This window comes from Archocentrus centrarchus, chromosome 16 (genome assembly GCF_007364275.1).
Source record: "Archocentrus centrarchus isolate MPI-CPG fArcCen1 chromosome 16, fArcCen1, whole genome shotgun sequence".
NCBI classification, from domain to species: domain Eukaryota; kingdom Metazoa; phylum Chordata; class Actinopteri; order Cichliformes; family Cichlidae; genus Archocentrus; species Archocentrus centrarchus.
This window is the reverse complement of record NC_044361.1, coordinates 4,898,723-5,112,555: the sequence shown is the minus strand read 5'-3', so window position 1 is coordinate 5,112,555 and position 213,833 is coordinate 4,898,723. Positions and strand designations below refer to the sequence as shown.

General features: G+C 40.6%; 2 protein-coding genes across 4 annotated transcripts; both read left to right on the top strand.

Annotated features, from left to right (window-relative positions):
* The first annotated feature begins 17,790 nt into the window (after positions 1 to 17,790).
* Positions 17,791 to 149,972, top strand: sema6cb (semaphorin 6Cb). 3 transcript variants are annotated; one of them, XM_030749726.1, is made up of 21 exons: positions 17,791 to 17,862; positions 43,235 to 43,360; positions 62,968 to 63,137; positions 87,702 to 87,904; positions 92,980 to 93,094; positions 94,536 to 94,593; positions 97,634 to 97,690; positions 97,948 to 98,049; positions 102,561 to 102,651; positions 103,528 to 103,650; positions 104,417 to 104,505; positions 104,696 to 104,913; positions 105,946 to 106,077; positions 106,370 to 106,525; positions 108,665 to 108,841; positions 109,289 to 109,426; positions 116,265 to 116,342; positions 129,185 to 129,243; positions 129,691 to 129,741; positions 133,891 to 134,046; positions 146,258 to 149,972. In XM_030749726.1, the coding sequence occupies exons 4-21, from the start codon at positions 87,763 to 87,765 to the stop codon at positions 147,589 to 147,591; spliced, it is 3,276 nt and encodes a 1,091-aa protein (XP_030605586.1). In that variant the 5' UTR covers positions 17,791 to 17,862; positions 43,235 to 43,360; positions 62,968 to 63,137; positions 87,702 to 87,762; the 3' UTR covers positions 147,592 to 149,972. The 3 variants fall into 3 exon arrangements, with proteins under 3 accessions (XP_030605586.1, XP_030605585.1, XP_030605587.1); XM_030749725.1 differs by having other exon boundaries at positions 62,964 to 63,137; XM_030749727.1 differs by lacking the exon at positions 133,891 to 134,046 and having other exon boundaries at positions 62,964 to 63,137.
* Positions 149,973 to 188,316: 38,344 nt separating this feature from the next.
* On the top strand, positions 188,317 to 193,902 carry LOC115795063 (cortexin-3). Its single transcript, XM_030750835.1, has 2 exons — positions 188,317 to 188,581; positions 193,574 to 193,902. The coding sequence occupies exon 2, from the start codon at positions 193,651 to 193,653 to the stop codon at positions 193,900 to 193,902; it is 252 nt and encodes an 83-aa protein (XP_030606695.1). The 5' UTR covers positions 188,317 to 188,581; positions 193,574 to 193,650.
* The last annotated feature ends 19,931 nt before the right edge of the window (positions 193,903 to 213,833 follow it).

The following is a 213,833-nucleotide window of genomic DNA, read 5'->3' as shown; positions in this document are numbered from 1 at the left end:
TTCCCGCAGAATGAGACCATGATTTGTTTCAGCCTGTTGTGCATTAGCCCTCTAATTTCCCTAAGTGGGTGTTCAGTTTCAGGTGAGGCTAAGAACATCTCAACAATAAATAAATCTCTAGTGTGCATAAACACTGACAGACTACACCACTGCCTTTTCGATTCTGGCGGGTTGCAAGGTGATATTGTAGACTGTGTGCTCTCTTGCTTAACTCAAAGGCTGACTGCTTCTGTCATTTCTCTTTGCTGTATCTGTAGCCTTGCAAAAGTTTCCCAGGCATTTTAAAAATTCATGTCCAGCTTAAGGGCTGCATTGCCTGGATTGAACAGCGGAGCCAGCACTCACTCATCTAGCGTGTGGCTTTTTGTTCTGGCTGTTGGGAGTGCATGATGTTTTTCCCCAAGCAGGTCCAAGCAGTCAGATGTTTGAGCAGAAAGTGTGATCAGATCTCGTGATCTTTCGGTTCTCTTGCCTTGTCCCCGCTCTTCATAGCTGCTGCAGTGATATCACAGCGTGGTGAAGCCACAAATGGCTTGCGGTTTCCTACCCCAGCTGTACAATGACTTAGCACTCTTTGCTGCTGAGAGGACATTGCAGGGTGGTTTCAGGTTATTTTATTGTCATGTAACTGGTGCTCTGCCAGGGAGAGGTGCTTCTGCTGCCATGCAGGACTAGTGGATGCTTCTGGGTAACCCGTCCGATGCTGAAGCAGCAGATGAGTCTGTGGTCCCATTTCTACTGTGTACAGTTCATACAAATCTGCATTCAGTTCTCAGTTGTGTTGTTGTCCACACTCACAATGAACCAACTATTTGTTCCCCCCCCCCCCCCCCCCCCCCCCTCCCCCGTTTTTTTTTTTTTTGTTTTAACCATTAGGAAAGTCACATACTGCTGATGGGTGAGTTATAGTTGTAAATGTTAGAGAGCAAAGTACCAGCAGTGCGTTCATTTCCCTGTCACTATTGAAAATTGCTTGCTCTTCGTCCAGCTCTCATTTTCAGGCCCCGATAGGTCGGTCGCTCAGTTAGCATGGTTAATGGTGCATTTAGCGCAGTGTGTAATTTTATTTCCAATTTCCATTCCGCTGCTTGCTTTTAGTTTGAAGTGACAAGAAGCCCCGATGGAGGGGCCCTGTGTGTGCAGATGGCATCTTCCTAATGGTCCTCAGGGTAATGATGGTTGAAATAGGCTCCTAACCAGGGGCTGAGGACTGTAGCCCTTGGGGGGACATTCAGCAAGCCTATTTCCATTTTCATCATCAAGATAAAGTGCTCAGAACATAGCTGTGTATATATCTACACACACACATGCACACACTGTCTTCACTTTGGATTGGTCAGAAGAAAGGGAAAATAAAAGCTGAATTTCAGCACGACTGATGAAGACACTTTCCATTAAACACTCAGGCGAATTTGAAGTTGGTAAATTGCCATACCCTAGTTTGAACTCAGTAGAACTCGAGAGCATGGATAATATATTTTTGGGATCTTTTTGTTTCATATCACATTCAGATTTGTCTGAAGTGCTTTAACTTTTAAGCAGTTCTGCAACTGCTAATGTCTAAAGAAGGGCGGGTGCAGCGCCGTGCTTCAGGAAGCAACAGTTAATCGCCACTCCTCATCCGCAACATATGGGACTTTGTTTGGCCCTGCACCTGAGAGAGTCACTGGTCTGTGGCACCTCATATTTCATTTTGATAATGGCTGGTAACCCGTGGCAACTGTGGAGGCAATGAGAGCTTTGCTTCTTGAAGGGCATGGAAAAAGGGAAGAGGGCGGGTTATGAGGATGCGAGCTCCAAGGCTGTTTCCTCCAACTCTTTCCTGGTTGGTTGCGTTGTGTCCAGCGAAGGATGTGGCACCCCTGGGGAGTGAATTATTACCTGTCAGCCCCACAGGCTCCCCGTCATCCATAATCCAGGGCTGACACAGCACAGGCCAGTCCAGGCTATCTGCTGAGACCACCAGGCCTTGGCCTCCAGGTCTGGCCCGGTTTGGCCATAGCCAGCAAGAAATCACATTAACATGTTGAATCAAGCGTTACAAATGCACAGGTTAAACCTATCATACAGACCTACCTTGTGCCTTTTGCAGCATAGCCAGTGGGTCCTCCATCACTGTTCTGACTGGTGTAGCTTTTGTTTTTTTTTCTAGTCGTTTTAGCTGCTTTTCTAACTGAGCACAGGCAGCTTCTTTACTGTGCCTCGAAGTAAAGTTGTTGCTTATCATTTTGCTGATTCAGTGTACTGTATCTCCCAGGTTTATCAGCCTGCATGGTTTTTAAAGTTCATTTACAGATTGCCGGTGGCACAGACATAATGGATACTGCCAGCTGCATCTGTTTCCCTGTAATTGTCACAGCTTATTGAAAGTTGAGGTGAATGCAGCACTGACATTTTTGTTTTCTCTGACAGGTCCAATCATTAACTATTAGCTGTGACTCCTTGGCTGACTTATTGTGTTTTGATTTCAAAAACAGGCGTGCAGCTTCATCCCGCCTGTGGTTCTGGGGTGGTTACTGCAGAACTGAAAATTATAGCCAAGCTGATGAGTGTGTAAGTTTTGGGAGGAAAAGCTTTGAGTTCAGTGAAAGGCTAGAGGGAAGGAGAGAGAGAGAGAGAAGAAGAAAAAGATGGCGGGAGGCGGCAAACCACAAACTGGACAAGAGACAGGCCTTGGTGCGTCCGTCCAGACGCTGTCTTCCTGACGTTTTGTCAAGCTTTTCCTCAGAAACATTAACCCCTTGTCAAACATGGACAGGGGCTAAACTTTCCAACCCACCACGGCCACATGCAGTGCAGCAGGAACACAGGATGACTGTCTGGTAACACTTAATGAAGCATAATGGATTTAGTCCAGCAGTTGGAATGGAAAGTCTAACCCGTCAGCAACTTAACTCAAATTCATATTTTTAGGCTAAAGGGGGTCTTGTAAATCATAAAGGAGTCTTTGTAAAAAAAAAAAAAAAAAAAATTAAACCTCAATTTTGTTCTCCTTTGTGTCATTTCTGTGTTAAGTCATGCACTGAGGTTTTATTGTTTTCATTGTGGTTTGTCTTTAAAAAAAAAATGCTGAAGCCAGAGAAATGATACTTGTAGATTCATGTTTCTTTTGTCTCTCTCTCACCCCATATCAGTTGTCCTTTAGATGAAGGACAGAATACCTATCTTCAGATATCAGACACACTCGTGCTATGATTTGTGTAACAAGAAGGCTGTGCATGCTACCCACGGGGAAGCTTGGAAGCGGCATGCACAACAAAGGATTTCTCTTGAATGGAAAGAAAATGAATCATCCAAAAATGAATTCTTGTCTTTTTCATACATATTCCATGTGAAGAAGTAGCTAATGCGGCAAGCTGTGTGTGCGCTTGGAGTGTTTTTTTGTTTTTTTTTTTTAAATAGAATTATTAGCTGATGACTAAGCACAAAGATCCTTCAAAACGCCCATTCAGCTGTGTGACCCACAATCCACAGAATCCTGTTTATTTTAAAAACCACAACACTCAGTAGCAGAACTCCCCAAAGATTAAAATAATGCAGACATCACAGCAGACTCCACAGCACCACAGAGAGCAAAAAAAAAAAAAAATCTCACAATGTTTCTAATTCCATTTCTTGATTCTGTGTTTAATGGTAGGAAGCAACTGATGAGGAAACGCGTCTCTGTGAGGAGCCTCTGGTCATACATACTAGCTATTGATTCTTGAACTCTTAGTTGGGTCAGATGGGGAATGGCAAAAGGGCCCAGTTTGTTGCTCCAAATGATCTCTTAATTACTTGATGATGTGGGCAGTCCTCCTGCATCATTTATTAGCCAGTCAGGCTTAACATGGAACAAATTGCCCCCTGACTTCTCAGTCTCATGTCCTTCTTGCTGGTATTGGTGAAATTGGGAACTAGAGTGAATATTTTGTTTTTAAAAAATGGTATATACTGTAGACTATAGACCTTATTAATAGTTCAGCTATTTACCAACAGTTACCAATAGTGACATTAATGCACTCAGTGTAATACAATATTGTGCCAAAGTCTCATTTTGTTATATTTTGCTTCCAAGGAGCCAGAATTTATTGTGAATTTTTTTTTTTTTTTAAATATAAAGTGGTCTTGAGAAATAGTTCTCCAGGCTTTCTGAAGGTCTGTCAGAGTTTGTCTTTGGACATTGGCTGCTTTCTTACTCATTTTCAGTCCAGTCCTTCATTATGACCATTTTCATTTTTGTTTCCTAAATGACTTAACAGTGACTTATAAACCAGTCAAGCTTAGGACAACAAAAAAGGAGGACATCTGGCTTTTCAGTTGATCCATCTACAGTTTGCTGAACCCTGATCGGAAATGGTCTCGGTGGAAAGGTGGTTGTCAAGAAGCCATGAGGAAGGGAAACTTGGAGTAAAGACCGACATATACCAGATTACAAAAGAACTGGACAAAAAAATCAGTGGCAACAGGTCTTATGCAGGAATTAATCCAAATTAGAAATTTTTTGCTTCAAATCATCATCAGTGTATACGTAGGAGATCAGGAGAGGGATACAAAAGTGAGTGTCTACAGTGTCTCTGTAAAACACGGTGGTGGATCTGTTGGGCATCTTTTCAAAATTGCTGTAATTATGAATGCAAAAAAGTACCGTCAGATTTTGATTCTATCATGCTGTGTAATCTGGAAAGCATCTGATTGTCAATGATCCCACACTGCCAATGTGGTAAAAGCATGCACACAATGAACACCATCAGCCATGGATTGGCTTCCGAGAGCCTGAACTTCAACATTATTGAAGCAGTGCGGGATCATCTTGACAGAGGACAGGCTGAAGGGCAGCCAACATCCAAAGAAAAGCTAAGAATGTCCTTCAGGAAGCCTGGAGAACTGTTCCTGAAGACTGCTTAAAGAAATTACACAAAAGCATGCCTAAGAATTCAGGCTGAAGAATTAAGGTGGTCCATACCAAATATTAACTTTCAAGCTCATTGGAATTGTGCAAACTCTGTTTTTGCCTTATACCGCGTTTCCATTTATGTTTACATTTTGCTTGAATAATATGCAAAGAAATGACATGTAATGAAATGTACTTTAGGGCTGCAACTCAAGATTATTTTGGTAGTCGAATAATCTGTCAATTATTTTATTGATTAGTAAACGATTGTTTCAATCTTACCTCACCTGTTCAAGCCTGCCACAATTTTAAAAAATGACCCATAAAAAAATACGAGTTTGAAACTAAGCAAATGTATTTTTAACATTAAATGACCATCACAATAACTATCAGACAAACAATGCATATTAAAGTGAATGCTATTTATATTTTTAAATGAAAATATAATGTGCTAATAAATAAAAATGGCCTCTGTCCAAAAGTTCAAATAAGACTAAAACTTAAATCAAAAATATTTTCCTCCAAAACACCTGAAGAGGAAGAAAATGGATGGATGGAAACACCTGAAAAGTTTACAGACGATTCAGTTCATGAAGAGGTTTACTATTCAGAATGAACGCTAATATTAGTGTGTGTGTGTGTGTGGGGGGGGGGGGGGTAGTAGTAGCTGCTCACTCGTTAACTAACATAAATGAAATGGTGGCGCTTAGCAAACATCATGAGAGCTTGTTTGCGACAGGTAAACAGAAACAAACAGGGATCAGTGACGCACTAAAGTACCATCAAGAGCTGACGTCACAGCTCCAGGGTGCCGGCGTTTTAAACGCTCAGGACTGCAGTGATGCTGCCGTGGAAGGAAAGCTCTGCTTTGCACAGTCTGCATTCTGCTTTGTTTAATTTTCTGTGAAATGCTCCCACACCGGCCTCGATTTTCTTTCATTTTCTCCACCCTCCTCTCTGTTCCACCAGCGTCATGTTCTTCTTCGTTGGTATTGTTATTATTGGCAGCCAATGGAGGCAATACTGCCCCTATATCTTCCCGTAGTGTATTGCAATTACACAATCACACGATAAACGTAACAAATTAGATGGATCGGTTTAAAAGTACGCTTCGATGATAAAATTCCACGTCGAGTCATTTTTGTAGTCGACGTCATCGATTACGTCGATGAATCGTTGCAGCCCTACTTTAGAATGCTATGTTAATAAAAATATTTACCTTCTACTTGAGTTGAAGCATATTATAACCAACCCTGATCCCAGATCAGCCCGTCAGTGTGCTTGCATACTTTGTGAGAGTTTATTCCCATCAGAATAAGGCTAGTCGCCACTGCTCAACTTATGGATAGTGATAAGACTGATATCTGATGATTTATATGAATGCTATTATTGACCTTGCCTTTTATAGTGTATAAAAAGGCTTGCATGTGACTCAAGTGTGCAAAAACTCCGCTGCTATGAGTTTAATGTTACTGTTTTGCAGTGTGTGACTCTGAGAAAAACATGCCAGCACTGATAAAAGGAACTGATGAGCTTAGAAGCTTAGAGGCTCAAAGGCAAACAATTCCGATGGACTGAAAACTGTGGAGAACTGTTTCTCGATTCCCATCGTTTGTTCCATCTGTTTTTAGCAGTGTAATTTATTGGGACTGCCCAGTCTAAGTGTGACACATAATGACTGAAATATTGGAAAAATTGCTGCTGGTGTTGTATAGAGAAGTTCTGAAAAAGAACAAAAATCTGTATTAGTTATGTGGGGAGAAACTGGCTTCAGTAAACAGTACAGAACAACACAAAATGTGAAAATTTGCATGTTGAGGGAGGAGACAAACTGTTTATTCCACCACCTGAAACACAGCCGTGATATAGGTTACAAGTCGGAAAGGGAAGTGTTACACACTTGTATTTCACATGCCGCAATCTGTTACAAAAACCTTTTTGCTAATGTGAACTAATAAGGCCATATCTGGTTGTGTATGAAAATTTTTAAGGTTTGCATAATTCTAGATAGCTGTGCTCTGTGTATTTAATTTTGTTATTTTGGCAGCACAGTCAGAGAATGATGTGCATTCCTTGGCTGGATGTGAAGTGGGGGTAACTTTAAATTTGGCACTAACCCCAGAACTGGAAGGCACAGGGACCTCAAAGTAGACAGGTATAGCACTAGCATCTACGTGGCTGGGTAGGTCTGTTATAATTTTTTTTTTCTTGTCACATTAAGGAAAACTGAATAACAAGATGCCCCTTCATTCATTCTAATCAAAGTGGCACATATGCAAAGTGTCCTCTATGAATTACCCTGTTCTGTATGTTCCTGAAGACCTGGGCCCATAGAGTATGCACACTGCCATCCTTATGAGCTGAGCATGTAGGGAGCGTGTGCAAGTGGCATTGCCTCTAGCCAAACCAGCCAGCTACACAGGAAAATAATCACAATGGTATGGCTCTTCCACACTTTCCAAATGACGTTGCATTGAATGGATCAAATCCTGTTAACAAAAAAAAAAAGGTAATTCCATCTCTAATCATTGTGGACCTTCTGCTTAACCATCTCAGATTTACCAAAAATTTGTATGGCCCAAAGTTTGGATATAAATAATGATTACTGTAAAATTTTAGCTTCATATGCCAAATACTTGATGATGTATATATGTTTATATTTTATTTTTTCTGGCCCATCACTGGCATTTCTTTTTAAACTCACTTGTAAAGCAAATGCTAACACATAAATGAATCATGACAAAATTAATATATTCACATTCTGCTCTGCATCAATGCAGTATGGAGTTCTTGATTTTTGGACAAATAAGCACCACAGATTATTTTGGTCCTTTAGTTGGCAGTGTTATGTTCCCTAATATTTCTTTTTTTCCTGTGCATCTTCCTGTTTTATTTCTGATCATTTCTGCTTGTATTTCCATTAAACCTGGAACATTTTACAGTGTATGTAATAATTTCTATCTAGATTGTCTTAATTGCGTTATCATGTTTACCCCATTGTTTCCATGTTCATTGCTGATTGTCGTTTTTCATATTTATCAATTTTTTTGTGCCTTATTTTCCAGAGATTGTCTCTCAATCAAGTGGTGTGGGCAAGACTGTAGGGTCCTTTTCCTTGGATTTTCAATTTGTCAAGTTTTCATTGTTTTTAGTGGAGTTTTTCCTTTGCCTGTTTAGACAGTGGCTATCACAGCTTGTACGAACAGCCAAGTTACTCTCCTATTTCCTGCAAACAAACAGCTGTTGTTTCTGGAGGAAATGTAACCATCCATCTTTGTCCCTGGCAAGGACCTACAAGATAACCAGAGCTCTCTCCGTTATGGTGTACACTCCGAAAAGAACATTTAGCACAGCTTATTTTCAGCAGGAGAACGTGTTACAGACGTGTTACTTTGAATTGGAGCATGTCTTGTACCCAAGACAAACATTTGGGTCTTTCTAAAATATTTATTCATGTTTTTATTATTATTATTTTAGCCTTACATGTTTGGCTGGATATCATTTACAAACCCAGCTTTTGGTGTCACAGATTAAAATCTCTCGCATACGAAATGGTGAAATCCAGAGAAAAGGAGGTTGATCCAGATAGGGTGGGAGGAAAAAAAAAGACTGGCCTGATTTAAGCTGGCTAACAATACCTGAGAATCTGCTGTCACCTGTGTCTGTTCTGATATAGTTGTTTTTAGACTCATTAGTCTGCTGTTTAAACAGAGTGTTAGTTTTTAGTCAGATACATGCCTCCTTTGTGCATTTCAAAGATAAGAGACTTTATTTTTGTAAATATTGTGAAGGCTGTGTGTGAGGACTTTATCGTGTCAGCGAATCAGTGATGATCAGTGATGATTTAGAGTAACATTAAAGCTGCTGGCATGATCAGTATTCTTTCACTTCATTGGTGATTCACTGTCTTGTATTGTGAGAAAAGCCTAAAGTAAATTTTTTTTTTTTTGTTTTTAATTTGAAATTTTTTTTTTTCAAGCACAAATGCACAACAGTACCTATTTTCATATTAAATCTGTGGGTTTTGTGCAGCTGGTCATAGAAAACAAGCAATTGGAAGTGTCACATTTGACTTTTAGAAATTTTATTCATTTTTTTCTCCCATTCTATAAATGGACTGATTAGTTAAATAATAACTTCCAGGAAGAAGAAGAAAACTCCACCAGATTCTCACATTTGAGAGGTTTGCCAAAAATGATTGAAATTCACCAGAAATAAGCTGCACTGAAAGACATATAAGGAAGTGTGCAAAGTAATGTTGGAACAGCCATCGCTAAGGCTGTAGAACAGATTTGGGTGATGCAAAGCAATGTGGGTTTCTGGCAGAGTGAGACTGAGAGATTGAATATCTGATTTTTCTCAGGTTTCTCTTTTGATAATCTGTTGCACAGAAATTGTCTGGCTTGTCAGATCTCGACTAAAGCAATTAGGTTGACTGCACGAAGGGTGAGGGTCTGGTGTGTTGGTACTATAGTAATTCTCAGTTATGATCATACCTCATTGTTGCTTATTGTGATGGGTTTTTTTTTTTTTTTTTTTAATTTTTATGTCCCTGAAACGCGAAGTGAAGCAGGAAATTAAAAACCTAAGTTGTTGTCCCCCCTCAATTCTGTTCATCCAGAGCTGATGCCTTTAAATAATAGTAGTTCCTTATTTCTGCTTTCCACACAGCCAGGTGACAGGTATTCATGTATTTAATTCATTCAAGTCTTCATTTTTGAAAATGCTCTTTGAGGCTCTCCTCACATCTGGATGTAATGTGACATGCATACTTTCAGAGGGGATCCCGAAAGCATCTAATTTTCAAACTTTACAAAAATAGCCATTTGACCTCATTCCTTGAAAGGTTGATCAGGTCAACTTGCACCCACTGTACTAGTCTTACTTTAAATGGAGAGCAGAAGTTAAACTCTGCATGCCCTAAATTTAAGTGGAAGGTAGATTGATATTTTCTGAAACTCAGATTGGCTTCCCAACTCTCGGCCTCCCTCGGGGTCTTTATCCGATTTCTTATGCATGCACCCTGTGCTTTGCAGATAGGAATTGTGGCTGATTTTCTGCAAACAACACTCTGCATACCCTCATGCTTAAATCTACAATGTCTTCAATTTAGAATGGCACCTTTTTCTTCTAAGATTTAACTGTGAATTCCTCTGTGAGTATGAAATGTTTTACCTGTGTGAATGTTTGGGGGCGGATATTGGCTGTTTTTAATCTCTGCCGACGCTCTCATGCTATTATTTGTGTATATTTTAGTGGTCACCATATGTGCAGTGAATGTTTGGCTTGGACAATGTGCGATAAGTCTGCTCGCCTACACTTAGCTTGGTCATTTTCATCCATTTCTCAGAACTCCGGGCTTGTTTCCATTAAACTGAGGCTATTTTTAAATCTGTCTTTGAGGGGGAGGGTTTATCAGGGGGTTTCAGTTAGTGTCATATGAATCCAAACCGGGCAGAGGTCCAGGGTGAGTAAAACAGACCTCCACCTCCCCTCAAGTGCCCTGAACTCTTTCCATTTGGAGTGTGTGTGTATCAGTTTATTAACCATGTGTTGACTCACCACTGCAGCTGTGTTACTGTGTGTGTGTGTATGCGTTCCTGTGGTCAGGGGAAAAATGAGTGATTCTTAATAGATTCACCATGAATCCCTTGATGGTTAAGCATTGATGCAAAGAAGTGTTGATATGAATTTCAAATTTCTTAAAAATTGAAATTTGAAAAGTTAAAGCAATTACAGTAAAGACTAGTGATTTATTTTTATTTTTTTTACATGACTATTATAGATTATCGGGCCACAAAATATGTAAAATATTCATCCAAATGTCTAAAGTTTCCAAATAACAACTTTATATTGCTTATTTCTTCACCGACAGACTGAAAATGCCAAGAGATCTAATTTACTGATGAGAATCAGAGACGAGCAAATTAAAATATCCCAAAACCTGATTAACATAATTGGAATAATAAATTGGAGTTTTCTCTATATCTCTATAAGGTCTTGACCTTACCGAGTGCGCTGAGATGACTTTTGCTGTGATTTGGCAATAAATTAAATTGAATTCAATTTAATTTCTGCCTATTCCCTAATCTAATAAATGAGCAATCATTTGAACACAAAGTTAACACATGAAGCATGATGCAAACAAATGTTGCCTCACGTTGCCAATTGTGCATCTTTTTTTTTTTTTATATTAGGGGGGAAAAGCATCTTGCGTATATGACATATTTATAATTAGCTTAAAGTGAATGTGACTCAATAAGAAAGAAAATGGAAAACAAAGTTAAATCTTATCTTCGCGCATGTGTGAGAGTACATATCTGTTATTTTTATATATATCTCTCTATATATATATATCTCTCTCTCTCTCTCTCTCGCTCTCTCTCTCTCTCTCTCTCTCTCTCTCTCTCTCTCTCTCTATATATATATATATATATATATATATATATATATATATATATATATATATATATATATATATATATATATATATATATATATATATATATATATATGCAGTACAATCAATTATGTCAGTTTTCAGTTGTGTTATTGAATTTTGAATATCCACTGATGAAGAAAAAGGTCATGTTGCTTGTCAAAAAATTGGATTAGAGTCAAACTGTGATTCCTCAAACATGACAACAATCTTAGAGTAATTGCTGCTGATGATTTTGGCAATAACTCCGTGTGTGCGTGCCCCTACAGTGATGTGGATGGCTGCTTCAGGCTATGAAAACATGTTCATTAATTTACTCCGAGGCTGTAAACTTATTTCCACCAAGAGACACACAAACACAACAAAACACCTCCCACTCAGCGGTACGAGCCACTTCCATTTTCCAGCGAATGAAACCTCGTTCGAGTTCTCTTCATTGCCTCCCTCTCTCCTCCCAGCTTCCATCGTCTCTCCCTGAGGGGCAGTTTTTAGTGACTGATGGCATGAAAGCCAGCTGAGGGTAAACAAACCAGCAGACCACACTTTTGCTTTAATGTCACAATTCAATGACATGCAGCTGGGTGAAATGAATGAGGAGGCAGCACCTACACTTTCACTCTCAGGGCCATGTCTGAGGCTGACAGTAGCCCTCCAGCTAAACACAGACAGTCTGAATTAGGATTGGCCTGTAGCTACAGGTGCCAGGAGGATCAAGTCCAGTTTTAAGACTTGGCCATAAAGACATGGTGTAAGTGTTTTTGCTGCTCTGAAGCAGGATTATACAGCTTTGTTAAAGCAATGATTTTTCTCCTGGTTGTCAATTTTGCAGGCCTTACAGAAAAATGCAGACAGTGCTATGAGCTACAAAGAATTTACTTATTATGGACACTTGAATGTATTTGGCTTGTATTGTAGTTGCACACTGACTAAACAAACACCATTTGTCATCATCCACTATCTTTTCAACAATAAAATGTTACACACTTTCTAATTGACACTGTAATATTGCTGCCTAACTCAGTATGGCTTCTCCTCTGTGCAGCAGCCTGGGTTCTTGTTGGTTTGTGGGGCATACAGTTATTAAATAAGTTTCCATACTATGACAAGATCCAGAGGTAAGGCTGTTCAAATGGTGGCGCCTCCCAGTTTTCTTTTCTTTGCTTGTATGATTTTTAGTCATTTAGACCCTGACTGGTTTGACATGGTGCAACTCCATCTGCCAGTGGGTGCGAACTAAAACAAGAAGAGGATAGTTTAGTTTTTTTTCTTTCAGGGGAAAGCCTTAACTCAATGGAGGGAGCTGTGGGATTTAAATAAGTCCAATAGTGGCATTGAATTGGCAGTATTTCTACTAGATTATTAAGTAACAATCTCTGCCTACTGGGACTGTCCCACTGCTAGAATTTCAGAATCGATACAGATACCCAGGAAAACACTCGATATCATTTTCAATACCAGGTTGTCTGACATAATACTGTGTTTCTGTTGCTGATATTTTGTTGCTGATCAAACAGAGTTGGTAAGGTAGGATACCTCTGATTCTGTCTAGTTGTTGGTGGACTTGTCTTGCTTTCAATCTGGGACTTTAAGATAGATAAAAATAATTGTGCTGTGCTGTTAACGTCACAGACAGGCGGGACTGATGACGTTTGCTTTCTAGCTCCCACGTTAACGTCAACATTTTATTATTACCTGCAGCTGTTAGCCGCTACCTTAATGATAACTTAACAGATGGCTGACGTGTCTATGGGGTAGCTGCTAATAGTTAAATGGCTAACGTTAATGCGTGTGCTGGCCAGGTTAACATGTACCCTATGCTAACTGTTAAATACTTAAGTGTTGCTGAGCGGGAGCTTTACTGACCTCTGTTCAGTGTTGTGAAAGTCAACTACTTCAGTGCCTGTGAGGGGAGGAGCTATGTGCCCACCTGTCTGCAGCAGTGTTGAGGTGTGAAGTGGTGTGTTAGCTGGAAGTGGCAAAGACAGCACTGTTGGTATCAATACTGCTGCAAATGAGTATCTAATCCAATATTAATTTTTAATAGAGATTAGTATTTTTTTTTGTTTGTTTTTATTATAGGAAGACTCAAAAAAATTGTAGCTGGGCATATTTTGTAACTTCAGGGCATAGTCTTGTGTACTTGTGTTAAACCCTGGCAATCTTTGAATTCATTTCAAATCAGTACTAAATGGAAAAAGTCGATCTATTGACCTTTTTTTGTGAAAAAGTTCTGCATAAAAGATATGGAATTTAATCAAATATCACATGCAAGTTTCATTGACTGTATAATAGTGATTCAAAGTCATTTAACAAGTACCAGCACCCCCACCAAGATCTAGCGCACTTCCTGCTGCGTGCCTCTGTGTTTGCCGCTCGTCAGTCAAAGCCCCTCTGATTTGAAAATTAAATGTGTGAAAGGAGAGAGCGACTGACTGGTCTGTGCCTAACATGTGCAGGAGACAGAGGTCAGTAACTGCATAGACAGCAGTCTATTCAGCAGGAAGATCTTTTTAATTAGGCTATGTTCTTTTAATTAACCAGCCAGCATAATGTCTGTGTCCATTTGTCACCCCTTTACTTTGCTTAGGAGAGAAGGGTGAAAATACCTTCTTTTGTCTCCTCACTGTTCCAGGGGTCCCTGCTTCCTATTATTATATATCATTGTTCAGTGAAATGTATTTTTTCTTGTCTTTTAGATTAGCATGATAATACCCCATGGAGGGGAGGAAAAGTGGTGAAGAGCTATTGCAGGACTGCTCATCAGGCTCACTATGTGCAAGACCGTGGTTATTATCATACTGAATGCACCATCAGTTAAACTAACAGCCTAAATTTCGACATTTATCTCCAATATCATAGCCTGACTGTCAATTGCATAGGGAGCACTAGGGTAAATTACAGGTTATGTCTTGCTCCTTGGAGCCTGGATCCTTCCCCGGTGTAATTACGTTATGCTAATTCTGCCCCCCATGTACTTCCCATGACAGAAAGAAGGCTGCCCAACTGTTCAGATATGAAGTAAAATATGAGAGAAGAAATGCGGCGATTTACGGCACAGCATTGCTCACGAAACCTGAGCACACCGCTTGTTTCTCCATGCAGCTCTGGGGGATGGAGAGAGAGGCACAGCTAGAGTTTGTAGCCATGTTTCCATAGACGGGGTCAGATGCAGGTCAGGCCACCTTGAACTCCTCAGCTGGAATTATTGTGTCAGAGGTGGACAGGGTCAGGCCGTGCTCCTCCCCTCAACACGAGGACTTTGTTAGTGTCAGACATGGAGCAGACACTGGCAGCACAAATCCCTGTCACGCTCTCTGAGTAGAACCCTGCATGGGTCAGAGGTTGTGTGTTAAGGGGGGCATCCCCGTTGCATGACCTGAATACTGATTGATTTTTCTTGAATGGGTATCAAGGTAGGGGGCCTTGCCTGACGATTTCAGGGAGTGGTCAAACCACTTACCCTTACCCCATGTGGTGATTTGCAGTGACAGAATGTGGTACAAAGAAAAGGAAAAGGCACTCTGCGTCACAACATGCACAACTCCTCTGCTCAACTGTGCACCTCAGCAGGCGTGTGTTTTCACTTTCCCTGAAACAAGACACTAGACCACATGTTTCCCTTTTAATAGACATCTGAGTGGGCAAAGGGCAGGAGTGTGGTCTGTTTGCCATTTGGTAGAAGATGGACGAGGCCACACTCCCTAGTTCCTCTGATAGATTTATTAGTTGTTCAAAAATGCACAACTGTGGTGGCCATTGACAGTTATATTAGTCATTCAATTAGTGGTGTACAAAGTGCTAAACGGGTTTTGTTTATAACCAGAATAGGTATGTGCTTCATAGTAATGTTGTTGACCAGAACATGGCAACACTGCTAAAAATGAATTAAGATTAGAGGAGATAACCAGACTAATGTGCAGAACAACTATGATTATGACTAAAAAGTTCATCCATATAGAGTATCTGCAATGGCACACTGCCATTTAAATGTCTCCCATCTCCTCAAGTGAAAAAGGGAAAAGGTCACCGATAAGATTGAAACGTGGCACTCGTGAGAGTTTTAAACCTCACAATCCTCTGTACTGATAGGAAACCCTTTAGACGTGAGTTTCCCCCATCAGGGGGGATTTGATATTTGAAGTTGGCTTGTTTCTGCTTGAGGATGCGGCACAACATGGGTAAATTGATTATAAAACTGCCTTATTAAGAAGAGCTTATATTAAAACTTTCAATGTGTACATTTTACTCAAGAAGGTATTATTTCCATCACTATAAATTATAGTATAATAGAAACTTGCTTCAAAAAAAACAGAAGAAATTTAAGCTTAAAAGTAAGATTGCTGAAAAAAAGCTTAGCAACTTGTCATTGACTTATATAGTTGATTTTCTTTGAGTGGTCCCTTGAATTGTCTGTTGATCCACGGCCCGGGTCATAAACTCCAATAAGCTCAGATGATTAACCAAAGGCTGCAGAGGTAGGGAGGATGTGACCTTACATGGTGATTTTTGGTTTCCATGCAACCTTTCCAAAGTTGGAGCTCTTTAGTATAATTAGTCATTAATAACCTCTGTTTGACACAGGTCTAAGTAATCATTCCTTCCCTTCATTCATTGTTAATTGGAGCTGATATGACTAGAGGCGTGGTATTATCTCCAGTCCCAGTGTGGTGTTTCGTTTTACTTTGGTTGCTTGAAGAATCGTTCCCAAGGCATGAGCTCGGAGGAGTCGATGCATCCATTATTGATTCTGAATATTGAAGTGGCTAAAAGCTTGAGGTTGCCCAAGGAAACAAATAAGAAAACAAGCAAAAATCCCATCCAGCGGTCCCGATGCCAAGCATCAGTTTGATTACTCCTATAGCTGTGGCTCCCAATCGTGGTTTTGTAATTATTCTATTAGAAAGATACAGTTTATGTTTTAGTTTCATCAACTGCTGATTCTGAGCCTGGACTACACCAACGTTGTATCAGTGATCGGGGAATTGTTTCCTTTGCTCGTCATATGATCAGGACAGATTAATATAACACTAATGAAAAATCTCCAGTACTTTTTTGACATGTTTGCTGATACATGTTTGCATGATTCTACCAGATGGCTTGTTTGTATGTTACTTAACACCTTCTTAGTGCTGTTAAAAACACAGGCACACACTATTCAATTGATCTAGATGCTTTTAGGGGCAATTTGAAGTCTGGGAACTTAAAGTGCACTAGAGATAGTCTGGAACCTTTGTAGCTCAGGCACAGGAATTTGTTTTCCACAAAGCCTTATCTCTCTTTTGAAGTTTTGTGTTTTTCTCAGACCGTATTACAAGTTCCTACAAATAGCGAGCACAGACCCTTATTGTCAACATTTCACTCTATACTACTGTTACCATTAGGCATGTGGTCATTATTTTCTTGTATCACAATAGATGGTACAGACTGTTACTGATACACAGCAGTTGTGCTTTCCATTTGGGACTTGCGGTCCTTTCGTCAAAACAATGAGAACTTGAGAGAGAAAAAATAAGCTGGCGAGTTGGCTTTGCCTTAACCTTAACTGAACCATCATCATCATGTGGCTGCCAGCTGGAGTGTTTGCTAATCTAGAGGATGCTGCCTCTGCAAGTCTTTCTGGGCTCTGCTGCTTTACGTGAACAGGGTATAAGGTCAAAATCTAAGTTATGACTATTTGAATTAAATATTTGGGCTGGTGGAGATCCAACTAGGTTGTCATATAACATGGCATCTCCCAAAAAAGTTAGTGAATGGTTATGGCCAGCTTTCTTCAGGTTTAGTTATGGAGAATCTACAGAGATGCTTATTGTGATTGAATTGTTGTTGCTTTTTTTGCTTCATTTTCAATTGAAAGCCAATCAGCAACGGCTGTATAATAAATCAAATTAAATACATGTCCTGTAGGATCAGGAGCTAGCTCCTTCTAAAGGGAACATAATCATTTATCAGCTATTACAGTATGCATCAGTTACTCAGAATATGACATTTTACATTTGAGTTTTTGGCTCAGATGGCATGTTTTTTGGTAATATCAGTCTGTGTAAAGCTCTGTTTAGGTTTGTGCACTGGCAAGGTGAAGACGTTTCTCTGAGAGCAGACTGCCAGAGCAGATTGTGAGCTGAGATGCCATCATCAGATTTGGCAATTTGGGCTCTTGGATTTGTCAAAAGATTTTGTTCACTTAGTGCAACAGCAACCTGTTGTCATACAAACAACATTTCCAGCAATGTTTTTACCTCAGAGTTCAAAGCAAGCTGGTTCACATTTTCATACCACGTTCTCTGATGAAGGTGAAGAGTACGTCCAGCTGTAGATTTTCATTGTTATCCATACTTTGGAGTTTGAGAGATCTGAGATGGAGAATACAACATGACAGCTTTGGCTGTTCTTCGGGGCTTGGGCTGCATCACTGTAAGCTGTCCTGCATTATGTCTGAGATATGCGCAGATGTAAAAGTCATCTCTTATTTTTCATTCACAGATTCACTGACAGCTGTAGTCTGTACCACGCAGTGGATCACTGGACTCAGCAGACTGTTTGAAAAGTTAAGGTAAGGAATGCCTTTTCTTTCTTAGTGTTTTTTCTCTCTAAATGCATCCCATGTAATTAAAAGTTAAAGAAAACTTGATTTGGTGAGGCATGGAGTCACTATTCACTGATCTTTCAAATGCAGTATTTAGATTGAACTGAATGTATGTGGCAGAGAGGGGTCTACTTTTATGAGGCATCTACAGAGACACTTAATTAATGGAGTCTTCTGTGGAAATACAGCTACTGCCTCTTTTTTTTTTTTTTTTTTTTTTAAAATAGGTGGTTGAGCATATATCACCGTATCTATCTAATTAATTTAAATCAAAGTTAAGGAACTGGCTTTCACATATTTGTCATACTGCATAGTCCAAGGACAAGTTTAATTTAGTCCACTGGTTCTCACTAGTAGTGTAAACAGTTGAATTAATGTGATATTTTAAGGTAAAGAAGAGTTTGCTGATATTAATTTATTTAATTAAAATGTAACCTTTTTTTTCTTGCAAATGACGATGTGAACTGTGTAGCATGAACTTTTTTTTTGGGCTTCTAAATAGGGGGCATTCATAAAGTTGCAGAACCACTGGTTCAGTCACAGGGTGCATAACAACACATTAACTGCAGTGCGTAGAAACTGTGAAGCACTGTGCTCACAATTTCTGCATGCAAGTTGAGTTCTTGGGTCACATTTAAAACCACACTTAAAATGGATGTGTTAATCACTTTTCTGCCAAAAGTTCTTTAGCGGTGGAGATTTCTGGTTTTGCTCTCACTGGTTTGAATTTGGTGAGGCTCAGTTAATGGGAGTTGTTGAATTTGATGGCATATGGGACTGTTTGCTTACATTGCCAGAAAATGAAAATCGAGAGTTTGTCAGACTGCATAGTGCACTTGTTAGATTGACAGATGGGAAATGGTTACTTTAAATCAAGAAGTTTTGGTTCCTTATGTTGATTTAGAGTGTTCATCATCAGTGCTACTTCATTTTCTTTGGGGGAAAAAATTGCTATAGTCTCTTTTCATTGATATTCGATAATTGCAAATTGGCACGTGTCTAGTGAAGACCATGTCAATGTTTTCCGGCGCTGTGAGCTCTGTAGTCAGGTAGACAGATAGTCAATGCGGGGAACAATTCAACAAATGCATCAGAAACTTGTAGAATCACTGAAAGGCTATTGTGTCTGGCCAAGCATTTCCCATGTGAGCTTGAATGTGGACAGCAGAGGACAGGGCCAAGGAGCACCGATGACAGGGTGCCTCATGGGAAGGCTGGAGACAGATGGCTGGCCAGATGTAGTCCTGTTGTGACCTTGAAAGCATCTGAAGGTAAAAGCATAAAAATGTCTTTAAAAATGACAGAAGACAGCACAGCAAGGGAAGCAGTTGTTTTTTGTTATGGCCTTCTCATGAGCTGTTTTCTTCTGTGTTCTGTTACCGTGTCGTCATGAATACTGCTAAAACTGAAGTTTTTGTGCACATTGTAATTTGGTTTATTTTTCAAATCGAACTGTTGGAGTTTTGGGGACCCATAGATCATAAAACAAACAAGGCGCTTACTCGGTTGCACAGCTTTGTGTTGGAAAGCTATTCTAGCAATCCTCAGAGTAAGGTTTGATGTTGCAGGGAGTTTAAATTTCTCAGGTTCCAGTTCGTAGCCATTTTCACACATGAACTGCACACAATGTTGGAAGAAAAAGGTCAGCACACTGTGCAAAATTGCCCTTTTGCACATCAGGACCCGCAACAGGAGTTTTGTTTTACTTCTGGAAATACTCTATCTGGTTTAGTCAAAGGTGCTGCCTCGGCCGAGCGTGCAGGAGGTGACCACTAGCTGGTTGCATTAGTGAAAATGAGTTCAATCAGACGTCAGAGACTTTGTACTGTGGAGCTGTCTGTTTTAAAGATCATTTAATGTCCCGATGAACTGTTTTGGACATTAGCACCACCGTCAGGAAATGTCTAGAAACGTATTGGGCTGCAGTGCATGCGTCAAACAGCTTGGGTAACTTTATTTGCATGATGACTTTGTTTAAGCTCTTTGCCATAGTTTACCTCTACTGTTATTCATACCAGTTAACAATGGAAAAAGAAACTTGATGTAAACATAAGTTAAGAGTGTTCTTCATCTCTGCTTCACTGTGCAATGTTGGGCTCTCCAAACATGGTGAACTGGAACGTATCAGATGTCAGCATCCACATTCTTAAACCTGGTGTTTAAGGGTCTCACTTTGAATGATATTATCTTATTTGGTGACATCTACTTGATTCTCTCTGGATTGTGGAAAGAGATGAGGCTTTATTTTAAATTTGAAGTGAACTTTACACTGTTGCTGGCTGAACTGTAGTGATTTTATGTCGATACTGGAAGAGACACTCCTGATGCAATTCAGGCAGCAGACTGTGAAGCAAACGCCACCGGCAGCCTGATATTGTGCAGGCCTCTAGGGCTTTGAGCACAGCAAAGGGAGAGCCATGATCAGAGCTGGGAACGGGATGGTGAGCTGAGGGTGGGGGGGTTGCTGTGAGAAATAAGAGGAGATGGAGGAGGGTAGAGGTGTCAGGCGAATAATTGGGGTGAGGAGATCTCAGGAGTGGATAGAGGGAAGCTTTATTAAGACCGCTCAAGTCTGATGTGCTTGCATGGCCGCCTAGCTCGTCCTCACACACCCACGCCTATGGGCCAATCCTCCGTTTCCACAAGAGACTCTGTAACAACAAAGGGATGAAGGCCAAAGTCCTCAAGCTCCTTTCAGTCACAGATAAGACAAAAGACCCCATTACTTGAAAGGCACTGATGGGAAGGCAGCAGTATATGGATCTGCCTTTTCTTTTAAACCAAGGCTCAGTGTTGCTTCTTTTAAAGCTAAGCTGCTGTTACTTATTAAGAGTGCTGCTGTATTATATCCTGAGATCCTGTAGATTTTGTTACCAAGTTCAATGAGTTGCCAGTAATGTGTTCATTATTTTACTGTAACTGGTGAAAGCTTGATAACCTTCTTAAATTCCCACGCTCTTAGAGGAAATGTCCTCTGCTCTCTTGCTCATTTCCTTTTTTTTTGGAGGGGGGGGGGGGTTCAATACCTCGCTTTGTAAGACATTTAGACGTGTGCATTACACACTGCACAATATGTTCTGTTTTTCATGTATTTTGTTTGTGATCCAATGAATGCACGACTTTAAGATGTACTGAGAGCACAACTTTTACAGCTCAAAGTGCAGACAAATATTGGAGCTCAGAATGGATAAAAGATGAATAATAATCTCTTGTTTTTCCTCACAATGGAAAACAAACTTTCCAGGGTGACTTCCCCCGTGACTGATCGTATCAAGGCTGATGGTGAGATTAGGAGCTTAACTGCTTATTTTCCCCCTTGTCTGTGAACATTAAATTGTTACTTTTGAGCCAATGAAGTTCCCATATCAATAATTGAATCCTTTGTAGACTCATGCTTCCTTGAGTTTGGTATTCCGAAAATGTTTACGGTTTCACAAAAGCAGATTTTTGTGAGTGACACAACAAAGATTTTGAGTTGAAGCGGGAGGCGGTTATGGGGAGAATTAGCGGCCTCCCCCAGTTCTGTGCTGTAAATTGGTTTCTGTGGAAGTCATGAAAAAGAGGGCTTGGAGGTCTGTTCTCTGCTTCCTTAGTAGCTTGCTAATCCCCTATGGCTCTGGCTGGAGGGAGAGCTGCCTGCACATACACGACTGTTGTGGAAAATGGCGTTACTCCTCCTCCAGCCCTCTTTCGTCCTCTTTCCACTCGGTCCTGCAGGGCTTGGCTAATCCTCTGCCTGGTCATGGCAGGGAGATTGCAGCCTTTTTCAAAGCTGGCTGGACTTCAAAGTTACAGGGATACAGGGACTAGGGGAGGTGGGAGAAAATTGGGTCCACTGCAAGCAAATACTGCAAGGGGTTCACCTCAGCGATTTCTTTTGCTGTTTGTGAGGTGACACCAAAGAATTTGTGGTCTCAAAGGAGATACTTTGTTGATTGGAAAGACACGTGCGTGTATGTTTGTGTGTTTTTTGTGGTTGTTTTTTTTGGGGGGGGGGGGGGGGTATGATTTCTACATTTAGAAAAAAAAGAAAAAACAATGTACTCATGCAAGAATGGGGTTGGGTAAAAAAAAAAAGTAATGATGTACACAAAATTGAAATAAGATTAACAATAAAATCACTAAAAGTCTGTGCATACTTTTCATGTTAGGTTTTTCTCACTTTAATAACAGCCAAAATGCACAGTTGAAAGGAATTTTTTTTTTTTCTGTTGCTTCAAAAACTTCATTTACTTTGAAAGATCAGTAAATTTTGACCTTTTTTCTCTGCATGTTTCTCTCTTTTGTTGGCCTAATCTTAGCAGGTTGTCACCAATTTAGCATTGCCCAGTTGGACTTGCAGGTGCTCAAGAGTTTGGTTCTGTCAGACTCGTCTTTGTTAGTGTGTCAGCACTGATGTTTTAAGCCAGGGCTTTATTTTTTCAGTTCTTTATTCTACTGGCAAATTTAGTCTAATTTGCTGGCAGTGCCTTTGAATGCTGATCCTTTGTTAAGTTCTCCGATGACACAGAGAGAGATTAGAGTGAGATGATTCCAGATGAAGAAAAATGTCTGCTATTGAAATTTTGTGCTTATAATAATAGTGTGCATTTGGCTTTGTGACGTGTTGACGAGCACTACGTGTGTTCACTCTGAACAGTCAAGCAGGAACTTGATTTGCATGTGTTGTGACGCACAGCGCTTGGAGGCAATTAAAGTTCTTTAGCGTCCTTGGAGACGTAATGTCTCAGTTTGCATTAAAAATGTCTTTCTGCTGCTTGGAATAGATTAACAACACACATGAAAGATGTATTTTTATTCTTTGTCAGTCTCAGAAATCAGTTTTAAATAGTTTTACATAAGTCGTGATAGAAGTCTCTGGAGATGACTTATAACCCCAGAGCTTGTATTAAAATAATCATATAGATTTTTTTTTAAATTTATTGTGTAATATTTCAGTGTATTGGTGATGCCAGCTGGTCCTTTGTGTAAATAAATATTAGCTAAAAACAAGCCAACATAATGCTGATTAGATGGCCACACCATAATTCCTCTTTGCGGTTATCTAAATTACATGGATATGTCCTTTGTGTGTTTTTTCTTTGAGGCAGTTAAGCCCTCTTGTCAATTGTGTATCCTTTCTTCTTTGGATTTTGTCTGGCCATTTGAATATAGCTATTTTTAAGTATCTTAATATCTTTAACAATTCATTTTATTTAGGGACTTGATTATATAGAGCCATGATTGCAAGTTTCTTGGTACTCTACTCACAATCTCATTTATTTACCAGCAACATGGTAATTACTTTAAGTGGACTCTTGGGGAGGGAGAAAGGGAATTGGTGGTGGGGTGTTAAGATTTTACATTATTCCCTATTTTGGTGTTCAGGAAGTGTGCGGTCAATATAGAGTGCCTCAGTCAGAGCTAATACACACACACCTTCGACCACGTGTGCACGAGAAGTCAATAAGCTGTTTTAAGCTTCACCCTGGGGTAACCCTTCCTGAAGGTAGGTTAGTTTCAGCTCAACTACGAGGATTATATAATTACCCATGGTTTCCTTAGTAACTGCTGTTATGGAGTTTTATTTCTTTCATTTTATGTCATTAGTGCCGCTTACTTAAAATGGATTTTAGATGTTATCAATATGCTCACGGTGCAAAAGACCTGTAATCTGTTTACTTGGTTCCAAACCATAGCAGAAAAGTTTACTATGTTGTTTTTCTTTTTCTTATATGGTTTAAGGCTTACTTGCTTTAATTTAGGCATATTGAGCTCAGATAGCACTGAGTGATGGCTTTAAAACAAAAATGGTTAAATTGTCTGTGAGCACGATCTTAGAATCATTTACATGCACTTATCAGTTAAAGGGGAAAAAAAGCATGAACAATGCACTTGACCACAATGATATACAGCAGATAACACTGGTCAACAAAAAAAACCCTTGTCTGCTACCTGAGGGAAAAACAACTGATTTTTACTAATTTGGGTATGTTGGTTCCAAATATACAAACAGAATTCCTCTAGTATGTCAGGATCTTGAGTTACGTAACTATGCCAATAATTGCCATTCACCAAACTCGACATCAACGATTTTTATTAGAATAGTACACCATGAACATACAACTGGTGAAAAAAAGACATAGATACCAAAATCAGTCATATGAGGACACTTGCAAACCAGCAGTAGTTACCCATCATATTTGCATTGTAGTGCCCCCTGGTACCTGGTCTCCATTTCAGAGATATCTTGATGGAACTTTCCGCCATGCTCATCATGCTCACATCACCCGAATTGGGTGGAAAAAAGTCAAGATGAGAGTGAAGGAAGTGAATCTTTAGTGACATTCTGCAACCCATGCGTTTGACTGATACTGTATGAGCATGTCGTCAACTAGTTCTTCATACTGTAGTTTGTGGCTTTGTGATTGCCCAGGAAATCCTGAGGAAATGTTTCCCATGCTCTTAGTTCAAGGGGTCTGAGCTTAGATGGAAAGTCTTTGTCTCCAATTAGCTCACGGACTTGGGGTCCATCAAAGATCCCAGCTTTAAGCTTGGCATCACTTTGGACTGCCCCAAATTTTTTGCTCTAGGTATTTAAACCCATCTGAGTTATGATCCAATGCCTTAACAAAGTTCTTGATGAGGCCAAGTTTTACGTGCAGGGGAGGTGAACAGATTGTTGCTTTCTCGGGAACATTTTGCAGTGTATTGTATTTGGCACTTTTGGCAAATATCTCACTTTTTTTCATATTTAAAAAAAAAAAACCTATCTGTGAGGCTAGATTAGCAGTCAATGCCCCAGAAACGCTATTAGATCACTTGATGTAGCAGTAAAACTTTGTTTTTATCTATTGACAGATCAACGCAGTCACTATAATAAACTGCAAACGTCTGGCATTGTTGAACCTCAATATTGGCAATTAAACTTTAGCTGATTGAATTTTAATGACCATATTTGGATTCAGCACCCCAAAATCACCCAAATTATTGCTAAATTCTGTTCAGTTTCAAAATTAGAAAATCTTAGCACACTCTACATTTGCATGAGCAGCGCCAATACAGCAATAATTAGCTAAATATAGACATGTGCATAACTCAAGAACCTGACATGCTAGAGAAATTCTGATTATGGATTTGGAATCAGCATACCTGAAATGCCTTATATCAGGTATTTTCCCCTATCATTGTTGACCAGTGTAATAAGCTGTTAAAGCAAAATTACATCAAATATTTGGTACAGCAGGAGGCAAAGACTTTGTCCCTAGAAGTGGATCATCATCCGTTGTTTGGAAAAACTTTGGATTTAGAGCAAAATAATCTTAACAAAGAGCAAATGCAGCAAGTGTTATAGAGTTGTATTTGTGCTGCAAAGCAACCCAAAGGACTTCTGCGACCACCTAAAAACACACCACAAACTACAGCATGACGAATATGAAGTCCAAGAAAAACAATGCAGTGATGGCCAACGTGAATCGTCCGGCATCCACTCAGACGTCCATAAACCTGTGCAGCGCATCAGTATATCCATCCACTTAACAAAGACTCACTGAAATCACCAATACAACTGCATTCCCTTTGGCTGAATGTGTGTCCACAAAATACGGTGAGTAATGAAGCTTCAGGAAAATGGTCAACATATGTATATATTATCCCTTCACACAACTATTTTTCCCAAAGTGGCAATACCTACACTGTTTGCAAACCATTACAGGGGAAATGGAGAGAGATCTCACAGCTGCCGAGTAGTTTGCATCGAGTTTTATTCACATCCATCAGGCAAGTACAGTCTGTGAAGTGAAAGACTTCATATTTTGCTTCTAGGAGATGCACTTGGGCCAGGTGAATATCTTATTTAAAAGGAATGTAGCACAAAGGTGAAAACTGTGTTGATTTTGTGTGAACTTTAGTCCAATATTTATGTATATTTTTCATCTAAGAGGTGAACTGAGCTTAGGTGAATAACGTGGACCAATTTGTTGAGTAGCAGAAATGTAGCGCAGCATGGATGTGAAAGAAGAGTTATGTTTACATGACAGAGCAATTAAAAAAACATTTGTAACTAAAATCAGTAAATAATCATGATTGATCATGAGCTCAATACTTATCAGAAATAATTGTGAATAATTTTGGCCCATAATAGAGCAGCACTAAGTGCAGCCAACAACACAAATTCAGGCTATTTTGATGTGTCTTCTTTATCTGTAGAAGATCACATTTTTATTGTTTTATTCATTTATTTATTTTTTTTACTGTTTTCTGTTACTATATAGATGAAATTATTAATGGAAATAAAGACTTATTGATCTGGTTTTTCAATCCCCCACAAACACTAAAGAAAACGCTGACTACACATTCAAGTTTTTGTTTTTTTGTTATGACCCAGAGAGAAGCTGTTGGCATAAAGTATGTGGGCCAGTCTGACAACTCTAATTGACCTCATAGCTGGTTTAGCTCTTACAACATAGTTTTTTGCAATACATCAGTTGTAAATATTCAGGTGGTTTTCATGTACATCGCCCAAATTTTTCTCTGTAGAACTAGACACCATCTTCCAGAGGGATGACAGCAGCTCAGGCGACAGTGAATTTCCAGACTGCATAAATTGTGGCGAAATATGTTTAATACAACAAAGATGTGGAGGAGGAACAAATTATTTGGTAACCAATTAAGATCAAAAGTACAAACATTCATGCAACAGGTATAGAGTTGGCTTGTGGATTCCCTATTTTTAGCATCCTTTATTCTGCATGGGTCAGACCACACCCATCTTTCAAACTTGGAGCTCCATTTCGATTGCAGCTACATGCTTTGGCAGCTGTGTGGCAAAAATGTTATCAGTGCAAGAGTGCCACAACCACACTAGATACAGTCACATAACCTTCAAAGTATTTAAAATGACAAACTCAAGGGGTCAAAACATTACCAGCTATGTGGTCGCCCGGGTTAATGATGGGCAGAGTTGATTTGGAGATGTCACTTTTCAACTTCCGGTAAGATGATTATTCTTCTTTTTTTCTTTTTTTTTATTGCAAATACCACACTGTGACTGCTGCAGAGCAGGAGCCACTTTATCTGAGAGGCTCTCATATTTCTTAAAGTGATGTTTACAAATTCCCTAGGTGGCGCATTAAGGAAGATTGGTATATTAATTGCCAACGCATGCCATCTAAACGGGTAATTGCAAGCTGTTTGCTGGAATGTAAATGTGCTCAGCTTTGGTTTGACGGAGCTTGTTTATTGAAGTGCTGGTCGCTGACAAATTAAGATGGTTAAATTGATGCCCTCTGCTTTTAAGTAATCAGTTTGTTTGCTGATTGTTGTATTAGAGTAATAGCAATTTGCAGGTTTTTTTTTTTTTTGGGTTTTTTTTCTTTTTCAACATATCAACACATTAACTCCAGCAAAAATGGCAACAAGCACAGGGCATGGTGTGCTTTACCCACAATTATTTTCATTATTTGTTAATCTTCCAATTATTTTAGATAATTTATTCAAGTTGTTAAGAACTTTGGGACCTTGAGCTTGTTGTCTGATATCTGTGACTTTTCAGTGCTTTTACTCTGGTATTAACACTGGTATAAACATAGAAAATGTAACACAAAGCAAAGGAGTGCATGAGTTAGTTTATATAGAGTACATTTCTTTTCCATTTGGTCTGTTATTGTTTTGAGGTTGAAGTATCAGGTATAGAAGTCCATAGCTGTATGAACTAACCCATAGTTCTTTGTTTATACTAATGGCAGCCCTGCAGGTGGTTGAGACTTTTTTTTTCCCTTGTGTTGTTCTTGCATGTGTATATAAATGTAAGGTTATTTATTTATTTTTTTGACTACATCACCACATTCTGTGGGGAACTAATCAACTCAATGTTTCATCACGATAACACATGCAGCCTGGCATGTAAATTGTTTTTCCCATATCCTGGGGTTCAGCAGTACAACTGTAAAGTATGCAAATGTGATTTACATGCATAAAAATACATTGTGAGCCTCTTGGGTATTCTTCCTCAATAAAAGTGTTTAGAAGCAGTGAATAACTTATTAGCTTTTCCATTTCTGGATAAATATAATATATATATATATATAAAAACCACACACATTTACCTGGATGATCGTTTTCTTTGCATCAGTCTGATTTGAAGTAAGCCATTTTCAGCCATCAACGTTCTATGTTAGGTCATCAATCGTGGGTCAACCTAAGACCCTAACGTTAAATCTCCCTCTGTTCCAAGACCCCCAACACCTACCATTTTCAATAATATTGACCATCCCGTACCTCTCCATATGTGTGGGTGTCTGAAATAAGTTCATTCTCATTCATCCCTCCTCAGTGGGCTTGGCCCCTGCACTTAGTATCCAATTTCTGCCCATTTGTGGGCGTAAGCAGCAGAACACTCTCTCCACAGCTGCCGTTCGTTTCCTGAATTTCTCTACACATCAGCACACACCGTCTGCAGGGCTGATCCATGGAGAGGGGGGTTAAGCGCTCTCCTCATAAGCACCTGTGTACCTCAAAGATCAGGGGATGAGAGTGGGCGGATGGGATAAGAACAGAAGGCGAGGATGAAGCAGTTGAGAGGGTGAAGGTGATTACTGAGGGCTGGCTTCAGAGAAAGTGGCACTGGGAAGAAAGATGATAGAATTCTTTTTTTTCACTGTGGTACAGCTGAACCTTTCCAGGCACGCACACACATGCCCGCGCACACGCACACTTGTCAGTCCTTTCTTCCTGTTTGCGGTTATTTTCAATCACTCCTCCTGCCTCTTAAAGCCCATCGTTCTGTCCTCTTTCTTGTATTCCTTTTCACCTGTCTTATCATTTCACTCTTCAACTTCTGTGATTGGAGAACACTAAGCATCAATGATCTAATCTCATCCCTATTCATAGACTCCGGGGCCCTTTCCCTTTTTTCCCCTCCCTTTGCTCAGCCTCCACATCACTTGGTACAAAGCCTGCCGCCTCTGCCTTTTACCTCTTTGTTTCACATGTTTTGTTTAGCTTTTAAGTCCCCTTTTTACTCATCCAACTGACTTGCCTACCGTAGAAAAGTTGACACGGCATCACAAGCAAAAGGCTTGGTAAGCTTTTTAGAGCCAGTCACGGTGCACCATTTCCCTCATCGTAATTACTGCTGAAACAAGCAGCTCTGGGAAGTTTCAGCACTGGTGGACCCGTCATTACTGACAATCTCCGAGCCTTTATCTGCCATAGCTAAGACGCTCTTGCACCGCGGGGCTGTGATGATTGCCTTACTGAGCTGGGGTAAGAATACAGGGGGGAAAAAAAGAGGATGATCAGAGACTGTGCAGTTGGAGGTTTTTCATAACTGTGAGCTATAGCAGTGTAGCTAAAACCCTCAAACTTAAAAAAAAAAAAAAAAAAGTGTCTTAAACCAAAAGCTGCTCAAACCTTCCAAACCAGAATCTCCAAAGTCCATGGTGATTTAACACACTTCAGCTCCAAGTGAAGGACTTCAAATCTATTACACTCACACTGTCCTGTCAAGCATGTTTTTGCTGAGGTGTCCGGTGCTTGGCTTCCAGGCTCCTGTCAACACCAGGCGCTAAAGAACACCAGATTGTTTGTGCCCTTCACATGAAGGCATCATCACTTTGAGCTCAGGATGTCAGGAGTCATTTACTTTCCTCAAGGAGTGTTTCATCAGCTAGCAACTTTTTCATGCCAAAACATGTAGATTTTTTTGGGCCACACCTATGGTTGGTCAGTCACAAACCAGTTCTTAGAAGGATCATCCTGTGTTGTAGGAGGATTGAAACCTTGACACAGTTTGGAGTCAGCTTTAACTCTTTAGGGTTATTTTATTTTATTTTATTTTAAGGAGAACTGTTATTCTCATTTCCATTGTCATGATATGACTCTACTAGAGCAGCTTTGCACAAGTCATAGTTCATTATTTATCTTGTACTTTGCTTTGGTGCAGCCCTTCAGTTCATCCACTGTCCTAAACAAATCATTCTTGCTTCCGCCTCCCTCCCTTAAAAGACAACTCTCTTCTGATTGGATACCTCTCACAAACAGAAGACTTGAACAGTGGGTGTGGCTTCTGCACTCAATGGCAGAAATGACCTGAGATGACCATATTAAGCCTGCTTTCTCGCAGCTACGAACGATTACTTGCACATACTATGTACATTATTTGCCATGTGTGTGTTTTTTAATATATATATATATATATATATATATATATATATATATATATATATATATAAAATAAAATTTGATTTTTCTCTCTGGATTTCTTTATGTCGACAGTGTGATTTCAGAGGCCTCTTCTTTCATTCTCAGGAATCTAATTTATTGAGATGAGTCATTAAATGTGATCATAGCAGTTATCAGTCCATAGTAGTAACCCAAAGGTTCAGGAAATGTTCGCTGCTGTAGACTAACCGTTTTCACCTGCCATTCTGCAGCATATAGTCTACCTTCTGTGCTCACTGTTTGTGCTTCAGTGTTCCATGAAATAACTTGGCTAAATTTTCAGGCTCGTGGGTGTGTGATTGCATGCGAGTGTGTGCTTGTGCGTGTATGTGTAGAGCTCCATCCGCTTCCAAATGGACGTGGGACTGTGCTAAAAAGAGAGAAGTGAGGCAACTGTTGGCAGAGCTACTGCGACCCAGCAGGTGGAAACAGGTGTCATTACTTACCTGCCTGGCTGTTAGCACCTGCCCCCAGGTGGAAAAAAAACTGGTTCTTGAGAAAACAACCAGACAGAGGGAGACAAGGGAGTGAACCTTTTTTATTTTTCCATTCCGTCAGCTTGGGCGGGCTGCGTTACTCCTCAAAAGTATATTCTTAGTCATTTTGGCTTCAGACAAGCTTGAAAAACCATTTGAAGCAATCTTACTGTAATCTTGAGTTTCAGCAGGGTGATTTGGAAATTTACCATAATTTTAGTTTCTCAGCATGGGTCTGGAGTGCAGTTTTATAGGGAGAAAATGTTGAGTAGTTCAAAGGTGTTCCGTCATTGAATAGAAGGTGGTTTGTAAATTGCTGTTGCAGAATTGAAAGTTCATCTACTGCAGTCAAAAATCAGTCTTTATTTGTTGCTCTCTTTTTCTAGCAAAAAACTCAAATGCAGTCCTCCTGATAAATTGCTCCAATTTTAGGGGTTAGAAGCTGTTCAAACATGAACTTAAAGTTTAGATTTGGTTGCATCTCCTTTGCATTCAGTGACTCGATCTCCATTGTCTGTCAGTGGTGGTGCTTTTAATAAGCCTGTACTTGTGTCTGAAGTTGGATTAAGGGCATGTTTTAACGATTAAAAAGTCACTGATTGTCTTAAATTTAACTTCTTGAACAACTTCAAAATAACTTTGAAATTCAGCACTTAAAGCTCGTAGTCATTCATTTCAAGTTAACAGAGTGAAACAATAAAAAACACAGTGGTGTTTTAATACTGTTTGACTGTACATAAATTAGACGCTGGCTTCATACTGTAAATTTAGTTAGTTGTTAAGTTTTAACACTGCTGACACGCTACTACCCCATAATCTCATAAATTACTCACTTGATTTCTACTCAGAGGTCCCATACATAATTCAGAAAACACACATACTGTAGTATCATAAAGGAGTAGATTGAAATCCTTGCTTTATTGGTATTTTAACTCATACTACTCTTGGGTAGAAAATGTAAAAGTGCAGCATGGGAGTTGGCTTTTACAAGTCGAGTGCAGTGGGAGGGTTATCTTTCCCAAGGTTGTTCCAATCTTCTCAGTTCTCTGAATGAGTTTTATATATATGCTCTCCAACTGCATAATACCAACTCCAACCAAGCCGGTGCTGTCTCAAGGGCAAAACCTGAATAGGGAGTAGCTCACTGCCCTGTTGATAGATGAAGCTCATCCATGTGCCAAGTTCAATAAGTCAGCTGCTCTTCCCTTGCCATGCACCCCTTCAGCCTTTCTTTCTGCATACTAGTCTATGTGCCCCCTGCTATTGCACTCATCTTCTCCCTTTTCAAATGGTAATAGCAGTGAACCATGCTGGAGCTCCTCAGCTAGGAGTGAACGCTCTCTTCTCAGAAGAAAAATTATGGATGGTCACGCAGAGTTTTTAAGGTTTGGCCCAGCAGGCACCAAGAATTTTGCCTTGTGGCTGAATCATTTTGGCCACAGTCTCAGCAGCTCACCGCAATACACCACGGGTCTCTGGCTATTGTTATTATGCATAATGGAACAAAATCCAGTTTCAGTGCCCTCTCTGTACCCTCACCCCCCCCACACTTTTTGGTCCACAACCACTGATGTAGGGGATGATGCCTGGCTTCTGCATGCTAGTGTGTTGACAACTGCCCATACTAAATGAAATTTGCCTCTTGAGCAGCATAAACAACTCACATCCACTTTTTTTTTGTTTTGTTTTTCCCCACCCTTCTCGTCAAAGCTCGTTTAGCCAAAGGACAGACAATGACTATCAAAAGCTGAGCTCCAGCATGGCTGCTCTTGGCGTGTTTGGTTTGTGGGAAGCAAGGACATGATCACACATAAACTACAGAGAAAGAAGAGACATAAATTTGCAACTGTCTTCTATTGTTTTATAGTTTGCCTATTCATCCCACAACCATCAGCTGTCGGTACACCTGCCAGATAATAAACAGAGCATTTTTTTCCCCTCATGCAGCAGTTTCAAAATGATTTTCAAAAAATTGTATCCAAAACCACAATATTTGCATCACACTCTGGATTTTATTATTATTTTTTTGCAGAATATTTTCTTTCTATAGTTCACTGCAAAGGTGTTACTTCTAACTGAAAAACAGAAGAATGGGGAAAACCAAAATGTGGCAAATGTTCTTGACTGCTCTAAACATAAAAATATAAAATAATATGCAGCTGCATATACAGTATGTATTAAAGGTGTGCATCACAGTTGTCCCAGTGGGAATTGTGTAAAATATTGTCTGTTATAGGACATATATAACAGAGCAATGTAATCAGCTGCTGTGAGTTTCACATCCTGAGAGAAAACTGCAGCTCTACCTCAGCGGACTGCTCCACTCCTGATTCTGGCTTGCAGCCTCAGTTTGTTCGCTGTAGTGGCACATGTATTAGTTTTCCACCCGCTGCAGGTTTGGTTAGAGTAACCCTTAAGCTCACAGCAGAAGGTGGACGGTTGTTGCCAACTGCCATCCACAACGGTGGAGTTGAAGCACTGCAACTCCATCCACATTACCACGAGACAGCCTGGAGAATGGAGGCCGCCTCGCCAGCGAGTCACGCAGTGGGGAAAACGCAATATAAGAAGGCCCAGCAGTAACTGGTTAGCCACTGAGCATTTAAAATACATGCAAGATAATCGTCCACTAGGAAGTCAAGAGTTGATGGAATTACTCCTATGAATGAATAAAAATTGACAGCCATTAATATACTACAGCAGTCCACTTAAGTAGTCATTGTATAGGGAAATATTGCTTTATGGATCTGTTTACATGTACCTCTTTGATTAGCTATTCACAAGTCTGATTGACTGAAATTAAGATTTATTTTTTCCCCTTGAAGTAAGAACTGAAAGTGTTAAGTTTGCAGCAAGTGCAAACGTAACATTATAGCAATATTTTAATTCTATTTTTTGTTTTATGGCTTCTGTCCCTAATTCTTACAAATCCGAGCCTTTCGTGTCTCATAGTCATTAAATGTTCATGTGTGCTTGGTGGTTAAGCTTTAAAATCACTTCCAGGTGCATGAAGATTTTCAATGAGGCAGCAAAAGCTTTGGCTTTCATCTGCTGCACTGAACTCTTGCAATGTAGGGAAACTGGTTTGTAGGACATGGTCTAAGATGCATTAAACATATATTACCTGGCAGTTGTTCTTTAAGGTTTGACTTGCATAGAGTAATGATAAAGTACTGACAGCACAATACCCCCACCCCCCCCACCCCACCCAAAATATATATATAATCTTGGCAACACTGCATTTTAAAAACAGCCAGACATGTTCATGTAGGCAGTAAAATAAAAAAGCACTTATTAGGTTGTTGTCAACATAAATAAGTTTGTGTGTGAGCTGTGAGCCAGCAGTTAAATCAGTTCTTGGCCAGTTTCCAAACCAGTTATAGTGCGCTGTGTTTACTGATGAATCGTCAGCTGATTTTTCTTTTCAATCCCTTCGTGAACCCTTCAGGGTTCTTCCAAAGCAGCATTTTGTAACTAGGCCTGCATGTGAAAGGGGCCACAAGTTCCTGGAGTTCATTTAGGAAAAAATGCAAAGTACAACAGTCCAGTGCTTATTCTTGCAAATTATACCAAACAAATTGGGTAAGGAGACAGAGGCTGTTGAGAGAGGACAAGCCAGACTAGATGACCATCTGGCCTTCGCAGTGTCAGTGACCCAACCAATGTGCTGTTGATCTTTTTCCTTTAAATAACTCCAGTCTTTATTGCTGCAGCCTTTATCGGAACCTCAGATCATGGAAGAAAAACTCTGGGTTGTAAACAGTGGGTTATTCTCTTGATTACAGTTGCGTGCTAGTGTGTGCGTGAGTGGAATCTTGTTGATTGTCTACACAAGCTGATTTGTGGGAGAGCGGGATAGATGGACAAAGCAAATTGAGGTGGGGAGTGGCGTTGTTGACTGCCAAGTTGTAGAATTGCTGTGTAACTTGTCTAAAGCTTTCTACATAAGTGATTTTTTTTTTTTTCTTGGGGCTTTTCACAACACAAAAAGACAGCAAAGCAACAACTGGGATTCTCTCAAAAGAGATCCATCTGAAGCTGGCACCTCTCTGAAATGATCCTCTCTCGCTTCAGAACTCTGGTACGGTCTAACGAGCCTCTCGAGTTGAAGATTGTGCTGCGCGTTTTGTTATTTTCAGGCATTTCTTAATAATTAAAGCCTAAGGTTAAGTAACACAAACCTTTTTACATGTTTATTTTTCTTCCTGTTGGGACCAACGGCTGGTTCACAGTATGAAGGTAAGGCAGCAGCATGTTCAGCTACAGTCATGACTCCCAGGGGGTGCTACAGCATGGTGTTACTGCTGTTGGATTTCAGCATGGAAAACATGGCTGCTCTTGCAGAATCCAGGAGGGTGATAAAAAGTTAGCAAAACAATGCCCAAATGCTTTTGAATTTTATTTTTGTCAGTCTTTTACTGTTTATTACTGGTGTGAAAATGACAAATGCAGGAACAGTTAGCCAGGAGGGAAATTCTAGGACTTTAAAATAATTAAGTCATTTGAGAAAGAGGGTGGCAGCTTTGAGATTTTCAGGGTTTTATTGTAAAACATTCCCACTCACATTTCCACTGGCTGTGACTCTTAATTAAATGCAGCCTTTAAGCAACTTTTTCTAATTCATGACTGTATGATGACAGAGACAGAAGAAATCCTGTCTCTGCAGCAGAAAATGTACACGTCTAGTGCTTAATGCATGTTTAATGCTACATTTATCCAAATGTTGCCTCCTGTCCTCAGCTCAGCTCAGCTGTGTTTGTCATTTTTTTTTCTCCTGTAGCTTCTCTCTTGGTATTCCTCCCTTTCTCCTCTGTTCTCTGCTCCTCCCTGTCATCACCTTGGCAAAAACCCTTTCACAGGCCCTGAAACACTTAATTGACTTTTCATTGGCACAAGCTGTAATTGGCTTTTAATCACCGTTTTACATCATGTTTTGAAATTCAAATCAGCAGTGTCAGCTCAGAGAAAGGGGCCTCTTCAGTGCTTTGCTGTCATTCACCGACGCTACAAGAGGAGCGTCTCAGTATTGATGGCGTGTTTAACATCTTTCACTTGCTAAGTGAGTGAACGGAAACTCCAGTGTTGGTGCACAAGGCTACCTCTGCAAGCACAAATGTACAGACTGAGTGACACATGATAGAAAAACATTTGGATTCTCTCTGGCGCTTTCTGACAGCCAGCTCTTAGGAGATGTTACAGTAACACCCGCTTGCTCAAGATGAATTTAATTCAGTTGCAACCAGGTAGACACAGCCTTTCTCCACCTTTCCTGCTTAATGCTCATGCTCATGTTCATAGTCATCAGAAACCTCTAAAAGAGACAGCATGCATTGCTATGCAAACATTGTTTTTTGTTCTTATGGTCCCTGTAATGTAAATGTACAGAGAGAAATATGTATATAGGTTTATTGCAATCGATATGTTCCATTTTTAGATTTACCATGGATTTGGCTGAAGGCCACATCGGGCATGATGTGCACTGTGAGCACCGTTCGATAAGTCAGGGTCAGTCTTCCACCTCCGCTCAACACTCTAAAAGCAGTTCCCACGCTCTCTGTTACCAGCAGATGAGAGATGAGAGCAGGCATGTACCCTTGGATGGCATCAGTTTTACAGTATGTTTAAAAATAAATAAATGAAATTAATTTATCTCTTTGTTCTGATCAACTGTGAACCTGGCAGTGAAACCTGGGTGCTGTAAACTCGTGTACTCGAACATGTCCCGGAGTTATTTGTGCTTTGCTTGGATAGCAAATGTGTCCAATCCCTTGATGATTCCAAGCTTCAGCCCTTTCTCACATTGGTTGGAGACAAGGATTAGCATGCATAAGTGTGTGTAAGTGTGTTTGTGTGTGTGTGTTCTCCACTTTCTATCTCCTTTTCAACTTTTTTTTTTTTTTTTTCCTTTGGTACTTTTTTGGGGGTTTTTTGTTATTCCACATCAACCCTCTCTCCCTTTGTCAATTCCTGTCACTTTCTCTATTTCCTCCTTACATTTTCTCCTTTTTGCTCCTCTGTTTTCACTCTCTCCTCTCTCTGGTAGCTGAATGATCGGGAGTGACGTTTAGCAACTCTTCAGCCGCCAGGAAGGCTTTGGGAGAGAGCCCGCTCTTTTTAGAGCATCCGTGATGCTCCCCAACAAATTGTGACACTAAGACGAAATGTAAGCTGGCAGCCAGCGTGTAAACCATTCAACTCCTTAGACCCTGGACAGGTTTTTCTTTTTTTTTTTCCTCTCTGCTTCGTAAGACTTATTCCATTCTCCTTTCACTCTCCCTCAGCACCCAGCTGGAGAATGGAAAAGAATTTATTTATTTTTTACTGAAAGAGAAAAGTGAGGAAACCCTGTTGCTCAACAACGCCTCCTACCACATTCCTTTAGCTGCTCCGGTGTCTTTCCTTCACTTAGGAAGTCATTCAAAGATTTAAACTCTTCTCTTTCCCACTCATTTCTGCCCCCCCCCCCCCCCCCCCCCCCCCAAAAAAAAAAAAAAAAAAAAACAACTTTCAGTTTTCATTATCATTGAACTGTCAAGACAAAGCCTCCTTAATCCCTGTTGTAAATCAGTTCTCACCTCAGCAGGAGGGATTCATTTTCCAATTTACTTGCCACATGTGATTAATTTTAGTTGGATTGTGAGGGAGGCAGGTATGACTTCAAGTAATTTATATATTGCATAATATTGAATTGTAACTTTAGGTCGTTTTTCAGGCATTATATAAATTATGTATCATCAAAAATAGTCAGACTGTGGTAATACACAACCAGAAACTGAAATGGGGACTTAAAGCACTAACAAATATTTCTGATTTTGTCACATGACAGCCTCATTATGGACTGTTCACGAGTAGCTGAAATAATCATCCAACTGCACTACTGTAGTTCAATAATTCTGATACTCTGAAACACTTTAAATTCAGCTGCAGTTGGAGGATTGTAGCTGCTAACATTGTTAAATCCTGATTTACATATACCAGTTTCTTGTAATACTAATACACATAAGAGTTGCCTGCTATACACCAACACACAAGGCAGCTTGCACCCATCATAAATATAATTTTCTACAGTGCATAATATCACCAAAAGGAATCTGGGGAAATCTTTGTGCAAGCAACAAGGCTGAAAATCAGTATTGGATGCCCGGGATCTTCGGGCCCTCAGGTGACACTGCATTAATAACAGGCATGATTCTGTCATAGAAATCACTGCATGGACTCAGGAACACTTCCAGAAATCATTGTCTGTAAATACAAAGTTTGCTACGCCATCTGGAAATGCAGGTTGAAGCTCTGTCATGCTAAGAAGAAGCCATGTGTGAAAATGATCCAGAAACGCCACCGTCTTCATTGGACTGAAGCTCATCTAAAATGGACTGAGGCAAAGTGGAAAACTGTTCCGTGGTTAGATTTGAAATTCTTTTTGGAAAATGTGGATGCGGCATCCTCTGGACTAAATGGGAGAGGCACCACCAGGCTTGTTATCTGTTCTCATTTCAGTGGTCTGCATTTCTGATGTTGTGGGTGTGCATTAGTGACTGTGCAACTTGAACATCTGGAAAGGTGTCATCAGCGCTGAAAGGTGTATATATGGGTTTTAGAGCAAAATATGCATCCATCAGGACAGCGTCTCTTTCAGAGAAGGCTCAGCCATACATTGCATCTATAACAACAGCATGGGTTCATAGTAGAAGACTCCAGGAGCTGAACTAGCCTGCCTGCAGTGCAGACTTTTCACCAACTGAAAAAATTTGGCGCATCATGAAACAAAAAATATGACACAGAAGATTTGGGGCTGTTGAGCAGCTAGAATCCGGTATCAGAGAACGAGACATTCTTCTCTCAAAAGACCGGAAACCGCTCTTCTCCATTCAGATGTTTGCGGACTGGAAGAAGACGAGATGTTACACAGGGGTAAACATGGCCCTATCACAACTTTTTTTCTTTCTTTTTTTAAATATATTGCTGCCATCAAATTCAAGATAACCTTATTTTGTTGCCCAACTCTTCTGAAACCTGGTATGAGTTTTCACTGGGCAAAGGTCTACAGAATGTTGTGAACAGAGTTTCAGTTTTTATATGCTCGTCGAAAGATGGGACGTTTTATGTGATCATCCACGGTGGGCCGGCTGGCAGGTGTCCATTGAAGCATCCGCTCAATAACTCGAGAACCATTTGGCCCACACTTACCAAACTGGAGTCAAGGTCTTATGATTAAATCTAAGAAATCATTTGAAGGATTTTGATGAAACCTTGCATGATTATTCTCCATATCAAGACATTATCCAGAGATCAACTCCTAGTGGTGAAGGTCAAAGGTCAAGGTCACATAATTATTAACGAGCGTGTTTTGCCCCACAAGGCAAATTTTTGAAATTAGTAAAAAAATGAATATCATCTCAATGATGGGTGACCTACAGCCAAATTACTTTCCATTCCCATAAATCACACACTGTACAAGTAAAACATGAGAAAGTTTAGCTCTATAAGCCAACAGGTCTCTTGTTTCTTTAAATGGTACCTTTTCTCTGTCTATTGTGAATAAACAGTGGGTCTGAGATTTTCAAATCATTGCTTTCGGTTTTTATGTATATGTACCCAGAACTTTTTGGGAGTTGTGTGTGAGCAGTGCACCTGTGTGGTGTGTGCTGTGTGGTGGGAGAATAATGATGGGGAAGGATAAGGGATGGTTTGGTCTCCTTTAGGGATAATCCCTTATTACTATCGAGGTCCAGTTGACTTCAATAAAAGTGAGAAGTTCCTAATGTAAAATGGTCATAGCAGGGTGCCACTCTAGCTGTTTCAGTTGCTGACCCATATACCGAAGGCTAGAATCCTTTCTGCAGGGGCCTGGGCTCGAGTTTGCTGCAGCCCCATCACCTGCATGTCATTCCCCTTCTCCTTCGTTCTCTCCCAACTTTCCCGTCTACTCTCTGCACTGTTTTGCTGGAAAAAGGCTAAAATACCCCAAAAATAAGATATTAAAAAAAAAAAAAAAAAAAAAGTAGTAGTGGTACAGTAGTAGAAATTGTTGGTGATAATTCAGCCATTTATATGGTGTTTCTCAAAATCAATCCACTATTTCTTTACCTTATCAATCAATGGGAATTTAATTAAGGAGACTGAGCTGTTCTGTTTTGGCCTCCAGGGAAGATGTGTATGTAGGACAAGGGCATAGCTAGCTTAAAAACCTGTAGGCTGCTGTACCAGTAAATATAGTAACTGATTGAGCGGGGAAACCACAGACTTAAATGTCAATGGTTAAAACCGCACACACAGTGTAAAGTGTCACTCTTACATTAGCTCAGTGGTTCAGCAACCTCTCATATTAAGCTTCAGCAGGTCTTCTGTCCAACCCTTCATTACTGATGCCCCATTATCAGAGTCTTTGTTGCTCTGAGGCTATGAAACCAGGCTGATAACGAGGCCTGCCATTTGAAAGGCCACAGTATTCTCACTGTGTCACGTCTCATTACAAACCACCATGATATTTGTTTACACTCCTCTCCTGGCCCCTGAGCTCTCTTATCAAGACCTTTTTTGTGTAAGCGCCTCAGCAGCCTAAAACACCTTCATCAGAGTGTGTGTGTCTCACAATTTCTGCATTAGTGTGAAGTACATTTGCACTTTATATTATCTTCAGTTAGATGAGGCTTATTTCTGAACAACTGCACTGATTGGAATCTATTCCAGCTGAAAGAACAACAACAACAACAACAACAAAAAGGAGGCAACAACAAAAAAAAGCTCAATCTGAAATGAAGCCATTCGTCACAGAGAACCAGCACAAGAGAAGGGCAGGAGCAGGAGAATGCTAAGAGAAAATGCTCGGGGTAGAGGCAACAGGAGAGAAATCTATGCTGAAAAAGCAAACAAAGCATGACACCCTTTGCCTGACAGAAGTTCGCCATCCCCTGCTCTCCTCACGAGGATGTGACATTTAAGAGGGTGGTGTCTTGTTATTGCAGGCCTAATTAACATTCCACGATATGCCAGCTGGAGATGGACACCCTGCCAGTGCCGTCCCCCTTTTTCACCCTCAGTCGTGTTTGTCCATGAAGTTCTTTGCTTTCTCTAAGTGTAACTGGCTCTGTGTTCCCTCATGCCCTGAGGTCTTTATTGTGTGACGATGCACACGGGCTCTGCCAATGTCGTCTCAAATGTTCCACTGTGGTCAGTCTATTTGCCATTGCCAGAGGTGTCAGGCAGTAGTAACCATGGTGACAATGTAAGGTCTGAATCGTTGGAGGTGTTGGAGCCCTCGGGGGCACTGCAGATCTAACTACAAGAATCTGTTGTGCCCAGTGAACTTTCTCTGTCAGGTCAGTCTTGTGACAAATGTCAAAAGTGTCGGAAAGCATATCCCAGCAAGCAGTGCAGGAACTGTAAAATAAAGGGTTTTTTTTGTTTTTTTTTTTTGTTTTTTTAATGAGACATTTTTCAATTAAATGTTTAGTTTTTTTTTTGTTTGTTTTGTTTTTTAATATATCAAAGTGGTGGTGTCTTTGGATGTTTCTTTTTGCTAGTTGTGCTTCCACCATGAATAGTTTTTTTTTTTTTTTTTTTTTTTTTTAAAGAACAGGTTTTAGCATTGAATTCCCGTCTGAAATGACCAAATCAAATGGGTTTAAAGCGGTAAACAGATTGGTTAAAGATCCCAAAGCAACTGTAAAATAAATGGTCAACTTCAGCCTAAGAACATCCGCTATAATTTCCAAGCTGCCATTTTTTTTAGAACGGGTTTAGCAAAGAATTCCTCTCTGAAATGACCAAATAAATTGGGCTTAAATCAGTAAGCTGATTACTGCGTACGCTGATTGTAGGTTGATTCACCGAGACTGTATATAAAAGCTGGACGTAGCAACTGTGACGATGCTTAAAGCTGACAAGTGAGCGGTGGACCAAACTGAGGATCCTGTACACTCATATGCTAGCGATTTGTCAAATACAGAAAAACTTTGCATATATAAATATGTAAGTATGCAAGAAACACAATTTTATTTTTTCTTTATGCCAGTGCCATTTTTTTAGACAAACATTAGACTTCTGTGTTTTGCAAGTTGAAGAGTCGCCCCCTGCTGGCCACTAGAAAGAATTAGAGGTTTAAAGCACTTGGCTTTACTGTTTAGACCTGGTTGCTATGACCATCATTTATATGCATTTCTCTACAGTTTATGATTAGAAAGGAATCTGGGATTTAATGACGTACTTCTGTCCCACAGTAGATATCACCACAGAGGTAGTTTACGATTTTAAATAACCTTTCATGACATTTCATCTTAAACATTTTTGTTTGTATTTAGTTCTAATTTGATGTGATGATGTTAATTATCAAAGCAACTGAATTAACAAAAAAGAAATAAAATTACTCACTGCTCATCACTGCTTTCCAGAAGGAGCTCAAAACATTTAGCATGTGTCAATAAGGAGCTGTGTATGCAGGGTGGGGGGGCACAGAACTGACAGAAAATTTCAGACAGCAGATTGGATCAGTGCATTTTCATTTATTTACTGATTGATTTATTTGTGTGTTTGGTGTTGGTACAGGTGCTACACTTTAACATTTAACTTAATGCTAACATGTTATCCTTTTTTGCATAAAATACTGGAAGTGTTCAGAGATGGATATAGAAATGGACTTTATTAATCCCACGCTGGGGAAATTTGCTTGTCAAAGCAGCACAAGGGTCTGAATGAAGTAAATTAGAAATATTATAAAAAGCTTGACACATTGTGCTCTGTTCAGAACCTTTGTGTGGAAAAGTGTGATACACCCAGAATTACCACAAGCGGTGGTGTGTGTGCCCCTTAACCAAATAAAATATCATGAAGCTGTGCACAGAATCTACTTCAGAATTTTTCAGATTAACCAAAAATACACCAAATAAATAGGCCGCCTCCTGGTTTTAGCACATGTGTATGTGCTTTATTGGGATTTATTCATCACCTCACTGTTTGGCTACTTACCAGCAGTGCAGGCGAGTATTGAGCTTGTGGAGATGATAGAATTGCAGGACTTGCTGTGCCAGGCTGGAACAATAGACGATGAAAATAAGAGCGGCAGTGCAGGGTTGGGGGGGGGTGGCGTTGTCACTCGCGTGAAAGATAGATGCCACACAGAGCCTGGGCTGAAAGTGGGACAGGTCTCAGAAGGACAACAGGGAGACAAAGGGCCAAGATACCAAATAGCCTCAGAATCAGCAGTCTGAGGAGATCTTTCAAGGACTGATTCCTCAGTCCTCTGTTTCATTCTTCAAGACATGCCAGTCTAATAAATAATAAGCACGAGTGGTTTGGTTTTGAAGTTTACGGCCCCGTCTCTGCTGTCGGTTCAAATCAAACTCCAATTTAGATTGTATTCCTCTGTGCATTTGTGCCTCTAACTGTAGAGTTTTCTCCCACTGGTAGTAAATTCCAGTGACATTTCATTGTCTTTGATATCCTTGATTGTGTACTCCACCTCAACTAAAACACAGCCTCTGAGTCTGTGCAGGTCTCTGTGGACTGTCTCCACTGATCAATTCCTCAGCCCATCTGTCTGCCAGGCTTATTCACAGGGCCGCACCATAGGCAGACGAACTCTCACGGCAGGAGTCTTCATTAAACCAATCCTCCCTACCTCCTCCTCTCCCTCCCTCCCCTCCTTTTTTTCTATCTCTCCGCAGGCCTGGGGAAAGTTAATGAGAAGATTCGATCATCTGGCACCCCCCACCTTCCTCAACTCCATCCTCTTATCCCAGCCATTGTCTTCATCCAGTGTCGCTGTGACTCATTCACATAGTTGGACGTTGGTGAGTCAATAATGATCTAACCGCGCTTGTGTTTTGATGGCGGTTATATCAGTTAATTCTAGAAATATTGCCAACTGTTGATGTTTCAGATGTGACTACAACAGTATTGACAGGATTATCGGTTGCAGCAATTCTTGTTGTGCCTTATGTTCATACCAAAGCTTGATTAAATCATTATCTGCTAAATAATTAATTTTATATTGATTGTAGTCAGAAAAACTGGAAAAAACTGATGGAAAACCATCCTATCTTTTCTTGTCATCGGTTACTTGTAAAACCTTAACAATAGCTTCACCTCTTTGTTGAAAACCCTTCACCATCAGAACCCTTATATTTTGAATTTCTTTCTACCTGCTGCTATGCTGTGCTTTGTGAGAGGCGAGGGGGTGTTGGTTTGGCTCACTTGTCCTGCCAGAGAAATGGATTTGCCATGATGGATGGCACCAGTGGCACTGTACAGGTCTCAGCCTGTTGCTGAATCACAGCTTTAAACTAATTTTGTGGGCACAGCAGAGCCGTTGTGCTTTGTGCCCGAGCTTGGGACCTGGCTCATCTAACAGCCCAGCTGAAGCTTGCATGCCAATTACACCCTTACTCTCCCATTTGCCAAGAAGAGCAGGCAAAGCAAGAAAATAAAGTATCTGCTGACTTGCTGAGGCAAACACTTTGCTTTAGTGCCCTTGTAATTCAGTAACATAGGTAACAGCCACGGGCTGTAACGTCCTGTTGGCGAGCACCGAGTTAATTTAATTCTACTCATCGTGGTCACTTTCTTGTCCTGTAAAAATTGTTAACATAAGTGTACTCCTTTTAGAGCAACAATTTCTGCTTGATTCCCCACATCTTGGACATGTTGACATCCTGTGTTTTATAAGTATTGTGTAGGGCTCAGATGTGTCTGAAACGTTTAAGCTCACTGAATACTGTTTATCCTGTGTATACTTCGGAAAGTGATGCAAAACTCAAAGTGAAGGAATGTTAAAGTTTTCCTTGATGGAATTAATTTTGCTCAAGCTACTTTCATGTCACTCCTTGTTTTTAATTTTCCATAGACCGCTGCACTTGCATGTGACTAGCTTTGATTAGAAGTTTGGCATTGTGTGACAGGAAGTGTCTTGAATTCAAGGTCCACATCACAGCAAGGAAGGTTTATTGCATAGTGTTTTGACCTTGAATTCATGCTCTAATTACTGGTTTCACTGTCTTCTTTAAGGCTCTTCAACTTAAGAATTCCTTCATAAGATTTGAATGTAGCAATGGAAGCCAAGACAGGATTGTGAAGTTGCCAGTGACTCACCTACAGAAAAATCAAATGCTTTCACATTGCTGGATGCCATCCCAGTCTGATATTCAGTGTCTTCATTTATTGATATATACACAACACATCTGCCTTCACATGCATATGAAATTGAGTGACATCCCATTCCTAATCCATAGGATTTAATATGATTCCGGCCCACCCTTTGCAGCTATAACAGCTTCAACTCTTCTGGGAAGGCTTTCCACAAGGTTTAGGAGTGTGTTTATGAAAATATTTGATCAATCTTCCAGAAGCGCATTTGTGAGGTCAGACACTGATGTTAGACGAGGAGGCCTGGCTCACAGTCTCCACTCTAATTCATCCCAGAGGTGTTCTGTTGGGTTGAGGTCAGGACTCTGTGCAGGCCAGTCAAGCTCTTCCACAGCAAACTCACTCATCCATGTCTTTTTGGACCTTGCTTTGTGCACTGCTGTGCAGTCATGTTGGAACAGGAAGGGGCCATCCCCAAACTGTTCTCACAGAGTTGGGAGAATGAAAGTGTCCCAAATGTCTTGGTATGCTGAAGCATTAAGAGTTCCTTTCACTGGAACTAAGGGGCCGAGCCCAACTCCTGACAAACACCTCCGCGCCATAATCCCCCCTCCACCAAACTTTACACTTGGCATAATGCAGTCAGACAGGTACCGTTCTCGTGGCAACCACCAAACCCAGACTCATCCATCGGATTGCCAGACAGAGAAGCGTGACTCGTCACTCCAGAGAAGACATCTCCATTAGTCTAAAATCCAGTGGCGGCGTGCTTTACCGCTTCATCCAACGCTTTGCATTGTGCTTGGTGATGAAAAGCTTGGATGCAGCTGCTTGAAAGTGCAAACCCATTCCAGGAAGCTCTCTACACACTGTTCTTGATATAATCTGAAGGCCACGTGAAGTTTGGAGGTCTGCAATTGACTCTGCAGAAAGCTGACAGCCTCTGTGCACTATGCACCCCAGCATCCACTGACCCCGCTCTGTGATTTTACGTGGCCTACCACTCTGTGGCCGAGTTGCTGTTGTTCCCAGTCATTTCCACTTTGTTATATTACTACTAACAGTTCACTGCGGAAAACTGGACTTGTTGCACAGGTGACATCCTGTCACGGTATCACGCTGGAATTCACTGAGCTCCTGAGAGCGAGCCATTCTTTCACAAATATTTGTAGAAGCAGTCTGCATGCCGAGGTGCTTGGTTTTATACACCTGTGGCCATGGAAGTGATTGGAACACCTGAATTCAATGATTTGGATCGGTGAGTGAATACTTTTGGCAATATTGTGTGTGTGTGTGTGTGTGTGTGTGTGTGTGTGTGTGTGTGTGTGTGTGTGTGTGTGTGTGTGTATATATATGACACACACACACACACACACACACACACACACACACACACAAACATAGGGATTTAATTTACTCTTGTGATGCAACAACCATAAAGAATGAGCATAAACTGATTTAAATCAAGGTGCTTTTAGTCATGGTGAGTAAATGTAAACAGCCTAAAGGCGTGTTTGTTATGTTTGGGGGTATAATTAATCATGATTGTGCTCTTGACTCCAATCTCTTTGTGACTGCTTTGCATTATTGTGCTTTTAATTTACTGTGTGAGAATTTTGACTTTGGGCGCTTTCAGAGTGAGACGTGACAACGGCAGCAGCTGCCATTTATTCTGCACGGCTCTCACCACATTACACAGTGGCCTGCTCTGCATCCAGCAGCAAAAATGTTTGATATGGTCAAACTTCAGCAGCGGCAGCAGAGGATCGGGAGGGAAAAGCTGTGCTCGTTCACGGTTCTCTACCCCCACAATGCCCTCTCTCTGTTCTCTGGTCACAAATGTCATGGGGGCAAAATGGCACTGTGGCGCCATGTTTTTGATACTTGGGCCTTTTTTCACACCAACATTCTGACTTGTCACAGTAGGGTGTATAATGGTGACTACGTCCATTCAGCATTGAACATGCTGCTTCACTGTCGTTACTTAGTGGGACGTCCATGCTGAGCTCAGACTACACAATATTTTTGTTTGTTATGATGGCCACCATTTCAGATTAGACGATTAGAGCCGTAAAAGCTTTCCTTTTTATTTCTTTGTGTCACTCAAGCTTGCTGGGGTTCACAACATGCATGATATCAGTGGAAACAGTCTAGTTAGAGTTAACAATAAACAGGTTGGCAACATAAGCGGTGGGTATGATAATGGCTGTCGATTCTGCTTCGCAGTTCCACCTACCTAAACTAGATGATGAAGTAGTCACTGGAAGACTTCAGGAAAAAAAATATCTAATGTACTCTTCATTCTGCTGGGACATTGAGTTACAATATGCGTCAGGTTGGCAGTAGGTGATGGATAAATTCAGTTCCTGTAGAAAATTGCATCTTACAAGCACAAAGGAGCTTCAGTGTTTTTATGTATAAAACTGATGCAGCCTTTTAATGCTGAACCCAGTTTAGAGGAAAGTTTGCTTAGGCGTACAAAGTATCCTGCCAACAGTATACGTGTTTGTCACAGTGATGATGTGTTTTAGGGTGGATTTACCCTATAAAGAATTGGTAAAGCATTCTCTCCTCTTAGGACAGCTTTATTGATGGCCTGTCACAATGCAGGTAGTGTTAGTAGGTGAGACAAACATTAAAGTGACAGTATTGTTCTCCCGCTATCTTTGTGCACCCACCAAAAACTCCCCGGCCATCTCATCTCTCCTCCTCATTTAGAATCAGACGCGGGGATTCATGGCAGCAGTGTGTGACCTGGGACCTGTTTGGGTCTGTAATGCATTAAGATGAATACAGCCATCCCACTGTCAGATGATAAATGGTGGGCTGCAGGGGAGGCTCTTCACTATGTAAAAGAGGTGCTTGCAGACATGGCACTTTCATCAATCAGAATGGGAAACCGTGTAATGTTTTTACGCCACAGAAAGACATACAGTCTCTTTCTATGCAGCACACAGATGAACCCTCTTTTTCTGTTTAGATAATGCTTTTCACCCTCTGTGTTAAAAGGGACGTGACTTGGGTGCCGTAATGAAATATTTAGGTGGATAAAGTCCTCGTTTTGAGCTTCATTCAAAATAATCCCACTGTGTAATCAGCTGTCCTTACACAGGTATAACATTGCCTTATCTGCTCTGCGATTTTTCAGTTTCGCTCAGACGGCAGTATCAAGGTCTCAATTAAAGTGACACCTGGTATCTCACATTCACACATCCTCGCAAAACCCCCAGCAGAGCTCTCTGACAGTGAGCCTGGAGCTGCTTAGTCAACACTTAAGAAACCCTGGAGATGATTTTGGGAAAGGTGCAATGCCCCCGGTGGAGTGACAGCGTGTTGCAGCATAGTCAGCCAGCCTCTGAGATTAGAACAGCAGACGGGTTTATGTGGAGCACACATGAGTGAGCAAAGTCAATCCCAGGTCACAGGCAGAGAAAGCAAAAGGCGAAGTTTTTGGTTATTTTTCTTTTATTTGTTCTCAGTGTTTTCTGTTGTGATGAAGGATCCGGTGTTATTTGGGATTTTCTTGTGGTAATATCTAGATTAGTCTTTAATGTCCTTGTGTTTGAGGAGCCCGTTTAAGTGCCTCAGCTCAATAAAATGTGGTTTTTTTTTTCCTTTAAATTGTTTTCTAAATCACTAATATCAGTACCCACACATATGTCAATTATACCATTCCTCAGTGCTGCTCCGTCTGGTATTCTCTTGCTTTCGCTACAAACGACGCTTTCTTATATCCCAGTGGATCAAATGATTCTTTTTTTTTTTTTTTGTCCTTTGCTGCTAATCTCCTCCCAGAACCTACTGTATCTCTACCTCCCTTTTCTCACATCTCTTCCTTCACGTTGCTACCCTCTCATTCTCTCTGCGTGTAGTCGTTGAGTCGTGGCAGTTATTGTGGCAGGAGGTGTGGTGTAACCCCGGCTGTTTTGGCAGATAAGCCTCAGCCTGCCCACCTGCTTCCCCGCTGCTTGTCAGCCAAATAGGACTCGCACTGTCACTGACATTCATTCGGCTGCAGGAGGTTGCCTCCTCGATGGATCCGCCGCAGCCGCCTCACCGCCTCTAATTTTCATGCATGAGAAGGCCGAAGAGCTTTCGAATCTCCTTGAAACAAACAGCAAAAGTCTCAAAAGAATTAAACCAGTGAGTGTTAAAATTGCTCCCTGTCAGTTTGAGATTAATTTTACGTTTATTTTCACTCAACCTTATCTCACCTGTGGAGAGCAGAATGTTGCTTTTTCATTCCGGTTATGATGGCAACACAGTGAATAAAGGAAAAGTTACATCAGTGACGACAGATTTTGGTGATCGAGCTGTTAAATCTTTGGGTTTTTTTTTTGTTTTTAATTAAACTTCCCAAATGTGATTTGCATCTTTTGTCTGAATTGTATCCAATCAGTCTGTATTTAGATTGTAACACTACAAAAATGATTGACAAAAAGAGGAAATAAAGGATGAAGTTCAGTGGCACTAAAAACATTTGTAACTCACTATTAAAAAAAAAAAAATTATTAGAATGATGTTTTTGGTATTTACTCAACTTCAGCGTTTGATCAAAATCAGGGGGCATTAAAAAAAAAATGTATCTATGAAATAGTGTTTTTGGTCAGCAGGGACAGGTTTCACCTCTTTCTCTTGGATGCTTTTATTTACAATTCTCTTGCTTAAGGGCATCTTAATTTGAAATTTTAAAGCTAACATGCCTGCTGGATGACAGCAGCTTGCGCAAGACTGAGACCATCAAGTATAGTGTTGTGCGTACAGACTGTGTAACCATATGCCTCTCAGGCACTCATGTGAACACAGGCCTTTAGTGCTATAATTTCTTTTAATTGATTTGTTACTGTGCTAATGGTGGTTATAATATTGAGTTGTCTCCTTTGATGATCCAATCATCGTCGCTGTCAGGAAGACACACTTCCTGAACTCTGAACGCGGGTATTGAAGCTGGTTGTACATTTGTGGATTTACAGCACTGAGTGGCAGAGCGGTAGGAGCCGTATTTCTGTGCCTTGAGCCAAAGAAGTGATTGCCTGGTGAATAGTTCTATGGTAAAGGTCAGTAAACAGTGGCTAGGTTATTGTGTGGCAGATTGAAAAGGAAATTATTTTGCGGTGGAGACGGGGAGGTGTGTGTTTGCATGTACTGTTTTTATGTGTGAAATCGTGTGAGGTGCAGCCCTGAGCGCGTTGCTTTCCGTTGTGGGTTTCTCTTGGCGGTGAGTCTTCCAGCTGACCTGTCAGTGTTAGTCAGCCTACAGGGCTGTGAAATGACCCACCACAGGGCTCACCTGGGGCACTGCAACCTCTTTTAGCTTTTCCCTTCACACTGTTGCTCCCTAACTATGTTTTATTCCTTTTCCTCCCTGCATTCTAACTGCTTTATATTCACTCGCCACACCTCATTCACTCAGTCTTTTCACTCTTTCACACAGACAGAATTGCTGTACTTTCTCTCTATTCTCCAGAGACTTAATGTTTCCTGTTTGGATCCTGCTTGCAAGGCTTCAATAAGAATCGCTTAATGAAGTAAGAGGGGAGATGCAGACCCCCATTTTTTTTTTTTTTCTTTTCATAGACTACTGAAAATGTTCCAGGAATAGGAACAACCTATCTCAATAGCCTGTCTTGCTTTCTGTGGTTTTTGGCTGTGTCTGATGCTCTTCTATTATGTACAAGATGAGAATGCCAAGTTTTTTTTTTCCATTTTGTTTTGTCTTCTTTTCTGCTGCAGCAAATCTATTCCCTTATCCTCATGATGCTCAGTACACACCCTACCCTACCTGCAAGTTTGAAGCTTCAGGTGTTTTTTTTTTTTTTTAGTATGTGAGCTTGATTGTGGCAGCAGAGCCACGCTGCTCTGGTCCAACATGCCGGGGCACTGTACTTTTCCTCTGATGGTGAAGAGACGGACGATTGAAAGAGGTTGATCCACATGGCGCAGACATCAGTCAAATGACAAATGGCAGCACCAAACTTGGAAAGCCATTAGCAGACCGAGGCAGGAGTGAAGCCCAGCCAAGCCCCGCTGGTTTCTATGAGTCTCCCTTCTAAAGCACAGGCCTGCGCCAGGCCACGGCACAGCGGTGGGTGTGAGTACCACCTCATGTCCCTTCTGGCCTTTGCCACTACCAGCCAGTATGTTGACATAGAGCTGAGTTTCAGCCATTAATGAACACCCCCCCCCCCCCCCCCCCCCCAAAAGAAACACGAAGGCCATCTTTTCACTTACCTGTCATGACACTCGAGTTGAAAAGAAGGCCTTGGGCTGGCATTATGTATTTACTTACAATGTGTAAGCATTGATGTCATGATTCAGAAAATCTGAACAAAATAAAGAACAGCTTATAAGACTTGTGCATGTGTTGAATTAAAGTATCGGTAAAGACAAAATTGTTCCAAGCATTTTTTTTTTTTTCTGGGTGCTCTCCTTTTGAACAGCTGAACATCTCTTCTTCTTTTGCCGAATGTGCCAGTTTGGAAGCGTTTCGATTTTCACTGCGCATGTTATGCAAAACAGCTTTATTTTTTTTGGAGCCTCCATTACAAAACCAGGTGAGAGGTTAGCATTTCTGCCTTTGACTGCACTCCACAAAGAAGAAAATGTGTGGTAGACATCAGCAAGTGCTGTTTTTCTTCCGTTTTTTGTTTTAGCAGCTGCTTTTGTAAAGGAAAGATCTTTTTTTTTTTTGTTCAAACAGCAATAAAGAGTCACTTGGGAAGGAGGGCAGATGAGGGGTGGGGAATGGGGGGAATTGGCTTGTATAAACACTGTGCCAGAACTGTTCTGCAATTACTGTAAAATGACACTGAATATACTGAAGGGCTTTATTTTGCAATTTGTTTTCTTTTTAAAGGCAGAGAGAAGTAAAAATGTGGATTAATGCAGTCTAAAAATAATCTACCTTATATTATTAAAGGATTTGGAGAAAATTGCATAGATGGGGACTGAAAAATAGGTCTAGACATCTCTATTTTAAATGATTGTAAGAAGTGGCAGTTTGGATGCAAAATGGAGCAGAACAGTAAAAATGTTTGCTGTAGATGAGGAAGGAATCGGTATTATTTTGTAATACGAGTACAGCAAAGCTATAAACAAAACTGGTGATGAAGTGTCTGATGTTGTGGTTGAAGGTAGCTGTCTTATCTTGGCAGACAGAGCCTGAGTGTTTTGGAACGTAACAGTGTTGTGTTTAAACCCCACAATGACGTACAGGTGGGGAGAGAATGTCACTCTACAGGAAGTGCAATGATGCACTTGCAGAGATAACACGAGGAATCTGGTCAAAGTGTTCCTCAAACCAGCCATCCGGTTGTTGATGGGGGAGAAAGAGGCGCCTTAAAGTAAAACCATGAAGAAACCTCATGTGGATAAACCTTTGGGCTAAAATTACTTTGCATTTTATTCTGTGACTTCACTCAGGTTTGGGAAACAGCAAAAGGGCATCAAGTAAGTAATTATTTTCTGTTTTCTAGTTTCCTCTGATCTGAAACACTTTGGCTGCAAACACTTCAGCCATCAGTGTAACCTCAAATCAAAGTCTCTTTAGGATGGGATTGATTATAAGGTGAAAACACTGCAATCATTGGTAACTTTTTAAAATAATGATAATAAACCTCTCCTTGCACAGACCTTTCACTGTGGCTTGTACGGAGGTGCAAAAATAAACAAATTTAGTGTGTGAACAGTGACGCCTTTTTGCCGAGTAAAAGGCAAATAACAAAGATATGCAAATAAGCAAAACATGCACTAAAATGTTATGTAGTAACAAGAATGTTATTATTTAACAATGTTAATATTAAAAGTATATCATTGAAGCAGGTGTTATCTCATGCTTCTCCCATCAACAAAACCAAGATAAAGTTGTATATTTGCCTACTTGATCTCCTGTCAAACATAATTACATCTTCAAGTTTGCAGGATGTAATTGCCACTAATAAACAGATTAGTTCTGCACAGGATTTTACAAACATGTTTAAAAAGTCTTAATTTTTCAGTCTGCAGTCGCTGCACAGCGATGACTCCCAACTGCTAATTCATGTGGACTTTATTATAGACAAGAATAAAATATTTTCTACTCACTGGAGTACTTTTAAATAATTATAAATTATATTTGGTTGTTTTTCATCCAGGCTGGTCCTTTTAAAATAATCTTCGTGTGAATCGTGTGACTGAAACCGGGTATGTGCTGTGTGATTTATTTAATTTGGGGGGGGGGGGCTCCCAGAAGAAAGACGACAGTAATGAAAGAATTGTGCTGATAAATTTGGCTGTGGTGGCACCGTGTTGCATTGATCACGTAGACGTTTGTAACATTTGCGTGATCAACGTGAAACTGGCACTTGTAGAAACGAAAAACAAACAGATAACAGCTGGAATGGAGAGATAAGGTTGTGATTCTGACAGAAAAGCAGCTCCAGTTGAGCTGTGGTAGCAGAAACATATTTGCAGCCATGCTTCATAGCCTATGATTCAGTGGTTAATATGTTCGTACAGTGTACATGTATCAAAACTTTATTAGAAGCATGTTTTTAGGGTGTGGCTTCCAAAGGTCTTTGCTGAAATCGTTTAGATGGCATCACATTTGGTAAATGAATGCGGACACTGCACAGCAAATAATAGGAATGATAGAACAGAGGCGAGTGGGGACGGAGCAGAAAAGGGAATTGAATGATGTAGAAAACAGGAAAAAGAAGGGAAAAGATTGGCCCTTTATGTCCATGATTTTGGTGTGAAGGCTATTTAACACGAGTCTGTAATTCTCACAAAGATGAAGCGTCCCATTTGAAGGTTCAGTGCAAGGCAATTTTAAGAAAATAATGCACCCAAAAAACAAAAAAACCCTCAGGGCAGAACATCACTTTATCTGAACCCTGAAATAAAATCGGTAATTGGATTCAGTGAGTCATATAGGCCAAGTACAGGACAGCTAATGTCTATATGGTGCCTCAGACATAAAAAACATTATCTTTTTTTTTTTCCGAGGCTGTCACACTGAGATTCTGTGAGACCCTGAAATGCTCTCTTGTTTTAGGATTTAGTAAACGCAACAGCTCATAAGAAAAACACTCTCTCCAGTAAACTGCAGACTAGTTAGAATAACGTCAGTCTGTGGTTGCCTGTTGTAAAGATTTTAAAACAATATGAAATGTAATTTACTATCTAGATACCTTGTTTGCTGAAGAGCTCTGAAAACCCGGAAACTGGCAAATGTGAGCTTAAGATTGTCTGTCGGGGAGGGGGGGTGGCGTTGACAAGGCAACGGGAGCTCATTATCTCGTCGTCTATGCTGGTCCACGGTGCGCCATTGATGGGTGCCAGAGGAGAGTTTGGAGCAGACAGATGGGGTTGAACCCTGCATTTCACGCAAAAGACGATTGAACAGGAATAACAACGTCCACAGAAATGACATGTCGCCGTTGTAATCCTGGATTACCTGTCTGCCTCGCTCCCCTTCACTGTTCGTGTTGCACGTTCCACATTAGGAAGGATGATAAACAGCGGCTAAGCCTCAGCTGCTGTGAGACTATTTGATCTGCATTGTCAAGATGCAAAATGTGTGTTTTTGAATCCCAGCTATCTAACACACACACCCCTCCCCACACACACACACACACACTTTCTACTGACCAGTTTTTGAAATGATGTCTGGTTCAGCAACAAGTGAGACTGAAGCAGTTAAAGAAGAGGGGAAGGATGAGCTGCATGTGGGCCTATTTGAAATCGCTGCTCGTCTGATTTATTTATTTTCTAACCATACGGTGCTCCAGAACCAAGCTGGGTGCTGCAGTTATCTTCCAGTAAATATAACCAAGCATGTGTAGAGAACTATAATAACAAAGGATGCAATATTCATGTAAATAATGTAGAATACAGTAAAAGTTGTCCTTTGCCCATTTATGAGTTCTAAAATATCAGTAAAAAAAAAAAAACTGAATGCAAGCGTTGGATCATGAATACAGTTTGCAGTAGAAACAATCTGGGTGCACAATGGACCAGCTTCATTAATGAAGAGTCCTCCTGAATAATCAGTTACATTTTTTGGTCAGGTAGTTGTATCAAAATTGGCTGTTTTCTTCCATTCCAGCAATGCTGATGACAGCTACAGCATGTAAATGGCATGGATTGTAGTCATGTAGGTTTGCCTTTATTCATGAACAGTAAATGTGTAAGATTGCTGGTGACACACATTAGAACACAGCTGCATGTAAGGTCTGTAGGGAAACACCTGAGTTGGGACAGTTTTCAGACTAATTATGCTCACGCACAGACAGATCTACCTTTACGGGTACATGCAGTCCTCGGAGACCGTGCGGGACGCCGGTCATACTACAGCCACAGGAGGCTGCAAAGAAAAACCTCCAAAGAATAACTCATGCCTTTGTTAAATCCACCTCCTCAGTATTTCATTTCTAGAGTGTAACAACTTCTATTCTGAGAGTTTGAGAGCTGTTTACACTTCTGTCTCTCAGCAGCAAGGCTTTCGCTGCAGAATGTGCTCTGCTGCCGGTGTTTACCAAGGGATGCGTCTTGTTTGCGAGAAATGAGTGGGAGAAAGATTTAGTGTTTTTCCTGTTCTCAATTTGCATGATTTTGGTTGGAAGCACTGTGGCAGCCGGCAGAATCTTAGACACATTTAGTTGGCACAAATAATCACATAGCTCTCAGAGCAGGCAGAGACTTGACATCTTGGATTCCTTCAATAAGGCTTGCTCATCACTTGTGTGTATTATGTCCAAAAACCCCCAAGTTGATGAGTAGCTTTCTTTAGGCTGAAATGAGCAAAGGTACATGACAATAACGGTCATTATTAAAACCACTAACTGAATCTAATGGGCACATTTTATGCAAACACTGACCTGTAATGAACTTGACGTCTTGCTGTCTCAGCTTCTACTTTTAGGGGTCACAGTAAATCATTTGCCTCCATCTCACCCTGTCGCACCAACCCTCTGCTGTAACATGTTTGAAGTCTTGCCGAATGACTCTATGTAACTTAGTTGCTGATTTTCCTTTATTCCTTATTTTTATTTTGCAAAGCACATATAACAAAAGGCTGTTTTTAGTATGTGTGTGTTTTGTATGTAATCCTGTTGAATTGATGCTTCAAAGTTCTTTAGGTTTTAATAAATCACAACACTTGACAATACAGTAACAATGTCACAGGGTGGTACTGCATCAAAGAAATTTTTTAAAAAAAGGACACACACGCACACTTTTTGGAGTCTCCCATAATGATCTGTGTGAGGTTTGCAGGACCCATAAATGCACATATCAGACTTCTCGAGCATCTCAAGGAACATTTGCCCATTCGTTGCCTTCCTCAAAGGCTCCTTGACAGCTGTTGTTAAAATAGCAGGCAGTAAATTTAACAAAAAAGAAAAAAAATATGAAATACTGTCACCAGAACGACACGCTTGTCTTCAGGTTTTTGAGTAAAGCATGAAGAAAATGTTCATTTGAAGGTTTAACTTCACAGGGTCCTGTAGGATGGAGATCTTCAGAAGCAAATTGATTGCATCTGAAAGTAGACAAGTACAGTAGTACTTTGAGATAGGAAAAAACTCCCACAAAGGATCAGAGTTTTCTCTCTGTCAACGTATAGGACTATACGGGGCTTTATCTCACGTTATTATTTCTTTGTCAGCTCACATACTTTTGAGATTTTTCCCATTTAGCTGTCAAAGTTAATGAAAGGATGGCGAGATAAAACAAATAACACACCAACAAAGCAGACAACAAACACACACTGTGTACACTATTTAGCCAATAACACTGAGTTTCACTAAGGCAAATCAGATATGAATAGACATTCATACTTCCAAACTGATGCCTCACTTACTGTGGGAGGGAGACAATTGATGCAATTGTGAAAAGGAATGGTGACAAGATGTAAAAACAAAGCCACTCTCTGTTACAAACGCACGAACACACACAGACAGTTTTGTGTATATTAAAGCTCAGAGAAACATATTTGTGCCTGCAGAGGAAAGTATTTGTATCCTTGTTTGCTTAAAAATGAGCTGAGGCGTTTATAGCAGGGCAACTGAAGAAAAAAGGCGGCTTTCAGTATAATATGCTCTTTAATAAAGACACAGGTTGGCGGATTGGGAGTGTCAGTGCATGTGGCATACAGCCTCTTCAAGTGATTTATGAGCACACTGCTAGGCTATTACATTATGGGCCCCAGTCCTATTCAGTGAGGGTGATAAGAGCAGCCCACCTCTGTTGAAACACTGCAGGTACAAGCGTTTTGTTTTAGTGGAATATCGCTGCTTTTTGATAAAGGAATTAAGTATGAGGAGAATCTAATCATGTTGTCTGTGCTGCAGCTGTAGCTCATCCATTAGGTTAGAGTTTGTGCTTTTGTCCTTCAGAGTTTGCAGAACATGTTCGGGGGAAGATGGCTTGGAATTGTTTGCGTCTTCATTGAATTTCAAATTGAAGATCTCCTTTTTAGTATGTAAACAACATTATGCATCAGTTATACTTGCATAAAGAAACCTGCAAAAAAAACAGTCGTTTTTTTTTTTTAATTTCTAGAGGATTGGTTTCATTTAATCTGAAACAGTCACCAGAGCAATTTCTTCTACACATAAGAATGATGGCGCAGTGAGGAAAACATGCAAGCCTGCAGTTTCTTGCTGCTCCGCGTGGCTTCAGATTTGGCCCTGCATTTGCAGAGGGAGAAAGGTGAGAGGCCTGCACGGTGAGGTCAGAGTTCACACCGCAGCCGAAAGGCCAGTTGTCAACCTCCGGCGGAGAGGAAAAACAACGGGGCATCAGCCAGAGTGGTTTGAAAGGACGAGTCAGGGTCGCTTTCAATTAGCACAGCATGTTGTCATGGCAGTGAGCCACCAAGGCTACAAGAAGGAGGTGAGAGGTAGCTTTGAGCTCATGGAAGGAGGGAAGAAGGAAAGCAACTACAAGCCGAGACTGGCAGAACAGAACGTGGAAAGGCACTGAGGCGGTGATATTTAAAGAATGGATAGGAAAGATCTTCCTCTGTGGCTTTATTAAAGTTATATCCCAAGTTATCTGTTTCTAGGGTGACGGGTTCCTAACCTACAGACCGGGCTGTAAGCCGGGTCTGTAACCTTTGCTTCCTCTCATCCTGCGTGGCTTCAGTTTGAATGGAATCTGTTTTTTGTCTACAACATCCAGCAGCAACCAAGACTTAAGTGCAGTCTGGCAGCAATGACACAGTAGAGTTTGTAAATAACATATCAAGAGTTCTGAAGGTGACTAAAGTTCAAAGACAATTCCTGACAGTTTCTGAATGGTGCATGAATGTTTTGGCTGTGTCGTCCTTTGGGATGATGTGCCAGCAGATTTCAGTTATGGTAGTCTAACAAAGCTCCGTCTTTAGACATTTGTTGCCATAACAGTGGAGTCGAGCATAAATGAACTGTGTCAGATACGAGGAACTGTCTCAGAACTGCCTCCCAGCAGGATGGAGGAGTGGAATAATTAATAGGTCTAATATTCCACTTCATCCTGACAGCTCCTCAAGAACTCATGTGTGACAAGAAAGCATAAAGACCCATCTCCCTGTCAAACAGGCTGATAAAGATGAGTCTTTTTATGATTCATGACATGAGATAAGGAGCGGATAAAGCAAGCCCTATGTTGGCGAAGTGCATCACTGGCAGTCCAGCGCTCATGTTGATGATGACATGTCAGATGTGTGAGGTTGATATGGATGACAGACTTCACTGTGGCACCGGCTTTCCTTGTAATTTTGCAATTGGCCCAAATGCATGTTTTCAACGGTCTTCTGTAGAATATTTAATTTTTTTCATTCTCCTAAAATCAAAGGTGGCACAGTTACTGCACTAAACGTAGCAGCGCACGCTTGGATCTCTTCTTCCATGAGGTTTGTGAAAACCAGCAGAGCACGATACAGTTCTCCATGGTCTGCTGCTGTAGAGGCAAGCTGAGACAAATAATACAGCTCCCTATTTGGAAGGCATTATCCCCTCAGAAGTGTGAGGCTATTTATGTTGAGTGTGGGTGTGTATAATGACTGTGGCCATACCAATGTGCCAATTAGTCTCGTCCTCAGAAACTCATACATGCATGCCTGCTCTGCCACTTGTTGGGAATTAAGATGTGATTTTGACAGAAATAGCTGCAGCTGTGATGTTGATAGTGGGCTTGGATTATGATTTTTATTTATTTATTTATTTTTAAGCTCGATGTCTGCTTTAATGAAGAATTGTTTTCCAATGATTTTTAATATTGAGATGAAAATGCTTCAGAAAAACTTGGACTGTGTGAGAGAGACGCACTAGTAATTGAAAGCAAGGATAATTATTATTAAGTACAACATCTTCCCCAAGTCTGCCACTTAGGTCCTGATCAATTTTACAATAAATATGTCCTCAAACGAAAATGCATCACATTCGTCATGCGGAGGTTATACTGTGACACCGAATAGCAGGAAACAGAGTTTAACTTTGAGTCCAAAATGTGGGCAAAGTCAGTCTAAACTTAGTCAGAAATGACTGTTGTTAATTTAAAATTAACAGATAATCGTGTGGCAGAAAAGATGTCAGTAAATATATTTGCATATTCATTTAGTGATTTTAAAACTCAGACTATAATGTGTGTAATAAAACTCACAGCTTTGATGTGAGTTTTTAGTTTTATTTTTAAAGGACAGTGGGGGGATTAAGTGTAACTTGGTGCCTCTGTGCCCACTGGCAAATGGCTGTGCTCGGCTGCCATTACCCACATTACATGAAACCTAGATACAAGCTGGCCTTATCATGTCATGTTTTCCAAAAAGTAAAAGTTAACAAGACACAAATGTGAGAATAAAAGGAAAGAAATGGTCTTAAATGAAAACTACAAATAACACTGTTGTCACCTTAGGTTAGCACCATGAGCAGTGCAGCATGGACGGGTGCATTTAAGAGAGAGGCCTGCAGAAAACGGAGCAATTTATTAGATGTCTTTAAAGCAATCGGTGGGTTAGGTGCTGATTTAATTCTTTATTACACAGACTCAGGCCATTCTTTCTTGAATTCAATACTGATCTGAGTGCAGAAGCCTGCATTTCTAATCTGAGGAGTCCTTTTTTTTTTTACTTTCTCAGAGTGCAGGCATATTTTTCAGCCGTCCCGGCTCCTATACCATCACACTTGTCAGGACTCCAGTCTATTACTTTCTCCTCCTTTTCTAAAAGACAGCAATTAATCTAATTAGTAATCAATCAGCCGTTGGGCCTCCCGCCTCCTCTACGCTAATGGAGGATATGACAGGCCTGGACCTTGCATTATTAATATCACCATTCCTGCACCCCAAGAACCCCCCCCCCCCGACGCCCACGGCTAGGGGCCATTGATCACTACCACAACCAAGTGAGCACTGCAAGGACTTCAGGGAAATATCTGGTGCCGTGGGATTGTGGAGGGGAATGTGGCGTGTTGTTGTGTGGCACAATGAATCCGTTTAGTGGTATTTGGGGTAATTTTTTGGTAACGGACAGATTTTGCCAACTTTGCTCATGGGAGATTGACTAGATGCAAAACTCTTAAAAATGAGAGATTGGCTTGCTGGTGCATTGAGTCTGTGGAGAAGCTCATGGTGCACATTTGAAGGAGAAGAGGGATTGTATGAGTGGTGTTAATGGGAATGTTGTGCTCTGAAAAGCTCATTTGGTAAATGGGGCTCACCTCAAAACTATTATGGCAGGATAAGGGGGCCTCTCTGCGGGACTATTTCCAGAAAATGAGATTAGAAATTATAGAATGCCAGTAAAGCTGGGGCACAGTGATCGCAGTGTGGCAGTAAAACAATCACGGCAACATTATCTTTCATCTCTCATGCGCTATATGAGCACCCGGTCTAATAGACCCAGCAGCTGAAGTTATGGAGCCTGGTAGCAAGCCCTCCAGCTGATCTCATTCAGTCTAATCAATACTGGAACCTACTCTGCCCTGACTGGGCGGGAAAACGGCTGAGCAGAACAACAAAACTTCTTTGCTCGCCTTGTCCTCTTTAACTGAATCTGCTGATCCTAATTTATCTGACCTCTGTGCCAGTGGCTCTTAATCGCAGTGGTTGTTCAGTCTGCATGTTGTTTTTAGAGAACATAAAGTTTAGATTTGTGTGAATATTCCTCTTATTTGAGATGTGATTATGTCAAGCCCTAATTTATTTTGTGTTGAGGATGTTTAGTCACCCTTTTTTCATTACTTCACTTTGATTATTTTATATGTGTAGATTATTTTGTATTTAATGTAGTGAGTTTAACTGCTTAGTGATCAAAAGTAACTGAAATTACAACTTCATTATTATTATTCGATGAATGGGGGGGGGGGTCTAGTTCTATCTTTTTGGGTTTTAAACTTTTGGTTGGACAAAACAAGCAAGTTTAACATCTTTCTTTTTCTGAGACACAAAGTTGCACATTAAACAAAAAAATAAGCATGTGATGACCTAAAGGACCCTCCCTCAAACAAAAAAAAGAAAATGTATAATTATTCTTGCATTGCTGAGTCTCTTTTATGGTTTAGAACAGGACAGCTGCAGCCTGTCCACGATGTGACTGATGTGTGGGTGAATGGAAGTGAGTGGTCAGTGAGGTTGTGTGCTTTATATGAGTTTTGTGTTCATTTTAAAGCTGACATCATTCTTCGCTTCAACAGGCCACTTCCCGTGACTAAGACCAGGTGTCATTTGGCACAGTGGCCGTAACATTTCAACGAAGCAGCCATGTGTTTAGAGTATAACGCGACCCCACGCCTTTACGCCACACAGGTTAAGTCACCACCAACCAGCCTGCCAAAGCTGTCACACCACTCTGCTTAATTTGCGGAAGGCTGGGGTTGTTAAGCGTTTACAAGCCTTCAGTGGCTTTATGAATCTATGGTGGAAGTGAGCATTGGTGTTGAGCTCACAGCAGCTGCAGTCAGCTGCCTCATTCGGGAGGGATTGGGAAAGCAATGCAGCTCATCTGCTGCGCTGTGTGTGTGTGTGTGTGTGTGTGTGTGTGTGTGTGTGTGTGTGTGTGTGTCAGTGGACAGGCTTTATCCATGGCTAAGGATTTGAGGAATCACTCTGCGGTCACAACCTCCACCCACCCCTTTAACTTGAGTGCCATGTGGATGTAGGTTTATGTAGATTAAGAAGTCATTTTCTTAGGAGGAAAGCTTGGTTACGGGAAATTCATGCACTTTCCATTAGTCATCACTGGGTATCGGAGATAACTTCTTGTGTGTGTGTGTGTGTGTGTGTGTGTGTGTGTGTGTGTGTGTGTGTGTGTGTGTGTGTGGGGGGGGGGGGGGGGGGGGGGGGGTGCTGAATTTGGGATAATGGATTTACAGGGAAGTTCGTCTGTCATTAATTCTCTTCAGTGTGATTATGGTTTTGCTATGGAGAGGTTGGGTAAAGGATGACTGTACAGTTGGAGAGATGAACTAAGTAGAGAGCAGCAGTGGTTTAAACCCCCAGCTGTGCTGCATGAATGAGTCTCTTGAACAGAGAATGGCTTCAGGCGAATGAAGAAAGTTTCAAAGTTCTGACCAGTCTGGATAGATGTGAAAAAAGCTCCCAGCAAACACGACAAATACTAAAGCTCCTAAATAACCACTAGAAAGGGGGGAGGACTATTCACACGGTTAACTTGGTTAATGCTGAGGTAATACGGTAACATTATGCAGATCAGAAATAAAATGAGGATGTACCCCCCTAGTTTTCAAACTCTTATTCTCGTCCATTTTTGTATTTTGCAGCAGGTATCCTGAGGTGCATCAGTGCTGCTGTTCTACATAATATTACCTCCATATTGTGTTACAAAAAACAAGTTTTAGATGAAGTTCCCACACAGTTTACCATAAGTGTGGGCATGTTAAACCACAAGGTGCATTTGGTTCACATTTTGTGTATACATGCAAAGAGTGTGGGCAGAGGTTTGTGCATGAATGCTGAATAATCATGAAATTGTTTTTATTTATTTTTTTTGTAATATACATACTTTGATATTGTTTTATAATGCTGTGAATGCACACTCATTGTATAATAAGAATGAAAGGAAGAAAAGACAGGATAGGGAAGGAACTGTGATTCTTCAAGAGCCATAAAGCTGCTTGCCTATACCTACCACAACCCAGCACATCTGCTTCCATTTTTGCTTGTGTTAGTTGTGATGTTATGACAGCAGAGAGACTGAGGAGTTTACACTGAGAGCACATGGAGCCCTGCTCCGTGGGATCTCTGTGGGTCAGTGGTCCTGATTAAGCAACTCCAGAGGTTTATGCTGCTTTACGGTCTTTTTTTTTTTTTTCTTTTTCTGTTTTCTTTAAGGAAGTTCACTGAAGACTGAATGTGCTCGAATGGAAGACCCCAAAGAGGCTTTTAACCCTTAAAGGCCCACCAAACCTCATCTACTTAACCCTTTCTGACTGCGCCGGCTCAGGTTCTTTCCTGAGAGGAGGAGGAGCAGAGATTGGTGGATTGCTCGACGTGACAAACCTGTTTGTAAGTGTTTGACCTGCTTTTTGTTTAAGGAATTCCCAATCTGTGCTCAGTATAATATCTCAAAATATTGTCAGTATTCTGGTTAAGGCACCTGAACAACCGGTTTCACCCCTTTGCGTTTCTCTGTTATTTAATAAGCAACTGTCAAATGGTTCATCGGGTTTTCCCCAACATACATTGATTGATTGAGAGTGGCAGCTTGATGGCACCATTAGCAAACAGCCGAACAACTGCCATCAGATTGAATTTAAGAATTTGATTTCTATGCTAAATTCTGATTACAGCCCTACAGCGCAAATCACCAATTTGCCTCGAAGGCCTTTATGATCCGTAGAGCATGCAGCATCTTCTGCTCTTAGATGCGTAATTGAGACGAGAAAAGAAAATTCCCCTGAAAAACATCCAGAGGAGAAAAAAGGAGATAATGGTTACAGATAGACTTGCAGTAGATGTTTTATGCATATAAATAGTAATACGTTAAGTTAATAATGATCACATTTTACATTAAACTCTTCTGAAATACCCGTCCGTGCTGCAAACTCTTTCAGATGCATAATTCCACACCATTTTGTGTATTGCTGATGAATGTGGGAAATAATGACACATTTGTCTGCCGTGAATTTGTGTGCATAAAGTTCATACCCTGTGAGGCTCAGATTGGCTAGAGTAATAAGGGAAAACCATTTGCTAGTTAAGAGCCTGATTGTATGAGGCAGTGCAGGTTATGATTTCATTTTGTGTTTTTCCAAAAGCAAAAAAGACTCGAGGGCTTTCAAGCAAAGCTCGGCCTCTCATAAACAGGTAGACAAATAAACGTGTAAAAATCGTTTGTAACTCAAACACATTGTTTTCCTGGGGTTGGCAGGGGCTTTGTCCCCATGAGCTGTTATTTACGATGATCTGACACTATGAATGCTCACATTGGACTCTTGATCTCTTTATTCATACCACCTTTCAAAGCTCCACTGTGGTGTGATCCCTCTTTTGGCTGGCTCTGCATATGTGCAACATGGGACCATTGTAAAGTGTTGTGCGTCAGTCAGGATGAATGGGAGCCCACCGCTCTTGCATTGCACTATGCTGACAGCGGGGAAACAATACAGGATTGCTTGGTTAGAAGGTTGAGTACGTAGGAATTAGACTGTTGATGCTGAACTGGATCACTGGCATCGTGGTGGCATGAGGGGCCCCGATGTGGACAGCCATTTTCTGCCTGTCATTATCGATGACACAAAGACGTATCAAAAAGGGTGAAATGGGACAGAACAGCAGTCAGTGCGGGTGCAAAGGCGTGAAACATGATCAGACCACTCTGGTGAATAGAGGTATTATCGTGCCAAAAAATGTGAGCGAGAGACAGAGAGAGAGATGTGAGAGTGACTGGCATTGCTTTCATATCTTGTCACCTACTCACTCGACAATGCAAGCGCTGTGTCCTTTCCGCTGTAAGTGAAGCATAGTTTGATGCATAGTTTGGATGTATGAACATTTGTTCATGGCCCACATGGATTGCAAGAAAAACAGAAAGGGTCTTTGCATGCCAAACTCCAGGCAAATCCTGCCCTCTGTCTTCATTTGTACAACTTTAGCTCAGTGCCTCCGCTCGTAAATTCTCAAACCTGTGTGATATGAATGATGAGCACAGAGGGGTTAACATTTTTGGAATTGTCTTTTTTTCCCCCCCGATTCATTCCAATAACACATTAACATTGTTTCACAACCCATCACTTCTCTGCGTGACCCTTGTTTTAGCACCTGTCTCTTCAGCTACAAGTAAGGAAAGCTGTCTCCAAATCAGTGCCACACTGAGAATGCAGCTGCCTTAGTTTCCTTCTTTTTATTTTAAAACTAAACTGTGGAATATTTTTCGGTGTGTTCTTGTCTTTGCTAAAAAAACCTGACATGGTTCGGGAGAAAATGTGACATACGTGCTGGTTCACATTTTAACCCAGGGTGCTGCAATGTGATTTGTATGGGAGTCATCAGGATGCCCCCCCCCCCCCCCCCCCCCCCCCGTGTGTATTTCTTTTCTTTTCTTTTTTTTGTCTGGCCCTCTGATAAACTCCAGTTAACCTCTCTTCCTGCATGTCCCGAGGGCTTGAATCTTTGTCAGTGCCCTAATTTTCTCCTCCTTCTCCTTTCTCCCATTTTCAACCCGAGTTGTGCTCTTGTTCAATGTTAAATGAAGGCATGGCCACACTTGGATGTGCTGTGACAAATTGGCACACAGGAGGCAGATGGTGATGGGGAGGAGACTGGTTGTCATGCCATTTGCTGCAACGACATGAATTGATCTCCGCGCCACAGAGCAACCGCACAGGCTTCACTTGTGTAATCCTGACTTTGGTTACCCCATACGCGTGCGTGTGCACAGACACACACAGGCACACACATGCCACACTACACCAGCCTTCCGTCCCCATTAGTATCAATGATGTGTGCAGTGGAGGCGCTCGCTAACTGTCATAGGCTCTTTGCTTGGATCCGCTCAGAGAGGCAAAAGGATGCTCAGGGATTTTGACAGAGAGACAGAGCTCAGAGTAATGGTAGGCCGGTGGGACTGTGGGAGCGTAACAAAGAGCCTACTATAGGCATAGCATTGCCGGTGCACTCTACGTGTCAGCCAGCTGTTCTATTTACAGAGCTGCTGTCTTAACAATGTTTGCCCGTGGGGCTTTGGTGCAACTCAACTAAAATCCCCATGGGTGTTTTTCATTGCAACATGACTTCTGGTAAGATCATAGTTTGCCTGACAGGACTGGTGTTGCTCATTAGGCTGTATCCAAGGAATGTTAAATTTGTTCCTCAATTGGGTTTTATTTGTAGTTGCATTGGACAGGGGTTTTTTTTTTTTTTTTTTAAATATCCATCTTAGCCTAATTTATGTAGGTATACACAGAAGAAAAATATCTCTGCTTAGAGTGAGTGGAAAATTAAAAATGAAGCCAATATTACTTTGTAATGTTGGCACTCTTGACCCTTGAGCAGAAAGGTAAAGGGTCAGTTGTGTATATTAACAAATGGTCAAATCGGTTTATTTATATAGCACATTTAAACAACAAATGGTGACAATTGTGCTGATAAATATTATTATTCACCTCAATATGCATATGGGCGGTCTTTGTTTGTCCTTCAACCTCTGTGATTCATTAGCAGCAGACAACTTAGTGCATCGCCCGAAGTAAGCATGCATGACTGCGACTGTTGCCACTATGACTGTTATTTATTTGGAAAGCGGGCATGTCAGCAGCACAGGATTGTTCCCTGTTGTTGTAAAGCCAAATCTTTGGGTCCCTTCCCTAAAGAAGCTTTTCACTAAGTCGGCACCCTAAATGTTTAGAAGAGAGCACCACACGTTTCTGCTATTTCTTTCTGTATGTGCAGCAGAATACACATACAGCATTGTTGCATGAGCCCAGTGCTGTCTGTGGTATCACATCTAAAATGCACCGTTCACTGGCGATAATCAATTCACGCTTAAATTTAAATTTTACGTCCATCACAGGGCGAGAGGCAGGGTACACCTTGTACAGGTTGCCAGCCTGTCGCAGGGCTAACAGAGAGACAGACAACCATTCACACCTATGGGCAATTTAGAGTGACAAATGAACCTAACCCCAGTAAGTGCATGTCTTTGAACTGTGGGAGGAAACCGGAGTACCCGGAGGAAACCCACGCAGACACGGGGAGAACATGCAAACACAGAAAGGCCGGGGCCAAGGTGGATTTGAACCCAGACCTTCTAGCTGTGAGGCAGCAGTGCTAACACCACACCACTGTGCTGCCTCGATTTTACATTTTGTTTAAAAACATTAGCGGTGCAGATAAATAATCGTTTTATGTTTTCTTGTTCATTACTCAGCAATAAACATCCAACCACAAGTGCAACCAGCTTGTTCGGTGTGCACCACCTCTACTTTATTGTCTGCAAGCGAATATCTCTGTGTTTTACAAAAAGGTTAAACGTTATGATTTTTTTTTTAGAATTACAGAACTCCTGAGCAAATTTAACATGCTTGAATATGCAGCTGTAAATGAATCTGCTTCCGTTATCGCTGCGCCTCCTGGTGGATACAAAAACCAAAGAAACAAACAAACAAAAAAAAAACCTGAACAAATGAAACACTGAAATAAGCCAGATATCAACCTTTATATATCATCCGAGTGAATTATCAGTTTTTATCTTCCACTCAGTGGCAAGAACCAGTGGGAGATTTTGAAAATGATGTGCTGGGAGTCAGGTGCTCTCCAACCGCCCGGCCAGCTGACAGCTGGCGACGTGAGCTGGCTGTTAGACCAGCAGGAATGAACATCTCTGAAAGAACTGGAGCGCTTCTGCTGTTAAGCCATATCTTGATAAATCAAGCAGATATTTACACATCTACATTCTTGCTAAAAAACCTCATAAAGGTTTTTGTGTCACAGAAACGGTAATATTTCAGACTTTTTGGCCACTCTCTTCTGCCATTGCCGCTTTTGAGTTTTGCTGTGCAATGAATTGGAGGATAGGCTGGGCCGGCTCACTGTGATGTAATCTGCCTTCAAATGCGGCCTTTGAAGGATGCAGCCCCTGAATTTCGATGCACGTCTCATGAGCTCTAACAGACAATGGGGCTTGCCAGTAGCCATTCAGCATATCAAATTTACTGGCAAACTTCTCACAGGATGACCAAACACAACGTTACTGGGGCTGAATCCAATAGGCTTCTGGATCATCTCTCTAGCTGCCAGCAACATTCAGGGCAAACTCTCCTCGCAGTCACCCTTCAGTTGGACACAGTATGTATGTAATATGGACCTGAGAATATTTTAAAGCTCCCTGCTCTGCGCATGGTAAGTAGCGGACTGGGTATGTTTTACCTGCAACTGTTTCAGTACTCGAGCAAACAACTGAGGAAGAATGTGACCTTTCATCTGACTGCATGACCCTAGAAATACCAAAGATTGAAATAAAGTGAGTCAAAGCATGCAACACACAGACACACACCTTGTACTATGTAGCAAATAAGCTGCAGGATACTTGGTACTCTGGCACATCACTGTCAACAGCTTGCTCCAGATTTAGACGGAGGAAGGAGACCCACACAGACAATAATCAAATCTCCAAAGGGCTACATTATAGCTGGTATTGGATTCAGTGGGGCAAGCTTCAGTGTCTGGTTAGGCTTACTTGTGGCCTGGCATGTGTGACATGACTTTATGTGGGGCGATGCATCTTTTGTTCTAGTCGTGACCAGAAAAAGTACATCAAGATCCAGTCATGGACTCTTAGATGGCCCGACTGATCATGAGAAACCTGTAAAACCGCATGACGACAGTCTGCTTGATCCAAATAAACCTTCCACTGATTAGTCAAAACATTTGGGAATATGTATTAATGTCCTTTGGGTGCCTCAATAAAACGCCACAGATGCTAGCACATTAAAAACCGCCATGCAAATATCAATCTGTTGTAATTAGTCTGATTTAAAGTTCTTAGCCATGATTGCCACTGTTTATATCTAAACACATAACTTTTGTAAGTAAAAAGCAATCTGCTAGTCACATATGGCTGTAAATTAAGTTAACCGTTAAAAATACAGGTTTTCCAAATGAAAGGGGATCGTTAATGGATCTGATTTTCTTTTCATTATAAAGCCTGCATTCAGTCTGTGGGCGAGAGGATGGGATAATTGCTGGCTTTAGCGCTCCTCACCTGGAACGTGACAGGATAACTTTCCCACGGTTGTTTAATATTCAGTGAACCGGCGAGCCCTAAGCAGGGGATATCGATCAGCAGATGTGATGTATTCCCTGCATTCCTAACAGGCATCTGTAGGGCAAAGATCTCAATTGGCTGACTCTCCTTTCATGATTTTCCTCAAGCAATGAATTATTTTTCTTTTTTTACAGATCACATTTAATCTAGTATTCAACAGTGTTCTGATGAGCTTTATAACTACAGAGAGAACTAAATCGACTTTCCTCTGAAACATACCTCTCAGACTAATATTCGGACTTCAAAGCAACTTTTTGCTGACTTTTATGTTTATCAATGGCTAATTAACTTCACATGGGAAAGCAGAAGTGATGCAATTTCTTGGGGCTAGCTTAACTAGCCAGCTTAGCAGAAATAAAAGTACAAACCTCACACAGCAGCTGTGTTTTATGAGATGTCCACACACTATTAGACACTCAGAGATGCTGGACAGGAGCCAGTTTGTCAGTTTGTTACGAGAACGCATGCAAGTGCATTTGCGTGTCCGTGCTTAAGCACAGCCAGCAATCTGTGAGGAGAAAAACAACTCTCTGTTTGTGATAACAGCTCTTTCAATGTCAGAGCAAACAGTCTGCTGGCCTCACTCCCCACAACCAGGACTCGTGCTCACGTTTGCTATATTCACACCGAAACAAAAAGCTTCCAGAACATGGAGTGCAAAAACAAACCTGCAGCTAGGTTTAAATAAATCATCTCCCTGTAATGGGAAAGAAGTCGCACTCAAAGAGCGTAACTGCTTCTACAGTGTCAGCAAACATGGCTGCACCCCTGCCGTACACCACTCAGGCTAAACATCTGTGTCAAGAACAAGATTCAAGTGATGTGGATGTGTGCTTTACTTTGCCCTCAGTTCTCACATCGCTTAAGTAATTTTATCCCTGTGCTCAGGTTGGAAACATTAAGTGAATTTGGATAATGAAGGTTGGATTACTTGACGTTGAGGTGAAAGTCAGGAAGACCTCGAAGGCTCGACTCAAGGCTGTTTATAATTACAATTCAAATGAGCAAAGGGTCAAAAGCTTTTCTATTTTTCTTTTTTTTTGTCTTAAACAACAAGTAAAGGTCGTACAATAGTGACTCTTATTTTAGAGTAAGTCTGGATTTAGGCATAATTTATGGAAATGCTCTATGCTATTGAATAATGTTTACTTTGAGGGCAAAGCCAAAATTAATTAAATTATAATAAAGTTCATATATTTGCCCATTAAAGTTCTGTCACTTTCACCCTTCAGATAACTCCTGTGCACATTAAAATTGATCTGTTTGGACAGTTGGCTGGAATCCAAAAGAGCTGCTTGAGATGGAATAGGATCTCTGAATTTTAGCTTTCGGCTGTTTGCACTTGTCAGCTTGTACGTGTTTGCCAAATTGAAATAGCGATTTGTTTGTTTATTTATTTATTTTATTTTTTCCGTGCCAAAATCGGTAGTCGAGGAAATTCTTCTTGTAACATATTAGCTTTGGATTAAAGCAATGGCTATAGGCTATTTGTTACATAAGCAACATTTTGGTTCAGAAGATCCCTGAATGTACGAGCTACAGGTTTAATTATTCATTACATGTTTTGTGTGAGGCTTGTCTGCATCAGGCCATAGCCAGAGTGCACGTTTGAGTGCATCAGAATCATAGACTTCAGAGTTTGAGTAGTCTAGCTGTGCTCTTTACCAAAACACAGAGAATTGCGTTGTGGATAGTATTAGATTCTCAGCCAGTGCAAGTAGATCAGAAAGCCACAGAGCCCCCCCCACCCACCCACACCCACACCTCTTGCACAACAGCAGTAGATGTAGCAGTCTCAGACCTGCCTTCAGCCAAAAGACTTGAAGGAGAGACTGAAGCAAGCCTCAAAGCCTTGTTTTTTTTTAATGACAGGATGTGCTCCGTCATTGAGAAGACTGATTAAAAGCCCTTTGTATCACAGTCTGGGCGGCAGTAGCATATGGCCCGAGGGCTTAAGCATAGAAAAGAGAGATCTGTAGTACCAAATCACTGGGACGGAAGCAGGGAAATAAAGCCACGGAGATTAAAGTGAATCTGCTTCATTCCTCTGCTGGAGAAATTGCTCATAGGTTTTTAGTTTTGGATTACAGTGCAGACCAGTGCATGTGTTGAAGCTGATTGCAATTGTAACTTAGTTGTCTTATATGACAATATTCTGTACATACACTTCAGATTAGGGTAAAATAATTTCAGGATGCCAGCCATCATTCTTTCTAGTCATGTATACACGGTTTCCCCCAGGCCCTGCAGGCTCTGGGCCTCAACTGACCCCTGGTCTGGGTCTACGTTTTAACAAATTTTGAATTTTACAGCTCTGAAGTTAGCTAATATACCCTTTTAGGATAATGTTAATATGAACTATTATTGCATATATATGGGCAGCACGGTGGTGCAGTGGTTAGCACTGCTGCCTCACAGTTAGAATACCATCTGGAAGGCCTGGGTTCGATTCCACCTTGGCCCAGGCCTCTCCCTCTCTCTGTGTGGAGTTTGCATGTTCTCCCCGTGCTTGCGTGGGTTTTCTCCGGGTACTCCTGTTTCCTCCCACATTGCAAAGACATGCACTTACTGGGGTTAGGTTAATTGGCTAATCTAAATTGCCCATAGGTGTGACTGAGTGCGTGAATGTGTGTGTGAAAGGTTGTCTGTCACTCCGTGTTGGCCCTTCAACAGGCTGGCGACCTGTTCAGGGTGTACCCTGCCTCTCGCCCTGTGACAGCTGGGATAGGCTCCAGCCCCCCCGCGACCCTTAACAGGATGTGCGGAAGCGGATGGATGGATGGATGGATTGCATATATAAAAGCATTTATTCCTGGTATATACAGTACCAGTGTTGGTACTGCATTTTCACAGCATTCCTTTTCCTAAAGCTTTTTAACTTAATTTGTTTCTTCTTAAAGTAAATATGGATCTCTTTTGCAATTCTTTTAAAAGCATTTTAGTTTGGAAACTTCTGCCTGGCTGCCGTCCCATGTCCAAAGTTTGGAAATTCAGGATATTTATTAAAAAACAAACAAACAAAAAAACCTCCTACAGTTTTCGTATTTCAGAGAGTGTTTATGTGTTTGGGTGCGTACTGTGCGCACATGTCAAAGACTCGTAAGCAAACCTAAAAAGACAAATGACAACTGTTCTTCCTCACGCGCACTTGAGAGTTCATCAAGAGTGCTTGCCTTTGCTCTCGGGCTTTTACTCGATACTTTCAGGTTAAATTCAGGAACCTGTTGCACTGTTTCAGGGAGCTGCTGCACTTCAGTTGTAACAAAAAAAGAGGTTCTTAATTTAAGCTTGTTCAACTCTTTGGATGGAGAGAAAGTCTTTGCTCTAAATACATGTTGATTGTGAAATGCATTTGTAACACTGGTGCTCATTAATATGTCACAGCTTTGAAATATACAAACTTGTCAATCAGAAGAACTGCAGAAAGTATGAACTTGTATGCTTCAGAAATAATCCAGATATATTCCTCTAGTGCTAACCTGCAAACTCTCTCACTGTCCCTCTGGATATTGTGCAGGTTTGTGTTTAAATTAGCTCATGCATATTACAGTTATTTCAGTGAGTTTCTCCTACCTGTCTCTTTATAATTTTTTTTTTTTAACGTTCTGGCTTTCCCGAGTTTGAATCTGAGCTTGAATTTTTCTGTACTTTCATCTTGCTAGATTTTGCACCTCTGAGATCTGAAAAATCTCATTGCTGTTCTTGTTTTTTGAGGCAAGTGATGATGTCAATTATTAAGATACAATCATTTTTTATAGCGCTCACACTGCTTCATCAGTACCCAGCACATAGTCTTCAATTGAAGAACAACATGGCACTCGCTCCACAGAGGCTCGTACATAATGAAAAATATGCAGCAGTTGAGCATCAAGGTCATTGTCGAATGGGATTTCTCAAGAGGGCTGAAAAGTCATCTACAGAGTGAGCAAATAAGGCCAGGTGGCTGATGAACTCCAGGAATAGTTTGACAAACCCTATCGCCAGTGACAAATTAAAGTGTCAGCGGCCGGCCTATGTGGCATCACATTACCCATGTTATTCTGTGATAAGTCCCATTGCCGAGCCAGCAGCAAATGGCTGACTGCAAAACAGCCTGAGACAGCTATGAAGACAGAGGTACAGTAACAGGAGACCTGGGCAGATGCTTGTCTCTGAGTATTGATTGGACCAGACGTCCAGACGACTTTAACAGCCACTGACGCAGACTGTTGAGCTAGAGTGGCGGCTGCCTTTTCCTTCTTCTCACATCCGGCTGAAAAGGGAATAACATTTTGTTAGATGGCACCAGCTTATATGTTAATGTTTCCTGCGTACATATACCCTTTTTACACATATTTGCCAAGGAGCCATTATGTTAGTCTGAGACACAGGAAGCTTAATAATGCCTTTTCGTACAGTGCTAATGTGCACAGCACGTTTCCTTGTTTTTTGTGTTGTTGTAGGTTTGCGTCCTGAGTTCACTGCTGGACTGCACATAAATAATAAGTAACTGCTATTATTCTCACAGAGGCTGGAAGATTTATTGTAATATGGGTACCATTTAAGGTTGTTAAGAAGCAAGATTCATGATTACTCATGGGAAAAGTAGTTTATCACAGACCGTAATCTTTAAACACAAAGTTTAATGAGTCAGCTGTTGCCACACATTCAGTTGTAGTAAGTTAACATGAAGCTAACATGTAGCTCCATGTTGCAGGAGAACTCGTGAGCTGCTCTCTGGGATGTTAGCGGTGGGGTTGTGTGAAGGAGAAGAGAGATGCAAATATTGGCATGGCTTTAAGGAGGAGATGGTTAATGTAATGCTACTTCAAACTATACATATTATATGGAATTAAGTTCAGAAGTCATTGAACCACTCATCCTATCCTTAGTGTTCATAAAGCACCAGAAATAGGCGATGGTAGTGTGTCCAAATCTAGTTAAAAAAAAGGGTGTATTTTAAATCACGTTTCTGTTTCTGCTGTTTCTTCTCTGACTTTCATTAAGAAACTTATAATAAAGAAGTTTCTTTATTATAAGACGAGAATAGTTCTAAATGAGTCAACTCTGTATGAAAGTGATACAAAAATATATTCACCAAACAGCAGTGGCTGCCAATTAATTTAAATAAATATATATGAATTATGACTATTAGATACTATTGGGACTTCCAGGTCATACAGTCAACATGACTGTCTGTGTGAGGATGGAGGACCTTTGACTTTGGCTACCAAAAGATGTCGTACATCATCTAACATGCCACTATGTATACAAGAATTACTCTCCAAGTACACCCTTTTTTTTGCGCTCATACACAGACAAATTCAGCCTCGTGTCAGGGCAGCGGTAAGAGTAATGGCCCCAGGTCTTCTACTGAACACAGACTAATGAGAATCTCAAATACGACAAGCAGAGTGCATTTATCACGCACTCACACTTAATGACACCACCACCCAGGCTCAACTGCATGCTCATGGCAGTATCTAGCCCCTTTATAGATGGCCCCGTTTGTCCCTCCACTTTCCTATTATTGTAGCTGCCTGGTCAAGCCTAGTGGATGGATGAAAAGAGAGCAGGGTGGAGGTGGGGGGAAACATAATCAGACTCTGTATTTGCAGGTAAAAGATTAGCTTCCTTTTTTTTTTTTTTTTATGTCTTTCTCTTTTAATTTATGTCGTCCTGGGTTTTTTTTTTTTTTTAAACACCTCCCTCCCAGTGTGAATTGGTCTATTCTCAACTTCTTTTATTCTCTTTGTGTCTGTTTCTCTCTTGTCTCTAAAAACTGAAAATGCAGATGAGTGGAACTCTGCAGCTGAGGAATGGTGAGGGAGTTGACAGATGAATGCTACATGCACGACTTTGATCTTCCTCAATGAAGTGTTGTTTTATTTGTGGGGTGACATGGAGCTTTGTACAAGGACTATTGACTCGAAAAGCTTTAGAGATCTGCCTGTCAAAGTAACATGGATTTTCAAACAATTAGACACCAGGCAGCAGACATCAAGCAGTGTATTTTCTATGTATATTCAGTCATTTGGAAAAGCTGACCATTTTAGGCAAAAGTCTCATTTGAATATAACCATGTTCTATAATATCGCAGACTGATAAAGATTAGTGCTCACTTCAGTAGTTAATGTCACAGTAGAGAGAATTCATTCTAAATACAATACCCAATGCATTGATATTTATGTTAGAAGGAATGATGATTAGAGCTCTAATTAGTTGGACTTCCAAACAAGCCACACTGCCTCTAATGACTGCTGGGTATTTAGACAGCGATAAGAGCTTATCATCCTTAAGTGCTGGAAGGGCAACATTATCTAAACTGAGATCCAGGCCATGCTTTAACACTCAACTCAGACACATGCACTAATGCAAGCAGTCAAAAGTCTTATTCAGCATAATGCTCAGAGATGGTAAAGGGGTTGTGTTGTGGACAATGGTGACTTCTGTCCCCCAATGCTGCCTCAGAGTGAATTGGTTAAGATTAGTAACTGGTGCTGATTATTGGTCACCAGGTCTATTTCAGAAGGTTTATCAGCTAAGCAGAATAGGTTGCTTTTCAAATCTGACAGCTTTGGGCAACAGGTACAAACCCTAATTGTTTGAGCAATGCTAAGTAAGGTAATGACTTCATTTAGTTTTTTGGGGGGCAGTTTAAAAAGGTGCAGACATCGTCAGCTTACTATCAAAAACAACACGTGTATGCAGCCAATCAAACGATGTCAGAAGTGATTAATCTTTTGGCCTCCACTGTTTTCATTAAAAGAACCACTGGGGGAGTGTCTGAGTCATTAACATGACTGCTACTTTGTTTTTGTGTAGCCTTCTGAGACTACCTAAGCTGCAAGGGGACATTAGATGGATGTTATTTTTAAAACTGCTGTGGCTTTTAAGGCTTTAATTGTGGCTTAAAAAAAGTTTAACCCAGGAAAAGTGGTAAAAACAAAATTCTCTGTCTCTGCTAAAAAGAGGTCAGAATCTGCAATCTATTGCTTTGCAGTTCCTCATTGTTCCTCTTATTTTTATTCTTAAATACTGAATCCCAGTGGGAAATTTCAGGGAATCCTCCAACAAGGGGCGGGGCCCAAGACCGGTCAGTTTTATATTACAGTGTGTCAAGGGGCATTATTATGCATTTGTCCCATTTGACTACTGTAAGTAATCATTAAAGTAATTAAACCCTATTATTAATTTGGTGTTGAAGCAGGACCTACTAGCCTGAAACTGAGTGGTGGAATTGATTGCCTATCTGATTCCACATCAGTAAGCTTTGAGATACTGCCGCCTCCTACTCAATAAGATTTTGACTTTCTACTGTCACTGTTCATGTCCCGTTTCTCTATTTGATGTCCTAGCTCCTGATAACTTCCTCCCATGTTCCAGGACACACTCGAGTCTTTGATGAGGTGAAAGGAGCCGCACTGCTCCTTGGTGTGTGCTAGCCCATGGCCATTGACTTGGGCAAGACGGCGTTTTTACAGCCATAAAATGAGATAAACTGAGCTTGAAAGCTTCTGGGTATTTCAGTATGTGTTAAGATGGTATCATCAGTGTGAGACGGTGGTAATAAAAGTGAGGTCAGCTGCCACCGTGGGCTACTGCCCTGAAAGGTAGCGCTGTCATGATAAGACCGCTGTCTCTTTTCATCTCTTCTTTTACTTCTAGTGTGGGATGAAGCTGACACATGGATGTCGGGTTTGAGTGGAAAAGGCGTCTAATAATTGGATGCATGCTTGCGTACGGAGAATATTTGTCCCAAAGACAATGATAAAGTATTTAATCTTCCCAGGAACAGCGAGCCACACAGGCATGATGATGCCATTATCTCTGTGAGGCACTCTCGCCAAGAAGCCTCACTCTTAGCCTTGATTTATATTTCCCTTCATCAGCATCGACCAGTCAGATTGCAAAAATCATTCATTTATAAAAGCAGGGCTCACTGCTTTTGTTCTTCCTCAACTGAAATTCACAAAATGTACTTTGGTTGCACATTTCCTTGCTAACTTTTTTCCCCCCATTCCTTGTAATCCTGTTGGGATAATGTGACAGCGATGGATCTTCTCGGTGACGGTTGTGTGATTGCCTCTGCTAACAAGGGATAAAGGCAGTGGAAGAATCTTCACAGCTATTTATCTTCCTTTGATCAATTCTCAACTACTCTGCCTTCCTCCGTTTTATCTTTTTGACTATAAATATCAGCTTTGGCACAGCTGAAATTGTGACCTCTTCTTTTATCAGGACTAACAGAAATGGGCAGGAGCTCCCCTCATTGCATGACAGTGAAATACAGATTTCCACACAAAGTGAAAACACCATTGGCTGGTTGTGGAAAACAGGTACCTGGTACCTTACCTTAAACCAGCTTTCACCCCTCATTTGAATGGCCCAAACTTTAGAGATACACCCCCTCATAATTTGCTTTTTATCAAGAGGAAACAAAAGTTCTGGTAGATGGATAATTCATGCAGGATGTCTTTCAAAATAGGAAGTGTGAAGAGTTTGAAATGCAAACGGTGAAGCAAACTAATTGGTACCACAGGGGAGATGGAGATCAAAGAACCTCTGTGTTAATAGAGAACTCGCGCTCCCTTTTCGTCCGTCGCTGAGTTAATGGACACAAAGCCACCGTGAAGTCCTCTACAGTGGTGGTCCTCGGCTGAAGCATCCTCAGTGGCAGCAAAAAAAATTTGTCTTTTGACTCAATTTGTCAGTGGTTCAGGTTTTAGCACTGACTGAGTCTTGACAAATCATGAAAATGTAAGGAGAATCTTTTGAAGAATTGATTGCCTTTTTTTTTTTTTTTTTGCATTTGTTGTCAGAGAGCTATGAGTGAGGGTTTTTATGTACACTCGTACCTCGTGGGGGTCTTTTTAAATTCGAGCTTCCTTGTGTGAACTTCACCGCCCTGCTTATTTGTGTGATGACAGCAGATTTTTTTTTTTCCCTGCATGGCTGTCTGATTAAAAACCCATATCCACTCTACAATGGTTATTTTTATTTTAGCAATAAAGCAGTTACATATACTGTATATAATAGGATCACAAGCAAGATAAGCTTCTAAACCCACCGTTTGTGTTGCTGTTTGGACAAAAAAAAGTCTAATTCTTGTGATTTTAGCCAGCTTGACATGGTTCTGCTTATGCATGAGGTTTTCCTTTTGTTTCCTAGGATTACTTTTTAACTGCCTGCTGCAATGACAGCTGAATCAGAGTGTCAATCCACCCATATAGAAAACCGTATACACAGTCAGCTCATTGTATTGCTTGGTGAGAGTGGTGGTATCACCTTGGACATAAAATGAAAAGTAGACATACAAATAAATGTGTAGGCACACCCACAAACTAAATCTGATCAGATGACTGCAGGCGAACCTCTTGGCTCCGTGCGCCCCTCTTCCAGTGAGTTTGTTTATTCACCTTAGGGAATGCATAAACATCGCCAAAGCTTTTAACCACCTGCTTTGCTTTGACTCAGAGCACAAGCAGGCAGTGGTGTCTTCGCCTTAGTTTGGCCTGAATGCCCATCACCTGGCAACAACAAACCTTTTTAATAGCTGACATCTTTCCCAGAAAAATGTATTAAAGCAATTTATTAGCATATTTAGATCCTGTCTGGTTTGTTGTGTGCTTGACCTGGGTAAACTGTGCCTGTCTGTTTGCAAATCATGAGGGATACGGGCGCCATGATGGTGTGTCAAGTGCACTGGGACAGGAGATTATATTTGCTCTTTCCTCCTTTATATCAGCACTTTCATCATTGCTTTAGTACTAAACCAGACAACAATGTACAGCATCAGAACAGGGGTGTTGTATTTCCATAATGTCCATGCAGTTGACTCAGTTTACAGGGAGAACAATGATTTAACATTCAAGAGGGTATCAATTAAACACCTGTTTGTCCTTTATGATTTATTTAAATATAACCCCCTCACACACACACACACCCCAAAAATCATCACATGATTGTGACTTTTGATTTTATTTTCACACAGTTCAATAAAGAAATGTATTTACCTTTGCCAGTCCATACAACCATACAGTACCAGAGTTTCTGCCTTCCTTTCTTTCTGCAGTTTGGATACTCAAACGCAGTCGAGGGATAGTCCTCAAGTCGATATGTTGGCTGACTTCGTCTGTGAGGTCAGACTGGAGTTCCTGAAATAGAAAGTTAAAAATGGAAACAAAAAGTGGAGAAAACAACAACAATCACCCCGCTTTCCCTCCTTTGATCTGCATTTCGCATCAGTGGCCTCGGGGGGTATCCAATTATGACGCCCTTGAGGGAATGACAGTGCTTGGATTTCTGTCAATACAGGGTTCAGGTAGTGTTTCTCAATAACATTGTGAATTATTGATGATGGAGAGATTGAAAGGAGAAGGGGGTGGTTAACATTCACTTTTATATATATATATATGAAGAGGAAAAAGAGAGATGAGGGAGCTAGGTTAGCACAGATGCCACCCAGCATATTTTATACTGATATATTTGATTAGAAGACCCGGAGGTAAGTCTCAATTTAAATGCCGTGAGGACCACAGAAGATTGAGGGTGGATCCTGACTGACAGGGAGCACAGAATGTTACTGGAATTATAGGCCTCTCTGAAGATGAATGTAAATAATTAACAGGAGGGAGACGATTGAAGAGAATTTCACTGGTGCAAGCCTGATCCTTCTTCCACTGATAGCCCTTTGGGCTTTTTTTTTTTTTTTTTAGCCCATTGCAAATAGACATGAAGACGATGGATGTTGCCTGCAGCGATTTTGCAGATCGATCAGAGAACCGTCTCACTGTCTGAGTCCTGCATAGATCCCCCTGTGTGAAGTCTGGCCAACTTGCTGTCTGTAGAAAGAAGTCCTGAGAGCAGGCCTGACTAGAGGCAATGCTGCTTTTCTCCAAGAGTGATACCCAAAGCAGTTGGTGTTAGCCAACGATATCTATCCATTCCTATTGAATGCATGCTGCTCAGTGAGACACTAATATCATCATCCTTGCTCTAGCAATTGACAGCGTACATTGTTCATCACTGAAACAGTTTCCAGACTTTTTCTCTCTCCATCAGCTGGGCTTTACTTTGATATCAGCTCTCTAAAGAGCTACCATCTAAGCTTAAGTACAAACCGCACTCTGGTCTGTGGGGATTCTGCGATGAGAAGAGAATGGAGATTTTTTTTGACATGGGGTGACAATCGATGGCCTGTGCGACAGGACAACCCATCACTTGTCTGAACTCTGCGGGCACTGAGGTTAAAGCAGCACTTTCCTGGGAGCAGGCTGAGTGGCATTGATGGCAAGGAGGGTCCCAACCTCCCCTGACAGACATGTCTCATCCTAGATGCCATCTTGCCCTCTTTCTGCCATGGCACAATGCAGACACTGTGAGAATAAGACTACATTATACTGACACTAGGCAGTTGACATACTAATCCAAGAACTAAAGGACTACAGGGACCATTGATTTTCTATTCTTGGTAAAATGCAAGAAGCCAGCCATCACTCCTCTTCGACCTGAGATGCTAATGGACTTTTTAAAATGTTGCCCCGGTGATCCCCTGGAGCCATTTTGTTTTTGCCACTGCAGGACCTTTTGAAACGCACCAAAACCCCCAGTTCCTTCATCTGACATGTTTATATTCAGCAGCTCAGCTTAGACGTCTCTGCCGTGACGAGTGTTTATACACAGCATCTGCCTGGCCAGCGACAGGTAATTATTGGAAGTCTGAGATCTGATTTAATAATGAAAGTAGAGTTAGAAACATTAATATAAATATAAACGGTTTTCCTTTAAATATTCTTAAAGATCCTTTTAGAATTGATCTTAATTGGATCTAAGTTGTAACTACACTACATTGATCTCACTCGTGCCATGTGCTGCATCCACCTAAAATCTAGAATCCACTTGTGTGTCCCGTGGGGGTTTGTTCGTTCAATTATTGTCCAGGGCTCCTTGATCCCAATTCCAATTTGCAACTGCGGCGTCTATGTGGTGACCCATTGGAAATCTAATTAGCAAAGTTTCTCCTGTCTGGGTGGGTTGAGGGCAGAGTTGAAATAACTGCCAGGTAAAGCAAAGAACTGCTGCAAACATTTGTCGAGAACATTTGCAAAGAACATTATGTGTACTTCCAGGACATTATGTTTTTCACATCATCTTTAACTGTGACTCTGTGTGGAAATCTCTGGAAGCATAGGGCGAGAGAAGGCTGCGAGCGCTCGAGAAAAACAACCCTGTGCAGATGGTGATGTGCTGTGTGATTCGTGTCATGGGACTGCAGTGAGATTGGTGGTCTGATGAACCTTCCAAAGGGAGTTTGGGGGAGGGACAATATTGCTCAGGACTTCACAATGAAATGTTTGTCTCGCCACACACACCATTCATATCATGTGTTGTTTTTCCTCCGGTTGCATTAAAATTCCCCTGCAGTTGTTTTGACAGCAAAAAAATAAATAAAAAAAATCATCAGGCAAAAAAATATTCATTAGTTTCACAAAACTAGAAAACCCAGTTATAATCTCTCATTAGAATTCTTGCATTATTCATTTTTTTCCCCCCAGTATGTGGCTTATATGTTTACTTCATAGATGTGTCCCTGTAAAATATTTAAACAGCCCAGAAAGTCCAACACAGAAGATTAATTGTTGTTGGAGCAGGTTAATGGAGGTATAAAGACGGCCACAGAGACACTAATGGAAACGGATGTTTCTTAAAGCATCTCAACTCTCCATATGCCTTCTTGCATGAATAATATAACACCATGACCCTTATTGTATATCCTGCAATCAGGGTCTGTTTTTTCTTCTTCTTCTCTTGCTCCTGTGCCTTTCTTGATAAGTGCTCTCTCTGTAAAGCTCGAATAGTTTGTCCTCAAACATACCCTACACTTGACTTATCATGTGGAAGCCATATTCTTGGTGTTATTATAGCACCCAGAATAATAGCCTATTTTGTAATGGCCTGCTGAGTGCAGAGGCTAATGTGGCTAATTGTGTCTGAAATTATCATGGAGTCCAGGGATATGCTTGCTCATTATGCTGACCAGTGTTTCCTGCAAATATGTGAGAGCTGAGACTTGTGTGGCTTCAAAAAAAAAAACTAAAAAAAAATCACAGCCAGGGTGCTCAGAGATATCCAAGTGCACAGAGGTGTGAGGTAGACTCAATTCTGTGACTCAAAAATGAGTGGATTAGCCTCCCCACAACTGAAGCACAGGTAAGGTCTGGGAATATTAGTGTGATTCTGCATCAGGATTATACTCTGCTGTTTGGCTGTGTGCAGCAGGTGTTGGCTGAAAATAGAAGTCCCAGGAGCTGACAGGTGCATGCAGAGCAATGCAGCTGATTGAGGATGAAATTGAAATTTAGATTTTAAATGTGACTTTTTATGGGATGGTTATCCTCGGCCAAGTGGGGACTGTGGAACATAAAAATTTTACTTGCAGGAGTTTATGTATGAATTTAAATGACTGCAGGGCTTCATTCATGCCAGTGATTAAAGGTCAAGATTTCTTATTGTTTTAGTCTGATTTATGCACTATCCTAGTAAAAGGCCTGAATTCTGTGTGGATTCATCTTACGAATCCAGACCTAATCCAAACGAATGTCAGATTATCAGTGGTGTGCCACAGCATACCAGAAACACTTGTCCTCCAAAAAGGCCCAACTGCCAGTGTCTCCCAGATTGCTTAACAAGTCCAGTTCATTAAAAACAAAATGATCCAAGCACTCCCATCAAACCCTAGAACACTGAGAGCACACATGGAATAGGATCAGCGCTGGCCTATATCGCTTGGACAGCTGTCAGCTCATCGGCCACCCCTCTCTCCTTAGACTGCACAGAAAGTCATTAACTGATTAGACTTTGTGTTAGGTTAAATTAAGAGAGTTCAGAGTTCCATAGGGCAGTTGATTTGTAGACACATTTTGCAGCAGACAGTGTCTTTTACTTTGTCCATTAGTGTAAAAAAAAAATTCAAAAGGGATAGCTTATGCTAATTTCCAGCTCCATAGCTTTATTTTTCTTAGACATTACTAGAGTAGATTGGGTTGATTTGCAGTTGTAAAAGAAATGTTTATCAATCTTATAACCAGCCTTGGTGCAGCTGTTCAGTTCATCCTTTGTCTAAACCAAGCTGCTTTAGCTCTCCCTGATTAGCTGCCTATTGTAAACAGAAGGTTTTAACTGTTTGGCTGCTGTGTTCACAGCAGCAGCTGTGTGCTCCATATTAATACTGTAGTTCACATATTAATAATATCACCTCATGTTATACAAACCTAAAGGCAGAAAAAAAAGAGTTGCAAACTGAAGCAGACTGAAGACTGAGCTTTTTACACAAACGGGTTCTTTCCAATGCACTGACCTTTGGTCATATTTAATATAAGAATCCACAATTGAAACAGTATCTGTAGGACAGAAAATAGGGAACAGCATAATAGGTCCACTTTAAGCTGTATAACCAGAACAGTGTCAGAGATGGAGCACAAAGAGCTTTAGCCTTTAGTACAAGTATCATTAAGTTTTATTCTCTTTTCCTGATCACTTAGCTGCCTGCTACATATCTGACCTTAAAACATAAAGATTTTACCTGCAGGAAACCATCTATGAAGCACCATAGTTGGTTTATTGTGAGGAGAACCCATTTAGCAGCAGCTGACTTTAGGTAAACTCCCCAAATTAACCTTAAAAAGAAGTTAAGCAACTTGTACCAAGTGGCGTATATTTCCATATAGTTGGACCTTATCAGTATGTCACACCTGAAATCTTAAGGTGAAAGATTTTTTTAAAGGGGGAATGACATGTAGAAAACTGTCCATGGTGGAATCTAACAGGGGCTCTGCGTTTGGTGTATGCTTAACCAGGGGAGTTAAAGCAGTGCCCCAAAGATCAGATACACTTAAGTTGACAGCTTTTTAAAAATCTTATTTTAGTCTTGCCAGTGTTGAATTTTTTTTTTTCCACACAGTTTCTAGCAGTAAAATTTAATTCCAGCTGAGGATAATGAAGTCCTCAACAGTCTGAAACTCAGCCTTTACTACAAGCTAATATGCACAAGCCATGCAGTGTATATTACTTGTCTTGCATAAGCCCTTGTACTCAGTATGGTTGTCTTGTTTTCACACTCTGTTGGCCGCCTTCCTTTAGCTAAGTAGGTTGTCAATAAATGATCTCTGCCTTCCTTTCTCACAAGAATATAGTGCTCCCTGGATATGCAGCTTAGGTTTTTGGGTGGCTGTGCATATTCATGACGAAAGCAGACAGATTTTGAGATTTGGATTGGTGTTTAACAGCCGTTTTATTGGTTATTTAAGTATGTGCATGACCGAAGTTCTTTTATACCCTTTTGTCTGCCCTGAATGCTTTTTTGACATTTGAAGGGATTTTTCCCACTGATTTGTCTTCATAATAACATCATCTGTTTAAATTGCTGTTTCGCTAGCCGGGTGGGGGGGGGGGCAAGAAATTACACAGTATGAGACTAATCCATCAGGTATATTGTTCTCATATACTTTCTGAGGCAGGCCACACAAGCTGCTGTAATTTACAAAGTAAACACAAACAGACACTCGCCCACTCCCGTCGATTTATGGCGTTGTGATCATCGCTTGACCTCATTGCTAAATGCAGCTTTCTGCCTGCATTTAAATGAGGCACACTATTATCAATATTGATGACAGTTCATGTCTCTGTTGACTTAATTTTCTGCTCCCCACTTAAAACCATGCGGCCCGAGTCGCACTGCCAAGTGACAGTGCATAAACTTGGGAGGGCTTGTAAGAACCCCTGTAGAGGACACATTGCCCTCAATAAATTGGCAAGGAGTGCAGGTCATCACAGTTTGAAGTTGGTTTCAACAAATCCCTCTTCCATCCATCTGTTACCGTCTCTTCCCTCAAATATCAAACAGATGTGGAAATTAACATTCATGCATAATCTCAGGCTTGTGTACAATGTCTGGAGCTGTTAATTATTCCCACACAGACACTCGACTCCAACTTTTATCCAAACTTTTTTCTTTTTTTTTTTCTTTTTTAAAGGGGAAATATTCTGAGAGCTCCTTTGTCAAACACCTTATTGAGAATGATAATCTGTGATTCGAATTCATGGAGGTGGATGAGGTTGCAACATCGTTGCTTGATAAGCTGTCATTGCTGTTTTTTGTTTGTTTTTCCTTCTGTTTCTTTGAGATCATTGACAGATACTGCCTGTGGTGTTATTACATCTTTCTTTGACTTTTCAGTTTTGAAAACTTGATTTCGATGGCAGCACCCTTTGTTCAGATACCGAGTTGTTCCTGTAATTATGCAAAACAAATTCGTCTCTGTCTCTTATAGTAGCACAATAAATGAATCACTTTCTGTTTACCACCCAACACTTGTATAGTTGGCACCAGGTGTTCAGAGCAACAAATGCAGCAAATATATCTGCACTATTTAAAGTCTTAAAGATTTGAATGATGAGAACCTGGAACGTCTAACCTGTGTCCTGTGCCTGTTTTAGTGCAGATCTGCTTGCAGGTCATGTTAACATTTCCTCGTATCAAAATAAAGCTGTTTTCAAACAGTGTGCTTTTTTAGCCATTTGAGCCTTTGTGATAATGGCCCAGGAAATGGTCCTGCCTTTCTCGAGCGCTAACCCGCACCTAAACCCAGCAGTGTTTTTCAGTATTGAAAAGATGCCTGATGCAGGCAAGGCCCCGTTATGTGAGACATTAGCGAGAGCATTTTCATTTGTGAAAATGGTTTAATAAATATGAGAAATATGCTATTCTCCAGCTCGGGTGTGTTCTGAGTAATTTTTATGTTATTTATTTTATGCAACTTAGAATACATACGATACAATACAAACGATACATTACAGTCTGCATAGGTGAAATATTTTGGCATGGCATGTCCATATTTAAGTTTATATATATATCCTAGCAGGGCCTGCTGTGATTTTTGACCTACTGGGTGTCGCTTGCTCTTTCTCAAGCCTTAGCCTTTTGCACAGCTGACTCAACTCAGCAATTAAGCCAGTGTACTTAAGGCCAGAGGAGAGCGCCAGTGCCAGAGAGCCTTTGTGATGCAGCTTGTGAGCTGTGTGTTGTGGCTGCTTGCTCCTGCTCTGTGGAGAGGAGGGCGTTTTGGTGATTGAGTCCTTTTAACTTACTCTGGTGACTTGGTGACTAACTTCTGGTTGTTGTTAGATTCTCTAATGTCTATGATAGCAGTCTGTCCGCATCTTTCAGTTTAACCATTAATAAAAGCGTTTAACAGTTTTTGCCTCCATGTTTTCTTTTTTTCATCCCGGACACTTTTGTTACTTTCCCACATCCCTTGGACTTTTTCGGGGAACGTAACACACACACACACACACACACACACACACACACACACACACACACACACACACACACACACAAATATGTTTTTTCCAGTTTCTGAATTGTTGAGCATCACTGAGCACTGTAGTTCACATACTGAGCAAGTAGAGTCCTAATGATTAGTTGTATAGAACCTTATTTGCACCATAGACTTTTTAGAATTGTCAAATTGCCAAACTATCCACTCATTGTCATAGTAAAGATGTAGGTGAATAGATTATTATAATTATAACGTTATTCTTGGTTTGCGATATCAGAAACATGGATTAGCATGGCGCCAAAGATTTGAAGATGTTTTTATCTAATTTAACTTGTGGTTTCATACGTGTGTTTTTAAGTCTTGGTCATAGTTAAATTTATGCCTTGTCAAAATGTATTTAGGTATGAGCTTGGTCCTATTAACCAGAAAGTATAGTGTGAGTGAGTGATGTGTTCCTGTTCAACTCCATTAAATTTCATCTGTCTCAGGCTTTGTTTAGTGGGGTCATGAGGTTATGGAAAGTCTGTCATGCCTCCTCAAATTTGTTAGCCCTTGGTGGCTGTTGTGGTTAAACTATAAGGAGATGTCTTAGTTTAATTTATTAAAATGTAAAACAGGTTAGTGCACACTACCAGGACCTTTTCCATATCAGGCTTAGCAAGGTATGTTCATTCTTAGCTCAGCTGTTTCAAAGAAAAGGTCGAGGTACTGTCAGAGCCTTGGTGTCATGTTGGCGGCGTCTGCTCCACAAAAACTTTAACGTTAGGATGTTCAAATTCAAACCATAGATGCCTCTATTAAAAATCTCCAGATGAGTTTGAATTTTGGCGACCTTGACCTGGAGGTAAAGGTCAGAGGTCAAGTTTTCTGAAAATCTTGTGAACGTAATGGCGCAAACGGTGTGACCCAAGATGTTCAAATTGACACCATAGATGCACGGTGTTAAAGCTAGACCCATCAGACTTCACTATAACAGCACTTTGACCCCCCCCACCCCACCCCAAATTATGAATCAAAAACAGCCGAGCTCAGCGGTGCTCTTGTTGGGCAGCGAATGCTCAGGTGTCCTGCTGTCAGGGTCCCACCAGCCTGCCTTCTCTCCTGGTTGCTTCCCTCACAGTGTCTGGTTTGCTCTGACTCCATTTTTTTAATTTCTATTTTTGATGCATTTGCACTCTCATAAATCGGTGGTTGAGCGGACATCACTGCATTGGCATGTGGCATTGCATGCTAATTGGAACTTAGATGCCACCTTTAAACATTACTGCTGTTACAGTATTGTTATGTAATTGTTGCCTTTTAAATTAGAAGCTCTTTACATGCATCTATATGCATCTATCCAATATATGTTACTATCTTAGGAGCCATCCAGCTTATGTTTGTGTTGCCTGTGCTCATTTTATTACAGTGACATGTCTTGGTTATTATAATAATAACAGTAGTAGTAATAAACATGCCAACTCTAATAACCTTGTCTTATTTTAGGTGGGTTATGTGAATCTGCCGTGGGCCATGTGTTACTGGTGAGGTCTCTTCTTCTGCCAAAATGAGGCTGATACCCGTCTCGCCTCGACCCGTCCTGCCGGCCTTCCTGGCTCTCACCTTAGTCGCCTTCTTACCTCAGCTGTCCTCAGGAGCCACGCCGTTCCCCCAAGACCTGGAACCAATCAGCATCGTGGGCAGAGAAAGTAAGTTCAGAATCTGTTGTTGCCATGGTGATCCCTGTTGCAGGAGTACATGTAAATCTAGACTGAGGGTCACTAAGGCATATCTCGTCACTGGGGAATGTAGCTCAGTGAGGTGGATGTATTTAAGGCTATCTTTGCAGCAAGCAAATTTGTAGATGTTTATTCTGCTGCTGGAATATCTGTAATTAAATTTATTTGTTGAGCTCTGTGCTGATTTGGTTTGGAAAAAGGTCACTTCGGCTTTGCAGAAACATGCATGATTAAAAAAAAAGGTCAGACCTGAGGTGCAAACTTTTAGCAAATTTACAAAACCAATTATGATGTAAAGTTGCTGGTGCTAATATTTCACTTTCAGATTCAGTGGTCCAACAGGCTTAAAATTGTTTTGGATAATAAAAAATATATTGCATGTTACATACAGCTGGACTGTATAATAATATAATATGCACATTATATTTGAATATATTCGAATTTCGCAGCGCTCTCATGTTGTTTGGTTCATTTAGGCTGGTGTGAAAGCTTTTGGTCAGAACTGAACTTTCCACAGTGGTTCCATGTAACTGACTATGAACAGGTACCGTCAACAAAAGCTGCTCAGAGAAAGACTTGGCCGTCACTCCGCAGGTCTTTCATGGTTGCTACTCTTGACTGGTGTGCAAGAACAGCATGGACCAGAAGTCAGATGCAGCAAACGGAAAACTTTGGTTTAGACCTGAGTTTGTAATATAACAGCCATTTTTGAGCAATGTTGGGTTTTTGTATGCATGCACAAAATATATTAGGACCTTATATTGAAGGTAACATAACCGGTTAGGTATAGACTAGTGTATTGACATTACTGATACATGTGATTTAAAATCTTTTACCATATGTGACTAAACTGCAGTGGGCTTGATATGACTATTTAGTAGTTATTGTCATTTAACTTTGCATTTTCATTATGTCATTTTCATAAGACAAAATGTACTCTATATATAAAATAAAGTAAAATAAAATAAAGGCCTGCTTTGAAGGAAAGCAAAGCTATGCACACAACCTGTTTAGCTTGTGTCTGTGCTAAATAATCAGATTGAAAAATAGCCTACTTTGATGGGAAAAAATGAAAAACATAGCCTAATGGCTGTAAAATAAATAAATACAGAACAGAAAAAGTAATAAAAGTTTAAAAAAGGACAATTTTGGCTGAAATTAAGCTGCAGGCCACACACACAGATAACCCAACTGCCTCAGCACTGAAAGTAAACATAACTATTCTTTATTTCCTTTTTCATATTAAGCTTTGTTATTTTTCCTTTGGTCACAGTCACAGAGACCCCTGGTTTAGACCAGCTGCGGGTATTAGAGAGCTCAGATATTGACACATTATTGGTGAAAATTTCTTTTTGGTAAGTTAGATGTTATTTTAGTTAATATCACTCCTAAAGAATGATCTTCATCATGGAGTTTTCCAGAATGATGTGAGTGCTGAGTTTAGACTCAGAGATGCTTAAATGGTTGCATCTGTCCTGAGAAAATGAATTAATTGGGAATCAAAATTAAATTGATGGAGATAAATGGTAATGATCATTGATTAAAAAAAAAAAATCACTACCATTGATCATTATCAATAAAATCTCATCAATATCCATCCATACCTAGGAGACCTGATGGCTTTTTCTTCAGTTTGTATGAATTGAATCAATGAATGTTTGAAGCGTCCTCACTCTGTTTTCAGTTTCTAATGATTTGGTACTGTATCCCATGATGTAATAGAGTCAAACAAATACAACATAACCTATAATAACAGTAGTAATAGTTTTTTTCATTTTTACATTTTCCTGTAACGTGGACAAAAAGAATTTTATCTCACGACTGTCTCAGCCAGATTCCAATGACAGTCGATAGAAGCTAATAATGAATTATTACCCGGCCTCCACATGTTACCACAGCATGAGATATTAAAACTTCAGAGCTACAGCTGGAAACGAGTAAGTTTTTGATTTAGGGGACTCTTCAAGATCTCTAACACACTCAAGACACTGCTCCATCGGGCCACCCTAGGGACTCATCTGTGACACCCAATAACCGGGAAGGTCTACAGAAGAGGTCTTGGCTGCTAAATGTAATGGCCCATAATTGATTTAAGAGGTGGCTGAGACCATGGCCCACACACTGTAATTGATCTATCTGGAAGAGAGTAACGCAACCATTAGCAGAAATAGCTGCGCTAATAGTGCTATATGTGGAGCTCCGTCCCAGGTGTAATGAGAGCAATTTGTCACTTCTGGTTCCAGCAGGTGACAGCATGGTGCAAGGTCCCTCACAACTCTGAGGCATCCATTATGAATCATAGTACTTCGTCAGGATGAAGTCTATGAAATCATACCTAAGTAACTCCTTCTTTTAGAAGTGGGCAGATAACTCGTCTCTCCATCAAGCTTTTTTTTTTTTTTTTGGACTGAGTATGCTGTGTAAGTTTGGCATATTCAGGTTTTTAATGGCCAGTGCCGCTGATGCAGCTAATTACAGAACCTGGTGTTGTGAGCTGGATGCCTATACTGCACTCAGTGTTCTGTAGAGGAAAATGTTTGGGTTTCAGACGGCTTTTTTTTTCTACTCCTGGCTCAGTATGATCTCAGAGAGGGGACATCCTTAATATCGTCACGTTAGACACAACCTAATCTTTGTTTGTGAGCGGCAGCCAATCAGGAGAACGTTTGCTGAAAAAGAGGATGTTGTTAAAGGTTAAGGAGTTAAAACCTCTTGTTTCAGTCAGTGAATGAGGCTCTGCATAAGATAAGTAATTATTTTTGAACTCTTTCTCATGCAAAGCAACTCCAGTAGAGTTCAAGAATAAAATTGGGTGTAGTCATTTAAAAGTCATCATTACTGTGCAGTAGCAAAAGCTTTTAAATAGCAAACTGAGTCCTAGAAGTTATGGACAACATGTCATAATTGTATAAAAACCATATAGCTTCCTTTTTTGTTTAGAGGATAACCAATTCATTGTTAGTGAAGAGGCTCTGTTTGGGTACAAGTTTCTGGCACAGCTTCACCTACTTCCAAGATCAAGACCTCGATGAAGGTTACAGGCCAAAATGAGCTGGTCAAGGAATAATGTTGTTCTTCAGACTGGAGCTTCAATCCTGTGATTTTTAAATGAGAATGTAGGGTTCTAGTTCTTTGAGTACTCGCTCTGACAAGTTGCGTGCTCTTCCTGGTGCAGTAATCTTGCATGATTCTGGTCATCATTCCTGGATTTTCCTCCGAGCAGTGGCCCAGCTACAGCCAAACAGGGTGTGAAAGTGCTGAAGAGTAATTAGAAATCCTCATTTGCCAAGGGAAGGATAGCAGGGCGGGTTGTTGAGCCACTGGGAGTCTCTTCACCAGACAGCACAGCAAGGTCCAGCACTCAGCCAGACATTAGGCATTTAAATCTTTAAACAGTCGATTTGAGACGAGTGGTTAAAGGAGCGTATACGGCTCCCTGTAGAGAGACTAATTTCAGATTGTGGTGTATTTCTGCGGGGGATTGCTAATTCAGCAGCAGCCCAGGTCAGATGGGAAGCTGGAGGGCACTTCATACAGTACTTTACAGACCCAGAACACTGTGGCCTTGAGCTGAATCTTTGCTTAGTTCAAAAAAAGAAAGACAGCAGGGAAGTATCTGTGATATGGAAGACGGCGTGGTGTCAGTATTGAGCCGGGCTTATTTCATTTTTGCCCGAAGGATCTTTTTTTAATCAAGCTTTTGTAAGCCGTATCCGTCTGACTGTCATTTTGTTATTTAAAGTGCTGGACACAATCTTCCATTGTTTAAAATAACATTGCCCTCTAGTGAGTTAGTCTGCTCTTTGAGTAAGGCAAGGAAAATTAAATTAACATGCAGCAGAGGAAGAAGGGAAAATGAAAATCAGCCATACTGCAACATAAAGTTATTATATCACCTTCTTTGCACCACTTCCCTCGATTCATCTTATCGAGATTTTTGTGCTCCTGTGCACCCACATTTATTTATTTTTATGCACGAGCACATCTGATTTCCATGGAATATATTTATTTTTAATATCGGTGTAATTTGTTATAGATGCATGCTTACCAGGTAAAAGTATTTAAACTGTGCTGATGGCAACACTAAAGGCATTTTACACATGAACTTTGGAAGATTTCAGGAGAATCAAATCAGGATATTTTCCCTTCTCACATGTAGCACGCAGCAGTAAATGGCTTGCACTGGAGTACATAATGTCTTTTTAGATGCCTGGGCTGAGCATGCAGGAGGTGGAACACATGACGCCCACTAGCTAGAAGTGAATGCACCAGAGTGTCAGTTGCCCTATTTGCACATTCAGCACAATCCAATGGACCTCACACTTGCAGGTTCAAGAGTGTTTAATGTCCAACATTTGCGTTTTCACGTGTGCCTCTCTGAGTTACATCCTGGAAAAGTTCAGGGCTGCAGTGCAGTGCAGTGCACGCACGCAAACGGCTTAAGCTGAACTTTTGTGACCTCGGAAACAGGTGATAGTGATTTAAATGTGACAAATAGACTTTCTGTTCAGATGTTTTTGATTTGTTTTTTGTCCTCACTTGGCACAATCCCCAGACATGTCTGCTCAGAAATGCTTACGAGGAGCCATTTATTTAAATCAGATTGACTTCTATGACACGACTGCCTAATTTGCAGCTTGGGATGCTATTTTTTTTCCCCCTTCATCCACCTCCACAAGTGTGCATTTGCATACAGTGTAAGCTCAGGGTTTTCAGCACATGAAGGCTAAATTGTAACCTTGGGTTAGTGTCTCTTAAATTGCTAATACTGTGGATGCATGTTTAGTTGTTTTTGTCCAATTGCCTCTTTTTGAATGTTAAACTGAAAAACTGCTTTGTGTAAAAGCACTGACATTTGACAAAGCCTGTAGCTTTCATATATTGTTAATTTTATTATTTTTAACTTTTATTTCACAGTGAATTGTCAGGGTTAAGTTCTTTTCCAGTTGTGAAAAGAAAAAAAAAAAAACCCTCCAAGGGAACTCACATAGTCTCATGACTATCTTAAATAATTTCTTCCTCTCTCCGTCCTTCTGCCCATGCAGACTCCTACCTCTACCCCAGCTTCCAGGGGCTCATGTCAGACAATGACACTGTCCGCCTGGGTCTGGATTTCCAGAGGATGCTAAGGATCAACCACATGCTCTACATCGCTGCCCGGTCAGTCATCACTACTCACTTGCTATTTAAACCTAACAAAAGAAGTAATGCAACAGTGTTTACTGAAGTTGAAAATATAACTGGTGTAAAACGTTGTCCATTACTTCATGTAGAAACACACAACTGTAAGTACCATGAATATTTTAATGTTTTTCTTACAACTTACTGTAAAAATTATAAATTTATTAAGGATGAGTTAAAAACGATGATGTCTTACACATTTACATTCACACTGTGTTAGCTTCTGTCTGTAAATCATATGATTACATATGCATGGATGAACAAAGGTGTCAGTTATAATAAATATTTTGCCGCTGATTAATTTTCTGGTTGTTGTTCCTTGTTGTCCTTTAATGTGAACAATTATGACCACAAGTTTCTATCGCTTAAATCTTTATCCAGACAGTTCTTAAATAGTTTGATCAGCAGCCAACAAGTTTTTAAATTTAACCCATGAGGTTAATTAAGCTAAACGTAAATCTGTTATTTTCTTATTTGCAGAGAAAGCAGGGCAAAAGGTAAACGGGCTCTTGAAAGGACACGAGGAACAAAGACAAAATATGCAACTGATTACCAGGGAGGTAAAATAGCCAGGGAGCAAAAGGAAACATGTCAACAATGAAGATATATGCATAATAAAGGAACCCCAAAAATACCAGTACCAAGTAAATTAAACATGGCAGCATGGCCACAGAAACTATTAAATATCTATATTTTCTTTTAATCTGAAACTTTTTGACAGGGCTTTGAAAGCAGATAATTTTTTGTGCAATTTCAGAGTCTTATGAAAATGTAAAACTTCCAACAGGTAAATGTTTCCAAAATTAAACTTTTAGCAGTGCTGTATGTGTTATATCTCAGACAGCACGTCTGCATAAGGCTGCTTTCATGTTTGCAGTTTGGCAGAACCTCTGAAGCTGTTTTCAGGAGCATTGCTCGGCCTAATTTGCACATTGCTCTACCACCCAATCAATGTGTTTTAGGTTAATTATCTAAACAGTACAGGGTTGCACCTCCTCTGCCTGGTTTCATTGTGCAAAATAAATTCTGATATAGTGTTTGGCTCTTTCCCAAACTAAAGTGTTCCCTCTGCCAAGAACCCCGTCCAAAAAAGTTATAGAGGTCCTATATGCACGTAAACTGGCTTAATATTTTCTACAGCTGCACACAACAAATGCATTCCTCACTTCGCAAAGTGATTCATATGAGTTTTGTCGATAGTTGGAAAACTTCTGTGATGTCCCGAAGCCAAAAAGCCAATAAACTTTGCCTGTTAATCCACCTCCCAGCCTGTGTTGTTGAACAGATGTGATCAATCATATTGAGCGAAGAAAGGAGAGTGTTTTGGGGCAGGTTTTGTTGAATTGGTTGAATTAGATGCATTGAACAAGTATGAAGGGTGGAGATGACCCCAATAATGTATTAACTCTCTCTCTTGCAGGGACCATGTGTTCGCCATCAATCTTGCAGCTTCATCTGAGCAGATAATCCCACAGCAGGTAAGAGTCCGTCTGCTATCATGATTGAAAATCTTCCAATGTGTTTCCCTCTGTATATATTTTTTTAAGTTACATTTTGGTTCAACATAAAACTTTTAATTGATACATGTGTTTAGGTCGATATTCATTTATTTAAGAACATTTTATTTATTGTGAATCATGTACTTGCCATTTGCTTTTAAACCTCAACAATGGTCTGTTGATTTCTCTCAATGCAAAAACTCAGAGGTAAAGTCTTTCTGCAAGACTCTGACATTTAAGGAGTGTTTGATCTCCTGATCCTCTGCAATCAATACCAATAATCTGAGCGTTATCAGCCTTACTTGACTATTTTTGGTCTATTAAAGTTAAAATAAGTTTTAGGATTTTGTGCATATTAAACGTGAGATTAGCCTTAAAGTCTTTTACACAAGTGAACATGGGGTTTTACTTGCCAATAGCAATAGTCTGGATAATATATCAGCAGGACAGATAAACCTGTACCCATTTCAAGGAAAGGTTTGAAACAAGCTCGAGCTCTTTGTGCAGATTTTTTTCTTTTTTTTTTTTTTTTTTTATTTGAACAGCAATGTTTTTACAGGAAAACAAGAAAAAAAAAATTCTTGTAATGTTTGTATCTCATTATGTTGCTTTCTACCCTTTGCCTTGTTTTCATTCAAGTATTAAGCAATCTCTCTTCAGACATCTATATCCACTACAAGTGGAGCGCTGCTCTTGTTGCATTTGAAGTGCCATGCTCACTCCTATCTGAATCTCATTTGTCAAACATGATTGCACTTAAATAAAAGCCCTCCAAGGCTTGGCCTTTTGTTTGCTTGTATATAAATTACTGCCAAACACTGATATTTATTCTGATAACGCCACCGCTCCACATTGAGGAGATCTAAACTATTGATTTGGGTGTGGAACAAAAAGAAGGGGAACCTTTGAGCATAACTGTTTTAAGTCTTCTTTTTTTTTTTCCCTAACTAGGTTATATGAGGACTTGATTATTGAATGTGTGGATATGATGCATTTTTTTAGCAATTCACCCATACCGCCGCTGCCTCCAGTGTGACAGCAATAACTAAGTGGAAAATTAAAGACTGTATGAATGCTCCGCTATCACGTTCTCTCTCTCTCCTATCCATCTGAGCTCAATCAGTAGCGTGTGACTGACTCATATCAGAAAATGGTGTGTCCCCCTTCATCATAGATCCATTCCTTCATGGCGGCTAATTTTTAAACTAGCTCTTCATTTTTCACACCAGGCTCTCATTCGCATTCTCCCCTTCGCCAATCTCCCCCGGCCTAGGTGGCCAGAAGTAATTATTAGTAAACCAAATCGAGCGTGGACAAGGCTAAAACCTATTACCATAAACGCTGACTCCTACTGAATCGTGTTGGATCTTCACAAAGTCACCTCAGAGGTCTTCCAAGCAAAGGCCTTTTCCTAAAGGGACTGTGCTGGCTGTAAAATCAGTGTGTCACGTACTGTTTACAAAATGATGGATTGGGTCTCACAAATTTGACTGATCTTGTTTGGTGTTATGTAAAATGTGACAGACCAAAAATGTGCAACACCCTGCAGCACCAAGGACAGCTCATCTTTGGCAAGAAGGTCACAGTGTGTAGTTTTCTCTTGATCCTACTGTAAGTAGTGTTTTGTATGTATATCACAAATCTGTGACTTGTACTTTAGATGGGACTGAGATTAAAAAAATAAACTATCCTGCTGCGAGAAAACCCACTGATAGCAATTCTGTATTGACTATTTTTCTGAATACATACGGCCATGTGCTCAATCCAAGCGATAAGCTAATAAAGATTGGTAGAAAACTTGAATTTTATTTCATTCATTGTCATGTTTATCTGGGCAAGCGGAAATGAACTTTTTAGATGTACAGCAGGAAGCTCTTAACAAATAAAATGCAGATCTGTTCTTCAGTTTTCGCTGAGTTGAAAGCCGTCTGAGAAAATTGAAAACCAGCCCCAAAAAATGGAGAACAGGGTGCCTTTGGGATAAATTGTACTTTAGGGACTTATGGTCCAGCAAAAGTAAAACCTCAGCTTCAGTAAGAAAGCAAGCATTTTAAAATGCTGTGGGTTACTGTGAAGCTTTAGCAGATACATAAACCAGAAAGAAAAATATGCAACTCCCTCTGGTACTGTACAATAATACTTTACATGTGTAGGGCACTGGGTTGGGCTTATGTCGGATTTTTACTGCTTCGTGGCAAATATTTTACTTTCAGTGGGGACACGGGAACCTAAAGCTGATTTCACTTAAAATAAATCTAAATTTGTGACAATGACCAGGAGAAATAGTCTGAAATCTTGGCCTGTATATCCACTGACTACACTGAAATATTGAATATTTTAATGCTGGCAGTCATCCACACGGGCTAGCTGATTTGTTCCCATACAGCCAGTTGAGACATACAGCTCCCATCTCCTCACATGCTATTGAGAAATGAGTTTAAATACTTCCAAGTATTTTGCCTGGTATTGATAAGTTCTGAGAAAATTTGGTCAGTAAATTACTCAACAATCGATGGGGGGACATTAATCCTTCAGCTGGCAGAACTTGCGAACAAGCTGATGGATCTTTTTCAGTAAGAGCCCACTGAATGACTAGCACTGATACAAAAAGTGTATTTTGTTGTGTCTACAGAATAAGGACAGGGCTTTTGGCCAGTAGGTTAATTGGGGCTAATTGACTCCTCCTCATATAGACAGTGAAGTGTCGCAAGCACCTCTTTGTATTTTGTTCCCCTTGTGTGAGCATTTTCACGGATCCAGCCTCCTCTTACAGAGTGATTTTTATCACTGAAGCGCCACAGTGCTAAACTGCCCACTGATGAGCTGCTCAAACTGCTGCAGGCATCGCTGGTATTTCTCTGTTTGCTTGTTTTTCCTCCACAACAGTTTATTGAAATTAATGAGATTTTCATCACAGCTGTCTCGTAATAGCACTTGAATGATTGGGAGCAACAAAAGCTGGGATGGTGAGAAGCAGCTTGTCTTTGAGCTGACAGTTGGCTCTTTGTTCATTTTTCAGAAACTGACTTGGAAAACGAAGGATGTGGAGAAATGCACTGTGAGAGGGAAGAACAGCGTGAGTATAATCTTAATCCAGATCCTCCGTTTTTGGTCTTGGGTTTCATTTTTTACGTCTTTTGTTCTCCGCGTTTGCCTCTGCCTTCGTTTCCTGAACAGTTTTTCTCTCCAGAGCAACATTAAAACCAGGATGACTGTAAAAACAGAGAAAACTGTTAACCTGCTGCAACTCCTTCCTTGGCTAGGCTATGCTAGGACCCACAACAGACCTGCTTTATGATGCACAATAACGTCCAGGTCTTTTTCTCCTGACAGGACGAATGTTACAACTACATCAAAGTTCTGGTGCCACGCAATGACGAGACGTTATTCGCCTGCGGCACCAATGCTTTCAATCCCACCTGCCGCAACTATAAGGTAAGAAACTGTACTCCTCTGGCCTCAATTACAGATAAGAGATCATATTACAGCTGTTATGAGATTTCGTGTCCTTGTATAGTTTGTCAGCTGGATCCCTGCTATTTGATTTGCTAATGGAAACGACAAAGTGTAAACTAAACTCATGCCACCTTAACACCTCACAGGCTTCATGTGCGAGTACCTTTCTCGGGGATGATCTATAATAACACGTCTCCATAACCTGGAGTTAAACTGTGCCTTGTATGCATCTGTGCATAAAGTGACAGTTTATCATCTTTATGGGCCACATGCATCACAAACACTGCGACCTATAGGAGGAAGGTGGCAGAACTTGAGTGATCGAGTAGTGCAGTTTGAAGGCCAGTTTTGACATTCGTGATTAAATATGTTTGATATTTGTTTTTATGAAATACATAAACACACACACACACACACACACACTTATCCTTAAGGTTGGTTAATAAATAAATAGCTGGCCAGCACAGGTTCACCAGAGATAATTGCTGTGTTTCATCATAATGTAATAGACCGGTTTGAACAATTGAACTCTACAACATATCATACATTAATTTACTATTAGAACACTGGTAAAATAGATGAATTGCATGCAGTGAAATAAAATAAAGGTCAGAGAAGCATACGGAGCACTGAATACTGAATAATCTAAATAATATACAGATGCAGCACATCTGTGATAATCAGCTAGAGCACCACTTGGAAAAAAAAAAAGACATCTACTGTGATGTAACACCCACAAACACTGCCACAAAGATGGGTCACTCCAGGTTGAATACAGCATTCGTCAGCTTTAAAAGAAGTCTGGCAGTCAGCACTTCAGTGATAATACAACAAACAGCTGTGAGCTCAAGCTACAGGCACGCCTAAAAAAGATAACTGGAAAAAATGATCAGCAGAGGCAGTTTGAACACACAGACCAAAAGCAGACAAAGTAAAGAAACGGCTCTCGTGTGTTAAAATGAAGACACACACACATATAGTCCAAATATTTAAATATTAGCAGCATATTTGTATTCACTGCAACATATTGCCATCTTGAAGTCAGCTGACTTCAAACACTTATTGTTGGAGGAATATGAACAGAATATGTTTGCTCTCTGTTGTTAAGCCATCTGTTGACTGAACAGAAAATATGTTGATGATGTCTTGATTCATACCTCTTAGACAGCAGAGCTGAAGGAGTGGAAGTATAGGGGGGGCATAACAGTCCAGAGTTTGAGACAAATCCTCACTCATCTAAACTCCCTGGTTACTCCTGATCTTCACAGATAAATAACTGCTTCTAGCCAACTGAAAACACTATACTTTAGTAGAGGCACCGGTACCATTTGTAAGTCTCCCTCAGTTTGAGGACTGTTGAATAACCCGACACGACGTTGCAGTGGAAGCTCTGAGGTGACATCACAGCTCTGGACTGGGATTCACAGCAAAGCTATTAGAAGAGGAGGGAGTAGAAGTCCTACAGCTCTGACTGTAAATCTAAGAGTGTGGGGGAGTCTGCAAACCAAAGGGGAGCTGAATAACTCCAGACTTTAGTTTTTACTGTGTTTTATTTTTTTCTTCTTCTTCCTTTCCCCACTGTGCTTACACACAAACCAACTCCTGGGGTTTCTAATAGTTCACAACACTGGAAAGGAATTAGAATGAAACATTTTCAAAGTAAGGAATTGTTTTGAAGAAGCATAATTGCACCGCTGTAGAGGGCAAAGAAAATCAGTTTTCTGATGGTTCTTTGTTTGTTGCTGGATGCATACTGAGGCGTGTAATTAATAAATTTAACCAAGTACAGTACAGTACATAATATGTATGCCATACTTAAATTCTTCTGCCAATGCAAGCTGTTTAAATAGCTTCCTGCATTTTATTTTTGTTTTGAAAATGTGATAAGAAATGCACAATCTCCCAAATGCTTTAAATGAGTCTTGTCCTCACTAGAGCACAATTATCTCCAGATTTGGGGAACTAGAAGTCATACAGTAGTATTGAATAATGCTCAGTGTAGCCTAGAGGCTTATAAACGTGGGATCTCCACCAGCTGATGTTTGCTTTCAGGATTAAATCAGGTCTCAGATGTCCTAAAGGTCCTGTAGAGAAGTTGATATAAACTGTTCAGAAAACTGTGTAACGACCTACATTCAAACGTCTCCCTGCCACAGACTCCCTTTGGTTAAAAAAAAAAAAAAAGAGCAGCTTTATATTTTTACCAAAACACATCCACACGTTCTTTCTCTCTGCAGCGCCCAACACCCCTCATCTTTTTTTCCTCTGTCTGGGAGTACAAGAGATGACTATCCGCACAGCTGGGGAGAGAGGGAGGAAGTGTAAATCATATCAAGGAATCTGTCTCTGGAAATCCACAAAAAAAATCTGTGGAAGACAGTAGGGGATTGAGTCAGAGGCGTGTGTGTGTGTGTGTGTGTGTGTGTGTGTGTGTGTGTGTGTGTGTGTGTGTGTGTGTGTGTGTGTGTGTGTGTGTGTGTGTGTGTGTGTGTGTGTTGTTCAAAGAAACGAATGGATGCCCAGCCATGCACTGGCAGCTTGACTGACCAGGCTGCTGAGACAGCTGGTGTGTAGACAACAGTGAGGCTGTCTTCAACATGCGGTTACAACTAAACCTTGAAGCATCGAATCCGTCTGTCTTCATGTGCCCACTGGGGTAACGACCCTGCAGTCACTGCACAACTTTGCAGAATCCTAATTTCTCCCTGATGTTCTCTCTGAAGTATGTTTTTTGGGGATTAACAAACTGCTGTGATGATAAGTTGGCTGAAAACTGGTGATTTGTATTCAGATGTAAACAGAATTAATTCTTAAAGAGCACCAATCTTCTGATGATTACTGATTGGGAACTGAATGGGACTAACCATGTTTATTTTGTTTTCTTTGTTCAAAGTCCTCCTGATTATATTGTTTTGGGTTTTTTTTCCCTCATTAGTTACCTATTTAGTAACATCAACGCAACATTCTTGATGAATTTTCTGGGTTCGGGGTTTCTTAGAGGTTAAAAGCTTCTCTGGACTCGAGGTTGAGTTTATTTAAAGCAACTTTTCTTTTATTCTTAGTTAATAAAAAATACTGTAGAATGCAGTCAGTCCTTTGTGAACCTTGTCAGTATTGTCAGCTTCTCCCTGTTTGCTTTCTGTGATGCAGAAAGCTGTAAAATGTTAAAAGCCCTTCATCTTCGATGCTACCTTCACTTGCACAACTCTTAACAAGTTTTTTTTTTTTTTTTAAACCAAATCTAATCACAGTTCACTTTTTTAATTCTGAACAGGAGGTGGATTAAAAAAAAAAACAGGAGCCACTGCAGCGTAATTCTTCTTATTAGTGCAACAACACAAACTAAAATCTCAGTTAAAGCACTTGAAGCTGCACCAGAGTGATATTTAGGGCAGAGCTGGTGTATTTTATTACTTCAGCTTCAGGAGTCTAGTGTAGCATAAACATATTCTGTTAAGAATCTGAAATGTTTTCTAAAAATCCCCCCAGACATTTAGAAGGGAAAAGTCTATTGTAAGGTTTTTGTTGCTCATTTTCCACTCCACTGCATGATCTTATTGCCAAAATGTACACAGGACAAGCAGCCGTTAACCCACCAGAAACACGAAGAAGGTTTTTACAGCAAAACTGGTGTAAATGAGCTCAGTCTGAGAGCACGCTTGGATCAGAGGTAGCTGATGCAGCTGCGCTGGACGATGGATTAGAACCGGTTTCCAGTCTTGCATATTACACAATGCACATGCTCACCACAAAAGCAAAGTCCTTATAGACTACTTACTAGCCCGTGTTAACCCTAACCTACCAACAGTCTAACTCTAACTTAACCCTAATTAACAGCACCTGTTGAGAGCGATTTATCAGACATACTAGATACACTGTTACCATTATCATGTCCACTCCACAGTCATGATCTTTGTATTCAGAGTTGGCAGTCATCAAACCTGTGTGTCAAATAAGCCTGACATAAACCAGGTCAGCGTGTTTATAGCCTGTTAACGTGTATGTGTGTCAGTCACCTTGTTGCCACAGAGGGCGTCGAAGCCGCTCTGCTGGGTTTCTCTTGTTGCGTTTGAGGTTCACAACCTTGTTAACAGCAGGGCTGGGAAAAAAAAGCAATTTAATATCTGTGCCTGAGAGATAAACCATCCTCTCTGACTTCACACATCTTTTATGGAAATGACCCATATACAATGCACCAAATAAAACTAATCTTTATGATGCATGTGTTGCCCTTCATTATTACACATTGATTCGGTGCACATCCTTTGCGTTCAGCTACAATTCTCGCTACATTAAAGACTTTTGGTATTTGAGGCTGATTGATTTTCCTGTCAGAGCAGCAACAACCTCATGGGCTTACAAGTGTAAACAATAGTGTTGTTTTCTTGTTTACAATTCTCACTCTTATTTTATAGCCCGTTCTTCTGTTGGGTTAGCATTAAAGCTTTGTATATGCCCTTGTAAAGCATTCTTCCTCCTCTCTGTCCTAGATGTCGACACTGGAGCAGGAAGGGGAGGAGGTGGTGGGACAAGCTCGATGTCCCTTTGAATCCCGCCAGTCCAATGTCGGCCTTTTTGCAGGTGAGCAGCACTAAGCGACCCAGTTGTCGCTTATGTGAAATATCACAGGTTCAACTCCCACCATTGCTGATCTGTGCAATGACACAGATCAGCTGGGAGTAACGATTCCCTTTTTTTTTTAAATCAAACTAGTGTTCGAAATTAATTTAAAGTCTCGTTAAACAATCTTCATGCTGGACTACTTAGTCGGTTGAAGCGACATTCATTTTGCCTGTTTTACATTATTGTTATGAGGGTATGTTATAATGGAAGGAGATGGAACAATAGGAAAAGTCATTCAGCCTTCCGAAGGATGGTTTGCTAAAGGTAGATACAGTAGCTGCTACATGAAGCACAATTTGTAATCAACAAGCTCACATGTGTAAATGCAGTTAGGTTTTCTGTCTCCATGACATGGTAATTGGATACTAAGATAATAATATACAATCTACTAAACTGCGTGTTAACTTCCATTAGTGCCTCATTGCAAGAGTGTCTCAGTACGAGTCTGAGCTAAAAGCCTGAAATGTCAGTATAATTGAGTATCGTGGTATAAGTCATCAGATGGTATAATCTGAAGTTTCCCCTTCATAGATTATTATTTGTGGTTAGATTTACTGCTTTATGAGCATAACAGCAAGCTGATGCATTGTAAACACATCAGGGTTAGGTTTGGGGAAGAGGGCGCCAAACTTAAGCTCAGTCCTGCCAGGTTTCCACTGACATTTATGCAAAGTTCACACAGGCTGTTATTAAAACTGGCACATCTGCAGCCTCTTTTTTTTTTAAAGAGGAATAAAAGTCACCTGTGACCAAAAAAGACACTTAAGAGAAGTGGGTTATTGGGAATTGTGATCCTCAGCGGTGTTTCTCGATAACTTTTTATTTTTTACTCAGGTGGTGATTTCTACTCTGCCACCATGACTGACTTCTTGGCAAGTGATGCAGTTATTTACAGAAGTCTGGGTGAAAGCAGCCCTGTGCTGCGTACAGTCAAGTACGACTCCAAATGGCTGCGAGGTGAGAATTCAGTATGGTGAGGTGTAATGTTTCTGTATTATCATGAGTTTAATTTAAAAGTTTTTGTGGCAGTGATACGAAGAAATATTTTGTCACGGTAATCTATCATCACCGTACATGAAATATTTTCCTTTGATTGCAGATGTGAGTAGCCCCATCCAATGAAGTGAGAGAGATGGTTAGAATATCTTTAGTTCTTGTGTGTCGCTTTCTTTATATATTTAATTTGATCTGATTTTAAAAGGGAGGAAAGAGAAAAAATCTCTCCGCTCCCTTCTGGGAAGGTGGGTGGAACATATTTCCAATAGAGACAAATCAACCTTCCAGTAATGGAAATGTTTGATTTTTGTCATCACAATTGCTAATTAATTTGGTGTTAATTTTAGCTATATTATCTTTATGTGTAATAAATTAATAATTTGTCCTCGTTAAGAGTTCTGAGCGAGCGGGGGTATTTTCAGTAAGCATTTCCTTGTGACGAGACGGGAAAAGCAAAGTAAGCTCTATTTAAGTTTTCCCGTTGTCATTATCGCTGCTGATCCAGGTCCATCTCTGCTGTTTCAGCCTAATAAAGGTCTGTCATTGGAAGAGCATGTTTCTGAAATTCAGACCTTCTGTTTTAGTCACTTCACCTTTACCTGGAATTTATAATCCAAATTGTGTTTACCAGCTCCACGTCCAGCCTGCTCCGTGTGCTGTCATACTGGAAATAAGTCATCATTGCCATTGTTTTGTTTTGTTTTGTTTTTTTCCTTCTCTCCTTCAGAGCCCCATTTCCTCCATGCTATAGAGTACGGAAACTACGTGTACTTCTTCTTTAGTGAGATTGCGGTGGAGTACACCACTCTTGGCAAGGTGAGGCACTCGTTTCAGAGCAGACACTCTGCAAATTTGTGGTTTATCTTGTTTAAGCTTCTTGTAGTTTCTGCTCTAACAGCAGCCTAAGTTGACATGCAAAGCACATTCCTAACTGCTGTTCAGTATTCCATGTCGGCTGTGCCCGAGTGTGATGATTTAGGAATGATTTCCACTCCTGTCCCCTCAGGTGGTTTTCTCAAGGGTTGCACGTGTTTGTAAGAATGACAATGGGGGTTCCCCGAGGGTGCTGGAACGTTACTGGACATCGTTCCTCAAAGCTCGGCTGAACTGCTCTGTTCCTGGTGATTCTTTTTTCTACTTTGATGTTCTACAGTCTCTCACCAATGTGCTGCAGATTAATCATCGGCCAACTGTGCTTGGAGTCTTCACCACACAGGCAAACAGGTTGGCATCATTAAAAAGGTTTCCATGAAGTAGTGTTTGCTTTGTCCTCCTTTATCTAATCTCATGGTGATCCTGTCTTCACCTGCGAAGGAAAACTGTAGTTTTCAGCTTCAGTTCTTTGAAGTAACTTGTCACTAAATCAGCTTTTGGAGTTGGTAAAGAGTAGAACGTTGTGCTACACACACACACACACACACCCGACAGAAGCTCCAGTGGTACACCACATGAGTAGTAGCTCAAATGCTATCGCTAGTAATCTTAGTGTCACTTTTCAGTGACTTTGCTGCATCTTCTGAAGCCTCACTGAGCCATGTCGGCAATTTGCACATTACTGATCCACTTTTTTGGCTTTCAGTGAACGTTAATGAGAAACAGGAAACACTTTCTTTTGTGCTCTTCAGCCTGAACTTTTATAGACATCAGCCAGCAGAGTTGTGTGTGACAAACACAAATGTTCGAATCAGTCTGACTGGACAGTAAACCGACTTTAACCAGCCAGCTCTTTGTATTTTCTGATGGATTCCACATGAGAATAGATCAGATAAGTGTTCTGCCTCCTGCGCTCTGCCGGCGCCTCACTATTCACCGATAGAGAAAACTCTTGTTGTGCGCCACATGTGAGAAAGTGCAACATCTGCTTATATGAGAACCTGATTTTCCTGATTGTCTGGAGTTTATATTTGAAAGCAGCTGCGAGGATCATAGTCACTCTCGCTGCTTTCCCTGAAAAAATGCAATACGAGCTGTTAGTATGTAGTCGTGGATGGATGCAGGTATAGGTATTTTTTTGGCATTGCAAAAATTTCCAATATGTGGTCTATTCTGTTAATTAGCAATTTTTCCTTGTGCAGTATATTCAATGTACAAGGTTACAAAGTGCTAAAAGTGAACTAATAGTAAAGACAAGTACAGGCAGAAGACTCAAATGTCATATTTTTGATCACCTGTGACAACAGGGCGGCATGCTGAATTGTCCTTAGCTGGTAAATTCCAGGCTTTTGTCTTGCTCTTCTTTTGTGGTCCTGTTCCCAGCATCACTGGCTCTGCAGTCTGTGCTTTCTACATGGATGACATAGAGAAGGCCTTCAGTGGTAAATTTAAAGAGCAGAAGAATAGTGAGTCAGCCTGGACACCTGTTCCAGAGGAGCAAGTCCCAAAACCAAGGTGAGAGACTCATCTTTAAATAGAAACTGTCACTTTCCGAGAACAAGTTTTTTTTCCTGCTTGTGACAACTGAGTTTTTGCAGCTGTTGCTGTTATTGTTCTGCACAGACTTCTCTTAAAAAAAAAAAATGCAGCCACACAAGACACCTGTTTTTTCCTCCTGCTCATCCCCAGCAACAAACAGCTGCCAGTGTTTTTACATCTGCCTGTGGAACCAGATTTATGTCTGGTGTTTTTTTTTTTTTTATTTTATTTTTTACGAATTTCCTCTCTCGCTGCTGTTGTTGTGCAGGCCAGGCTGCTGCGCTGGTGAGGGCTCAGCCACCGCCTACAAGTCGTCCACCAATTTCCCCGACGAAACTCTGACTTTCATCAAGTCGTATCCACTCATGGACGAGTCCGTCCCCTCGGTCAATGACCGACCCTTTTTCACCCGCACCACTAGCAGGTAGATTTGTTTTAAGAAAAGGTAAAAAATAGTTTGTTTTTCTTGCACAACGTTGCAAGTTGTTGTTGAGTAATTTATGTGTTGGCACTGTATGTACTCAGAAAGAGTCCACTGAGAAAAAGCAAGCGGCACCTGTCAGCATCCACACGAACTTCCATGCAGGTTTTATATGTTCTCCTACATGAGTTTCCTCTGAATGCTTCAGTAATCTCCCACACACCAAACACACACACACGAGGTTAACTGGTTCTTCTAAATGACTATAGTTGTGGATGTGACAGAGTGACTGGTTGTCTGTCTGTGTTGATGTGGGCTTTGATAGAGGGGCGATTTGTCCCGGGTCTTATCCTGCCTCGGTTAAAATGGATGGTTGGGTTTAGGATTGAAAGTCTATCAAACACCTGAGGATTTATAAAGAAATGCTAGGTATAATTATTGTCACAGTAAAAAAAAATGGCGACCTTTAAACGAGGACTTGCAGAAACTTCTTGGTTTCATTTCCTGTTAAAACTGTGGACGGTGCACCAACACCAAAAAAACAAATGCAGAGTTATTGCTCAAGTCCTCTCAAATGCTCGTATACTTTTTGATGAACATTGTCATTAGATCAAATGAAAAATCATTAGTTTGTGTGTTGCTGTTCAGAGCATGACTACAGTTATAAACTGAGAGAATGCCAGGGTTATTTCTTTGGTGCTTTAGTGGCTGTTTTCCTTCACGACATCATGTACCAGCAGTGTTTTTCTTGCAGCTGTGATTAGTATTGATGAATGACCTCAAGTGGAACACACAACCTTGCCTGTCATTAAAACAGATTGGATTTTTTTTTTTCCCCAACACTCGATTTACATCAAAGATGAGGGGCACAAAGAGAGGATCTTTCTGTTGGGCTGACCTGATTTACAGTAGCTCCACAGCAGCACCTGTCAAAGGCAGGAAGTCATTGATGGGTGGGAGAGTGTGGGTTGTGTTATTTGAGAATCCACTCATGCCAGATGATGATACGATGCATGTTGAATTGGTGATAAGTGTCAAAAGTGTTTCAGGCCCTCAGACATGTATGTACACACAGCAGATACACATCTCTGATTCAGCTTACATACACAGGCACAGACTCATAGTACACACGAGCCTTCTCCATGCCTCCTGAAGCAGAGCCAGGCTGACAGCCAGCCAGACACTGCAGTAGCTCCACACTTGGGAAACATGCACTGCTTCACATCTGGCGCCAAAAACATCACATCTGCTTCGCCTATCCCCAGAGTGATGCTAGATAAATGAAATCTAACCAGAAGCGCATCACGCAGTATTGCCGAGTCATTGCAGGGACGTGCCCGTCAAGTCCATGTGGGTAAACACATGAGCCTCTGGGGGACCATCTGGGAGGGACTAAGGGAGAAGTGAGGGCACAGAAGCTGCCACGGGTGTCCTTTTTATATGAATCTAGAAGGACTGTGATGCCAAAGAAATTACTAGAGGATGTTTGTTTGTTCAAATCCCTGGGCCAGAGAAGGGAAATACAGGCAGAGAAAATGAATGAGCAAAGCTCTCAGCCACCGCTGGACTCAAGGTGCCCTTCAGCGCAGCTTTTAATCCTCACCTGCTCCAGTGGAGCCAGCAGTAGACAGCTGTGGTGATACTGGGCACCTCCCAGGTGTAACCCTGAGGAGCCGGATGAATATGAAGCAGGGTGGTGCTCCAAATAAAGCAACATGTCACTGGACCTCCTCATAACTACAGCCAGAAAATAGAAAACGCTACAAGACTGCAAAGAAAAACGGCTTGGCAACAAAGAATGGATCGATTGAATGGCTCTGGGTGGGTGGATAGATGAATTGATAGGATGAAGGCTTTAAAAGATGTAGGAGATGAAGGAAGGGGATGGTGGGTTGGTAGATGAAGTGACTGATTTTATGCTGATGCTTTATACAATGAGCTCAGTACTCACCCACTGTTTTTGTTTACCACCGAAAACTCTACTTTCTCAAAACAATAAAGCAATGATAAGATGCTAACCAGTTAACTCCCACAAATTTATGCAAGTGACATGACAGCTTAAATTTAGATTACTTTAGGTTTAAGTCACTTTGCATATTTTCATCACAATTTTCTTCTTTTTTTTTTTTTTTTTAAATATAGGTTCAAGTTGACTCAGATAGCAGTGGATACATCTGCGGGGCCCTATAAGAACTACACGGTAGTCTTCCTCGGGTCAGATAACGGCCATGTGCTGAAGATCCTGGCAAGCACCGAGGGAGCCAACGCGTCTTTCAGCACCCAGCTCCTGGAGGACATTGATGTCTACAACCCCAACAAGTGAGACAAACTGTATTATATGTTGTGTTAGTTCTGTGTTAAACGATGCATGTTCTCTTTGCAATTGTCTCTTTGGTTTATCGCTCCCTTTTTTTTATTTCTTTTGCTGTCTCTATTCTTTACTTAGCACATCTCTTCTTTTCCTTCCCTGTTGCTTGTTCTCCTCCTCTCCTTGTTCTGCCTTGATCTGTCCTGCCCACCCACTCTTTGGTCTATTGTAACACTTTGCATCACCCTGTACAGCTGGAGGGGATGTTTTTTTTTTTCCCCTGTATTCTTTTGTTTTCTTGCTGCACAGCTTGAAAAATCTATATGCATGGAGTTTGATTCACAGCCGGCTTTCTGTATAATTTTCAAACTGTACCAGCCGCGTACAGCACTGATTTTTTTTAAAAAATGAAACAAAACTGAAAATGTCTGATTGTGACTGTTTTTCTGTGTTTCTAGATGCAACGTGCGGGGGGAGGACAGGAGGGTCCTGGGGCTTGAGTTGGACCGGGATCATCATGCGTTGTTTGTGGCGTTTTCAAGCTGCGTGATCCGTGTGCCGCTCAGCCGCTGTTCTGAGTACAGCCACTGCAAGAAGTGAGTCAAACTATACAGTAAAGCATTACCGCTGCTGTGGGAGGGGCTTTCTGGGAATATGCCTTGCTTTTGGTTTTTATTGGACCAACTGTAAACAACTCAGGCAATTTGGTGGGGGTGTTTATTTTTTTATCCTAGCAATGTTTGAGTTTGAGTTCTTGAATTTAAAAAAATTATATAAAGTTGTTTTTAGTTTTGTCCAGGTTGATTTTGAAAAAATATTAAACAGGAGAAATGCTTCGATCAAAACCTAGAAATATTTGCCAAATGTAGGCCTAATGGAAGACCACCAGAATATCTAAATTATCCATATTCTGTATAAAGGTCTTTGAGACAGATCAGGAAATTAAATAAGTGTCTCATAAGTTCCAAAAATTGTGCCGGAGCCCAGAAATTTTGGATGGATTTTGCGTTTCCTCCTTTTGTGCCATGAAGAAAATGGCAGTAACTGTTCCAGGTAACTCGAGTAAAGTACCCTCACAAATACCAATATAAGAAATACTTCCACTCACTGTGCTTTTATAAGCTTTTGGAACATGCGTAGTAAATGCTGTGTTGAAAGGTTGGACATTTTCATAAGCTGAAGTCATCAGATAGCTGCCTGATCTTCATGTTTGAGTGTACATGGTCCAGTGTTTATACAGCTGGAATAAGGAGCATTTGCATTTGCAAAAGCATGCTAACTGGCAAACTCAAATCTGAAATGCAAGCATCTGTGCACCAAATTTAGTCCTATTAAAGATATTTTTTGCAGCTGTTTTTGTTTGTTTTATATCATTGAGTTTGTTTATATTGAACACTGTCAAGAAACTAGATTATCCACAGAGCTCAGAGAAGACATTTGCATGCACTACAAAAGTGTGTGTGTGCGTGCACGCATATGGGAAGTCAGTAACAAGATTTCTCCACTTCCTTCTCCATTGTTGCTCTTGATTTGCCCTCTATAAGAGAGCATAACCTTTGCTCAGCGTTTGGTGTTTCAGATGTCAAATGTTCACTGGTAGAAAATTACATATATACTCTTTCATCACTTTGTTGCCTTTTTTTTTTTTTTTTGCACGTTTAGCCAGTGTTTAAAAAGCTGATTGCATTTATAGCCAAGAACTCCGACTTTTTAAGAGAACAGCAGGGAAAATTAGCTTCCTTTAAGTCCTCTACCCCAACTTTAGAAACCGCTTTTACATGAAGTATTATCAGAGTATTAGGTTACCACAGAACAGTGAAAAAGAATGTAAAACACATGATGTAAGTATTTCACCTATGCTGCTTTCATGTATTACTTTTAGGAAAGATGTGGTTTGATCATTGGTCCACACAGATCTGCTGTTTTCATCTGCTGCAATTTTCGTCTCTGTTTGGGCAGAAGCGTCAGTGGATGCTGATGCCGCGTGCTTCATGTCGTTGTTTATCTGCCCAGTTTTCACTGTACTGTGTCACATTTTCCTTTTATAAGTTCATAAGACACATAAAAACTTTCCTTTGCAATATTTTGTGGGTTTACTCTCAGTTGACATTACTTAACATCGCTCAAACACAGCTGCCATAAGTCGCTCTGTCAAAATAAAAGCCTTTCCCAAAGAACGTGCTTATAAGTGGAGCACAACAAAGGCTACAAGTGTTTTGCTTGCCAAACTACATTATAGCTAATGTAGTTGCTCTTCAGCTTCAGGATCTATTTTTGGGGCTGTGAGGAATGTTGGCCCCTTGTAACTGCCCCCTTTTCTCGGCCCCTTCATCCCAGAGAAAGGATTTCTCCTCAGCTACCCCAGGGAATGCATATAGCATGCAAACCCCTCATTGCAAAGGCCTGGAGAAGCTCTCAACATCATTTAATCATAAATTGTATCCAGCTGATTGGCTGGTAGCCAGTATTGTTGGTCACTGCTTTTTTTTTTTTCCCTGATGTTGGAGGAGCACAAAAAATGAAAAGAAGGAACAGAAAGAAAATGGATAGGGCCTTTCTTACTTGAGCTCATGGCCCTGTTGCATCTTCAGATCCTTTTTGGAGACTATAGCTACAGCACACCTCATCCTGGGATTAGGGTCCCCTGTAAGCAGCATCAGCACTGGCCAGGAGGTCAGATTTCAGCCACAATATCCTCCTTTACCACACCGCTGAAACTATCTCCCTCCAGATGAGATTTACTCCATCTCTCTCTCTTTACTGCTTCCATTTTTCTCTCACTCTTGGCTTGTGTTTTCCTCTCTCTCTCTCTCTCTAAAGCCAGTACCGTCAGGTTTGTTTTCTTACTCGAGGCCCTGTTGCCAATATTAGGTTTCAGAAAGCGCTCTGTTTTGAACAGCAGCAGAGAACTGGATGAAATGGGAATTTTAATAAAACAGTATAATAAAAGGGCAGAAGGGGCCCCTCAAAGTCTTTAGATCCAGGGATTTTCAACTCAAATGTTTTTCTTTTTTTATATGAACTGATTCACCTCGCTCATATTCTTATTCAAGACTGCTCTTCAATAAATGGATATCAATTCATACAGGTTACTATTCATTTAGTCGAAGAGGAGGAAGTAATGCCTCAAAGGGTAATTCCAGTTTCTTAAAACTTGGTTTGTATTTTTATAGCTTTTGCCATTTTTTCTGTAACCTGCAAATTTGTATTGTATCAAATTTATTGCTGATATCTGGGAAGATTGCAAGTTTATAATAAGATCCAATAGGTGCCAGACACATGAGCAGTCAGGTTAATAGAAGCCTTTAAATCAGACAGTCTAATCCTCCAAACAAGTCTTACGCATTAAACAACAAAACGCACTGTAATCGCTCACCAGAATAACACTTATAAGCCCATTCTTATCTTTTTCTTTTGTATTAGGTTAGAGAATAATGATGGGCATTGTTAAACTTTAGCTCTGACTGTTAGTGGGAGGCAGGAAGCAGTCTCCTGTAATAAGTTGTTCTTCTTGCACTTGTGGGTAACTTGTGGGTCATAATTGCCGTGAGATTTTTTCACTTGAACACAGCCATGTATGTACATTTTGTCAAGTGACTGGTGGTAGTGTTGGTCTTGGGAGGGCAGTTCGGTTCTAGACCACTTCATCATGGAGGAAAACTGCGTTACACTCAGCACAAAAGGTCGAAGTTGAAGCAGAACTGTGAAGGATGTGTAGACAATAAAGGGCCATTATTTTAATGATTGCCTTCATTTTTTTTCTTGCAGGTAACCTGAATAAACTGTCGTCTATGCCATCTTTTTTTTTTTTTTATCTGTCAAGCCTGTTTGTGGATATGAAACCAGATGTGCAGCATTCACTGTCACTACTGGCAGAATTGATGGCCAGCACAATTTTGTTTGATTGGGCTAGTTTATGGAAAACAATCAATGTTACCTTTCTTTTTTTTTTTTTTTTTTAATAAAGTAAATATATAAAAGTTGCTTACCGGTGGCATATTATCTGAAAATATTTCCACTCAGTATTTTGTTATTCCCAAGATTTCGGCTGCATGACAGCTGGAAGTTATGAGGCTCAGCCTTCGAGGCCCTCAGCAGCTGATGGATGTTCCTTCCACGCTCCGTGACTTCCACACCTCTGTGTTCATTTTAGTGTGATAGAGAGAAGTCTGAAGTTTTAAAGAGCAGCCTGGGACACACACAAACCTATGTTTTATAGAAACTGCACATATGACAAAGAACAAATGACTTCACTGTGCATGTTTAGAAATCACAGTTGGAGAACTGACTCTGCTGCAGTGCTAATGGTCAAGTGGAGATGAATGTCTGATGGGGGTAAGAAGAGAGGCAGGGTAGACCGAGAGATGCATATAATATAGACCCTATGGCGAATGTATGAATAATGTATTAACGCAGCCCCATGCAGTGTCACATATTGGCAGTCACACATGGGGGTCAGACTAATTTCAGGCTCTTGATATCTAGAGGGCCTCAATTTGTGATGCTGGACAAAACAAATAAAACACTTGAGGTTTTTTTTTTTAACTTTTTTGTTTTTTTTTTACTTTTTTTGGGGGGGGGGGGGGGGGGGGGTTCACTTGCCATGCATGTTGAAATGTCAATACCCTGCATTAATACAACAGCAAAACAGGGAGTGAAACATAAGAATGCATGCAAAGGTGGCTGCACTTTTAGATTTTTGTATCATTTTATTTGTACAGAACAGTCTGACAACAGTGGCTATCGCAAGGCAGTGTATATTGTAAAACCTCTGACGAGAATAATTACTCCTCTTTATTCTTACTGCAAATAAATGATCCTTGGAAAAAAATATTCCAAACTATGTGAAATGAAAAAGATTTGTGATTGGTTTTCAGAGGATGACAGCACACCTACATACAAGTACAAGTGGCCAATTATATGATCTTGCCTACACCTGTATTGACTATCATGCTTTTGTATTTTTGTACTGTCCTCGCAAGAACAGCAACACTGGCAGCTGTTTGTGAGAATGCCTAAAGCTACCTGCTTATATGTATGATTCTGTTTTTGATTTGTTGACGAAGCGTGTGAATCAAGGCTGTTTTATTTTGTAGGAAAGGCAAAGATGGAGAATATTGTTGTAGTGCCTCACATGCTAAATTACTTTTTTAAAAAGTAATTTAATTGGATGGACTGGCATGTAATTGCCAGTTAAAATAGAGTGTACAATTATCAGAACTCCGTATTCTGATGAGGACGACATGCCACTTTGGTCATGTCTCCCACAAGAATTGAAGTTGGGAAATTTCTGCTCAGGTGATGATTTAAAAAAAAAAAAAAAAAAAAAAAAAGGCCTGTTTAATGTATTTTTGTTGTTTTTCCACTATGCAGATAATTGAGGAACTCGTAGAACACAAATTACACAATTTTTGGTTTAGTTACTGGAATACTGTTACTGAATTATAGACAGGTGATGTTAGACGTTCCTGCCTCTCAAATATATGATGTATGATTACATTTATTGCTTTTTTTAAAGTGCTGCTCGTAATCCTGAAAATCCGAAGGTTAGGGATTGTTTTTCTCATCATCTCCATACGGACAGCAGAGAAGAATGTAAGACAGATTGTGTAATGCTTTGGCCCATGTACGTATTTATAGACTTCATTCTTTTTCGGACTGACGCTCTGATTGTGGCCCGATCTGGCAAAAGAAGTCACAGGGGCCAATAACATGAATCAGCGTGCAAAGTAATTTTAATAATGACATCACTTCAAAGTCATTTTAATTAATTATGTTGGCAAAGATGCACACACCTGCATTTTCAGTTTAGAGATATTTAAAACAGGTCACATGATCCTTGAAGGTTTTCTTGACTTGTTTTTGAAATTAGGCTAAAAATGTCTCTAAAGTGACTGTGGATGGGAACGAAGCAGGGGAGCGTTATTGTCTTTCTTTTGGGTGTACTTTATACTCATTATGTTGGTGCTGCGGGGCGAATACCACACGCGTGTAAAGCGTAAGCTCTGCACCTGTGAAAAATTGTATTCATTCGCTCGCTGACAGTGTTGTTTTTGCAGATGCATACTGGAAGTGTGAAGGCCACATGATTCATGCAACGCAGAGGGGGGAAAATTACATGCACAGACTTGAACAGAGTGTTAGTTTTATCAACAAAACTGACGTATGGGTCTCAAAATGGAAGGAAAGCAGTGAATGTTGCAATGCTGCGGAGATTTCATACTGTAGGGACTGTGACTAATGGCTGCTCAGTGAGGTTAATACCAACTGCTTTAAGAAGGAGGCAAACTGGTTCACTTGTCATGATTTGTCACAACATCACGTCATGTCAGTTGACTGACCTGTGTCCGGACTGCTAATATGAGACTTGTGGTGAAGTGTACATGCCTGGTTAGGGTGACCCCACTAAAATCTTTAAGTGTAGCTCATGGCGGCCTGGATGTCCTGTAGCAATCCTGGCTTAAACACAAATGTGTATATATTGATCTAAAAATCTGAACGTAAAACTGGATACTGCAGCCCAAGTTATTAGCTATTAATGATCAGCTTAACCTAGTGAGATTTAGAATGGATGTGTGATTTGAATAATGCAAAACAAAACAGATGCTGGTTGTTACTTTAAAACCTGTGAGACCTGCAGAAAAGTATACAACATGCTCACTTTTCCCCCCTAAGCTTCATTTCTATGGCCAGATTAAAAACAAGTGTACGGTCCAGCTTCTAATCAAAACTAATCTGATTGCCATCTAACTTCTGTGTCTTTGTATGATCATCAACATTAATTTTCTTTTGTAGAGAATGCAGTAATCCTGCATAGTTGATAGTCCATTTCAGTGATTGAATATCTCAGCCAATTTATGTATTTTATTCACCAAAGTGCTGCAGAAGCAATGATGTGCACGTTATTAAACGTATGCATAATCATTCCACCATAAAGTGGAAACTGTACTGTATTTAAATATTACTCATTAGTATATCATCAGATTTTATAACTAAAGTAGTGCAACTCTTGAGCCTCGTGAGCCCCCAGTTTTTATTTAAATGAAGTAAAGATATAAAGATTTATGCTGCAGTTTCAGTAATGCTGCTTTTATTTTGTCAATTAGTGCTGCTTGGTAAATGATGTTTCAACTGCACTTAAAGAAAATGAGGATGCATCAGTTTTGTGTTAAATGTGTTTATTTAACTTATCTATCTTTCCCTAATGAGACATTAAATTTTCAGTCACATGGTGCAAACCAGGCCACACATGGAGGCTCCTTTACTCTTTGTTAAAGCCCCGGTGGGGGGGGGACCTGATGAGGATGTTTTGTTAGGTTGGTGGCCGGGTAGCGCTTCATTACCCAGCTGACATCCACTGAGTTGAACGTTCATCACACACGCTGCTCTCCACACTTCCTTCTATCATTAACTGTCTGTCTTTCTGTTTTGCAGAAGCTGCTTGTCTTCTCAGGACCCTTACTGCATCTGGCTCAAGTCAGGCAGCTGCGTCACCGTTTCACCTGGTTTCAGGTAAGTCGCACACAGTCAGTAAAGACGCAGTTCACACTCATTATAGAGGAGAGCTTAGAAATGTCAGCATTACAATTATGGGGTGAATGTTGAAACAATCAAAGCTGCTTCACTGCTGTGTTGTTTGTATCAGAAATTGCCAAAGTAATTTAACCTAATGAGACACACTGAGCACTGATTTAAAATTATTGGATGTCTGTTTTGTTTATGCGACTCATTTAATCTCAAGAGAAAAATTTTAGCTTGAATAGCAGCTTGCATAATATATGTATGCAATTGTATAGATCTCTAAAAGTTTAAGTGTCAGACGTATTTCAGGGACTCTGTGTCAGGATCTGCAGCTTGTTGCTGTATTGGATTTTGCTCCATTAGTCATTGTTAAGTTTATGTACAGATTGGGGATAATATCGCTGTTTTTCTCACTTGTTTGAAAATCAAAGTGCTCCGTGGAGCGTCTAGAACGGCACGCTGACAGAAAAACTAGATTTGAAGACTCGGTGAAGCCCAAATGAGATCAGAAATGATAAACTTACTTCACTGAGTCACTGGATTCCAATCTGCTCGCATTATGCTGAACATGATTAATGGTCAGTCTCAAGTAAGGAAATTTTGGCTACGCACATCATTAAGGAAGGTATCTAACATTGATGAGAGCAGTTGAAGCTGGAAACCAAAAAAAGGATGCGTTACAAGATTTATGAGAGGGTTAAATTTCACCTGAGATTTTACATGATTGTGGATGGATGCAGCTCTGAAAAGTGAAGCCAAAGTGCTTTAAACCTGTATTCTGTTTAATGGTTTAATGGTTAATATCATGTTGCATTTGACCTCCCCTCCAAGGTCAATAGATTGATCTGAAGGTCAAAGTTTTAATAATCTAGAGCTACAGTATTTAAAACGGTTTCTTACTGCCACTGTTTGTATTGACAACATTTAGACATATAGTAAATGATATATGGGGATTCTAATCATCACGTTACTTTGGACCTCTGACCTCTTCTTCACGGACACATAAAGTCAAACTTTTATAAAATGTCTTTTATCTTTAAAACAGTGCTTACAATTCTGCTCCCTTTGTTTGTATTTTTAACATTCAGAAAATGATATATGGGGATCCTAAATATCACATTATAGTTTGCATCCAAATATCATGTCACATTTGACCTCTGATTTCACTTTTATATTTCACATCTGCCTTTCTTTCATGTTGACCCCAAAAGGTGTTTGAACTTTAAAGAAAGTATTGTCGAGAGCAAAGAAAAATGTGTTGCTTATTTAGTTAGAAATATACTGCAGTATATTATATAATAAGCTCAAGTTATTCATGTCCAGTTATGTACACACCAGTTCCTGTTATCCACTCCTACATAATGTTTGTTTTATCAATGTAAATATTTGTCATACTAAACTTATCTGATTTAAAGTATGTTTAAAAAGCGTAAAGAAAACAAAATGAATATATACAAAATACAATATTATTCCCTTAAATACTGCTCAGAGAGTGAGCGCCTTGGTGGAGGTGCTTCTTTATCAAAATCTGCTTTGTTTAGTACGCCTATATCGTACCGTGTTGGACCCACTCTTGCCTTCAAAACTGCCGTAATTATTGGAGTAGATCCAACAAGGTGCAGGAAACAGTTGCACCACATCCCAAAGATGCTCTGTTGGACTGAGATCTGGTGTCTGGGGGTGGGGGGGTGGGCATTTGAGTACAGTGGACTCACTGTCATGTTCATGAAACCAGTTTGAGATGATTTGAGCTTTGTGACATCAGAAGATGTTTCCACTGTGGTCATAAAGGATTCATTATGATCGACAACAATACTAAAGTAGACTAAGGATTATAAATGATGCTCAAGTGTAAGTGAAGTGTAAGAACACAAAAAACACATTTATAATCTCTTGAATCACCTCAATTTTGAGGCGCTGTTTAACCTTCGGCAGGTCTTCTGGGCTGTGTCTATGTGCCTGAATGCATTGGCTTGCTGCTACGTGATTGGCTGATACAGTATCTGTGTTAATGAGCAGCTGAATAGGTATATCTAATGAAGTATTCAGTGAGTGTATTTCAGTAACGAATACGTTTATTACTTACACCGTGCTGCTTCATGCACACTAATGGTGGTGAAAGGTGACACTAATAGGGGATTAATAATCTGACCTTGGTCTTTATTAATTAAGGGTCATTCTGCAGTTTATTTCAGAGAGTATTGCTGCACTGTAATGAAATAAGTGTTGATGCTGGTTTTCTGGCTTCACCTCAGTGAGTGGTAGTCTGTCCAGAACTAAAACATAAAGCCCTTCGTGTTGTAAAAAGTAATTTTCTGATCCCATCTATAATAATAATAAATCACCCAAACATATATAATCAAACACTCCAGGAAGTTTCAGCTGTTAATTCTTCCCCGGACAAACTTATAGTAATTAGTGAAAACAGCCACTCTGGTTTTGGGTCGGTCTGAAAACACATGGGAGGCCACAGCGATATAAAGACATTATTAGTTTCCTAACTCCCAGGCACAGAGGACAGATTTGCAATTTAGTCAATAATGTGCTGCCAAACAGGAAGAGAAGCAATAATTTTTTAATCTCATTTTGCTCCTCGAGTGAGTTGTTCAGCATGGCACAGATCGGCTTGACCTGCTGGGCTGATGTGCTCTTGACAATCAGTGGCTAATCTACAATTAGACAAGTGGGCAACATCAACATGATGTATATGCGGTCATCATTTAGCTGGACCTGTTATAGACATATCTCAGTTTTGTTTATTGTATTGGACATGTTAAACCTGTGTAATGAAAATGTAGTGTGGACGAGAAACAGGCAGTTGAGCATAATGAAAATTAAAATATATTTTTCTGCTCTTGGGGTTCTGCATCTGCATCTGTTCTGCATAAACTTTTCAAGATTTGTGTCGTCCTGTTTCCGGTGTCCCAGTGTGTTTGAATATTAAGGCAGAAATAGTTTCCTTTGTTTCAGTTGTGTGTGTCCCTTCCTGCTAAAACAGAAAGAGGCAGTTAAGATTTTGAGAGACAGTGGGGCGCTGCATACTTTGGTCTGAGTTGATTCTCCCTTTCTCTTCCAACACTAACATTGGAGCTTTCATTTTCATGCGTGATATGTGACTGTTGTTCAAGAACATGGAATAATCTAGCCAGCAGTTTGGGTACTGGAGAGGTTGCGGTTGGGGGGGCGGGTTAAGCAGAGCTGGAGCTTATCCCAGCTGACAGAGGGCAAGAGGCAGGACACTGATCCATCACAGAACCAGTAACTGTTTTTGGTTTGACAAATAAAATATAAAACGTGGAGATTGTGTGTGCAGCGATGCTTGTTTATTAGAACCACAAAACTGACCAATCTTTGTGTTTATAGGTAGAATTATATACTGTAGTCTACTTGGTAATACGGGATCCGGCCTGTATTATGTATGAATGATGTTATCAGTGTGGTTTTTCTCTGCCAGATGTTTGGCTGGTTGCTTTTTCAGCAAGCCAAGGAATAACACAAGATTGATGGAGTTCATATTCTTTCTGTGTTGCATCACAGCTTTACTGTCAGTCAGTATTAGGTGTGTGAGTATTTTTTTATTTTTTTTTAGCATAAACATTTATAATATATAGTGTGTAGAGAGAAACACTGCAAGGCATTGAAGTTCAGGTTCAGAAATCTTACTAGGAGACAAAGAAAAAAGTGTGTGTGGGGGGGGGGGCACTTCTTACAAGCAAACTGCAGACAGCAGCAGTCTGGTTAATGCATAAAAAGCCATTTTTAATAACAATGGAATATCATAATTTCATTGTTCTATTTAAGGATAGTCACACACACGATAATTTTATTTCACGCCCACCGCAGACCGGTACTGTACGCTGCAGGAACAAAAGAGCAGCATAATTTCAGCTGGACTTTAATGTGCAAGCAACAGGTCAGGCCTTGCCTCTGTTTTCTTCAGCCCCCCCTTCTCTCCTCCCTCTCTCAAAGCCTGGGCCATAAAATCAGAAGTGATGTTTAGCTGCATGTGTTTCAATCATGCAGCCATGTACCGCACCGTCCTGCAAACTGGGGGAGAAAGATGGATGGGGTGGGTGGTTGGTTGGATGGATGGATGGACGGATGGATGGATGAATAGGTAGACAGATAGATGGTTGTAATAAAGGGTGGAGGAGGAGGGGTAGGAGGTAAGAGTAAGGGCAGTTAAAGGTACTATTTTCTTCTCCTGACAGTCAAGGACTGTGTGCGTCCCTGTGTGGTTGATATACAACCTGCTGCTAAATCACCCCGCCTGGTGTTTGGGTTTTTTTTTTTCCTCCCCCCTTTCTTACCTCTGTGTACATGGGTTGTAAACTGTTGTGTTTGGAGTTTGCCGTAGACTGACATCACACTGCATTTACCCCTGTCTCACACGCAAACACACAGGGAGCAGAAGAAAGGGAGAGTGCCACTCTCACTGTTGACTGGCTTCCAATAGATTATTCTGACGGCTGAAAATGTGCAGCCCTGGAATTATTGCATATCTTCTGCTTGGCCACCCAGACATATTACTTTCCCTGCCCTTGCACGGACAGAGGCTAATGGGATTTTTTTTCTAATTCGTGTTTCTGTGTGCCACGTTATATTTGTGTATTTGAGAGAGCCTGGTATTTTGCTTCTTGCACATAAATCATTGTTTTTGTTTTGTTTTCTGCCTTTGTGTGGTGAAATTTTTGGTTTGTGACTATAAAGGGATAGATTTCAGGAAAATATACACTTAATAGCTATCTTGTGAGGGGGGTTTTTTGGCCAGGCATAGTGACTTCCTGGAGTTTTATGACTTTGCAGATGCCAGACAACCATCTGAGTCCACCAAATTGTTAGCTTATCTTAGCATATAGCCTGGAAACAGCTGGTTGTCTGGCAGCCTCACACTGATGACACGATTCCAGAAAGTCACTGCACCCGGCCAAGGAAAAGAACTGCACATTGTAGATTTTAAGTTGTGGTTTAGTTACAGAGTCGGGCTTAAAGAAATACTGTTTGTGAACAAAGGTTAAAGTGGTTAATCTGATAATGTGTGTCCTGCTGAGATGGAATATTGTGGGGGGAAACAAAGAGGACATTTACTGAGTTTATAAAGAGCTGGATGTCAGCTAGAAACTTTACATTGTTGAGAAATCTGTGCATGTTTTATGGGTTTGGGCTTATCTTTATGCCTTCTGATGCACACTGAGATACAGTGGCTTGCAAAAGTATTCATACCCCTTGAACTTGAACTTTTCCATATTTTGTCACATTACAACCACAAACATAAATATATTTCACTGGAATTTAATGTGAAAGACCAACAGAAAGTGGTACACAATTATGAAGTGGAAAGAAAATTATACATGATTCAAAACCTTTTTTACAAATAAAAAACTGAAAAGTTCGGTGTGCAAAAGTATTGAGCCCCCCTGAGTCAATACTTTGTTGAACCACCTTTTGCTGCAATTACAGCTGCAAGTTTTAGGGTATGTCTCCACCAGCTTTGCACATCTAATGACTGAACTTTTTGCCCATTCTTCTTTGCAAAACAGCTTAATTTCAGTCAGATTAGATGGAGAACGTTTGTGAACAGCAGTTTTCAGATCTTGCCACAAATTCTGGATTGGGTTTAGGTCTGGACTTTGACTGGGCCGTTCTAACACATGAATATGTTTGGTTTGAAACCGTTCCATTGTAGCCTTGGCTTTATGTTTAGGGTCGTTGTCCTGCTGGAAGGTGAACCTCCGCCCCAGTCTCAAGTCTTTTGCAGACTACCAACAGGTTTTCCTCCAAGATTGCCCTGTATTTGGCTCCATCCATCTTCCCATCAACTCTGACCAACTTCCCTGTCCCTGCTGAAGAGAAGCAGCCCCAGAGCATGATGCTGCCACCACCATATTTGACAGTGGGGATGGTGTGTTCAGAGTGATGTGCAGTGTTAATTCTCCACCACACGTAGCGTTTTGCATTTTGGCCAAAAAGTTCAATTTTGTTCTCATCTGACCAAAGCACCTTGTTCCACATGTTTGCTGTGTCTCCAACATGGCTTCTGGCAAACTGCAAACGGGACTTTTTATGGTTTTCTTTTAACAATGGCTTTCTTCTTGCCACTCTTCCATAAAGACCACATTTGTGCAGTGCACGACTAGTAGTTGTCCTGTGGACAGATTCCCCCACCTGAGCTATGGATCTCTGCATTTCGTCCAGGGTCACCATGGGCCTCTTGGCTGCATCTCTGATCAGTGCTCTCCTTGTTCGGCCTGTAAGTTTAGGTGGACGGCCTTGTCTTGGTAGGTTTACAGTTGTGCCATACTCTTTCCATTTCCAGATAATGGATTGAACAGTGCTCCGTGAGATGTTTAAAGCTTGGGAAATCTTTTTATAGCCTAAGCCTGCTTTAAACTTCTCCACAACCTTATTCCTGACCTGTCTGCTGTGTTCTTTGGACTTCATGATGCTGTTTACTCCCCAATATTCTCTTAACCAACCTCTGAGACCATCACGGAGCAGCTGTATTTGTACTGAGATTAGATTACACACAGGTGGACTCTTTTTAGTCATTAGCAGTCATCAGGCAACTTCTGAATGCAATTGGTTGCACTCAGAGAAAAGGGGGCTGAATACTTTTGCACACCGAACTTTTCAGTTTTTTTTATCTGTAAAAAATGTTTTGAATCATGTATAATTTTCGTTCCACTTCACAATTGTATACCACTTTGTGTTCACATTAAATTCCAGTGAAATATATTTATGTTTGTGGTTATAATGTGACAAAATATGCAAAAGTTCAATGAATACTTTTGCAAGCCACTGTAATCACTAAAGACAAACTGCTTTCAAGGACGTAACAATTCTGAGATTTTTGATTGAAAATTTTTTTGGCTTTATTAATAAATGTGTGTGAGATGAGACATGAATATTGGAAAAATTTGTTTTGTTTTAAATAGTTTCAGAATGAAAACAAATCTTGAGGTTCAGGCTCAGTTGGGGATTGTGGTTGAGGCGAAGACTTTGAGGTTCTTGCATATGGAGGAAGTATTGATGCTTCTTCGTGCTGCCAGTGTGCACTGAATGACTTACTTGGTTTGATTTATGAGTTATGTTTCGCGTGTAGCACAGAGTCACCCTCGAAGCCAGTGGACCAGAGCCTGAGAGGGATCGGCCAAAATATCCTGTCCAAACTCAACTACAGTATCAGCCCCCTGCCAGAGAGGAGGAGAAGTATGAGCAGACAAAAAAAACCAAAGAGAGCAGGAGAGGGGAAAAACTGGGAGAAAAAACAAAGTCAATAGATGCAAAGAATTGTTGATTAAATGAGGGAAAATGATGAAAGAGGAACAAGGGGCTAAATGAAAGGAAAAAAGTTTGAGGAAGGAGAAAGTGAATTTTTATCAGTCGGATTTCTCGGTGCAGAACATCTGTTATTCATTTAGATTTTTGTATTCATGGAAAGAAGTGGTCTCCTCCAGCTCCCTGTGTGTGTGACTCTGAAGCAACATCAGATTTTAGACCTGCATTAACTGATATCTTTTATATATGTATATATATTGAAAGATGGTGAGAAATGGTGAGTGAAAGAGGAGAAAGGAAAAAGAGGATGATAAAGGGATGGGAGAAGAATGAAACGATGTGAATCAGGCAGCAGCAGAAAGAATCTTTTTGAGATGGAGCAGCTCAAAAGTCATCCTTCTCCTGGGACTTCCTCCTCTGTCTGTCTTTTTCTCACTGTCTCCTCTCTCACATCACTCTTTTCATGGACTATCAGTCACTTTTTTTCCCCCTTCCATTCCTTTCTCATCCAGAGGTGGCATAAATTTTAATGACTGATTTGTGGCAGATCCAAACGATAGGTGGGAGAGAGCAGAGCGGCCCCTTTTCCATCTCTTCGTGTCTCACATTGAAATATTGCAGTACCAGATGGCTGGGCTTCATATCATTTCTGGGTGTTTTAGTTTACGTGTCATCCATTATGCATTTGATGCAATCACTGTCACCAGTGCATAATGCCAAGGACAAAGACTGGACAAAGATCCTGGGAGGAAAAAGCGTATCTGCTCTGTAACGAAGGCTGAAACCCCTGTGATGAGGATAAGACTGACAGCATTTGTGTGCAAGGTGTAATCACAAAGTTCTCTGCTCATAAGATGATTTAAATCTGGCTGATCACCCCTTTGAGGTCGTCTCACGCACCTCTTGGGCCACTTCTAGCACTGCAGCTATATATATATATATATATATATATATATATATATATATATATATATAATCATAGTCCTCTTCTGTCTCTTGTCAGCATTTTATCTGTGGACCTCAATCTTGCAAACATCAACTTCGGTTTCAAAATGACCTACTTTTGTAGCTCCAGCTACAACTCAGAGACCGCATCAATCTTCAGTGGTGTCTAGTATCCAGGGTTAGAATATGCCCAGTGTTCTCTCAGGTGCCTCAGAATGCTATGGTACAACTCTACGCCAACAATTGTGTGCCATCTTACACAAACTCAAAGTGAATTAAAAGATGCAGTCTTCACTCACCAGCTGACCTGCTCTTCAGATATGGCTCCAGACAACCTTCTTCTTTTCCACAAAATAACTGGGTTATTGATTTCACACACCAGAAGAAATCCAGCGTGCATCGCACATACAAATGGTCACACAAGAACCTGAAAAAGAGCAGCTGCTTTGCGGCACTTCCAAATTGATGACCCATAATAGGAGATGAGCTGAATATTAAGTTTTGGATTTTCATAGCGTTAGTTTCCTGAAGGTGCCAATCATTAATCTCATATTTCTTATTTTTCCTTTTTTTTTTTTTTTTTTTTTCCTAAGCTAAGAAATTTTCTTAAAAATAAAGATTACTTTTTGGGAAAAATGAATCAAATGGATTAGAAGAAGAATCTATTTGCTGGGGACTATTTTCAGCTCTGGATTAATTGATTCTAGTATTTCCAATAATCACCCGTCTATGTGAGATTAATTCAAAAGAGCTACAGTGTGTAATAAATCAAAATAAATAAATATGTCACCCAGTGCAACACTGTGTGTGTGTGTGTGTGTGTACATGTTAAACCAGATATATAATATGTATCAGGTTTAGTAACTATAAGTAGGTTCAGTTAGTTTTTGTTTTTGTCTGTTTTGAATTTTTAAATAGTGGAAAAAATTTAAATATTCTAAAAACACATTTATAAATTCAGCACATGTTAAAAAAAAAAAGTGGTAAACTGGATGGGGGGGTACACAGGTGTACCCTGATGCCAAACGCCACTAGTACCATGTAATGTGATGATGGTTTCACTGACTGCCAGCTGGAACAGACTCTGTACAACTTTATCTGTTCAGTCATGATGCCAAATCATAAATATAATTGGCTCTACAGTCATTATTTTCCCTGCTTTAGGACAGCTGTACTGTAGGTCATGTATGGTTTATACATTTTGCAAAGCACCTTGTATTTCAATTTTGTGACGTTATTTTAATATTAGTCTTGTTAGTATTTTAATGTGTGGTCACCTCTAGAATATATCTAGAAAGATGGATATATGCTGTATCTGTATAACATATCTACAGCCTGTGTGTGATTGAAAACCACATCTATATTCATGCAGTTCTCCATTCTGTCATGGTGGCTACACATGTTCTGATTAATTTGAGCTGACATTTTATTTTTATTTTTTATGGATTCCCCTGTGAAGGTGTTAATTTCTTGTGCAGATGCTCACCTTATATGAGAATATCACAGTGGCATGTTTTTAAAGATTGCCTTCAATGAAATGAAACATCACACAGCCAAAAAGATTTTCTGTGATCTGTTAAATTAAATCAATAGTGCACTTCTGACTGGAAGGCCATTTTATTTTCATTGTCAGGGTACAGATAACAACCACGCAGCAAATCTGGCACACCGGGCAGAAATTTAGGTCTGTTTGCTTGGCCACTAATACTAATTAATAATGAGATGGCAGCATAGTAAGAGGGTAGTAGGGTGAGCTCTGGGACTGGAACCTAGATTGAAAGCTTTTGTGTAGAAGAGCAGCCAGCACTTTGTGTTTGGGAGGTTGAGCACAACAGTATGAATGGTCCTTGGGTTCAGCTGTTTAGGAGAATGGCCAGACTGCTTCAGTAACTCAAATAACCCCTCATTACACCCAAGGTATCCAGAAGAGCATCTCTGAATGCACAGTATGTGGAACCTTAAAGCAGATGTGCTGCAGCAGCAGAAGACCACACCTGCTGCTGCTTCTTTTCAAATAGGAAGAGGAAACTGAGGCTACATTTTGCAAGGGATCATGAAAAGTGGACAAGAGAAGATTGGAAAAACATTGTGTCGTTTGATGAGTCTCAAATATCTGCTACGACATTCCGAACCGGAACACTAAAGTAAAAGCTGGTATTGATGGTGTAATGGGGGGGGATGTTTTCTTGGCACACCTAGTACCAGTTTACTTTTGTTTAAATGCCACAGCCTCTCTGAGTATTGTTGCCATCTGTGACCATCCTTTTTATGACCACAGTGTACCCGTCCTCTGATGGCGGCTACTAGCAGGATAACACAGCGTGTCACAGAGCTCGTTGTACTCAAATGACCGCCACAGTCACCAGATCGCAATCCAGCAGAGCATCTCTGGGATGTGGTGAACAGGAGATCTGCATCATGCATGTGTAGCTGACAAAGAATTTAAGGTGATCTGATCTGAGAGCAACTGAGGGTCCAACCTGGTGTACCTAATGAAGTGGCCAGTGAGTGGACAGATATAGAAGTTCTTTGTACTGAATAAAAGCCAGTGTGACAGTGGCAAAGGATCGAAAAACGTAAACGACAAACACACAAAGCCTGTCACTTAAAACTAAAAGGAAAAAAAAAGTCGACAGATAAAAACTTCGTCTGTTTAATGTCAAGCACACCAGCTGCTCTCAAGCTGTGAAAATGCATCCTTTAAAGATATATCTTCTTTTGTTTTTCTCAAGTTTATCTCACAAGCTACTCTCTTCTCCACACAACACTGAGTATCAGCATGGTGTTCTTTGATTTGATAATCACCTCCTGTCTTACACTAGCACCCTCCCTCCTCAGGAAACATAAGAAGTTAGTATAAAAGAGTCGGGGTTTTTAGTGAGTAACAAAGGGTATAATCTAGTGCACCAGGTGGGCCCATGTGAGCTAATCAGCCTCCTTGCAGAAGGTTTTATAAACACAAATCCCCCAAATTTGACTGTTTTGCAGTGAAGAAATGATTGTTTGAGCCGATTCTCCCCCCACTTCTGAGTTTAGTGTTATTGCTTTTTCGATGCTCGTTATTCGAATTTGTGTTCTCACAAAGTCTTTTTCTTGTTTCTTTGTCAGAGCACTTTTCTATGCTAATAATAGATGGATGCTCGGGGTCTGTGTTTGCATAAAATCTGTGTGAGACATATGTTTGTGTTTAGGTTATATAAGGAACTAATTGGTTTGTTATAGAGTGGGCGTGCGAACATGCTTGTACAAAGTGTTTCTTCATGGATACTGGATCATTACACTTAAGCTTGTGCAGTATATGAGCCTGTGTCTGCCTTATTTGGTTCATTACAACGTGTGGGAGGATTGCTGGCGACAACGTGAAGCTCAGCTCAGCTCAGAAAGGCTTCCACTCCACCGCGCACCGGCTCAATCGCATTGCTCAACCATCAAACGGATGTATCTGGATGAGCCGTCAATTTGTGATTGACTTGAAGGTGAAATATGTCTCGTTTATATAAAGGGGAAAAGCGTATCAATTATGGAAGAATTTTCATCAGAGCAGCACAAAAACAATAATTGTCAGATTGTGCTTCGTGTCTATTTGGAGTGGTTCAGAGGGTGAATTAAGATGATCTGAGTCGCATACAAGTTCAGGAAGGCAAAAATTACTTGAGCTTTTGTCTTTTCGCCCCACAGTGGCTCAGGTTACGACTCAGAAATATGTGACTCTATTAGATCACACTGTACAGAAATGTAGCATGAGTGTGGGGACAACAAAACAAAACTATACAAATATTAATTAACCTTCCCCATCAGTTATATAACAGTGAAAGGTGCTTTGCTCCTTTCTCAAATCTGTGCACTTTCCCTTTTGAAATCCACATGAAAACCACTTCATTTTCCGTGTTTATTTCTTTCACTTTACGTCTCTTATTCATTTGGAAAGCTGGCCGGGGAGTCAGGAGCACAAAAAAGTCTCAGTGAAGACATCAGGGAAAATCATAGGCTTTGGTATCAGTGAGTCTGAACTGATACACTTCGCTATTTTTTTCACCATCGTTCCATGATCATACATTGCAGAGCAAGCAAACTGCAGGTGCCAATTTTGCCAGCAGTAGCTTTAGCAGACTAAAATAAAGAGCAGCTACAGACAGTGCTGTGGATGGAGAGAGCGACGGGCATATCTACAAAATGCAGGAAATGACTAACTAGAGTACAGGCAGAAGAGGAAATGCAAGGACACACAAAAGTAAATTACTACTTTCATCACAAACTAACTCCTGGAATCTGCTGAACACCACAGAATTGATGGTATACAACCTTGCAGGAAGATCTAAGGGTAGATTTTCCCTTCTGTTCCGGCCACTACTGTGTCCGAACAACAAACACTCTGACCTCAGCCAGGCGCAAAACAAATTACATTTTTTTTTTTCCTCCTTTTAGTTATGGCTCTTGCCTCCCTGTCTCCAAAAACTCCTTTTGAGCAAAACCAATTTTGGAAAGAGGTGCTTTGTTAGAAATGGACATTGAGTGAAATAGATTGATGTGAATTCACTGACAGCCCTCGTTTTTTGTTTTTTGTTTTTTTGGTGCTGTGTGGGTGTGCGTCTTTGTTTCTTTGTGTTCAGAGGCGGGTTTGAACAGGACGTGGAGAACGGCTACCATCAGCACCCCGATACCTGCCACGGTGAGATGGAATAATTCATTTATTCTTGTTTACATGAGCAATAAAGAGAGATTTAAAACTGTCATCGGATCTTGATGGCAACTGGTGCAAGTGATTGCAGTTTGAACAAATTAAAATGGAGCATTATGATGTATTTATTTCAGCTATGGCTGCAATTTAGCTCGTTGGAGGAGCTTGAAAAGCAGTTTGTCCACTGCCAGTCGCAATCCCTGCTGGAATACTGTTCTCAGTTTTTCTATATTAAATATTTGCTCAGGGAAGGGTGTTCTGGTGTGTAAAACAGTGAATTGTTTGCAGCTCTTTTTGCATGTGTATGAGACGTGATGAGAATCACTGACAGGACAAATTCAGCAATCATTGTATCCCATCAGAAGTTGATGAATTGTTGCCCAGAAAACTTGAAACTTAACAAATACACTGATATTATTTTGTATTTCTTTTCTCCAGATGTCTTGGCAACCACTCGAAAGCAGAACACAGCCCTGGATTCAGCGTATGGTCAGTGGACAAATTTTTATTTTTTTTACATGTATGTCCCTTTTCTGATTTAGCCGGTTGCCACTGAGCTCTAAAACTAAACCCAGCAATCTCCCAGCTTTGAGCGATCTTTCTTATTTACAAAGGGATGTGAGTTTTTTTCTTTTTTGTTTTGTTTTGTTTTGGGGGCTTTCTGTCATGCTTTGTAGGTGCAATAATAAAGTTCTGCAACTTTGCCCTCAGAAGAAGGGAAAAAAAAAACTTCTCAACATGAATGTGGCAGCACTCCCCTTCGAGGTCTTCTCCTTTTGCCCTGCTGGATCATTTCTTGTGCTGCTGTTATTTTTATTCTCCTCTGTGTAAAAACAGAAACTATTTGATATGCACTGTATTTCATTCTGACCAGAGTGGAAGTGTTATCTGGCAGCTCAGTGGTTTCCTAAATGGCTGTAGCATCATGGTTTTACATTGAACTCGGCACTGCTTTTTTAGTTCAAGGGTGCCACCTTTATGCTGGGGCACATCAGGCTCCACTAACAGAACCCGCTCAACTCGCCAGTGAGAACTGTTGGAGCTTGGTTCAGTTTGAAGCTAATGTTTGCTTTCAAAGCAAATTTAAGGCCAGTGGTGAATATAACACATATACAGCAGGTCTGAATGGGACTTGAAGAAACAATATAAAAATAGCAGCAGCACTGGATGCCGTCCAGAGGTGTGTAAGGAAGCCAAAGTTAAACTCAGGTAGGGTTTTTGTAGGAGCACAGTCACATGTTTTGATTGTGCCTGGTGTTAGAAAATGTTTATTTTAACTTCTTATGATGCTGCTAGGCTCGGTGAGCTCTACCTCATAAGGGTTTAGACAAATACGAAGAGCGCAAAAAAATCCAACGTTTATTTCTGTCCCTGTCTGTTTAACCAGGAAGTCAGTGTGCAAAATTTCCTTCAAAATGGGGTTATACCAGTTACAGACTGGATAACTATTTTTAATCTTCCCTGATGGGTTTTTTTCCCCCTCAAATTTAGTAAGTTTAGCAAAATTTGTGTTGGTCTCTCTGATATCTACTTGCATACTTACCCCCCAAGTAGAGCATTGTAATAAAAGTGATTGGGAAAACTATGGGGGGCTATTAGTAAAAACAACTGAGATGTTTTTAAAATCTCCCTAAACATCATATTAAAGTACTTCTTGCTCCCTGTTAGTCAGACCTGTGCAGTACTATGGCTGTAAAGTAAATGTTTCCACACTTGGCTACATGGGAGGTTACAGAATCTTTGACTGAGGCAGCTGAAAGGCTGGCACCACCTCTCCCTCTTAGCCAGTCTGACAGTTTAAACATTGAAGCCATTGTCTGAAGCATCACTTCTTTGATGGACCAGGAGCTCCGCTGGCAAGGCTGCCTAATGCCCTGTATCAAGAAGGATCATCATCCCTGTCACGTTCCATTACTCCCCCGCCAGCCACACCGCGCAGCCCCTGGCATGGCCGGAATAGAAATAGAAATGCTGCTAAGCTGGCTAGCTCTCAGATAAGATTGAGGAGGTGGTGTTAGGACAATTTTCACCGCTACATTCAAAACTAGTCATTTTCAAACACATGATTGCTAACAAGGCTCATTCACTTTTATCTACACAGCTAGTGCACCCGCCTCAACTTTTTTTGGAAGATTTGAGGAGTCGAATCCCTTTGTCACTGGACAAATTGAGACACAGGGGAGCTAATGACAGCGGCCGATCCAAGACAGTGATTTATAACAATACTGAGTCCATCATGTCAGAAGATGCTGGCCATTATGGCTCAGAACTATCCGTCCTACATCCCTGTGTCTGTTTTTCAGAACAGAGGCCACTTTGTCCGCTCGAGGCTTCAGCCCAGACCTCCACAGTCCCACACAGCCTCAGTAGTCTGTAAAGCCTCCCTGCTGGAGGAATTACAACTCAGCTGGTAGCAAGACTTGATGAGCAGCCCTACTGCTTAATCCTGTGGGGTTCTCACTACCCTAATGCTTCACTGCTCTGTTTGAAGTTTTCAACACGCAGTCAGATTCAGTCTCTGGTTTATTCTCTTCTTGTGTGTGTCTATATTTTTTTTTTTTCTCGCTGATTCACAAGAAAAGCCTTTTAAGTCTCTACACTGAACATCAATTATCAGCTTTCCGAGACAATAAAACACTCCATATGCCTAACAAAGCTGTTGTCACTCGGGGGCTCTGTTCCCTGTTCAAAAACACACCAAAGGCAGGGACGTTTTCTTTCTTCCACTGTCACCCGAACAATCACAGCCAGCAGAGGGAATGGCTTGAGACAAGCACCTGCCTGCGTAGGTAACATGTTTCTGTGTTTTATAGTGGGTATTTATTTTTTCTACTTCACCAACAGTTAAAAAAAATAAATCTATGATAAATTAATAAAGTAGTGATGAATTCATGGAGCTATTGTCCAAAATGCCAGGGCCAATCACCGGCCAAGCAAGTACAGTTTTAATTTGTCCGGCACAGATGGCGAACTGACAGGGCTCCTCATTCAGAGTGAACACTGTCAACTGGCTCACAGTGAGAGAGGGAGAGCGAGCAAACTCCTCTTATCCAGGCTGGGTGTGAACTCTGCAGAATGCTAACATTATGGCTGGCTTATTAGTGCGTGAGCCCAAGCCAATAGCAGCATGCTGCTCACCATACCTCAAGGACAACAGAGAGCTAATCATGCAATCAAGATGTGGAGTGTGTCATCAAGAAAAAAATATGTTTGATAATACCGTGCCTGTGGCAGCTAATGCCCAGCGTGTTTCTTGGCATATGTTTGAAGCGATTCCAAATGTGTTCGTCATAATGTTTGCTTTGCTGCACCAAGGTGATGGAGTTTTCTGTGAAACAGCTCAAGTTGAGTAGTGGAAAAGAGCTGGGGGTGGATGGGGAAAAATGCATTATCTAGTTAGCCATGAGTATTTACAGACGGGACAAATGGACTGCAACTTAAGATGTCTGAGTAACGTGTTGGGACACAGTGTACGACCAGAACAACTCCAACTGTTCTTTAAGTCACTGAGCTCTGCTGGAGAGATGAAACACCTTTTTTTTTTTCCCCCAAAAGATTTTCCCTCCTTTGGTGTTTTGATGATTGTGGAGGAAGAGTGCTGTCTAACATGTGAGTGCAACATTTCCCATAGGTATTCCATTGGGTCTGGTGATTACAACGGCCATAGATTCATATCATTTTCATACTCATCAAACCATTCAGTGGCCCTTTGTGTCCAATGGATGAGGGCATTGTCATTCTGGCCACTTTTCCAGAATAGAAGTGTTTCATTGTAGGATAAAGGTGGCCACTCACAACATTTATGTATCAATTTGCAGCAATCCCTTTATGGGGAAAAGTGGACCCAAATTATGCCATAAAAACTGAGCCACTGGACCTCCTTACAGTTCAGGGGTTCCGGTTTGTCCTTTATTTTGTCACCCATCTATATGTCCACTCACACACTTAGCAGAGCAAATGCTAAATTGTGGTTAGAGTTCAAGGTCATGGTGATTCAAAGGGAGAAAAAGGCCTAATTAAAATAAGTTGAATACGCTTAATAGAATAAATGGTTCAGTTGCAGTACAATAAATTCAGAAACTGAAACACTTGTTTTCTGAAACACTGGGAATTAATCCAGGTGCTCAGAACCTTTGCTGCAGTTTTTAGAAAATGCGTTTTATTAGTCCAGTGTAAACGTTTGCAGACCAGACTCTCACGATGCCCTCATAACTGTTCAAAATGTTAAACAGCTTTTTTTTTTTTTTTTTTAAGGGTACAAGCTGTTTTTGGTTGTAAAATATTTTTGAGTCCAGGATATCATCACAAATGTTGAAATGCTTTAATCACATATTGCTGGAGAAATACAGTGTGGGTTGAAGCAGCTGGTTAAGTACACTGAAGAGCTTTAAATCACTGTACATGTGGAGCAGTGAGCTGAGGGATGAATTAACTTCTGCTCATCATGTTGCTCACAGTCATTACAGGGTCTTTATGTTAACTGGTGATGGTTATCCTTCTACTCAGGACTCACCCTCATTTCTCTAAAGTTGATTCTACAGGCTGATTCACGTTTCACTAATCACTCACTCTGTTGCCCCCTCCTCCTCCTACTCCTCCTCCTCCTCCTCCTCCTTCCCCCCTTCGCTACAACCACAGGGAAGACCACACCCACAAGCGCCAGCACAACCTATCATGGGGCGGCATTCCCAAAGGAGGCAGGTGACCCTGAAAGAGGTACAGGTCCTGATCGCCCTCCCCATGTAGGGGAACAAGGGTCACCTGACTCGGAGCCAATCAGTGTGGAGATGGAGGGTAAGGGGGAGGGATGTATGTCCTCTACACTCTGACCTGCTGGGGATTGCACTGCTGGGCCCCGAATGCCTCACTGTACACTTCTAACCAGACTAACTAAAAGTAACCCAAAAAAAAAAAAGAAAGTTTCACTCTGGTGGAACAGTTTCCTGTATTCAGCATGCGTACCTACAGTGCAGTTCAGTCATCGTGCATGTAATCACACAGCTAATGGAAAAACATGAGTGAGACAAATTCAGTTAACACTTATTTTCTCCAGTTTTAAATAATGCATTTTTTTTTTCCTCTCTGCAAACTGTGATGAGGAACACTTTTGAATTGTCAATGAGAAAAGGTCCTCACCAGGAGAACACATGAGCTTAAATTGGAGGCTGACCATTCAAGAACTCATGCTGGTACGCATGCTAATATGGGCAAAATGTTCTTGTAGGGTGAAATATCACTTTCATTAGCTCACTAACACATAACTCTCCAGTTAAACCAATCTCTTAGTGAAAGGCAGAAAAACATTACTAATTGATCCTTTTGATTCATATACTTCATTAGTCCCTGATTTCCCACGCAGCTTCACCTAATGGTGACTTAAAGCCCGGTGTGGTAAGATGGAAGCGTGCTGAATGGCAAGTTCTTGGTAATGGTAGACCACATTGTGCATAATCACTAAATAGAGATAGACATAAATCAATACGGCAGAGCCTGATTCCAGTAGGCTTGAAAAGCACCAGAGGGTCTTGCTTTCCCCTCATACACAGCCATACGTCTCGCACTGTTGACATGGTAGCCATAAATGTGAAAGATTTGACGACTTAAATAGATTCTGCGTTGGCACTAATTAACTCCTCGCATCAAGCAGTGAGCCTGGGTCTAAACAACACCGCTCCCGCATGCCCTTTCCTCATCTTTTATTTATTTAGCTCATCAACACACGCACAAATGTTTCCTCTGTCTTTCTGGCAGACAAAAACAAAAATTAAAAAAAGAAATTCACAAGCCAGGTAGCATCTCTCTCTCTCTCTCTCTGTCCTTCTAAGACCGTTCATTTACATTTAAAATGCCCATTCCAATTTTAGAGAACAGCTTTTCCCTGTGCAGCAGTTAATACAAACTTTGAGAGTATGATGTCAGCATTAGATAAGAAAGTGTCTAAAATAGCATCTGGTAATTTTTTTACAAAGTAAAATGACAGTTTACAACTGTAACACAAAAAGGGTTTGTTCCCTTGAAATTACAGCATACTCTTTTAAAAAATAGCACCCCGCCAAGCTCCTGTACTCCTGTTCTTCAGGAGTCACATAGAGAAGGGAATATTATAGGTGAAAAGCTCTTTATACACGTGCTAGAGTCAGCTCACTCACACTTGAAACCACTCAGTGCATGAGCACTTTCAAAAGTAGAAGTAATGAAAACATATAAGATATTTTTATTTTAGTTATGAACATCATTGTAACTGCTAGTTTATAGCTTTAATATTGATATCCACACACTTTGATGCCCTCTTTCCAACTTTTTAGCTCTAATATGGTCAAAAAAAAAAAGGTCCTTATCAGTTCCCATAGCTCAGCGCTCAGATTGCCTCAGTCTGCCAAACTGCTGACTTTTGCACTACTTGGAAATAACAGCAAATAGCATGAATATTTAAAAAATCAACTACATGTTAGTGTTTTTATCATTTGTATCTTAACACATGGAGTGCATTACACTGTTTTACTGATAAGGGGTTTTATGGCAGCAGCTAATAGCTTATTTATTATTGATGCGTTTTGCACCAATTAATTTATCAATAAGGAGGTGGTCCAGTAACACCACCAACTCTGCTGCTGCTTTTTTTTTTTTTTTTGCTTCATTTACTACAATGTAACGTGCAAAAGCGATTAATTCATATGTTTTAGAAGGTGGAATCATCACAGTTTTTGGAAAATCACTTCAGCCTGAAATGTTTCATCGTTGAGTTAGAAATTTATAATTTCTGTGGTAATAAGCGCCGCTGTGATTTTGAGTTAGGTTTTATTACAGCTCAGTTTTAAAGTGCTCTAGTTTAACTTCAGCTCTCTGTTCTCACATTGTTAAATACATCAAACATTTCATTCCTCAGTATGAGCATAAACTCTTCCACACCAACCCTCAGCTGCACCAGTAAATGACATGACCTATAAAAGTCTAACCAGTTTCTGAATATTTAATTAATTCTTGATCTTCATCGTCTCGAGTGTCATTTTTTTCTTACATTTTAAGATGACAGTTAACACTTATCCCGATTAACATTCCAGGCTGTTACCCTGAAATGGTCTTGTAATGGAATAAGAGCCGCAAAGTTTCCGAAGCTTTGCTGTCTCAAGTCAAAGCTTTTTCTTTCGGGTTTAGAAAAGAAAATGCAGTTCGGCGGATAGGATTCGGTGAAGACAAAGCATTGTTAAGCAGTGTTTTGTTCTCTGCTCACTGCTTGCCTGTGCAGACCCCGTGTCAGAAGTCCATAAATCCTCAGCATGTAAAATAAGCTTCCATTCAGGCAGAAACGCTCTGCAGCAGCAATGATGAGCTAGTCAAACTTAAATCTTAAAAGATAATAAATTACAAGCAGGACCCTAAACCAAGAAGTCAGACAACATGTGGTGGGTAGATGAGGCTTTAAAGATCTCCCAAAATTAGGATGCTAAATAAACTTCTGGTTTAAATAGATAAGTTGAGAGAAAGGAAAGGAAATAAAAAAAAATAAAAACAGGTAAACATGTACAGTTGTTCGCTGTTAATAAAGTTAGTAGTCTTTTCTTTAGGCCTAGTCTTTAGTCAAATTGCAAATTGTCCAGCAAGGATGGTCCCTTTAAAGGGAAATTAAAGTGGCCCCAATGTGAGTTTCCTTAGCAGTAAATGTACAGCTGCTAATTCGACGGCAGATGCTTGTTTCAAACACAAAGATTTATAATAATGACACATGTATAAGTAAGTCTCTATGAGCCAAAAGCACAGGCTTCAGACACGTCTAAATCCTCTGTTTCTGAAAGTTTATTTTTCCTACTATTTGATCTCTGATTTTAAAGTTAGGGGGCGTCCTTCCTTAATGTGACCATCTCAGGTCAGACGTTCTGTTTGCAAAGAGCAGCTGATCAGAAGAATGCTGGTTTCAATAGAGAGTGGGAGAAGGGCTAAAATGTCTTGTTTCAGACAGTCGCTTAGCTGAAGGATTCAATCTGAGTTAAATGAAAATTATTTTGAACACAAACGTTTGCTCCTGTAATATTAATGGAGGTAGTCGTGGTAGTGCTCTACTAGTCTAAGAAATGAGCACAGCAGGTCCTGTTTAATGTTGACATACATCCACCAAAGCTGCAGATGTGATGTTTGAAGGTTTACTAATGTGAAATAATAAATGGGATATTAGCAGACAGGCCAAGTACTATTAGATATTAGGACAGCTGCAGCTGTCTGCCATTAAAAAAAACAAAAAAAACAACTGACATGCTATTAAAGATGAATGATCAAATGCTATAATCTTGAATTGGACTCGTTGTAAAGGACTTGAGGTTTGACTTAGCACGCACTGCCTGTCTGCAAGAGATGCATCATAAATCTCATTCTCATCTGAGGAAACAGATGTGCATGCTAATCAATACTGCTGTAGGCACCGTCTTGTAATAACTCTGGCATCACATTTGTATATGTGAAGCATCTCTATAGGCATCAAGTGTATTTTCTTCCAAAGTGCTAAGCCACCGTTTATTAATTATAGATTCAGCTATGAGCACTTATAAAACACTTCATAATGCACAACAGTGGCTGACAGGATTAAAAGTAGATGCTAATGGAAGTGCTGCTGACATACTGCTTGCCTGCAAACTTGGAAACAACTTTGTTAGTCAAGTTTTGGCAGCAGTTAGCTTGCTTTCAAGCCCCAGGGCTACATAATCAGCGAGAAGTAGTGTGAAACAGAAACTCTAGACCTTACTCACATCAGATATTTAGACTTGTTAGAGAAGAAAAAGTCCACGTCACTAATATTAGCAATGGCTGCAGTCTCTTCAAGGACCCAGTGAACTCTGATTGTCAACATCCCTGACCCCATGAAAGAGAGCTTTGCAATCATTTTGTTTGCTTTTCTCTTCTTTTTTTTTTTAATACTTCCTTATTCTGAAAAGGCTTTTCAACTCAGGCCTTCCCTAGAAGACAGGAATGGTTAGCTGACTCGATAACACGGTTGGGAAATTGATCAGAAGTGTCAATAATTAATCAGGTTTTAACACCATATTACTGTTTACTTGGATTTCTGTTTTGAAATACAAAAGGCTCTTTAAGCCTGCTCAACAATTCCCGATGACCATTCAGCTATTTTAAACTGCATAAACACAAACAAATGAAAGCATGAAATGAAATTCGGAGCTTTGCTTGCTTTGAAGTAACCAAATCCATGTGGGGACCCATAAGTTTCAAGTAGGTTACCATGTTTGTTGATGCTGCATTAAGTTTGCATTTAACTTCAAGGTTCGAGCACAGTTCAGAATCCTGCTGTGATTTTTACTCTTGAGGAGCAGCAGCGAGACGGGCAGCAAACGTGATACAAAACATTTGGAAAGCTGTTAAACAGAAACTTCTGCGTATCCAGACATCAGGTGGAATATTAGAGTAGCTTAATCACTACTGTCAGCATGCACTTTCCAGTGGCTGCAGCTGCTTTGTCACACTCGGTCATTGCAAAGGTACCACAAGGGAACTACGTCACACACTTAAAGAGCAGGGTTCATCCTGTAACAAGAGTATCACTCCTCTCATTTAACCTGCACCACTGGCTCCACTTTTCTTACACTTCTTTCCTAAACTTGTGACATGTGTTAGATGGAGATTTCCTTTAGGGCAAAACTAAAATTAGCTTTGGAAAGAAGGATAGTCAGTAAGGTAGTGACTGTTACATTGAGGCTGTGAAAGGGCACCTGTGTTACGTGCGACCGTTCGGATATAACGGCTCAGAAAAGTAACCCCAAACCCCAAACCCCGAGTTTGCCTTTGAGTAGACGTCTCTAAAAGAGCCTGTGAATAAACCTTTTATAAGTCATCATTGTAAATGCCAGCTCAGTGAGAATGCCATAAATTTAAAAAAATAAATAAATAAATCACTCGACACATGAGCTATGTTAATCCTAACCACATTATCTTTTTAATGTGGCTCAGTTATGGTTTGCTCTGATGTGGGTAGCTCCATTACATTATGTAAACACCAGGAAAGACTAAAAGGCAGGGGCAGGGACCTGCTGACCTGCTGCTATTTAGAAAAGAAAACAGCAGTCAGGTTGCACTCGAGCAGTTTCTGGCTGGGAAAACGCCCACCTGTCCATTTTGTGTGAACACACATTAGTCTCCGTGCTAGCAAAACTGTGTTGCATCAGATTCGTGGTTCCAGACCTCTATGGTTTGTTTTCTCCCTTTCGTCTGCCCTCTATTGTTATTTGACCTTTTCCTTGACTCTTGCACATTTGGATGAACCAGCGTGGGTTGGACCAAAAAGTCAGGTTAGCGGCTAATTTAGATGACGAGCACAGGGAGATGGCTCGATAATAGAATCAAGTCGAGCGGGCGTTTTCAATCTCATTAAAACACTACAGGAGGAGAGCAGAGAGTGAACTCGAGCTGAACCTTTTCATGAAGGAGGGCTGGTGTCCTGGGGGGACATTGATGCCAGCTAGTTTTCTAAAGAGTTATTTATACCTCTGAAGACCATGGCAACAGACACAGCCTGTATCATTAGTCAATGAGCTCTGACTGTGTCTCTTCTAACCACCTTCCAATATATACTCCTCAGAGACACTTTATTCCGAATCAGCGTGTCTCGAGTTTGATAATCAAATATCTAAAATATCTTCTTAAACGTGTCTAAGTCATGAAAATAATCTTACAAGTTGATAAAGTTGTAAGCAGTCTGTTATCATATAAATACCCAGCGTCATTACTCACTCTTCTAAAGAAAGGGCATATTTTTGTTCCAAAGTTTTACTTTTCATACTTCTAAAGCATGCGCTTAAAACCGTAGACCATGTGAAGTTTAACATTAAAATATTTAATGCATTTTTTAGATCTTTAAGGTCAAACAGAGGCTGAATATTCTGAACATGCTCATTATGACAGTTAAATAGAACTGCCGTCTGCCAAATTTCATTCAACCCCATCGCTCTGTTTTGACCCTACTGGCTGTTTTTTTCTTTTTTTTTCTTTTGCATGATTTATCGCAAGTCAGGCCACGATGTGCTCACACATTAAGTTTTTGAAATGTTGCTCCAATTTGGACTTCCTGAGTCCTAGTCATGGCGTAAAGGTTACACAGAACTAGGCCTTTTTTTTTTTTTTTTTTTTTTTTTTTTTTACTTTCGCTCAGCTCACCAGCACTTCACAGCGACTACGAGTGACATCATGTTTTACTACCAAAGCCCACACTGCAATGTGCTTTAAAGACTAACCTTTAAATGCATTACACATACCAAATACTTCACTTTCCATAACTGGAAGTTTTAATAGCTTTTTGTTTCATATTGGCTATTAAAGCTCAGCTCAGAGTGTCACAGAAATCCACGGGGCCCACGGTGATCAAACCCACCTACGCAGTAGTCCTGGCCCATAGCCTTAACCCCTTACCCTTTTATCTGTCTCATTGACCTCTGGGGAGTGTTTCTCAAACTTTACCTGCCTGTTTTCTCTCTCTGTGTTCTTTTCTATGTTTAGTTGGACTAACCCTTAAGCTTTACCTGCCTCCTTTGTTGAATTCTTTCTCACTGACCCTTTTCATCGTATCTTTATGATCTGCCTTTCCAAATTTACAGCCGATGGGTGAAACTGTGCGCAGGTGTTTGAGCGGCGCGCGAGTTTCTCCATCTCTTAAAGCAGCAGTTCATGCCAAATAAAGCTCAGTTATAAATGTGCAAACAAAGATTATTTGAAGAAAAAAATTCACACTCGATGTGGCCGGTGATCACCCCCACCGATGTTTTCAGTTGTGTATCTTTCTTACAATTTAATATCATTGAAGGGTGACTTTGGTGTGGACTGTCTCTTTAAGTTGATCAGTAAAGCCAAGATTCTTCCAGTGCCACAGAACTGCTGCCCCAGATGCATTGGAAGCATTTTGCTTTACCATCCACTGAATGGCAAAATAAACGGCTCTTCTTTTTGTTTCTGATGCAACTGCATGTAACAAGGGAAAAAGGACCCAGTGCATGTGCTCTGCATAATTTAAGGGTTTGTGATGAGTAAACCTGATCCCAATTTTAGATTAGAACAACAACAACAACAACAAAAAACACATTTGGTCTCCAATAAAAGATGCACTATTTTTTGTTTTATTATGTCTTATTATTTCAATTTATTTAATTTTTGGCAATATCACGAAGGTGAATTAAATCCAGTTTGTGCTAAAAATATATATATATATATATATATATATATATATATATATATATAGCTCTTTTTGATATGGCCCGTTTCCGTGAGGAACAGGAGCTTTGTTTCTAGTATAATTTATATTTTGAGGCAAGCAAAACTCATTCACCTTTATATGTACTGATGTGGCTTCATCAAGTTTGGAGGTAGACATATTAGAAGATGGATAAATAAAACTAAAGCTGTCTGCATGAGAAGTGAGAAAATGTGTGTGTTTGGTTTTTTAGGGGTAATTTGTATGGCTAGACCCTTTAACCAAACAATTTCCTGAAGGGAAATGTACTGTACGCTGCTACTTGGAAAAAATGTCTTCAAAGCACAGGTGTAAATATTGAAGGATGTCGGACAGACACCAGATCCTGATTGCCAGATGTCTCAGCGTGGTTAATTTACCAATATTCAATCAAAACTGTAATGAGATATATCCTATGCATGCATCAGCACACCAGGAATGAAATGCAGAGCTCATTACAACTACTTTTCAATTGGAATGGATCTGTTACATTACACCATATCACCTTAGCTCGTGTGCATATATTAAACCGCATCCAATTGGCTGAGCACTGAGGTGGAATATTATGCAAATTCCTAATAACAAGTGTACATGATTGAATTCACTCTGTCAACAGCCAGAACCCTGCGTACATACAGCCCATATATTCAGTGTGTCTGTGTGGACACGCACACTGATGCGCACAATCATGCTCCATTTGCTAACCATGTCTGTCAGTGCACAGACATCAAGTATTAAAAATGTCAAATTACTAAAAGCTCAGAGCGATGGGGCAGAGCTGCTCTGCTTTTCACACAGACTTGAAAAAAGGAAAATAATTAATTTGTTCCAATCTTCAACCTCAGGGTGTCTCTCAAGAGTTAAATTGTTATTTTTGGTGTGGAAGCATTAGCGGGGCGGGGGGGGATGCTTGTCTATGAAGCCTGGGGCCATTTTGTCTCATTGGCTTCTCATTGGGATGGAGTAGCCATTAACAGAACAATTACATGCACTTGTAAGCTTGCAGAAGCAGAAACTAATTAGGGCTATTTTGGAACGTCTTCACTTGATGCACAAAAGTAGAACATAAATTGTTTTCCAGGTTACAAAGCATTTAAACACACCCTTGAGAAATGCCTCGCACGCTGGGAAAGTTGTGTAAAAGAAAACCCTCCGAATTATTTTGTATCTGACCTTGACAGCGTTGGTATTCAGTCCTCCTTGGCAATATTTAAAATTCCAGTTTTGTAGAGTGCTGATGCTTTAATGTCCTGCAAGACATGCAAAAAAGAAATTTTCACAATTGAGCAAGTGTGAAACTTCAAAGTGTTCAGATTACTGGTAATTGGTGTCATGGAAAAGCTTATGGGTGTTTGTTAATGAAGTCGATTTTAGAGCCTGCAAAGACAGCAGTCATTTATTTAATCTCACACTTCTAAGAGAAATTGTCGCTCCCATTGTAATTTGTTTTCAAACTCGACTTCATCACCTGCAGGAAGGATATAAAAAAAACACACGTATCAACAGTAAGACCTCCTTACTTTGTTTCCTCTTGTGCAAAAACCAGCGCCAATTAGTAAGACGTGGCAAAGGCAATGCTATGTAAAACCTGCCTGTTTACATAACCTGCCGCGCTATCTATTTTTAACAATATGGATGCAATCATAAAGTGCTTCTCTTCCTACGGCACTGTGAGGGAATGCGAGGCTTGTTCTCCATCCATATCACAGATGCTGCAGAGCACCAGGCTTCAAAACCCAGCAGAGTGACGGTCTGTCACTCACCCCATCAAGTCTGTCTCTCTCACTCTGCCTCCCTCCTCATCTTCTTTCAGATCTTCTCCTCACATTTTGCGCTTTCTCAATCAGTTTTTTTTTTTCACTTTTCCTTTCTTTTTTTTTTTTGTGTCCTCTTCTTTTTCTTTTACACTTACTCACCTGTTTCTTGGATCCTTGGGTCCTCAACTCCCCCTCTGGCCGGGGTTGAATTTCATCCCTTCATCTTTCACTTCATGTTTTGTTTTTTGTATTTTTCCTCCCTGGCTATCAACATCCGTGCCTCTCTCTTTCTCTCCCTCGCTTCAACACATGCAGCCATCTGTCTTTGTACCTTTTGGCAGACTTGGGTACTGCTATATTAAGTCACCGCTGAGCCAAGTCCATGTTGAGTTGACACAAATGTAATGTACCAACGTTGGAGAGAAACAGAATTATGAAATTAGTGTTAACATGAGGTGACCGTTTTTCTCCCAATAAAGAGATTTTTTAAACTAAATATTTGTTCAGTTGCAAACACAGTTTATTTTTTAAATTAGGAGTGCAAAATTCAGCAGGTACAGTTGTCCAGCTTTTCCTGTGCGCCACCTAGCTACTCACCAGGCTGTTTGTATGATTCACAGGGTATTAATTTCACTGTGACCGGTGGCACCATATGTCCCACATACCCACTGATTGAGTTATTCAGCCTGCTCGTGAAACATGTTGTGACAGGCCGTTCATAGGCTCTGGGTTTGTTTACTTCAACTGTGTGTTTTGCCCCCTGCTGGGGCGCTTGACTCATCATACCCCTCAACCAGGAGGAACAGCGCAGTAAGCCTATAACCACATACACAGAGGAGGTTGTCGTGGTCCAGAGGGAGCAGATGACTCACAGGTACCAGGAGGCCACAGGGGGTGACAGGAGACAAAGTGCATATCGAGATGAGAGCAGAGTTTTACTGCTCATTACAAAGGCTGCATGCTGCTGGGGCACACATCAGTTGGATCCAAAAACTTGGAATCATACTGATACTGCAAAGCTGATTGAAAGAAATGCCCAAGATTAAAAGAAGGGGTATTAATGGGCTCACTGCAACATCACTTCTGACTGCCTCACCCACTGGGATTGCAATTATGATTTATGACTTTTTAATGTGGTCATAAGTCGAGGCAATCATAAGAATAAATGGCTAAAAACTGAGAATTTTTAATTGGAAGCTCTATTCAAAGCATTATTTCCAAAAAGATTAGTGCTCCACAGTATCTCTCAGCTGGGCAAATGATGGCAAATCACCCCTCACAATGAACGCAGTGATACATTACGATCAGACAGTAAGGCTTTACAAGCACACCTGCTCAGAAGTTTACCTCCACATTAAAAGAACTGAAGTTTCACTAACTTCATGACCTAAATAATTAAGTCTTTTCCCAAACGCTAATGGCCAGAAACTCTGTGCATACAAATCTGGTGTGCAGGGAGACAAATTTTGTTTGATTATTATTTCAAAATATCCTACCACTCTTGTAAGATTCTGTCAAAATAAAGTTGTAATGATGACAGGAGGCAAATTGCTGTTGTGTGTAGTGTAGTTACTGTGGCGTCAGCTTCCTTTCGAGGCTTAAGAGAATGAATTTAGATTTCACTCATTTGTGCTTTTGTCTCTTGTGGATTTGTGCAGAAATTTGAGTAAATCTTAGCAAGTCTCTGATGAGATTTTCTCTGTGTAATATCTTTATATTTCTCTCTGATTCCATAAATGCAGTCAGGAAGACCCTTTTTGGCTCACTTAACACACTCAGTAGGGGGTTTTCTTCCTACTTTTCACCACATCAAGTCCTTTAGTGTCAAAACCCATATCCTCCAAGACTTGAGAGTATTTGGGTTTTGTTTGTGATTCAATTTCAGGTTGTTTTACTGTTCCCTGATAGCTTTTATTTTTATCATCCATGTTTTTCTGAGAGCAATTCATCTGAATTTCTTCGTGTCAAGTTTGGGTCATTTAATTTAAAGGAAATATTAAAATTAGTTGGTTAATGTAGACCTAATAACTGAACTGATTGTCCTAATACTCATCCACAAACCGCTGTCTTCATCATCATCTTTTTGAACACCTTATGAACTATCATTAAGGCTGATTTAGACATAATTGTTTTCCATTTTAATTCCTCCACTAAGCTTTCATCTGCCGTTGAATTTAGCTTGTGGGGAGCACCTGCATTCTTCTCTGTTTTCAGCTCAGCTCAGCTGTCCCCCTCTGCAGACTAATCAGTTTCACAGAACTGTCATTAAGGGCAGAGAGAAGGGTCTGTCGCCACAGATGGCAACAGCCTCTTGCAAATGAGCTCTGATTACAAGAGGTGGCAGGTTTCTCTCTTCTTATCATCCCTGCCTTTCACGCCATTAGGCAATCACGGTGCTTGGGTCACAGCACCTAAGGACAGTTACATGGTAGATTTACCTTAGCTAATGTCCTTGTGTTCTTGGTGCACTGTTTCACAGACTGTCCCCTCAGCTTCATTTTGAAAGAATTTGACAACCTCATTTGAGTCTGTGTTGGCAAAGGTGCCAGACTCAATGAGCTATTGGATAGACCTGTTATTTTTGGCTCGTTCATCATACCAGGTGCTCTCGCCCCTGATCCTCACATTGGAAGGCGAAGTCTGTGAAAATGACATCAGGTTCCTGCTGCTGTGCTCCCTTCAATATTTAAAGCTCTAACTCATTTCAGAGTTGGTTCCTCGCTGACTGTGGAGCTCTTGGCCTCTGCCTGCCTGAGGTGAAAGCAACAGTCCTAGAAAGAAAGGCTGTATTCATCTGTTAACAGTGGAAGGAAAGGAAGCCAAGAGCTTAGTTCAAACACCTCTCCCATGCTGTTTCCCACATATTGAAGCTCCTGTAAACACAACCTGTCTGTCCCAGCTGTTGCTTGACCTATATTAGCTCTTGAAAATGTGTTTGGTTTTTTTTTTTGTTTGGTTTGGTTTGGTTTTTTCAGAAAAACTCTAACTCAAGTACCTTTTTTCTCAATCTGTCTTTTTCTGTTTCAAGGCGTGAGACGACCTCCAGAGCTAGAGAAGACCACTCACAGCGTCCATTATACTCTTCTGATTGCTTGTGTTTTGGTGGCCTTCGTCCTCGGTGCCTTCCTCTCTGGTTTCCTGGTCTCATGCTACTGTAATCACACGAGCCACAAGACCAAGAAGTTGTCGAAAGATCCCGAAGCCCCAATCCCCCATGCTCTGTCTCTACGCAGCCTGGCCAAGCTCAATGGCCTCCTGGACAGCCAAAGCAAGGATGACAAGTTGGAGGTGTCATCTCCAAAGATCTACAACTCTTTCTTTGCCAACAGTAAGGAGCATCACCCACCAAGGAGAAATGGCCATCATGGAATGACAATGGGAGATTTGGTCCACCCCCACCATCACCAACTCCACCATTCCTCAGAGCTGTCTGGTCTGCCGACACCAGACTCAACGCCAGAACTGCCAATTAAGAGCATGAAAGCATTCAAGAACCAGTGGGAGAAGAACCAGAACTGCAACAATGCTAAAGAACCAAAGTCCCATAACATTGGCTCCAGGCCCAGTTCTGCCATACTTCACCAGCATGTCTTCCCCTACTCCCATGGACTGTCTAATGGCCAGTCAGGAGTTGGACACCTCCATCCTGACGAACGCAAAATTCACAACGTTGAGCGTGTGTTATCTCAGCAGCCTTACCCTGGTTACTCTCAGAAGGTGATGGAAGTAACCTCACTTGATGAGCTTCTGAAGCACATCCATGAGGCAAGCAGCAGCAAGAACTCCCAGCTCATGAGCCCATCTGGTCTGATGGCCAGCGGAGGTGGAGGCCAGCTAGCTTTTGCCAACCGCATCCAACCTCAGATACCTGAGACAGAATCAGCTCCCTACTACAGCTCATCCACTTTACCGCGTGATAGCCTCACCCGTCGCATGGATGTTCCGCCAGACATTCCCATGCACCATCAGTCCACCTTGGAGAGGAGGCATTCCTCCCAAAGGCAATCACTGATAGCTGCAGCCACCAAAATGCCCAACGGAGGTGGAATAGTAGGAGGAGGAGGGGGCGGAGGAATGATCCCTCGCCAACACAGCTTCAGCCAGCGAAACAGTGGTCCCCACCAGCCGCCTCCCCTTTTGGCACGGATGAACTCGACGGGCAGCGCGTGTGAGGTTCACTATCCCCTGCTTCCCAATGGGTACCTGACACGCCAGCACAGCTATAATGGAGAACAGCAAGAGGTTCCCCACAGGGGTGCAATCATCCGCCGGGCATCCTCTCTCAAACCTGACGTCCCTCCCAAGCCCCTATTCATACCTGCCACATCCCCAGTCAACGAACAGGGAAAATTCAACTACTGAGGGGTATACTCCTGGACTAGAGAAGGAGTCCCCCCCTCATTGTGTCATCTGTAAGAAACTTTGAAGAAATGCAGTGAGTTTGAGGTTGCAGATCTTTACCAGAAAACACAAGCAACTGTGTGGCAGCCAGTGTCACTGTGGACAAAAGCCTCAACCAAACTTGTTTTTTCCCGCTTCTTTTTGTCCAACGAATATCTTTGTACCATATTGGTATTGCTTAGCTACTTGCTTATTATAGAACCGCTTACTCAGGTGACGTGATGTCACCTTCTTATATTAGGCTGCCAATGTCCTCAATGTGGATTTACAATGCAACTCAGTTTTTGGACATGTTGGTGTTGGAAAAACTTGACACATCAGTCATCTTGAAGACTTAAAAAGCCAGAGGCTCGTGTGATGCTTAGATTCATGCTTTTGCTTAACCTTTTTCTGATGTAGTGTTGGTATCCGGTCCCCACCCACCCCACCCTCGAATGTGTTTATATTATGCATGTGTGTGTATATATATGTGTGTTTATATCCACACCGTATATGTATACATATACATATGCAGTATATGTAACCTGTGGTTTAAAAAAAAAATCCCCTGGAAGTAGTTATGTCTTTGCCTTACTATACTCTCTCATCTTTGGGCATATCAAACGATCCCCCCCAAGCCCTAAGAAATATCTTAGGGGCACCAAATGTTCATCAACAATTTGTCATTTGGCTATAGACACTGATTCAAATACTTCAACAAAGCAGCTACGCTCGCCTTCCATTTTATTTTTTTTCCCTGTCCCAGGAGATGTCAGGTGGCATCATTCGGGTCCATTTAAGTTCTTCGAGAATGTTTCGATAACATTGGTGCTCCACAAATCTAGTGGGTCTAACATCCTTTGAAATGGAAACAAACAACATTGTATTCTCTGAAATATTTTGGACCCAAAGACGACAAGACAAATATGCCTTGCCATCTGGTGTTAGGACAATGAACACTGAACATCGAACAGACTGCAGTTATCATAATTATTAACTCTGTGGCTATTGGTTGTAAATAAAGGAATAATTACTAGCCAAATTTTAACTGTATGTGTAAATGTGTGCCTTATTTAATAATAGTGTGTGACATGGGGTTAGGGGTCAATGCAAGGGGCTCAGATGGTAACTATGCTACAGTATATTGTAGGTGTTTGATTTTTCTATGGCTGTCAGTATGTGTCATACAGTATCTATTGTATATGTGAAGAGTTTCATTCCAAAATAAGATATGTCATATGTTCTAATTAACTGAATTAATAGTATCATTGTAACACTCACTAATTGATCATATTTTTCTCATATTGACTTTATTTTTTTTTTCAAAATAGGCTAATATTTTACAAATGATCTAATTTTATTTTAATTAATGTAAAACAACAGGTACCATTTTCAACACTGATACACTGTTTTGGAATGAAACCCTTCGTTTTTCACTCTTCTTTTGTTTTCATCCCAAAACTATGAGCCTACAGGTTTTTATGCGAGTGTGGTGGAAAGCAAGTACACAGCCTGAGACTGCAGACATTCAGGTTTGACTGTATTTTGTCACTTACACCTGGATGTCACTGTCCTTGTAGGTGCCATTGTTACGTTTGTTTTTGTAGCGTTATCTTCTTGTGTTGCTAAAGGAGCAGTTCACAGTTCCTCTTAAGTTATCACCTTCAGATGTGTAGCCATTGTAGAAGTTAATTTTACCTGACAGGGGGGGAAAAAATGAGTATTTTGCTTGAGTTTTGAATGTCAAGAGATATTTTTTGATAATGGTGTTACACCATACAGTTTGTTTGTATGAAAATAAATGCAGGTTGGTGGCATGTAGCATGACTTCTACAATGGTTACAGCTGTAGATCTTGACCTAGTGGTGCCACCAGGTGTTAAATTTCAAAACATGGACAAGAAACATGGAGCAGTGCAATGAACTCTGATCCGACAGGCTGAGATTGTCTCTTGGATCGATACTTGGGAAGTGATCGTGGAACCGGTTCACAGGTGGCCGTGCTGCCAGACGCTACCGAGGATTTTCCCCTCATTTATGGTGATGCCAGCCGGTTGTGCCTCAGACATATCACCCCCTCCAAAACTCTCAACTGTTGCACTTTTCAGGAGAGTCACGTTGACCACGGTTGGCTGGAACCGTGATCAATCCTGTGAAAACAGCACTATGCTATTTACTGTATCTGAAAATGGTGTTTATTGATTGAAATTTCCCAGAGCTCATTTGACCCAATGTAAAGTTTACCATTCGTACTACTCCAGTTTCAGTAAATGAAGGAAAAGTACCTTACATGTGTAAGAAAGGGGGGGGGGGAAGTGATTTGGTAATTAAAAGGCAGCAGAGCATTAAATAGCCTTTCAGATAGCAAATAAAAAACATCCAACCTGATTTAGGGTTGGGGCGGTAATGTTTCATAAGAGGAATTGTGGCAGCTACAGTGTTTTAGTGGATTTATTTTTTGTTTTGTTTTTTTTTTTAAATCTGCCGGTAACAGATTGTACGGAAATGGGGACAGTCTCGCCTCTTAAAAGTTCTATCAGTATTTGATTTGGTGTAAATACATTCTATCTGGGCGGGGTCTCATTGATTCAGTATTATGTTTTTCTCTGTTTGATTTCCAGGCTATGCCTCTTGACTTACTATGAATTTGGTCTCACAGAATATCATTGTATGTCTCTTATACTAGGAATAAAATGAAAAATATGATGCAAGCGCTTCAGTGGTCAATGTGTCAAAATAATCCAGGTAAAATCCCTGTATGATCAGGTTGCTCCTCCTCTACCGAGCACGTCTTCGGTGTTTCTTATGTCTCAAAAACAATAGATGGAAAATTTGGCTGTCAACCAAGAAACAAGTGACTTCTTTTTGTGTGCAGATCGAGGAATTTTTTTTCTTAAGGAATTCTTCAGTGTTTTGGGAAATAAAATGCTTTTCTGTCTCACTGGGATTTAGATTAAAAAAATATACTAAGCATCAATTTAATTTGTGCTTTTTGTACAGAAGTGTTTTCAACTGCCATCTCCAGTAAGAACCAATCTACTAATTGTTTGAATACTCTGGGGGCAGTGATGAGCCCATTAGAGTCTGGCACAGCAATCGGAGTGAGATGAGACGCGCTCCAAGCATACTTGGAGAAGGCACAAAAAGGGGAGTTTTATTCTTTATGAGATGTGTTTGAACAAATTGATGTTTTAAGTAATAATAACAAATGGTTTGATAAATATCAGCACAAAACACCACATGACACGGCCATAATCCATGTTCGTTCAGTGAGCCAATCCCATTCGTGCTTTCAGAAAGAGGGAAAACAATCACATTTCCCAAAAACGTTGAATGATTTTAACATTGAGGGTGATATCAGATAATCTGAAAAAAAAAAAAAAAAGATGTGAAAGTTAATGTACTTGGCAAACGCAAGGTTCATTTTGCAGGTTATTACATTTCTCAAAGCTTCCTGATAATTTCTTGACTTACAGTTTCCTGAAAAGAACTGTGAGCTGTGCCATTTGGCTCCATTTACAGTTCTGCTAGGGACAGTGTTCAGTTCTTATATATAAAATGACCTGGTGTATCTATCAGGTCAACCTGTCTGTGGACTGTTTGACTACTGTGACATCACTGTGGCTGGACCACCGTTTTGATGTCTGCCATTTTGGTTGTGGCCATCTGGACCAGACATTTTTTTATACAAACTGAAAGGTCAGTCTGGGGAATAAAACAAACTGTACTGGACAAAGATGTGACAATTGATGGATTTAACATTTACTGCTCAGTCCCAGAGAAGGCAGTGGTGTGGCAGTTTATGTGAAGGCTTGTCTGGCTGTTCAGGTCTTGTTTTCTAGATCTGCACCTAAGCAATTTGAAATTTTAGCCTTATGTATTAGTCTGTTTGGGAACCAGTATTTAACTGTTGCTGGCTGAGGTGATTTTAACTGGGACTGGCTTTCACTGTTTGTTTTTAAATCTAACGCATATCGTTCAGAGCTCGACATGCCTGAATCCCAAATCCCCAGATAAATCATCTCTTATTGATCTTTTTTTAACCAATATGCCACATAAATTTACCACATCAGCACTTTGTGCCAGAACGATTTGAGTGATCGCTGCGTGGTTGGTGCTGTGAGGAACACGAAAATTTCACGCTCTAAGCTCCACGTCATCACAAAAAGAAACCTAAAGCATTTTAGCGAGGAAGCGTTTCTTTATGATTTAATGGCGTTTAACTGGGGTTGCAGTGGAGTTTTATCTACTTGGTGGACAAACACACTCCTTTTCGCCGGGTCAGGGTGAAAGGTCGGGACAGCCCCTGGTTCAGTTCTGAACTGGCCGCTCGTAGCATGAGAGGAACCAGGCCTGGGCAACTGCGAGAAAGTCCGGACCGGCTACGTTTTTGTCAGTTGTGATTTGGCCTCAACCGCTCACAATCTGAACGACCCTCGGAGGTTTTGGCAAACTATAAGTTTTCTCTCTGCCAGCTCTCATTCCTCGGAGCTGCCTCCTCCATTTAATTATTGACTCTGCTCCTGAGGCAGACAAAACTGAAATGCTCAGTTGTTTTAACAAACATTTTGTCACTTCCTGTTCTTTGTTTGGCACAGTACCTGATGGTAAACCTTTCACAGACAATTCTGTTCGGAGTCCCTCGGTTACTAATGCTTTTTCCTTTAAAGCTTTCACAGTGGAAGAGGTCTGTAAGGCTTTAAGAAGTTGGCGGGACCAGAAAACCTGTCTCCCTTCTTCTTGCGCCTGGCTGCAAATATTGCTGAGATAGTTTAAATCTTTATATACAACAGAATACTTTCCCAGAAATTTGGAAGTGTGCTTTTGTGCTCCCCCTGCTGAAATGTTGTGATTCTACAATAGTCAATAGTTACAGACCAATCTCCCAAACTCTGCATTTTAGACAAAGTTCTAGAAATGCTGGTAAATAACCAACTCAAGAGGTATCTGAATGAAAATAATATTTTATCTCCACGTCAATCGAGTTTTAGGAAATTGTACAATACTGTAACTGCTTCCTTAAAAGTTCTCGCCGACATTTATGAAGTATTGGATGCAAAAAAAAAAAAATACTGTTTTATTAACCTATAAAAAGCCTTCGACACTGTCGACCATGGCATTTTATGTAAGAGGTTATTGGAAATGGGCCTTTGAAACCAAGCTGTTGGCTGGTTTTCTAATTACCTTTGTGACCATGTGTGCAGTTTAATGGTTCCTCTTCCAGTTTTTCAAATGGCACTAACGGAGTTCCACAGGGTTTTGTTTTGGGACCCAACTTATTTACTATTTATGTCAATGGTGCGGGACAAAATCTAAATGCATCTGCCCATTTTTATGCAGATGACACGATTATTTATTGCTGTGCTCTTACCATTGACATGGTTTTCGAAAACACACAGTTAGCTTTTGTATTCACTCACAGCTGTTTTAAACGCAGAGAAAAAAAAAAGGTCATATTGTTTTCAAATAGAAAGAGGGTGCCAGCAGTACTTCCCCCTCTTGTATTATTTCAAGGTACTATTATTGAAATCGTGGCTTGATATAAATAGTTAGTTATTGTTATCAATGACAGTCTTTCCTTTAAGTCAGACATTGACCCACCTGTTAAAGAAACTGAGACTGAAACTGGGGTTCATTTTCAGAAACCAATCATGGTTCTGATTTACTGCAAAGGAAAAGACTTCTTGATGCCACTTTTTAACCCCACCTGGACTCTCCATCTGTTGGAGTCTGTTTATCATGGGGCATTAAGACTCATAACTGGCTGTAAACCCCTAACACACCACCGTACTTTATATTCACTGGTCAACTGGTCCTCATTGACCTCACGCAGGACGGTTCATTGGTTTCATTTTATCTATAAATCTGTTTCTGGTTTGCTCCCTTCTTATTTATCAGACCACTTGTCACGTAAACAGATAAATCATTATCTGCAGTCTCTGGATTTATTACTTTGGTTGTCCCATCAGTTCGAACAGAGCTTGGAAGAAGCTGGGGTGAACTCGCACACTGTCCTGATATGGAAAACCTTCCAACTGAAAGAGGGTGTGCTTTCTTTTTTCGCAGTTCAAGCCTTGATTTGCTTAATTTATCATGGAGTCCATTGGAGTCATTACAGCCTCTTTTTCCCTGTTGATATACTTTTATTTTTTTACAATTTGGAAATCAACAAGTCGATGCACAGAAGTAGCTTCCAATATGTGGTGTGGACAGTTTTGCCGTGATAAAGGCTACATGCTTTGATGTTTTATGCTGGCTTATTTACTTGAGTTCAAAGTGCTCACAAAGGTTTTACCTCCCAGGTTTGAGTTAGGCCAAGCTTCTGTTTAAAGTCAGGCTTCTGGACTTTAAAGCAGTTTCCTCATGGGTAGATCTATATTTCAACTGTCTCCACCACAGGAAAGTGATTTCATTTTCACCAGTCTGAACAAACCAAGCTCTGGAGTGTTTACAGAAGTAAATCTGAATTTAAATGCTGACTCATCATGAATAACAGCATCCCCACAGGCTATTACATACGTTAATAAATAATCCTGTTGCGATCGCACCCCTGCAGTGAGTAAACAGCCAGGAAGTTCAGGGTCATGTTGAGAGACATTGCTGCTGGGTTAGTGTTGATGCCATATGGGAGAATTTTTAGGGTCTGTGATAATAATTTTAACCAGCAAATCAGTCTGACTAAAAGCACTTTGAACAGTCAGTTTGTGTTCACAGTTGACACAAGGGTTGTATGCCTGTTGGGTAATTTGGGGATTATTTTCCCAGGTTAAGGTTGCTCCACTTTCTTTGTTGGAAAATGGTTGCAATGAAAACATCATGGTGTGGATGAATATTTTAAAAGCTGTGCAAATATAACCATAAGTGCTTCATGACTTTAACCTTGTTTTTTTTCTGTAATTTAGGAGAATCAACCTGAGAAATGTTGGCTGGCTGAGATAATCTCTGAAACACTGCAAGCACATATTTTAATCACGCTCACATTGTGTTTCTAGCTGAACCCTCCACAGATCCCTGCAGCGTAAATGCAGGATTTGTGGAGGCTGATTACCAATGTAAAGGACTTGCAGCAGCAACAAAACAAAGCCATTAAAACAGCTTTGCTACCTTTTCAGGGAAGTCTGCGAGCTGCACTTTACTGTAACATCCCTCCAACTGATGTACTGCCTTCTGTAAATGCTGTACAGCAGAGGTGGATAAACCACTTCTGGCATTTAAGTAAAATGATATCTTCCCCTTAATATATACAGTTAAAGGACTGTGATGGGTGGTGAGATTGACCTTTTAGCCAAAACTGTTCTCGTAATGAGGTGGTATTGATTAGTTTATGCAATTATCCTCCCCGCAGTCTATTAGATAATCATGCCTGTTTCAGTGCAAAATCCCTGCCTGTGAGAAGAGGTGGCTGACAGATGGTGTTTGTTGCAGTTGGACATTGAACTCGGGCTAGATAATGGACAGCTATTAGCCACACCGTAATCACTGGATTCCAGCAACACGCCCGTCGATGGCCCGCAGTCCCAGAGAGGTCAGGCTTTTCTCAGCCTCTTTGAATGTTTCAACTCAAATGGCTTCCGATAATGAACGAGTGCTGCCATGAAGACGTCTCCACTGGAGCCAGTATTTGAGTCTTGTCCATAAGTCGGATCGTGTCACAAAAAAAATGTCTTTTCACTGAAATGTTGCTTAAATAATTCAGCTTTCAGTAATTCCATCTGAAAATGTGTGTTGTGTTGTGATCGTGACAGGATGCAGCTTTGCATATGTGTTTTAAGGGGTAATAATAAACTATTCAATAAACTATTAATACTGAAAGGTGAGGTATATCTTAAATGCTGTGACCTTTAATCTGGAAGAGAATCAACTGGCAGACAATACCAACGTTATACTAGCACACTGAACTTTATAACTGTTTTCATACCTTTCTTGGTAATTTTTACATTCAGTGCGCTGCATATCAATCAAATGCTTATATTTCAAACCAGTCTGCGATGATTATCCATTCAGCACATCCTGTTTTTCTGTGATTTTGTGTCAGCAAATTGGAAAAACTAGCAGGCAGTTCATTTTTGGAATCTTGGCCTGTTGCACTTACAATCAAAAAAAAATTATAAATTTGCAGATTTGTATTTATTACCATGCACAAAAGGTGATTTCTAAGCTATAGCTAAATCTGTGCAGGTTAAATAGTTTACACTGTTATGAGCAGCTGCTAATAGACTATTACTACATTAACACGTGTAATAGAGTTCTTGTTACAGATGAACTTTTGATAGAAAGAAAAAAACTGTTGTCTGTTTGATTTTTTACTTTTAAAAAGTGTGTTTAGCTTTTAGGATGGGTATTCAGTTTTTATTTTATTCTGATTTCTACTTTTCACAGGCGTTTTTGCATGTCGTCTTCTGAAACCTAAAAACTGGGGCTCTCTTTACCCCGGAGCTACAACCAAATCTCTCCATCTCTCTTAAGACTGTACAACTTTTAAGTAAGTATGACATTGTTATTTCTTTGTATGTTTTGCTTTGTGTTGTTAAAATGAAAATGGTCAAATCCCCCCTGAGACATTCTCCTGCAAACTATTTTGATCTCTAATCCAATTATGGGCTTTCACCTTGTTTGCACTTTAGATGTCCAAAAAAAAAAAAAAGAAAGAAAACGGTGAGAAGAAAAAAACATGGTGTGACTGACAGAGAAAAAAATATTCCAATTACAGTACAGAGTCCTCTACCTCCCCAAATCTGTCTGACCGATGACTCCGTGGATTTTTAAATGTGTTTTGTGTTGTCAGCCATTCCACCGTGACCTCTTGCACCTTCCCCAAAACCCTCTGGCCTTACAAAAAATACAGGGGAGTCATGGTATGCACCAGTAATGACTTTCTATTCCCCACGTCTGCACCCTGCCAGCAGCACGCTGACAGCTGGCATCACAATTCATTATGTGTCTGCCGGAAAAGGCTTCAAAGAGCCAGGGAGAAGCTCTCTCCATATTTCACTCTGGAGACCTGTCAGTAAAATAATCACCAGCACTGACAAGTTGCCAGTAGGTTATTTTATTTATTTATTTATTTATTTATTCTTTAAGGGGTTTTTTATTTGTTTGTTTGTTTGTTTTTCCCAGGCAGATGTTTTGAAAACACTGATCCTGGTTTCAGGGCACATGCACTGTTCGATGTCCCTCACTTGAAGTTGTTTACCTGGCCCCTCTTTGTATTCTCTCGTTCATCACTGTCACCAGCGTGCAAAGTAAAAATCTTCCACTTTGCCATACAGCAAAAATACGGGAAGCTGCACTGGAGCCCTGAACAAACACTGAATGGGCTGTTTTTAATGTATCATTTGTTTTTGCTTTTAGTGGAATAGTTGGCCACTCAGTTTTAATATTTTACCCTTTACATTAGCTTAACTTCCTTTTTACTGCTCTTACATGCCAAACTCATATATTGATGTATGGTCAGGCCAATTCTAGTTCCCCACCATCTGGAATACACGGCTTGAGACTGTCGCCCTGCTTGGGTCGTTTTGGCTCAGTCACACTGGAGTAAACATAGGATGGCAGCTGCACTGCAACTAGGAAAAAAATTGGTGGTTGCCTGGTGAATGTATTTCATGTTTTCACATTCTATGACCAATTGATTGCAAGGCGATAGCGCAGGTTGTTTTGTGGGAAGCAACCTGTCTCAAAACAATCACAGACAAACTGCTGAAGGTTTGCAAAATAACTGCTCTTTAATTTATAAATGCAGACAGATTGCCAACACTCTGCAATCAATCTGAATCAATCTGTAGCAATGAACACAGCTCGTCTGCAACGCAACTTGTCGCAATAAGAGATTCAACTGAACTGGTTGCCAACTGGCTGTATTCTGGTTATATTCCTAAGGGTAAGGTTGCTGAGTGCCTTTGTCCTTTTGCCGTCCTGCAGCAACTGCTTCACTATTGGTTGAATTTCTATTTTAAATCAATGATTTTCTGGCTGGATGCTGAATGTAAGTAGTTAATATGAATATCTGTGTATGTGGGTGGCAACAAATTTGCAACAGATTTGTAATTTATGCTGCTCGTCACCATATCACAAACAGACTCCATGCAACTGCCAACATGACCCCATTCAGTCGAAAACTGATGGTAGACCAACAGCAGGCTGAGTCCATCTTATTGCCATCACCAGAGTCACTTTGAAGATGGTAACTGACTGCAACAAACCCGTGAAAATCTGACTGCAAACTTTATCCCATCTTTGAAGCAACCATTTCAAAGACAACAAGATCACAAACACATGGTCGCAATAACTTTGGTCATGCTGCAATCTTTAACCCTAGTGTGACAGTCGTGAGTCCTGTCAGTGCTGTGGACAATAGAGGAGAAGCTTGTCGCAGTTTGGAGAAGTCTGACTTCCAAAAAGGTGAAAACATGTTTGTTTGTTTTTTAATATTTTAATAAGTCTTTACCCAAAGATCTAAAAAGGTAAGTGTAGACAGGACACCAACTCTGCTCTTCTGCATGGAAGTCCTTTGGTTGGTTTGAGTACTTCCTTATCTGACATGATACTTATTTTTTTTCAAATAGTTTTACTTACTTAGCTTAAAATGCTTAGCATGTATTTTGCAGATTGCACCACAGCACCACCATCCAAATGACCATGCCAAGTAAGTTAACTATGATAGCATGCTAAATTAGCAAACTCTAGATTATGAATCAGTTCTCCAAAGTCTTCCTATAGGAATGATTGTATAGAATTTCAGTGCAAATCAATTGGTAGGTGTTCAAATATATACCTCTGGACCAAAATGTGACACTTTTCCAAACCACTATCAGTACTACCATGACTCTCCAGTGTGTCATCTTGGATCAGAGGACAATTTCTGTGTCTTTTAATTTTACCTTTTAACTGAGGCTCGTGTGCTCGGTGAGCTACCTCGCTGCCCTGCGCCTCGGGATCATATGCACAGGCTGCATTTCTGCTCTGCTCGCTCCCAGGACTCGACTGAAAGGATCCGAGAGTCTCATTAAAGCGGGCATTAATTGGAGCTTGTTAAACATCCCGGCGCAACTTTCATCTCGTTTCGTGACAGAAACATTTTGCTGAAGCTGACAGTAAAGGAAGTTTTCAGTTAGAAGTTGGCAGTTGGATCTTTTCCCTGTCAAGATGGATTGCGAAAGCAGGGTGAAGAAACCGGGCTGAACTTTTCTGAAGTCCCTTTTCTAATTTACTTTTCAAGGCTTTGAAGAGCTCTGTGTGTAAAGTCTGTGTCCACATAGTGAGGAGCATTATAATGTCTACAGCTGCCTGTTGGGATGGATGTCATCCATGTGTTTTTATAGTCATTTATGGATATTATCAAAGATTAACAGTATTTCCATTTAAAATGATTCTTTACTATTTCTAATAAAGCCCAAGGGACTTGTATCTGTCAGTTACTCTATGCTTTTGATTATGCACATACAACAAATGAAAAACTTAGAAAGTGTGGTGTAGTATGTAAAATAGCTCAAATTGGCTCAGCTTGACCAAAGAAAATGATAAAAATATTATACATCTATTTATTAAAAATAATTATTTAATAATACATAACACTGTAACACTCTCAGGCGGTAGCAGCTGGTGCTAAAAGCTGTTGTGGGCGGGTGTGAATGCAGGAATGCAGGGCTGAGTGTTGAGGAAGGATAATTCTGGTACTGTAAGTTGGCATGCTTCTCATTAATCTGGCTATTGTAGATCAGTGGGTTACACCGACTTTGTACTCGCTGCCTCGGTTGTTAAGACCTGTGAAATGTGTAGTGGCGCAGAATGCCATCTCTGTGAAGAGTTAAAGAACATAAAACAAACAAAAGCGCAGTTGGTTTTTGTTTTTGCAGTAATGCTTACAGTTTTGTGTTAAAATGACAGTAGTACTATTGACCATTCAAGAAAATCAGGCCTGTTTATTTCCTGCATAGGAAACTAACCAAAAGATGAGCGTAGAAGAAAGAGAGCGAGAATACTTTAACAACTTTTAGTGGTTAACACATTAACACATGGGAGGGTTGCATCAGGACAGGCATGTGGTGTAAAATTTGTGCCACATCAAATATACAAAATCATCAGCTGTGACGTTTCCCTCAGGAAATAAGGGAGCAGCCAAAAGAACCTTCTTATTCTTCATGTGTTGTAAAGCTGTGACACATTAACATTTCACACTCTTCTCTGAATCTGACAAACTTTGTTTTCAACAACCCGCCTGATTGTGCTGAGCGCCGGACATCCTACTTGTCAGCAAGAAGGCCTTCGGGACACCAGACAAAGCTGAGGAAGGAGGCATGAAGATGGCCTCGGGTGGATTGAAATCCTGTCAGCAGGCAAGTGGAGACTCCTACCAGCTCTGTTTATGGCTCCACAAACCAATAAACACCAACCCCACCAACCTGTTGTCTTCCCAGCGGGGGTTCAGATATTACCGTTCTGTCAGATGCTCATCTAACATGATGGAGATATGCACAAAGTGATTGTGCCTCAACTAGCCAGCTGCGCCACTACTTTACGCCAAGAGATAAGAAGCTTTGAAAGAGCAAAAAAAAAAAGTCTGCATGGATCTTTGAGTTTTGTGCTTTGTTTCACTCTGTTTGCTAATTTGTCGTAAAGGCACCAAAAGGACTTTAGATTTAGCAAAAGATTGTAGCATTGACCCCATGCATTGAAAAATGACACTTACCTGGTGTGTGAAATCAAAGAGCCCATTACAAATAACCTCATGCAATGAGTTGCAGTCACATATACAGTTTCGAGATGCCAGCTGCTTTGACACGAAGGCAGTATTTAACTCCTGGGGAATGACTGTGGGCTAACCTCTACTTATCTTTGTTGCGTCTTTCTATGCTTGTGATTTTTTTTTAGATATTTACCTTTTAAACTTGAAACAATGAAGAAGAGCACAAGCATTTGTACTGGTGATGTTAAAAATAGACAACAGAGAAGGAGTTAATTGTGTAATAATAGTGTAATAACCCACTGAAAATGTATTTAACTGATTCTGTCTCTGTACTGTGCACCATAACTTTACATTGTTGTGATACTGAAAACTGTCCAATCGGGCTTGTTTCCAGCGTTTGAACTGGAAAGCATCCATTCAGCAGGTTTGCTTCTTTCAATTAGAGGAGCTGCTGCTGTCAGGGTCGAGCACTGTGAGGATTTTGCCTTCAAATGGATCCAATATGTACACTTTTAATTAAACTAAATTTACTTGCAAAAATCACCAAGAAACTTTTTTTTTTCTTACAGAGCAAGTGCATTAAAAAAAAAAAAAACAACCACCCCCCCCACCCACCCACCACCCCAACTTCACTACTTAAACACCGCAGGCCACATGAAAGGTCTGTCATTATAACAAAGTAATGTTTCCCCAAAATGAAGAGCTGTTCAGCTGCCTACTGGGACAATTTACTTATCTGCGTCTTCTTCATGTTGATTTTTATGACATGCTGATACATATTAATGTAAACCCCTGGAAGTCCCCAAATGAGATTCCCACCAACAAGATGGTTTAAAAAAATTTTTCTTAATGAGCTATAACCATTAGGCTCTCATGTTTGACTCGGTACTGTTAGAAATAAATAAAAATGAATTATGACAATGCTAAAAAAAAAGGCAGGAAGGGAAAAGACAAAGTTGCACATAAAAACCTGATGAGCATGACTAATTGAACCTTCAAACGTCCACACTGATCACCTCTGCATATCATCCACCCAACTTCTTCCACTTAACCGATTCATGATTGCAAGAGGTCCAGGTTGGGGGATGATTGGTTAATTTCTCTTAGCAAAGAATGTTGAATTCCAGTCATCAGATCAGGGAAACAGAGGCAGAGCGCCAGCGTTCAAAGTGTCGTAGAGCGAGCTGTAAATGTTTTCAGATGATACGAGCAAAGGGTAAAAAGAAAGTTCTTACTGCTGAGGAATGTTTCTTACATCAGGCTATTATTTGACTGATATCTGATCCCACTGTTAGTATCTCATCTCCAACTCTGTGCAAAATGTACAGAGCAAAGATATAATTAAGTGGGATTTGAACCATGAGGAACACCAACAAGATGTGAACAATGCAAATTGCTATCCATTATCTGCTGATTTAAAAGGGATCATTAAAGCTCGCACTAGCACACAGACAGTAATTTGAAGGACCACATGGCCCACTATTAAACCGTGTGATTCCTTTCAGTAAGTGGAGGCTGAATATGGATTTGTAAGCCTGGAAATGTATGAAAGAGGTTGGCTTAATATTTACATGGAAAGACAACTAAATAAAACTGCTTAGACTGCCCACGTACTGTTTATCAGTCAGATTAAGAAAGGGGAAAAAAAAAACAAGCATGGTGTAAGAAGTAGTTGTTTTACAAGCCAAGACGAGAGTCAGCAACTCTCCTGCACCCCCCCAGAACTCTCTCACTCCACTGTCTGTCTGTGCTGTTTATTTTAACTGTAAGCCTGCGCTGGCAGCTCGCCCAGGGCTTTTGGGGAGGACTTGTAGGCCGCAAACCACAGCGCATTTGGAGGCTTTAAAATGCCCCATAAACACTGGTGGAGAAACACGCGGCGCTGCAGCACACACAGTGACAAGACTTCCATCCACTGCCTACACCCCCACCCCCACCCCCCCAAACTACCGAGCCAAATACCAATTCCTTTTCCCCGAAAATGGCTTCAGTGAAAACTATTACATTTCTCAATCTGATATGCCTTTGCTGGTTTTTTTTGTTTTTTTTTTAAGAATTTCCATAAAAGAGCCTTTTATGCTGAGGCGAATGAGAGGAGAAATTACAGTTGTTATAAAATGTCTGGGCTGCCAGGAACATCACAGGGCTCAACGCTTCATATGAAATCCTTCCTAACTGATCGAATAGAACAGACCGAGCCGGAGTAGATAAACGGCTAAAAAACCTTCAGGCTGCTGTGGAGCACGAGTCTCAGAAACAGCTGACTACCGGTTAGAAGTTTAGATACCGTTATTTGTTTCACTGAATCCTGGTCCAACAGGCTCTGCCCTCTGTCTTACCTCTGTCCAGCAGTCGCTACGCAAACACTGCATTTACTGCCTCTTTTCAGCACATTTAATAGAGGATCTTGGGGCCTTCTCAATAAGGAGCAGGATCTGCTGTGGTTGGCAAGGCAGACTTGGACCCTGATCCTCTTTTGCGGCTTTAGGGTTGAATCGTTCTGTTATTGAGTTTTTATCAGCTTTTTCCTCCATTAATGCTGTGGTGTTAGTGGTGGGCGAGTGAGAGCCTGGTCTCATTTAAAGCCAGAGTGAAATGCAATTAGAGCATCTGTATCTTTTTATGATGTGATGTATTTCCGAGTGAAATTGACGTCAGTACAGAATAGTATTTATAGTAGTTTTCTTGGTCGATTATGAGTGTGGGCCTGTGAATCCATACTTAGCTATTCTTCCTCCACATTCATCTCATTGACCTCCTTTGTTGCATCAAGAAGTCGAGGATGAGTCAGGAACTGGTGACACCTCAGCCACAGTCACTGAAAGTGTAAACAAGTTTTTACGATCTATTTATGTTATCCAAACACCCCAGTCCAGAAAATCACTCCTCTGGCTACAAAGTACAAACAGTCAAATGTGATCTTTTGTAACGAGTGGCAATATTTTATTGCCCCAAATTACTTTTTATTGGTTACATTGTATATGAGGGGAAACACGATGGTGTAAGGGGAGTATAGTAGTTAACACAGCAAGAAGGTTCAGGTTTAAGAATTGGTGATTCTTAATTGGCCATAGGTGTGAATGTGTGTTCTGGCCAATGTGTACCGTGCAGTTGGTTGGTTGGTCTAGTGTGAATAGTACTGACCAATCACATTTGAGCATGCTTTAACTACATGGTAGTTTTAATAGTCTGTGCAGAGAGCAAAGAAGTGACTGCCCTGGCTAAATCCAACCTCAAAACTATAACTCAGCTATCGTTTGAGCCTATCCCAGCTGTCATAGGGTGAGAGGCAGGGTACACCCTGGACAGGTCGCCACTCTGTCACACAGAGACAGACAACCATTCACACCTGTGGGAAATTTTAAATCACCAATTAACCTAACCTCACTAGCTGCGTGTCTTTGGAGTGTGGGAGGAAGCCGGAGTACCCAGAGAGAACCACCGCACCACTGTGCTGAAATATAATTACTTACAAAGACTGAACACAAAGACAGGAGATGGGAGCTGTGCAAACACAAACAAGAGGAAGAAAACCAGGAACCAACCACACAATAGGCTGTCTGATTCAGGCTTCTTCCCTAAACTAATATTAGCAATACTAAGCTAATAGAACCAAAACTGAAAACCCAACTCAACTGACATTTAATAAACAAGAACTATAAAAAGAAGCATAACACCAGTGCCGATGGAGGTGAGGGAGAGAGAGATCCACCGCCCTCTGTGCAACACACTCTTTGGCTTTATATGCAGCAGTGTTTTCATACCTCAATAATGACATTTCAGTTTTACAAACTGGATTTTCTAAGAGAATGTGCTGTCTTTGCTCTTTAATCTCTCCAATTTTCTTCACGTGTCACTTCATTTAACAGGTGATAAGAAGAGGTCAAGCAGCCTGCCAAAGCTTCATCATGTAACATGCACTTCTGTTCAGCTGTCAAGGTGATATAGCTGGATTCACTGCAACATAATGAAGCAAACCCTCATGTAGAAAAGCCATAAACGGGTTCATCTGGTGCCTCTGAAATCATATTCATATGTTTTCTGTCAGGTCAGTTTGGAAATCCTGCCAACGCATAAATAAAGCTCAAAGTTAAAATCTGTCATTATATATGCTGTGTATCTGTATAGTTGCAGGTAGCTTTTAAACATCTCTAAACCATGACTTTAAAAAGATTGTCAGACTAGGATTTTATGTTATTGTGAATTTCAAAGTTATTCTTCTCCTCCTCCACTTCTTTTTTCTGGTTAGTAAAGAAGTTCCAGTGAAAACTGATAAATCTGGATTATTAAATGCAGCTCAGCTTTATGGAAGAAAGTGAGTAATATATCTAAACCTTGGCATGTATAATCACAATTACTGTGTTAGCATGGCTAGATGCCACCAGTGTAAAATGAGAACATATTCCAATGATACTTCATCCATCATCTCATGCAAGGAATTACAACAATAACTTTTCATGTGTACATTTTTATGGGTAAAACCAACAGAAAACTAATCTGACCAGCAATTGAGGATTTGTAATTATGGGTGAACTGACATTTGAAATTCACAGAAACTGGAATGCAGTGTTACTCATGGCAGCTGTACCATTTAAAAGTGTGTGGACATAAAGGATCTTTTGCTGAATATGTTGTTTTTTTGGGGGGGCGGGGTGGGGGGGGTGGGGGGCTTCATGGTCCCCTGTTTTTGAAGTTGCAGCACTTTGCCATAATAAGGGCTGAAGTCAGTGGGCAGTTATGCGGTATGGTTGGCATGCCTGGCACTCATGGCCCGATGCCTGACCCCCCCCCCCCCCCCCCCCCCGGTGCTACTGTAGCGTGTCTGTGTGTGTTACTAGTTTAATCCAGAGCGGTCAGGCGGAGAAGAGGTCTCGACTCAGCAGTTCAGACACTTTCACCCAGAGACAAGGACCCACCTGTGCTTGTCTGTTCCACGAAGAATCTGATTTCATCTGTGCTCACACTCCCTCAGCCGGCCATAACCTGTTCACCCTGCACCTGTCCCCACCAGACAACCCCCCGTCCTCGAATCCATTGCTGTCCCATTGGAGCCAGCTGGAAATCCCCCAGCACAACCGGTTCTGGGCGCTCTCTTCCAGTCCATGATGATAACCATCATCCAGCAGCTCAGTCTGCACTAATCTGTCCTGTCAGACCAACTGTGTCCATATTAACAGAGGAATAAACAGGACTCTCTCTGAGGTCACCAGTGTTCAAAAGTACTGCTGGTGCAGAGGTGAATCATTTAATAATAGTTCTCCTAAGTGCACTGCTTCAGACTGCAAAAATCTATGTCTTCACTCTGTTTTTGACCTTTCAGAAAAACCCAAAATGAAGCTTCTTCTGCTCGCTGTTATGTTCCAGGGATGTCCCAAAAGTTGTATTTTTAGATAGTGTCTTTAAGCAAACAAAGGCCTCCTCTCTTTCTCTCTCTGGTGAGCAAAGCAGCCACAATCAATGACCAGACAGCAGTGCTGCTGGATAAACTTACCACAACAGGAAAACTCAGGGTGCTCCAGTGTCTTGTTAAAAACAAAAGCTTTTGTGATTGTGGTTTGTGTGGTGGGATGTTCCATTATAGAGTCATCATCCACAGCTTGAAGAAGCAAAGAAAGAAACAAAGACGCAGACAGAGTTTCCAAGTCATCTTGTGTCTTATTTATGCAGCTAATTAAAAAAAATGTTTTTTAAAAAGCTGTAAAACTTCCTGCTGTAAAAATAGCCTGTTATGGTTTCGGTCCATTTTGTACCTCCAAAACAACTTTGACCCGTTTCTGAAGGTCCTCTCCAATCATTTTTCATAACATTAAGCTGACAATCCCGACCTTAAATCTGCAAAAATAGATCGGAACAGACAAACAGCTTTGATACAACCTTTTAAGGTCATTTAAACTAATGTTACATTAATATTAATATTAAAGTAGATTCATTCTGGATTTTGGCACTTGACAGATGCAAGTGTGGAGCTAAGATCTTTTTGGCTATTAAATGCTTCCCTTTCATCAGCTATTTTTATATTTCATCTACAGGTCAGCAAAGGAAGGCAGCTAAGTGGTGTTATCAGAGCTTGTTGTCTGAAAGCAGCTCTCTGCTGCTATTGGAAACAGTCAGAGTCTCTCTAGTGGTGTAGTGATGACTTCTGAAGCTACTAGTGAGCTACAGAGGATGCCAAGCTAAGCCAGTGCTTACTAGCCAGCCTCAAAAGTCCTTCAACCTATTTGCAGAAGCTGTTTGTAGTTAGAGTGAATTTGTGGGATTCAGAACACACCAATTCAGTTAATCACTTACTGCAATGATTTCAGTGCATTTTAGTCAGTCAGCCTTTATGATCAAGCTTATAGTTAGGGCTGGATCAGGTGACCCTGAACCACCCTTTAGTTATGCTGCTATAGGCCTAGGCTGCTGGAGGGTTCCCATAATGCACTGTTTCTTTTCATTCACCTCTTTTCACTCTGTTTATACTTCACTCTGCATTTAATCATTAGTTATTATTAATCTCTGGCTCTCTTCCACAGCATGTTTTTTTTTCTCTCCCCTCAGCCCCAGCCGGTCTCAGCAGCTGACCCCCCCTCCCTGAGCCTGGTTCTGCTGGAGGTTTCTTCCTGTTAAAAGGGAGTTTTTCCTTCCCACTGTCACCAAGTGCTGCTCGTAGGGGGTCGTTTCGACTGTTGGGTTTTCTCTGTATTATTGTAGGGTCTTTACCCACAATACAAAGCACCTTGGGGTGACTGTTTGTTGTGATTTGGCGCTATATAAATAAAATTGAATTGAATTGAAAAGAACTCACTCAAGCTGCAGAATTTGATAGCTGTCAGTGTGGTTATTACCTTCTGCAGACCCTTCTTGTTTTTTTTTTAAAGTGCTTTAAATCTTGTCATTTGATTGTTTGTTTTAATTTAATTAATAGAAGTTTAATTAAATCATGTGGTTGTTGTAGCACCTGACCAAGCTTAAGTGTTTGTTTTTTGTTTTTCTTTTCTTTTTTTTTTTTTTTTTTTTTTTTTTTTTAGCCTGTCATGTCTGGTAGATCTTGCAAGCAGAACTGTGATCTGAATGCGTTGTTGTGCCAAACATATTTGCTATTTCAAGATGAGCTCTATAGGTTCTCAATAGGCTCTTCTTGTTGTTGTTTTAACCCTTTATTTTATTTATCTGAGTTATTTTTCCACATACTATGTAACAGCCAGAGCTGACAGGCTGAAGAAGAGGAAAATAAAGAGAAGAAAAAGGGAGAGAGAAAGGGAGCAAAAAAAAAAAAAAGGGGAAAGAGCACAAGTCTATTAATCAGATACTTCATCACTTTAACATATAAAAAAAAATACTATCAATACTTGCAAAAATAAATTTGTGTGTGAAAAACAAAACTAACAAAGCATGTTACGCACACCAACAATTTTGTTGAGTTGTGATTGAGTGGGCGTTTGTGTCTGTGTCATGTTTGTGTCTGTGTCATGGAACGTACTTACCAATGAGGGCAAAACGCTGCAGCTCCACCCATCAGAAGCCAGAGGCAGGTACGGAAAGCCCCCAGAACCCCAGGCCACCAGCAGCCCACCAAGGGCCAGGAAGACCCCCGGCCACTCAGTCCAAAGACAACCGCACACCTACCCCAGCAGACGGGAGAGGGTGGTCTCAGACGGAGCCCCCCCAGTCGAGGAGCGAGGGCTCCAGGGAACCCAAGGCGATGAGAAGCCAGCCCCCCCCCAGCGGCCAGCCCCCTGCACTGGCCGGCGGCAGGGCTTTTTTGTTTTTCTTTAGTGAGCCAAAAATTTGAGGTCATTCTTTCTATGAAGGACATTGGTCTGACATGTGGTAACTGTGCTCAAAAAAGGGTGTTTTTACAGCATTATAAACACCTGATTTATGACTCCACGCTTGCTATATGCTCATACTGTTTAGACACTGAAAACAAATGTGTGTGGAATAGACTGTTTGTACAGTATTTGTTCCTTTGATTCTACCATAAAGAGAAGAAAGTGATAAAATCAAAATGTACATACAATATATGCAGGCCAGATAAGTGAACTGCTGTGCTGCTTTTCAAAGGAGTCCAGGAGCAAGAAGATAATCCATAAAAATAAATAAATAATTAATTAAAAATAAATGTGTAGAAAACAATCAAAAACCTAAGGGGTTATGGGTATGAGGAGACAGATGTTAGTGTTTATCCAGCTGTTCTTCATGCTTGGAAAGCTGAGTCTAACAAAATTAACTCAACACAAACCCGGAGCCAAGCCGGAGTGAAATTCCTCCTGTAGGGCCAAAAGGATTTCTGAACTCCTTAAATTAAGGCAAGCAAAAGGTAAATAGTCCAGATAAGTCCGTCATGTTTAGCTAACATTACAGACCCTGGAATCAAATACAGTCAGACTTCAACCAAACAAAATATGAATCACTCTGGACGTGAATTAGATTCTGGTGCGGGAATGTAATCGGTGTTGACCGCATTGTAAACACACACCTGTGTGAGGGTCATACTTCATACAAAGATGGGATAAATAAAAATTAATTCTGATATAGTCTCAGTGATGCATAAATGATAACTGTTCTTTTTCGGTGCTTTTGCACAGTTAATCTTTTCACCTACACACTCTAGTCTCGAAAGATTAATTAATTTACTAAATAAAGCAGCAACTAATTAACAAAGTAATGGATACATTTGATTGATAGCAATATTGCCTTTTTTTTTGTTTGTTTTCAGATTTTCTGTAGCTATCACAATAATATAGTTACCATAATTTTCTTTTGGCTGTGGACATCATTAAGTGAAAGTGTGACATCGTGCCAGAGTACATTAGCACTATCATTTTAAAGAAATCACTTGCTTAGCAATTCGTTTCAGCACGTTTTCTTCATTTCTCACTTACTGATATTTTACTGGATGGTGTGGTTGTCCCAGTTCTCCTTATGAAATATTAAAGTCGCAGCCCTGAGTTACATCTGAGCCTTTTTTCTGTCATGGACACGTTGACTATATAGCGCTTATAGCTACTCCTGTGAACTCATCATTTCACTCTCAGTCCTTTTCTAATCACTGAGTGAAGATTAGAGGACAGTTTCTGTTGCTTTCCTTCCAGCATTAAGAAAATTGTCTCTTTCAGCTTCTCCTGAGTGCTGGTAACAGAGCTGATTACTCTGCAGGTCATAAGTTAATTGTTTATGTGACTTGCATGTCAGCTAGAAATATGTCATCTGCATCCCAGAGAGAGGAATAAAAACCTTGACACTGCATTAACTTCAGAGAATGAGGAGTGCAAAAACTGAAAAAGATTACTGAATCTTTGCAGCAAACCCATCTTCTGTTTCAGAAGTGTCATTAAAATTAAGCCAAAGATCACAGTAATGTGCAGCAACAAGGAGCGGCCTTTTCATTTTGTTGGGCATGTGTTACACACAACACGCACAACAAATACAAACTTCTGTGAGTGTCTGTGAAAGCCAGTAACACACTGTTAATCTGTGAAAGTTAGGAAATAAATTTTGTCATACACAAGGGAAGAACTATCTCGAGAGAAAGTTTAAATGCGATTATGCCTCTGAGTCAGTGACAGCTGTGTCTGGAGGCATCGTGTCTGTCCCATTTTATTTGGTGCAAATGTTTAGGATGAATTTACTAGAACTTGGGAAAACATCAATGTCATTGTGACCTCACTGCTTCTTTGGCCTGACAACAATTATGGTAAAATTTTTTGCACAAATCTTTAGTGGAATTAAAAATAATGATATCATGTGATTTTAAATCCAACCCAGGCACTCTAGATACAGATCATCTAGAGTGAGAACGAAAGTTGATATAGAAAAGGTCAAAGGTCAAGTTAAAACTGATACAAACTGCAACTTGACTGGCTGGCAGAGGAGCAAAATTGTGATTAGAAAGCATTGCATGAATTTTCATTGTTATGCAGATGATATTCAGTTTTATCTATCCATGAAGCCAGATGACGCACATCAATTAGTTAAACTGCAGGAATGTCTTAAAGACATAAAGGCCTGGATGACCTCTAATTTCCTGCTTCTAAATTCAGATAAAGCTGAAGTTCTTGTACTCAACCTCACAAATCTTAGCAACATGGTGTCAAACAGATACTTACTCTGGATGGTATTACCTTGGCCAAATGCTTGTCACCAAATCATTGCTCATAGGGGGACGTTTTGACTGTTGGGTTTTCTGTGTATTATTGTAGGGTCTTTACCTACAATACAAAGCACATTGAGATGACTGTTTGTTGTGATTTGGTGCTATACAAATAGAATTGAATTGAATTGAACTGATGATGTCATATGAGATTTGTCACCTTTTTCGCATCTGAAGAAAGATGTCAGATGTTCTCAGGTAAATTCACAGGTGCTTTTAGATGAGCTTCTAAATGACTCAGATGGAGTCTTGTGCGCAAAAAAGAAGAAAAAACTGCAAGAATTTTCTTGTAAAAATGTGAAAAAAAGTCATTTTGGGGAAATATCTTTGCCTTCTTGCTGGAAGCTAGATGATCTCTTGTTGTCTCCTAGTCTGCATACCAAATGTGGTTATTACTGTACATGCCTCTAATGCTTCCTAATTTGCATGTTATATTATATCAAACTGACCGTTTTACAGGTAACTGTAAGCACTGATGTGCGAGTTGTGTTCTTATGCAAAAGCACAGTAATTGAATCTGATTTTATGGATTAAATTAGGGCTACATATAGTTGGCGGACCAATCAAAAAATCAAAGCAGTTTGCATATGAAATGTTACATTTGAAATTATGTATAATCGATATATGAACACAATGTTATTGCTGGTACTAGAAAATATTAAGTTTGCAGCTAAATATAAAACATGTAAACTCCTATTTTACAATCCTGCCTCCTAGGATTAGTTTTACTACAAAAATCGCAGTAGTAAATGCAGTGTCTGAATTACATTATTTTATCTAGCATATTATAAAGAAAGGCAAAGATTAATAAATCCAAGTGGCTTATTAACATTTTAACAAAGCCATGAACTTTCTCTAACTTTAACCATGTTAACCACACGTATTATGTCCAAACTTTTGTCCAAGTCACGTGCTTTGTACACACAAATCCTCTTTAACTACCCCTCTGCATTACAAGAATGTACAGTTTGTTCACTGCAGAAAATATCATCACTGAACATCAAATACATGCACACGATTTCTAGGTGATGTTTTGGGGATTTTTATATTTGTGACTGTGTGAATTCAAACACACAAAATGGACACAACACTGGACTACATGTTGGAGTTGCTGTGAAAATGTGTGAAAAGCAATGCGGCGTCAATTTATAAGCTTTGTTTTGGTGGACACTCAAAATTACCTGAGCCAGGGGTGTTTGTATAAAAACCATCTAAGGTCTGCCTTCAGAGGAGAAGGGTGGGGGGGGGGGGGGGGGCCAGCTAAAACAAAAGCCTTTCACCCAGCAGACTTTGGTTTGTGTCCCTTCAGCTGCCCTTACCTTTCACCGAAACTCACTGGTTAGCTTTGCTGCAGTTGTGTTTTTAAAAAATGCATACAAACCTTTACATAAAACCAATGGTGATGTCAGAAGCTCCTTACAAGTGTTAAAAGATCAGGGTTGTTTCATGTGTTTCTCTGTGGGGAAATTAAATAGATGCACAAGGTTTCAAGTTCTCTTGAAAACTTGTGCATCTACCATGTGACTTACTTCACTGCAAGCTTTTAGGAGCTCTTTATTTCACTTTTCATTCACTGAACTATATATTTGCTTTAGTGTTGTTGTTTTTAAAGGGACTCCGGTAACAGAGAGCTAGAATATTGAACGCTGCTGGTAAAATGTGTAAAAATTCAATGTCTATTTCTAAACTTTTCACAGATGATTGTACCTGATTAAATTTAGGAGGCGGGTGCAGATGTTGAGCCCCGTCACAATCAGGTCATCCTTGCTTCTTTGTAGCTTCATCAGCTTCTCCACTGAAGCTTTCAGAGCTGCTCTTTGTTAAATTCAGGGATTACCGTATGGCTCCATTTTTGCAAACATCACCTATCAAAGCCGCCCGTCTGCTCGTGCTGACGACAGCAGCTTTGAGGCCAACCCGCCCATGGCTCACGCTGATACTCAATTAGTCCTGAAACAGCAGTGCTCCCATCGAACTAATGATTCACAGCAAACCCTCACTCACTCTCCCCGCTTTCTCCTTCTTTTTTGTCTCCCACTCTCTCTGCTATGAGACATTTCTTCCCTTCCTCAAGCTCATTTTTTCTTTAAATTGCATGTCTCAAAATGGCGGCATCTCAAGACCATTACTGTCAGTGTGAGATTGAAGAGATGACAGTTTTGAGCAATGTGGATTTCTCTGTGCAGGCAGTAACATGGTTAGTCTTTGTCACCCTAAATGAGTTTGGGGTCATGTGGAGTGGGTGTGTGTGTGTGTGTGTGAGAGAGAAGAGAAAATGGAAACCATGAGTGCAACCACAGGATTGATCTTGTAGACTCACCTCATTGATTTCCCTCTTCACCACCCATTTGTTTTCTTGTTCGATGAATCAACGGACATGCTTCATATGGGTCTTGTTGCTATCACATGGGGAGGAGGTACCGTCGGCTGGTTATGAACATTCCTCTTCGTGAGTGTTTATCACAAGCAGCACTGTCATTCTCTTTTTGCTTTATTATTGTACAGCATTGGCAGCCTTTAAAGAATGCGAGGCTTTCATGGTTCCAGACATGGAAAAGTGAGTCATATATTTTTGTTGAAGTAAGACGACAACCTTGGTGCACACACAGTAGCCTCCTTTTCTCTGACAAGTTAAAGCTCCGCTCATCAGTATTAAGATTCAGCCAAACAAGCACATGTAATCTGCTGTAAAACCCTGCAGAAAATTGTCAGCAAATACTATTTTTTTAGCCTTTTAACTCACTGTTTTGCAACAATTACCTGTATGCTGCCATCTCGCTGCTTTCTGTGTCTGTTTCAGTGCAGAGCTTTGATAAACTATTACCTGCCCAGCTGCAATAAACAGAGTTATTGAGGAGCTGGGGGAAGAAAGTGGAACATTAAGCAATTAAAGAGCCAGGTGTACTCAGTAGTCAGTTAACAGCAAAGCAAGATCAAATATTGGATTTCTGTTATTCAGAAAACATGACTGAAAATATGTGCAAATCGACCATCTGCTGACTCTGTAAGCCGCCTATTGTTTGATAAACTGTTAGCTATAATAACTTTATGCTGTAAACTGTGACAAATTAGTCAAACCTGTTGTTTTGGTCTCTGCTGAGGCATCTGCCCACTTCTGAGGGAGATCAGCACCACTTGACCACTTGTCTGTCAATAGTTTGGTTGTTTCATTTTTGTTTTGTTTTGTTATTCATTTTCAGAGCAGTTCCAGTGAACCAGAACTGTGAATTTATTACCTAGACAGCTAAAGGATGAGCTCTCTGGAATGAGCTCTGAGGAATTTGCAGGCTCCCCTTTCATAAATAAAAATGTTTTCAAGTCCTTGACTACTATTAATACAATATCATTACTGACAAAATAAATAAATAACGAGCCATTTTGTTATGTCTCCGACACACAGTCACAGAACACCCTGTGGTCTCATCCACTGTAGCGAAGCCAAGACTGAGACAGGCCATCACATTTCACAGCTTTTATTTTGGTAGTTGTGATGAATCATTACTTTAGGGTTACCTGGGAGTCCTTTCACAAACCTGTCCATGCCAGGAGCAATATGACTTTTGGTAGAATATTGTTAAAGATTATTAAGATCAACAATGAAGATTGAAGCTTGTGCTATACCAAATACAAATTGAAATGGAAAACCAAACCAATGCAGAAGCCTTGAGACATGACTGTGCTTTTTGTTCAAAATCAAACATGTTTAGATTGCACTAATAGACAAATTCCAGCTCATTAAAAATTATTTTTGTAATGAGATAATAATCTTTCAAGACTATTTTGGGCAGATAACCAAGTGTTCTAATTTTTATGATTATTTACTAATTTATTAAAGCAAGGAATTATTTGCCACTGCACCTAGCCAGAAGAATCTGTCAGTGGCACCCAGTTTTCAAACTTTGATTATGCATTTTATGAACAAACTTATATTAAATCCATCCATCTTCTTCCGCTTATCCAATTCAGGGTCGCGGGGGGGGCTGGAGTTTATCCCAGCTGCGATAGGGCGAGATGCGAGGTACACCCTGGACAGGCTGCCCGTTGTCATTATGTTAAATTGAATGTCACAGCAGTACAAGAGTTAAAGTTCTCGATCTGACTCACAGGACTGTAAAACAGCATTCAGACTCACTCTGTTCTTACACACAAATGGGTACTTCCTGTAACTCTATCACCAACAAAACCTCTGATTCTGACAAACCACTGAAATCAAATAGGACTGAGCTATCCGGCTCACGCTAGACAATGGCAGGAAATGAGGCATATTTATCACTCTGCAGCGAGGGAATCAAGCCTTTTTCACAACAATTCTATCAGTTCAGGTTTCTAATCAACTTGCCTCATTAATTCAAATGACGTAACACAACAAAACCTTGTTTCGGCAATCAGAAGGTTAGTTAATCCAACTAATTAGCTTCCAAGTGGCCGTGGAAGGATCGTAGTCTCTGAAAGGGCTTCCTGGCCCCTTTCCATTTGCACAATAAACAATAAATGAAGTCAAAAGCAGTGAGGCATTTTATGAGCTTAACTGCAGGCAGCTGATTTCTAGTGACAAGTGCAGAAGTCAGAAATGATGCAACATTTCCAGAATACATGTGGGGTGTGTGTGTGTGTGTGTGTGTATACTTCTATGGCTGTCTTTAAGGAGAGCAGTTTCTTTGGCCAATCCTCACCTTCTCACATAGCTACAAAGAGCTGTTTGAAGGTTTACACTTGGTTTTAGGGTTCGAGTTGAGGACTGGTTAAGGTTTCAGTAAAGGCTGTGCCAGTCCTCACAAAGCTAGATGGAGAAATGTGTGTGTAAAATTATCAGGATCTAACAACATAAGATACAGTACACGGTTGATTTTCTGTCGTATCCTGTCAGTGAAGTGCCCACAATTCATCCAGACTGTCACTTTAGGAAATTAAACATTTGCCCAGCTAGCCAAAACTCATCAGAGTGTACCATCAGGCCTGTACTGCCAGCCCCCAGACTCCCATCCAAACAGTGTTTAACCACAGCCAATAATTCCTAAAGCACACTGGATGTCTCAGTTGACAGATAAGAGGTTGGAGGTTGTTTCTCCTCCAGTGGATCCACAGCTGCATACTGACACCCTGTGACCACAGCTGGGTAGTGCAGGAAGTCTTCATGACGTATGATCACAAAGGGAACATCCTAATCGTTAGGTTTTCCTGTGATGTCATGCTTGAGAAGAGTATTTTTCATTAGTTTTTATACAGAAATTGATCTGTTTGCCACACTTAGGGGGGCTTTTCTTTAAAATCTTGGAAAACTGGTTTCCCAAAGCTCATTACTAGTGTAAATGACTTTGCCTTGTTGATATGGGATGTGATATGGTGACTCAAGTTTCTTTATAACAAATGTTTACTATGAAGTAATTCATCTGAACACAGTAATGTGTTGCTAGGAGAGGACTTTGTTTAAGCCTTTCAGCTTTCCACCACAGATCAGCCACAACATTAAACCACAGGTGACAGATGAAGTGATTGTTAACCCCCCCCCCTCAAAGAAAATGACACTCCCAGACAGCAGCAGCCTCCCCCAGTGGGGTGATGTACTCCACCACTCTACAAAAAACTGTGAAAGAATTATTTGAAGGACACAGCAACTATCTGAAGGCATGAGCCTGCATCCCAACTCCCCAGATCCCAGTCCAAGTGATCAGAACCAGAACCAGTTTACAAAAGCCCCATCCCTCATCAGACCCCAACAGTTATGTTGCCAACACCTCCCATGTCTATGCCTCAATGAGGCAGAGCTGCTTTGGTGGCACAAGGGGGACCTACACAATACTAGGAAGGTGGCTTTATTGTTGTGGCTGATTAATGCACCAACATATTTAAAAGAAATATAAGGAGTGGTAGAAAGCTGAGTTACATGTGTTTGTGCACATATATCTTTAATAATTACCCTTTCAAATGTGCAATAATAATAATAATAATAATAATAATAAAAATGCAAAAAATATATTTAATTTCCTCATTTACTGGCGCTAATGTTTAGCTAATGTTTAGGTGGGTTTCAGCTTCCACCAGCCTTTTAATGTGGCGCTTAATGAAAACAGCAAAATTAGCACTAACTGCTGGCAGAAGATTGAGCTTTCACAACAGTGATTCCATTTGCTTGCAGAAATTACTCTATAACATCAAAATTTTATTATGTGTTGTCGGCCTAATGCTAGAAATGCTGTATTTTTTTCAGAGAGCGCTGCAAGCTGAAGAGAAGGAATGTCTTATCAAAAGGCCAGTGCTGTCAATAACACACATGCCGAGAGAGAAAAAAGACCTCATACAGAGCAAGTCCATTCTGTCAGTATGGTGCACTGTAAGGCTGCAGCTGTAAGTGAGGATAAGCAAGTGCAAAAAAAGAAAAAAAAAAAAACAGTGGCTATCCTTCTCTCAGATCAGATAAATGAAATGCACAGACAGTAACCATTAGGACTGCAGGTTCCCACAAATACTCAATAATGCCTGAGACGCTCCCGGAGATTACTCAGGGCTCCAAATTGGATTAGCGGAGATGCTTCTGCTAGCAATTAGTCTGAGAGAATAGATGAGCTGAAGGAAGCACAAAGCTATTAATTAATGCTGGAGGGGAGATGTGCCACTTAGTTCGTACAGTAGCAACGACGATGAGCCTCTGAGGGAGAAGAGGTGTCAAGCAAAGTAGCCCATCAGAGGAAAAGTGTGGAGGGGTGTAAGAAAATCAATAAAGTCTTGAGCTGTGCTTTTAGTACAGCTGATGGCAGACTTGGACAGGAGTTTGCATGCAGGCTAAGTCTCAGAGAAGTGCAGCATTAAGAAAGTTTGTAAAGTGTACGGTTGACGTGTTTTCTCACACTCTTCCTCATTAAAAATTTTTATTTGAGAACACTGCATTGGCAAACAGGCAACATGAAAGGCGTCTGTCGTGGGGATAGGGCAAGACCGGGGGGGCTCCGAGAAATTGTCTCATCAGTCCACACAGCAAAATCCTGAGTGTTCCCTAGAGTCAAGTGCACTCAAGCAGAATGCAAACTGTCTTTGAGTGTTGGGCATGCCTTTTTAAATGCAAATTATTGGAATCTAAGTGATGTGGTCAAATGACTTTTCCTTTCTGGAAAACCATGACATAAAAAGAGAGCTTTTAGATGAGTTATTCCTGCAGAAACTTGACATCTGCAAAAGGTTTTCTTCTGCCTTCACTTATTCATCATCCCTCTTTAGCATTCACTGTCCCCAGGCTGCTTTTCCATTTGTTTTACATCCTGTGCTTCAACTTCTAGACTTTAAAAAAAAAAAAAAAAAAACTCTTGTCAACATTAGTGTTTTCCATTAAAGACAAAACATGATGTGTTCACTTTGTAAGAGAAAATGATAACTCATTAGTGGGTTTTTTTTTTTTTTTTGATGAGCTCTGTGTAAGAACTCAGTCAAACACGCAAGATAAAAGACAGCTGTCAGGGGAATAGAAAGAGTAAAGTAATACTTTCATTCTGAGCACAGGGAAGCCTTATTCTACAATTGGCTTGCATTTAAAGCAGCAAACAAAACTTCTATTACTTTAAACTGTACTGACAAAGATTAGATGTGCCAGTCATATTTCTCTTTGAGCCTAAGTATTTGTCACGCATATATGCACTGCAAGAGGACTTCACTAATACTTACTCAGCAAATAACCTTAAACTGAAATGTCTTTACTCAGACAGTTGCTTGGATCATTTGGTAATGCCCTTTGTTCTTTCTGCAGTTAAAATTTCTGCCTCAGTTTGTCTTTTCTTGGGAATCATTTTTGAGGTGGATGCAAAACACAAAAGCGGGTAGACTGTCAAAAACTTAGCTGTCCTCACACTTGAATTTGAAATGAAAATGTATCAACTTGATATTGAAAAGTTTCTTTTTGCTGCAAACCAAAATTAACCTTAAACTCTTTGTGGTATAATAGCTTCATACAGTATCATAATTAAAGGTTAATGTTTAAAAAGTCATTGATGTTCACTTGTTGTTTTAAATAAAAAAAAGTTTTGTTTATTTTGTTAGTAGAACTTTTTTATTAAAAACAATAAATAAAATTATGCTCCCGAAAGAAATGCATCACAATGTATTTCTTTGTCTTTGGTTTACAAACCCCAACCCCATTATATTGACACTAACTTCAGAACACTGGGGGTGCACTGAGGAGTATTAGTGGTATAAATAAAATCTACTTTCAATTTCAAATGAGTCAGAGATCCACTTTCAGTATCAGCAGGCTTCATTTGTCGACTCTCTGCTTGTCATCTCACGCGGTTCACAACAGTTCAGATCTCCGGCTCCCACCGCTGTCCCGGCATGTTCCTTTCTGATTCCTGGGGCACATTTTCTGCTGTGTAGGAGTTCAGATCCAGCTACCCCCCCCTCAGAGCCCATCAACTCCTCTGCTCTGCAAGCTGGTAACAAACCCTCCCCTTTCTCATTAGCCATCCACTGTGTTCACTGGTCATTAATTCTCTTCTCCTCTGTCAACTAGCTTATCTGTTTCTTTTTTAAGGAGCTTCTTTTTAAAATACACATCTGCTGGCTCTCCAACAGCTAGTTATCCCTTTGCCTCCAGACAGTTAACCTTTCTTCTTTCTCCCATTTCGAACATTCTCCTCCAGTGCCCCAATCTATCGCTTTTCTAGTTCTTAAGATTTCGTGTTTTCCAGTTCAGTCCCTTGAGAAGCATTGCACTTGCTCCTGCAGCACTTTTTGAGCCTGAGTCATTTTTTTCCCCTGAACCTCAGCCTGAGCATGCATTTGTCTGAATCTGCTTCCCTGTCTGAGCCTAAACACGAACCCAAAGTCTTCATCAATCTGTACTACTGAACCTAAAAGCCTAAACATGTTAGCTCAGACTTGAGGCCATGTTTCAGTGCGAAACCTGCTGTCTCTCTGTCTGAGCCTAAACTGTAAAGCATAAACTGCCTTTCTGTATGATCTTGAGCACTCACTCCTCGCTCTGTTTAGGGCTGAATCTGCCGCTTGGCCTGAGCCTGACACCAAATGGTTTCTTGTTTTCAGCCTAAATATAGACTTTTCTGTTTTCTGTCAAACGAAATGACTAAAACAACGTAAGTATCTTGAAAAATTTAAGCGGGAACCAACACATAAAAGTGAAGCAGAGCAGATATGTATATAATTTATTTTGTACCTGTTCTGAGGCAGTCAGACACATCATCAGGTGTGTTTGAGGCATTCTAGCCAAAGTCAACTAATACTTGTGTAGTTAAAGGATTTCTCCTCTTGAGTCACAGCCATTGTGACACAAGCCAGGTGGGATTTAAAACATAAGTGGATAGCAGAGCTGCTGATACACACTCCTGATCAAAATCTTAAGACCAGTTAAAAAAATTGCAAGAATTTGCATTTTGCACTATTGGATCTTAAGAAGGTTCTAAGTCAGAAGAAATTGGCACAAGAGACAAAAACTTTTGAGCAGGGAATTTATTGAAAACTGCAATTACACTCAAACATGATTTTTTTCAGCTGATCAAAAGTTTAAGACCATAGCTCAAAAAAACCCAAAACCCCCCTCAGAACAGAAATCAAATTGTCAAAAAAGGACTCAGTAATGAGTAGCTCCACCATTCTTGTTGATCACTTCAAACAATCGTTTAAGCATGCGTGATGCCAGTGTTTCCAGGAGGCTAGTGGGAACGTTGCTCCAAGTGTTGAAGATGGGCTTCATGAAGGCCATCCACTGTCTGGAACTGATGTCCATTTTTGTAAACTTCCCTTGCCATTCATCCCCAAATGTTCTCGATCGGATTTAGATCAGGGGAACATGCAGGATGGTCCAAAAGGGTGATGTCATTCTCCTGGAAGAAGTCCTTTGTCAGGCGGGCATTGTGAACTGCAGCATTGTCCTGTTGAAAAACCCAGTCATTACCACAGAGACGAGGGCCCTCAGTCATGAGGGATGCCCGCTGCAACATCTCCACATAGCCAGCTGCTGTTTGACACCCCTGCACAACCTGAAGCTCCATTGTTCCATTGAAGGAAAACGCCCCCCCAAATCATTGACTTTTTTGTTCCATAACCCTCAGGATCATTTAAAAAATGCAAAATGACTGTCTTACTGCGTCCAACCTCAGCAGCGATGGCACGTTGTGAGAGGCCTTGCTTATGAAGCTCAACAATCCTACCACATTCAAACTCAGTGAGCTTTTTTGCTTTTGCCATCAGGAGGTCTTGACAGCGTAAAGACTTGACATAAATGACATGGAGTCCAAATTTTTGCACAGCTTTTGACTTTTAAAGGCTATGGTCTTAAATTTTTGATCAGCTGAAAAAATCATGTTTGAGTGTAAATGCAGTTTTCAATAAATTCCCTGATCAAAAGTTTTTGTCTCTTGCGCCGGTTTCTTATTTTAGCATTGTGAAGCTCTACTTAAACCTTCTTAAGATCCAACAGTGCAAAATGCAAATTCTTGCAATTTTTTAACTGGTCTTAAGATTTTGATCAGGAATGTATATCAAGCAGTAATGAACAGCTGCTAAAATTACATTGTGTTAATAAGGTTACAGCAGGATTATGTGTTTGCTTGTTGCAGCACAGGCTATGCACTTTAACCTCAAAGTTCTTTATGCCTGCAGCCAAACATGGGGGAAGATCTGTATCAGTAGCATCAGTCTTTTAAATCTGATGCTTATGGACAGATTCTCTAACAAAATTTGGTTAGAAAATGAGTTGTTTTACATTTGGCATCATATCAGGTTTTGTATTACCCTTATACAGCATCCCTGAAGGAAATACATTAAGCAAGGCTGCAAAAAAAAAATTTATTTACTGATTAATCTGTTTCTACATGAATCAATTCATCATTTGTATCAAGAAATATCAAAATAAAAAATATGTTCGCTGTTCTTTCTCTAAGCCCAAGGTGAGATTTAAATATTAGTTTTGCTCAAACAACACTTTAATCCGTAAAGCGTTCCAGTGTACCATATCATAATTAATAAAGAAAAGGAAAAAATTCTTACATTTACTGAAGTTAGAACAAAATATTTGTCATTTCAGCAAAAAAAAAAAAAAAAAAAAGTGGGGTTAACTGATTATTTCCATGATGTGTTTCTTCTTCACTCACCTCTTTTCCCTCTCCATGTGTTTGAAACACCCCCTACTGGTTGCAGCAGGTGGCTGCACCTCCCTGAGCCTGGTTCAGCTGGAGGTTTCTTCCTGTTAAAAGGGAGTTTTTCCTTCCCACTGTCACCAAGTGCTTTCTCATAGAGGGTCGTCTGATTGTTGGGTTTTCTCTGTATTATTGTAGGGTCTTTATATCTTACAATATAAAGCACCTTGAGGCGCCTGTTGTTGTGATTTGGTTCTGTATAAATAAAATTGAATTGAATTACTAATTAATTGAATGATTATTTGATTATTAATTGATTTAATATATTCACATTGAAAGAAGCATAAAATATCAGCTACCAGCAGCATTAATTTGAAATATTTTGGTTTCAATACATTTGATTAAACCTTAGCTTTTTCATGCCTTCACAGTATTGTCCAGTCAGTTTTGACCTGGGCCAAGAATTTCCTCATAATAAGTGTCTATGCTGAATTTTGAACTACAGGTCTATTTAGAATGTAGCCTATGTGCCATTAAAATGGATGATTACTCCATAATAAATGTCAAATTTATTAAGAGCACAGAGAGTGTATGTTTTAAGTTTTACAGCACTTCTTTTTGGAGAAAAACATCTACAATCACACAAGATCCTGTCATGTTTTCACCTAAGATGTGAAAACATGACAGTCATAATGATTTTAATATATTTTATTGAAAGTGAATATGGTAGGAATATTCTGGAACTAGCATCATGATGTGTTGGTTTTCTCCAGTAGGTCCATTCTCCTCCCACGGTCCAAAGACATTCAGTTAGTGGAATTGGGTTAATTGGTGATTCTAAATTGGCTGTGAGTGTGAATGGCTGTCTGTTTCACTGTGTTAGCCCTGTGACAGGCTGGTGACCTGTCCAAGGTGTACCCTGCCTCTCGCCCCATGACAGCTGAAAGCAGAAGAAAATCCCATCAGCAGGACCGGTATCTGCTCCTTTGTGCAAGAAGAAACAGGATGAGCACTGCCAGAGCTACAAAATGACCTCCAGCAGGCACTGGTGTGAGTGTCTCTGACCAAACAATCTGAAACAGACTTCATGAGGGTGGCCTGCTGGACCTGATGTCCTCCAGTGGGCCCTGTGCTCACTGCCAAGCACTGTGGAGCACGATTGGTACTATTTGCCATAAAATAGCAGAATTGGCAGGTCCACCACTCGTACCCTGTGCTTTTCACAGATGGGACCAGGTTCTGTCCTGAGAATGTGTGACAGACATGTGACACAAGGGTCTCAAGAAGCCGTGGAGAATATGCTGCCAGTAACAACATTGTTCAGGGGATATTGGGGAAGATCGCATACATGTCTTCACAAAAGAGCACATACAAAAAAACAGAAAAACAAAAAAAAGGGGGGGGGGGGGGGGGGGGTACTGATGTGTGAGAAGAAAACCAGGTAACAGATGTCTCAACCTCTAACTGATGGTACATGTGACATTTCAGTTTGCTACCTGTTTCATCTACACCTTTCCTAAGACCCACAAAAGAAAAAAAAAAGAATACATTAATTATTTTTTGTTTGTTTTAAGACTATTTTGTTACATTGCAGGTGCTTATATAATGTACTTCCATTTATGTAGTACTTTTCTAGTCTCACCAATCACTTAAAGCCTTTGTAGCTACAAGTCACACTTTAACCATGCATTCATTCAGCACTATACACTTCAAGCACTCATATCCAATTACCATAACCAGAATCACCAGCTGACCAAACATGTATGTCTTTGGACTGTGGGAGGAGGCCAGAAGGAAACTGGATAAATCCATGCAGGCTCAGGGAGAACATGCAACACCCACACAGAAAAGGCCCCAGATAGGATGAAAAACGGGAACTGTGAGGCAATAGTGCTATCCACTGTCACCGTCCTGCTCATATGTTGCTCGTTACTGTTACACTCTTTGGAGAGTCCTACATGATCCTTCAAAGACCAGCAGGTGCCCATCTCTGCAGGAACCTGGGCGAATGTGATGTGAACACAGGCAGTTCTTGTGACAGTGTCAAGGTCCTCCTTGCAGTCTGACACCAGGATCCCATAAAAACTACACACAGACACGGCATGCACAGTTTCACGGTTGCAAGATTCCCTAAAATCCAAATTTTCTGGATAGATACAGACTCAGTGTAAATCATCTGTAGCACCTTTACAACTGTATAATTTTTTAAACATTTTAATTTTTGTGTGTTTTGGGTCATTTTTTTGGAAAATATCTCAAATTTCAGGCTAAAAGAATTAAGAATTAAATTTAGGTTATTTGACCTGAACAGTATGTCAGGGCTAAAGTGATTACAGATATGTGGTAAATATGTATAAAGTGGGTGGCAGTGGTGCAGTGGGCAGGTGCTCACCTTGCAACCTGAGGGTTGCTGGTTCGAGTCCCTGTCTGAGCGCATGCTGTCATTGTGTCCTTGGGCAAGACACTTAACCCACATTACCTAAGTGTGAATGTGTTTGGTGGTGGTCCGAGGGGCCGTAGGCTCAAATTGGCAGCCACGCCTCTACATTAGTAGCTTACCACCACCAGGTGTGATTGAGGTGTGAATGAATAGTGCATGAAATTGTAAAGTGTCTTTGGGTGTCTAGAAAAGTGCTATATAAGACTAATGCATTATTATTTATTATTATGTGTTTCTCATAAGCTTATTATGCAGGCACAATCAGCTAGGAGTTCATGCAAATTAGTACTCACTGCCTCCTGTAGCTGATCATGTACCCGCTGTTGCTTTTATTGGCAGATCAGAATTAGCGTCACATCTATATCACTGCACAAATTAAAGAAGCCAATTGCTTGCGTGTAAAACTTATAAGGTTTGGAATAGCCTGTCTGCAACACTTTCTTGCTTTGGAGAGGAGAGCAGAGAGGATGTTCGCCCTGCTCGTTTCCAAGATGAACTGAACTTTGCTCTGTGAAAAATGATGGAAAAAACCCAGAAACTCGCCTTCCTGCGCCAACTATCTGACTCCCAAGGATCAGCCAAAGTTTCTCCCTTAAACCAACAGAGACAGGCAGTCATTAAATTCTTAACTAATAACTTACACTTACAGTACTTACAGTGTAGTCATTTATATTTGGAAGTATAACCACGACCTGGTGGTTCCACAGGCTATTGAATTCCTGGTTGTCACTGTTCCACTTCTAACATTTCAACCCATTAAAAAGGTTGTTTGATTTTTTGCCCTGTTAGCACAAATCTTTCAGAGAAGTCGATGTAAACTTGCTCGCTCCACCTTCCAAGTTGGACCAGCACAGACGTTCATGAAGCACCAATGATGAATCTCAATAACTGAAGGATTACTTAGGAACAATACTTGGTGAAGGTGGTGAATATGGTAAATCTTACACAGGCTCAACATTAGCATGTTAATGCTGTCATATCTGTGCTGCTTTTAGCATACTGATGTTAGCTTTGAGCTCTAAGCAGCACTAGTCTGAAGTAAAACCTCCCAGAATGTGATTTTTAGGTTTTGTCAACACCAATCAAAAATAACATTTATGTTTAAGTAATTCACAGCACCAAACACATTGTGAGAGAAACAAAATGCTGCGCAATTTTCTGCTTCTATCAACATTACAAGAGGACATGAATAATGAATAACAAATAATTACTTTATAGAGGTAACTTAAGGCAGCACAGTGGCGTGGCGGTTATCACTGTTGCCTCACAGCAGTGCTGGTTTGACTCCACCTTGGCCGGAGCCTTTCTGCTGTCACCGTGTTCGCGTGAGTTTTCTCCAGGTACTCCAGTTTCCTCCCAGACTCCAAAGACATGAAGTTAGTGGGGTTAGGTTAATTGGCTGTGAGTGCGAATGGTTGTCTGTCTCTCTGTGTTAGCCCTTCAACAGGCTGGTGACCTACAGGGTGTACCCTGCCTCTCGCCCTATAATAACTGGGATAGGCTCCAGCCCCCCTGCGACCCTGAAAAGGATAAGTGGAAAAAGATGGATGGATGGATGGATGGATGGATGGTAACTTAAAGCATATTATACTTTTATAACATTGCCAGTTCTCATATATAGTTCATGCAATTTGGCATAAATGTGATTTTTAGGAGGTATTGTTGTCTTAATAGACACTAATGGGCAAACACTAGTACCCAACAATCTTCAAATCAGTATGAAAATGTGTCAAGGAAATTGTTATATAATGGGACAATCAGAGAAATCCTGTGTGCATTCTTCTTTTAATCGGGTGTGGTGCAGGCACAAGGCAGATACATTTGCTATAGCCATATCTTGACAGTTGTATTTAATCGCTTAGGGCTGGGAGACTGACACAGCAGCATAAGAACCAATCAGCTATCTCCACTGACCTATCTATCCAATTAGCAGCTCCCTACCCGAGCTTTCATAACTGTGTTTTGTACAATGTATTATACATATGTAGTTTTACACTGTGTCTGTGAAGCATTTTAAAATTGTATTTTTTATAAAATGCTTTAAGTAGATTTTTTTCCTGTGCAAAAATAACAAATCAAGCCATGAATTCTTACAATGTTCCATGAGATTATTAAAAGGATTCCTTAAGCATTTATTTCAAAAGTCTGAAGGCTATTTTTAAAAAGAGATGCCAAGATGTACACAGCTAGAGGCCAACTAGGTTTCATGGGATTTAGTAAATATGCACTAAAGATCATCAGCAGCTCTCTGCAGTTGCAACCACAGTGAAAGAAACTTTTAAAGTCCCTTCAAAACTTTTCATACTTAGGTGAAATATTAATGAAATAAAGAATTTTAAGGTTTAACACAAGATGTATTTGATGCTCAGTCTGTTCTCATTTGAATAATTATGGATTTAACGGCTGACATTTTGGGAAATACCAAGAAGCCGAGAGTTCAACATTAATCTCATTGGTACAATAAATATGAGAGTACAGCCAGCAGACCATTAGTTCAGCTTTGCACAACAACTGGAAAACACTGGAAATGGCTTGTCAGGCTTTGTCCAGAAGCAACAAAATCCACTAACATCTCTAAATTCTGGTCTTCTGGCAAGCTCACAGGCCAAGAAATAATCTGGCACATGACCCCCTACGAGCTATGGAGGCTCAAAACTGCCAAAATGAAAAAATAAAGAAACAAATAAAATACAAAAACATAAATAAATTCACATACTATTAGTGTATTGGTTTACACATTTGCTTGGCAAGTGAAAGGTTACTGGTTTGAGTTCAGCTGGAGACACAAATCCCTTTGGAGCTGCTTCAAGAAGGGTATTTTATTTATTAACTTTTGTATCAATTACCCCAATTGTTTGCCTTCTTATTTAACTGTATTAACTGACCATATTATTTTCCAGCTAGCGAAGAATATAATTTCTCAATGACCGGCATCAACCATCCAACTGGTGCAAAGTTAACCAGCATCCTCATTTTATTAATATATACATTTCGCTGTACTATATACTCATTTTACTATATGTATAGTTCTAGGAACAGCTAAGCTACTGCGCAGGACCCTCGAGCTCCCAGGCAGAGGAGGATAAAAGACCACCTAAAGGGTGAGTGAGTAATTTTTATATGTATGCATTTTGAGAAATAAATTAGAGGAAATGCAAAGGGAGGGCAGTACAGTGGCTCAGTGGTTAACACTGCTGCCTCACAGTTAGAATACCATCTGGAAGGCCTGGGTTTGATTCCACCTTGGCCCAGGCCCCTCCCTGTCTCTCTGTGTGGAGTTTGCATGTTCTCCCCGTGTCTGCGTGGGTTTTCTCCGGGTACTCCGGTTTCCTCCCACAGTCCAAAGACATGCACTTACTGGGGTTAGGTTAATTGGAAACTCTAAATTACCCATAGGTGTGAATGAGAGTGTGGATGTTGTCTGTCTCTGTGTTGGCGACCTGTACGGGGTGTACCCTGCCCCTTTCCCTATGTCAGCTGGGATAGGCTCCAGCCCCCCTGCAGCCCTAAACAGGAGAAGTGGATGGAAATGCAATGGGAAAGTAATAATAAATAACATATAATATAAATAAAGACTAAAATAAATATACAATTCAAGTCTTAAACAAAATCTGAAATTAAACAAAAGTAAATAAAGAAACTTACTAGAAGTGAATATATAAAACTAGATAAAGAAAGTTAATTAAAAATCTATCAATGTTAAGCAATCTGAGTTTCAGTGGATTTTCTGGACAAATCACACACCTGAAATCTTCAGTCACCGCCACCAGGTGGCGATGCAGCACAGCTGTTGGACACAGAGTTGAGCGAGGACATTATATAACCTGTGATTTCCCCAAACTGCTGCTCAGCACAGTCACTCTGACCCCTTCATGGTCCGTCACGTCTCCCAGCATCTCTGAGGGGATTTGTGTTTGTCACTGTGAGACAGCAAAGACTCCAACCCGTTTCCTCTTTAGATCTTAGGTCTTAATTTCATAACTGCATACAACCAACCTAACACGCCGTCCGTGGAGTAGTTTACAGTTAATTTTTTATGAATGCACTACTGTTTTACAATAAAGTGTGCGACAATTAAAAGATCAAAAAAAGATCAATTAACAATAACGTGACATTTAAATGTCCCAAAATGTTCTTCTCACCTTTGAGTTGAAGTCCTCCTGAGAGTGTCACTTTTTATCTAATGTTCGAATTACCTCTAAATATGTGTCATATATGTGATTATGACTCAGTTTGCATGTAGTATATGAGGGCCACACCTTTCCCTCATCCACTTGCAATATATAGCCTACCTGGAGGATTGCTATGGCAACAGGTTGCCAGTAGCGACTGGGTACCACTACATCCCTCCCTGTGTGTCTGCGGGGATGAGCGGCGCGTCAAGAGCAGAAGAGAGAGAAGAAAAAAAACGAGCAGCAGAGGGTGAGGTCTGCCCGGCTCAGTCAACAAAGACAGAGGAAAGAAGCTCTGCCAGGCTTTTTCTGTCATGTAGTGAGGAGCCCTGCGGTCTGCAAGGACGCGTCTGGTCGTTGTTTTTGTTGTTTCGGTGAAAGAGCCTGAAAACAGAATCGTCGGATCCACCGGAATGGAGACCTGCCGTTGACGGAGATTCCCGAGCTCCCCTGATAACAACAGGTTAGTGTTCACAGACTCGGTCAGTCTCACCTGCCGCTCATACGCGTCTGACCACGTTCACCTTCGACATGGAGCCTTTTAAAAAAGAATGCGCTCATTTTGTGGTTTGATCTTCGGGCTGTAAAGGTGTGAAAGGTGCCTTCAGACGCACCGGAGGCGAAAGAGATGGTATTTGGACACATTTTTCATCCATCCACGTGTGCAGCGAGGAGTCCAGCTGCGGCTCATAGGCACACGGGCTCAGGAAAGCGGGCAATCTAGAGCCGTTTTATTGAAACAGCAGGGCCACTTTTCAGACTGAATAGCATATATGTTGGTTCATTTAAATGGCGGTTCATCATTTGGCGCTGGATTGTTAAGCATTCCTGCGTTGATTCTGCGGGTGTGTCTACCTTTGATTACAGTTGCATTACAAGGATTTGGATTAATTAGGCGATATAAATAAGAATGTATCAGTATGAGGACTCTTATTTATATCGCCACTCGTTTGCATATATACATATATTACATGTTTATTTTTGCATGTGCCTGCACTCACATATATTATTAATTTTGCAGCGTTTCCTGTTTTGCTTTCTTTACATAAAGTATGGAACATTTTTTTATTGCAATTGAAGAATTTTTATTTCTTCAATTAATCTTCTTCAGCAGATATTTTTAAATGAATACCGTGTGTGTGTGTGTGTGTGTGTGTGTGTGTGTGTGTGTGTGTGTGTGTGTGTGTGTGTTTAAAGATTAAAAAATTTAATTGTTCCATACACAAACAGTGTCTGCAAAGAAATAGTCCACGATGATGAAAGACACTTGTAAAATTAATTTAAAAAAAAAAAAAAATCTTTTGACTTACAGTTAATTAACATTGTTGTTAAATCTCGTATAATGTCATTTCTGCAGTAAATTGTTTATAAAGCAGATTTTTTTTTTGCAACACGATCAACATGTTGAAAAATTCTCCGTAACGGTTTAATTTTACTTCCTCTGATGCCGTTTGAATTCTCTATTAGTCATAATCACTTCATGCACACGCAGAGCCCACAGGTTACATCAACATTTCAACATAACTGGCATCATTTCTAAATTTGGCTCGATATCTCCGTCACACTCGTTTCTCTGTCAATTTTACTCTCGGCGTCTGACACGGTTTCATGTCTCCTCACCACAGAACTGCTGCTGGTTTTGTACAGTTGAACTAAAAAAAAATTTTTTAAAAACTGTGTCCTTACACAGCTTCTAAAATTCAACACGGTGTATTTGTATCTCTGTCATCTACAGGCTATTTCAGACTTACAGAGGCAATTTGCTTTTCCTGAAATTCTGCTGCTGCTGAGCAAAGCACAGACAGATAATGTGACCTAACATTTTCATTTAAAATGAAAAGCTCCTTCTAAACTTGTCACTGGCAGCTTAAAATATTTAGTGTATCCCTGTGAAATGCTGTCAAGAAAAGCTCCAAACTCTGAGCGCTTAGTCATGGAGCTGCTGATGATGTAAATGTTTGGAGTCTTTGAAGTATATTACATAACCTTGTAACAAATAGCAAAGTGGTTTCTGGCCCAAAGTGCTAATACCCTGTAACCTCACTGTGTCATTGCAGGGCAATACGGTGAGATTGCGATTTGACAGTAAACCAGCAGACAAAGAAAAACAGCTGTGTTCCTTATCATTTTTCACCACGAGGGCAATGAATCACTGCTGTGAAATATCATTTTTGAGTTTTAAGTGTGATGGATTACAGGCTGCTGATCAGCGAGGCATGGCTGAAGCCTTCGCTCTCTCTGCGTCTCTCCTGAGAGTTGCTAACAGATTTTTTTTTTCCTCCTTTTAGGCAGAAAGAGACAGCTCTTCTGCCCGTCTTGTCACTTTGAGTTGTCTCATAACACATTCAGAACTCCTCCCCAAGTGTTTGTCGGTGTCTGTGATGGCTTGTCACACTTACAGAAGCATAACTGAAGGACACAACCAAAAAGGATTGGAGTTTGGGTTATGCAAACATTTCTGAGAGAACATCGATAATCTGGTAATAAATCTAGACGTGAAAATGACTGGGAGAAGCCAAAGATGCAAAGTTTTTCAGTACACAAGTGATGCCAGGTCCACGTTACACAACCTTAAGAAAAAGTGTAGTCCATCGTGAGGTAATCACAGCAGGATGACTTCTTCACCTTTTATTTGAAAGTAAAAAAGATATATATAAGCTGTCACATTGTAGTTTTACAAAGCTAAAATAATTGTGTTCGTGCAGTTTTTTTTTTATGCCGTAAACCAGCGACCCCCAAATGGTGAGGAAAGTCCAGGTGTGCTTTGTGGCCCACGTGTTATAAGTCATGCTAGACATGGGTTATGGCAGGTGCTGGGGGTGCCAGATGTGACCCAAATGTCACAACAAACCTGACATCTGGCCCATATTTGGTAGATGCTGTAGCAGCAAATGTAGCCCTAAGAAAACTGCATATGTGGGCCACATTTGAGCCAAACACACGTTGCTTTCTGGGTTGTTGCTGCAGCTGGACGGGAGGGGGGGGGTGTCAAAGTCATTTGTTGGAAGGGGTTTGTTAATGTTGCCAAGCAAGCTGAAGAGGAAAATTTGGACTTCTTCAGCAGAGTCCTGGATCTGAACCAAGACCTGTTTGTTAGGCTGTGTGAAAGTGTCTGATGAGGTGATTGAGGCAAGTTACAAGGTGGTGGAGCTTATTGCAAAGCAGCATTAATAGGTCCCAGATAATCAATAAGCACCATCATCTGACAAGACAATCAAAAGGTCAACTATGATGACATGCCAGATGTCAGAGATGCTGTTTTGTACAGATATGAATACAGGTGTGCCTTGAAAATCTGGCTTGTCTTTGCTGTGACTTGGACACAAAATGTTTTAAAAACTCGACTACAGACAATTATAAAGGGTGTTTCGCCACTTTATTTCCAAATAATTTGGTTTGCTGTGTAACCTGTTGGTAAGGACCTCCAACAAATGTGCATGAGGATTAAGAAAACAGGAAAGCATTTTCAGATACTCCTCTGATCTTTGTTTTTTTCAGCTTGTGAGGCCTTTCAATCATTTTTTTAATAAAACAAAGCCACCGCAACTGAACTCAAAAACCACACACATGCAACAGGTGGCTTGAGATTATAAGTGGACATTACTTAATTTTAAGGCCTCACAAGTTAACGCGAGCGTGCCCGCTCATGATGCATGTCCCAGCTGATATTTGTTGGAGTGGCATAACTGTGGCCTTACAATGTGGGACTTAAGTAAGTGAATAAATATGATTTGCAAAGCTATGAAAATGATATGCAAATCAAATCGAAAAATCGCTTTCAGTTGAGTGAGATAAACAACCTTGATATATCCGAGTGATCTCAAGGTTTAAATAATAATATTTTCTCCGTAGCATTCCTGTGGAGTGTAGAAAATAATAATTTTCAAACTGGTTTGGAATAATAACTCAAAGCGAGTGTTTGCTCAGCAGGAGAAAAAAACATCAAACATTGAAGAGTCCTGCTGGTTGTTTAGGAATGGATTCATTTACCTGCAGCTCTCTCTATAAAGCAGACAACCGAGCTGCCTCCAGATTCATCGCATTAGGCTCTTTTTGTTAGAACAAACTATCCGCAGAGCCTTTTTGGGGGGCAATATATATATAATGAAGAAAAGGTCATGAGGAAAAAAACATGCCCTATATTGGAGGGAGATGAAGTCATTCCCCAGTGTCTTTTGTTCCAAGCTCATAGATGACATTTAAATAGCATATCCACCCAGATACTGCAGTTGCATATTAAATAATTCCCCATTTCAGCCTGATTTAACCCTGAGGAACCTTGTAAATGTTATAGGATCCTTAAATGAACCCGGGAATATCCTAAATCTGTATGGAATGGGATGTGAACTAAACCTGGGTTGTTTGAGTATACGGGGAATTATTTTTATAATTTCATAAGGATAAGGCTGGTTTTATAGTGTGCTTTTTATTGACATCAAATCTAAAAAGAAAAAAAACCCAGCAATTTCTTGCCAGTTTCTCAGTTTTTATAGTTGTTCCTACTGAAGATGTTAATCTTTAAAATGAGCCCACAAAGTCTAGGGAAATGTTTGTGTTATTTTTTTTTTAGGAAACAAGGAGCGAGTGCATCTGATGGGGATTTTTTTTTTCAGCTGAGGAAGACTTGGATCAGTTAGATCAGGGGCTTTGTAACATTGCGGTAAAACGATATATAGAGAATTTTTAATTGTAGAAATTCATCATACCCCTTTTCCTAATGTGTATGATGAAGTGTTCCAACATATGCACTGTATAAGAACCACCTAGAATATCTAAATTAAAATGATGTGATAAAGCAACATGAAATAAAGCCCTTTAGCGTAATAGATATTAAACTTCAGAGAAATTTCTATTAAATTTGCCCTTTCGATACACATTTCTGCCCCCCTGCAGTTCTGGGGGCCTGTAGCAACTCTCCACTTTGTCTGTTTGGTAATCCATCCTTCATCAGGCAGCTGTAAGCCTATTTGAATTCATGTTTCATTCATGTAACCTTGTCTGAGGAGAAATTCATTTTTCCTCATGCATGACAATATTTAAAATAAACGTTTCTACAGAATTTAATTTGCTGATGCCGGTTGGTTGTATATGAATGCAATTCATAGGAGGCAAGGTTACAAATTCCATAATAATAGGCTGTGGTTTAATGAAGCTGGTGACATTTCTACCTTCAGAGCGGTATTGCTTCCAATAAATGTTGTATAACTAAAACTCCCTCATGAATTCCATTGCCAAAAGAGTCCTTTGGGCCTTCTTTACACACAGAGCAGGCTTTATGCCTGGAGTTGCAAAAAACTAAACATGAAGCCACTTTGTCATTCCCCGAGGCACTAGTTTTTTGTTCTGTCATCTGTACAAATTCAGGAGTTTTGAATATTATTGGTTTACTCTTTCAAATCTCTGCCAAATCACATAAGACATGATCTGTAATGCATCTATCTGGATTTTCACACAGGTCTTTTCCACTGAGTCCATCTTCCCCTCAAAAGTCTTTAAGCAACCGACAAAGAGCTGGAGCCGAGACGATCAAGCATGGATGTGCCCAGGATGGCTGAGGGCCTCTTCAGCAGCACGCTGTCCTCGTCGGGTGGTGGCCATCATGTGCCTTCCTACCTGACGCTTGAGCAGAAAGCTGCCTTTGTCTTTGTGCTGCTGCTCTTCATCTTCCTGGCCCTGCTCATTGTGCGCTGTTTCCGCATCCTACTAGACCCCTACCGCAGTATGCCCTCATCCAACTGGACAGACCATACTGAAAAAGACACATTTGATTACCGCATTGTGTGAGGACAACTAAGGGTGCAAAAATTATATATCTATCTATATATATATATATATACATTAAAAAAAAATCACATGAAAAGACTGATTTGATGCTTACAGGGCACTTTGTCCAAACAAAAGACTGCCAGGAAAATCAAAGTTTTCAAAAAAAAAAAAAAATCTTCTGAAACTTAAGACTGAAAATTTTTTTGACAGGGTATTGTTGTCGATATGAGCTCAGCAGCTTCTCCCTGCCAAATCAAAACAATTCTCAACCACAGCAAGAGAACCCAAACTACCCTATGAAGATTATTAATCAAACCACAAACTAACATGGTCCTCAGCCCGAGTGATGCACCAGAGCCAGTTAGGGTTCACCCATAGCTCCCTTTCCCTTCCATCAAGTCTTGTGGACTACCTCGCTCCTCCTCCATCTCATGTGTGGGACTGTTTTCTCGCGTCATACAGGGTCAAATATCTTCTGAGATCCAAGCCAGTTGGATACTAACAGTGTTTACATCCTATCATGTTTACTTACATCCTTAGATTTTATTGATAATGTAGACAATCAGTGTTTAAAACAGTGAAAAAGTATTTGCAGGTTGAATAGTCAAGGTTTATTTTAGGTCTTTCATTTTCAATGTATTTTTTTCTTGATTTATGCACAGACACGAAAGGTCAAAAAGACTTTTTATGAGTGGTACGACTGAGGCGAGGAAGAGGAATTTATTGCCTTATATTGTATAAGATATCCTGTGATGGTCTCAAGCATCACCACAGAAAGGAAAGGCCATAAAAAAGTCTGGTATTGAGATCATAAAGCAGGTTTAATAATCACAGAGAAGGAAACTGCAGTGGAAGGCTCCCTTTAATGTTTAGGTTTGGATAGATAAATGCCAGCAGCGAGTGACTAACTGATCTGTTTGTGATCAAAAAAGAAAAAAAAAACAAAAACAATTTGTCCTTTCAGCCATGGAGGGGCCTTCAGTGTCCGCGTCTTTAGATGTCAGCAACCAAAAGAGGTATTGAAGAAAAAAAAAAGTTTACTGTGCTGTACCGTGTGCCTAATTTGAAAAAGATCGATGTGAAAAAGAAAGAAAATGGGTTCATATTTTTGTCTTTTGATGTAGTTTGTTTTTGTTTGTTTGTGTGTGTGTGTGCGCGCGTGTGTGTGTGTGTGTGTGTGTGTGTGTGTGTGTGTGTGTGTGTGTGTGTGTGTGTAGTGTCCTTCCATTAAAATAAACTTAAACAGCATTTTACTGCCTGCAGTTGGTATATTGACAGTTGGTATGCCAGATCTGCAGAGTGTTGATGATGAAGATGATGATGATGCATTTTCACATCAGACCCTTTATGAATTGATGTGGCTCTTTTGTTGGGCAACTTTTCAACTGTGCGCCTTATAGTGTAGATTGTTTACAGTATTGTAGGTAGCTGAGACACTGGAAATGCTGATGCGGCGGTGTCTTTGCACTTCACAGAGATGTCATACAACCTGTTAAAGTAAAAAAATAAATAAATATATATATGTAGAGCAAGAGAGACAGCGCTCCATGATCTTGTTCCAACCAAGTATCACTTCAGAATGTGTAATGCCTACATTAGGTCACAGAACAAAACATATTAGTTTTGCAATAAAGGCTCTAAAATTTTGATATGCCAATATTCCTTTTATTAGGACCATTTTTTTTCTATTGACCTGCATCAACATCACATGATTGTAAAGTTGTTGTTTTTTTGTGATGCTATGTTAGACTGGATGGGCAAACACACTCGAATACCCACACACACTCAAATATTCTTGAGAGGATAAAGAGCTGGTTCAGCATTCCACGACCAGGACAAAAACCACATTGTTCCTCTTGAATCCGAGGTTCAACTAACAGCCAGACTCTCCTTTCCAGCACCCTGGCATAGACCTTACCGGGGAGGCTGAGGAGTGTGATCCTTCGATAGTTGGATCACACCCTCCAGTTTCCCTTCTTAAAGATGGGGACCACCACCCCAGTCTGCCAATCCAGAGGCACTGCCCCAGATCTCCACGCAATGTTGCAGAGGCGTGTCAAACAAGACAGCCCTACAACATCCAGAGCCTTCAGGAACTCAGGGCGAATCCTGACCACCCCAGAGGCCCTGCCACCAAGAAGTTGTTTAATCACCTCAGTGACCTCACACCCCCAGTGATGGGCAAGTCACACACCCCACCCCACCCCCCCCACCCCCCATCCCCAGACTCTGCTTCCACTACAGAAGGCGTGTCAGTGGAATTAAGTATTCCTCGAAGTATTCCTTCCACCGCCTTACTATAGCCTCAGTTGAAGTCAACACTGCCTCGCCTGCACTACAGACCATGTGAGTAGTGCACCGCTTTCCCCTCCTGAGTTGCCTGACGGTTTGCCAGAATCACTTCAAGGCCATCCAAAAGTCTCCCACACCTGAGTTCGGGCAGCCACTACCCGAACCGCATTCTGCTTGGCCTGCCGGTACCCGTCAGCTGCCTCTGGAGTCCCACAGGCTAACCAAGCCCAATAGGACTCCTTCTTCAGCTTGATGGCTCCCTTCACCTCCGGTGACCACCATCTGTTTCAGGGATTACCACCACAACAGGCACCAACCACCTTGCAGTAGCATCTCTGATCAGCAGCCTCAACAATGGAGGTGTTGAACATGATCCATTCAGACTCAATATCCTCAGCCTCCCTCGGAATGTTGAAGTTCTGCCAGAGGTGGGAGTTGAAGATCTCCTGGACTGGTGCTTCTGCCAGGCGTTCCCAGCGCACCTTCACAATACGTTTAGGTGCGCTGGGTCTGTCCAGCATCCTCCCCCGCCACCTGATCCAACTCACCACCAGGTGGTGATCACCTGACAGCTCAGCTTCTCTCTTCACCTGAGTGTCCAGAACATACGGCTGCAGATCTGATGATACGATTACAAAATTGACCATTAACCTGCGACCTAGGGTGTCCCGGTGACACGTGCACTTATGGACATCCTTATGTTCGAACATGGTGTTTGTTATGGACAAATTGTGGTTTGCATAGAAGTCAAATAACAAAACACCACTCGGGTTCAGATCAAGCAGGCTGTTCCTCCCAGTCACACCCCGCCAGGTCTCACTGTCATTGCCCACGTGAGTGTTGAAGTCTCCCAGCGGGACAATGGAGTCACCAGATAGAGCATCCTCGAGCACCCTGCCTAGCGACTCCAAGAAGGGTGGGTATTCTGAACTGTCCTTTGGCACATAAGCGCAAACAACAGTCAGGACCTGTTCCCCGGCCACAAAGGCGCAGGGAAGCAACCTTCTTGTCTATCGGTGAAAACGCCAATGTACAGGCAGCAAGCCAAGGGGATACAAGAATACCCACCCCAGCTTGCCGCCTCTCACCGAGGGCAACTCCAGACTGGAATAGAGTCCAGCCCCTCTCCAGGAGACTAGTTCCAGAGTCCAGGCTATGCGTTGAGGTGAGCTGGACTATATCTAGCCGGTATCTTTCAACCTCATGTACTAGCTCAGGCTCCTGCCCCACCAGAGAAGTGACATTCCATGTCCCAATAGCCAGTCTCGATAGGGATCGGTCCACCAGGGCCTCCACCCTTGGCCACCGCCCAACGCACATTGCATCCGACCCCTACGACGCCTCCTACGGGTGGAGGGTCTACAGGAGGGCGGGCCCATGTCTTCTCTTCAGGCCCCTTACGAAAATCCACTATGGTTAACTATGGTTTTTCTGCAGTAACCATGGTTTTACTATAGAATCGCTCTTTGTCTGTCCCCTCACCCAGGACCAATTTGACATGGGGGACCCTACCAGGGGGATAAGCCCACGGACAACATAGCTCCTGGGATCACTGGTACACACAAACCCCTCCACCACGATAAGGTGGTGATTCACAGAGGAGATATAAATAAAATACCTAAATTTGCAGCTACTAAAAACCTGGTGCACAGACTTCTGAGACTGTCTGTTAATATCATCATGTCTACAGAAAGCCATATTTTTCAGAATAATTGCATTAAAAATGCTCCAAAAGGCACCAACAGTGCAAACACACTCCAGGTCAATGTACTGATTTAGCTTAGGTGAGGCCTAGCAGATAGCAGGTGGCACCCACCTATCACTCAGAGTGGCCATAGCCACTCACGTGAGTGCCTTAATGCAACTTAAACAGTTGATTTATATAAAAAAAATTTAGCTGATGTACATTTGACATGAAGTAAAGAAACTATAGAGACCAAGATGATTTTGTATGAGACTGTAAATATGTTTCTTCTGTAAACCTGGGCATTTTGACATGGGAATCTTAAAGGGCCTGGCTCACTTTTGGAGTCAGCCTCAAGTGGCCACTTGAAGAACTGCAGTCTTTAACAATTTTGCATTGGTGGCAACACTATATTTTTGTAATAATTTCACACATGCATATAGATTATTTCTAAGCTTACTTAGATTTTCAATGACTATTTTTTTTCTTTTACAGTTGCAGTTTGGCCACATTTATTTAAAGATCGTGCTTTGCGTTAATACGTTTCCATTTGGTTTCAGGTTGCAAGGGGGATGAATTTTTAAAAAAAGGGATGAAGGCATCTCACATTTTTACAGCCTTTACTGTAAAACTAATATGATTTGCACTGTGACCCAGTGTAGCTTCGATATTACACATTTTGCTGTGATACTAGTCTGTCATAATCCTGCCCAGGACAACAAGTGAACTGTGACCCTTTTGACGACATGTGACGTTCTTGTGATCTGCCGTGGCCTTTTCCTACCTAATGCAAATGTTGCAATGTTGTGCTGAGGTCGTGTGTGGGTTTTTTTTCCTCCCTTTTTTTCCATTGCATGTACTTCCTGCAGAATGTCCTCTCTGTGCATGATAAATTGTGAAGTGCTTTAATCCTGATGTTGTAGCTGTGGGTCAGTTACTCAAGCAGTTATTTCCTGTCTGTACTGGAGCCTTTTTGTTTCGATCTGTTTTTCGCCAGGAGCTGACGTCCTTTTTGTAATAAAAGTGATCACAGTGCACAACTGCCTTTTTTTTATGTGTTTTATTTCATCAGGTTAATTTCCCGGGCAGTAAAAGTGTTAAGAAAAAACAAACAAACAAAAATAAAAGTGGGTGAGGTAACCATTCGTCCAACCTTTCCTGCCCTTTTAAAGGCGGGCAAATGTGCCAGAGGCCCAACACATTCTTTTCCCCGTTTTATCAGCAGCTGGCAGTGGTAGCCGGCAGGTGTCTCAATTGGTTTTCTGTGAACCCAGACACTTTGTCTCACTACACAGGCACGCATGCATGCACTCACACACACACACACACACACACACACACACACACACACACACACACACACACACACACACACACACACACACACACACACACACAGAGTAGTCTCCAGGCTCCAGGCGCAGGCTGCTCTTTGAGCTGAGACCCTCCAGAATGCCTCACAGAATAACAATATTCTCTCTGACACCAACACTGAATATGTTGATATGCAATCATCTGCTGCAAACTACCTTGAAAAACCTGCATCATTTCTCACACTGAAGCAAGCCATGGATACATTTGCGTATGATTTTGTTTGCAAGTAAATATAAGTTATACATCTGCTGTGTTACTTATTAATTCTGCTGATATCACACATCCACATCTTTTTTTTTTTTTTTAAGGGAGAGCAGGAGAGCTGAAGCGGATCAGAATTTAAAGCGGGAGCTGATCCCACAAAGCTGAAATGTGCAGTCTGTGCTTTTTGGATTATTATATAAGAGACAACCTACGTCTTTATTGTAGGCTTTTCGCATTTTATTGTTTTAAAAGACAAAATAGTGATATGGGTGCCATCCTTGGCTGATTATAGCTGCTAATATGAAGGCAATGCTAAACATGCATCATTTGCTCAGACAACACTTCTCTTGTAGAATGATTGCTGGAAAGAGAAGGCAGTCGGTTTGTTGCACAAAAAAGCTCAAAGAAGTGAAGATTACAGGGATGTAGGAAACACAAGTGGAGCCATCATTTGAAAATTACTGAGTTTTGCCTTCTACCAAAGACATCAGTGTTTTTAAAGCCTCGGTTTATCCCAAAACAGTTATTAGTATCACCCAAGTGGTTTGACATTTTGATCATTTCAAGCAATATCCAAAATAGAAACGTATTATTTTGGAATGAAAGCCTTCATTTTCTATCTCTGAAATCTCATTAGCTCATGCCAAACAAAGATTAAAATCCAATCGAAACACACCCATACACAGCAAGTGGGAGCAGTGGCAGGGAACATGAGCCATTATGGATCAATATTACAGTCATGCTTTATGCAACATGACTCATATTAAAGAAAGCCTCTGATAATTGAATTATTTTAATTCTCTGCTCTGCACGCTCAGATGCCTTACGTTGAATTTATTCCCTCCCCAAACGCCCCATTTCACTATTCAGCCTCCAGTTAATTTAATGGTCTCTAAACAGGTTGGAAGGGATTGTTCCCATGTGAATGAGAGCAGCAGCGTGAGAGGACACAAGGCCAGGGAGGACTGATATTGCATAATTGATTTTGCTGTGATTCCTTTTCTTCTCAAGAGCCCGTGACCTTTACAATAGTCTGTCGCCTATTTCACTGACAAATAGTGTGAGGGATCAGGGAACACTGATGGCAAAGAGGATCAATTTCAGACACATATTGGCCTTTTATGCCAGCCTCATGAGACTGAATTGTCGACTTGTCATTCTTTAATGCATCATCAGTTATTCAGCATAAATCTGATTAAAGTAATCATCAGTTGCAACTCTGAATAAAAGGAAGAGGACAAAGGGAACAAAAGCACATAAAACCAAAAAACTAAAATGACACAATGTTTGACACAATGACATAACATTTTTTTTTCAGTTTCCATGGCACGCTATGGCATTCATAAGGAGAAATGACTGTGCAAATGATGGGTGTAGCCACCATGTTGGTGTCTTGGAGCCAATAGAGGTCATATTTGGACCAGAGGGTAGAGCGCAAAGACATCTGCAAATGCTAACTAGCTTGGTTAGCAAGCTGAATCTATAAACTGGAGTAAAGCACAGAAAGATATGTGCTAATTAGTGCTAATTAACAGAAAACTGAAAAGACTTCTTGGACCGCTGTACCTCACAGGAAGCCATACTATACAGTTGTGTGAAAAATAACATTTTCACAGCCAATCTAGTGAAAAAAGTAGAATTACCTTTAGTAGCACTAACTTGAAGTAATCATTTTTGTAGGACTGTATCTGTCTCTTGCATCGTTGTGGAGGAATTTTTGTCCACGCATCTTTACAACATTGCTTCCCTTCACTGAGGTTTTGTTTATGCACAGCTCTCTTAAAGTCCTGGCTTTTCAGTTGAGCTAAGCTCTGGACTTTGACTGGGGTCATGGAGCACCTTGATTCATTTGTTTTTCAGCCATACTGTTGTAGATTTTCTGATGTGCTTGGGATCACTGGCCAAGGTTTTTTTTTTTAACCCTGCCCGCAGAGGGGGGAACGGGGTATTATTTTGGTATGTTGCATTTTTTTGTCTGTTTGTTGGCAATATTATGGCAAAACTACCAGTCCAATTCAAACCAAATTTGCACGAAACATGGCCAGTAACCCCTAGATCACCTGATAAAAATTTTGCTATAATTGGGTCAAGGTTAAAGGTCAGAGGTCAAGTTTTTCTGAAAATCTTGTGAATGCAACAACTTACCATGTCACCTAGGATGTTCACACCATGGATGTATCTACTAAAAATCTTGGACAAGTTTGAATCTCAGCAGCCTTGAGCTAAAGTCAGAGGTCAAGTTTTCTGAACATCTCGTGAACGCGATAACTCAAGAACGATGTGACCTACCATGTTCAAATTCACACCACTGATGCATCTACTAAACAGCTCGGACAACTTAGTTCTTTCCACAATAACTCCAGTCACTTAAAGTGATTTGCATTTCTTACTTAGCTGTTTGCAAGTCACTGCACCCTGTTAAGATGTACCAAGACCTGGTAATTATGTGTTCTAGAACTTGCACTTCCAGGGGATTTGTGCCACCTGTGTCTGCTGCCAGGAGAAGAGCTGCCTCCGAGCTAAATGTTGACATACAAACATTCTAATTTCAAACAGGCACTTTAATTTTAAGCTGTTTTCACAGATAAACAACTCTCCAAAGTTGCCCTTTCTCACATGCAGCAAACAGCAAGAGATTATTCTCATCTGCCACTACTGAAAGGCAAAAATGCTGCTCTAATAGCTTTCAAAGCCACAGGATAAACTCCTGTTAGCTATGAATTCACCTTACTGGTGCTATTCTCGCATACATACTGACTGTACGTATACATATGTGATCTGACTAAGTCAGACACTCACGTTCTTGTGTTCGCCTCGCATAAAGTTCAGAGATGCAATGTATGTGTGAAAATTTAGCTTTGGTTTATCATGCTAGTTTTCTAAAATTTGTTTTGGGAGTATTTAGTCATGAATCTGTGACAGTTAATAGCACAGTGTGTACGTTTTACAGACATTTGACCAAATTCATTACGATTTATCCTGGGGTGGCATGAATTTTGTCCACAAAACTACAAATATAAACTGTACAGTAGCACTAGAAAAAAAAATTTGTTGTATAGAGAACATAAATCTTTGTACAAAATTATAAAACAGTTTTAAATCATCCATTAAAAGTAAAAACTTTGAAATGCCTTCATTTTAAGAGGTGATTCTTTTATTCAAGGATAGCCGATCTCCTCAGGTGGGTCGATTTGAGCCCCAGGGCCCTGATTGATGCAGCATTGTCACTCCTGGTTGCTCTGGGACCGCCTGGGGGTACCTATCAGGTGATGTCAAGCTATGAGACTGCTCACACAGCCTTCAGAGGCCTATAACATATTCCACTACCAACCAGGCCATGTAAAGCTTTTAAGGATAAAATTTGAAAAGCACTGACAGCCTGTGTGAGATGCAGATGTGATCCGATCTCCCACGTCTTGTTAAAAGTCTGGAGCTGGTTTGTCAGTTACATGTCAGCTGCAATCTGCTTTCGTCCTCAAAGTACATCAGAGGAAGACAGCTGTTCAGGAACACACATCACATCAGCCCTCACTCCCACTGAGCCATTTTGTGCACACATTTCAAGAGTTTTGCTAACAGAGAGCTGCGTGCAATGGTGTTTTTCACCACTATGGCTGAATGTTGGTGTCTAGTAGCTGCCCAGTGTAATGACAGTCATTACTAGAGACCCTTGGAGAGCTTCACTAGGGCATCTGGGAACATAAATGCTTCAACTGGCTGCCGTACAAAACAATTTACATAAATTTCACTTGCACATAATGACTTATAAGTGTGGAGGTCTTTGTAGGCCACACGAATGCAAAGTAATAACATTTTTTGTTTTGTCTTGTAAATGGAATTGTAAAAGAACTGTTTCATTTTCCAGCTATTTTAGGATTGTTTATGCAAGAGCTCACAGGAGACTGATTAAAACAGTCAAAGCAGCATAAAAAAATTTGCCAGAGAGTCATCATCCAAAAGAACTTAATTTTTCACAGTGCAAATTTGTCTTCCATTAAACCCATTGTTAATTAGGTTTGGTCTATCAATTATAAAGTCACCAGTCCAAGCTTGACAAATCTCCCCATAACAAATTTATATGTCACATTTGGATGAGGGTGTAGAGCTTGGGAGTTATCTGCTAATGCTAATGCTGACCAGCTAACTTGATTAGCAAGGTGCATCTACAATGGAAGTGATATTGAATCGGATGCTATACCTGGCTGATGACTAACAGGTTTAAAACCAGATGTATTCCAGCCATCCATTTTCTTCTGCTTATTCGAGGCTGGGTCACAAGGGTAGCAACCTAAGCAAAGAAACCCAGACCTCCCTCTCCCTTGCCACCTCCCCCAGCTTATCCTGGGGAACACCAAGGCATTTCCAGTTCTGCCGAGAGATATAATGGTGTCTTAGGTGAGTACATGTCCGGAAAACCTCACCCAGGAAGTTCCCAGGAAGCATCCTACTCAGAAGCCCAAGCCACTTCAACTGGCTCCTTTTAATTTGGAGGACTAGGGGCTCCCATAGAATGACTGCACTCTTCATCCTATCTCTAAGAGAGAGACCAGCCATCCTTCAGAGAAAGCTCATTTATGCTGCTTGTATCCGCGATTCTTTTGGTCAACCAACCCTACCATAGGTGAGGGTAGGTAAGTAGATGGACCAGTAAAACAGCTTCTACACTGAGGTATGTCTTCACCACGATGGACCAATATAGTATCTGCATCAGTCATGGCCCCAATCCATCTGTCAATCTCCTGCTCCCCTCTTCCTTCTCTCATGAAAAAGACCATGAAATACTTAAACTACTCCACTTGAAGTAAAATCCAACACCCACCGGAAATGAGGCTGATTCATTTCCAGCAATGCAGAGCAAGCTCTCACTGCAGCTGTAGAGGGACTGAATGGTTTGTAACAATGGGCCAGATACACCATACTCCCTCACCACCCCTCACAGGATAGCCTGAGGGATGCGGTCGAATGCCTTCTAAGTGAACAAAACACATGAAGACTGGATGGGCAAATCCCTCTACACATTCAAGAATAAGAAAATTCTTAACTAAGAACAATAAACTCAAAACACTGGGTCAAAAGACTTCTTCCCACTTTTTCTTGCTAACCTCTCCTTTCAATACTCTCCTGTACTTCCTCATTCCAGTACTCAGGATTGTTGTCTTCTTTCATCTAATCTTCTTTCATTGTATTGTCTTTTATTTATTATCTTATATGTTCAGAAGATATACCAAACACCTTCTTGGCAGTTCCCTCACCACTTAGACTGTACCTTCCCAGTCATCTGGTAACTAGAGCCTGTCTCAACTTCTCCCTGAACTCTATGCAACATTCTTCCTTCTTCAACTTCTACATTTAATCCTTACCTCTGCCTTCACTCACTTCCTCTTGTTGGTTTCCAAGGCCATCCTACAGATTCCCATCCGATGCTGCCTCGCAATGTCAAACAGCTTAGTCTGCTGTTGACTCTTATTTTGAGCTTCCAGTACTCGAGGTGCTGACGACTAACATTGTCAAGCAGATATTGTGCCTCCAAATGCAACTTCTCTCTCTCTCTCTCTCCTCTCCCTTTGTCTTCAGCCAGCAGAAGCACAAGTTCCAGCGGCAACCTGTCGGCCAACATTGCTGTGAAACTGGGCCCCAACCAATCTGGAATGGAGATCCCTGTTTCTAAGTTAATTTTGAATCTCAATTAAATTTTTAATCACAGTATAACATTAAGTCAGTTAAACTTCTGGGATCTGGTCAGTTAAGTAGCAGAGTGGGCTGTTAATCAGTGTCACGATGCGTGACCGGGCTGTATGGCTGTGTTTGGAGGTGAGGACCCAATAGCAGGACGTAAGAGACGGCAGGGAAGAGCGATGAGAAGCAAATATTTCAGTCGGAGTGTAGTGGCAACAGGAACCCAAAGATGAGGCAAACAGATGAAATAACCTAAACTGGGAACAAACTAGAAATATCATGGAAACAGGGAGCCAGAGAGCAGACACAGCTGTAAAACAACAACAATCCCACAAAGGACAAAGGGAAGACTGAGACTATAAATACACAAGGTAATTAGGGAATGGGCGATAAGTGAGGGCACAGCTGAAACTAATTACACAAACGAGAAGGGGAAGTAAAACTAAACACAGAGCACAAGGGACAAGAACTGACAAAATAAAACAGGAAACAACAAGACAGAAATGCAGACTTGACACTACACAGGAAGTAAACAACACCACAACACACAGAAGACCAGAGACATGAAAAGGAACAAAACAAACACAGGGCTACCACAAAGGGAACAGTATGAATAACTAACAAATGAGGACCACAAAACAACTGAGACACAAAATTAATAAACTAAGAAACACCATAACACCAAATCATGAGAAGGAAAACACAAAATGCTGGGCATAAGGCCCAGGATCATGACAATCAGTTTCAGCAGAGGGGACAATAATGAGACAACCCCCAAAACAGGAATGGTAGAAGCCACTGACAATTTTCCCTCCTCATCTTTCCTGACTGTTTTTTCACTAGTTTGCCATTTGGCTAAGGTCAGTGTCACTACTGGTAGCACGAGGTGATACCTGGACCCTACAAAGGTTGCACAAGTAGTCCAGCTCCTCCAGGATGGCACATCAATACTTGTCATTGGCAGAAGATTTGCTGTGTCTCCCAGCACAGTCTCAAGAGCATGGAGGAGATTCCAGGAGACAGGCAGTTACTCTGGGAGAGCAGGATAGGGCCACAGAAGGTCCTTAACCCTGCATCTGCTCCTTTGTGCAAGGAGGAAAAGGATGAGTACTACCAGAGCCCTGCAAAATGACCTCCAGCAGGCCCCTGGTATCTTTAACAAAACGATAAGAGAGAGACTTCATGGGGGTGCATTCTCCCCTGACACCACCTTGCATTCCCTTATCTCATTCAGATTGCACTGTTTGCAAGAGATGTAGTCTAGTGACCATTTGAGGAACTGCAGTTATTGACACCTCCATGTTGGCTTCATTTTAAGCACATTTATTGACTTCTGTAGTTTTCCTCTCCAAAATCATGATGATCGGTCCAGTTGTACTTAATATCGAACCCATATTATGGTGACTATGTAGATGAGAAGCACGCTAGAACAAAGGTCAAGTTTGATTCAAAGAAGATAAGCTGTTGTGCATTCTAGTAGAGTGTCCTTGACTGCAACATTGAGCTTCTGTCTGCTTGATATAGCTCATCATGGATAAGAGCAGATGAAGTGCTCTTACAGTAATTGCTTCATTATTATCTTTGGCTGTACAGTACACCTCCAGAGATGCATGTTCAGTGCCTGTCAGTCTGAGGTCATTCATCACAAATCCTGACAGGAAATAAATAAATAAATAAAAACTGAGAATTATTTAAAATTTCAGTGCACAATAACATAAATTAATAAAAGATAAACTGGATTTTAAGCTGATTAGGTTTTCACATACCTATAGAGCCTTTCCTTTCCTACCTGACTAGTATGTGTTTTACTTGCTAGTTCACCAAGTAGCCTCACAAACTCTTTTTGCTTCTATATATATATATATATATATATATATATATATATATATATATATATATATATATATATATATATATATATATATATATATATATGACTTATAAAATAGTAAATTTTACATATACAATGTACTGCCAAAAGTATTTTGCTTGTCCTTCACATGCATATGAACTTGAGTGACATCCCATTCTTAACCCATAGGGTTTAATATGATGTCGGCCCACACTTTACAACTCTTCTGGGAAGGCTTTCCACAATGTTTAGGCATTTTTATGGGAATTTTTGACCATTCTTCCCAAAGCCCATTTGTCAGGTCTGACACTGATGTTAGGTCTGGCTCGCAGTCTCTGTTCTAATTCATCCCAAAGGTGTTCTGTTGGGTTGAGGTCAGGACTCTGTGCAGGACAGTCAAGTTCTTCCACACCAAACTCCCTCATTCATGTCTTTATGGAGCTGCTTTGTGCACTGGTGTGCAGTCATGTTGGAACAGGAAGGGGCCATCCCCAAACTGTTCCCACAAAACTGGGAGCATGAAATTGTCCCAAATGTCTTGGTATGCTGAAGCATTAAGAGTTCCTTTCACTGGAACTAAGGGGCCGAGCCCAACTCCTGACAAACAACCCCACACTATAATCCCCCCTCCAACAAACTTTGCACTTGGCACTATGCAGTCAGACAAGCATCGTTTTCCTGACAACTGCCAAACCCAGACTTGTCCATCGGCTTGCCACATGGTCACTCCAGAGAACACGTCTCCACTGCTCAAGAGTCCGGTGTTGGCGTACTTTAAATCACTGCATCCAACGCTTTGCATTGCGCTTAGTGATGTAAGGCTTGGCTGCAGCTGCTCAGCCATGGAAACCCATTCCCTGAAGCTCTCTACACACTGTTCTTGAGCTAATCCGAAGGCCACATGAAGTTTGGAGGTCTGTGGTGATTGACTCTGCGCATTATGCGCCTCAGCATCCGCTGACCCCGCTCTGTGATTTTACGTGGCCTTCCACTTCATGGCTGAGTTGCTGTCATTCCCAGTTGCTTCCACTTTGTTATAATACCACTAACAGTCGACTGCAAAATTTTCAGTAGTGAGGAAATTTCACAACTGGACTTCTTTAACTTGTGACATCCTATCACATCCTATCATGGTACCTATTGTGGTAAAATGTATCACTGGTTCTTAACCTTTCTTAGAGCGTGATCTCCTTTGAGGATGAAAATATTTTGCAACCATTACTTTCTTCAACCCTAAGATGGGTTTTATGCTGGCTTTTACTTTCCCATTTTTTTTCTTTAAACCAAAAAGTTTTCTCACTCTCACTTTAAAGTAAATGTCACTCTGAGATTGTCAGAAATACTACAGGGAAGTCATCACTGAAAGATTGGCATGCTATTTCAGTGCCTCTGTACTGCTAACATTCTTCATAGTGTCGCACTTTAATGTGTTTAATAGGTATCACATACTTTAATTCACTTATTGTACTGTTTTTTGTTTGTTGATTATAGTGCCTTTTTTTCCAAAAGAGCTGACGAAAAGTATCTACAATTATTACAGTTTCAGTGCATGTCTTATCCCCCTTAGCTCCTAATCAGCATTCAGAAGCACTGAACACATAAGTAGCCCACTCACTCTGCTGCCGCTGCAGGCTGATGACAAACTGTTGGCCTATGGCTGCTGGCTGCAGGTTGCTGGTCTACCGTGACCCGCTGCCCACCATTGTGCATCACACGCTGAAGGATTGCTTCCACCGGCTCAGCAACCACCCTGTTCTCTGACTTGTTTGAAGACAACAGTTGGCTAGCTTTGTTAGATAACAGCCACAAAGGACCACTCCAGCACTTTGCTGCCATACAAAAATGAAACAAAGCCAGACTGTTACACAACCACAAAGGAAAAAGGGATTAAGCTGTGCATACTAACATTTTTTGATGTTCTTTTATTCTCACAGGTGTAGGAGAAAGATTGCTGCATTAAATGACTGTTGTTAGCCGTTAAAGGTATTTCCTTCCCTGGACCTTTTCTGAATTCCCCACATTATTCTTAAACAATTTTAGACAGTTTTGAGTTCCTGTTCAGAAACTTTTACTGCTTCTTTCTTGTTTGTTGTCAGAGATGATTATCTCAAGAGATAATGTGATAAGTCTTGTGAAGTGTGTTTTCACATATAACAGTGCTGTGGTCTTGGTGGTAGTGGAAGACCAGTCCTGAAATGCTGACAATCCCACCAACATGGATTATGTAGATGTAGTAGTACCTGCTTCTGTATGCTGTCCTGTGCAATTACACAAGGCATGACTGATTTTCAGTTTGGTTACTTTGATGTCTGTTGCATTCAATAATAATCTGCAGACCAATCTGCCCCCAGTTCAAAACCATCTACCTGATAATGTGTTTTTCTTGTGCCACCAAAACAGCCCTGACCAGTCAGGACAGGGACACGGGATCACCGCAGGTGTCCCGTTGTGTTTAGCATATGACATTGGAAATTTACCCTCTTGGGCCCTTTGGGTAGAGGGCAGGACCTCAAGGGATGTGGATTTTTTCAAAAAATCTGCACAAGGATTACACAGAGGTCTGAGGAGTTTGAGGGTTGGGCAAACTTTGCACAGACTTGCAATGTATAAAATGCACTGAGACATGGCAGTTCTCGCTGCCAAGGGTGACACAACCAGTTATTATGTTTATGAGGCAATTACTTTTTTTTTCACACAGGGCCAGGTCGGTTTGGATGAAATCGTGATTTTTAAAAACAGCATTTTGTATTTACTCAGGTTTGATGATCTGAAACATTTAGGTGTGACAAATATGCAAAAAAAAAGAAGAAGAAGAAGAAGAAGAAGAAGAAGAAGAAGAAGAAGAAGAAACCTAGTAATTGAAAGAAAGTATTTATGACATTCTCTTTTGCAAAAACGGCAGATTTTCCAACCAAAGGAAATCATGCAGTTAATAGTGGATAAAAGATGAAGGTCGTGATGGATTAGGTTTAAAACTAAAAATTCATTGTATTATTTGTTCTATTTGTTTTCAGGGCAGCTCCTCTGAATACCACTTGATAAGAGAGAGGAAAAATGTCATTGTTCTTTGGATCAGATAAAAAACATTTTATGGCTTTATGTCATACTTAAAAAAAATCCCCTGCAACAGTTACCCTTTTTCAAAGTAAACTTTAGACGATGAACACATGTCGGTATAATGTGCACTTACAGTGATTCATCCCTCTGAAACTCATGAATTCACCCATGGTGGGTGTTTATGTTTCATAAACACGTATCAGTGCCCTGTTGTATGCAGCAGTGTCACATGGGTCATCCAACTGTTTTTGCTCAAGGCCCTACTATCTCCAGCCTGGCTAGCTGAAGAGTCCTGATAAGAGAGAGAAGTTATGTGGTGATAACTAGATCCTCCTACGTACCGCCTGAGAGCCCTCACACACCTCAATTATGTAAAACCTTGGTGGGAGAGCACGTGGGCCTTTTGCGGTCTCCAAACGTGTTCAACCATTTTAATATAATCCATAATCGTGTTTCTGTTATTTTAATTATCATAGTAAATTCTTCCTGTTTTCAAAGACTGGGTCTAATCCTGTCTATTGTGAAATGGTGTTTAAATGTGGGTGCTAGGGTAAAAAAAACAGTCTGCAACATCTGACAGATGCAGGCTGCATGGCTACTGAAACCATAGCAACACCAGTCAAACTGGGGCTTCGCTAGTCACACTTAGAAAACATCAGACGTATTTTGGAAATCACAGGGGGGCCATGCAAACATGTCTGGCGCCTGCAATCCCACAGTCTTCTGACTTTTCTTCCTCCTCTGTCAGCCTTTGTGTTAATCTCCCTAGCTCCACCATTTCTCCTCTTCCTCGTCCCTCCTCTCGGTCTTGCTTTCCCTGTAATCTCTGTCCATCTATCTTCCTCCCTCCTCTTTCACAGGCCCCTGATTTATCCATCCATGTCTCCTTGTCTTTCTGTCTTCATCTATCTGTCCATCTCTCGCTCCTCTCTGTGTTAATTTTTTTTTTTACCTGCCTTGGCTGAAATGTGCTTGGTCATTTTCTGTCTTTTTCAATGTCTCCTGTTCCCTTATCTTATTTAATAACCCTGCGCCAAAATGTTGTGTCTGAGATGCTGCCAGAAACACAGATGACCTAACTTGACTTGTCTCAGGTTTTCTGTCCTCCTCCCTGCGTGCCTCAACCTATCTTTCCCCTTATGTCCTTATATCTCCTTTGGTCCCCCCTTATTAAGTCCCCCCCACCTTCCTTCACAATGCCCTCTTTGCCTGCGTTGTTCTTCTTCCCATCATGTCTCTTTCTCTCTTTTAGCTCACCCTCGTTTATATCTGTATTCCCCCCACTTTGCCTCTATATCCTTTATATCCTTTATCTGTCTTTCTGACTGACCCCTCACTCTCTTTTACTGTCTTTACCCTTCCTGTTCTTAACTGTCTGAATTTCTCTCTCTCCCTCACAGTCTTTCTGTTTCCGTCCTCACCCTCCATCCATCCACCTGTAGCAGTATCTTCAGCTCAGCGTCGATGGCATCCATCATGTCGAACTTGCTGTAGAAGAGCACGTTTGCGCCGAAACTCAGCAGGAGCTCGGCCACTTCCCCGTGGCTGTGCGGTGCCTCCCAGTGCAGTGCAATCATTTTCTGCACGTCTCCGGTGTTGATGTTCTGATACTCTTCTGTACAGGGGCACGCAGTGCTCTCTGGTGGTAAGAAAAGGAAACACAATAACGGGCAGAAGAAGAAAATGAGTTAATGTGATTTTCATCATGTGCCATTTTGCCAAAAGCATGTACACAGGTCTGGGACTTTTTTTCCCCCAGCTTAGGACATACTGCATGCAACAGTATTGTTGACATCATAAAGCTTTCACATTTGTGAAAACAGTTTGTGTTTGCTCTTCTCTTCTTTCAACATAACAGTGCCCAAAGCCTGATCCAGTAAGTCCAAGTTATTTTGTAAGAACATGCTGCACAGAGACCTGACCTTAGCCCAATTCAGCCCCTCTGGGATCGATTTAAATTGACTGCAACACAGACCTTATCTTGCCACATCAGTGTTGGCCTGATTAATGTTCTTGTACTAAATGGGGGCAAAAAATTGATGGAGGCATCCTTACTGGGCTCTTCTTACCTCCTGACCTCTTATGTGCAGTATCAGATAAATCTGTATAAAACTGATCAAAACGTAAAATTCTTGCACTTATCTTCAGTGAGGTCATGGTATCTGCAATTCATCTGGAGACACTTGTAGGACAAAAACTTTAATTACTTTTATGCATCCATCAATACATTGTTGCTACTACAGAGTACCCTGTAAGTATCGGACTACTACCTTTATTCTGTATACCGTATACCAGTACAGAGTACAGTTTCCACTTCCTGTGGCACAGCCGCCAAGGCTGAGACCTCACCATACTAACTCCTGCCATCCCAGACTATAATTACTCTCTTCTCATATTATACAATATATTACTGCTCAGTATCATTCAATTTCACAATGTCACAATAAAAAATGTAATAAATAGACTCAACTGATTACTCTCCCCTCCCTCACTAACAGGTCCACTATCCAGCTAGGTGAAAAGGGGTCATTTTAATCATGGATCAGGCATCCTTGCTGACCCTGGCACCCAGCAGCGTCTCTGCAGTGGATGCAGTGGTAACAAGGCCAACGGGAGGGAAAACAAGAGGAATTTGAGAAGCTACTGGAACTGATGGAATATGCAGGATTGTTTTCATTACTTTGATCTATTGAAAGCACAGTTAACATCAAGCTTATTTTTAGTTAAAGTGTTACTGTATGCTTTTGTATTTACACACCAGGTTTGTCATTCTCTCATAGTATAAATCTAGTATTTATACTATGCTTTTGCTTTTCTGTGCATATTATTGCATGGCCGTCCTGGAAGAGGAATCTCTTCACAGTTGCTCTATTTGACACTTCTTCTACTGGGCAGTTTATGTTAGTTTATTTAGTACATAATACTGAGTTGACTTGATGGATTCACAATTGCATAGTGAATGTTTAGCACTCAAGATAAATTCACAGTCACATTTACTTTTCTGTTAGTTATGTTCACCAAAGAGGAAATAATTATGTCTGAAGAGAAAATAATGTGAAGTTCAGTTATTAAATATTGCACTTCAGTAAAGATGTCTTGAGAGGTAGATTACAACAGAATTCTTTACTGGCCCGATCAATGGCATATCAATGGTATATCCACACATCTTCCAATACTGCAGCTCAGTAGAAACACCCACATCTTTCAAAGCCCACAACCCATGTTTGTAGCAGTCTTTTTTATGAAAAATACATCCAGAAGCTGCAGCACAAACCAGCATAAATCAAATTGTGTTGTTTGAGTAATCTTCTCAGACTTGACAAAGCTCCTTAAGACCCCCACAACGCAGGCCTCATGATGTGACATGACTTTAAGTGCACCTTTACTGATTTAATCAGTACATTGGGGCTGGTACCTGTGCTATAATGTAGGCAAATATTTTTGTAGAAACTAAGCTGGAATAATTCTTATGATTTATACTCTGTCATATTGCTGTCAGCAATATTTTTGTTGAATTGGGCTCCAAAAGAACTTCTGTCATCGTGTGACTGAACTCCTGTCACCATCTACATCTCAGATTTACCATAAACATAACCTACAGGCTAAAAAAAATCCCTCTTGCATAAGTTTTTTTCTGTGTAATTACAAGTAGGAAATGATGTATGAGTTTGTCACAGGCTTGGGAGTTTCCAGCTCTGCCTCATACACTGCTGCAAATATGACAGCTAATCAACCAATGTTGACACGCCAAGGTAATAGAAATGTAAATGATCAGAACTTTCATTCCCACAGTCGGCTTTACTTTAGGAG

Coding starts and splice junctions, on each gene's coding strand:
- LOC115795063 (XM_030750835.1), top strand. CDS start 193,651: ATGGATGTGCCCAGGATGGCTGAGGGCCTCTTCAGCAGCACGCTGTCC.
- sema6cb (XM_030749726.1), top strand. CDS start 87,763: ATGAGGCTGATACCCGTCTCGCCTCGACCCGTCCTGCCGGCCTTCCTG. Junction 94,594..97,633: donor AGCAGATAATCCCACAGCAG/GTAAGAGTCCGT, acceptor TTCATTTTTCAG/AAACTGACTTGGAAAACGAA. Junction 104,506..104,695: donor AGTACACCACTCTTGGCAAG/GTGAGGCACTCG, acceptor CTGTCCCCTCAG/GTGGTTTTCTCAAGGGTTGC.